Genomic DNA, 277,181 nt, shown 5'->3' with positions numbered 1-277,181 from the left:
TGCCCGAAGGACAAGATTTTAAATAGCAATTGAGAACACTTCTGGGAAAACACATGAAAACACAAATTACAGCTCTTCTGCTCCTTAGCCTAAGCTGGACTGTAATATTGGATAACAAAACTCTTTAAAAAATACCGAAGACCCGAAAAGCAGGAGATCACAACATTTCATTTAAATGTCTAACAGTCCCAGCTATCCGAAACATTTTTCTTCCATTTAGACTTAAATCTCATCTGGTACATATTAGGCCCATTCTATTGCTCAGAGAACTTTCGAGTTCAGTTAAAAAGTCAGCCTCACTCTCTTTTTTCTTTAATCCTGTTTCAGTGAAGGGTCCTAGCTTCAGACCTCCAAATGGAGAAGCTCAATCTTCACCCCCACTCCCTCCCACCTTGGCATAAAGTTTGTCCTTCTGAGGCTGTCATCCCAAACCTTGTTCCTAATCCGTCCTCAAACCTGGGTGTGGGGAGGGAGTAGGAGTAAGGTTTGGGATGACAGCCTCAGAAGGACAAACTTTTAAAATAGTTGCCCTTTTAGGAAACTTAGTTCCTTTCTTTCCCTCATCAAATTCATGAAGATTTAGCAGATGCCCATAGTTAATCTTAAAATGGATAACCCTCGTGTTTTAAAAGATGGGTGTCTGAAGGAGCAACTCACAAGAGAGAAAAGGAAAAGGAGAGATATTTTATCAATTATTTTTCTTTAATGATTAAAGTCTTATTATCCATATATCCCACTCACAGTCTTTAAGCAATTAAATATCACTGTTGTTATGCAAGGCAGGATGACCTTGTATATTTTGTATATTTTCATAGTATGCCTCTATCTTATTTTACTAATCCTTTCCCCTAATGATGGAAATTGTTTCTAACTTCCATACTACAAATAAAATTCTTTGAACATATTCTTTTATGAATCTGTGTGAGTATCCCTGAGTCATACACCCAGCAGTCAACTGCTGGGTCATATGAGATTTTGTGCTTAATTTCCCCAGTATTGTTAGATTGCTTTCCAAAACCACTGGACTAATTTATATTTCCTCCAACAGTATTGTTCACTCCAAGAGTATTTGCTCCAACATATCAGGTGTTTCTATCATTTTCATCTCCTCTCCAACACTTGATATTATCTAGTGCTCTAATTTTTGCCATTCTAATGAATAATATAGAATCTCATTGACGTTTAATCTTTTAGTTCTTCTGTGGCTAATGGTGTTGAACTTTTCTTCAGGTACATGTTAGACAATTGGGCTTAACCTGTTTGTATCCTTTATGTATTTTTCTATTAGTTATTGCATTATTTTCCTGTTGATTTGTGGGACTTTCATTTCTTTTCGTGTGTGTATGTGTGGGGGGTATATTCTGTATATCAATCTTTCACTTTAATTATTGCTGATACTTTCTTTAGTCTGTTCGTGTTTTCTAGGATATCATTTATTGAACCACAGTCTCTCATTTTGATGAAGTTAAACCCATCTAATTTTGACACTGTGATTTGAGGATTTAGCTTCATATTCAAAATATCTTTGTCAACTCACAGACTGCATTTTATTTTATTAACTTTTTACCTGTTACATTTAAGTCTTTAATCTATTTGGAGTTTATTTTGAAGATGATGTGAGGCATGGGTCCAAACTTATTTTGGGAAAGGAAGTAAAATTATTGAAAATTTAAATATAGTCAAAGCATGGGACTTGCAAACACCGAAATATTTTAATTGCTAGAAATAATTCCTTCCTTCCTTCCTTCCTTCCTCCCTCACTCCCTTTCTTTCCCTTTCTTCCTTTCTTTTTTGTCAGAGAACCAACCCAGAAAATCCCTCCTTGGTTCTGATACAAAAGAAAAGTGCTTAACATTTATTATTTGTATTTGTTTACTCAGGCAGTTGCACAAAGAACCATAGCATGTGGGCTGAAACAACAGAAATTTATTTTCTCACAATTCTGAAGGATAGAAGTCTGGGCTCAAGATGTTGGCAGGACCGAGTCCATCTGCGGCCTGTCTCCTTGGCTTGTAGATGCCGTCTTCTCCTGTCCTCGCAAGGTTGTCCCTCAGTCTGTGTTGTTGTGTCCTAATGTCCTCTTCTTATGACATCATTGTCGTGGATTATGACTTCATTTAACCTTATAATTCCATTTCTTTTTTAAATGGAGTCTTACTCTGTCACCAAGGCTGGAGTGCAGTGATGCAATCTCAGCTCACTGCAGCCTCTACCTTCCAGGTTCGAGTGACTCTCCTGCCTCAGCCTCCTGAGTAGCTGGGACTACAGGTGCACACCACCATGCCTGGCTAATTTTTGTATTTTTAGTAGAGACGGGGTTTTACCATGTTGTCCAGGCTGGTCTCGAACTCCTGAGCTCAAGTGATCTGTCTGCCTCGGCAAACCTTACTTTTCTTCAAAGACCCATCTCCAACAGCCACGCTGAGACGTTGAGAGTTAGGACATCACTGTATGAATTTGGGGGGCAACAATTTAACCCCAAACAGTACCTATGCTTTCACCTGTGGCTATGGTGGCTGAACACAGCTGTGGCTAACACAAGTTTGATAGTTACAATTTTTCAAGGATTATTCTACTTTTGATCAATTTAGGATTTTTTAAAAATGTAATATTCCTTCTTTTAAATAAATAAAGTTGTCTTGTGTGAAATTTCAGGAAATAATCATTGTATTATTGCCTTTAAAGCTGAATGCTTCTGGAAATCTAGGAAGATTGATATTAAACAGAGAAAACAACTATAATCTGAGGGCATTTTAGTTCCATTCTCAGACCTTAATTTCGAAATGTTATAATGTATATTAAGTTGAAAGTTAAGTTAGTTGCAAAGAGGCCCCAAAACATAATCTCCAAAATACACAGAAAAGTATTTTTCTTAGTTCAGATTAGCTTTGCTCCATGTGGCCATTCAGGATCACAGATTCCTTCCATCTCTGTTCCTGCCTCCCTCAGTGTGTGAGCCTCTCAGCAAGTTCATGCTGGTCATGAGTGTGTCGGCATTGCAGCTTGTGAGAAGATCGAGCACAGCCAGAGGAGTGCACAGACCAGAAAGCGGGATTTATTACTTCCCTCATGTTCCACTGGTGAGGATTTAGTCACTTGGCCACCTCTAGCTGCCCAGGAGGCTGTGAAATGAAGTTCTCTGCTGAACAACTGTGTGTTCAGCTACAATGAAAGAAGGGGAAGACTGACTTTGGTGGTCAGTTAATATTCTCCAATACATAATGACAGTTTTAGTAACTGATGGCACCTGTCTGCCAGAGAAGGTGCAGCATGCGTAAGTGTCTATGGTGTTTCCCTTGCCTCTGACCTCCTACCAACTATGCCATCTCTGTTTCTTCCTGCCTATTCCCTTGATCTTTGTTAGCTGGTGGGTCTTTGGTGTAAAAGGTAGATCATGATACTCAGTATTTTTTTTCCATAAACTCCCCACCTGCTTTCAAACACACACAGATGCACACACAGACAGACACATGCACACACAAAATCAGGCAAATGACTTTTACTTTTTTCACTTTTCTCTCAAGTACTACTTGTCTCTTTTTGTTGTTGTTGTTGAGATTACCTTATTTTATTTTCAGCTCAAAGAAGTGTGAAGCAAGAGTATGTAAGCTCAAGTTTAATATCACCATACTGCTGGTTTACCATCCAGCTGGGACTGTGTACTACTGAAGCAATTTGCTATTTCATTCATAGTACAGAATTCATGGATTGACAGGAGCAATTGCCAGTGGAGGAAACAAGAGCATAAACAGATGTACACTACGTGCACTATGGAATACTTTTAATTTCCTGGAAACAGTATTTCTTATGGCACTGACAGCCTCTCATCCCTGCCTTGTCAGGACTGTTATTAGTGTCTTGACAGATTCCTTTCTCTCAACGTACCTGCTGGGTGAGAGCTGCTATTTTATGGAACACAGGTGTGCTGGGGTTTCCTTGGGAGACCGAAAAAGATTGTGAGTACAGAAAGTTGGTAAAAGATGTACAAACATTTAAGCTTTTTCCTTTCTACACCTAACACTTGTGATGGGCTCTTTATCAAACAGTGTTAGTATGTGTCTTTAACGACCCAAAAGAAAAGAAGACTCGCCTCTTTATTGTTGAAAATATCTGTCTATATTGCATTGTTAAAATTATGCAGGTTCCGAGTTTTCAGTATGATTGAATTGCATAATGATGAGAGGCATGGAAAGTATCCCCTACTGGAGGGGCCTTCTCAGAACAATGAATTGTTAATCAGATGGATTGGTTTTGCTTCTATCCTACCCAACCACACAAAACTCAGCCTTGGAAAGAGATGATATATTACCAAAACCCTGCATTGTCCCATTCCGATGGGTTCTTTTGGTATATGTGATAGCTCTACACCCTGACAGGGGAGAGTAGCCAACAGAGAGCTACTCAGGCCTTTGCAGTCCTTCTTTTAAGATTTGGAATTGCCACACAGCTGGTGCTTTTCAATCATTTCAAAGAGAAACTGTTAACATTTTCTCATTTGCCTAGTAGCCCTGTTATTGGTGCTTCATTTTTCCATTCTGTTTGTCCTGAGTTCAAGTGTATAGGTGAGTAACTGTAAGTAGATTGTAGTTCATAAGAGGTGAGAGAAGCTGCTACTTCAGGGCAATAGAAATTTTTCAGTGGAATTTACAGACCTAGAAGGATGCTTCAAGAATCCAGTTGGTTCATCCTGTGATTGCCTTGTGGGATCATCTTGAACTGACCATGCTACTGTCAGCTAGTGGCTATGGCAAGAGCCAGGGCTGCAGCTGCAGAGAGGAACTAGCTGCTGCTGCTGCTTCTTCTTCTTCTTTTTTTTTTTTTTTGGCATGTATCTTTATTTTATTATTTTATTTTTTATTATACTTTAAGTTCTGGGGTACATGTGCAGATCATGCAGGTTTGTTACATATGTATACACATACCTTAGTGGTTTACTGCATCCTTCCACCTGTCATCTACATTGCTTCTTTACCTTCATCGTGACACCTGGGCTGAGCCTCAAAGCCTGGGCCCGGGACTGTTTTTGGAACTGGCTGAGAAAGGGACGATGAAATTCTCAGGACTAATTTCCTGCCCCCTGAGGGACAGAACTTGGCGTTCAAGGTGTTGCATAAAACATTTATCCCTGGGTAACTCCAAGGTTCTGAAGCAGTAATTCTCATACATGGTATGAGGAGCTTGTTTAAAACACAGATTCCCAGACTTCAGGAAGTTTGGGATGAATCTGCATTTAAAAAATCTTCATATGAAACTCTTGCAGACCACATTGAATTTTTTTTTTTTTTTTTTGAGATGGAGTCTTGCTGTATCTCCCAGGCTGGAGTGCAGTGGTGCAATATTTGCTCACTGCAACCTCCGCCTTCTGGGTTCCAGTGATTCTTCCGCCACAGCCTCCTGAGTAGCTAGGCATGCACCACCATGCCTGGCTAATATTTTTGTATTTTTAGTGGAGACAGGGTTTCACCACGATTGGCCAGGCTGGTCTTGAACTCCTGACCTCAAGTGATCTGCCCACCTCAGCCTCCCAAAGTGCTGGGATTACAGGTGTGAGCCACTGTGTCTGGCCTGAATCTTAATATTACTCTCTTGCAGACTATAGACTAGAGTTCGATGTATGCTGGTGAGACAGAGAGAGAAACAGAGAGAGGGAGAGAGAGCGCACCACAATTCTGAATATAAAAGTATAAAAGCCATGGTTCTAAAGGTTAACAGGCTGAAATTCTGTGGGTTATCATGCCCATCAGTTTATATTTGTTACATCATAGTCTCTAAAGTATTTCCTAGACTAATGTTTAAAAAGCAAAAAAAAAAAAATATCTTTTCACCGCAGCCTAACCCAATGTGTACTTATAGGTGGTTACTTCACCTAGATACATTCAGAGAAAGAGCATTCATTACTTCTTTAGGCAGTCAGTTGGGGTTTTTCATACCCTCATGTTTGTAGGAGTTTTTTTCTTAGATCTGGACTAAATATTGATCAACCAGAAATGTAAACATATTTTGGGCTGAATAAAGAATAACTAGTCAAGATAAGTCTTTTTAAGTTATAAAAGCTTAATTTGATCTTCTTCAGGCAGAATAATTCCATTTTATACTCTTTCATTTTGGGCAAGCGCTTTAATAAAGATCTGTACCTTTAAGCCAGGGGGTAGGCAAAGTAATGCTGAGGGTACCAGGAGGCATGCCATCACTGTGCATAAAGACTCATAAACCTTCCAGAGCAGTTAGTGGTGTTGGTGGAAAAACATGAAGGCCAAGAAGGGGAGGTTAGCTCATAGCCACTTCCTAATAACAATAACTACTGTTTACAAGGCTTTACTGTAGGTTAAGTACTTTAATCAAACTATTTCATCTTTGGAAAGTAGTCTCATGAGTAATACTACGACTGATCCCTCTTTTACAGGTGAGAAAACCTAGACTTACATAGTTATCTCACTGTTCCAAGATCACCGTCAAGTGAGTGGTGACGTCAGACCTTCTGACTTGATAGCCAATATGCTTAACCACCTGCTGTACCTCTCCTTCTGCCCAGGTAGCTCCAGCCACTGGCATTTCCTCCCTCCCTTCTCCCTACTGGATATCAGGATTCTTATATGCTGCCTTGACTATATGGGTCCTCTCATAACTCCTACGCTCCATTATAAATTCCTAGTTTATTTTCTCTGCTCCAAGTTTGTATTTTCCTCACTCTGAATATTTAAGAGTAGAGTTCAAATAAACTAGTATAGATATATATGTTGCCAGACAAACCTTTTACATCTGTCTATTAAAATCACAGCATATCTGTTTCCATGTATCTTGTTTATACCCAAGGTTGGCCTTACTTAGGTGTATCAGGGTTGGGACTCTAAAATGTCTCTGAATTATATTTTCTCATTTATTTGTTTGTTCTTTCATTCATTCATTGATCCATTTACTTCTTCTTCAAATAGATGTTGCAAAGTGTCTGTGAGGCACATATTGTGCTCTAGGTTTTGGGAATACAAAAATTAAAAATGTGGCTAATGAACTAAAACATCTCACAAATAAGAAATTAAATAAGCAAATAAATGACTACAATGCATATAAACATTATGCTTTAAGATACCGAGAAGACCATGGGAACTCATGGCTGGAGAGTCACCTTACCTGACCTGAGGTAGTCGTGGAGGTTTCGTGGAAGGTGACATCTGAGTTGAGTTTGGAAGGAAGCATGACAATGAGCCAAGTGAAGGTGATCTGGGGGAACATCCCTGTGGAAGGCTCAACTTGTGCAAAGATGAGTCAGGCAAAGTCACAGCACTTTCACATGAATGTCAGTAGCCCAGCTGGAATGCAGAGATGGGTCAAAGCCCAGAAAGAAAAGAGGTTGCAGAGAGACACTGGTCTTGGAACTTCTTATAAGACATGACAAGGAACTTACGGTTTATCCTAAAGATGATAGAGAGCAGTGGAGTGATTTCAAAACCAGTCAACTATCCCATAGAACTGATGTTTATGATTTCTCTTGAATAAACATAGAAACTGACCCTCCTGGTCTCAAAACTTGAGAAAGTTACATTTGTCTTATCTAAGTTCCCTTCTCAGGAGCCTACCACCAGGCCTCCCAGATAGTATTAAGGGATTGTAACTTACCAGATCACGACATTTGGACGATAAGATGTCAGAATGCTAACCTATCATGAATACCTAACTGACTACCTGCTTTCTGTTTACCAACTGCTCTTCCTTACCCCTCCTTAATTCCTGTATTCCTACATATGGTTTCATTTCTTTTCTGCTATAACCCCCCTAATTTTAATAGGTGTAGAGGAGATGGACTTGAGACTGATTTCCCATCTCCTTGGCACCTGATTAAAGCCTTTTTCCCTGGCAATACTCATTGTCTCAGTGATTGGCTTTCTGTGTGGCATGCAGCAGGACCTAGACAGAACCCCTAATGTTTCAGCAATGGTTTTTAAAATAGATCTTATGAGACATAATTGACGTAAGTAAACAGTATCTAAAGTATACCATTTAATAAGTTTTGACTTAGGTAAACACACATGAAATCATCATCAAAATTGAGACAATGATTATTATTTATCATTCCCAAATTCCCTCATACCATTTATAGTCCCCCCTTCCTGTCTTTCACTGATAGGCTCTGTTTCCTAGCCATGGACAATCACTGATCTGCTGTCTGTTGATATAGAATTTCTGCATTTTCTAGAATTTTAAATAAATATAATGTTATATTACATAATTCTGACTTTTTAAAATCAGCATATTTTCAGATTTATCTGTATTGCAGATATTAATAGTCAATTTCTATTTATCAGTTTTATTCCATTGTATGAATTTGCTTATCAAGACACATTTATCCATTCATCTGTTGATGAACACTTGAGTTGTATCCGGCCATTGGCTATTACGAATAAAGCTACAAGTAAAATGTTCATGACTTTGTATGGATACAGTCTTTCATTTCTCTTGTGTAGATATCTAGGAGTGTAACGGCTGAATAGTATGTTAAATGTACTTCAAGAAACTAATAAGCTGTTTCACAAAATTATTGTATCATTTTACATTCCCACCAACAGTTTATGAGATTCCCAGTTTCTCTATATATTTACTTGTCAATTCTAGGTGTGTTCTGTGCTTTTAATTTTAGCATCCTGGTGGATATGCAGTAGTATCTCATTGTGATTTTAACTTTCATTTCCCAATTAATAATGCTGTTACTTTTTTTTAATGCTTCTTTGCCAACCATAAATATACATATATATATAGATATATACACACATACATATATGTATTTGGTAATGTATTTGTTCAAATCTTTAGTCTCTCCCCCCACTCCCAACTTTTAAATTAGGATGTTTGTTTACTTAATATTATTCATAATAGCCTCTACGGTTCTTTTTATAAAGGTCGTTTATAAGATATGTGTAAAAACATTTGCCAGTGTTTTCTCCTTGGCTGTAACTTGTCTTTTCATTTTCTTGGGTGTCTTTGAAGAGCATCTAATGACTTGTCACTAACAGGAGTACACATGCTCAAAACCCTCGCTTTAATCTCAGACCATCTTTTTTTTTTTTTGAGACAATTTTTTTGCTCTTGTTGCCCAGGCTGGAGTGCAATGGCCCGATCTTACCTCAATGCCACCTCTGTCTCCTGGGTTCAAGCAATTCTTCTGCCTCAGCAGCCTGAGTAGCTGAGATTACAGGCATGTGCCACCATACTGGGACTATTTTATGTCCTTATATCATCTTATCATCTTACATCTTATATCCAGAGCTGCCCATAGGATGGGCTGAAGCCTCTTTTCAAATGCATTGTAGGTCAACTTCTCCTTTGCTCAATCTGCCTTTCTCATACTCTGCCTCTCCATAGCTTTCATTCCAGAGGGCACTTCACCATAACCTCTGACATGCCAATTTCTACCTCAAGTTTGTTTCCAGGAACCAAGCCTAAAAACAGGACCCATGGCTGTTTTTGCTTGCTTTGAATTCTTACTCTGTAAATAAATTGTGCTGTCTACATATAGAAAAATATAGACTGAAGCATGTCTTTGTTTACTCCTAGTTACATTTTCTGGAAATGACGTATAACTCAAGAATATTCTTAACCTTCTACATTCTCATTTCCTTAAATTAGCAATTTTAACTTTCTCAGAAGGATCTACTGAACAACATGTCACTCTTTTGTCCTTTCATATGGCTTCACCTGGAGTGCTCACCCCACCTGCTTCTTCCTTGCTGGCTTACTGTCACTTCTCTCTGCCCTCTGACCTCAGCCATTTAGATATTTAGCTGGGAGAATAGCTCTCTGTTGTCTTACATCTAGCTAGCACAAATGATAGGTAGACCTTGATATACAACAGATTCAATATGAGCCACCTGAGGTTTGTGGCAGCTCTGTAATTTGTAAATGGAAGTGGCTTAGGCAGCTGTCTTGTGGGGTGGAGCACACAGTGGGCTTGTCTGCATCTGCATTTGCAAAATGCTTTATGTAAGATAGAAAAGTACCAGTTGTGCATGTGAAGGAATGAGGGGTGAGGACAATGGTGGAAATTACACAGATCTTTTTCCAAGCCATGACTTGACATTATTCTTCCAAAGACTTAATGTTCTTATGTTTAAGATTATTGTAGGAGTTGTTTAGTACATTGTGATGTCTTTGTTTAAAAAGAAAAAAAGCTAAATCTGATTTTTCATTTTTTTAGAATTCTTTTCCCCACAGGTTGGCTTTTCGCATTCAAGTGTTCGGATAGTAAATTTACCTTTGCACATGTTTGTGCTCCCAGCCATATATATCAATTTGTAAAAAGCCAAATGAAGAACAGTTTAGCATCAGTGAAATGTCAGGAAAATGCCCAGAAGGCACCAACACAATACTAGACTTTCAAATTTTGAGAATGGAATTAGGCCACTAAATCAGTTTTCTTGCCTGTGTCATGGACCATGGGGATGTGTCCTAGTTCTTTTAAAAAAAGGGCATCTAAACCTCTCTCAGTACAACTTACAGGTCTGTGCTGGGGACCTGTGGGAAACCTCTGAATTTGAGACTAATTGAATCTGCATTGAAATGGCCTTTTCCTTTCTTTATTATGTATCTGATTTGCTCTACAGCCTTTTTCTTTGCTTGCTTGCATTATCCTTTTTTTTTCTTTCTTGCAGAAATCATCTGTTCTTCAAGGTTAGAAGAAAAAAGAAAAAGAAAAAATCAGTACTGAATCATACATTTTGTTAGATCATGGGTATAATATTCTCTTTTGTGGTGGTGGAAAGAACTCACCTCCTCTGCGTTAGAGAGAAGAGTCAGTTGTCAATGCAAAGTACTATCACAACATCTCCAAAGCCATAATTTCTATTTGAAAAGTGAAGAAGTATGACAACATATGGCTGAGCCCATGATTATCATTCAGACCCATACAGTAAAAGAACTCTGCCTGAATTTGCTCATGACCACATTTCTTTTCCAGGTTTGACAGATTGTAGTTTTCCAACTGTCTCCTTATTAACATGCTGCCTGTTCCCTCTATCTACTTTCGCTGCACCTGCTGTGATAGTGATTGTTTTGTGTATATAGGTACCATTGCCTTCAGAGATTAAGGGCACATTGTGAACAGAAATAAACCAATGGATTTATCAGCGACTGTACAAATTTCACCTATCTTTTGGACAATAACTGAAAGATCTCTCTTGGGAAAGTAATGTTTTTCTTTGGGAATCGTGGGTTAAAAACCTATGTTTATAATGATGCCTATCTCCCCTTCCCAACTCCTTCATTATTCATATGTTTTGATTTATAATTATATTTCATAGCCAGAAAAAATGCTAAAGAGATTAATTTTTTATATTATACAGGAAAAATAGTAAAAAAAATTTTAAAGTAGTTTTACTGAGATTTTTCTAGGAAAACCAGAAGTCTCAGTGGGCTTCAGATTCATACTTTTCATGAATATTATTTTAAACCTTACTTTTATACAAACCTTGGAAATTAGTGGTATAATAGATTATTAAGAATTACGAAAATTTATTCATTGGAGAGCTTAGTAAGAAAATTGCTTATTTTAACATATGAAAAATTATTTGGTCTACCTGCACTCCAAATTTATAGATGATGGGAAAGCTTATCTTTAAGGCCTGGATCAGTGCAAACAGCCCTGAAAAAGGAACTCTCGAGTTTAATTTACATTTCAGTACTGAATGATATATATTGCAGAACTTAAAGGGAAATGAATCTTCTCTCCTATCTCCCAGTGGATACTTTTTGTATCTAGGGTCAGTCTGATTGAGGGGTGAGGTATTTAATTGCTGCTGACCTTGCTTTGAATTTCTGGCTACAGAGAATTTCAGAGGACAGAGCAAATCTTCTCTTATGTGTAGCATAGGTGGCTGGATGCAGGTGCTGGTTCATTCACTGGTACATCCCAGGAATGAATATTTTCTTCCTTGCACATTGACTTTACACTAATAGAATGACATAGACACAAAGATGCTCTAGATTTATGTGTGAGTAGGAAAGAAACTTTTCTTCCCTGGCACATACACCTGATAGCACTCTGACATTTCTAATTCGGAGGTCATAGGAGCACGTAAATAAATACTATTTAAGGAGCAAAGATGAAAACTTGGTTTAAACCAAAAAAGCATAAAATGGGGGACAGAGCTACAAACTAGCTATGGGACTTTAATCATACTTCCTTTCTTCCACACTATTATAAAAAAATAAAAAAGGAAGGAAGGAAAGCAGGTGGGCAGAAAGAAAGAAAAGAAAGGATGGAAGTAAGAAGGAAGGAAGGATGAAGAAACAAACAAATATATTTCACTTTATACATAGCCTTGCTTCAGTTGAAAAGTGATTCAACTACTCTCAGCTTTCTCTATGACCAATCAGGAATACCATTTAGAAAAACATTCTTGTAGAGCCAGAGCCTGATTGCTAGTAGTAATATTCTGGAAAATTATGGGAAGATATATATGCATATAGACTTACCTCTGACCTAAAAATTACCTCTAATAGAGACTATAATTGTGTACAATCCCCTTTTTCCTCTTCTGCATAGCCATGGGAGGTTTTTCTATGCAGGCTTATGTGACCTTACTAAGATTGTCTGAAATAATTTACATCTAGTACATGAATATTACTTAATAAATCTATAAGTATGTACCAAATTATTTGGCTGCGGAATCACAATTTTTTTAAATGATTCATATTAACAACTGAATTTGTCCCTATTAAATTCAGTTATTAATATGTATCATTTAAATTCAGATCCATATTAACATCTGAATTTATCCTTCACCTCCTCTTCTGGTTGTGAAGTTAAGTGCATTGCACCTAGAAGGAGAGAAGTCCAGAATACTTGTGGAGGTTTGTGGGGAGATAGTGAAGGACATTATATATCCAAAGTGGAAGTAAAAGAGAGGCTTTCTTAATTCAATGGTGAGCCATGGCTATAAGTAACAAAAGGTGGATTTCTTGGGAAATTGAAAAGAAAATTGTTCAATTTTTGTACAATCAAACTGGCATCTAAAATATGAGCCCCATGATACACATGTACACAATGAAATCGTTGCTCTGTTAATGTAATTCTTGAAAATCTCAGTTTATACTTTTTATGTGTAAGGCAGTATTATCCACAGAATCCTCGGCTGAGAGTCTAGTTCTGTTTCTGCTTCAGAAGCCTCTAGTCTCAGAGAAGTCCCTTAAAACTCTGTGGTTCCTAGATCCCTCATCTATAAGATGTAGACTGTTCTAGGCGCAAAGTTGGAAAATCCCCTTGAGGACTATGATGTTCCAGACTGGGACATTTTATAATGCTTCCAGGATGCTAAGTGCTGGAAGCAATTAGTAGGTTTATAAACAAATTATTTTAAAGTGAAGGTTTGAATTGGCATGAATGATGTGAATAATTGACTTAAATTAGTTTGATTATAAGAGAGTTTCATTTTTGTTTTGTTTCTTAGGATGATGTAATTAGTGCCTGTGTTGAGTTCCTGCAGGAATGATTTAACTGTTGGATATTTTGAAATGTGCTAGTTGTAAAACCACGCATTTGGTATCTGTGTGTTTGGTTTTTCCTGGCATTCTGACTGTCCTATGGCAATGGAAAGTTACCATCTCATTCCACTATTAAGGCACCAAGTTTCTACCTTTTAACCCGTAAGAAAGATGAGATCACTTTGAACAGATCTGTCAGCACTGGTGAGTTACAGATACCTGTCTCCTAAGGGAAATCTTCTACTAGGTTGGGGGAGGATGTTCTATAAGAGCTGAAACATAGGCCTTCCCTTGATTTTGTTATTATGAGGAATAGTCAATGTCATTCCACTCTCTCTGTTCTTGCTTCTTAACTTAGCAGGGAATTCAGTGGAGATTTAAGGGTGGTAGCAATAAAGCTTGTCAGAGTGCCTATGGGCCACTGACAGCAGCCAACACTACTGTAAGGGAGTTGCTAGATAACTAAGAACCTGGTGGCTGGGTAGAAGCCAACAAAGTTGACTGCTATGAATTTAGATTGAGGGCTACCAACATATGAATAGACACGAGTTAGACTTCACTATCCCTTCAGAATTCTTTTTCTGTGTGATACCATTTTATTATTATATAACATTTATCATTTAGAAATCTCAAAATGAGTTATATGACATAGGAGCATGGAGCATTTGATGACTGGAGAATCTTTAGACATAGTTACATTGTTTAATGACCCAAACTTTTCTGCTTTATGTACATATAAAAGTAGAGCTTCCAAAAGGTTAAGTTAATTGCTATAATCCTCTAGCAAGTCTCTACAGAAGTCAGAATAGGATTGCTACCATGAATAGGCACTGGATAATTTTTCCTTTTTGAGAAATGCTAGTAAAAGCATTTAATATCATTTAAGTTTGATCATCTGCAGAAAATAACTTTTAATGTGTTCTTTGGAATGAAGCATATGTAGATAGTATCTGTCTTTATTTTGCCATGAAGCCTAGAGGGCGACTGGTAGCACAGAAGTTAGTAGAAGATATTTTGTTTTTTTTCTATCTTGCCTGTATGAATTTTAGAATCTGTAAGTTCTTTGAGAAAGGTTATATACTCAGAATATGTAGTAAGAGTGAATGGAAATTGAATTATTAATAACTAAAATGAGTAAAGAAGTTTATATTGCAGGGGTTCTTAAAACTTTTTTTGTGTCTTGACTGCTATGACTGTCTAGTGAAGCCTATCAACCTCTTCTTGGAATTTTGTTTCTAACGAACAATGTAAAATACAAAGGATTCAAAGAAAATATATCACATTGAAATACAGTTATAAAAATAATTTAAAACATTATGATATAGTTTGTGTATGCTTCTTACTTACACATTATAAACAAAATCTAGTGGCTAGTCTAATAATAATAAATTCAAAGTACTGACACATATAGATTTTCAAGATGTCTGCAACAACTGTCTATCTGTGATAAAGTCACAGCTTCTACTAATAATATTGCGTTTTGGTGTCTGCATTTATATTTGAACAGAAAACTAAATTTCAGTTATATGTTAGTGAAAATAACTGATGGAATTTTTCTTTTCAAGTTTATGGATCCTTTGAATACTCTCCATGGACCCTTCTCTGTGGGTTTAAGGTTAAGAACTCTTCTTTTGGGGTTTCAGCACACCTTTCATCACTGGCTTCTCTGAAATGATATTCAAATACTGGTTACAAATACAGGGCTAAATGATAGGTTCATTGGAGGAGAATTGAGGGGAGTTAGCAGAAGATTTCTATAAGAACGCAGTCTGGGTGTCCTAAAGCAAGTTATAACGTAATAAAGTTTTTCTTTGGTCTCACTCACCATCCTTTCTGCATAATCTTCCTCTAAGTCAGGTGCTCAGTGCTTCTGAGTGAGATGAACAATTCTACTAGATGTAATTGTTTGTCACAGGGTTTTAGTCTTCCCATGGATGTATTAAGCATATGTATTTACATATATTGTATAAGAATTGGCACTATTTAATCAAGGAAATCCAATGCCAATAATGTATTTTGGGGATCTACCCAGGATTAGTAGGTAAAGTGATAATTTTGGCCATTACTGACACTTTTCAGTCACCTAATGATTGGCTGTTTGTCTTACCTATTTATAAGTCAGCTGTAAGTTTCATTTGGCAAACGAAGGAAGTATTTTTCAGTTTGCTGTTGGGTTTGCCTTTCCTGGCAGTAACATTTCCTTAGAGACAAGCAAATCCTCCTTCAAGCTGAACATCTCATTTACAGCATTGTCATTTGAGGTGATAGTCATCTGCAGTTTGTAGAGAAATTACTTCATTCATTTGAGTGAACAGATGGGTTAATAAAGTTGTCTGAACTGGTTCACAGACTATTTCAGGGACATCTGTCATAGTGTCATGATGCTGAATCCTGAACTACCACTAGACTATTAGATTACAAGCACCTTGAAAACCAGAATTAAACCTAACCTAAACCCAAGCCATAGCAACAAAGTAGTAGAGAGGCAGGCTTTACTTCTCGTCTTCAAGAGGTGAAGGGAATCGGTGTCTGCTGCTATCATGCAGTCACTAGAACATTTAAAGAATACATGTAGTTGTGACAATGTTAATTTTATAAGAAAAAATAAAATGAGTTTGTATAATTTTATTCTGAAATGTGTTTCCTTTATTGTCTAACTATAAAATGGTTTTGACATCTTCAAAAACATCATCATATAAATGTAAACATTTTTTAAAGAACTAACACTCTATAGACTTTAGGTGAAGGGATTTTGCAAGGACTGCAACATCCATTAGGAGAGTGTTTATGTATGGTGTGTACAAGGAACTAATAAGGGCTTCTTCAACGTTTTGCAAAACTTGTCAGAAGTCTTATAACTCTTACCAAAGGGAAGGTATCCACCAAAGTTGTAAACAAACTAGATGTTGCTGGCTAGCAAAACCTTTCTGTATAGACCCTAAACTGCCTATTGTCAAGATTTGTGTGGGAGATGCAAAGGCAAACACCTACCCTGTGTGAGCACTTTCAGTTTCAAATATAATTTCAATAAATGGATGCAAAAAATAGTAAAAAAAATATGGCAGGATTAAGGCAGGGGGCTAGGGCTAAAATGACAAAATTATTTGTTATTTTAATTGTGTGCTCAAGCTCTTTACTTTGTCTTCTATTTCACTGACATGTGCACTGCATACTGAGATTTGTTTGAAGCTACATAAGAAAGAAAGATTGGGAATGCGGTGGGGGAGTCTGCCATGGTTGCCGGTTCTCTGTGAGGCTCAACTGTTGGCACGCACATGGCACGCAACACTGATGCTTGGCAATACAAGGCAGGGGTTTTCAGCCCTGGCTGCACATTACAATAACCTAGCAAGCTTCTAAAACATACCAAATAAATTAGAACCTTTTGGGGTGGGATTCTGTCTTTGGTATATATTAGAAACACTCCAGATGATTTTAATATGCAGCCAGAGTTGAAAATCATTTGTAAAATGGATGCAAATATCAGTCCATAAACTCAAATGCGCAAGAAGCAGAATTTAGTTTTTTTATTCTTAGCCTCAATTTTGCTACTAACCTCATTCTTTTTTATGGTATACTGAACCCTATAGTTCAGAGTTCTTATGCAGTGCAAAATTTTGGAAAGCAGAGGAACCTCTTATTTGTAGGTCATCATTCCACTGAAGTTATCATTGGATGTCCATTGTCCCATCAACATGACACTTTCGGTCCGGTGCTGTGGCATGCTTGGAGAACTGGCATCTTTCTGTAATGTGCCTCCACTCAAGGACTAGGTCTAAGGCTAAGGGATACCACAAAACTCAGCAGTCACATAAGTCATATTTTAATGTATAATTACCAATATCTAAATTAATGCAAAAAATCCACGATGAACAAAATATCAAAAGTCTAAATGAAAACAGTGTCAGTACCCACTCTGTCCCCAGCTTTTCTCCTTATGGCAGGAAATACTGCCTCCCTGGCAATATGCAGATTGGACTTCTTTCCTGCTTTTCCCCTCCAGTTGAGGGAAAGGTCATTTAATCCAGGAAAAATATCCTTTGTGTTTCTGTCTTGCATGTTTAATCTACTCTGGAGAATATCCTTCTCTACACCTGTTTCCAAATTAGGCATAGAGTTTTGGGAAAAAATACATGAAGAAAAGTATTCAGCAGGCAACTTTCAATGTTCGCTTTGCCATATCTCTCTTCTTTGTCACTGAACACAAAATTCACTATTCGCTTGAGGTATATGTGACTATGTATGTGTTTGTGGGTGAGTGTGCATGTATGTGTTTATGTGCATGAAGGATAGGGTACCAAAAGGGTCTCCTTCCCTCCCTCTTTTCTTTTTCCTCCCTCTCTCCTTCCCTCCTTCCTTACCTTCCTCCCCAACTTCCCTCCTCATGTCCTTCCTTCCTTTCTGCAAAGTAAAGACGAATTAGTAGGAAACTCAAGACATTTTTTATTATGTCTCAAATAGTCAGATTCTATTGTCACCAACATACCCTGTCCTTCATACTGAGAATTTCTTGGACTTGCACCTCTCCGATAACTTCCACCTAGCAGGGGCACTAGAAGCTTCTGTGGCATCTGTCCCTGCGTGCTGTGATTTGCACAAGAGAATGCTCAAGTTTTCCATGGCACACTTTACTGTCTGGGGAATTAAACTAAAACTGTGTATGTTTCTCTGTCTCCAGAGTCTTTGGTAGAGACAAGTCCATGTCTCCAAGCTGGTCCTAGCTGCAAGTCTCCACATACAGGAGAAACTGCAGCTGTAGCAGCTTTCCTCCAGCTCCAGGCCTGTGATAGGGAAGAGCACAATTCCAGTGCCTACTGATGAGGCGCCTTCTATAATTCTAGCAGTGGAGACCTCTACATTGCTTTAGAGCAAGCATTCCAATCTCTGGCCCAAGACAAAAATGCCTGTGCAGCCACGGTGCCAGATTGCCAAAGAATGGCTGACTTTGTATGTACTCGGGTTAAAAATGGCATTGTGCTTTCAATTCTGGGTCTGAGCAAATGCCTAAAGCTTTTCCCTGTGTCTCAGCAACTCCAAGCCTCTCTCCAAGTTAGCTCCAGGGCTTGGGAAAAACAAAGTGGTCTCCCTCAGCCTGGGTTGCTGGGATCCCCAGTGGAAAGGTGAATAACAGAGGGAGGTGCTCTGCTGCTTTCACATACTGAGGTTTCACACCTTGTCAGGCAGACATCATCACAGGAGCTGTTTGCCCACATTCTTCTCCCTAGGACCTGAGGCGTCTTTCACAATTCCAGTGGATTCCTGTTGTATTCATTTTATTATTTTGTTCTCACACTGCTATGAAGAAATTCCCAAGACTGGATAATTTATAAAGACAAAAGGTTTAATTGACTCACATTTCTCCATGGCTGGGAAGGCTTCAGGAAACTTACAATCATGGTGGAAGGTGCCTCTTCACAGGGTGGCAGGAGAGAGAATGAGTGTCGAGCGAAGGAGGAAGCCCCTTATAAAACCACCAGATCTCATGAGAACTCATTCACTAACATGAGAACAGCATGGAGGAAACTGCGCCCATGATTCAATTATATTTGCCACTCTTGACACCTGTGGATTATCACAATTCAAGGTAAGATTTGGGTGGGGAAAGCCCTTTATAAAACCATCGGATTGTGAGAACCCACTCACTATCATGACAACAGCATGTGGGAAACTGCCCCCATGATTTGATTATCTCCACCTGGTCCTGCTCTTGACACATGGAGATTATCACAATTCAAGGTGAGATTTGGGTGGGGACACAGCCAAACCATATCACCCATTTTCTTTCTTGAATTAATGCTCACAGAGTTGATCTTTATGCACTGTCTTACTATTTCCCAGCAGCTGAGGTACAATGAAAGCTTCTAATCCACTATCTTGGAGAAAAAAGGATATATATATATATATATATATATATATATATATATTTGAAATATATATATAGATATACATATACTTGAAAAGCATCTTTCCAGATAAATACTGCTTGCATCTACTGATTTAGTTTGAGCAATTTTGGGGTGGATTTCAGGACAGGAGAGAGAAAAAAGCAAAGAGCAAAACAACTTCACTCTCAAGGGAAGTCATAGTTTCTGGGTCTGAGGGGCGCTTCCTGCCTCGCTCCTTCCCTGACGCTTCATAGTCTCATGACTTTCACATTGCTCTAATAAGATCTCAAACTCTGAGTGAAAGTCTCAGTTCCTATCTATGTTCTCCCAGCAACTAAATGAAAAAAGGTAACTTGTCACTCCCCTTTACATTTTAAAACAAGGAAGGGTTGGATTAGCTCAGTGTTTCTCCAGGCTTGATTGACCTTAAGTGAATGAAGAGCTTTTTAAAAATCCCAATTTCTTCGGCCCTTGTCATAGACATTCTGATTCCTTCTACTTGGCAGAAGCCCCAGGCACTAATCTAATTTTCAAAAGTTATCCATATGCTTCTTTTGTGCAGCCAGAACTGAGACCATTGGCTTTGCTAAGGTCTCTGCAGCACTGACATCTTGTGACTAGGTGGATATTTTAAGTCTTCCTAACTACAGAAAAAGTGAGAAGCTCCGGAGATTTCAGACAACCTCTTCAAGGTTATATTACATGTTGCCACTAGATGGCGCAGGCAATTCTTGGGATGAAAGAGATTCTGGTTATTTGGGATTTTCATTTTCCCTGTGCAATATACTTGAGACACCCAGATTAAGAAGCTTCAGAGGGGAATGACACTTTAGCTCCTTCCCCAAGCTTGAGGCCCAGAAGGTACAGCTGTTTTGCTTGACAAGTTGATGGAGAGAGACTCATTAAATAAACGTTCTATCGTCTGAAGGGAGAAAGTAAAAGCGCCTGCATAAGTATTAGTTCACATTTTTTCTTATTATTTCCAGCAGGTGTGTGTTCTCTCTCTCTCTCTCTCTCTCTCTCTCTCTCTCTCTCTCTCTCTCACTCTTTGTCGGTGGCCTCTTTTTTTGCTTTACCTTTTCCCTTTTCTTGGTTTCTGTCTGTAACCACTGTTTGTAAACTGGTTATGATGAACTTACAGGTGGATTAAATCTTATTTTGCCACCTTTGTTGTAGATAAAAATGTTAGGAATCCAAAAATGATACCTACACAATATTCTTAGAAGAGTGAACACATTGAGGTTACAATGGGAAAATTCTTATTCAGGAGATTTCCTCTGCAATGTTGTTTGTTCTTAGCAGCTGTGGCAGCACCCGCCAAATCCAGGAAGAAAGAATTTTATGCCCTATCAGGGAAAAACAGTCAAAATCCTCTCCTATTTACAGCACAATTCGGGTGAGGGCCAAAGCTTTTAGTGTACATGTAAGTAGGGGTTTTGCACAATAATGGGGTGTGTTCTCTGATGCTTTTCACTGGAAGATTTCATAGTACATTGCTGCTTTATTCCATAAAGCTGTCTCTTTTCCCTGGGCTGTCAAAATAGGAAGATGTGTTGTGATTTTTTTTCAAAGAGACTGCATTCCTTCCCTGGCTTTGTTCCACCCCAGCTGCTTGTCGTTCAGGGAGATGCTGCGCTCTTGGTGCCAGGATATACCACTGTGCTTTCTTCTTCCCTGAGTGACATGTACTGATGGGTCACTGCCTGAAACAGTGGAACAAGGCATGGCGTGTGTCCACCCGTCATGTGTTTATTCTTCCCTAGTTTCCATCTAGCAGCATCAGGTTCCCATCTTCATTAAGAAATAAAACAACCAAACAAACAAACAAAACCCCACAAACAATGCAAAATAAACTGCCACAAATTCAAGAAAAAAGTCTTTTTAAAATTTTACATTTGTAGCTAACATTGAGTGCATACTATATTCTGGATACTGCTTTAATCACTTGTCATATGTTGTGTCATTTCATCCTCACATCAATGTCATGAGTTAGGTCCCATTATTATCCCCATTTTACAGATGAAGAAATTGAGTAAGAGTAGGATTAAGTAAGCTGCTCAATGTCGTGCAGCTGATAAGTTGCTGAGCCAAGCCCTGATTCCAGACAATCTGACACAGTGCACCTTAACTCTATTTCCAGATTCCAAAGGGTTGTATATTGGAGTCACAAACAAATAAAGGATAGATTCTCCAATTGGATAGTTGTTATAAAAGAGTGTATTTCCTGTTAACATAGCTATATTTCTTTTGGTATAAGATTGAGCAGATGCTCCAAACCCAGTTCTACCCCATTCTGGAGGACCTAAATACATTGTGGTACACCCACTTCTTACTGGTAGAAAATTCAAGAGAAGGGAAACTTCCTTCTCAATTGTGACTGGCATCATTTAGTGTGTCTGAACAATTCTAAATAAATTTACAAAGTGAACAAGTGGGCGGATGACTCATTTATTTTTTCTTTTCTTTCTTTCTTTTTTTCTTTCTTTCTTTTTTTTTTCCAACTCACTTTTACATTACCTAAAAGTAAACAGGAATAGGAATATAAAAGGCATTTGGGAGCTTTTTCCTGTTAGCCATAAGCTAACCTCTTTAGATCAACAGAAGTCTGGAAGAAAGAGGCAATCACTCCCTCTGCCTAAGAGAGTGTGTTTTACTGTAATTCATGTTGTATTGGGCACGAAGAAAGTAGCTTTCTGAGATGAGCTGCTTCCAAGGGAGTATAATCATATTGCAAATGAAGCAGCTAGAAGGAAGAAATTCATTCCATCATTAGGGCTTTGAAATGTTTTCAGTCAACATATACATTGGTGCAAACGTAACTGCAGTTTTTGCCATTGAAAGTAATTGCCAAAACTGCCGTAACTTTTGCACTAACCTAATATCATAAAGAAAAGAAATGCAGTCCTTGCTAGAAAAGAATGACAATCTCAGTAGAAGAATCTAAGTGCTAAAAGACCCGGGGAAAACAGCAGAATCATTGGGCAAACATCCATAGGAGCTGATGAAGAGAGACTCAGTTACATTTTTACTACTCCATAAGCAAAGCTTAAGACTTAGCAATGGGCTTATATCATCCTGCTGGTCAAACCTAATGAGACAAAGACAGTCATGGGGAATGCCTAGAACACCATAGAAAGAAACTATTACCAGACTTAGCAATGGGCTTACATCATACTGCTGGTCAAACCTAATGAGACGACAGTCATGGGGAATGCCTAGAAAACCATAGAAAGGAACTATTACCAGATACAACCAGTTGAGGGTAAATACGAATTCCTTAATGAGGGAGGACTATAGACTCCCTCTGACTCAAAAACTCAAAACTGACTGAAATCTTTGATAATTGCAGGTATATATACATATAATACCTTGTACATTTTCCTCACACATTGTAGTTTCAATAATCCTCATTAATTTATTCACATCAATGTCATTTTCTAGTTAAAGAAATTCTTTTAAGTCTTATTCTACATAAGTCATTGTATCACAAATTGAAAAAACTTTACTGAAGGTGTTTATCAGTTCCAGAATCCTTTGGTGGGGTCTTTAAGGTTTTCTAGGCATATAATCATGCTTTCAGTGAAGAAAGATAGTTTGCCTTCTTGTTTACCTATTGGCATACCTTTTATTTCCTTTTCTTACTTGATTGGTCTGCTAGCACTTCCAGTACTACTATGTTGAATAGGAGTGATAAGAATGGGCATTCTTGTCTTGTTCCAGTTCTCAATGGTAATGCTTCTGGTTTCTGTTTTTGTTTTTTGATCTTGGAGTATGTTCTGTGTGTAGATGTGAAGGATGTACATTCTATGGTTGCTGAGTGGAATATTTTGTAGATGTCTATTAGGTATCATTTGTTGAGTGTCACATTTAAGTCCAGATTTTTTTTTTGTTAGTTTTCTGCCTCAGTGATCTATCTAATGCTGTCAGTGGAGTTTCAGTTTGGTTGATGACTTCTTATACTTCTCTCTTTCTCATTCTTTCTCTCTCATCACCTCATCCAATTGATTCATAATGCCTACATCTTCTATTTTCTAATGAATTATTTAGTTTCATTGCCTTTTCCTCTTTCCCAGTGTCTTTAAGTTCGCAATCCCGTCACTTCTAACCTATATTATTGTCTTTCTGTCTCCTCTGACCACATTCCCATGTACTCTTCTCTTTGCTTTGGTGATTTTCTAACATGCATATCTGATTATGTTCTCTGTTTAAGCTCCTTCAGTAGTTCTGTAGAGCTTTCAGGACAGCTAAACCCTGCCTTACTGCATAAAGCACCCAACGATTTGAACTCTGATTATCTGTCTACCTCATACCCCTACCTCATCCATTGTATGCAGTGCCCCAGGTAAGCTAAAAGGTCACATCTTGCTATCTTTATATATGCTGTTCTCTATCAGCCTCAACATGTACATCACAACTCAGCTCATGCTATTTTCTGCAGAAAGCTTTTAGATGATATACCCCAGCTATATAGTTAAGACTTCAATTTTTCTTTGTTTCTTTAATATTTTTCCAATTTATCTCTTTACCACATCTGTGAGGTCAGGCTTTTCTTCTTCTATATCAGTTATTTATTAAAATATTAGATGGCTTTTTAATGATGTCCTTTTCCTGTCTCTATTCTTTGTATTTATGCGTGTATTAATATGTGTCTATTGAGACCAAGTTTTGCCTTAGTCTTTTCTATGTCCCTATTTTATTTCCCTACATATTTTCCAAATGATTTTTTTATAAAGAAGGAAATATTTCATAAAGGACCTTTTAATTCCACTTTATTAATAACACTAACCTAAGAAAAATCAGGACAAACACATTGAACTTTTCCACTAAATTCTTTTAAATGAGTCTTGCTTTGCTGATACTGTTCTCAGCAGTTAAAGGTTTAGTTGTATCAAAGATTAATATACTTTATTGGTGCATAATCTTCAAAGAGAGTCTTAATGTCTCCAAACCAGAGAGCTAGCACAGGCTTAGGTCAGAAGTCCAGGGTATACTCATGACTTATTGTAAAGTAAAAGTTTCTATTTGTCAATGATAAGACAAGTAGAATAAGATCAGCCCCATTCATAAATTTGGTCTGGGGCAGATGCAATTCATAGATAAAAACCAATAGATGTGTGAATTGCAATTGTTAGTGGCCTTGAACTACCCCACCTTGAATCCAGGGAAATCAATGTGGCTTTGTTCAGCAGTGACTGCCTGAAAGCACCATAAATCAGGAGCTTCTATAGAACCCTTTTATTGTCAAGGTAATGGCAAAGAAAAATGATAGCAGTTATTCCATTTACAGAGTTTAGCATTTTTTCTTCTTCCTGATTGCTGTTTCTTCCAGTTTTCTTTTTTTTTCTTTTTGTATCTGAATAATAAGATCATGTTGCTTTTGAATTTTTCCCTAGAGAAATATGTGATACAAAACAGAATAAAATTCTCAGTAAGAAGGATGTCTTAAATAATTTTATTTGTTGAAACTCTTATAGCTATGCTATACTTTTAACAGGCCAAAAAGTGGTCATCCAAAATTAGAGTTTTACACTTTTACTCTAAGCCACTTTTTCTAATTTCATGTCATAATTATATATTAGACCCAGGCCATTATACATACTATCCATATAACTGAAATTTGTTCATTTTCCCCTATAAAAAGTGATTAGTAGCAATAGATTGCTGATAGTAATGTTATGATAGTTTAAGCGCCACAAATATGGTTCTATATAGTTATGATGCCCTGGCATTTTGGTATATTGTGGTCTGTTGTCTCTTGCCAGAAATTTGCTACTAACATTTCTCAAGTAGTAAATATTGTGAGTTTCTGTTTTATAAATTAGACCATATTTACAGTGATCTTTATGATGACGCTGTTACTACTGCTTAATTTCTTTAGTGGTAGAGATAGTATTGCTAGAGCCATTTGTCCTAGGTATGTTAGCTAAAATGCTAATTATTGCTCAATAACTGTTCTCTTCGTTTTCCTTAGTAAAAGAAGACCAGATTTTCAGGTAGGTGGTTAGAATGTAGACTGCATTTCCCTATCACTCTTGTAGATAGGTGTGGCCATTTCCTATGTTCTGGCCAATGGAATGAAGGTGGAAATAACGTGCAGCTTATAGAGTGTCTCCAAAGGGAATAGCTCGCTACTTTTTATTCTTTCTTTTTTCTAAATTACTGGAATACAGATATGATGGCCGAGGCTCCAGCAGCCATGTTAGACCTTGGGAAAGGAAGTCACATAAGAAAAGGAACAGAGTCTCTTATTCTGTGGAGCCTCATAGTAGCCCAACTGCTGTACTTAACAGATGTGTGAGAGACAACTAAGTATCTAACTTATTTAAGCTTCAGCTATTTCTTTTCTTCTGAACCAATATTACAAAATACAAACAAAATAAAGATTGAGAACTGACACTGAGGATTCCGTGTTTCCTAAATTCCAGACCAACATTTCTGAATGCTGAACTTTTCCAGGTGGGTGATCTGCAGGTCCTTTAAATCTAAATTCGCCAAATTCAGCTCATTAGCTTACCTTGAAATTTTTCTCCTCTTGTGTTTTTTTAAATTTTTGTTATTCAAAATGAAAGCCTTAAAAACATTTTTAGTTTCTACCCTTGTCTCACCAATTTTGCGAGTAAAATCAGCACAGTTAAGAATTTCTTCTGAAATGGTCTTACAAAAGCAGAACACAATCTTAAGTTTCTTGATGGGTTTCTGTAGAAAATTAGATGTGTTTATCAACTTGTGCCAAGTTGTTCCCTTCCTTGCTCTTTGTATACGTATCCCATCTTTTATACATCATTAATTATTAATTCTGCCTTTTCAGAGTTTCTATTTAAAACTTTAATTCAACTTCTGGAGAACTGATTGCCTTTTGTCCAAGGTGTAATCCCACTTTCAGAAACTACAGATGAGTTACATGAAAATTCTTTAAAAATATATAGACTATGAGCATCTAAAAGTATTCCTAATATATTTCATATTCTTTTGATGCCATTCTGAAAGTGAAACTATAATTCATCTTTTAGTATCAATAATAAACATTAAAAAAGTATTGCATCGGTAGTTTGAAATATTGAAGTGTACAAAATTTTCTTTCCCAGAAAGTGATGCTTAAAGAAATGTTAGTAGTTTGGCATAGGTCTAATTCTGAATAATGATTGTAATTGACAACTATCATTATTTGTAGCTACCCATTATCTTCTAAATGGCCTTCAGTAATGATAAGAAACTGACACATTATGAGTATGTCCTGCCATACATGGATTTTGAACTTGAATGCCTAGCCTTGTGTGCATCTACATATGGGCACGTGACCCAAGCTCCACCAGTCAGATGAACCTGATTGAAACTTCAGTTCAAAAGCATCCAGTATGAATCAGCAGTGAAGTTTGCATTTTCCTGATGCAAGTGTTGGCAGAGGTATTTGGCTTGAGGGAGGGGCAGCGATTTATGCAAAAGTTCCTAATGAAAAAGTGGCGTTGTTCTGGATTGTAGTGATATAATCAGAGATGTGTTCCAGCATGCAGTGCTCAGAGGCAGCTGTGGTAGCTGTAGTTTTCTCATCAGCCTGTCTTGGTCATATTCCTGGAAACACATCCATACGCTTATTGTTATATTCCTCAGAAAGGTTCGGAGAAATACAAATCATCATCGTTTATTTACTTATATTTTAAAATCAAATTTCTGATTTATTCATGTATTCCTGATGATCATATATGCCTCAGTATTGATTTTGCTAAATATATATAACTTTAATAAAAATACCATACATATATTTTTAAAGTTTATTAAGGTGTAATTGACATCCAATAAATTGTACGTATAAATTGTTTAATTTGATGCACTTTTACATATGTATACATCTGTGAAACTACTGCCAGAATCAAGGTAGTTAATACATCCATCATACCCAGCGTTTCTTTAAGTTCTGAGATACATGTGCAGAATGTGCAGGTTTGTTACATAGGTATGTATGTGCCATGGTGATTTGCTGCACCTATCAACCCATCATCTAGGTTTTAAGCCCCACACACATTAGGTATTGGTCTTAATGCTCTCCCTCCCCTTGTCCCTCAAACCTCAACAGGCCCTGGTGTGTGTGGTTTCCCTCCCTGTGTCCACATGTTCTCAATATTCAACTCCCCCTTATAAGTGAAAATTCAAGGTTTCTTAATGCCTTTTTGCTATTTCTTTTTGCCTACCCTTTCTGTCTCTATGTGACTCTTGATCTACTTCTGTCACTGTAGATTAGTTTGACTTCTAAAATTTTATATAAATGGAATCACAGAGTATGGATTATTTTTTGTCTAGCTTCTTTCACCAAACATAATTATTTTGAGATTCCACCATGCTGTTGTGTTTGGCAATCAATAGTTCATTTCTTTTCATAGCTGAGTATTCCATAGTATGAATGTACTACAATATTTTTTACTCACTCCCCTGTACAAATATCAGAATATTTGGATTTGTTCCTAGCTACTACAAAATAAAGCTGCTGAGAGCATTAGTGTGTACCTCTTTTATGGGTATATGTTGTCATTTCTCTTGGGGGGAAAAGCGGATGCAGTGGGTGGATTTTATGGTGAGTGTATGTTAGTCTTTTTATGAAGCTTCGAAATTGTTTACCAAAGTGGTTGTAATATTTTGTATTCCCACCAGCAGTATACAAGAGTTCCAATCCTTTGAAGACCTCACCACCATTTGCTGTGGCCAGTCTTTTAAATTGGAGCCATTCCTATAGGTAGGTAGGTAGTATCATCTCATGATAGTTACAACTTGCAATTCTCTAATGGCTAATCTTTTTTGAAAGATTTCCTTGTAACAAAATTGTAGATTGACAGATTTTTTTTTCTAGTAGTTTAAATACGTATAATTATCTTTAATCCTTAATCATCCTTTCATCCTCATCTTTTTTCTATATATTTCCTTTCTTCTCTGTTTTCAAGATTTTTCTCTTTATTAACATTTTTGGGCAATTTGATTATAATATTCCTTGGCATAGTTTTCTTCATGTCTCTTGTGCTTTAGGATCCTTGAGCTCGTTTCCACTATTGGGTTACAGTTTTTATCAAATTTAGAAGATTTTAACCACTGTTTTTCACATGGTTTTCTGTTCCCTAATTCCTCCTTCATGGAGACTCATATAATGGACCACTTGAAGTTGTCTAGCAGCTTACTTCTGCTTTGTTCATTTTTTTAAAAAAAATTCTTTTTCTTTTCATGTTTCATTTTACTGAGTTTCCATTGCTGTGTTTGAGTTTACCACCTTTTTCTTCTGCAATATATACTTTGGAGTTATTCCCATCCAGCAGATGTTTAATATCACAGACATTGTAGTTTTTATCTGCATAAGTTCAACACTTGTTCTTATAAATATGACTCTACTTAACTGTTTGAGCATATAGAATTGAGCCATAATAACCACTTTAATTTCCTTGTCAATTCTACAATTTGAGTCAGTTCTGAGTTAGTTTTGACTGATTTATTTTTCTCCACATTATGAATTTTATTTCCTGCCTCTTTGCATGCCTAGCAATTTTTCATTGGATTTCAGACACTGTGATTTATTTGATGCTAGAGATTTTTGTTTTATTATAAATATCCTTGAGCTTTGTTCTAGGACACAGCAAAGGTATTTGGTAACAGTTTGAGCATTTTGGATCTTGCTCTTATGACTTCATAGGTGGAATCAGACCCATATATAGACTACAGCTAATTATTTCCCACTATTGAAGCAAGGCTCTTCTGAGTCTAATACTCTGTGAATTATGAGATCTTTTAGTCTTTCTGTTCCCTCTGAGTTTTTTGGGGTGGTTCTTTTCCTAAACTTGGGTAACTTCCTCATATGCAAGTGTTAAATACTTCACAGAGACCATCTGCAGATCACCAAAGCTCTTAATATATTCTGCATACAAGTCTTTACCAGAAATACAATTTATAAATATTTTCTGCCAGTCTGTGTTTTATGTTTTCATGTTCTTAACAATTCCTTTGAAGTCAAATTTTTAAGTTTTGATAAAGTTTAATTCATCATTCTTGTATTTTAAGGATCAAGCTTTGGCATAGCTAAGTGTTATTTTAAGAAATTTTTTTTTAACTTTAGCCAGAGTGGATTTTGTTGTTTGCAAGTCAGAAATCTGACTGGTAAGATAATTAAAGAAAAAGGCCAAGAGAATTACATTTTCATTCCATAAATTTTGAATCTAAAATGTGAGTGAGATACTCTGGAAACATAACAATTTATTCTGGACTCAGTTTCTGTTGCTTGCCATTGCTTCTGTCAACCAGATGGTGCTATTGGACTAGCTACAAAGTAACATCCTTATCTGAATGGTTGAGGTTGTATTGATGTAAAAAAATATCCAGAGATAATAATGGACAATTGCTATCACTTCTTGGGTTCATGAACTTCACCACCATCTTGTATAATTAGAAGGAGCATACCATCATCTTGGTGAGACCTCAAATATAAAAAAGAATATCCCCAAATTAAAACATTTTATGATACATCCATTATTTGGTTTTGGGTTCTTATGAGAAGGTAAATGTGCTCTGTTGTATTGGAAATCCTTTGATTGTAAAAAATGTTCTGACCGATAGAACTCAATATTTAAATTAAGTAAAAAAATTATATTAATCCACAATTAAGGTAGTTGATTCATCATTTATTGTAAACATCTTAAAGTTACATTGGAATTCCAACATCTGAGCAAACTCTGGTGAAATAAGAAATAACTGAATTAGAAAATGGGAGATCCAGGTTAAAGTCCTGGCCCTAACACTAACTAGCTGTGAGATATGGGGCAATTCTCTGTTCTTATCTGAGCTTCAGTTTTGTCATCTGTAAAATAAGCATGGACTAGGTAATGTTCTTTATGTTTCTTCTAGATCTCACTGTCAGTATAGAGAACCAACTGGAAACACCATCTCTGCCTTAAACCAGCAGACTATTTTAGGACAGAGTGAGTAGTTGGTTGCTAACAACTTTGAGGGATACAGGAGAAAGAAGAGTGTAAAAAGGTAAGTTGGTTGTGATGTTTGCACACTTTATTATTTTAATTTTTTTTGTATAAATTTAAGAGACACAGTGCAGTTTTGTTCCCTGGATATATTGCATAATGATGAAGTGTGGGTTTTAGTGTAAGCATCACCTACATAATATACGTTGTACCTGCTAAACAATTTCTCCTCTCTCACCTCCTTCCTACTCTGCCACCTTTCTGAGTCTCCAGTCTTTTATTCCACACTCTGTGTCTATGTGTACACATTATTTAGCTCCCACCTGTAAATGAGGACACGGGGTCTTTGATTTTCTGTGTCTGAGTTGTTTCGCTTAAGATAATGGCCCTCAGTCCCATCCATGATGCTGCAAAAGACATGATTTCATTCTTTTTATGGCTGAATAGTATTCCATGGTATATTTTCTTTATCCAATAATCCAAAGAAAGAATGCTCATGTAGGCACATATAAAGTGCTTGGCATTATTTCCCGCAGTGGACATGCCTGAAGGTGAGGCAGAGATGGACTGGAAAGATTGATATTTCTTTGACCAGCAATGCTGACCCTTTGCTCTTTACCAGAGGCAATGGCCTCATTGTGCAAATCAAATATGTGCTTAGTGGAGGGTACCTGAGGTCAAGGGCTAGCTGTATAGATGACTATGAGGGAAATGCAGTCTGCATTCTATGATAGTTGTTACTTTTTGTATATTCCCCAAAGTTTTGGTATACCATATTAAGAAAACATCATATGCACAAGCACCTACCAGACCAGCTGTCAGAAGGCAGGAACCCAATGAACATTACTTCCCTTCTCCCAGCTTTCCCATTCCTTCCTTCTAATATGTACTATGCTCTTTATCTTTTATAAACCCCCAGAGCCCTCTTGTGGGTCTCTGACCATTCAGGGTTCTCAATTTAAGTCTGCCTCAGGCTTTGATTTTTTTCCCTATAGTTTTGCTTTTGCAAAAATTTATTGACTGTATATATTTTTCCTTCTTGGAACTACCTAATATCTAGCTAGTGTAACCAAAGGGCAATTTATTTAGAAACAAGGTATTAACTTAACTAATATTTATTGAATGCTTTCTGTATGCTAGTTAATATTATAGTGATGAGAATATAGTAGGAAACAAGACTAATCAAAGTACCTGTCTATATGGAGCTTACACTTGAAATATTGAAAAGGAGGACTATAAATAAGTAGTGGATATATTATTTTTATTTTCCCAAATATATTTATCTGTTTCCTTATTTTATGGTTTCTGTACTCCTGTATTTCTATGGGGGAAATTATCATCTTTATTTGACTGGAATCTTAGTGGGACTGTACCTAAAATTACTCCAATCTCCCTTAGCCAATTCTTTGATATATTGGACCATGCTGGATCAATCAGATTCTCTGTTAGGTTGAGTAACAAGAAAATAATTGGAGTGAATTAAGCTCAAAAATGGCACTCTGACAATGCTATCGACTCCTGTATCCTAGAACCTCAGAGCTTCACTCGTTCTTGTTGGTTCCAAGGCTTTATTTTTTGGCTGTTCTTCCTGTGCAAAACCTCCGTCAGTGTTTCTTATTTAAGTTGCTGAGTGCACTTTTGTGTTGCTTGGAACCCAGTAGTCCTAACTGATACCAAATCTGGTAAAGTAAGAAGTATCAGTTTTAAAAATATTTATTTATTCAAATTCAACTCTCAGGTCTCATCCACTGAACAGGCAGGAAATTTAATCTAATTTTTATTGGAAGGGGATCCTCCTTTCTTCTAATGATAAGAACTAAGAAGTCGCCTGTCATCATCAGTCATTTTTCTACTTGGGTCATTATTGAGATACCTATTATCCCAGCTTCTGCGCCACACCAAGGACAAAGAAATCTTTGGTATGGCTGAGTATCCCTGAGTTAGGCTTCAGCTTTTACAGGCACACCATGTAAAACTTAGTATATATAAGCAGATATAATTTCTCTGAAACTTTGTACTTTCCAGTTAATTATTCTGCTGGGAAACCTCCCTCAGACAGTTAACTTATCTGTGAGACTATGTTATCTTTTCGGAACAGGGCAAACTATCATTTACATTCTGCCTTGTTCACTCACCTGTCCTCTCTAAGTTACTCTGGATTTGTGTACCAAACTCAAGGGAACAATTAATTTATTCATTCACTTAGCATTCGTTTATTAATTTTTGCATGCCTTCCAGGGCCTGCATGAGGCTTTGGAATTATAAAGAACTTCTTATGGCTTCTGCCTGACTATGACTCACAGTTAGGCTGGGGAAGGTAAAAGGTTAGTGAGCTGGTGGCTAAATAATCAAATAATTGTAGCAGTGATAAGGACACAATAGAGGTCTAAAAATAGGCATAATGGGAGTACAGAGGAAGCTCTTGAGTCTGTTTGGAGATGTCATACAGTGATGGCTTGCAGGAGAGGATATCTGGGCTGAGCCTTAGGAAACAAATAGAAATTTACTTAATATACAAGTGGAGTAGGAGTAGTACATTCCAAGCGAAATAAAATGGAGAGAGAGAGGAGAGAGAGAGAGAGAGAGAGAGAGAGAGAGAGAGAGAGAGAGAGACAAAGAAGGAGAAGAAGGAGCAGGAGTAGGAGAAAGAGAAAGACAAGGACAAGGGTGGGAAAGGGAGAGACTGGATTAGAGAAACGAATGGCTTGTACTAGAAAATGCGAGTAGTCCCACATGACTGGTATGACCTCAATGAAGAGTCCACTGGAGAACTTATGGGAGATGAGCATGGAAAGGGATGAAGCGTGGTGGGTAAAGAATGAGGGATGAGTTCATGTCCTTTGCGGGGACATGGATGAAGCTGGAAACCATCATTCTCAGCAAATTAACACAAGAACAGAAAACCAAACACCACATGTTCTCATTGTAAGTGGGAGTGGAACAATGAGAACACATGGACACAGGGAAGGGAACATCTCACACCGGGGCCTGTCAGGGTATGGAGGGGCTAGGGGAGGGATAGCATTAGGAGAAATGCCTAATGTAGATGACAGGTTGATGGGTGCAGCAAACCACTATGGCACATGTAATACCTATTTAACAAATCTGCATGTTCTGCACATGTATTTCAGAACTTAAAGAATAATAATAATAATAAATAATGAGTTTTATAATTAGGCTGTCTTGGGTAAAAATTCCAGCTCTATCCTTTGGTGCCATGGACTCAAGAAAGTTACTTAACTCAGTTTCCTTATCTGTAAAAGAGAGAAGACAGTAATGTGTCAATTTTAATGTGTTGAAAGGACTAAATGGATTTATGAATGAAAAACACCTAGCACAGGGCCTGCTGCATAGCAGAAATCAAGACATTTTTCTTTCCTTACTTCCCGGACGCCCCTACCCCACACACCCTGAAATCTATCACAAGAGCCATAAAACTGAAGGTTACCGATAAAAAGCGCTTGGCGAATACATCTAGGAAGCAGTAAGAAACTGAAGACACAGAATGAAGCTGAATTAAAGAGAGACGTTGAATGGTTAACACAAATTATATTTAAAAATCACAAAGATTAAAACATTACTTAACTTCTAGTATAGTATTGAAATGAAAACAGATACCAATGATACAAATTGCTATGATCTTGTCACTAATCAATCAATACTGTCATCTATCCATAATATTTCTATTTGGCAAATGCCAAAATCTCTACTATTTTCAATTTTTACAGATTTGCCGAAATACTACATTGGTGCAAAAGTAATTGTTTTTGGCATTAAAAGTAATGGCAAAAACTGCAATTAGATGGTGTATGTACCTTTGAATTTTTGTTAAAATTAAGCCTTGGTATTTTTAAGTTATTCAACAGCCTTTTTTCCTCTTCTATATTTTCTCTACCTTCTTTCTTTCCCTTAAGAAGCCGCTGTTAATATTTTGGTGTATTTCTCCACATATTTCTCTGTTTTCGAAAAACACTATACAAACAAAAATACCTATACTAAGTTGTAGCTCATTTTCCTAGAAATGGAACGAAGTCATTTACATTTCTTTGCAACTTCCTTTTCTTACATACAAAAATATGAGGGACCTCCAGCTCATTACAGGTCTCCCATAAAATGGAATATTATGTACATATTGAAAACTAGTCATGGGATCTTTAGATCTACGAGGGACCTAAGAGATCAACTAGTCTAGTGGTTTCTGAAGATGTCACCTCAGTTTAATTATTGTCTTAGTGGGTAGAGATTTTGAACATGGGAGAAGTGTTGAAAGTTCCATTAAATATTAAACTTGTAATGACAGAAACATAGATTTGGGAGGAGTAACCTGGGGCCATCTTTCAGGTCCAACTTTATTTTCTCAGGAAGTGTTTCCTGACACCCCTGACCAGGATAAGTCCCTTTTTGTATGTCTTAATAGAACCTTTTATTTGTGCTTTGTTATATTTACTAGCATACTATTAATAAATTATTTGTTATTGCCCATCTTTCTATCCACCATACGTACTTCATTACCTAATATATTCATGACAGATTAAAAAAGGCTAAAAAATGAATGAATAAACAACAAATTTTTTGTGGGGGAAGGGCAGTCATACAGCTTTAAAATTTGATGCAGTGGAGTGGAAGAAGGTTGCATCAGGGGCTCAGAGACTGATATATTCTTGTGAATTCATGACACTTAGCATTATACTCCCTAGCATTTGAGGACCACTATAAGCTTGTGTCTATTGGTGTTCTTAGGAATGATTAGACTCTTGGTATGAGGTTTGCAGTAACCAAATACGTCAGGATATTGTTAATTTAAAATAGGAGCTGTCTCTTTAAAGTGCTTACATCCTCAACACTGGTCAGCCTGTTTTGGGGGACTTGAAGTAGCAGTCAGTTACTTGTTTAGTGGGCATATAATTAGAACAAATGGAAGAAGATAATCTTGAGGCACATTTTATCTAGGTTGCCTTTTGATCAGATAAAACATTTTTACCCCACCACAGAGAACAGAAACTTTTTTACTGACCCAATTGCAGTCTCTCTGATGTACACAGAACTACTTTAGATCCCCGTAAAACGTGTTTTCACACTTATACATGATTTCTTTGTGTAAACAGCAGCAATTAGCTTTTTGGTATTATTTTAAGTAAAATGTTATACATTTGAGAGACTATCTCCTCTTATTATGTGTTGATTTAATTCACTTAATAATCAAATTTATTTCTTTTTGTATCGGTTAAAGTTCTTCTGGTTGCAAATAATGGAAATCACTAAGTCAAAGAAAAGGTAATTTATTGGAAATACACCAAGGTAGCTCAAAGAAGGGCAGGATGAATGAAACAACAGTGCCTTAGGAAAGGCAGGAACAGTGCCACATCTGGGGATCTCAGTGGTGAACCTTGTGAACTAGGAAGCCATCCCAATGGCGCCTACTACATTGTTATTCATTTAGCTCCAATTTCATGAGTGTGGGGGAGGCAGATCTCCGGTTTCCTATTTACTTCTGACTATAATAGAAAAAGGTCAAGAGGATTTGAAATAGGGTGCAGTTAGCAGTAGGAATTGAGACAATTTTCTTTTCTTTTGCAGTAAGTTCCTCAGAAAAATTTGACAACATCATGGCTAACTGAATATGGGACAAGCCACAAAAGAATGAACAGAAAAATGTTAACTTTTACAGCATGGGTTATTGAGAAAATAGTAGTGTCCTGAGTAAATTTGGAATGTGGAGTGCTTTTTTAAAGGGAGGAGACTATTATAGGTTTGGATTTATGCATATTTGAAAGCGTGATGATGAGATGTCCCTGTTAAGATTTTTTTTTTTTTTTTATTGCATTTTAGGTTTGGGGGTACATGTGAAGAACATGCAAGATTGTTGCATAGGTACACACATGGCAGTGTGGTTTGCGGCCTTCCGTCCCCTCACCTGTATCTGTCATTTCTCCCCATGCTATCTCTTCCCACCTCCCAACCCCCCGCCCCTCCCCCGTTTCCCCCCAACGGACCCCAGTGTGTAGTGCTCCCCTCCCTGTGTCCATGTGTTCTCATTGTTCAACACCCACCTATGATTGAGAATATACAGCGTTTGATTTTCTGCTCTTGTGTCAGTTTGCTGAGAATGATGGTTTCCAGGTTCATCCATGTCCCTACAAAGGACGTGAACTCATCGTTACTGATGGCTGCGTAATATTCCATGGTGTATATGTACCACATTTTCCCTATCCAGTCTATCATCGTTGGGCATTTGGGTTGGTTCCAGGTCTTTGCTATTGTAAACAGTGTTGCAATGAACATTCGTGTGCACGTGTCCTTGTAGTAGAATGATTTATAATCCTTTGGATATATACCCAGTAATGGGATTGCTGGGTCAAATGGGATTTCTATTTTTAGGTCCTTGAGGAATCGACACCCTGTCTTCCACAATGGTTGAATTAATTTACATTCCCACCAACAGTGTAAAAGTGTTCCTATTTCTCCACATCCTCTCCAGCATCTGTTGTTTCCCGATTTTTTAATGATCGCGATTCTAACTGGTGTGAGATGGTATCTCAATGTGGTTTTGATTTGCATTTCTCTGATGACCAGTGATGATGAGCATTTTTTCATATGTTTGTTGGCCTCCTGTATGTCCTCTTTTGTAAAGTATCTGTTCATATCCTTCGCCCATTTTTGTATGGGCTTGTTTGTTTTTTTCTTGTAGATCTGCTTTAGTTCTTTGTAAATTCTGGATATCAGCCCCTTGTCAGATGGGTAGACTGCAAAAATTTTTTCCCATTCTGTTGGTTGCCGATTCACTCTACTGACTGTTTCTTTTGCCGTGCAGAAGCTGTGGAGTTTGATTAGGTCCCATTTGTCTATTTTGGCTTTTGTTGCCATTGCTTTTGGCGTTTTGGTCATGAAGTCCTTGCCTACACCTATGTCCTGAATGGTTTTGCCTAGATTTTCTTCTAGGGTTTTTGTGGTGTTAGGTCTGATGTTTAAGTCTTTAATCCATCTGGAGTTAATTTTGGTGTAAGGTGTCAGTTAAGATTTTTAAAGGGAGTTATAGTGAAGATAGGACTGGGAACATAAAGCTAGTGTTAGGACAATCATAAGAAACAAATAACTCCCTCTGGAGTTAATTTTATACGTCTTTGACTCTTCCCATTTCTTTGAACATAGGAACCAAGCCTTAATTATTTTTCAATCTCCTAAGGCTTAGCACTTAGTAGGTAGAAAAAAACATCATTGCGACATTAAATTGAGTTGACTCTTAGAAAGCAAAGAGCAGAGAAACAAGAATAATTCCCACTTTCTCTTGGAACTAGTTCAAAATGTCGTCTTCCTTTTAAAGGTTCTGCCAGAATAAACTTATTTTAGAATCTATCTCTTTTGATAACCAGAGAGTCTATCTGTACCATTTGTTTTTTCCAGTCAGGTTTATGCAATTTGAAAAAGGTATTTTCATTTGCCTTCTCTTGGTTGTTGGACTTATTGCATTACAGTTACTTAAGCCATAACATTAGTGTCTTGAGAGAAACAATGAGAGATTCATTTTAGCCTGCGTTTTCCTTTGAATCTGACAAAAAGAAGAAAAAGTCTGGAAAGATAGCATCCTAGAATATTTTTGCTTACTCTTCACTACTTAATCAATACTTCCACATTCTGTCTTACTTCACATTAGAAGCAGAAACTAGGTTAGACATCCTGATAATAAGTGACTGTATTATGGAGATGGATGGGGGTGGATGAAGTATAGATTCTATTTGGTTTCATTTTAACTGCATTTATTCTATCCCTATTTTATTGCCCATTCATTGCTCCATGTCAGTTCAATTCTATTCTACTTCAACTTGAGATATACACACAATATAATGCTAGACATTTTTAATCAAAAGCATTTTCAAATCTTGTCACCAGATTAGTCTTCTCTTCTGAGGCATTTCATGTTACCTAGAGTAAACTGTAGCGAATTTAAACTTCTAACTATTTTCAACTTGTAGACTTTAAACATCTTATTAAAAGTGTAATATAATATCTTGGTAAGGGTTACCATTTTATTTCCATTTATAGGAAAGTGGATTCTGAAGGCAGCTTCATGACTTGCATAAAGGCATGGAGTGATTTAGCTAAAAGTTGGTCACAGTGATAAAATCCCTGTACAAAATGCCTTGTTCTATTGTTAAGTAATACAGTTTTTGATGAGTAGAGTTACTGAACTTTTCAAATAGATTAGACTCTTCTGATGTGGAAATGTATTTGTGGAAAATGCCAACAAGTTTTTTAAAATTCCATTTATTTTTTAATAATTTATACTTTTTCTTCTATCATCAACTATGAAAATAAAACTATTCACTATTTTCTATCATTTTTTTTACGTTGCAGTAATAGCCAAACTACTGAGCATTGTATAGAGTTCTGCTGACCACTTTACAAGAGAGAGATTTACATGAGATTCTTTTGGCTCTGGCTTGTCATGAGGGGTGTTGCATTAGAGGACAGCTGAATTACACTACCTATCTTTTATTAAGTGTTTTCAACACTGTAAACTCATCCATAAAACAACGTGTTGGGGTGGATATAACTATTTTCAGTCCTTAGATAAAAAAGCTGAGGCTGAGGAAGGTTATATAGTTTAACCTAAGGTGGTACTTGTGAGTGGCAGTGATAAAGGCAGCTGTTAAACTGAGTTTAAGAAACTTTCTGCAGCATCGTAAATACTGTCTCTCCATTTATTTATGCTCCAACTTCCATTCATACTCTAGTTCTGTTATGTTTGTAGCTGGCAACCACCTGCTTCAGGACAAACTGGAGAACTTGTTAAAAATAAAGATCCCCACCTCTAACTAGCAATTTAAATCCAGCAGATCTAGTGCGCCCCGATAATACGCATTTCTAATGATCATTCCTTGCAGTTGCTATGCACAATAAGCTTGGACAACAATTGCCTTAGTTAATATCAGAAAAATGTTTATGAGAAAGAAAACTTTAAAAAATCTTTATTCTTAAGATTTGTTTAAATACTTTGACAAATTAATAATATTGCCCTAAAAACTCTTACCATGTCATCAGTTGAACAAAACTACAAGGTTTGAAAACTCTCCAGGACGTGACTTAAAATTTCTGATCTCTAATATAGGAAAAATGATGACAGATGGCACAACTTGTCTGCAGGTTGAGAGATCATGGCCTTGGGGCTGAAAACCCTGGGGAATCAATTTTAGCCACAGAGGGCAAAGATGGGGAGAAAAAAGTACGAGCTCTGCAGAACAGATAATTCTCTGCTCAGTTTGTAATTTTGAACAGTACTCTTCTGCCAGCCGTTAGCTCCTGTGGTTTCTATTTAGCATCGTGTAATGGTCTCTCAATTGTCAAGTGATTTACTAGTTATTTTAGGATTTCTGTTTCTTTGGTAGTTATTATTCCATGCCTACTGAAAAACTGAACAATAAAAGTAATCAATTGGGAACATTTTAATGAGGCAATCCAACCCGAAGCTTTGCATTCAAGTGTTTGTTCAAATTTGAGGAGGTTATGCCTACCAGCTCTGTTTTACTTGGCCTACCCAAAGAGAAAAGACAAAAAAGAGGAGAGAATTTCTGGTAACTTTGAGCTGCAGGAGTAAAGGTCGTTTATGGGGAGGAGTTAATAGTAGAATGCTCTTTGTACAGATGATGTGCTTAGATTATTTACAATCCACCACCAAAAAAGATTTGGGAACAAGATTATAACTTGCCCTTGATATGAGGTGAAACTTTAGCTAGGTTGTAGGATCTCCTGGGTGTTAAAATTTAAGTACATATGGATAGTTGAAATTGTATTTTTTATGTTTCTTTGTGTGGTACATGGTTTTCCAGACTGCATTGTTCTTGTGAGGTGAACGCCTTGAACATAGTTTTTTTTTCTATTATTTGCTGGAAAAATGTATACTCCCATATTAAATTAGCAGCTCAAGGTTTCTAAGTCAGTGAGAGTAAGATTTTCTGATTGGTTCACACGATACTTTTCTTCCAAGGATGTGGAGTACTGTTAACTCTGAAAATCCCACAATTCTTTGGTATTCTTTTAAAGTTAGGTCTCTGCTTAACACTACATTTCTGCATCATGGTTTTTATTTAGGGGCACTGGGGTGAAAGCTTAAGCGTTTCACCTTTCCTGTAGTAAATTGTAGTGAATTTAAACTTCTATTTTCATAATAAGTGTTTCATTAGTTTTGACCAGATTACAAAGAATTATGAGGCATTTTGGAGCATATTTAAATAATTTTGGGGGGTTAAAAGAGAGCTCCAAATGTTAAAGTGAAGCAACAAGGTCTGTGTCTTTGCCAAATTTCAAGAGAAAAGGCTAATTAGTCTTTGACCTTGGAGCTATTTGGAAGGGGAATATGTTGCTTGGAATGTATTAGATTAAAAATGATTCTGAAGAGTAGAGAGAGAGCACCTGATAAACTACTAAATGAATGGCTTTATACTTAGCAGTTCTAAATTCCAAATTACTCTCTTGTTTTGAAACAGTCATACATAAATGTGAGGTAACAGCAGATTTTTTTATTTCTCCACTGTATCCTCTTAGGACTACGGTGATAATTAACAACGGAATAAGAATAGCAATAGCTGATAGCTATGCCTGTTTTTTATTTTTTAATTAAAGTTTTTTAGGTCAAGAAAGATACCCAAATGCTTTAAATTTTCCTGTAGTGGCATATGTCCTAGTGCTCAAAGTTTTGAATTGCTCTATTAAATTAAATTGCTCTCTCAGTTTGAAATCATTTTTTTAAAATCTTTGGTTTAGGAAATAACTATTTCTAAATAAACATATGTGTTTACCAGTGAGTTTAGTGCCAACAAAACCGTTTCTATTCACAGTGCCTTATATCTGGTAAGCAGATCTACCAACTGGACAGAGAGCCAACCCGTAGTCCAAATGGGAAATATTTTTAAAGTTTTGATAGGACACAGTACTCAATTTTAAAGATCATACTCTTTGATTATGATTGACCAGGTCTCCTAGGTTAAATAGGTCTTCAAGAAGGTGATTCTGCAAGAATTAATCTCAGTTATCAGGCTAATGTGGGCACTGGACAATACCATGAGAACAAGGGGCCAATTAACTTGGGAAATGCGGGGAAGAGCAATGGTGAGAGAGGAGGAAAGTCACTTTACAGGTGTAAGATTTTTTTGGAGAGTAGTGTGACCATGAAGCTCAGGGAATTGCCATCTGGAGAAGCTTGTCACTGTCTTCCCCATACTACTTCATATGGATGAGTCTTGTGGACTCAAAGACCATGGAAAGGGTTTCTCATTTTCTAAAGGGTTAAATATAGGTACAGTAAGGGGTTGGGAGATCTGAAGCCCCATGAATAGAGTTTTGAGATTGCAAAAATAACAACAATAACAACAACAAGTAGTAGCTAATAGTTCCATGACATTAAATGCTAGACAACGTTGCATTCACTCTGTCTAGAAATCACGCATTTAATCTTCACTACAACCTTATGAGATAGATAATATCATTATTCTATTAAAACAGATGGAAAACTGAGGTACAAAGAGGGTAATCGGGCAATTTTCCCAAGTTCACTCATTTAGTAAGTGGTAGAGCCAGAATATGAACCAGGAAGTCAGGCTCTGAGACTGTGTTCTCAACTACAACTTTCACAAAGGAATGCATTTCCTAGAACATATTTGTACCAGTTAAGGCTGTGCATATCAAGATTCATTGGGCTGTAAACAGTGGTAACATGTTTTTTATCTGACTCTGTGAAACAATAAAGACTCATATTTTCTGGAAACTAGTTACTTTAAGTATTTCCTAGCTTTGTGACTTAGAGGCTTCTTGGATGATCCCCAACAGCTATTTCTGGAAGGAACCTGAGGGATCATGCACCAGACAGTGGCCTACCAGAGGGATTAATCAAATGACCACTGATAAAACTGCAGGAGCAAGTTCATTCGGAGTAATCAGAAATTATCTTTTGTTTCTCCATCTCTTCAAAGGAAAGCCGCTGAGAAACAGGGCAACCAATCGCTAGAACTCTCCACGCTTGGTTTAATCAGACAGTGAATTGTTGAATTAAGCCAGTGTCCTTAGCTGACCATTGTTGGTTGCTCCTTGATTAGTCAACGTGTAATTTGAGTGATAGAGCCCTGTTGGATGCTCCTGCCACATATTCTGATGAGTTAGCAGTCTGTTGCTGCTGTCACACAGCTTCTTAAAAGGCGTCAAGATACCCTGTGGGGAAATAAGCAGTATTTCAATGGCAAAGAGACTGCTTGCAAGGGGCTGCTCACGGACACGCATGTTGCTTAGGCGTGCAGCCAGCCCTGAGGTGACTGATGGATGTTCTGCTCCCTTCTGGTGTATCTTCACTTGTGCTGGGAAAGGGATGAAAGGCACCTTTGAAAGGGGAGGAACCATAGTAATCACTTCATCTCTTTTTGGCTTTATGCAAACTCACTCTGGAAAGATAAATGACTATCCACTCCTGTAACAACTCCTCAAAATCATTACTATATATTGCTGTGGGCCAGATTTGTACATTTCTAGGACTGTTCCACTGTGGCAGTTATTGACTGCAGTCTGTAGCATTGATTGCATGTTTTTGTTAACTTGAAAGTATCTTAGAAGGAATAGGCAGTAAATTTTGAAGAGGTCTCGGTGAATCTGCTTGACATGGAAATATATAATTGATGAGATGTTGTAATGGGTTTAAAATGTACAGTTATAACTCAGGTATACAGAAATGAAACATTTTATTTTTCTGTTACTGAATTTAACAATGTCGAGTCCCCAGTTGGCTGAAAACAGTTACTCTTGCTACTTCTCACAATATCAGAAAGCCTAGCATTCCAGATTGGTCTCAGCCACCGACTTTAAAAAAGATTCGAAGATCAGAGTTGATAATGATAATGTGATTCTCTGAGGTATTTACCATCTCTGGAAATAAGGAATTCTGGTATTTGATTCAGCAGGTAAGAGAGGAAACACAAGGACTCCTGGGGAAGAAAATATGTCTGTTAATATTTCAAAAATATTATCCCAGCTATAACACTTTCTCTTTTTTTACTACATGCACTTTTAAAAAAAGTTTAGTCTCTTCTCCCTTTTTCCTTCTTTATTTTTTGATAATGACATTAAAATTTCCTCATTATTGGGTAAAGTTCTACGCAGCATAACTCCCGCTTTTCCAAGTCAGATTGCTGCCCACCTATAGACCATCTAAAGTGGGCACCAACTATGAGAGAGGTGCTATTATGATCTTCATTTCAAGGTGAGAAAACTTATGTGGAGGAATTACACACATCCAGATTCACTCAGCTCGTAAGTGACCAAGTTGGGATTCGTGCTCAGGTCTGTTGACATTACCCTGTCATTTCCAATGCAAGTCTGTTTCAGAGTTATCATACATATATTGAGTTAAATCTATCCTGAATAGACTACATGGAGATTAAATAAAATGCTTTATGTATACACAATTTTTTAAAGCTACATAAAATTTTTAACTTAAAGAGAAAATCACTTCTCTAGTCACTAATAATCTCAGTTTTTTCTGGGTAGTTTAAAACATATGTATGTTGATTTAAGCAGTGTTTAGGTGCTTCTTTATATATAAACCCCATGGATTGGTAATCCAAAATTTGCTAGTAGATCTTCAAAGAACACTGGAACTACAAATACCAACTGTGGATATTTACCGTCACAAACACTTTTGTAGAGAACACTTTAATTTGTCTGATAGATCTTATATTCATAAAGAGAGAAATGAGAGTAAGAGATAAATAACATAAGAATAAATTGTTAGCTGGAAAACTTAAAAAAATGTTATATTACTCCTTAAATTTAAATAATACAGGATAAATAAACATGAAGAGAAAGAAGCCCATGTGGTGATTTTACTGTTTCACATGTTAGAAATATAATCATTTGAAAGTCACTGATGAATTTATATCATGTTCATTAACACACCAGAAACCCAGAAAGATATAAAGTCCACCATTTCCTTCCTTAGTGATACCAGATGCATTTTAATAGAAATTTCTTAAACTTTTGTACTTTGACATGCTGATAAGCTGCAGCATGATATTATATATTATCTAAAGATGAATTGTGGGTTTTGGATTTCTATTTCCTTAAATTATCAGCAGGTTCAGTTATAGTACATTGCTAAGGGGTTAATTTTCAAACCAATTAGTGATGAGAAGGGCTAGTGATAAGAAAAGGGGCAAAACCCAACTATAATTGGTAAAACTCTTTCCATGTGAATAATTTTTTTTTCTTTTGCATTTGCTGTGTGTTCTGGAGGAATGACAGCTGTGTAATTCAGTCTGGTTGGAGTGACAGGCATAGGGTTAGTAAAGGCTTTGTGTATGGAATGGTGTACTCTAGCATGAACTGCCATCCTTCTCCCGTGGTGTGTCTTCTACACGTAAATAGCATAAGTAACGTCTACTAAAACAGCCCTCTGAAATATTAAGCATTGACATACCTGAATGCTTTCTAGGTGTTACAGGTGTACTGTTCAACTGCTGTTCAATTGCAAGCTTAATAAAAAATGATAGCTTGATTCCAAGGTGGATGTCTTATACCATCAATTTGTAGTAAGCCACCACATTTCCTTGAACAGTATGGATTTTACATGAGAATTATAAAACAGCAATGATTATTTTAGGATCAGAGATGCTGTGATTCATCAGGTACTGTTGATGGATGATGCTCTTGCTTAGTCTGGCCTTGCACAGAGTCTCAAGTAATTTGTTATACTACAAGACATGTGCTGTTTCCTCTTCCATACTACTTCCCAATACTACTAATTCTTTTTTTTTAATATTCTGATGGTTTTATTAACAAGTATATAATATATATTGCATACTGTATATAGTATATGAGGACTGTACAGTACAAATTTATGTTCACAGTTTGACATGACAAAATGTCATTACTGAATTCCCATTGGACTACCGAGTAGAAACAGAGAAGGTACATTAAACATTCACATCTTTAATTCTTTTAAGGCTAAAGAACAACACTGTATTAGATAAAACTATAGGCTATATATAATATTAAATATATGTTTTGTATATATGTGTATATCCTTTGCTATACAGATAAGGTATCATGCTAAAACCACGTAACTCTTAACTGCATTTTTTGGTAATTAACAAGGGATTTTCTTCCTGTAAAATACGAGTTCTTCAATCCTCCTGGTTTTAGGAAGCACAGAATGATTCATTATCTTTTCTACATTAGCCACTTTTATTTGTTTGTGGCGGGATTTGAAATAGGAATACAGATTGTATAATTACAAAATGAAATTCAAAATTAATGATACCATTTTCAGATTTTTTATGTTGCTCCAATATGTTCTTCAAGTTTTAAAAGCCATTATAAACTTTACGAGGGCCTATTTTTTTCCTATTATAATAAAGCCTGTATCCTTATTTCTTTCAATATTTATGCAGATACACACATAATTATAATGCCACATTTGAAATATCCTACATTTCTATATTGCAGATTGCATGAAATAGGCCCGAATGGAGGTCGGGCCTGAGATCTTTAAGAGAACTCAGAAAAACTAAATTTCGTATTAGCTAAACTTATTTAATATATCGAAATAATATACTTATGCATTTTAATTTTAATAGTTTGTTTCATTTTCTTTTTAAAATAGAAATTATCTTGTTTAAAATAGCAATCTCTATATTGTTTTTTTTTTTTTTGTGATGACATTGATCCGTATTTAATCACTATTGCATAATTAAAAATCAGCCCTTTGGCATAAGTGGGGATGGTAGGGCTACAGTGTGCAACTTATTAACTTTCAACATTATCCAATATATTTACTTGTATTTTGTTATAATTTCTGTATTGTGAACATATTGGAGATAAAGCAGAAAATAAATATATATTATCATACTTTTAGGTGACCATTTTTAGCTTCATATATTTTATCAAGTTTCAGTAACATGAGTAGTGTATTGCCATATTCTCCATGTGAAAAATTAAAATATTACAAATAAGGCTATGATATTCCTATGGAAAAAAAAAATTCCCCTGTTGGAGGAGAAATTTATTATTAATATGACAATACCCTTTCAGACCTTTTTCTAGTCACTGATAGATAAAAATTGTAGTACTGGTTGTTACATAGTATGTTTTATTAATATTTTATTGTGTATATTGTTATGTAAATTGTTTTCCTCCCTCACCGGTATGCCTTATATTTCTTTTTATTTAGGTTTCATCACTAATTCATAGGGGAACCTCAAGAAGATCACTTATGTGCTTCACTTTCCACATATGTAAAATAGGAATAACGACAGAATCTGCCTCATAGGACTGCTGAAGGGTGACGAGAACACCTGTGAGGCCCTCAGAACAGAGCCTGTGATAACATAAATGCTGTGTTAGTATTTGCCCTTATTCCCAGTGTATAGAGATCTACTTTGATCTTTTCATCTGCTGCAAGGTATTCTACACATTGGCATACTGTGTTTTGTAATAATCTGTATTGATTATTTTCAAGCAAGATTTGGAATTAACCACAGTAGGCTCAAATGTGCAAAACAGTACCTTATTTTATTTATTTTTTAAATAACTGATCTGATCTGTTTCACCTACAAAGAACTAAACTTGAGTCTACCCTGGTAAATTTTGTCTTGAGTCCAATGCTGCAGTCCAAATACTCCATTTAGGTATTTGTATTTAGTACTCCAAATACTCCTGTCCTTGTTTGGTTGACTTGCTCCATTTTTCCAAGTTTGACCTGATTTTCCTGTTCCTCTTGGAGATGGCATCTGGTTGTTGGTTTACATGATTTGGTGGTGCGGAAGAAAAGAGTGCTCAGATTGATGTAGTACCCTCTGAGTCCTCCTTGATATCTGCAGAGCACCTGAGCTGGTCTGCTCTCTGTGCTGATTCCACCTGCTCTTTGGAGTGTTATGGGGTCCAGTCATTTGTCCCTTGACTGTGATGACCTGCCTGCAGTGATTTTCCACTTTGTCACCAGGCTTCTTAATCCCTCCAGTATTCTCAGAACCTCTGTGTTGTCACAGTGAGACTTGGGTTACTTTGGGTCCCCAGTTTCCAGGCCCTGAATGCCATGGGCTCTGTCTCAGGAGCACGTATCTGCTGGCCTGCTGCTATCATTTCTGCTGCATTACTCCTTCACCTCCTTAAAGAGTGGTCCTGGATCAGGGGTTGAAAGTAGATGTGGAAAGGACGCTGATCTGACTTCTGTGTTTCCATTCTTCTTCCTACCACTTCACCAGATGTGAGAAATGCATATATAATCTGAATCCTCTAGATTGAGTTATAAGGTAAAGCAGTATAAGAATTTAAAGAACTCCCCTCTCCCTGATTAAATCAACTTGTTAAGACTATGTTCTTACTGCAAAATCCCATTTCCTTGCCAGAAGATAAATATTAACTTTTTCTTTCTCTTTGCCTTCCTGTTGTAATAATTCCAAACTACCCAAAAGAAATAGGTGAGTTTGTGGGGAAGGTCAGTAAAAAGAATTTCAAAAGAGAAAAGAATATTCATGCATTTAAATGTTATTCCCACTGGTTCATTTATGCTGCAATGAGTATCTATATTTCTATGTATGTATCTATCACTTTGTGCACATGTTTTAGTATTTCTGAGTTACATCTTGAAAAATGTAATTGCTATAAGGTATGCACATTTTACATTTCACTGAAAAATGACAAATTGTGCTACAAAGTGACTAGACCAATTTATACTCTTGAGTCACTGAGATAATTCTTTACTAACGTCAGGCATTTTACATAACTTATTCCATTTAAATTCTATCAACAAACTTCCATAGCAGGTGTATTCCCATTTTGTATATGAAGAAACTGAGGTTCAGAGTTAAAGCAACTTGCTCAAGGTCACACAAAGAGTAAGTGGATAATTTCAGAACTTTTTCAAATAAAATATAGACGCCTACTATTTTATTGTTCCAGTCTAGAAATATGTCTCTGTTTAGAATATTGACTACTTTGTATTATTTTAAACTTTATAATATTGACTACTATTATTTTTCTTCACATCCTAGTTAATAATCTAGGAACAAATGGAAAATGATGTCGCAAAATGGAAAAACGATGCTGTTCCTTAGTTGGCTTAGTTTAAACGCCTATTTAATGGTCAAGGGCAAGTAGTTGATCCATCTTTTTGACTCATAGTCATTAGTTACACAAGAAAAGCAGAACAAAACCCAGCTGGATGGAGGGCTGGGTATACAAGCAGCTTTCACACTAGGAATTGTGAAGCCTGAGGCATAGCCCCAAGACTCAGATCTGTCCAGAGGGACATGTGTTTCTGAACACACCTAATATTGCAAGCATCACCTAATATTACAAGCATCTTTACTGAGACTGATGGAAGTGAATTTCTCAAGTCAGAAAGCAGAAGAGCTCTTTTAGTTGAGTTGTGATGTTTAAGTCTCTCTTTTTGAATTTTTTGCCTGGCCAATCAACTGTCCTCCCAGAACAAATTGTTGGATAATGAAATGCATATACTGTAGCTGGAGAGTGCTGTCCTATTTGCAGCACTGGCTTCAGCCTGAGGCATATCTCTGGCTGCCTCTTTCTATCTATAAGTTAAAGCAATGGCCTCGGCAGGCAGTACACTCTGTACAGCAGCTGCAACTCGTTATCGGCTTTGTCCAGAATAACAAACAGAACAAACACATTTTGCAAGGGCTTTTTCCCCCTCTTATGTAGAGAAGGAGGAATTAAGCAATCAGTGAAATGCTGATTGATCATTTGTGCTGACTTTAGAGAAGTCCAAGGCCACATTAGTACTATTAAGCCCTAAAAAACAAAGCATAAAGAATATGTTCTTAGAACTTTATTTAAAACAATGTTCTGTGATGTGAAGTACATTTCCCCCAAAGGGAAAAATGGGACGATACTTGCATTTCACTTAGTACACGTTACTCATCCAGATTGCTTTGTAATGTAATGATGGTTCAATATTTTTGTAAAGATAATTCATGTTTTTTGGCAGATTTTGGTGGACCATGGAGTACCAGGGTTGTGTGAACCAAAGGTACGACAGAGAGCAGCTTTAGTAAACCATCCCACTTTTATGCCTTGCCTTTGACTTCAGTACCAACTGCTGTGGCCACTTCTAGACCAATCTTAGCAGAAACTGCACCACCTTCAAAATTCCAACATCCATTTTCCCTCCTTCTTTATTTTTTGATCTCATAAACACAAGTATTCTTAGTGTAACAATTCTTTGAGCATTCTTTCTTATCTAGCTTAAAATCTAGGTTCTACCATTATAATCATTCTTTCTAGATACCCTCAACTTTCACACCCCAATTTCTAACTGGCCTGGCAAAATTCAAACTCTTAGTGCAAAATCCTCCATCTCTATGCTGCACCCTTGTATTTGAAAATGGCTGAAGAAAACCATGGACATGGACATTCTGATGTAACTATAAATTCATGGTCACTGATCTCAAATGGGAACCCAAGACTACTGGCTTTCCTGCTGTGGTTCTCTAACGACAGCATGATCTTACTCTTGACAGAAATTAGTTTAAACTTTCCAACCTTCAGTCAAAAAGCAAACATCTTACTTTATTAGAAAGTAAAAACCATCAAGGGATCATACTCCCATCTGCATACCACCAAATCAACAAATCTTCAGCAAGAGAAGGGATAGTTCATGTATCTCCTCCTGTCCTCCTGTTAAAAGGGTGCAAATGTCACCCCTCCTATCTAAACCCAATCCTTCTTCATGCTCTTTAGATGCCCTCTTGTCTACCTTAAAGTCTACACTTTTTACTTATACTCTTTCATGCAAATTTACCTCTCCTTTTCAGGTAGAGCAGGCTCATCAGCCTATAAATGTGTCCTGGTCATCTTTCATCAAAAAATTAAAAATAACATAAAAACAACTAATAAAACCCTTCTTGGCTCCACATTCTCATCCAGTTTCTATTCTTTTACCTAGCTGCTTTTCTTCTCAGGTTTTGCCTCTTTTTTAACATCCTACTCACTCTCTGATCTACTTCAGTTTGACTTCTACCTCCATCGCTTGAGTAAATTCAGTACATGGTTTCAAGTATATTCAAGCCTTAACCTGATCCATAGGGAAGGTTCTGGAGCATAAGCAACATGGCAGAGTTGCTCACTCTTGAGGTAAAGGAGTTTGGCTTCTCATGTATAAAATGGATTAAAGCAACACTCCTCAATTGGGTTGAGTCCCTGGGAAAGGTTTTAGGTGTGAGCAGTTAGCAACCATCACCCACAGTGGCTGTGAGAGGGGGGCACTGGCCCTGTAAAGAGGATCTAGGCAGTGCACCCAAACAGGGCTCCCATAGTTGGCTTCCTACATGGGCTCACCTTGCATGCAGTGCATTTCTATACAGCAACTAATCTTTTTTGTAACATTAATAAAATAATTTCACTTTCCATGTTAAAATCCTTCAATGACTTCCAATTGCACTATGAATGGCAAATCAATATCTTAACATGCCCTACCAACATCTAGAGGGTCTGGGTCTGATTGCCTCTCAGATCTCTCCTGATAATCCTCCCTGCTTTGCTCAATATCCTTCTGTCTCACCAATCATTTCCTGGAGGATATCACCAATTTCCAGGTCAAAGCCTTCACATACGATGTTCCTTCTGGCTGTGGTGCTTTTCCTCCCACATGATCCATTTAATTAATATGCGTCACTCACATCTCAGTTTCCTTGGACTGTTTCTAAGCACCCAATCTAAATTTTGCTCCCCACTACTATTTTCTAGCAAAACAGCCTACTTTTATTCCTGTAGAGTTTGTAATCATATATTGTAATAAAATTTATAATTATATATTTTGAGATTGATTACTAAGTTGTCTTAATATACTGACAGCTCCAATTCATTTATGTTTCTTTAGCATATTCCATGAAGTTTGGGACGATGTCATTTCATTTCACCATTGCCTAATGGGGTATCTGGTATGTAATAGAAAATACTCATCTTACTGAATCGATGAATAAATAAATGCATAAATGATGAATAAATTAGATACACAAAATTAGGAGGTCAAGAAAAAATCACTTCCTCACCCACACCAACTTATTCCTTAACAATTCTACTAAGGTTATTAATATTAGGACATTAGAGGTTTAATCAAATTTGTGTTCCTTTGGTGCTTTCTTCTGGGATCATAGGGCTTGATGGATATTCTCTCATTAGCTCATACACATCCTTGCCATTTCTGTGGCACTGACTTGCACAGTTTTTAGAGAAACTGAGAAATAGAAAGATTAATAGACTTGGCTGAGGACAGAATGAGGTTATGACAGAGCCAGGGATAGAGTTTGCTCCTGCTTCTTTACTAGCTTAGCATGCTGCACAATTGTTAGTAGTTAAAGAAAACATATTAAGAATCAACCCATGTCAGTAGGTCTGTAATACTGGAACCTTCTTTCTGAAATGTATTATTTTGTAAATATTCTTCCTCTGCACACAGCTCATTTGATGAGATACACATCTAGGCTAAGAACCCTTCTTGATGATTAATCCTACTCCATTTTCTTATGAGAAAATGATGCACACAAAGGTTAAATAGCTCAGCCACTGTAATAGAATGAATTCATGTCACAGCTCAGCTCTGAGGCTTCTAGTTGACCTGTACAAACATGTAGCTGTTTTCCATCTTCATCTCAAGAATGTTTTATACATTTAATATTAAAACTCCTAATTCTGCTCATTGCTGAGCTTAACTCTTTACATAACATTTATATATGTAAATATTACTTGAAGTAGCTTTAAAGCCACAAATTATTTTCGACTGGATTTAATTAGAGTTTCCTCATACTAGTTTGAGAGGGTAGCTATTCCTTAACAGTCTTTTCCTTCAGGCTTGAAATATAAATGCAGATAAGATTTGGAGAAGATTTCTGCAGGTTAATTTGTACTGGGGTATGGCATTCTGAAGTATAATACAATAGGTATGTAAAAATCGTTGTTATATTTAGTCTTAAAACTTAAGAGATTTAGAGTATGTGTTTACTGAGGAAATACATTGATTTTGAGAATTTCTTTATGGAGTTGAAATGTCTAGTACATGTTTTTTCTCCTCATACTAATTCTAAGTCAGGTGATCTGACAAGGCCCCTCATCCTATTGGTATTACAGTATGACCTATCTCCTGAACTTTGAAGCCATTTCTTTTCTTCAGAGGAGATAAGAAAACATGTCTTATCTTACTTAGGTCTGAAAGAAACAGAGTCCAGTATCAAGGTGGTGAAGTAGTTATTTTCCCAGACGTAACACAGGGTTTTTCAGGCCTGAAGAAAAAGATTAATCTCCTTAAAACAGGGCTTTGTTGACTTGGGCCTGGTCATGGCAATCCTGTTTCCAGCCATTCTGTGTATAAGCTGTAACAGTCAGAAGTTTGTTTGCTTTCATTCTGATGTGGCTCATCTTTTCTTAGCTGCTCATATTCAAGATTTGGAAAAGAAGGAATGGTGGTGAGCTGAGCAATTAATTGGATTTTGATAAGGAGTTCTTGAGAAATTTTATTATGCCTGAATTTTAAACCCTTATAACTTTAATATAACTTTGGTATGAGCCTTTATATTTTTCTCTGTGTTTTTGTAATTATATTGTGGCATGCTTGTTGGGAGTGGCAGTAGCAATACATTATAAATGTATGACTTTATAAGCTATAGATTTATAATTTCATAGGTTTTTGGGGTTTAGTTTTAAGACTTACTACTTTTATGTATTTATAGCATTTAATATTAATTTAAATTCTTTCTGAGATGTGTGTTATCATGCTTTTATCTTTTACATGTTATTAGAAAGCATTTGTTTTTTTAAAAATATGTTAATGTAAGATTTCACAATTTGTACGTTGTCTTCACAGTCACATGTGTAGAGGATATTTTACTCTGGTTAATTTATTCAGTGTTGATCATCAGATCTTTTAGCCAATATTGGCTGGGGAAAAACTTGATTCTTTTTGTTCTCTTGAGAAATTGTTGGATCTAAAGTGATTCCTAGGGTGTGGATCAACTCCTAAGATATGAAAGATGGCATGGAGGCTTTTTATTTTGTGTAGTGCATTAACAGGTGATCACATTTCACCCTGGGAGAGCTGCTGGAGAGGAATATCGATTTAGACTGTTATGGTTGAGTCTTTGGGGTCTTGAGCTTCTTAGATTTTTAATTCTTTTTATTATTCTTTATTGTTCAGTCTTGAGAGTAGAAAATATATGTTTTTGTCCCCTTCAAAGAATAAATCTGAAAGGCTTCTCACGAGGGAGCTTTTGAGGGACAAGTCTGTGTTCCGGTCTTATTTTTATTCTCACAATCTAGCACCATGCTTGGCATGTAAAAGGGCTTTAATAAGTGTTCATAGAAGAAACTGAAGAATTAATTATTACTTATGAACTATAAGAGGTCATGGTTGTTACTCTTTCTAATTTGTTGATATTAAACAGAGACAGTGAAGATACTAATTTAGATTACACAATATGAATGAAGCAAACAAAAGCCTAAAGCTTTGGAAAAATGAATATATTATATTTTTAGCTTTGCACTGTAGTTAAGCAATGTGGAGCTATTTAATGATTTCAACCAGGAGGATATCAATGTGTGAAATACGAATATGCAGATAGTATATTAATTGCATGATACAAACAAGACATACATAAAGTTCACTAAAAAAGTATGATTTCATATGGATTTGAAGGATTGATAGGATATAGACAAATTATGATAACATTGATCTAACAAATATTTAATTTTAGATTTCTTCATCAGATACAATACTGCATCATTTTATGTTGGCTAAGCTATTTACGGTCTATTTAAATTAATTTTTCCTTACAGTTTTTCTCAGTCAATGCCATTTAATAAAAACTTTAGCAGACAGAAGTTTTATGATCTCTGGCACTATTGGCTGTGTGTTAAGCCGCAGTAAGATTCAGTTGCATATTTTATTGTATTATAATCACACATTTCTCCTTTGATTCCTTTTTTAATCTATACTTCCTTCACATCCTAAATATTTTCTTTGGAGAACTGTGTGGGGCAAAACAAGGAAAAGAAGAGAAAAAAGTAGTCAGAGATTGGGAGTACTGAGACACTTTGGACTTCAGCCAGCTGCCATCACTGAGGTGGTACAAGAACATCGTAGTATAACTGGATGTTTCCATTGCCCCGTCCCTACCAGCAGTTAGGCTGGGCCCTCTTTGCCTGTTACTAGCTCTGCCCCACACCATTGTGTTTGTCTAAGAGTTGAACAAAAGAATTTGCATATCTATCAATCCCAAGGTCTAAAAATAGCAGCTAAAAAAAATGGTGCTGAATCAATGTATCTGCTATTTGAATTTTTTAGTTAGTTAACATGATAAACTTTTATTTAAAAGTAAACATTATTTTAAAAAGCACTTCCTTTTAAAATTAACTGACTTTTATTGAAATTAATTCTGGCTTCTAAGCAGAGTGAGCTGCAAAGACAATTTGTAAAAATACAGAAAATTCAGAATTTAACTTGGGATTATTAAAAGTTTATTTTCATATTTGAGTTTCATATTTCAGTCAACTATAATATTTCAATTTGTTTAAAATATTATCAAGATAAATATTGAGTTACCTTCACAATATTTTTTTTTTCATTTTTCTTACTCTGTATATTAAAAGTGAACAAAAATGAAAGAATTACATAGTCTAGTAGATAGCAATGGTTTGGTATAGTATTCATAGGATGATCATCAGAAGTGTATTGATTTTCATGCTGATAAAAATTGTATTCCTGAAAGAAACTTAATTGAAGGTATCAATAATTTTTATTAGGTTTTAAGTCTTTTAACCTTATCATATGAATAGAAAAAAAATTATGTTTAATAAAAAGTATTTTACTTGAAGTATTTTTATTTGTCCTTTATTTAAAGGTTTATCAGTGAATCTGTCTACATGGAAAATGTGCAATTTTATTTGCAAATTTGGAGCACTACATGTATTTGAGAGAAGCCTTAGTTTCTCTTGGGACTGGCAATATTTTATAACTGGGCCTTCATATTCCTATGTGATAGCCCTGGTCCCTGAAAATCCTACGGCTATCTTTGTTGCAAGTGTATATGAATTATAATAAGAGAATGCTGATTAATCAAGTTCTAATTAACCTTTTACATTTATAGAAAAACAGATATAGACAAGTAAATTTTTTTGGGTCAAGGTATTTAATAATTTGAAGAATGCAGTTTTATCACAAATATTATTCTAATGTGAAAAGAATTTCTTTTTCCAAGTTATATATTCTATGCCATTCAGAGTAACTAATATAGTACTAATAATACTTTTTCTATTATGTACTTTTGTTTGTCTCATTTGTGTTACATTTTATAATATGTCTAATCATTATTTCACAAAATTTTAATTATTACTCCTTGACCTCAACTTCTAATCTGGCAATTAGTTTTTATACACAAATTTTTGAAATCTTGACATAGTTTTTAACTTCCTCATACCGAGTCCATTGTTTTTTTTAGTTTACAAGATGTTTAAGAATGCTCTTTTGAAATCAATTCCCTAATGCAGGATAAATTAGCAAGAACATTACATATTTTTCTTACTATCAACTGAGAATGATCTTGATGAGGGCAAGTATAGGTTAAGAATAAATGACATCAAATAAACAATACCAGAATAAGATATTTAATTCTTCAACACTCAAAGACATGTTGGGTATTGAGATCCAAGTAAGCACTTTTGGCTAGTTGTTAGTAGTTTGTAGAATTCAAAGATTGGGGTTGGCTTCCTCTTCTCTTTCTTTCTCTTATTCCTCCCCTTCTTCATCTCCTTCTTGTTCTTTTTTGTTTTTTCCCCTCTTCAGATCATTAATCTTCTCCTAAAAAGATTTAGCTTATATAAAATAAAAAAGGCACTCCTGCCCTTTGACTCAACTTAGAAATCTACAAATCTGGAGGAACAAATAGCTCTGTGATCCGTTCCTGGGGAATTGCAATGAAGTTTTAGGGAAGATGAAACTTAATGTTTGTGAAAGCACTGGCTTGATTTTCAGGAGGGTAGAATACATCTTCCTGAACTACATTCTGCTGAAAATAGGAGGCCATGGAAGAAATCAGGTTTAATATACGAAATTTACTATAAAAGGGGGTGGAGTAGGAATGTGCGTAGGTGACCTGTTCTCTACGTCATTCCGATGTAAACTGCTGGCCCTTACTTCATGAAGTCGGCAACTTCAAGACATGTTGCACAACATGCTTCTCTGTGATCCTCAAATATGTTTCATTTAAAGAGGGTCCAGTACTGTCCTGGCACATGATCTGGATTGTCATAGATAACCACCTACCTCACAGCTAGGCTTGCTCTTTAGAATCTTGCAAAATCTTCTGTTTACTCTTGACAAAAGTTAAGAAAACAAGCCCATCAGAGCTGTTTGTTCTGTTCAGCATGTTAGAAGATCGTTTTGTTGCAATGATAATAATTGTGCAAAGAAGGCTGATGATTATTTTTTTTTACCTTTTCTTAAGAGTATTTTGTTATTTAGAATGAACATTGCCTAATGATTTAGTCATTTTATTTTGTAAAATTTATATTGTAGGCATATTTAGACCAAGTTTTAAGAATATGCTTCAGCCAAAATTAAGTGTTGAGTTTGATTTGCATAATCGTTAGTTTCTTTACTAGTTGTTCCATCATTTACAAAATTATTTCTATTTGAAATGCAGTAATTCTTAAGGACTTAAGAATAATGAGATGATCTTGGCTTACTTCGATATTTAGTTTTTGTATCTATAAAACAAAGGAATTAGAAAATAATTCTGAAGATTTCATTTAGCTATATAAAACTATCTAGGCAATACATTTACTAGCTTTACAATTTTCTACAAAAAATCTTTCAGCAGAAAGTAATCCTATTTCTTGATATACAGTGTCTGATACATAGAAACTACTCAATGCGTAATTCCTGAATTGATTATTCTTTTAGCAATCCTAGATTTCATTTCCGAACAATCATAAACATTTAATGGCATGAAATTACCCAGATTCCATGGTTCTGGAATATATGACTTCAAGCAATAAGATGTAAGGTAGAAAAATATAAGATATCCTTTGCTATTTTGGGTAAGTCCACCTGAATCAGTTTGCCAGCTAGAAACGTGGCTCCCAGGTGAATTAGTTTTATTATTAGGTGAATTACTGAAAAATTAATAGCTTTATTTCCATATTACCTTATCATTTCTTATTTAAAACATAATAAATCAGAGAAGTTGTGGTTACTTTCTTCTGCCTCATTGTTCGATTTTTACTGAAGTTATGTATTACTAGTTTTCAGGAAATGTAAATATTACTAAGCATCAGAAATCCAGCCTTAGCTACCTCCACACTCCTGTATTCTTCCTATCAAATTGAATCTTAACCAGGTCATTCTTTTCCAGTTCATTCCATGCTGTCGCTCCTGTTTTCTCCAGATATGATTGACATGCTCCAAGAGGACGGACATTGGCTAAGACTTGATTTCTGGTCTTGGCTTTGCAACTTGCTAGCTGTATGACCTTGGACAAGCTACTTAATTCTCGGAGACTCATCATTATTGTCTGTACAATAGAGATAGCATTAGCTTATTTCACAGATTGCTTCTAAAATTAGCAAGAAAGGCATACAAATGCCTAGCTCAGGGGATCAACAAGTGGCAAGTACCTCAACTTTCAGGAAGGATTATGCTTATCATCACTGGAGCCAATCAGACAGATTTATTGAAATACCTATTTTCACTAACTGGCATAATAGCTAGTGGTATATATATTTATATATCTCTCTATATAGATGCAGATAATATGCTAATATTTTGTGGTTATAACTTACAACGTTTTAACTTCTATTGTGGGGTCTTTCTTATTTATTACCCAAGGATATATATTATTTTCAGGAAGATTGAAAGACTTTGCTTAGTATTTATATGTGATATGATTTTCAATTTAATAGCTCATGGTCAAAATTCTGTTTTTAGAATCTTTATTCAATATTTAACTTTTTAAGTGAACTTTGAGTTTTTTTTTCCTTAAATTCCACTCTAAATTCTGCCTTCTATATTTGGATTTTTTAACTACAGCTTAAAATGATGAACTTTGAGCCTCTTGCTATGTTTTATAATTGCTACATATGCTTTTTGGCTCATTTCCATATAAATCAATCCTCTGCAACTTTCTTTTATTTACAGCTTGTTTTTCTTTCTCTTTTTGGACTCACGTACGTGTGATTTCCCTTTGGTTGCACTTTGTGTTTGGCATGTCTTCAATTTTCAAAAGTCACTGAATTCTGAATCAACTTTCTAAGACATTTCCCACTGTTCTTCTCATTTCACAAATACAGAAGAAGCTTGACTAATTCACTGGGTAATCCACTCTGTCCTTTTACATTTGCAATAACTCATTTATATACATTCTCTAGCAAAAGTGTATGCACATAACATTGGCCTAGAATATATACTCCTAGGATATATATTTTCACTCCAATAAATTTTGCCTTTATTTCTTGTTCAAAATGCTTCCATGACTACCATGAACACTATTTGTGTATGAAGGCTGACCATTTTAAAGCATACAAAGTCTCCCATTCTCTTGAATTAACATCTAACATGTCTACTTGGTCTGGTAGTAGTGTCTTTTTTAAGCAGAAATTCGTATGACAGGATTCACTCTTTATAAATATGTGCTCCTTGTACTAACTTGTTCTCTTAAGGTGTTTGCAAATGGGGTCTTATGAATGATAGCTTTTTGTTGTTGTTATTCTGGAATAAATCACACGTGCCTTGAGCTTTAATATGCGAAATCAATTTTACAAGGTCTCTTTTCCAGCTTCATTTTTCACCTTCTTTTGTATCACTCCAGCCTTTATGTTATCAAATGTTAGATTGATAAGCATATTAATCATAATTGGTTCCTCACTTTCTGTTCCTCAAAATGCCAATTGGATCTTAATGAACATGTTTTACTTGATTGGATTTCCAAGGACATTTGGTTATTTTAAACCCCCATCATCTAACAACCTGATATCTGTCTATTGTCATTATCAATCCTTGACATATTGGAAAGGTTTTCAAATAACTTTTAGTCTTCTTCCTGGACAAACTTTGAGGAATCCTCCTACCAGCTTATCCTAGTTTCTGTGATAGGAGAAAGTGTGTGTGTTTTATGTGGGTACAATCTACACCGCTTTCCTTCAGAGATGCCTTCTTCATCCATATCTTTACCTGTGAATGTATTCCTTGTTATGATACTTAAGCTAATAAAAATCATAGAGCTGAATCTAATTACTTCTACTTTTTGCATTCTATTTTCACACATTCCTAGTTAAACAAAAACAGTAGAACTTTAGGGAGTTATTGCACCTCCTTTTATTCTGAACTTGTTTGATATTCAGTCACACCTTACTCCTTGCTTTAATTTCTCTCTTCAAAAATAGCATACTGATTGCCAATTTTTTTATGACTCCTAAGCATTCTTACTTCCTTTCATTCTTAACTGACATAATTTTATTTGTTCTTGCTTAAATAATTATCACTGATCAGGCAGGAATTAAGCACACAGGAATCCATTCATTCAGTCATTTTTCCGGAAGCATCTCTTGCATGCTTGCTGTGTCAGAGACTTTTTGATAGATGCACTAACTTCTTAGAGTTGTTTCTGATTCATTACTTAGAAAGACACACTTCAAGAGGGCAGTTGGCAGCCTCTGTACCTTTGAAGAAGGAATTCTAACACCCTTATTTTTTCTTCATTTCAAACCCTGCGTCCTTTATTCTCTAAGACATCTTGTTCTGATTTATTTCAATCTGTAGCAGGTCTTCCCTTGCTTATGTCAGTGGCCTGTCTAAATGAAGAGGATACTGGAAATCAGTACATACATAGGCTGTCAATGTTTCTTTATGTTTCCTTTAAAGATGTTTTCATAATGATTAATATAAATGAATTAATGGGAACAAAAATATAAACAGTAGTTGATAAAAGAATAGTACCAATTAAAAACATACCATGAAATATTCAACTTCATCAGTAATTTAAAATAGAAATGAAAGCAAAATGCTATCGTTTGCAGCAGAGCAAATAAAATAAAAGATAATACTTAATGTTGGTGAGGACATTTTTAAAGGGACACCCATATATTGTACTGATATGTAGGTGAGTATAATCTCTTTGGAGAGAAATCTGTAAATATTAATCAAAGATGGCAAGATTGACTTATATTGTAGCAGCAAGCAATGAAAATGGAATGTTTTGTAACTATTTCAAGTAAGGTTTTAAAAGAACTTTGTAATAACATCAAAATACTTTTAACATAGTATTACCTCCAAAAAGCATTATGCAAGTTGATGACATTTTTCAAACTATGTCCTGAGCATTGACATAAATGCTAGAAGATAATACTTTACTGTTAAAAGAGATTATGTTTGTAGGGTAGGTTATCTATTATTCTGTATTTCCAAATTTCTTTAAATATCAAGTGAAAATAAATACAACCTTGTACTTGATATTTTAACATTTTCAATACCAGATATGTCAATGAGGAATTCATAAAATAAAGTGCCCTGAGGGATTTCACAGGCTGAATGCTTCTATTTTTTAAAATGTATTAATAGAAAAGATGACTATAATCTATATAAAATATTTTCCTTTTTTCAGTGACTGACTCATCCGTTTAGAAAATCCTTGATGACCTGGCTCACAAAGAATATAGTTTCAAGTGCACAGGGTCCCCAGCCTGATGTGTGTGCCTGTATTCATGCCTGTCACTCTGCTCAGCTGCGTGCAGACAGCTTATATGAAGGAGGACTGCGTACATATGGTCAGAGAGGAAAGTCATTCCAAACAGAAAAATGCTTTGAAAAAAAATCTGTCATAAAAGTATAATATTTTCACTAAATTTTTTCATGTCTGATTTTAACATTCCCTGCCAACCAACCAATAGTTATAGCCCCAGCTCCTTTGATCTGTCCTAATGTAAACTCCCTCACTAATGTAATATATTTTTTTCCAGTTTGGTTCTAGATTTCAGTCTAGTCTGAACACTCAAATATGAAACTAGCCACTATTTTACTTATTGGCTGCTTCAATCTCCAAGATGATTGTGGAATGACAATGGATGGATTTTCCATCTCTCTAATTCAGAATATTTAACCAAATTTTCTGCATCCTCCTCCTTCATTCTGATGACTAAAAGCATGGACCATTAAAAAACAAAAACAAAACATATACTATTATCTGCATACAGGATCCTTTACTGATAAAAATGAAAGCCCATTAAAACTCTCATGCCCACATTTCTCTCTAGACTTCAGAGTAGGAGAATTCTATCCTAGAATTGTTGACATTTCTCTGGAAGAACATGTTTAATTCATCATGCTTTGTGGTCAACTATTATAAATGATGATGATGTCTTTTCTTTGGTCAAGCTCTGGACTCCTAAGTACTTCCACTGTCATATTTGATTAAAATATAAGTGATGAAGGGAGGAAATATACTATAGTATTCATTGCATGGGTACCTCGGGATGATGGGACTATGACTGATTTAAATTTATTTTGCATCCTAAAAAGTTTCCACAATGAGGATTGAGTTTGTATCATTTTTTAAACTAAGGAAAGACAACCCTCACTATGCATACATACTGTCTCTCTCTTCCTCTCTCTCTCTCTCTCTCACACACACACACACACACACACACACACACACACACTCACAAACAAATAAAAAGACAAGAGGTGAGATCAAGGTGTAAACTGGCGTTGGACTAAGCCAGTAAGTACTGCTTCTCATGCTTCTCAGTGCTCAGTTCTTTAGGTTGGGAGTTCTCCTTTCACTATTTTCATCTCCTCCAATTCATTTTTCAATGATCTTTAACACAAAATTTGCCTTTATTTCTTGTTCAAAATACTTCCATGACTACAGTGAAGACTATTTATGGAAGAAGGGTGACTATTTTAAGACATACAAAGCCTCCCATGATACAATACCTGTTCATTTTCCCGTTCTGTATCCTGCATCTAGGCTTTTAAAAAATATTTCTCTATGTTATTGCTCATGCCATGGCATCCCTTCTGTTTTCTTCCCCCTTTATCTACTTGGTGAACTTGCATCCTTCAACATAACACAGCTCAACATAATTCTATGCTTAAACTTTACTGAACATGCACAAGGAGATTGATCTTTCTTTATTTTCCCATTGCATTTCTGCAACTTCTATGACACCAGTTATTTTATTATTTATATACATAAGTATGAAACTATTTTATTTAGCTTTCTATCACCAAGAGCCATGAAGCACTTTGAAATCAAACAGTATTTATATGTGAACACATTAAGTAAGAGTGAAGATTTAAATTAAATTTTGTTTCTCTTTTAAAAAATAATCCTTACCCCAACTGTAGCACTGGTTCTATGTTATTGAAGTTAACAATCTTTATGTCATTTTATGTCATCTCTTCTGTTATGGAAAGTCCTAGGAATGAGTCTATTGCCTTTATTCCTTGGACTTCTTTGCAAGAGTATCAAAAAAACAATGCTGCAGTACTTCCTGTTCTACATAGTCACGTGATTTAGGCAAGTGCATCTGCCAGCCAGTGAGGTCCCTTAACAGCCTGGTTAAACGTGAGATTGAACGGTTAAGTGAATCACTTTTATTCATGTTGAAACATGAATGCTGAAGTTTTGAAAATTTTACGTATAACGTTTCAATAACTAAAAAAAACTTGACTTAGGAGTAGTGCTTATATTAAAATCAGTGTTTGTCATTGTTTCATGAAGTTTTTACAAATTTTACTTGATATTACTGATTGCCTTAACTTTGAAACACAGAACAATGCCACAGTAAGAATGTAATATACTACTCTATTAACCCAAAGCATAATGTAGATAGGTTAAGTGTATATTTGTGGAGAAAATTTTACATATTCATCATGTCTTTCTACCTCAGCAGAAAATGGCAAGGGTTCAGGTTTCTTTGGGAATTCAAAATCTCTTCTGAGGCATATTAGGTATCACATGTGACACAAGCAAAAGCCTGTGATCCTCAGTAACTTGGAAAGTTGCTACACAGTGATGTTCCTAAGGTTGTTCACAATGTCCAGTCATTCCATTCAGCCGCATAAGCAATTCCTCTGACGGACAGCTGGTTTTCTACAACCCTAGCATTATTTTAGCAGGAGAAGGTAGTATTTGGTATGTTGCAATTTGTGTTACATGCCCATGGAACATCTCTGGACATTCCCTCAGGAGGAGGGGTTAAGAGAAGGAGGAGCTGTGGCTGAAGACATTTAATGGCAGAATGAATGGAAATTCAAAGATCACTGAGCAGTCAGCCTTAAACACTGACTGCACCCCCTCCCAGATTTTTTATATTAATTAAAAAGTCTTATCACAAAATCTCATAAAATATATGTAATTTCCTTTAATTTTAGTCACAAATCATCTTAAAAATGACGAGGATTTTGACAGCTTGCAAAGTGGTGAGGACGCTGAAGACTGGTTTTGGCCTTACCAATGTGACTGCACCCCAAAAATGGAAATTTTCAAGACCTGGCATCAGGCTTCTTTCTGTCAAGGTAATATCCATATTTATTGTTTCTGGTAAAAATAGTATGGGGTATAGTTTAGCAGTGAAGCCAAGGTGTTCCTTACAAAGCAAATACAATTTTGAGTGTAGCTCTGAAGTGCTAATTTATTAATATTTGCTTTACTATGGTACCTACTGATTTAGCAAATGCTAATTTTTATCTTCTGTGAGTAAAATGACAATAATTTTTACCCAACATAAAGAATCATGACAATTCCTGTGAACATGTAAAATGTAAGTACACTGCTTGGGAAAGAAACATCTTTTCATTTATAGATAGCTTTCTGTGCCTAGATACTATGATTTATAGTTTGGATTTTCAAAGTGGAGCTGCTCATATGTGTGTGAGGCACATTATGGTATATAGTGTGTTAAGCTCTGTTCTGTAAACCGGGCTTGCTAAAAAGTTGTCTTTTGAAATATCATTTTAAAAATATTTAAAATATAATTAGAAAATATGTGTTTTGATATTTGCAGGTCATCATATAGACACTGCTTTAGCTTTTTCCTTTTCCTTCTAGCTGTTTTTTGGACAGGCCAAATTTATTATTTTCATGTGCAGAGTAATACATAGAGGCAGATAGTAGCTGATAATTCTGCCCGTTCACAGGTATCTATAACTGAGAGGGCATGCCCAAGAAAGACACATTAATTGTCCTTCTTCCTACCCCAGCCTTGAATTATGAAATTCATGTAGGAACCTCTGCCCCTTCCTACAACTTTATGAAGACGTTCATTATCAGAGAAGCCTGAAATTATTCCATAGGAACGTTACCAATGAAAATAATATTTAGTGAATATAAGTTTAAGTAATCATATTAGTTTTAGATATATTGCTTCTTTAGTAGTAAGAGCTATAAAATTTGAAAAAGAAAAACAAAACAAAACCTCTGTCTGTTGATGTCAAAATAAGATCTCATAGTTCGGAGTGTTCTGCTTGTACTCTGCTTGCTCATCAAGTTGACTAAGCTTCTGTTACTTCATTTGCTCAAGTCAGGATTCAGTGGGATTTTGGTCCTGACACCCGCAAGGCCAAGGAATACTCATAGATTCTTGTGGCCTCCAGGGATAGGAATGGAAAAGGAATGGGCATAAAAGGAAAGGAAGAGATACGGAAACACAAGGGGAGGGGAGAAGGGCAAGGGATGGAAGGGAGAAAGAGAGAAACTAGCTCAAGCTCTCAGGAGAAAGGAGAGAATGCATATAGTGCCTCGGTAATGTAACAACTTGAGTCTTTAACATTGAGAAGATTCTAACAGGAGCATAGGATATTACCATTTTATTTTATTTTATTTTATTTATTTTTTTTTTTTTGAGGCGGAGTTTCACTCTTGTTACCCAGGCTGGAGTGCAATGGCGCGATCTCGGCTCACCGCAACCTCCGCCTCCTGGGTTCAGGCAATTCTCCTGCCTCAGCCTCCTGAGTGGCTGGGATTACAGGCACACGCCACCATGCCCAGCTAATTTTTTGTATTTTTAGTAGAGACGGGGTTTCACCATGTTGACCAGGATGGCCTCGATCTCTTGACCTCGTGATCCACCTGCCTCGGCCTCCCAAAGTGCTGGGATTACAGGCTTGAGCCACCGCGCCCGGCGGATATTACCATTTTAAATTAAGAAAACCAGAAAAGAAAATGTCTTTTACATAGTCACATATTTAAATATACCTGAATTTACTCTTTTTAGATGGAGATCATATTTTAAAGATAGTTAAAATCATTAGGATGTAGTTACATAACGGCCAGTGAAGGGGACTGAGAACAGTCACTAAAGGTTAGTGCATTATGTCTAGTTACAGACATTTTCTTGAATTTAGTTTAATTACAGCAAAAGAGTGGGAAAGGAGAATAGTCTATACTAACGTCAAAGACATAGAAACTAGATACGAACTATGAGAATTTATTGTTAGTAATACCTCAAGGGGACTCATGTAGGAGCTCAGAGAAAATCAGTAGTAATGAAAGTTTTATCACCTATGATTATATGCGCCATCTAATATATCAAAGTTGGGTGACTTGGAATATCTTCTTCTCACTCTGTGAGACAGTAGATACGTAGGTAAGGATAGGTGCGTCTTCATCAGTTACCAGAAACAGCAAAATTAGTGAGTATTTACTTAAAATGGCATAGATATGATTGAGATTAGAAACCAGTTCTCCAAGATCACCATGAGTGCTCCATGCAATCACCACCACGATCACAACCACAAGAAAATGGTCTAATTATGTGGATGGATTACTGTGAAAGCAGTTCTAGCTCATAGTGACAGATCTGTTTCAAGGGTCTGTCACAATGCACAGCTAAGAATGACAAATTTGTAGGAGGACTAAGCCATCATTTCTTGGTGTAAAAGCCATTACTCACACTCAATCATTACTGGCCAGAGTTTTGGAGGAATGCCAAGCACAAAAAATAGAAGCTCTGGAACTTCACAACAGTGAATTAAAATTCGATAGAGCAGCACAAGGGGACTTGTGTTATTACTCACTTATTTTGAAATAGTCCTCTACCTACTTTTCTTCCTCCCTTCACTTTAAAAACTCAACTGTCTTAGAAAAATATATAAGAATTTACTACTTTTAGATGTACATCGTATTTTACAGATAGTTAAAACCATTAGGATGTAGTTACATAATGGCCAGTGAAGGGCACTGAGAAGAGTCACTTTAAAGGTTAGTAGCATTATGTCTAGTTATAGGCGATAAATGGATTGTGAAAGACACCTGTGGTCACATCTATAAGCATTGCCCTGTAAATTGGGTTGCTTTTTCAACGTATTTAGAAGCCCCTTTTCCTCTCTCTTTGAGGACAGAGAGGTTGGTTTTGATGACAGCAATGAGGCACATGCAATTTTATGTGGCCCTTCTCTGGGTATTTGTCTGTGGCTAATATTTATAGAGTGCCTTGCCAATTGACACAGTTATATTTTACTTACAGGAAAGAGGAAAGAATTTCAAGGTGCTCTATATTTTAAAGAAAGTTGATATCAAAGGTACAAATGATCAACAAATATAAAGTACTAAAGTTTTAGAGACTATAATCTTTTTCCATTAGTATCAAAAATGTTCAGTGCTCATTATTACATTCAGCAGGTTGTAACAGCATAGTGAGAAATACTCTGGATGGGGCACAAAAAGATCTGGATTCTAACCCCTGCTATGCATTTCCTAATTCTCTGATCTTGGTCAAGTCACATGTTCTCTGAACCTAAATTTTGTCATCTTTATAGTGGAAATGATGACTGATTTACTCAAAGGATTATATGATTGTCACACACGAACAATTCTTAAAAATCTTTAAGGTTTTAAATTTAAACCATTAAACTGAACACTTTAAAACAAAAACTAGATATTTTTTAAAAATTCCATTCTATACATTATAGTAGAAGGACTTAGTAGAGGGTTAGATCAAAGAGTCCTTATATTTTTTATGGACTGCAAGTTGTTGCAATGACAAGATATTTGATAAGAATTTTCAAATATTTATAATAATGATTCTTTCAACTTTAATATTAAATATCTCTAAGAAGGTATTTCTTATAATAAATCAGACTCAAAGGAAATGAAGCATATACTTTTTTTTCAGTATGACAAACTTAATTCCAAAATGCAGAATAGATACCATAATAACCTATTTCATTCATTTATTCATTTATTCTTTAATAAACATACAGCCTCTACCATGGGAGTATACAGGAAGAATGATAAATAGAAATAAGTGGACAATAAGAAGATATTCTCTGATTTCAAGAAACTTACAGACTTAAGAATTCTGAGTTCACAAGTCCTGGAAAGTCACAAGACTACATAGTTTTATTTTTACTTGCAAATGAATTTGGAAATCAAAGGTATTAAATTGTAAAGGTTAAGTTCCCTATGAACAGAAAAGTGTTCGATAAGAACTGCTTCTAGCTAGTCCACTCATTTTTGAACAATGCTGACCTGTGTTATAATTAAGCTGGGAACCTAACAATCCAAGTGTTGTCTCTGATACTTCAGATACGAACGAGCCCTGGGAGTCATTATTTCTTTTGAAAGGCTTTAATTTTGTAAGATTTTATATTCTGATTTTGATATAGAAGTATCTATTTAATTCAGTCTTGAGGAGCTATTGTCATTTGGTTAGAAATTGGTAACTATAAAAACTCCTACAATTAGAATCATTTACTTATATTGTAATAGCTTTAAAGACATTCACAGGAAATAAAACTCATAATTATGTTGGAGCCTCTGTACATACTAGACATAGGAGTGGGGATAGGGTTATCACATGCTTTTAGGAATAACTATTTTATTAGACTTTTACTGTATATAGATACATTTTAGGACTGGATTTCATCTTTTAAGAATAACTATTTTATTAGACTTTTACTGTATATAGATACATTTTAGGACTGGATTTCATATACACAATCTACATTTTTGAAATATTAATTGTGTTCCAGTCCCAAATGAGCTGTTGCAGAATTCATTTGCCTGATGGACAACTTTACATATTTTTGGTGTGCAATATTTGTCTAATTGGGAGATGGTCTTTCTTTTGAACATTTTTATTTTATCCATTTTTTTAATATCCTCAATTTTCTAAAATATATACTCATTTGTTACCAACGATGCATTGACATTATGAGCTTCTTGACATAAAACCCTTGAAAAAAACTGTAGGTCAAACATCCTAGACTAGGTGAAGTGAGTGAGGTACCTGGGATGGAAAATTTAAGAAGGCTGTCACTGTTCATGTCATTACGTACCTCTCAGTGTTAGATCCTAAGCACATCACTCAGTATACTCCAGTCCCAGCTCTGGGTCAGAAGCTAAGCATTCTGGCTGTAGAACTGCATAAGGGACTAGCACTAATCTTGATCTATGCTTTCCTCTCCCTTATTCCAATTTGCTCATGTTTAGCCATACTTTCTGATGATCTAGAGGTGACATTAGGTCTTATGCTATGGAAACAAAGATGATTCCTCTGCCTTCACATCTCGATTACATTTTCTTCATGTTTCCAACTTGTTCCAAAGATTGAGGTGTGCTACAGAAAGTTTTCAATCTCTCTCATCCAACGGTTATGCTAGAATTCACTTCAAGGCTTCAGGAGGAGTTTGCTATGCTACGCTGACTGCCCTTGATGTGACTTGTACTTCCAAGGGCATTTGCAATGATGGAGGCCCGAAGAAAACTGCTCGGGCCAAGGTCAAAGTTGGTGTTAGGCTCCTCAGCCCTAGGGATCTTTAGCTTCCATTTGATTTTCTTCATGTGATCTAAATGAGTTTAACTTATAAAAATATGTTCAAGGCTACTCTGTTTTATTTTTATTTTCTTCAACTTGTTAAATGCTATACATTGATCTTTTAAATTTCATAGGGAGGTAATCGACTTATATGAAGTTCTCATAAATGAATCAATAGGTTGCTACATTGTTATAGAATTTTACTAAGTTTCTTCTATAATGCAGAATAAAATATAAGGCCATTTTAATTTATCACAATACAGTAAAAATTAGCTTATGATATGTATGTTCCTCCAGGATTCTGAACAACTTGCTACATAGCAGATGCTCAGTGAGGGCATATTAATAAACCTATACTTTATGAACATACTTCGTAATGAAATTTTTGTAAATGCTGTATCTTATTTACAATGAGAAACCTTATTAGAATAAAAATAACTCATGAATCTGAATCTTCTGTTTATAAGTGTTCAGAACATGAAAGTACTCAAGTAAATTAACCTTGTGATTTTGTCCCCCTAACATTGGCTTATGTTTAACCAAAGGCCAATGACTTAATATTAACTTAGAATGTTGTAAGACTATTAACTTAGAATGTGGCAAGGCCTAATTGATTACTGCTGTTAAGTGCTTCCAAATTTTGAAGTGTTAGGCCTTGAACTGCAGAGAAGTATCATTAAATATTTTAAAGACAAATTGTGCTCTAATTCCGAATTTCAAATATCCATATCTTAATAGTATAACTCCAAAAATAAAAAATAAGATTTCATTTACTAGATTTTAACTTTTTACCATATTATCTACACAATAGTTATCTGAAATAAATTCCGGCTTTAGGCTTCCTACTTTCCAGCACTTAGTTCAGATTTACTTATTAAGAGGAAGGATGAATACCAAGGTGAGTTAATAGCTAAGAAACATTAGGTAAGCCAGATATCAAGTATGCTACGTAGCTTTAGGCCTTGGTGAAAATGGAAAAAACATGTGGGGCTTCTACTTTTTCTGAGGTACAAATAATTTACATAGACAAATGATTCAACAGTAATACACCAATCCCAGAGTAAATCATTTTCATCTTTGCTACTAGCCTGAGGAGATTATTGACTCTTTTTTTCCAAACCTTTTATGGACTCTCTTGCTGAATTAGCTTAAGGCTTTACATCCAGAACATTTTAGTGGTGGAGTCTCATATCCAGGAGAAGAAGCATTTCTGTTCTTCCCATTTCATGGATATGTAAGTGCTGCTGTTAAAACAAGGACACATGGTGGTCTATTTTTGCATGTAAAACAAAATACACATTAGCAAATCTGATTAGAATTTTAATTAGGCTTCAAACAACAGATGGTTATTTTTAATTTGAAGTTTTGTTATTGTTCTTATATATCTGATGCCATGGTTGTTGCTTAACCTGGCTTCAGAATGTTCTAACTCATTTCTTCTTCTGTTATTTTATTGCTTTCTCAAGAGCCCAATTACATACTGAACATTATTGCAATACCACACAAATTTGTTTTTTTTCTTTCTTTTTCCTTTTTTGTCGCATTTTGAGAATAGGTTGTTTAAATCAATGAATAAGAAAGGATTATCACTTTATATGGCTGTCAGCAATTCTATAAATAGAACACTTTAGGGCAATGCTGTTTATAGTTGACATATTTCTTCCATTTCAACCAAAATATTGTCATGTATTCGTAATAAAACATGCTGTTTTAAGTTTCAATATGTTTCTCCCTCATATAGTCCTGTGAGCTCCATGTATACAAAAGCCTAATGCAATGTTAGGCTGCAAGAAAAGTCTCATTTTGACTTGTTTTCATTTTGATATAAAAGATCCAAAGAAAACTGGTTCAAAGTAAAGGATCAATATCCTTCGAATTAGTTCAGAAAGCTGATGCGTTGTGAAACTATACCTGAACGATGAGTAGATGATTTTTAATAACATAATGCTGAATGCAAAGGAAAACCTAACAATAATGATACATACTAGGCTGCTTCAAAAACTTTTATAGATTAAATTATAAATCATGTTTGAATTTTGACTGCTCCTTCCTAAGACTAAGCCCTCTAAATCAGTCTAGCATAGCACCAGGGACACATTTTTAAACCTTTTTCAAAAGGAATGTAGCTGTGTGACTCTCATTAATAGCTGTTGCATTATTCTTATTCTGGAAAATACTTTGAAACATCTAACCTTTTAAACTGAATCTCAAACTGAGAGGATCAAAATGCAAAACCATATTCATTTGTTTGTGGTCCCATAAAGTTAATCAATCATCTTACTAAGAAATGAAAATAGACCCATAAACATAGGCTTACAATGAATTTTAATTGTGAGGAAAATTTAAAAGCCCTAAAGAGATGAGACGTTTAGAGAAATGTCAGATCATCTTGCAATATTCTATTTTGTAACATCATTAGAAAAATGAAATATTGTATGACAATGTTGAAACAGTAATACCAACATCTACAGCAGATAAACCAACAAATAGCCATTGAGAGTTTATTGGAATTTCTATGTATATGTAACCCCCCTTCACAAAAATGTATTTTCATTAAAAATTACTTAATAACTTGTGAAAGAATCTCAGACTTTACAAATATTAAGAATAACAACGTTAGTTTAGAATACTCATTTTAAAAGTAATATAAGAATGGGTGGCTGGGCGTGATGGCTCATGCCTGTAATCTCAGCACTTGGGGAGGCCAAGGTGGGCGGATCACTTGAGGTTAGGAGTTCAAGACCAGACTGGTTAACATGGTGAAACCCCATCTCTCCTAAAAATTCGAAATTAGCTGGGCGTGGTGGTAGGTGCCTGTAATCCCAGCTACTCAGGAGGCTGAACCAGGAGAATTGCTTGAACTTGGGCGGCAGAGGTTGCAGTGAGATGAGATAGTGCAACTGCACTCTAGCCTGGGTGAGAGTGAGATTCCATCTAAAATATATATATATATATATATATATATATATATATATATAGTAAATATATATAAATAAATAAATAAATAAATAAATATATATAGTAAAAGTAATATAAGAATTGAGATCATGTAAATATTTTTGTAATTTCCGTTTAATTTAGAAAAAGGAGTACTAAATAAAATTATGAATTAGGAGAATAAACATGAAGCAATTACAAGTACATAGGAAAATTCAGTTTTAGTCCTTCTAAATATTGTGTGTGAAAAAATCTGCTGTCTTATGAATCTTCCTCCAATAAATTTACAAAAGAAATATTTAGTTTTATTAGGCCATAGAGACAAGTAATTTAACTTTTAATCTTTAAATTCCTGTTAAGTAACAAGAGAATATAATTTTTCATTGCTTATTTTATACCGGATTGGCTCCTAGATTCACAATATCTGTAGGCTTCAGACTAATAAATGCCAAACTGTTAGTGGAAACTGACCTTTAGGGCTTTTTCTTGATATTTATATTTTCTACAATCCTTGGCCTATTTCTTTGGGGTATGTTCACATGTTTTATGAATATAATTACATGGGTGATGGGAGAAGAAAAACCTACAGATATAATTTCAAAGAGGTGGAAATAATGTTATTAGTTGCAGACACAGTTTAAACATTGGTTCAAAGTCAATCATGAGATTTTTTAGAAAATACAGAAAAACCTCTTTATGAGTTTTATTTTAGGTAGTTGCATGCTAAATGTGTGCTCAGTTGTCCAAATAAAATGAATGTTCACATGTGGACTCCACTCTTGAACATCAGTCAACTTGTAGGTAACATCATCTTTGGCCTAAAGACTTTGACTGATGATTTGGCTTAGCTGCCTAGCATGAGTTAGGTTCTCTATAAACAAATGCTGAGATAATGTTTGGGGAACATGCTATCTATTAGGGATCAACCTTTATGAAGCTTCACGAAGTAGAACTGGGCATAGAACTGAACTGCGATGTAATTTTGATAAAGCTTTGGTGAACTGGATAGGAAGCTGTTGTCCCCAGAACTTTTCTGTACTGGGCCTGAGGCTTTCTGTCTGGGACTGACTCAGTCACTGGCCATGGGGTATTCCAGGAAAGTCATGGGGCAATGTAGACCTCTGCAGCTGAGATAAACTCTGAAAAATTTGAAGCAGGAAATGGTTTGCTGACCTCACTCCTCATAGTCGGGCAGCAAGTCTCTCCATTATTAATATTAAAATTATCTATGCTACCTAGAAATTGAATCCTCCATCACTGGGGGAAAAATGGGGGGACTGAGAGGTCATCACCATACCTAGGGTTCTAACAGTCTTCAAAGCTTGAGAACTCATGGGCCTAGGATCAGTGAAAATTGTTCTCAAAACCTGCTGGTTCTCTTCAGATTATGGTATGTAATAAACGACTTGACATTTCACTCTGACAATTTACAGATTTATAGATAGGTAGTTCTTTGTTGACCTGGGCCTGCTGTGGCTTATCCATGGCAATTTTAAATTAAAGCTCTTATAAATAAATTTAAATGGAGTTCATGCTTAAATTTATTTTTATCCTCACTTAAGAAATTGGAAAGTAGAAATAAAAGTAAGCTTAGAAAAAGAAAGAGATTATAAGTCAAACTGACTGGGTTCAGCAACTGCTGCTCCTCCAATTGCTAGTGGAATGATCTTTACTTTTCTGAGGCTCAGTTAGTTCAAGTGTAAAATGGAGATTTCAATATCACCTGCATTATTTTTTTCTTTGGTGAATATTAGATGAGAAAACCCACTAATGGCTTTAAAGATAGTGCTAGTACATTCATGTTAGCTATTGTTAAGAATGTCACAGGAGGTTGATCAGAATAGAGTTCTCAGTGACACAACATGCTCCCAAATCCTACTTTTCCAACATTGCTTCGTAATTCTGCTTGAATTAAGATACCTTTCCCAAAACACTATAAATTTTTCAAATCCAAATTCTCAATTTATTTGTACAATTGCATATACACTTTAATAAACATAGATAAGTATATATGCAACCCAGTTTATGTTTTAATAGCTTATAATTAAAGTAATAGCAAAAGGTAGAAGTAGGATAATGACAGGTCAGTCTACTTCTACCAGGTATGCATAAGAAACGTTAACACTTTATTCAAATACGAGTATTACAGTTTTTTTAAGGAATTACTTTAACATTGGAGCTCACACTAGAGAAAGTTTAAAGTATACATTATCTTTAGTTACTATTTCCAAAATTAATTGTACCAAAGCTTATTAAATATCAAAGATGTACCAGGATTATATATACACCTCAACAACAAAAATAATATAATAGCCTCAGTTTTCTTAATAGAGGGAGAAAATTGGCTAATTATTAGTTATAATTGGGGATTTGGTATAGAAATGTAATATTTTAAGCATGAGACCACATCACTGAATTAAAACAAACAAATTTACTGCTGACATACAGTAAAATTTGGCAAGCATTTTAGATAAAAAGTAAAGGAAGGAAAAGAGAATGCTTGGGTTATATATACTGAATGCAGCTTTATTCTTTTCCCTAGTGATGGAGGATTAGATTTTTACATAACGTAGATAATTATTAATATTAATTATAGAAACAATTTATGAGGAAACCTGAAGAATGACATTTAGAAATTACCTTTTAGGGTCTTCTTCTGAAGACATTACTTACATGACACCTGACTGGTATGTGAAAGTCTAAGAGTACTTTTTGGGCAGTAATTGCCAGCCTCAACGCATTCATCACTTTTATCTTCTGTCTTTTAGCATGAACTATACCTACGTAAAATATTTGTCTTTGCTTTCAAAAGGAGAATATGAAAATTAAAAAATAACTGAAGTCAGTGAGCATCAAAGAATAATTTTGAAAACATAGTGTCAGCATTGTCGCATGCTAATATCACATAATGAACTACAGTTCTATGCATTCACGAGCTGTGTAGTGAGAATATTACTGTGTGGACAACAGTGGGCTATTTCAGTGGGGATACAACATTGGATTAGGCATTGTGCTTTCTAAATGTAACACTGAGAAGTTAGAATCTAGTATGGCAGATTAATACCTTTAGCAATTAAAAGGTAACACCCAACAGTATACATCAAGGGCAGTCAGTGGAAGCACGAGAATATCAGTGATTAATTCTGACTTAGTACATACCATAGGTATTGGGAAGCATTACCAGGATGTAAAAAGGCAACAAGGAAGACACTTATGCACAAAGGATTGACATAGAAAGGTGGGGAATCTATGGAAATCCATATATAGACAGCGGGCCAGATGAGAGGACTTTGAATGCAAATTGAGGAATTTAGGGATTAGTGTCATCCAATTAATGTTTAAGAAAGCCTTAACTACACTGCATAGGATGGGTAGAAGTAGGGAGGAATTGGAGGCAGGCGGAACAATTGGGCGACAATAGTAGGTGATGATGGGATTTTTGCCTTGGGTGGTCACACAATTTCATGCAGCATGAAGTTAATTCTAAAAGCAAATAGGTGACTATTTATTAGTTATAGCTGTTATTATTAGATACCCTGTGATGAGGTAGAACTATTTTTATTTGGAATATTATTTGAGTAACTTAGCCTGTAGGACCAGATGTGATTTGAAAGTTGTAACTCCAAGATATACTAGGAAAATATGCCAAAGGGAGAGAGACTGAGACTCCAAGAAACTTAATATTCCAGGTTTTAAAATATTCGTAAGAGTAACCACTTCCGGAAAACGTTGCATTAGAGATCTATGTTTTAATTAACAGTTCCACTGAAAATAAGACAAGTAAATTAAGAATTTGAAATGTGGTTAAGATTAAAAATTATATGTGGCATAAGATAAGAAAGTGTTTAATATTTTCAGTATTAAAAGAAGAGGATGGGTGTGGAGTAAGAGAGCGTATGCTTGCGTTTTTTTCTATTATAACTTCTCCTCTCATCAAATTCATTATTTAATCATTTAGCAATATTCTGCTAGATGTAATTTATCTGACCAAAGTAGTTTCACTAAAGTGTGAACAAAGCTTTGTTACTTGTCTACTCTGTGGTAGGCACTGAGGTAGGCTGGAGGAACACCAGTGAATAAAGCAGACCCAATAGTCTGCCCAAATGGAGTTCATTTTCTAATGTGATGAAATAGATAATAAATAAATCACTAGATGGTATGTTAAGAGGTGATGAGTGCTATAAAGAAAGAGCAGACCAAGGAGAAAGAGGGCTGGGGAACATACTGAAATTTTAAATGAGGGTGTCAAGGTAGACCTCTCTGAGAAAATGATATCTGAGCAAAGATAAGGAAATCTTTAAATTTTGGACTTTAACGTCAAAATCTGACACGTTTCTTTATTGCAATTTTTACTTTTTATTGCTTAAGACATTGATGGAGAAGAAAAAGCAAATTATTTTGTTAAAGCTTAATCTCTCAAGGGAAAAGTATTTATCTTTGTATTTCCGCATATTTCAGTGATGCCTCAGTGATATTCTTATTGAAGTTTTCTCTATTTTATAATCCATGCCCTTATCTAGCCTTTTACTAAATGAGGAGTCTGTAGACATTCATCCATTTATCTACAGAGCCTAGCAAGGTGCTTGATACCTGGTTAGGAGTTCAGTGTCTGAGACTTGAATGTCTAAGTGGTCTTACTGGCATATACACTTTTATTAAACACATAGGGATCATGTCATGATAGGGTCCTTTATTTTATGGAACTCACATTTATATAATCTTTTGGTTACTTTTCCTGACATTCCACAAGAGTACACACTTCTTTTTGTTAAGGTTTCTTTTATATTTTCCCCTATCAAAGTATGAAGTACTCTGGCAGTACTTAAATTATAATTTAATGTTATAATGTAATTCCTAGCCTGTGGACCCCGGTCAACTAGGACTGAGGCTACTAAAGTATCTTATGATGGTAACAAGGTGATTTCTTTTATACTACTTGGAATGAAATAGCATTTGGGGAACTGTTAGTTAGAAAGGATTCCAAATAATAGTTCTTTGTTCAGAGTTCGTCCATCAATTCATAGATAAGTCAATTGGCACTCATCATTTTAAATTCATCAGAGGCCAGTATAGTTAAGAGGAATATAAAGAGTACTTTAGGCAATAAACAGAGGTCTTGTAACAATATATTGTGTAGTTGGAAAGAGGATTGGAAGATCTATAAAAACTGCCAAAAGAACCAAAAATATAATTAAAGCAGCAAAAAGACATATTGAATACCATCTCAGGGACCATTTCAGGCAATAGCAAATGTCTCTTTAAATATAGAGATGAAAAACAAAATAGAATACTAGTTTCATGAAGGGAGAAAAAAAAATACCAAACAGAACTGTAGGAATAGGCTCACAAGTGTTCGTTTGCTGATGTTAATTTTTACCTTTCTTTAAAATATTAGATAGTGTCTAAGCCAGCTATCAGATAATTTGAAATTCTCAGAGGAGAAGAGAATAGAGCAAAGCAAAATAAAAATATAAACAAAGGTAATATTTTAAGCAAGCATGGCTCAGAGTAGCATAGATAAACTGGTATATAGAAAATAATTGAAATTTACAGTTTACACCCAAATTTAGCCAACTAAATACAGTTGTTTTAGTTACATATTATCTAATTTTTTCTTTTTCCTTTCATTTGGTAAAAGATGTAGGTTTACACATGATTTCCTCAAGATCAAAAAACAGTATTTTCAGTAGAAAATATTTTGTGGTGGCAAATTTTCATTACTTAGACCAAAGGCTTCACCTAATACAACACATCAGAATTACCTGGGGAGTTTTCCTAATAAACACACTTGTATTCAGACCCATTAGCAGATATATTTGAATAGCTTATATTAATCTTCAAAAATACACTATCACTCTTACTTACTAAAATCTTCAACTTCTGTCTTGAATTGTACTTAGACAAAAATTGGCAAATCAAAACAAAATTTAGAATCAGAATAGCATATTTTCAGAAGTAACATGCAAAGTTGATTTTCTGGATACAGAAGCAGAATTCAGACGTGTGTTAAGACCCTCTCTTCCATAGAAGCCTGATTATCACTCATAATAAATAAATAAATAAATAAATATGGTTTCCTTTGTGGTGAGTAATTCTAAAATATTTTTTTAATTTAATGAAGACAAACTCCGACCGTTTAAAGTGTCAAACTTGAGATTTCAAATACTTGGTTGAAGGAGATAGATAAAACTAATTCAAAGATCATTTGATAAGCCCAAATAAAGGACAAAATTCTTTCGGTTAATCTTGCCCAGGAACACACGAATAGGCTCACCATATACAAACACACATGAAATGTGCACGACAGCACACTGTTAAATCTTTCTCAAAAATACAAACTTGCAATTCATATATTGTACCTCGGATTAAAAAAAAAAAACTAATAAAATTACCTGTTGAGAGGAACATCTTAAACATATCCTATCAATTTTAAGGGAAAACACTAACATAGTTTTGTGTGTAAATTTAAGTTAACATGTATGCACACTCACATATAAATAAGATGTAGGAACATAGTATTTTGGCTTAAAGGTAATCAAGACATTATTTTACATTGAAGAACACAATTATTCTAATGACGGGTGTTTTAGATCTAAAAGAGGCATCTTATGTTTACAGGGAGAATTATTATGGAAAAATAACAGGCTTTCTTCATTTTAACATTTGAAAAGTTGAGTGCAGGCCGGGCGCAGTGGCTCAGGCCTGTAATCCCAGCACTTTGGGAGGCCGAGGAGGGTGGATCACGAGGTCAAGAAATCAAGTCCATCTTGGCCAACATGGTGAAACCCCGTCTCTACTAAAAATACAAAAATTAGCTGGGTGTGGTGGTGAGCACCTGTAGTCCTAGCTACTCGGGAGGTTCAGGCAGGAGAATTGTTTGAACCCAGGTGGTGGAGGTTGCAGTGAGCCGAGATCACACCACTGTACTCCAGCCTGGCGCCTGGTTGACAGAGTGAGACTCTGTCTCAAAAAAAAAAAAAAAAAAAAAAAGTTGAGTGCACGTTACAAAGCAAGAGGAGCATAGAAACAAAGGTCTAGAAATCATTTATGGAGCTCCTGCTGCCTACTAAAGTTTGTGTGTATGTGTATGTGTCATGGGAGTAGAGGTGGGGTGGCAAGATTTAAAAGGATTAGGCACTTTGGCCTCAGCCCTAAAACTGTAAGGGAAGTAAAATGAAGAATTAGTATGTTTTTGTCTCTAATGACTACACTCAAACCTTGCAGAAAGAATAGCACAATGTCTTCCTTACTTAAAGAAATTCAAGTCATAGTCAAACTTCTTTCATCTTTATCCTTATCCATCCCCCTAAATCTTGATTACTTTGAAGCAAATCTCAGATATCACACTATTTTATCCTTGACTATTACAGTGTATATCTTTTAAAAGGCATTGACTTACAAATATAACTACAATTCTAAGAGGATCAATCTTAAAAATTATACTTAATATAATCAAATTTCAATTTATTATTCAAATTTCCTCAATTATTGCAGATATGTTTTTCCTTATAGTTTAACTTTTAAAAACTATGTTCTAACTGGTTTGTTCTATCTATAGAATTTCTTAGGGAGTCTATATTTTGCCTCCGAAAGTGTAATTGAAAACATTCCTCTCTCCCCTGAATTTTACAGAAATTGAGAGTTAGATTTAAATGGTTTCAGCAATGGATTTTAGAGTATTTATAAGGAGTGTCTGTCTTCTTCTTATATGTTTCTCCAATTGTCCCTCTTCTTAGCTAAGAATTTGGTAGCTAAGAATTTGGTAGACACTGGCTCAAAGATTCGTATGGCAAAGTCATCAAATTCCGAATGCCATAGTATAGAGAAGGAATTAGACATGGATATAATTAACTCTAATAAAAAGTAAAATACAATATACTTCTAGAATGTTCCACAGTGCTTGCTTTTGTGTTAGTATTAAGAGAGTGATAAAGTTTGAGTTTCCTCATGAACATAATTCTGGCATGGAGAGGGCAACCCTTGGGACAACTCCATCAACCCCAAAAGCTCTGCCACAGTTTGATCTATAATCTTGACAATTCCTTCTAAATTTCAGTGATGATGAGCTATATTGTGCAATTCACAATGTTTTTGCAAACTCATGAACTTTCCTTAAAGCTATTCTTGAGCAAAGCGAGGGAATGTTAAAAAGGAAAAGATAGACACATTACGTATCAGCTAAATTGAAGTATTTCTGGCTTGTCAACAACTCGGCAAGTAAACTTAGACTAGGCAATGTATCTGCATGCTTCAGTTCCTCTTTCAAGAAAACAAAACAAAACACCTGACAGTTACAAGAGCCATATATCTGAAGAAAAGTGACAAGTAATAAGAAAGCAACTGCAAATCTGTGCAGCATTGTTTCATTAAATATACTGTGCCTTTATTTAATATATTTGTATATCTTACCTTTGGTATATTTTTGTGTGTTTTGTGTTGTGAATTCTGCTAAGATTCATGTAACTGTGTTTTCAGGCACAGACAGCACACGTTGTCCTGGAAGATGGAACTAAGATGAAAGGTTACTCCTTTGGGCATCCATCCTCTGTTGCTGGTGAAGTTGTTTTTAATACTGGCCTGGGAGGGTGAGTAATGTTTTCCCAAGCCTTTATTCTTCTTCTATGTGGAGAAATAACTGGATAATCTTACTCATGGTGGTAAGTTGAAATCACTGCATCATAATAAGACTACATTGATCCTGAAGTTGCACTGTGCCTTGTACATAGCCTTCTGAAGCCATCCTTGAAAGAAAGCTAGACATGAACTTCCTACTCCTATAAATGAAAGACAACATGGGCATGCTGTTAGTCCCCTGGATAAAAAGGAAAAAATTAATTCTAGAAACTTATATTGTGAGGACACAGGTTATGTGAGATTACCAAATATTTTATGTAAAAGGAGGTATGGATCTGATTAAAGTGAAAATTGGAGCAAGGAAAAGAATAGGTAGTACATTCTAGGACCATTTCATTAAGAAATAATCAATTTTGTACATCTGATATGAAATACTATAAGGAGATAAGAAAGTCTTTGGGTATTTTATATAATTTTGCACTCTAGTAAGAAAGGTGAAATAACAGATACATTTATTATTTAAAATAATCAATGAGAGAACAGGTGTGTAGATCTAATATTTTCAATAATTATCTGCTGTGACCCACCTTAGTATTTAATATCTGCTAACATGTATAGCAATGAAAATGAGAGTTGCTACAGAAATTAAGTGGCTGGTCTTACCTAGTTAATAAATGTTTGTTCACCTGGGAATCAAGAGGCTGAAATTCTAGTCTTAATTCTAAGGATAACTAATTATATAATATTGGGAACATCATTTAAGCTTCCTGAGTTCTAGTTTCTTCATATAAAAAGTGAGGGGGCTGGATTAGATACTAATTTACAGCTGGGAATTTAAATAATGATGTGTCCTGAAAATGTAACAAGGTTGTTTGAAGGGGTTTCCGATACAGATTCAATCCAACTAGAATTCTATGAAATATTTGATAAATTCTTTAGAGAAATTCAAGTTAGCCTCATAAAGACATGGGGGCATTAGGTTCACTGATACTGAAGATACTAATTGAGCAACCTCCATTATATTATGAATTTATATTCTTCCTTAAACTCTTGCCTCCCTGTGTGAAATGAAGAATATTAGATGGGTTTTTAAATAGTTCCACTGGTGAGAACATTAAATTACCATGTATGAAAACTGTTTGCAAAGTTTTGCTTCACAAGGCAATTATTTAAGCTTTTCGACAGCACTAATTACTAGCTGTGTTAATATACCTGCCAACAAACAACTGTTTAATATAGATCAGAATGATGAAGGGCATTAGAGTTTTCTTCTCTGTGATAGATTACAGGTAATAAATCTTGTCACATCACAGGAGCTGATGGATTAATTTGCTCTCAACACTGTAGTTCTCTAGGACAAAGTGTATTTATTCATTTACTGAAGAGTATTGTAAGCATAGGTTTAAAGGAAATGGCCAGTTCTTTTATGGAAAGAAAGAAGAAAGAGAAGTAAAATCAAATTAATTAGAGATTTTTTTTTTTTTGATGAAGGAAAAGACATTCACTTGTAAGATGAGTCTACAGACCCATTTTCCATTGAGAAACGCTGCTTTCATTCATTACGTGCCTCACTCAGTAAGGTGGTTGAATATTAAAGGAGTTATTTTGTTTTTCATCTTCAACCAATGCATTTATATTGTGGACAAGCCTTGGTTAAAAAATTATCAGTTTCTGACAGATAAGAGACATCTGAGAAATTAGCTGATGGAAGCTGCGGATAAATACCACAGTCCTTGAGTCACTTTAGAGATTCTGGAGCAGAAAGACTATTCTGTTGACAAAGTTAGTTCTGGTAGGCATTCGTCTGGATGGTGTTGAAGAAGTTATGTTGATTACTGCCTGGATTGAACTTTATTGGTTTCAAAGTCGTTGATTCTGCCCCCCTGAGCACCTACATTCACTTTCAGTTATAATCCACAAAAAAGATTTGGCTTAACTCATTTTGCCGAAAGTAAACATGAAAGACAGCAGAAAATATCCCTCAATTGCAATATATTCCAGGGCATGGAAAGAAGTGTAGATAGCTCCTGTCATTTATGGAAATAATCTTTTCCCTTTTCTTAAGAGTAAGAAATATGGCCGGGTGCGGTGGCTCAAGCCTGTAATCCCAGGACTTTGGGAGGCCGAGGCAGGTGGATCACGAGGTCAAGAGATCGAGACCATCCTGGTCAACATGGTGAAACCCCGTCTCAACTAAAAATACAAAAAATTAGCTGGGCATGGTGGTGTGTGCCTGTAATCCCAGCTACTCAGGAGGCTGAGGCAGGAGAATTGCCTGAACCCAGGAGGCGGAGGTTGCGGTGAGCCGAGATCGCGCCATTGCACTCCAGCCTGGGTAACAAGAGCGAAACTCCGTCTCAAAAAAAAAAAAAAAAAAAAAAAAGAATAAGAAATATGTGCGTGTGCATATGTACACACACATATGATATGTATATGCACACACATACAATTTATTTGTATTTTCCCCCTTACCCTAACTTTAAAATACAGCTCTCCTGCATTCCTTCCTTATTCCATATCAGTATTTTAAAATAGTTAGTTGTCATCTTTTAACTTAGAAGTCAGAAATGCCTCAAGTCAAGTTTGTGAGATTAATTTTTTTCTAAGCAGATAATAACTCCCAAACTTATATGCTTCTTCCTAAAATTAAAATATTTTAAAATCCACTTTATTGAGTTATTCTTTCATATAAATTACCTCACTTATTTTAAATATTCATTGAATTTTAATGATATATATACTCACGCAACCATCACTATCACAATCAGGATAATCTTTAGTATCCTAAAAAATATGAAAAAAACTTTTCAATTTTTTGATGGTTTCTATCTTGGTGAAATTGGCAGCCCTCAACAGTAAATATCAGTTTGGGCTCAATGATATTTGGTAGGCCAGGGAAATCTTGAGAGTATCTGCAAACTTTAAATAGAGCAGCGATATTTTAAAAATTAAGATGCTAGAAAGGGATTTTTAAAGAAATTAAAAAATTTAAAGAAATTGAGGAAATAAAACTTACCTGAAAATATACCTTAATATTCATGAGTCGAGTTTTTCTTTGTATCAATCATGTCATGGCATCATTTTTTATATTCTGTCATAAAATTTCCCTAGGTTTGCTAAAATCTAGAGACATTCTTGTTGGATTTTAATCTCAAATTCTTCTCATTTTCAAGGGTTAAATAATTCACAGCAGGTATGCAGATTATAACTTTATAGTTACATACATTATTTGTTGATAATTTTTTGGCATGTTTACCCAGGTACCCAGAAGCTATTACTGACCCTGCCTACAAGGGACAGATTCTCACTATGGTCAACCCCATTATTGGGAATGGTGGAGCTCCTGATACTACGGCTCTGGATGAACTGGGACTTAGCAAGTATTTGGAGTCTGATGGAATCAAGGTAGTACCAGTTATGGCCATTTAAAAAGTGTCAATTTGAGGAAGTATAGTTAACTTACTTTTAAGAATTAGGATGGCCAAAGTTTCTTCCTCAATATTGTAGTACAAACCATTAAGCTCATGTATTCAATCTTATTCCTAGGTATATGAGAATAATCTTTAACTTGACAGTATTTTGAGTTTCATTTTTCAGGGCACTTTGAATTTTAATGCATTGAATGAAACCTGGCTTAACTTGAAAAAAATGTCATATGTTCAAATAATAACTATGCTATAAAAGAATTGGAGAAAATCACCTTTTAAAAGGAGTTTGGTAATCAATTCTGCCTTAATTATTTGCTTTTTAATCTCAGCCTTTAGGGGATGACTTAAATATAGCTTTTATATCAGTATAAAAGTAAACATATTAAGATTTCCTAATCAAGGTAACTTTGGAAACTATCTTAGGAATATATATCATATAAACAATTCAAAATTTTTATTCCAAACTTGATACTATTTTTTCACCATTCCATTTTTGAATGACTTTAACTGATTATTTAACTTAGTTTTTACTATTTCTCACAATTTTCCATCAATTTTTCCGCTCATTTAAATGTAAGTTCAAAATGATTTTGTCATGTGCATTAAACCAGTAACTATTAATTAAATTCTTGATATATGTCATGCACATCAAGAAGGGAGACCTAGTCTAGTCTCAGGATTTATCAAGCCAGGTAAGCCTGCTCCCTCCCATGATAATTAAGGTAACAATTACATATGTTAAAAGAAGGTTGTTGATTTTTTTCCCTCTTCTTATTTTCAAAATGTCAGTGGATATCATAAAACTTTCAAAATGCAAACTGACTCACAAGAGTTGGATAATATTTTATGATAACCTCTTAAAAATGACTGCCTGTCTTTCTAGGTTGCAGGTTTGCTGGTGCTGGATTATAGTAAAGACTACAACCACTGGCTGGCTACCAAGAGTTTAGGGCAATGGCTACAGGAAGAAAAGGTGAGAAATGGAATAGGGCATCCATCATCACCTAAGGAAGATTGAGAAGGTACCTGCAGATTCAGAAGTGCCAGGCAGATGGAGGAAGATAATGTAGTTTGGAATATTTGCATTTCAAAGAGGGATTCCTTCTCTTATTATATAAAGGCTGAAATGTCTGGATTCCTCCTTAAATGCTGATAACCACATATTTTCAGTTTATCCACTAGGTGGCACTCATACATGCTTGGTAGCTTTTCACATTTGGGGAAGGGGGGTAGAGAAAATTTTAGACTTATTTTCTCTTTAGTAATTACGTCTTTTACTCTCCTTCACCCCTTTATTTAGAATGCAGTGGTAGAACTTGTTTCATGGGTTTTAGTACCAGCTCTACCATTAACTGGTTGTCTAACTCTGTGCAGGTCACATAATCATTTTATGCGATATTTGGCTCGTCTTTAATACTTATGAGTATAAGCAGATTATCATCAAGTGTCTTTGGGCTTCAACATTATGACCTGTAATTATATATAATTTCATTTGAAGTATTAATAATATAAGGAAAGGGTTATAAAACTTTATCTTACACTTTTAGTTTAAATGTTAATATTAATTTCTTTTCTTCTTTTTTTTTTTTTTTGAGACAGACTTTCATTCTTGTTGCCCAGACTGGAGTGCAATGGTGTCATCTCGGCTCACTGCAACCTCCTCCTCCCGGGCTCAAGTTATTCTCCTGCTTCAGCCTCTTGGGTAGCTGGAACTACAGGTGCCCGCCACCACCCTAGGCTAATTTTTTATATTTTTAGTGCAGACGGGGTTTCACCATGTTGGCCAAGCTGATCTCGAGCTCCTGACCTCAGGTGATCCACCTGCCTTAGCCTCCCAAAGTGTGGGGATTACAAGCATGAGCCACCATGTCAGGCCTTAAATATTAATTTCAATCAAATAAGAGCATATGCCTTGTTTATATGTTAGAAGTACTTAAAATAATGGATGTACTTCACTTAGCTTCATCTATAGTGTTGCCGTAGCTGCTTTTTGTTCAACTGCTGGGCCAGTAACTGACAGAATTTTATTCTGAGACAGTGCTGCCTCTCTAATGAGTGTCTATCTACCGGGGCTAAACATTGCTTCTTTCTGACAAATAAAAATAATCTTGATCCTGGGTCTTTAGATCTTATTCTTTCTAAATGTTAAAAGGGAGAAGAAGGCATCCATATCATATCCTGAGCTATTGTCATTTTCTTCTCAACCACTATGTGAATTATGTTCATTATTGAGGCAGCTAATTTCTGCAATCGTCATTTAGGAGACACCTCTCCCACCACCTTCCCCTACCACTACCCCTCCCCTCACCACCCCAAGATTTTCCTTTCCCCTTTGTTATTTAGGGTACTTGTTCTCATAGATTCTCTATGTCAGAACTAAGAGTTTTAGTGTAAGCCTAACCAATGGCTTGTAAGTTTGGTTTTTAAATGTGCTTTGAATCTTCTTCCATAATCACACACATGTAGAGTAGAAAAGAATCTAAGATAATAACCAGTTCACCTCCTTCAACTTACAGGTGAGAACAAATACATTGCTTAAACATTTCTAAGATAATTAGTGGAATTAAAAAAAACTAAAATATGATTTTGCTTTTTTTTTAGCCTCTTTAAAAAAATTTTGTTTGAATAAAAAGCCTCCAGTGGGGTAGAACCTGTTTTCTTGATTCCTAACTCATTACTCTTTCATTTTACCACGTGTCTTTATCCAACCTAGTTTAAAAAAACTTAAAACAAATGGTGGTCTTGCCTGATGGACTATTAGGATGATCATGTTTTAGTACAACATGACTACTCAACATGGCCCTTCAGAAAAATGTGTTGAGTGCCTCCTCTGTGCCGGGAACTTTTGGCTCAAAACATGGATTTGCATATTATTGCTTATGAAGTTCACCAATGTGATTTAACTTATTTAACATCCTGGGTTAAAAGCACCAGAAGTGTAGCAGAAGATTGATGTTCAGAATTTCTCATTTTTTATTCTGAGAAAGGACCTGGGTATTAGGAGTCCTATACCTAACTGTAGCAACAATTTACCGTGTTCTGACAACACAGTCACCCTGGGTCAGAGAAAAGAAAGAGTGGAGAAATTATTTACTGCTCAAGAAGATAGATGAGGCCAAGTTTGTAACTTGAAAACAATATGCTGGATTTAATTTCCTCCAATTTCACTGTCACTACAATTTTTTTCTTATAGGTTCCTGCAATTTATGGAGTGGACACAAGAATGCTGACTAAAATAATTCGGGATAAGGTATAATCATCATCTTTAGCCAAATCTATGTTTCTTCGTGTGTGTGTGTGTGTGTGTGTGTGTGTGTGTGTGTGTGTAGCTGGGTGGGTGTTTCCCACCTAAGGGATCCATTAATATGTAAAGAAGTGAATCTGGCCAGCTTCTGCTATCTGGGTCTCTGTTATTTTGCTTTACTATTTTCACTGTAATTTTTAAGGTGGAATACTTGATTGGTATGTTTTTAACTGAATGAACTTGAGATTAATTCACCTGGCAGTTTATTGAATGCCCACTATGTGTTCATTATATCAACAAGTCAATTCATTTATGATTCAGCTTGTGTGATAGAACTTTAGTGAAACAAGTAGAGAAGGTAACAAATTGCATAACAATTTTGCCTGAAGAAAAAACCTATCTACTGAAGAATACAGTCCAGGAAGTGTACAGCATTGTTACTGTTATTTGTTTTGTCCTTGTGAAAGAGTTATCTGTAAAGTTAATGCATTATCTTTTATGAATGTGCCAAATAAGACCTTCATGTGTTACTTCAATCATATAGTCTTTGTTGAGATGGTATCAATGGCCAAGGTGATAAAAGAGAAGGTTATCTTTTGCTTTCATGTCTGATTGCTACAGCGTCTGACCCCTCCTTTGAGAATATCTCATCACCATCTGCTTGTTTCTTCTTGCTACAGGAGGTTGGGTTTATTATTTCTTCACTTGAAATATCCATATTCCAAGTCAGAAAGAAACATTACTTCACTAATGTTAGCTAAATTCCCCAAATGCAACTAAAAGTTTTCTTACTGAATATAATTACATAAAAAGAAAAAGATAAATGATACAATTTGAAACTACATATGTGGGCTGGGTGCTGTGGCTCACGCCTGTAATCGCAACATTTTAGGAGGCTGAGGCAGGCAGATCACTTGAGGTCAGGGGTTCAAGACCATCCTGGCCAACATGGTGAAACCCCTCCCTATTAAAAATACAAAAATTAGCCAGGTATGGTGGGCATGCCTATAATCCTGGCTACTCAGGATGTTGGGGCAGGAGAATCAGTAGAACCCGGGAGGTGGAAGTTGCAATGACCCAAGATCATGCCACTGCACTCCAGCCTGGGTAACAGAGCAAAACCCTGTCAAAAAAAAAAAAAAAAAAGTACATATGTGAAAAGGATTCTTCAAAAAAATTTGTTGTAGATTTCTTGTTAGAATATATGTATTGACACAGGCTCTTTGTAAACAGAAAAACAAAACAGCTTTGAAAATAAAAACATGGCCAAATGCCCACAACCAGAAGGGAGACAGTGAGAGTTTACACAATCATTCTATTCCACCTCTGATTTTATTCACTCTAATCATGAGTTCCCTGAGAATAGGTGTTAGTGAAACTGTATATCCCAGGGAGATTCTTGTGTTCTCTCAGCCTAATGATGTGTGAGAGCAGTAAACAATGATGAGGCTATGAGGGCAGGAAGGGAATACTGTTGGGAAAATCAATTCAGATGGCAGAATTGGCAGGTTGGACAAAATATAGTCAAGTCTAATGATTCAGGAAAACTTTCAAGACCACACTTGTCTTTCATGTGATATGTTAAGTTAAAATGAGCCCTCCTTTTATCATAGGCAGTTAGGTTTTCAAAATTGGCTGAATAAATTGACACAGACAAAATAGTATTGACTTATATTTGTTTATCAGTGATGGGGGTTCAAATTAAAAATGTGTATTATGGCTTTTACTACTATTTATCTTAGTTTGAAAAGTAAGATTGTATTTCTTATAGCATATTTTAAGAAAATGGGAAGAACTGAAAGACAAATTTCAAAATTAGTGATCCATAAATACAGGCAAGGAATTATGTGACTTGGATTCTAAAAGTAACTAGGGGCCACCATGAAATTTAGTAATCTACTATGTAAGTGAAAGGTGGTTTTAGGTAGTTTTCCCAGACTTAGAGGCAGCACTCTGAATTTAGTAATAACACCAAGATAATCATCATGCCTACGTGACACACAGGTACGTTTTACCCTCACCTACCCCTAAAAGTGACTTCTCTCCCAAGGAATACATTTAAAAGTGAAATAAAGGCTTCCTTCTTCTTCCTTCAATGCAATAATTTCATCAGAGAAGGGCAAATCAGTGAATTATTTTGAATTTTTACCCCTCAATAAAATCTTGATTACTAAATGTAGCATGCCAGTTTCCTAAGTAGGTAAAAGCAGACTTACTGACAAATAAGTAAATCTCAAGATACAGCTGAAAAATGAAAACATCTTTATATTCAAGTTAGCAAGGTTAGTTTGTGAAAACTTTACAGAGGGTTAAACACTCTTTAAAGTTCAGACTCTTAGGGACACTTGGACATGAAATCTAAAGCAAGTGAATATTTCCATTGTATATTCTAGAAATATATGACTTACATTGCATTTCATCTTCTTTGTGAATTAATGTTACTATCATAGTGAAAGAATTCCCATTCTTTTTATTTTTATTTTTATTTTTTGCAATTTTTAGATTTCTTATCATCTCAATAGATTTATTTTTGTCCACCTCCCTCATGAAATGTCTTTAGGTCACATACACTGAAGAGTGTAAGTCCACTAAATATCCCAATTTGCATCAACCTGGAACCTGGAGACCTGAATTCTGATGCCTTTTGACCTTGCTTACATCAGGCAATGGTGTCAGCCCTAGAAGAACTAATTGTAATTTCACTAGTATTTTCCAGAATGTATGTGCAAATTACTTCATCTTTTCAGTTTGAGAAGATGAAGATCTTGCACTGATGGTTATAAGTAGTTTTAAAGATAACTAAATCTTGGAGCAGCTGCTTGAAGTCCCTGCGAGTTTATCTTGTAACGCCTTCATTGTTGCTTCCTTTTAACTGTAATTTTTTTAATTTGATAGGGTACCATGCTTGGGAAGATTGAGTTTGAAGGTCAGCCTGTGGATTTTGTGGATCCAAATAAGCAGAATTTGATTGCTGAGGTTTCAACCAAGGTGAGGGGTTTTCCTTTATATTTTGTAGTTTTATTTTATTCCCTTTAGACCTTTCTTGAAATATCAAAATCTTTCTTTAGAGTTCATCTTTCAGAAGGGCCAGCACTGAGGGAAAAAGTGGTCTCATAGCAGCTAAAATATACATTACAAAATCAGTGCATTTACAGCTGTTAAGTTTTTGTTACAGGCTTACATGGGAAACTTCATGCCCTGATTTAGAGGCTGTTTACTATTATTTTAGTGTTCCCCCCACCTTTTCTGATTCTTCAGCTTGGAATTTTAGCAATTTCAAATAAAGCGAGCACTGAATTGCCAAAGACAGGCACAGTGATGATGAGGAGTCAAAGCTAATAATGTGCCAGAGAGCCAAGAGAATTTCACAGAAATCAGGCACAGTAATCAGAGCCTGGAGGCATTTTGTGCATGGAAAATATTTATTCATACGCTAAAGATTCATTGTGTTATAGCTTTGTTTCAAAATTAATGTTCATAATGATGATTGAGTCACCCTAAGGTGAAATATCTTTAGCATATATTTATAAAAAGGTACAGAATACATTTTAGGAAGAAGTCCACTGGTTTTGATTGAATATCTATTAATGTAGGTATGAGTGAGTTGCTTGAGCTATAGTCTCTGTCCTTGGGGAGCATAAAGCCTGGTGGAACAAGCAAGCAAGTAAATCACCATGTGCAGAATTCTGTGATAAATGCTGTCCTTGGAGAGTGCATAGCAGGCTGCAAGGGCATGCATGGGGCAGCATTGAAATGGGATAGGTGCCTCAGGAAGCCTCTCCAACAAGAGTTAGCCTTGTTTTGAGATACAAAGAGCAGGTAGTAACAGTTCGGTAGATGAATAACCAGGAGAACTTTGTTTAAGGCAGAAGGAATGGCTTGTCAAGAGGCATAGTGGTACAGAACGTGGTATGTTTGAAGAGTTATGCACAGTTTGGTATGGCTGAACCAAGGGGTTCACACCTATTGGTTTACACACTTGAGTAAGGGTGAGTGGAGATGGACTGACTTTGGAAGGATTGTTTCTCACCCTTGTCTGTGGCTGGCTCTTTGAGAGGAGAGGTCATGGTTTACTTACCCGAATTCCCAGCACTGCCCATGGTATCTTTCACATAATACATGGTCAACAAATAATAAATGAATAAAGGAATATTCAAAACCAGTAAATGGTAGTTAGAGTTGGTGGTAAAGAAATTGCATATTCTTATTTTCCCTTCAAATCCTTTAATCAGTTTTCCTTATGGTTCTATTACCTCCATTATTAATGTAATAAAATTATCATTATTACTAATAAGTCTTACTAATAAAAAAGCAAGATCTATTGAGTACTCATTATCTGCTAGATTTCTTCTAAATGCTTTACACTGATGAACTTATTCAATCTTCAGGGTAATTATATGAGATAGGTATTAGTAAGGAATTCATTTACTGATGAAGAAACTGGGATGTAGAGAGATTAAATACCTTCCTCAGTGTGAATGGCCATAGGATTTATACCTAGGAAGGCTCTATCTAGTGTCTCCCTCTCAGGAAACATCATCTCATACTGCCTTTCAACATACTGGAAATAAAAGTTATACTGCTAACAGTTATACTCTTAGTAACCATAGTGATACTACTATGTAATAATATCCAAATAAGTTTACATTGTTGCATTCCTTCTACCTTTTACATTTGCAAAGTCAGGATTCAAGGATTTTTAATCAGAAATGGCAAAATATGTGAATATACTGGAAATGGACTCTGCTTGGATGAATATCGTACCGCTCCTGTGACAAAACCTTGTCATTGAGAGTCTATAGAAAGGATGGTCCCATGCCCTTCCTGATACCTGTTTATCTGGGAATGTATCATGTTGTGACACAGCACCAATCAGAAGGAGTATAGAGAACATTTCATGAGAAAGAGTTCCAGCATGAGAGTTTTTAAAGGCTTTTTAAAAATTGTTATTAAAAGAGTAAAATAGTCTGATTAGTAACATGTAAGATTCAGAGAAAACACACATTGATATTATCTGGTATTCTGGCTCCTTGTCAGAGACAAGGATTTTGGGTTCCTAGGAATTAGTACTGAGTCATGATGTTCATGTCGGGCAGGGATGTGGATTCAAAACATGCTGAAGCCTAAGAAGTATATGTTGTTAAAGAAAACTAATTTTAAATTAGATATGTAATTATTTATATAAATGGAATTTGATCATGGTGTATACAATGTTCACTTCTGATTTTTAATTTTAAAATTGGTCCCATTCATACGACTTCCCTTCGTTTTTACATATATCCCTGTGCAATGATTTAGTTTGAAACACAGCGTGATAGAGGGTGATGATAGATGATAGAACGTTAGAATTGATAACTGTCTTGGTGATGTAGTCTAGCATTTCCTAAAATGGAAAACAGTGGTGTGGAGCAATTCATCTTAAAAAATTCTGTGGTCAAGCAAGGTTTCAAAATGCTGTATAATATATTCTTCTCTTGCAAGTACAAACACAAATCCATATATGCAAGTATCCATGAAGTCTTGGGTAACTTCTATTGTTCTTATGGACAGTATTTAATGTGTTTGTGTAGAGACTAGCAAGAATGAGCATATCTGTGTTTTTATCTATATCAAATCAAGGGAGATGCTGCAATGGTGACAACTGGCTATGTTGTTTCTTAATGCCAGTGCAATTAAATAACGCTACTATAGCTGTGATAAAATGTGTATTTGTGTCAGGAGATTACATATATTTTGTGAGTTTTGTTTAGCTACATGCCTTGAAAATGTTAATAACTTCATGAAGTCTTGTAATTACAATTTTCTGTAGCCATAACTAGATGGTAATATTGCTTTATTTTATAGCAGAAGCCTAAGGTTAAGAATGAACCTAACCCTTTTCAAATTATCTGATGAGAAAGATTACCTGTGGCATTCAATTCAGCATAACTCCCCCAGGTCATGAAAGGATGGGGATATGTTTTTTCCTTTAGAATAGTCAGTGGGAGAAAAAAAAAACAGATATACTTTATATATTTTTTCCTCAACTATGTCTAAGGATTATAATTTCACATTCTGTGTAGACTTAGTGGAAAGGAAGATATTTTAGTCAAAGTGTTCTTTCAAATATTCAGATTGTACCTTTCATCTGAAAATTTTCACAAATAATGAAATCGTCCTAAATTCATAGCATGCTAGCCAACACTAAAAGCAGGAAGCAGTGGGTGTGTGCTCAGCCTTCTAGGCTTTTTGTGTATTTCTATTATTTCTCCTTTTATGACTTTGGGGAACTGCTTCTTGGGTTGTTGCCTGTGAAAATAGATCTGCCTCCCAGCAGTGCTTGAGACATAGATAATGATTATTATATGCTCTGGGATCTTTCTATGAAATCTACCATTTAAATGCCAACAACTGCATGGGGACCTAAAGGGACTGGTGGTCTATACCTGCTTAGCAACGCCCGTGACTCTCATGCTGACTTTATTCATTAGGCCCTACTGCAGAAGCCTAATGTACAGTAATTCAGCTTTACCCCATTCAATCTTTAATGCACGTTGAGGATCAAGTGGTATTTAAAGCACAGTGTATCTATTGCCACATCTATCTAATGCTGAATCAGGCGGTAATACTTAAGAATTTCATTGCTACTGGTTGTTAATGAGGCAAAACATAGGAAAGATGGTTAACTATGAACACAGCCAGTTTCTTAGAGATCATTGTTATTACTGTAATCAACAGTTTATCTAAAACAGTAAAGTACTTTTTTTCTTATAAAGAAGATACAGTCTGTGGCACTTGCTGTGCCTTTCCTACAAATTGTTTGTTAACTATCAGTCACTCCCTAGTAGTCAAACAATCAATCTGCTACCAATCTTAAAGCATCCTCAGATGTATTTATGGTTTTGCTCTGTTGCTCATAGCTGGGATTTCCCTCTCTTTCTCTGGTTTTTAAAATGCAGGCTGTCAAGGTGTATGGCAAAGGAAACCCCACAAAAGTGGTAGCTGTAGACTGTGGAATCAAAAACAATGTAATCCGCCTACTAGTAAAGGTAAGTAATTTGTTTGTCTCAAAGGTGAGATTTGTAGTACTGATCATTAGTGTTCAGTCAATTTCCTCTGTCACAGAGAAACTTAAGCGTTCTTTCAGAATGTCAGGGATCTACACTCTTCTTGTTACTTTTGATTTATAAAATAATACATTTATCCCTGTTCAAATTAAAGATATAGACTGCTATGTTTTTTCTTTTTTTAAAAAAATTAAAACCTCAAGGGCCACTAAAACATGGAAGAAAATGATGACTGTTCTTGTCACTTACTGACTGACCTTCTGAGATGCATCATGTTCCCTGTCTTTGCGGTACAGAGATGACCAAAAAGATACAGTCTGTCTGATAGCTTCTCCTTTGGCCTACATTTATTATGCACCATATGTTTGTAGGAATCATGCCCTGACACAGTACGAACTTTCACAGTACAAACTTTCACAACTCTTAGACAACCAGTTAAAATTAAAACTTAAAAATTCTCAAGAACTTAACCATTGTAATAATATTTCTTAAATATAGTTTTGTTAGGACTTTTCCTTCTCCTCACTTCTCTCTGCCTTCTGTCTACACATCTCCCCTACACACACACACACACACACACACACACAATTTGCATAACACCAAATTCGCGTGTGTTAGGGAGATTCTTCATTGTACCTCCTTATTAGAAAATTCGAATATGATTTCAATATTCGAATCATGATTTCAAATCCTTGTGAAGTTTATTAACAAAAATTTGCTTGGATAGCATGCATGGTAGTAGATGTTGTGGATAGCCTGTCTCTATCTCACTCTCGATTTACCGTTTTAATTCATCTTCCAACTGCAAGTTCTATATCTCTTTGCCTGATGGCTGGAGTCTATCAGCAGGCAGTAAATGCCATAGAATTAATTATCTTTGGAGTAGCCTCCAACCAAAGCACAGAAAGAGTCAGTGGAACTACCCTAGATTCTTCATCCCATGGATAGGCGATCTCTAAGGTAACTATTCCACACTGGCTCTCAGAGTTCCCCAGTGGGCTTAAGCTTCTCTTTTCCACAGTGGTAATGGCATGCTAATGCAGACTTTAATTGGGATGTTTCACGATGTCACTTCCTCTCTATCTGATTCCTCTCTATCCAAATAAGCCTTTGTTCTCTCAAATCCTTGTTTCCAGAAATGCTTCATGGGAAACTCTCAAGGACACCTTCCTATATGCTTTTTATGTTAAAGTAAATTTCTAATTATTCATTAGAATATAAATATTATAGATAATGAAAAAACCCTAGGAAAGAAGGCTGCTTAAAATTTGATAAGCCAAAAAGGCAAGACTGAAGAAGGTCCCTATGCAGACCAACTTTACGTTTTCAGAAAATGAATTTATCTTTTTTTGCAACTGGTAGTGTGAAGGTAACCCACTCTGTCAGTACAGTCATGGCATTTGTAGGCACTGAAACTTCTTTTGAGTGAAGGAGAGTGCATTATCTATTTTTTCAGGATCGAACTTTTAATGGTGTTTTTTTTCCCCTCCACTTTCTATTGACGGTTGGCTCCATTTACATAACATTAAATACAGTGAGCCACCCCCCCACACTTTTTTTTCAGACAGGACCTCACTCTGTTGTCCAGCCTGGAGTGCAATGGTGCAATCTTGGCTTGCTGCGACCTCTGACTCCTGGGCTCAAGTGATCCTTTCACCTGTTTCCGGGGTAGCTGGGACCACAGGCACATGCCACCATACCCGGCTAATTTATGTTTTATCTTTTTGTGGTAGAGATGGGGTTTTGCCCTGTTTCCTCGGATGGTCTCGACCTCCTGGGCTCAAGCAGTTCCCCTATCTTGAACTCCCCAATGTGCTAAGATCACAGGCATGAGCCACCAAGCTTGGCCCCAAATAAATTTTTGCTCAGCATTATTTATTTGAATTGTGTACAAATTTTTCCTTCCTTTTAAGGAATGGTTAGTCAAGAGGAAGTCTATCAAAATTATACTTTGGCAAAGAAACATGTTATTAAATTCATCATTCTTATGTTTCTTTTCCAGCGAGGAGCTGAAGTGCACTTAGTTCCCTGGAATCATGATTTCACCAAGATGGAGTATGATGGGATTTTGATTGCTGGAGGGCCTGGGAATCCAGCTCTTGCAGAACCACTAATTCAGAATGTCAGAAAGGTGCAGTGAACCTGGAATTAGTGTGTATCTGTGTGGGAAGTGGGGGCTTCCACTCTGTACCCTGAAAGGGCATGATATATTTTATTTATATTCAGGGATTTTTCAATACTTCTATTTGTGACTTCTGAGGCACTCTTAGTAGAGATAGTCTATGGGGGAACCAATGAGGAAAGAATATCAGAGAAAATAGGGTTTTTCTTCAGACAAAGTAACTTTGGGATTGTGCCCTTGAGTTAAAAGAACTGGAGTCCAATGGCCAAGTGTATTTTGCCTTACAGTTGTAAACTGACAACTCATGGTTCCTCATCATGACCTTGGGACCCATAAGACCTGCAGGTCTCTAAATAAATATTAAATTAGTTTAGTCTGAATGTAAAGTACATCTTACTGAATTCTAATGCTACAAATTTGTCAGTGATGTCCTTATTTATATTCTCTTTTAAAATTCAGTTACTATTCTTTTTATCTTCTTAAGAAAAAAGGATACTTCATTTTTATTCACTCAGAAGCAACATTTTTTGGAAATGTACTATTTGGTTAATAAAAATTTTCCCCAATTTAGATTATGGAGAGTGATCGCAAGGAGCCATTGTTTGGAATCAGTACAGGAAACTTAATAACAGGATTGGCTGCTGGTGCCAAAACCTACAAGATGTCCATGGCCAACAGGTGAGGTGGTTTCACTTTTGCTTACAGTAAACCAGCTCTGACATACTCACTACATACAAAGAACTCAGAGCACTTATCTGTCATTTATTTAGAGTAAATAAGTAACCATGCCTTATATGATTGACAGTCGTTTGACTACGTGATACCACTTTTATTGCATTTTTGGAAGGCGGCTTTCTCTAACAATATTCTTGTTATAATTTAAAGTTATTTTCCTTCCCTTGGCATAAGTTGAGATTATAATACTCAATCAAATGATATTCCAAGGGACATTTTTCTGATTTTTAGCTTGATTTCAGAACATTGTGACATTTTAAGAAGATAGTGTGACTTAAGAGCCCAGAAATCTTTAGATCCTCTTGGTTTCTCTTTTTTGCCTCAAACAATATTCATTTATTAAACATCAGGCTTTCCCCCATGGCCCACCCCTTACGTAAAGTGTATTTCAGGTGTGAGCCGTCATCTTTTTATTGTCTCCCAATAACTCTCTTCTGGCTTTAAAATTATTGTAGCTCCCTTAAAATAAGTCACTTATATTTGTCTGTTTCTGTTAAGCTGGCGAGCAATCCTTTTTGTTATGAGTGCAATGCGCCTTTTTCTAAAACCGATTATAGAATTTAATAGACCTGTGTGTATTTAACACACAACAAAGCTTCCTGAATTGATTTTTGTTGGGAAAATTATTGAGATTAACAATCTGTGACTTTTCTCACAGAGTGATTTTCACTAAGCAATTGAAATTTTGAATTTTAATAGGCTTTTCTTGTTCACCACTTTATAAGGATACATTTATATTATTCTCTTCACTTTTCCTTTTCCCTATTCTTTTTCTTCTTTTCTCTCCAGAGGGCAGAATCAGCCTGTTTTGAATATCACAAACAGACAAGCTTTCATTACTGCTCAGAATCATGGCTATGCTTTGGACAACACCCTCCCTGCTGGCTGGAAACCACTTTTTGTGAATGTCAATGATCAAACAAATGAGGTAAATGCTGTCAATAAACCTTTTCAGCTGGTGATGAAAAATGCAGGGCTTTAAGAAAAACAATACATAAGCATTGTATATATTTATGAGATACATGTGATATTTTGATACATGCATAAGTAGTGATCAAATCAGACTATTTAGAATTAACCATCACCTCAAACATTTTTATTTCTTTGTACTGAGAACATTCCAAATCTTCTAGCTGCTTTGAAATATGCAATAACTTATTTACCCAGAATGTTAACCCAGAATTTTTAAATACATTGTGATGCAAATATCTTTCTCTCGTTTGTGATTTTTTTGGGGGTTGGGGGTTGAAAAACAGTTACAGGTTTTGTTCCAGAGGCATCTGTGTTTTAGAAAGTCATTTCTCTTATTCTTACTCTCTCCTCAGTTGACTTGTTAAAATTCACTATTTCAGTCATTAATCAACAACTATCCACATTCAATGTTAGTGGGCTCTTTGTCCAAATCTGTTTGAGAGCAGTCTAGGTGGGTCTCTGGGACTTACCTGGCACTGGTGTAGTCTTTGAGAAGAACTTTGGAAAAGTAATTTAGGGCTCAGGGCCCAGAGGGGTCTCAAAGGCTATAGACCAAACTCGTTATTTATTTATTTTAAAAGAAAACACATTTGGTTGAGTCTTCATTGACTCATTTTCCATACCTATCAAAATGGTCAGATATGTAAGTACTTAAGATATAGGGCCATGCTATTTAATAGTACTGTTAGTTTAAAAATTTTTTGAAGCATCTAACTCAGTTTTTAAATTTGAGCTGTATCGCTTGGCGTTCATTGTTACCTAAGGACTTTCTTCTCATTTCTTATTCCTTTAGGGGATTATGCATGAGAGCAAACCCTTCTTCGCTGTGCAGTTCCACCCAGAGGTCACCCCAGGGCCAACAGACACTGAGGTATGTCAGAAAGATGAGGCCTATTATATATGTTAAAAAAATATGTATTTGTGTGGAAGCTTGAGAAACCAAAATAATCACCCCAGATGATCTTGAGCAGAACATTCTCAAAAAAAATTGCTTTGGTAACACACATTTTGTATTAAAATTTCCCCATGAATGTCACAGAGGAAATTTTTATCTTTTTAAAAATTTAAAATGGGAAAGCCCTTAAGAAACCCGAAGTGATGCTATTTATATTTAAACCCATTATCATTCTAATATATTTAGTTCTGAAATTTACAATTGTTGAACTATGCAAATGAATTCCCTCTTGCTCCCTCTCATTCTCCTGACTGAAATGAAATTTTAATCCCCCATCTGTGACTTCACAAAAATCCCTATGGCAACTGGTTGTGTAGCCACTAAGGAAGAATAAACAGCAGCAGGAGAAAAGAGGCGAAGGGGTGTGGGGAGGAGAGAGGGCATGCATGCACATACATAGATGATTCAGAGGCTTCAGAAATGAACCACAAGGAATGCTTAGAGGAGTTTTGTTTTTAATCTGCATATTTTTACGTTTTTTTTGTGTGAGCTCTTAGTTCATTGCTCAAGCACATCTTTCCAAATAAACACTTCTGGTGAAATCCAGAAAAATCTGAAGTCTATCGTGATTTCCCCACACCCAGGGGCCTCCTCCAGTATAAAATCTTCATTGTCAGAACTATCAGAAAAGACTTCTAGGTAAAATGAGGAAGATAATAAAAGCTTTCCTTCTGCATGCTCTGTTCCACTCTCTTATGTCTAACTTGCCTTTTTAGATATTTGTATTTTGTTCTTGTTTTAATGTTAGAAAAGATTGGTTCTTAATAGCCAAAATCAGTATTATATTACCAACTCATGATGAAACTCATAAATCAAATTTAGTTAAGTGTATCATCTAACACATGCTAAGTAATTTTTTAATTTAAAATTTAAATTAGCATATATTAGTACTTTGGATTAGGAACATTGCAATTAAGATATGTAATAATATCCGCTATCATGTAATTCTTTTTTGTCTTTCCAATAATTGCAAAATGAATATTCTTTGTTGTAATTTGTCATATCTAGTGAAGCAACAGAAGTAAATCCTCTGACAAAGTTTAAGAATAATCTTCAGAAATTGTTTTTTAGAGCTGATGGAAATTTAAATTAGTATTTCTAATTTTCTATATAATAAGTGATATAGCTTCAATTGTTTTGTCCAACTAGAATTTGATTTAGAAGAAGCAAATGATACAAGTTGCTAAAAATTTGGCATTCTCAGAAGGCATCTGATATATTTATTGCTTGTTGGAAACTTCTTTTTTATAGGACTTAAACAGAAATATTTATTTGATTAAATTCTTACAGTAATAGATATTCAGCTATTGACAAGAAAACAAAAAAATACGAAATGTTATGCAAAAAATTATTTGTTTCTCATCTGACGTTCAAATTAACTGGGCATCTTGTGTTTTATCTGGTGAACTTAAGAATTTTGAAGCTTCTAACTAGTTGGTTATATTTTTTTCTAGTATCTGTTTGATTCCTTTTTCTCACTGATAAAGAAAGGAAAAGGTACCACCATTACATCAGTCCTACCAAAGCCAGCACTAGTTGCATCTCGAGTTGAGGTCAGTATGTGGGCTTGTTTTTGGTTTATGAATTTTGGATTGTTCTGATTATGTGATGATTTTTAATAACTGAATGATGTAAGGCATACTAGTGTTTAATAAAAGATGACTGGTATCATTGTAATAGACTGTCATTTTATAATTTATTATTTGGTTCCTTCTTGATGATGTTTAATGGAACTTTCATGTTTTGATTTAAAATAATGTCTTTTAAAGTTTACTGCTTACAATGCATTTGTAATAACAACAAATAATAGAGTTTATTTTAGAATTTATTTCCCATTATCCAAAAAGCCATAGCTCTATGTAAAGATGAGATACAGTTTAAATTACAGAATCATTATAGGTAGTAGAATTCCCTTTGTTTCAACTAGAATAACTGTTATTCAACATCATGAACTGAATATTTTACCTCTAAAAAGCAAATAGGCAAGGATTTATATAGCATAACACTTAAATCCTTAATTTGAATATGTTTGTTAGTGTGATAAGGTTTTTACCCATTTCCTTCATAAACTACACACACATACCATTATTATTTAAAATTTAGAAGGGTGTATATTTGAAAAAATACCACACATAGATATATTTACATATATGTATATATTTTTGGATATTTATATGTTTAAATAAAATGTAAATCCCTTTAAAAATTTTTTACTTAAGTGAAAAACCTTAACAAACTTTGGGAATCACATTGAAATTAGAGATGTTTTAAGTTGTTAGTCTTTTTCCCTATATATTATATGTTTTATAACATTAGACCTTAAATGACCACATAAACTCAGATGATGTAGTTTGTCTTCTCCACTCTTGAAAAATGTCTTTTATTTTCACCATTCTAGCAATAATGACAATGTCTTTTTATTATTGCTTACAGGTTTCCAAAGTCCTCATCCTAGGATCAGGAGGTCTGTCCATTGGTCAGGCAGGTGAATTTGATTACTCAGGATCTCAAGCTGTAAAAGCCATGAAGGTGAGAGAATATGATCTTTACTAGAATTAATATGCTTCCTTTAATGAATCTAATTAGTATTTCATAATTTAGATTTATGACACTACCTCTTTTCAAAGTTGCTATAATTATTTTCCTTAACTGTGCCTTTATACATCTTATATTAAAGAATTTTGATGACGAGCAAGAATTTCACCTTGCTCAAATGTGCACATCTGTAAATGAAGGAGGGTAATCTCCAAAATTATTTAGGTTATTGCCTACTTACTGAGAAAATACATAAAGTCTCATTTATTGATGCTGTTTGTTTCTTTTGAGGCAGTGAGCTTTTCAAATATACTTGTCTTTTATGTGAAAGATAAATTTTGGGCATCTTTGGTGCTTTAAAGTACTTCAAATGCTCTACAGGATGCTTCAGGCATCTCTGTGGTTATAATGGGAAACTCCAGTTGGAAGAGCAAAGTCAGCAGTACATTTCATTCAGGTTTTAAAAATTATTATCTGTGGCTAGGGGACCCAGTTCTCCCGTCAGTGCCTGGGAAAAGGGATGATATGGCAAAATTTTCAAGTAAAAAGATTTGATACACAGGTGTGGAAGGACATCCTCCCTTTTTACTTAAACACTCTGGAGATCTCCCAAGCCCTATTGTAGTAAAATAAAACTTTAGAAAAATTCTATTGTGTATTTAAGGTATTTCTCTTGAGGAACTCAGTTAGTACCCCTCATTGAGCTAATCAGGCCATTCAGAGACAATGTGAGCTCTTGTTGACATTGCTTCAGCCTTTGCAGTGTAATGCCATTCACCAGAGACCAGGCTAGTAGAGGGTAGCAGAGTATGGCAGCAGAAGACCAGGACAGCAAATGTGGAAAAAAAAGTTGGCCAAAGGTTTTCTTTTTTTTTAAAAAAATTTTTGTTAGTATTCTATAATCAAACATTTTCACCTGATGGGGTTTGTTGAAGAGGTGGAACACAGTCTCAATGATTTAGTCTTTTTCTTATTTTTTTTAATACTCTCCACCATTCATGTATGTACATGCACACTCACACATTTTTTGGAATACACTTTCAAAATGATACTTTACTTCTTTGCATTATGATTTCTTATTAGATAATTGGAGACTGTCCATTGGTTTTGATTAGTTAGAACACAAGCCAAGTGTGTTCAGAGTTTAGAATACATTTATCTAGTATACAGTTTTTTTTCTATTTGGGAGTTTTACAAAGAATTTGTATTTTTATAGTTTGCATTTTAATGTGTTCTACATCAATCAGGTAAAGTTATTCATTTTTAACTAAAGAACAGGAATTATTAGGTTATATTGTGATCATTTAGAAGGCTGATAACTAGACATGATTTTTTAAACTAAAATATTATGATTGGTGCATATATTGCAACAAGAACTAGATAAATAAAATGATGTAAAATTGAGATGGATTGAAATTATGAGCTTTAAAATAAATGAACACTTATCATGTGTATGTGTAGGATCTTTTCCTGTCTAATTTGACTTATGAAATATTGCCATATTCATTGTATAGAACATTCAGAAAAATACTCAAGTATACTAAAGTTTGTTGGTACTTTTCTTTAGTAGTGAGATTTTCTATAACTTCTGTTGCTGACATGTTCTCAGTTTGGACTCAATTATTAAAATTCACCCCATATTATAAAGGCATTTGCTTATCTGTTTGCATCTTCCTGACATTTTGTTAATAATATTACTCTTAAAATCTTGAAAGATGACTCATATTGAGGAAAGAGCATAGGATTTGAATCGTAACACTTGAATTAGAGCCCTAATATCACCACTTCTTAGCTATATGACCTTTAGCAAGCCATTTAACATTACTGAATCTCAATTTCTTCATTCAAAAGGTTGAAATCTCTTTCATAGTCTTGGTATAAAAATCAAATAAATTACCAAAAAAGTATATTACAAGCATTAAGTCATTATTTCAATTTAAAGCAGCATAAAATATATTTAATGTTTTATTCAGATCCTACCCAAAGATATGTAGGGTTTTCAAGAATAATTTCTATGCTTTTATCTAAATATTTTGTTGACTTTTTAGGGGAATTTAAAATTGACATACTAATATATGAAATAGTAAGAACTATCTGGTCATATTTTATAATAATTATTTTGCTAAGTGTCACCCTCATCCTGGTTTTTAAAACAATTATCCTTAGTAGCCTACATAAAGAATTATTTTGAAAGTCTCTCCTGATGTAAGGAATGAGATAGAGCTATGAATACCTTCATAAGTATATTTACATATACACACACACATGCATTCACATACATAGTTTTATTTCTTTTGCCATATGTTTTTTAAAAATACAGTATGTACAAATGGTTGTATAATGGTCTTTGTTAAAGCACTATGGCAAGCATGAAAATCTAGAAAAAAGTGAAAACCAGCAGAAGGCTCCCAATGCTTCCAGCAAAAAGGGAGCACATTATTCTGCATTTTAAATGTACAGTCAATGTTGTTCTCAGACAAATAAATAGAAGGAGGAGCAGCTTTTTTTTTTTTTTTAACTTTTATTTTAGGTTTGGAGGTTACCATGTAAAGGAGACATAAGATCCTTTTTGGATAAGAAAATGTTGAGGGAATTCATTACCACCAGATTTGCCTTGCAAAAGATGTTGAAAGGAACACTAAGTACAGAAAGGAAAGACCACTACCAGCTAATACAAAAATACACTTAGACACGCAGACCAGTGTCACTGTAAAGCAACTACACAAACAAACCAACATAATAACCAGCTAATAGCTCAATGACAGGATAAAATTCACATATCAATACTAACCTTGACTATAAACAGGCTAAGTGCCCCCACTTAAAAGGAATGGAGTGGCAAGCTGGATAAAAAAGCAAAACCCAATGGTAGGCTGTTTTCAAGAGCTCCATCTCACATTCAAAATAAAGGGATAGAGGAAAATCTCCAAGCAAATGGAAAACAGAAAAAAACAACAACAGCAGCAACAACAACAACAAAGCTTACAATCCTAATTTCAGAAAAAAACAGATTTCAAATGAACAAAGATTTAAAATAAGACAAATAAGGGCATTACATAATGGTAATGGGCTCAATTCAAGAAGATCTAACTATCCTAAATATATATGCACTCAACACAGGAGCGCCCAGATTCATAAAGCAAGCTCTTAGAAACTTACAAAGAGAGACAGAGTCTCACACAGTAATAGTAGAAGACTTCAACACTCCACTGACAGTATTAGACAAATCATTGAGGCAAAAACTTAACAAAGATATTCAGGACTTAAACTCGACATTGCACCAAATGGATCTAATAGACCTTTTAAGAACTCTCTACCCTAAAACAACAGAATATATATTCTCATTGCCACATGATACATACTCCAAAATTGACTACCTAATTGTAAGTAGCTTTCATATTGCCTCTAGTTCCACTTTGTATTTACTAATTTAAAATGTTTGGAATATGTGATTCTTTTAAGGTTGATTGAACTACAGAGTTTCGTAATATTTGTGGATCTCTAGACAAATTGTATAGAAATGGTATCTATCTTTGCCTCCAGTGCCAAAGATCACCTCATGATGATCTTCATGAGGCAGCCAATTCTTTTGGATAATTTCATTTTCAAGAATTTCTTCCTTTCTTTGAGCAAATCCTTGTCTTCCTTTAACTTCCATTCACTAATGCTATTATAGATCTCTACAGCCCACAGATAACCTAAAAGTTTATTTACCCCATGTCTCTCTATATAAGTGTGGCTATTCTCTTCTTTAGACCATATATTCATGTATTGGATTCTTTTGTTTCTTTCAGGAGGAAAATGTCAAAACTGTTCTGATGAACCCAAACATTGCATCAGTCCAGACCAATGAGGTGGGCTTAAAGCAAGCCGATACTGTCTACTTTCTTCCCATCACCCCTCAGTTTGTCACAGAGGTCATCAAGGCAGAACGGCCAGATGGGTTAATTCTGGGCATGGGTGGCCAGACAGCTCTGAACTGTGGTAAGTTCTTATAAGTTTAATTGCAGAGTTTTGCCATATATTTTATTTGAACTCATCTAACAACTGTGCTTTGTGTGTTCATAAAACCTTTCTTGTAATGTGTGAGGAAGCAGTTTGCAAACAGCCACTGAAAATAGTCATATGATGAATATTACTAGTTAATTTCACAAAATAGCTGAGACAAAGAAACTTTTCCCTTGAATGCTCCAAAGTGGCCAGTAAGTTTCTTGAATTTCTCTACTCTATACCAGGATATTGCTTTTCTTTGTTGCTATTGAGGTCTTGAGAACTGTTATGAATGAAAAAAGATAATTAACATGGGTTAAGTGCTCTTATGTATCAGCCCTGTAGCAGTTGCCTCTCAAACATATTTTCATAATAACATAGATCAATCTTTCTACCATTCCTTTATTCATCTGCTAAGTATGCTGCTTTGTTCTCTTTAAAATTCTTCAAATCTTTGGAACTAGATTACAAATGAGAATCTCTTTAGCTAGTGTGGATAAGCAATTGCTGATATAATTTGTATGTTAAAAAAGAGTTAGGCAAAATTAGATGTCAAGATAGTGTAACACAAACCATTTTGATGATAATTTTTTAACCAAAATAGGTACTCATATATTTGGGATTTTAAAAATTATAGAACTTCATTACAGAAATGGACTTTAGAAGGAAAGGGAATATATTAAAATCTTAAGGCTCAGTATAATACTATGACTTTTATTAATAAAGATAAAAATGATATTCAGAAGATGATAATATAAGTAATAGTAGCATCAGTGACATATTTTTTCAGACTATCTTCAGAATTTTTATTTGAATTTTTTTCCCTAAGTACAATTCTAGTATAGACAGTGGTACCTTCTTGGATTTTAAGACTTAAAAAAAAAAAAAAAAAAAAAAAAAGAGATGGTTGTATTCAGTTGTCTGTTAAAGAAGACACAAAAGTTTGACATTTTAAAAAGTAATCCTATTTGGTTCTTCTTTAGGAGTGGAACTATTCAAGAGAGGTGTGCTCAAGGAATACGGTGTGAAAGTCCTGGGAACTTCGGTTGAATCCATTATGGCCACAGAAGACAGACAGCTGTTTTCAGACAAACTAAATGAGATTAATGAAAAGATTGCCCCAAGTTTCGCAGTGGAATCGGTAAGGATTCTATGCTTTGGAGAAACAACGGCATTATTTGTCTTCGGTTGAAGGGAGAATGATTTTTCATGCCTAATAATCATCGTTAAGATTATTATACCTACATGCATTTTTTTTCTGGAAATATGTTAATAGTTCAGAAATATTGTATATTAATTATAGCACTCAACGCCAAAATCATATGTATTAATATTTTACTTTATGAAAAGAGAAACATTAAGTCCAGAGATGAAGTGGTTTATCAAAGCTTGAAGTGCCAATGAGTCTCAGATCTCATTGGCTAAGAATTGAAGCTAAGAACCATACCAACTTGCAAAACTGAAGCAGTTTTTAACCTTCTTTCTAGGATCAGTCACACATTTTGCATGTTTGAATGCCCTGCAAATGAGATTGACTTTAAATTTTTTTTGGAATAAAATCAGCATTTTAGAATAAAGTGGATCCAGTCAGTACAATTAATGACTGGAAAACCTGTGGTTTAGATATTTAAGGAAGATAGATTTGCTTTTCTGTTATTTATTTCCATTGCCTCTTATGCCTATCAGTAAGCTATTACCAATTACCAGGAAAAATAATCAACTCACTTGATATCGTTTTTGCCCCTAACTTTATCTTTGACTTCAAGCTTATAGTGGGTGAAGTGGGGGTGCTAGGGGCAGTGGTAAATGCAGCTTCTCCACAGTAGAAGCAGGCACACCCTTAGGAATAAGGTAGGTACTTCTGGGACAACTAAAAATGGGTTATGTATGTTTCAGAAAACAATGCTACCAAGTATACTTCATGTTACAAACTTGTCAATCAGAAATAATCCCAGGATAGCTCTGCTGCACAATTTGGGATGCTCCTGCCATACATTTATTCTTTCATTGCCAGATTTAATTATGTCCTTGCTTCCTCAGGGTAAGAAACAGGCATATGGGAAAGGTGTAATTACATTCCCATTGGTAGTGTAATAATATTCCATGACAGAAAAATATAGCCACCATATGTTGTATTCTGTAAGTTAAAAAAAATTCCAAGCTTCTGGGACTATTCTCAGACTGAACTTGAAAAATGAAAAATCTCTTAATATGCAGTGTTCCTAATGGCTTATTGTGGTAACATCAAGCTAGCTTCAGCAGCAGAGAACCTGGTTTCATTAAGAAATTATAAAGACAGATGCACACGTATGTTCACTACAGCACTGTTTACAGTAGCAAAGACCTGGAACCAACCCAAATGCCCATTGATGATAGATTGGACAGGGAAAATGTAGCACATATACACCATAGAATACTATGCAGCCATAAAAAACGATGAGTTTGTGTCCTTTGTAGGAACATGGGTGAATCTGGAAACCATCATTCTCAGCAAACTAACACAAGAACAGAAAATCAAACACTGTATGTTCTCACTCATAGGCGGGTGTTAATTAGAACACATGGACACAGGGAGGGAGCATCACACACTGGGGTCTGTTGGTGGGGGGCAGGGGAGGGACAGCAGAGGGTGGGGTGGTTGGGGAGGGATAACATGGGAAGAAATGCCAGATATAGGTGACGGGGGGATAGAGGCAGCAAACTACATTGCCATGTACGTACCTATGCAACAATCCTGCGTGATCTGCAAATGTACCCCAGAACCTAAAGTACAATTAAAAAACAAAAAAGAAATAGACTTTTAAATTGCATGTAAAAATTCAATAATTCAATTTGGCTCCCATTCTCAAATGAATGATGATTATTTCTGCTTTGGCCATGGTTCTATTTCTATAGGACAAGATAAAATTTACCACAAAAGTATGTTTCTTAAAAGCCTTCACTGTATATAAAGCATCTACCCTAGAATTTAATTAACATTTGAATAACAACACTTGCTTTTCAGAATGAGATTAGGGAATAATAGGACATTTCCATATTCACTCTCCCCAAATAAATTGGTTTACTTGATTGCCAGATTCTCTCCTGTGGTCTATTCTGCTAGTGTGCTCAGCTTTTAAATTTTAGGGTCCTTGTTCTTGTTGACAGATGGAAGACGCGCTGAAGGCAGCAGACACCATTGGCTACCCAGTAATGATCCGTTCTGCTTATGCACTGGGAGGGTTAGGCTCAGGCATCTGTCCCAATAGAGAGACTTTGATGGACCTCGGCACAAAGGTATGTATTTTTGTAGACAATATTCTTACCTACCAAAAAAACTGGCTTGGCATACCTTTTCAAATATGGAATGTTATATAGAAGAGAAATTACATTTTATTTATTAAATCATAATCATATTCTCCAAAAGTGTCTTCCAAAAGATGATACTTTTGAGAGGGTAGTGCAGTGCAACAGTTCATGCCAGGATGCAATGATAGTCACATGGTTCAAGGTAAACCAGTGGTCACTTTGCCTCAATTTCCACCTTTATAGTACAATCTATTGACTTCAGTGAGATGAACTTAATTCAACTCCATCTTCCTTTGTTTCACAATCTACTCCCAGATATTGGAAAATGCTAAAATATGTTTTAGTGGTTAAGGAAAAATAGGACATAATGTCCTATGTTTAATTTTTTTTTTCCTGAAATAATATGGTTGGCATGAATGACGTCCAGAAAGTGAAAGAAAGCACACTGAGTAGTTTGGCTTTACTCAAAATTAAGGTGTTTAAAATATACATGGTATAAACCTCTCAGTATAGTAAATGACTCAACTCCTCCAACTGCCCAATACTTATAGAAATGAGAGAGATTTGAGTGTTTATAATTTATATTCTATCAAAATTACTTTAACATATTAATAACTACTTCTTTTCTTGAGTATTAGAAGAAAACTCTTGAGAAAAGTAAGATATGCTACAAAAACTGAATTAGATGCTAATACAGAAAACAGTTTCCAGGAAAGCAGAGACTTTTGTCTGTACTCTATTTCCACAAAGAAGAACAGTGCCTGGAAATACCAGGAACTCATTAATGTCTTTGAAGAATGAGTACATGTGCAGCCAGGAAACCTGTGTAACTTACATGGCAGTCATGGAAGTGAATTTGACAGAATTACTGTGAGGGCTATTTTGCAGATTTTTTAGGAAATAGCTCAAGCACAGCTTACTGCTTTATCTTTACTTACTTTTTGAACTGAACTGAAATAAGACCCTTGAACTGTTGACATAGGATTTTGAAAACAGATAGGTACAATTCAGCATATTTAAATAACTACAATGGCAGACTTACATATAAACAACTTGGGTTTCATTTTTCTAAAGTTGTGAAAATTACAAAAATGGGAAACATATCTAATATAGATTTTTTTTGTTTGCATTCTGGACATATGAATCATGTATTTAAAGCAAAAACATGCTTTTGAAGAGAAAAAGTTTATTTTCTCTAGCTTGTTAGATGTTCCAAATATTTTCAATATTAACAACTTCATAACTGCCAATAGTGCCAATGCATACTTATTCTCTATTAAACATTTTTTACTCTCTAAAAACCAATCTGAAAACTGAATTTTTCACATAAGAAAGTTTATAATGAAGACAATTTTGGAATGGGACAGCTTTCAATTATGTATATTGTGCTCAAATAATCAATAGTCCTCTAAATGTTTTTTTTTTTTTTTTTTTTGCTGAAAAAAAAACCTCGCTCTTCCCTTGAGAATAATTACTTGTATCATTATGTCCTAAACAATCCCCTTATTCTCTTGAGGTTATAATTAGCACCATTAAAAGCTGCATTAACTTATCCAGGTCCCTAAGTTAACTTTTTTTTGTATAAAATCAAAGACTTTAAAAAATAAAAATAAAAACAAGCTGGGGAAACAGGTGAAGATAATTTCAATTTTCCCTGTATTGAAATATCCATTTTACTTCATTATAATGCAAAATACTTTTCCAAATTTATACCCTTTGTTTCCTAGATTTCTTCTTTTAGCAGGCAACCGGAATGATGAATTAATCATTATTAAATTGTTAACATTGGCTACTGAATTTTCTAACCACTTTGAGAACCTCATCGTGGGCAGCTGTGGAGACAAATGTGTCACATTTTCAGTTGCACGTGCTGGAGCCTATAGTGATGAGTGAAGTTAAAAAAAATCATATTGAGGCACATTATGGAAAAACTTACATTGAGTTATTATTTTAATGCCTATTAATAATTTGAAAAAATTCAAAATACTTTCCCTTTCACTGCCATTTTAAATCAAATATATTATAAGAAAATGAGACGTTTCTGTCTTGGATTATCAGCCACTGCATGTCCTAAGGTCAGAGATGACCACTTTCCTATTTTGGGTTCAGTATTTTTCCCATTGCGGGTGTGCTGTAAATATGAAATGATAATTATGCTAATTCATATCTGTCTAATCAGGCATACATGATACATGACTCAGAGTATTTAAGCATTTAGGCAGTCATTAACCATAATAATAGTCCCATATGATTCCTCTAATTCCCAAGTTTTATATGCCATCCTGGCTGTTTACAACCGTCATCATCTCCTTTCTCCTACTCATCAACATCAACTGACTTTTGTTGTGTGTGTCACTGTACAAAGCACCCTCAGCTATTTTAGAGAGCCAGCATCTTTAGACTTATTTTTCCATATTTATTCACACTTATCACATTTTCTGGTTTCACAGAAGCCTAGCTGCTGAAATAATTTCATTTCTCTCTGCCTGATTGCTCAATTATTTTCTCTTTTTCCTAAATTAGTTTGATTTAATGTCTTATCAGCACGTTGAATGGCAAGCCTCAATAATGTAAATCAAGCATATTCACAGCAGGATGCTATTCCTAGTACCTCACTGATTTTCTGACACATTGTGCCTTCTGCGCAGGGGAGAATGGAGACTAGGTTTGAGAGTTCAGTGCTGACCAGGATTTAGGCCAGGGCATTTTGCCAAGTATCCTTGTTGAAGCCAACACTTTTTCTTACTCTTTGATATTTTCGTCACCAATTTCTAGGCCTTTGCTATGACCAACCAAATTCTGGTGGAGAAGTCAGTGACAGGTTGGAAAGAAATAGAATATGAAGTGGTACGAGATGCTGATGACAATTGTGTCACTGTCTGCAACATGGAAAATGTTGATGCCATGGGTGTTCACACAGGTAGGCAAAGCATCTTCAAGAACTATAGTAATGCCTTCAGCTCATGTTGGCCATGACGATGGACACTGCAGTCTTCATAAACTTATTGTCTTTAAGTTACTATTTCTAGTTGACAGACTAGTGATAACATTTTGCACATGTATAGTATTTTACAGTATCGAAAATATTCTCATATTTAATTTGATCTTCACACAAACCCTGTGAAGTAAGGCAGATATTATTATACTGATTTAATTGGGAAAGAGCCAAAGATAAGCAATATGGTAGAAATAAGATCCATAAGACTTGGTGTTGAGAAATAAGAAGGGAGGTTGAGAAGGTTCAAAGCAGACTAAGATGTTAGTCTCCAAGTAAATGAGAAAATAGGCACAATAATAGAAATATTTTTTTTCAGGGAAGTACACTAGTTAGATAAGAAGGCAAAAATGATAACTTAGGATTTAAAAGTGCTAAATTTGAGGTGTGAGCAGAGTCAACAAAAAAGGGAGTTGAGAATGTGGAGATGGAATTTAAGAAATAGAATAGAAATGAAGAAGATGATACAAACACATTGGAAACTATTGGCATAAAGGAGATAATTGAAGCTGTAGGCATAGACAAAGTATTCAAAGGCATATACATATAGAAAGAGGAGACAAAAGGCTTGAACTTTGAATTCTGGGAAACATTTAGATTTATAGGGCAGGGGAAAGAGGAAGGATTAGTGTTGCAGATAGAAGGGGAGAATAAAGAGTTAAGAGGAAAATCAGAGTAGTACTGTATCAACTAAGCCAGTGCAAGAACTATTTTATAAGAGCTTTGTTTGTGGCAGTATCAAATGCTATGCAAGACCAAGACTGATTATTTAATTTGGTTTTTTGGATATCCAGGAGAAAAATTTTATTGCAAGGTCAGTTCTGTGAGCTCTATTGAAAGGAATTATATGATATCAAGTAGTAAGCAGAACTGGCAAACTTTCAAGAAACTCATTCATGTAAAGAATGAAAGTTTTGTGTGGTTGTCTGGCAATGTTGGGAGAAGGACTTTTGAAGACAGTGAATATCTGAGCATGACTGAAGGCAGAAGGGATGGAGACTAAGACTGCAGATATAAGGGGCTGTGATGAGAGAGGTGAGAATGGGAAGGGATAAGACACAGAAAGCCGTCTGATGAGCCAGTCTGGGTGATGAGGGTATAATATTCTACGAATGGAAGAACTTGAGAGCTAGTTTGAGATGAAGAGCAGGGAAGTTGAAGTCAATCTAAGAAGTAGATGATTGAAGCCTTGATAGCTATGTACTAGACAGATGAGTTTGGGAAAGTCTAGAGAGGTTTTTAAAAGTACTGTATCAGAGTAATATGGGCAAAACAGAAATTAAGGGAATACCTGGTATCACATATGCATCCCAACAAACCCTCAAACTGTTCTGTGTCTTGCATTATGCAAGTATATGGTTAAGTCACTGAAGTTGGTTATTTAAATATACACCAAATAACGAGTACTTCTTGGATATACAGGTGACTCAGTTGTTGTGGCTCCTGCCCAGACACTCTCCAATGCTGAGTTTCAGATGTTGAGACGTACTTCTATCAATGTTGTTCGCCACTTGGGCATTGTGGGTGAATGCAACATTCAGTTTGCCCTTCATCCTACCTCAATGGAATACTGCATAATTGAAGTGAATGCCAGACTGTCCCGAAGCTCTGCTCTGGCCTCAAAAGCCACTGGGTAAGATGAGAATAATTGACCATGGGTTTGAGATTCTTTGCAGATAGAAATAAAAAATTGGCAGAGAGTGGAAGACTGCGCTGCATTTATAAACTATGTTCCCCTTTTCTGTATGCTAGCTCCAAATCATTTATAGGACCCCGAGGACATGGTTATTAATGAGCTTGTTGCCAGATTGAGGTAAACGGTATTGCTAGCTGGCTTTGCTCGTTGGCTAATCATAAACAAAGCAAAATCCGGGTGGCCAAAGCAGGCTGCGAAAAATATGCTTCTTAATTGCATTTTGCAGCTGTTGTTAAAAGTGCATATTAATCCTTAATTTTAGTCTTCAACTGTTCTCTTGTGTATAGCCCTATAGCAAATAGTTGACAGAAAATATAGTTCACTTGACTCAAGGATGCAATATACTTTACTTTTATTTTAGCAAAACTCCTCAAGACTAAACAGTGCAGAATTTTTTCACAAGGAAATGTTACAAACAAATAAATCTGCTGTGTTGTAACAGCCACTAGCAAGCATGATTGGAGGGAAGGTTAATTAAAACCTTTTGTTTTTAATAATGTATTTAGCATCTTACATTTAAATTGGTGCATTTAAATGAACAAAATATTTACTTCTTTAGATTTTTTAATGTAGTTCCACAGCACTGCATGGAGTGCCGAAAGGCATATTGCCCTGTGTAGGAGTCACAATCCTGCATTCTCATTTGGTTCTTCTATTGACCATGTAATTTTGGGCACATTACCCATTATCTTGATAATTTCCTCATTTGTTAGATGGAAGTTGTATTAAACAACTCATATTTAGTTCTATAATTCTATGAATTCTCCTCTCAAACAAAATTACCCAAACTGACATTCTAGATGAAGATAGTCAAGTTATCAAAGTGTTAATTTTGTAAGGAGCCCAAACTTCAAAGATGATTTGCAGACAGAGCAAGGACCCAACCTTGAAATATCTATACTTTCTAGCCATTACATATTCCCTCATACTAGTGAACTCCACTGTCTTCTTAGGTACAGATATGTTTGTATTTTCTCCAAAAATATTTTGCAGATTCTTGTCTTAGGGGAGTTAAACACAAGTGGAGGTTAAACTTTATTTATCAACAAAGTTATTAATTTTGGATTGAAGAGACGAAGATTGAGAGTTGCAATGCATGTTGTGCATAGGGAGTAAATTCTCCTGTGATCTGTGCCTCTATACTTTGTATCATGACTCCTATTATCCCACAAGTGGCTATTAAATATTGATGCAGAACAGAGAATCAAGTATCTTCTATAATACCAGAAATTTTAAGAAAGACCAATTTATGTTCTGGTCTGTTTTCAATAATTGCTCAAAGAAAAAAAATAAATTTGTCTTCTTTTTATAGCTACCCATTGGCATTCATTGCTGCAAAGATTGCCCTAGGAATCCCACTTCCAGAAATTAAGAATGTTGTATCCGGGAAGACATCAGCCTGCTTTGAACCAAGCCTGGATTACATGGTCACCAAGATTCCCCGCTGGGATCTTGACCGTTTTCATGGAACATCTAGCCGAATTGGTAGCTCTATGAAAAGTGTAGGAGAGGTGAGTCCTTGGTTTATTACTCTATTTTGTTCTTGTTCTTCGTTATTTTGTCAAATTTGCAACACCACTGACAGTGTTAAAGTTGCCTGGATACTGTCAACACATGGACAGTGTTAAAGGTGCCTGGATATTAACATACTAATATACTAACAGTCTCCATTTGACATTTGTCACATGGCCATTTTGCTGCATTTGAAGGCCTTCCTATTCAGGAGGTGAGGCCATACATCTGGGCGTATAATATAGATGCGTATATGAAAACATGCTCACATCCATATAACTGAGTTGTAATGTTTTATAACCAAACCAAGACAGTAATATAGAATGTAATAACGTATATCAAAAAGACCACTGAACTGAGCTAAAGAAGTCCACTTTAGTCCATTCATGCAAATTGTGTCTTTAACTTCCTAGGACATCATTTCCCACATCTATAAAGGAAGAGGCTGGACTAGATCAACTCACAGGATCCTTCCTGCTCTAAAATTCTAAATTGATATGAGCATAGTAGAATATTAAGCTCCCTTTAATTATACTAAAACGTTCTAAGCTTTCAACATTTTTAGAAGATTTTTTCGAATGTACTGTGTTATGCTATTGGAAATTAAAGTTAGCCTTTGATTATTTCATCTTCAAAGATACAGTGTTCTTCTGTGTGGGAGGAAAGAAAGGATTTCATGTCTCTGCTGAGATTCTCACTCCCATGCCTCCTTCCACCAAGTCCTAATGTAACTGGGTTTTTTTGGTGGTGCTGGTGAGGCACAGCTTTCCTGAGAGAATGCTGTGTTCTTGGCCTTTAATTTTTTAAAGAATAAGTGATGGGACCACTGCAGGTATGCCATATGCTTGTAAAAGTAAGATATTGGACCTGAGAAGTGTTGTAGAAAGGTGATTTTATTTAGGTAGAGAAAAGAGAAGGAAAGGAGAAGAGAAAAAGAGAAAGACTTCCACGAAGAGAGTGGAAAGGGATTTTAAAGGGGAAAATTCCAGAGGGGAAAGGGAGCTCCCATCTTGTGGGAGGGGATTCCAGAGAGCTGGAAATTTGGCCTGGGTGAAGGAGCAGGGGAATTTATCCCGGGAGAAACCTCCACCTTTCCAAGTTCCTCTGGCCAATGAAACAAGTTCCCTAGAACTTCCACTGGAGTGATTGACTTTTAGTTTCTTCCCACGCCCGCGAAATTTAAACATAAACTGTTAATTTCCCAGAGGGAGAGAGATGGTAGGGGGGCATGGTGCTGAGAAATTTTTGCCCTTAAAACCACACCCCCTTATGGACCCAGAAAGAGTCCCTTATACAATATCCTCCTCTGAACAGGAAAATTTAACTTTTGTTGGAATAGGGGCATTGATTCTTTTTAACTACTTCCTGCTGAAATGAGGTATAGAAGCGTCCCTGCAGCTGAGGTTTTCTCCAGAGGGGAGCCTTTTAGGGGTGCAGCTTGATTTACAGGTTTATGATAGAGCTTACAAGCCAAGGACATTTGGGGTTTTAGTGGCAGGATTAATTGTGACCTTATGGTTTTATAAGAAATGAATATGACCAGGTGGTTGAAGATGAGAGGCCCAGAGATATAAATGAGCCCAGGAGAGAACAGAGCCAGACAGGTTCTTGAGGGCTTTAAGCCCTGTTATTGACTGATATCTGAGTTCTATGTTTAAAATAATACTTAAATGGTTTACAAAATAGCAGCTTTTTTTTTTTTTTTTTTTTTTTTTTTTTTTTTTTTTTTTTTTTTTTTAGAAACAGGTTTTCCTTCTTTCTGTTGTTAGCAGATTTAGGGCCCTTTTATTTTTTAAAGCTGTGGCAGCTGAAGAGTTAAGCTGGTTTGCAGAGAGAGTTGCCTTTTACAGAGAGAATTAGCAATCTTTTTTTCTTATTAATTAACTTTTGAGATAGCTTATAGTAACTGAATAGAGGTAGTAACTTTTTCAGCACCGAGTTTTTAGGGCAGGAGAGAAATACTGAAAAGGCCATGCCAACGCCCAGGAGAAGATTGGCTTCCTGGACCTTTATGGCTAGCTTTACCTGGGACTTTGTGAGGGTGATGGCTTGTGCTGGCACTTGTTTCAGGCATTTTTAGTCCTGCCATTGGGTTATTTGGTTAGACACCTTAGGCCCAGGGGACCTTGGTTCCCAGGGACAGTGTGCTTTTTAGTGATTTTCTTGGCACAACAGGCATGGATGATGGCGGTCCACTTTTGGGGGGACAGTTTTTTATAACAAGTGTTGTAGAAAGGTGATTTTATTTAGGTAGCGAAAAGAGAAGGAAAGGAGAAGAAGAGAAAGACTTCCATGAAGAGTGTGGAAGGGGATTCTAGAGGGGAAAATCCCAGAGGGGAAAGGGAGCTGCCACCATGTGGGAGGGGATTCCAGAGAGCTGGAAATCCCCTGTGGGTGAAGGAGCAGGGGAATTTATCCTGGGAGAAATTCCCACCTTCCCAAGTTCCTCTGGCCAATGAAAGGAGTTCCTTAGAACTTCCAGTGGGTGATTGACTTTTAGTTTCTTCCCTCGCCCACAAAATTCAAACATAAACCTTTAAAGTTCCCGGATGGAGAGAGATGGGAGGGGGGCATGGTGCTGGGAAATTCTTGCCCTTAAAACTACGCCCCGTCGTGGACCCGGAAAGAGAACACATTCGCTCACGAATCATTTTTGCATCCAGAAGGTTTGGCATATCAGAGAAAACATGAACTTTGGAACCAGCTGTACTTGGATATTACTCTTGGCATTGCCACTTATTAGCTACAGACTCACAGGCAAGACACTGAGTTTCAGGATTCACACCTACAAAATAGAAATAATACCTACCTTGCAGGATTCTTATAATGTCAAGATTAACACATATCATATTTAGTAATGCCTTTTAAGATAAGTTCATAGTATACTCCCTCTTAATGTAATCCATAATCATTATCATTAAATTATTATTCATAAATGTTGCATAGGGGTAGAGATTTTGAGTGCAGAAGTATGGACAAATCTCAGTCTTTATCATTTGTCTACCATTTATCTTAGCCTTTCTGTATCACATCTCTATTTCTTTTGTGGCCAATGTGGGAGATTTCAGTCTGTGTATCTAAGCTGGTTAGAGTACAGAGCAAAAGGCTGTTTATGACATATTGTTCTGTATTGTCCTTTATTTATCCCATAACACAGATTATAGCCTATACCCAGGCTAGTTATTTCAGAAATGCATGTCACTAATCACAGAAAATACAGATAAAATCTATCACCAATACAGAGAAAAAGAAATGCTTTACTGGTATACCATATTCACATATAAAAGGCAGAATTATTGCTATTTTGGGTTCCTTAATTTGTAAGATACTAATGCAAGATTTTAAAGTAATAACAAAGAACAAATTGACTTTTTAAATTAAAATGTCTTACTAGTTGTAAAACACCAAGTATTTTTTTCTCCTTTATAGTTGTTTTAAATCTTATTCTTTTAAATCATACTTTTCAGTGTACAAAAGAAATAGAACTCAAATGCTATGAAAATCTATGTTGCTAATGTTTGCACCAAATAAACAACCGTGTAGTTTACATTTCATGAGAAGCACCATTTTTAAAATAATGTTCACCATAAAATTTGTAGTCTAAGGAACTTGAGAAAATTATGTAATATTTTCATCTGGGGCATCATATCTGAGGGATTTTGTTGTCAAACAAAAAATAAAAGATTGAGGGAGTTTTGTTGTCTAACACCTTTTATTTAGTCCATGAGCAAACATTTTCTGAGTTTTTACTACATGCAAGACACTGGGAAGATTAAAAAATAATGAATAGATTAGAGATAATGGAGTTACATTGTCTGCAGTTGGTAAATTTAGAATATCTAAACTGATCCAAAAATAATATGAATTAATCTCTGGTAAATGTTAAAAAATAGGATTTACATACAGGTGTTATGATAGTATAGTAGAAAAGGGTTGAGGAAGGCCATGATAGTCATTCCACTGGAAAATGTGAAATATTCACTCAAGGAATGTACATTTTAATAGTATAGAGCAAATGTGGTGGGAGGATGGCTTGACCCCAGGAGAGTCAAGCTGTGGTGAGCCCTATAGTGACACTACACTCCAGCCTGGGTAACAGAGTGAGAACCTGTTTCAAAAAGAAAAAATACAGAAAGAGTACTAAAATGTACAATTTTTGAGCAAATGCTTAGTTATATAATCCTTTATTATATAGGTATGTTTTTTAATTGAATGGATCCCATGTACCATTATACAGCATGTGCTTAAGAATAAAAAAAAATGTAGAGATATTTATAGAACTAATTACAGCCAAATTTTAAATATGTAACACCTCAAATTTTCTTAAACATACCCAAAATATTTCCTTAATTTTACAGCACCATAAAATGTCTGATTTCTGGCAGTCTTTTCCATGCCCTGACTAGACAATCTATAAACATATTGTCTAACTCTTCAAGATACCACTATGACTTGCAAATTGCATATCTGAATTGTGCTAACAGTTTGTTTATTCCTGCTCTGTGAATCTTCCCTTATTTCTAATTAAATTTGGAACAGTGTGAAAAGGTTATCCGTTTGGCTTTAGTGATCATTGAATATGTATCTTGTCACATAATTGACAAGAAGATTTCCTAAACTGACATTAATGGTAATTTGAGTCTATTTGAGGAATCACAAAAGTTTACTGAAGAAAGCATTATGACTGCTGTTATTTTTAACTGGAGACCAAAAATGCAAAGCAATATATTATTTCTTGAAAATATTCAAAGATGATGTTTATCCAGTGAAAATAACTGAGTAGGTTGCAAGATCAATTTAAATTTAGTTCTGGCATGCAACTTGTCAAAACTGAATCACCACATAATTTTTCTAATTGATTAGTATATGATCAGCTGTAAAGATTCCAAAAAGACACATTGAATTTGTCATAGGAAGTTTAGTCTCCTCCTACATTCAAAATAATCATCATCAGCATTTGTTATGATTCTCAAGGTTCTATTAATATTAATGCTTAGCTATATGGAAAGTCAACCTGTCTTGAATACTGACTGATACTCATTTATGAATAGTTCTATTTTTGTGTTAATATATTTCTGGTTTCTCTTTATTTGCCTTCCATTCTAAAGAACATTTGCATAAAGCAAGATCTTATTAAGAAAAGATCTCTATGCTCCAACCTTGTATTTCTTATTTTAATACTATGGTCCAGAGCAGGTACAGGTGATTTCCTCATCAATCTCAGCAAATACAGCTAAACTCCCTGAGTGGTAAAAGACTGACCTAATGAAGATGCATTATACCAAACCCATAGAGAAAGTGAGAGAGGAAGAAAAAAAGGAACAGCTTTTTTTATTTGAGAGGAGTTAATGATATTTTTTTTTGCCTGGATGTGTTTTATAAAATACATTTTACATCCGGTTCTGTTGCAAATTAAAGATACGTAAGCTCGATCTTTCAACATGAGATCTTAAACATGTATTACAGGTCATGGCTATTGGTCGTACCTTTGAGGAATGTTTCCAGAAGGCTTTACGGATGTGCCATCCATCAATAGAAGGTTTCAGTCCCCGTCTCCCAATGAACAAAGAATGGCCATCTAACGTAGATCTTAGAAAAGAGTTGTCTGAACCAAGCAACATCCGTATGTATGCTATTGCCAAGGTAAGATATTATAAGGGGCCCAGAGCTACTGTTTTTCCAGAACATAGTCAGTCTGGTCATTACAATAAAACTGAATCACAAAGTGGTTTTAAATTAGAGATTTTTGGAAAAATTTTTATTCTTTTGTAGTATTAAACTGGAAATATCTATAGATTTCATCAGAGTATTCTATAATTAATGATAAGTTATCATTTTTTATTCACTTTAAACCTGGATTTAGGGCACGTTGCTTTTTTTTTCTTTTTTTTCTTTTCTTCTCTTTTTTTTTTTTTTTTTTGAGATAGAGTCTTGTCCTGTTGCCAGGCTGGAGTGCAGTGGCACTATCTTGGCTCACTGCAACCTCCGCCTCCTGGGTTCAAGCGATTCTCTAGTCTCAGCCTCCTGAGTAGGTGGGACTACAGGTGTATGCCACCACACCCAGCTAATTTTTGTATTTTTAGTAGAGATGGGGTTTCAGTATGTTGGGCAGGATGGTCTTGATCTCCTGACCTCATGATCTACCCACCTTGGCCTCCCAAAGTGCTGGGATTACAGGCATGAGCCATCATGCCTGGCCGCATTGCAGTTTTAAAGGATGATTAAATAGATAAAATGTCCCCCTTTTTAAGTATACTTAGTACTAATGCTCATAAATAGATTTAACAATATTGACTTGTCCTTTCTTACTAACTTAATCACTTGTTCCTTGAATGTGTAAAATTGTATTGAAGAAAGGAAGATGCAAACAGTAATGTTCCTTAGTATGTGCTACTTGAGTCTAGAATAATCATAATTTATTTGCCTCTCTTTCTGTTTAAAAAAAACAGCAACAGACTATAAAGGATCCCCATGATTATAGGTTTTCTCATGTAATTATTTTATTGGTCTTGCATTTAGGCAAAAAGGCCCTGCATTTCTCACTTCCTTCTACTAGTTGCTTCTCATGCAAATTAAATGTCATGTTAATCTCCTTTCATATTTACCGTGCTTAGAGTTTTTAAGTTTCAGCTAATCTGATTTTACAAAAGGTGACTTGGGCAGCTGGAATCTGTCTGGTCAGAAATCCCTGAAAGGCTTTTTGACATTTAAGGAAGCGCAAGCATTAATCCTCCAACAGTATCAAACCTCACTGCTTCTACAAAGCCCCACTGTCCATTTTACGTGTGTGTGTGTATGTGGGATGAGCTGAGGAAAACATAAACTTTCTCTTTAAAGGGGAATCTGTCTCTGTAATTTGCCTGCTTAGAAACAGAAAAATGCTGTTAGTGATTTGGAATCCATTGCAACTTTTATGTCCATATTTTGAGTCTTTAAGAGATGAGAGGAGATAAAGGGATATTTCCTTCACTGCATCTAATGTATATTCTCCTCATTTTTATGGTTTCTAAATGGAAAATATTCAAGCCCCACTGAAATTCTGGGAGTTGCTATTGTCTCTTGACAGACATTTTCCAATGCTGAGTTTCAAGGCAATCAGCATTTTTCTCTAGTGATGGTGGGTGGGATAGCAGTGATAAGAAGTTACTTTAGAAAGCCAATTCACCTTCATCATTTATTATTCCTATTTCAGTCTTTTATTTAAGAAGCAACTCATGACATTCATATGTGTCTTTGTGTGTGTGTATATATATATATATATATATATATATATATATATGTATATAATTTTTTCACAGGCAAAGGACAGTGAAGATATTTTTTCCTTAAGTCTAGCAATCATGTTTCTGCCACTTTGAGGCAGATGAAACAGGGAAGCATTTCCAAGTTTCCAGCTATGCTTGTAAAACTCAAGCAAATCTCTCATTCTTTTCTAACAGACTTATAAAGGATGAGAATCCAGGAAAAATGTGTGGAGGTTCTTTCTTTCACAAAGTACCCTATATACAAGCAAGAAGTGCAGGGTCTGAGTATAAATTATTGTCTGCTCGAGTGCTGGGAGAAGGAACTGATTTCTCTTTGTTGGAGGTCATCATTACTGTTCATTTCCACAGCAACCAGGAACTTGGTGATTTTGACGAAGAGTGTAAGGACTGTGGAGGGCTGAAGGGGAAAAAGAATGAAGGGAGTGTATAAATCTTTGCTTGCTTTCATGATTCTTAGAAAAGAGTAACTTGCTCCGAGGTCTGATTTTTGCAGCAGCCTTATTTCAAGATGACTGGATCATCACCTCTTTTGATTTGGGGAGAATGCAGGGCATTATTTTTTATTTTGGAACATTAAAGCAACCTCACACTTGTTTGGGGTCATTATAGACTTCATTATAGTGGCGTTACATATCAAAGCTGCAGTGCTTGGAGGTGAGGTCTTAAGACTGGCAGGCTCTTGCTTGCTGTTAGAAATCATGGATTTTCTTTATCTAGTCTATCATTGGTGGGCATTTGAGTTGGTTCCAAGTCTTTGCTATTGTGAACAGTGCTGCAATAAACATACATGTGCATATGTCTTTAAAGCAGAATGATTTATAATCCTTTGGGTATATACCCAGTAATGGGATTTGCTGGGTCAAATGGTATTTCTAGTTTTAGATCCTTGAGGAATCACCACACTGTCTTCCAAATGATTGAACTAATTTACACTCCCAACAACAGTGTTAAAGCATACCTATTTCTCCACATCCTCTCCAACATCTGTTGTTTCCTGACTTTTTAAAGATGGCCATTCTAACTGGCCTGAGATGGTATCTCATTGTGGTTTTGATTCGCATTTCCCTAATGACCAGTAATGATGAGCTTTTAAATGTATATGAGCACATATACATCATGGAATACTATCCAGCTCCCCAAAAGGATGAGTTCATGTCCCTTGCAGAGATATGGATAAAGCTGGAAACCATCATTCTCAGCAATCTAACAGAAAACCAAACACCACATGTTCTCACTCATAAGTGGGAGATGAACAACGAGAACACATGGACACAGGGAGAGGAACATCATACACAGGGGTCTGTCGGGGGTAGGGGGATGGGGAAGAAAAGCATTAGGAGAAATATCTGATGTAGATGACGGGGTGATGGGTGCAGGAAACCACCGTGGCACGTGCATACACATGTAACAAATCTGCACGTCCTGCACATGTATCCCAGAACTTAAAATGTTAAAAAAAAAAAAAAAAAGAAAGAAAGAAAGGAAAGAAAAGAAAGAAAAAGAAATCATGAATTTGACTGTAGTCGTCCTTTCCTTCCTTCCAGTGAAGTGAGTACGGGATTCTAGGCCCTCCCCCACTGTGTGCTTGTGTGAAAACCTTATTTGATCTATCAAAATTTCAGTAACTTACAGTTCTCTCCACCTCACAGTGTTGATGGCCGACAGCTAATTGTGCTTTTAATCACTTAGAAAGTAAGACAGAATATTAAGTCTTTGGGAACCTTACTGTAATTACAGGGAGAATTAAACAAAAGAAACATAAATTGACTGAGGAAATGAACATGGCTTTGAGTATTTCCATTAAATGTCATCTTAGTCTAGTCAACAAAATTATGAGTTATGGCTGTATCTCAGCAATTACAATCAGGATCTTTTTGATACTACAAATAAGTAAAAGCTTTAAAAAAAAAGTAAGTTCCCTGAGCTGAAATATAATGGCAGAGGTACTGGTTACATATACTTCTTAATGGGTCTTAAAAATGCAGTGTGTCATTCTAAAATGTGTTGTTCTGGGATATTTTCTGATTTTTCACTGGGTATATACACAGAATAAGAATAGACATCTTTTAGTATAAAGATTTTGGTTCTGAGAGTTTATCTTTTCTTTCAGTTAAATTTTCTATTCAGCTTAATGACCCATAGTTGTAGTTTTATTCTTGAGAAATTGCTAAAGTAAGCTTGAGGAAGAGGCTGAGCTGCCTATCAGAACAGAAGTTATTACTACATTGTTTTGAAATATATTAGGATTTTTTAAATGCCCACCTTAGCACAAAAGTCATAGTGACTGACTCAAAATAATTTTCTGTTTGAAGTCCTCTGTAAGGAAATGTTCTGGAGGAATAATGCCAAGCCAGATCTGACCCATAATTTCTCACTGACTATTGTGTTCGTGTGAATGTGGAGTGAGGTGATAAAAATATGCTATCTGCTACAAGGTAACTATCAACAATACAAGTTAAGTGAATATTTTATAAATTCTAGATTTTCTAACCAATCTGGTTTAACTGTAGTTTCAAGAGACTCTCTTTAATTCCAAAGAGATGTACCAAATTTAGGATATAATTGATAACATGGTCAAATAAAGAGGAGCGAGTCAAAACCTGTTTGGAGGATTTTCCTGAGAACACACCACTCTGATAACCCAAGGCAGGCACCTCCTCTGTATATTTGTGAATGTAGTTGGCACCATCTTCATGTTTAGTGGAAGGAATGTCAATGATGTCAGTTTCATGTTTCGTAACTCAATCTATAGTCTCAGGCTCTCTAAATAACATGCAGAGGCATGACTGCTATGTGTTTTCAACCAAATAAGACATTTAGAAAAATTTTTGCCAAAGAAAGTATCTCTTCTTCTCTTGGCAGGCCATTGATGACAAAATGTCCCTTGATGAGATTGAGAAGCTCACATACATTGACAAGTGGTTTCTTTATAAGATGCGTGACATTTTAAACATGGAAAAGACACTGAAAGGGCTCAACAGGTAAGGCAATATTGCTCTCTTTCACGCTAGATATCTTCAGTACAATTTTTGGAGTCTTCCTTCGCTTAAGCATTTGGTCAACATTGTACTTCAATGAGGTAAATAATGCCAGTGTTGGAAAAGAGTGTCCATAGCCAGAAGACAAATGGCAGGTGTTTTTTATTTTTATTTTTTTAGATATTAACCTTTAGAAATGTATCCATTAATCTTTTTAATCATCTTCTATTTCCATCCTTGTCATCAGATATAGTAATAAGGTCTTTAAAATGTACAAAATTGGTATATATTTATGAACATGTGTTATTACGAAGTATTACCTAGGTTTAAATTTTATTAATCAATTAAATGAATATTTCTGTTTTCTATAAATTTTCTTCTACATTCTAAAATCTGTTTTCCCCTTTTAATATCAAACTACACATTGCTGTATATTGAGGAGAAAATGCATTCCTCCTGTATTCTACTGTTTTTAAATCGGGACACCCAGTTCAGCATACAAATAAGACATTCAGATTTCTCTTACGAGACTCTTTACCTCTGACTAATTTACATTTCTATCTCTGTCATGGCCAATTATTTTTAAACTTCATTTTATGTTGAGAATACTTTGATAATGTTAGTGCCTTAAAATCTACTTTTAAATTTTTCATGGGAAAAAAATCATGGATCGGTTTTAAACATGTATCTTTGATAAGAGGAGCATTTTTTAGCTGATTAAGGAAGACAATATAGTCATCTTGAACTTCTTCCCTCCAAAAGCACTCTGAAATACACTGTTATTGGAAAGGTATCTCACCTGCAAACTAGGGATGTGTTTAGAGAGGGAAAAATTTTGTTTGTATAAAAATTGTTCTCAAATAATTGCCCAAAATGTAGATACTTTAATCACTTAAAATATTTTTGAGGACAGTAGATCTCAAAACTTGGATTGCTCAACTATTCAGCAGTTGCAACATATAATTGGGTTCCTGTATTTGCCTGATCAATATGTGTATAAACTAGACAATAAAACACTTACTTTTCTTTTTGAGAAAAATTATGTTCTTTTTCATCTGTTTAATTATTGCCATGTCAAATGCTTGGTTTTGAAAATTGAGGAATTCTATCTAACAAAGATGAAACTAGCTATAGTTGCTTGTAAATCATCCTTTCTACTGATCACATAAAATGAACGGTAGAGAGCAAATAAGTTAGGAATTGAGCCTATACATTTATCTTGTAATTTTGCTGACTTAAGTTTTCCTTTCTCGGTTTGTGATGCCAGCAGAACTTCTGTGTTGAATTATAGTCTGTTCTACTGTTCTCAGTTTCAGGCAACTGATTTCAAATGCCTATGAAACCACTCCAGTTAAGCCACATGAGGGTGCTAGAAACTAATAGTATGCCAGTCACAGCAGTGGAAGAGACCTGGGGTGGAAAATAGCAGATGTTATTGTGATTTAAATTTCCACTTGATATACGTTCTGATTTTTGGACAAATTCAATGTTTTAATTGAATAGTTTTCGTTACAACCAGAAGGCAGGTTGAGATTCTAACTAAGCATAAATAAGGGTATATTGATAGCGAAAAAGGTCCTTGGAGGATTAAAACAACACGCTGTTACAGATCACTTAGAATATTTTTCTGACTTCCACATTCTGTTGCATTTCTTTGCTGATAATTTGATGTTTTCAATCTCCATTTTCTGGCATAAATATATTAGTAAATAGAGATTTTTTAAATCATTCATAATGATCTACTTTTAAAACTATGTAAAGCTTTATATCATTTCAAAAATTTTTAAAAATTATACTTAACAATCATCTCTACTGTATGAGTTTGTTTTTGATCCAGGAAGGTTGAAGTGTCTATTATATGGTAGAAGCTAAAGGAAACCTGGGGGGAACTCAACAGATGAACCATGGCGTCACCAAACTAAACCCTGAACTCATTATCTGAGTGTCACTTTATGGTTTAATTCCTTTCTTTTTGAAGTGTCATTGATGCACACATAGCACTTTGATAATGATTGCTATTTAGTGGTGTTAGATAAATAACAAGAATAGACGGCCACTAAGGCTGCTTATCTCTATCATTTTTGTGGCATATAGAGGTCTGAAGTTGAAAGGCTATGACAGCTGATAGAATGTTAAGTATGTAGGCCTTGAGTTTCCTTACCGTATACTCACCGTTAATCTGGATCATGGTTCCTCTGTTTTTCTCAGCCCCTCAATACCCAGGGAGGTTTAGTCATCAGGTATGTATTGTTCCAACAGTAACAAGAGCTCCCTATTACTGATCTATAGCTGACTTACATATTGCCAGTTTGGAGAAGGCCCGAGAAGATTACTTGTTCTTTTTCATTTGCATTTATTTATGGTTTAATTTGGAGATCTCAACTGCTTCTGCTTTAGAATGGCTATCTGTAGGCCATTCTACACAGGAGGTAGCAATTTATTTTGTGTGAGTTGAGAGAACTCCAAAATTCTCCTGCCTCAACATCTATCTCTGGTGCCATTGTGCCACACTCCCTTTGTACTCTTCATATAGATCCTTGGGAAAACAGGCAGTGGTGATCTCACTTGTGAAAAAATAAGTAACTTAGGGAAAGAAGTGATGTGGGTTTTCTGGTTCCATCCTTGCACGTCAGAAGAACAGACCATGGAGCCAGAGATTGGTGCGCATCCTCCCCACTACAGAATCAGAGGTACATTACCTCTTTCATTTCTCCAGCTTCGTGTTCTTTTTTTTTTTTTTTTTTTTTTTGAGACAGAGTTTCATTCTTGTTACCCAGGCTGGAGTGCAATGGTGCGATCTCGGCTCACCACAACCTCCGCCTCCTGGGTTCAAACAATTCTCCTGCCTCAGCCTCCTGAGTAGCTGGGATTACAGGCACGTGCCACCATGTCCAGCTAATTTTTTGGTATTTTTAGTAGAGATGGGGTTTCACCATGTTGACCAGGATGGTCTCGATCTCTTGACCTCGTGATCCACCCGCCTTGGCCTCCCAAAGTGCTGGGATTACAGGCTTGAGCCACAGCGCCCGGCATCATGTTCTTTCTCTTAATCTCTGCTTCTAGGTTTTTTTTGTAAAGCTTAATTTATGTAAGTATAAATGACATCTGACATATTGTGAGGGCACAAGAAAATTTTTCCTCTTTTCCCCTGAAAATAAAAATACTATTTGTTATAATAAAGGTTGCTTTAGGATTTTAGATATGTGCATTTAAAGATTCATTTACAGAGTCACAATTTTCATTTGCTTACATGGTTTGCAATGTATCATTTCTTAATTTCCTTTATGATGCATTGTCACTTATTTTAAGATCAGACCTATTTTTTAAAGGAAGCAATCAATGATGCAAATGCTATTCTTATCAAAAGATAAATAGCACTCCTTTATGCTAATGAATAAAAATTTCCACTCTACAATTGTTAATCAAGCTCAGGTTCTAAAGTCCAATAAACACATTTACTAGCAGAGGACAGGCATATCACTAAATTGATGGTCATCTCTGACTTGTGTTTATGTATAGTTATCTGAAATGAAGTTCAGAATTTGAGTTCCAAAAAGAATATACTCACATATTTAGTGTATATAAATATTCACAGACTGAGATGGGAAACAAAACAATGATTGTAACCAGATAGACATTACAGAAATAGCTGATGAATTTTCTATGCCTGTGAGATAGTAGAAATTATAATAAGAAATCCCCTTCCTTGAAGGGCAAAGATAAACATGTAGCATGCTCATGATGATGTATGAAATCTCATCTTTATGCAAGGTCATGAGACAAGAGGGATAGGTGTATTAGGCCATTCTTGCATTGTTATAAAGAAATATCAGAGACTGGGTAATTTATGAAGGTATTTAATTGACTCACAGTTCTATAAACTTTACAGGAATCATGGTGTTAGCATCTGCTTGGCTTCTAGGGAGACCTCAGGAATCTTACAATCATGGCAGAAGGCAAAGGGAAAGTAGGCATATCCTACGAGAAAAAGCAGGAACCAGCCGGAAAGAGTCAGTGGGGAGGTTCCACACACTTTTATACAACCAGATTATGCAAGAATTTACTCGCTGTTGCCAGGAGAGCACCAAAGAGTTGGTGCTAAATCATTCATGTGAAATCTGCTCTCCAAATCCAATCACCTCCCGCTAGTCCCCATCTCCAACACTGGAGATTAAATATCAATCTGAGATTTGGGTGGGGACAAATATGAAAATTATGTCAACAGGTATCAGAATAATCAACTCAGCGTCCTAGCTTTGAGTGCTTGCCCCCATCAGAACTCAATATGCTGTCTCTAACACATGAATATAGCAATGGCAACTCTCACTAAACTTCTGAAGCAATATCTATTCTTACCAGCTTAGGTAATAACCATTATTTACACAGCTTCAGGAAAAAAAATCTCTTTCCCACTTATGCTCACTGACTTTCCCCTTTTCCACTTAAACTGCTTATTGCTACCCAAGGGCATGCTAGGGAAGCCGACTGTTCTAGGCAGTTTCCCAAATTTATAGGTTGGGTAGTGTAGCATTAAATGACATAGGGTGATAACATATTAACAGTGGATTTCTTTAGAGTCTGAGAAGTTTCTTTTTACTGAGAGTGATGTAAGTTGTATCATGTAGGATTCTAATATTTGTTACATATGCTTTGGAATTTAGATGTTTAATGGTCACCAAAGTTCTTTTAACTTCACATTGTCAGATCACACTGCAAGGAGCTTGAGAAAAGTTAAGTCTATCTAAATCTTTAGTGGAACCACAACGTGTGCATAATCTCTATTCATTGGCCTTCACCGCTAAGCTATTCAGAGTTTAGTCTATTTTTTCCCACACTCATTCTTCTCCCACTGCAGACTCTTTTACACATGTGCTCTTCCCATGTAGCATTTTAATAAATACTAAAAGAAAACTATGCTTCCTCTGATCTGTTAAAAATTATAAAAATCTCAGCTATAGTTCTTTTTTCCATTAGTGCAGACAATCAGTTTTGGTCATGCAAAGATATCCTTCCTGGAGAGAGGAAGTGTAGGTACCATAAATCAAATAAAGATGTCAAATGTCTTCACCAACTAGGTTCTTCTGATATAGCCAATTCCCTATTGTAATCAAATAATGAATTTATAACTCTTAATACTGAAACTTGAATTTTGATTCAGTTTAATAAGTCTCAATGCCTTCCAAGTGTAATATAATAATCACCCAATTTTTGGACTACATATTAAGCACTGTTCTAAGCACATTATTTTGTTTAATTTCTAATACAACATTAAGAAATCAGTAATTGTCCTAATTGTATTGATAGTAAACTGAGGCACTGAGAGATTCACCAGTTTCCTCTCCATCATATACTAATAAATAGCCGAATTGGGATCAAACCTAAGCAGGACTCCAGAGCCCAAGATACTTGCTATTTAATCCCTTATATTTGGTATGTAAGGATATGAGTATATACTTATATACATTTTACTTTTGTAGTAAAAAGTAAACATTGTTTTATATGAATTCCTGCTATTTATATTAACAATGTTGCAGATGACGCTTAAAAAGAATACTTACATGTAAGTATATACTTATATACTTACATATCAAATACAATATGTTTATATTTGTATATACTGTAGATGACTGCTTAAATACTTACGTATATGTATATGATTATATACTTACATATCAAATATAAAGTATATAAATGTGCATGTAAATATATTCAATATGTATAAACATAAGCATATATATATACACACACAGAAGTAGGTTTGCTTAGGGGTATATTTGTTTAGGGCTACAGATAACATCTGGAGGAAATAAGAAATAAGACTACATAAAATAGACACCTTCAGTGTAGACACAGTAGCCAATAAAGGAGTGACGGTCCTCTCATGGCAGAACAAGCATATGTAATGAAGGTTTCAACTAAATTACTAATAAACAGTGCAGGTGCAAACATCCTTCAGTCGGACCCTCCCTTGCTATAAGTATGTAAAGAATTCAACTATAATAGAACTCGTTTGTGAGAAAGAACTATTGCAGTACTTTATACCCCAAACATTATTATTTATAATACCAATTTGGATTGGCAATTTTATAATGAAAGACAATTATGATACTTTTAAAAAAAGACACATGAACCAGCAAGAAAAAAAAGTGAACATACTAATTACCAGCTTTAAGCATCTGCTGATCCCTCTGGCTGTAACTCTTCAATTTTTTAATTTCCTTATTTTGTTTTTTGGGGGGTTCTTTAGCTATTTCTGACTGACATATACAGCTTGGGGATTTTATTATACCTGCCTAAATTGTATAATTTTGTTCTTTTACTTGCTAAAACCAAGTTGAATTAAGTTTTGAATACTTGCTTCAAGTGATCAGCTTAAAGAAGGCAGCCAGCCTCTGCTTGTGCTATGCCATGTTAAATTATCAAAGTGAAGGTTTTCTGCCATTTATGATGATTGCTTGTTCTTGTGCATTCCATTCATTTTGGGCAATTTTCCTAGAATGGTCCATTTTGCTCTCTTGTTTTTATGTACAATGCTGCTATTTATGTTAGCAATGTTGTAGATGATTGCTTAAAAAGAATCTATTTTCATTCATTTTAGATGTTCAAAATTAGGAGATATAATTATTGTGATACAATTTATACCTTTTAAATATTGGAAACTAAGATTTGAATTTCTTTCCCTATTGTGGACATAAACTTTACTATGGATTTATTTATAAATTATTCAGATATTGCTATTGTCTAATATTCTACAGGTTTCATGTTTTTTTTTTTGCTATCCTCATTCTAATAACTTTAATATTCTCTTTCCTCTTTGATGCTTATAGTCAATGTAGTTAAAAAGAGTAAAGTGCACTTTTGAAGGGTCCAATTTCCATCTGAACATCACTATGGTCAATGTGATAAACTATGTCCATTGGTGAGTGGTGAAAAATCATAGGTGTGCCTATTGCTTAGGAAAACAATCTAGGACAAACCTGGTGAGTTCCACTTGGGCATTCAAGTGCTAAATTGAGCTCAGTAAAGTTGGCCATTTCCCTGCAGCCACAAACTTCTGGCAGATGTAATAATGCAGGTGTCACCTTAGCTGCAACACTCCCTTTGAATGTCCTCTCCTACACATGCTAGCTTCTATTGACTTTTTATTTAACTTGCTCACGAGGCATGCCAAATATCAGACAAGAACATTTTGTGCTTATACTTGATTGAAGTTTCTGGGGGAAAAGTGTCACCTATGAGTTGTTAAAACTTAGATATAAGAAACAGAGGGTCAGTACTTTACTTTCTGATGATAATGTAGAATTTTTGATAGAAAAAATCAACAATTTTCATCTGAAACTATGAAATAGACAAGTAATTTAGAGAAAGATACATATAATATATAATCACATTACAATTTTTGTGATACTATCTATTATTTTGGATATAGAAATGAGAATAGAGATGATTGAGCACTTTAGTGGAACCCATCAATTTGATGTGCTTATGAGAAGACATGGTCTTATGTCTTCTCATATTACTACTGACTCACATGGTATTCTAAGCCTCAGTTTTACTCTAGTAAAAAACAAACAAAATGAAACCAAAAAAAGCAAAACTCCCTTCTTATTTTACCAGGCTAGTCATAGCTAGCTGAATATATACTATATGTAGAGTAACAAACTATAAAGAAAAACAATCTTACCAGTTACTACATATTACCATTCTATGCTTTCAGTCTTCATACTCCAAGCCATTTATATAATAAACCTCTTCAGAAATACTAAAAATTGGGGCTTATATATATAAGTTATTCTTTCTTTGTAGGAGAAGAGTATTACTACGGGAAATTTTGTAAGTCTGTGAACTAATGCCAAAAACACATTTTATTTTTAATTTGCTTTTATGTTCCCTGTAATAAAAGGATATTTTAAGTGATGTCATCTGTTTGACAGGACTCTATTTTTAAAGTAATAATTTATTGAAATAGATACAAAATTTCACATAAAAGATTTAATGTCCTCAGAGTCTTCATTTGTTAAATAGTGTTTTCAGAGTTTTGACAATTAATTGTACATTTTTGAATGTGTGTGAGAGTACTTATGAGTCTGGCATGGACAGGATGAATGTTTTGCTTAAAAGGTTTTCAGAGTAATATTCAGATGATTCATAAAGTGCCTATTTTGTTTCTGTATATTAATTACTGTATGTTTGCTAGTTCATAAGAATATACAACTTAAAAATTTTAAGTTGATTTAAAATAACACATACTCAGAATATATGTATATATCTATAAATAGTAATTAATATATTATCCCTGTGTCTCTGAACTCAGCATGATGGGTTATGAATTTACTTGATGTTGTTTCTTTTTCTTAGAAGCTGTTATTAGACCAAATGGTATTTAATCTTCTATTCAGTCAATATTTATTGGATACATACTATATATAAGACTTTGTGCTAGTTCCAAAGCTATTTGTTGATGAATAATCACTAGTCATTGAACCGATAATAGATTATAGGTTTATAATTTATACAAATAGCTATACATAGACAGTACACATGAATGGACATATGAGAAGCAGAAATATGAATTCATGAAAGTTTAATGGAGATTAGAAACAAGAGCTCTTAGCTTTTACACATGTTATCTCATATAAGTCTCAATGGACTGGTTTTTTTAGAAGGTATGTGTCTCTATTCCATATTTTATGAAACAAACGATGACTCAATGTTTAGGTGGATTCTCCAAGGTTTTACAAGTGGTACATGTTGGAGCCAGGTTTTGAGTTCAGAAGTTTCTCAGTCCAAGGACAATATTCTCTCCTTCAATATATCCCACTGTCATGGGAGCCAAAGGAAGAGAGAATTTAAAACAAAATAAATAAAATAGGAAGACAGTTTCAAGAGGATTGTATGGTTTAGAGAGAGAAAAAATGAACAGAATTAAGTCCACCCCACTTGATGCTGGGTAGGTAGGAGTAGAAGCTGGACTATAAGGAAGAAATACATAGTGAAGAAGAAGAAGCAGTTAAATATGTGAATTCCGCTCAGGAACTGACAAATTCTGTTTGCTATTTGTTCTATTTATGCCATTTTGGCATAACAGTGAAAATCTTCCTATGAGGAAATTAACATAGTTTAAGAGGAAAAATTAAAGTGGATATTATCTACCTGTTTCTTGAAATAGTTGATGCCCCACAGTCCTACTTCATTGTTCATCAAAAATTATCCATATTTTCAAATTTTTGCGTTTTCTGAGAAGTTTTTGTGAGAAATATTCCTAGACATTTTCAATTGTGTGAAAGGATATGATTTTATTAACCAGTGAAGAAGGTTAAGGCAAAAATAAATACTTATTTAAAATATAGATATCTACTATATTTCTCTGGTGACCTTCAAGTACATTTCTATTATAATAAAGGTGAAAAAATATCACTATCCTCTTTTTATGGATGGTGAAACGGAATCACAAGAGGTATGTGTCATACTTTATGTCACACCAGTCAGAGGAAAGCCAGGAATCTAGTCCAGGACTCCCACTTTCAGTTTTAGTCATTAACCCTGTTCAAAAGCTTCTTTTTTAGTGATATGACTTTTAAATCAGACAGCTGGAAATAAGTTCCTCCTTAGCTGTCAAGTTGTGAGCTGCCTGCATTGTTGACCCCACTTAGAGGGGAAGCATTCTGAGAAATTTGCCCTTTCCCAAAACTCTTGGGGGAAAACACAGGAAGTCTGGCAGGGAACAAAAGCCCTGGTAAGTCACCTTTGAAAAATGTAAACAGGATTTTCAAGGGTACAAAGACCCAGGATAAGAATTTGCTTTTAAAATTTTACTTTCTTTAGAATCAAAGATTATATATGTGTGTATACAAAACATGTATACAGATATTTTTTCTTTAAAGTGCAAATCCTTTGTCTTCCATGTTTAGGCAGATGTGAGTAAGACAACTCTTGAGCATAGAATGGAAATTAAATTTACGCAAAATAGGCTGCCAGAGCAATAATCACAGAAGCTGGATAATTCGTTGCTGACCCCAGAATTTCTTCACCTGCTAAATTATACCTGAGATGCTTATATGGTCCATATTGCCTTTGATTCTGACCTTGAGATAGAGTCACACATTTCATATCCAAGGAGTATAAGGCAGCAACCATGCCTCCCAAGAGTGGAGTAAATGCCTGAGAGTGCTCTTTTCAGAAGATCAATTTTGATTTGCAAGGAGTATAAGGTATGGTGGCCCTCAGCACCTCAAGGTGGGAGTACAGGAAGACTACAACAGGAGAGGAAAGAAAACAGAGAGCTGAGGCGCTCGGCCAAATTTAGATGACTTGCTGGTTTTGCTCTGCTAAACTCCTGCTTCTTCTCTTCCTCCTCTTCCTCCTTCTCCTCCCTGTTGGTCTTTTTCTTTCCCTTCGTCCTTTTCCTCCAGTATTTGCATCTATTAACCACTTAATACCTTCTTGGTGTTGTGCTAAACACTTGCTACATTTATCATTTCATCTGATTGATGAGTCTTTCTCTCAGGATGGTGGAGCCTGAAGGCAGGTTTCTGTCACAGGTATTTGCCTACCTAAGGGTGAAGTAGGCATTTCGATACTCTGCCTATGTAACTATAATAGCGATAATGCAGTGGCCATCGCATCAATATTCACCTGGCAGTATCAACTTGCAGCTGCTTCTTCTGCTCCTTCCCTTCTACCCACTCTTCAGCTGATAAACTGATTTTATTGCCCATCCTTGAGTCTAGGCAGCTTGAAGAGTGAGTTATTGATGTAGTTCTTCAAGTATATAGCTGTGGTCTCAAGCGGATGATAATTTTTGCTATCACAGCTACTAATGTGCATTATATATGTCTTCTTATGAAAAACCCCAGATAATAAAGATACCTGCTTTCCATGTAGGCAGCAAGCCTCGTATCAACATAGATCGAATATGATGTGTCACTGGGAATTTAATTATAGAATTTTCCCACGTCCTCCTAAAAATGACTTCTCCTTTTCCTCCTTTCTAAAAAAAATGGCTTACATCTTCTCCTTCAAGAACTAGAAAAATGTAGTCAAAAATTATTCTTATATATCTTTCATTTTTCTTGGAAAAAAACTAAGATGTAGTTATTAGTAGATAGGTTTCTGTTATTTATTTTAATAAAACTCTAAGTAATTGTTTCTAGAAGTCAGAGAAAGATATATTGAAAGTTATATTTATATATTTACTGCTTGGTACAACCTATGTGATGTTTAGAAAACTGATCTATGGAAACATGGTGATTTAAACAAAGATGATAGAGATGTGTAAAATATAGGACTTTCGAATAAATTTATTTGCAATAACAAATTGCAAAACACTGAAGAACGCTCATTCAATCTCAGTTTTCTATGAGGCCTTATAAAGCGTTTCTTTTTATCTGTTATATTTAAATTCTGTACACATAAAAATCTTATATTCAGGGGAAAACCAGAGTTTTGCTTACTGAATACATCTTTATTTTGAGGAAAGCATACATTGAATAGATTGAAAATTATAAGCAAATGTATTCGTCAGAAATAACAGAAGCAATATTTCATAGTATGGAGCTAGCCCTTTAGTTCAATTGGCTAAAGCAAAATCTATTTGATTGGTATCAGCATGCTTTTCTGAATATATCAGAACACCTTCTTATATATGAATTAACATAGGTTACTACTTCAGTTAGGCAGTTTCCATTTGTTTTTCATCTTGGTAAAGATGAAAAGTAAAATTCAAATTTTGTAAAATCAAGGGCAGAGAGAGAGAGGGTCATTGCATCTTAAATTAAGAACCGTGAAAAAAACAAAATGTGATTTATTAAGGCTCAAAAATTGCAATTAACCTACATTAAGCTTTTTTCTTCATTATTATTCCTTGTAATCATAGAGCATAATTATGACTTTATGTTCAATACTAAATGAGTGGCTTTACCAGATAAAAGTAATATCACAATATTTCTGGATTATTAGGGTCATTAAAGATTAGTAAAAAAAAGAACATGAAATTCAGAAATTTAAAACTTACTTATTTAAAGATGGCTACAGTATCAGTTTCTCATGAGATTTTCTTCTTAATGTTGATTTTGCCATTATTATTACTAGCCTTTAAGATGAAAGATAGTTTTAAGTATGCCACTTTTTGAAAACCATTGCTTGTAATATTTTAGCATTATTGTGATAGAATCTGGGTCCATTTATCACTATTAGATAATTTTCATGCCATATTTTTACATGAACATTGGATCTAGATATTATTTGTTCTGTAGAAGAAAGAAAGATTCAGGTCTTCTTAAATTCCTTCAGAGACTTCATTCCTATGTAGAAACAGCCATGGTACTCAAAAATTAAGACAAAATAGTAGTGTCTACCCATTTGCCTGGATTTTTATACATTGCTTTTCTAAATGCTACTCCTATTTTTGAAAATTGTCTTTTGCATTTCTCTTAAGGAAACACATAGCAACCTGTCTCCTTGAATGAAGAAAGGTGAGAAATAATTTCTCCACTGATGGCATTATTTGATTGTGGCATAGTCTTGAACCTGTGAAATGCCAAAAATAGTAAGTGAAGAAGAAAAAAACTCAAGAGAGAGGCTAGTGAGGATTCATGAGGCAGAGAACATATATTCTAGTCAATTCTCTTATTAAAGCAGTTGTCATTACTGAACATCAGGCTTAGGTGGGTGGTTTTTTTTTTTTTTTCGTGCCTTTTTGGAGTTTTTTTTTTTTTTTTTTTTTTTAAGAGGATAATAATATAATTGCGAACCCACCCCATAATTGTAGGCCAGGTGGAGTGCTCATTTTCACATTAGAGCTTGTGCAGTCTGGAGGGAAATTTGGTTTAGTATTACTTGTGAGTTGGTGGATCAGATGAAAGCCAGTCGAGTGGAAGAGAGGACTGTGTGAAGTGCACGGGCTCCCCTGGTAATTAGAATGCTGCAGGCGTTCCTCCAGTCAGCTAATAGATTTCCCCAGCTCCTCTGTGCCAGGTGAAAATTTTCTCATTAAGGGGAATTTATTCCATTTTCTTTTATCATTTATTATTGAAGACTAATTGTGAGTGGAAGAAGTTTTAGAGATGACAGGGTAGAATTTTAAACAACAACAACAAGAACAAAATCTACACTGGAAGTCCTAGAGAGCTAGAGAAAAGGCTTGTATTCTTCATAAACCAGAGAACACACCAGAGACTTCCTGCTGTAGAAGCCCAGCCATGCGGTCTCACCATTAAAAGATTATGGCAGAGTGTGTAAAAGTCTGAGGGCCTGATTTTAAGACATTTTTTTTCCCCCTTCTAAAATTTTAAACTGTCGCTTTTTTGCTGCTAAGTAGAAAGAAACTGAAGATTATGAAAAGGCCAGCATTATAACCATTTCGTGTGTTATTTTATTGTTTAGATTCTATAGTGCAATGATGAAAGTCTAACCTTTTGAAAAGTTTTTCCTTGAACTCTCAAAGCAAGGCAAACTGGCAAGGGAAAGAAAAGTTGTATGTATAGCATATTTCAGATGACACAGTTCTGAAATATGAATTTAATGTGTACATGTTCAAAAGAGTAAAAATAAAATACTAGTACATACTAATATATATCAAATAACAGACGGCTAATTTATTATGTATCTTTTAAAACTGTGTGCTTTTGTGCAACATGGTTTCTTTAGCTGATCACATTTCTAGTTGTGTATAAAGCTGTCTTGATTTACAACATAATATAAATGGAATATTTCCTATTGAGGTTTCAAAAAGCAGTGTTGAATTATAAATTCAACATTTATATTTCTTTTAGTAATTATTCTGTTTTGAGTTTGTTTCAAATTAAGGTTTTTATTTTCCTTCAGAAAAAATGAAAATGTTATAGCCTTGTTCAGAAAATAAGCTTTTACCTAGTTTGATTTAAAAAACAAAAACAAAACCCCACCATGACGGAAACTCTTTCTGGCAAACAAAATAGAGGGAGCACAATGTGAGCAGATAAAGATGAGGAGCATCTGTCTGAGTCTCCACATTGTTAAATGAACTTTATGTTTGCTTAAGATTATTCATCTTGTATTTGACTCTGAGGAGATTTAACCTGATCTAAATCACTGTTCCAGAACTAATGAATTGTGTCTTTGAAATGCCTTTTTTTTTCTTTTATTATAATGGGACGCAAAATAAAATTTTGTATCAGAACAAGCTGGGACTAAAGTCAATTTTCTTCTGTGTACAATGACATATCAGCCAGCCTGGTGTTACACAGGAGAGAGGAAACAGAGGAGAGGAAAGGTGAGGACAATGCAGAGAACCGACCTGCTTCCTGTCTTGGTGTTAGGAGTACCTTGTGGAATTAGGCAGCACTGACTGGGAAGGGATCTAACTTGTCTGTGCCTCTGTAATTGCCGTGGTGGGTCAGGATCAACAATGATTTCTCAGTGAGGAGGATTGCTAAGTGATTTGTACTATTTCATGATCATGTCTAAAGAGCAGAAATAACCAGAAAGACCATGAATAAAATACTATAGAAATTACATAACTTTGAACATCCAGTGATCACACATACACAGTATCTGTATTCAAGTTAAGACAGATGAATATGAATGCACAAATATACCATTTCAATTTAATACATTCTAATTTTCAAGACAGTTAAAGTATTGCATTAGGTTATTGATCTAGTTATTTGAAAATTGGGCAGAAGTTAAAGCAGTTTTTGGCTCACCAAGAAAATGTTCTAAAAATCAACTAGGGAGATTAAAATATGCAATGTGCTGATCTAGCTTGATGCATCTCTTTCAAAATTCTCACCTGGTATGATTTAAGGGGAAGCCTATGTAGAAAGTTTTCACTCCCATTCTGAAGCATCATTCACAATCATTATTTTGTTTTACTGTTGCTCTTCTCAGACATTTCCTTTAAATTATGAAAACTCTGGTGTGGAAAATGCTATGGGCGGGGGAGCAGTAACAATTAAGTTAGTCTTAGTGACAGATGGCTTTTTTTTGGTCACCAGAGCCGAGTACAAAATTAAATCACTTCACTTTTTAATGCACAAGGCCAATTCTTATCGATCAACCTTTTCTTTTCTTTCTCTCTTCTTTCTTTATTATTTTTATTTCTTTGCTGATAAGCATCCAGTTTTATTTAGTAGGTAGAGGAGGAAGAGTTTGTATATTGCTAGATATGTCTGCATTATTCTATTAGACTCTTGTGGTAAAAAAGAATAAGAGAAATTATGCATATTCCAGTAATGAAAATACTGCATTGCTGAATGAAAATACTGCATTGCTAAATGTAGACAAAACAAACGCAGATTTATCGTATCCCTAATAGAAATGTGAGGAAGCTAAATTTTTCTCATTTAATACCATTATTTATGATTTTCATTTTAAACAACATAGCGATCTTTGAAGAATTGACTGGTATTCCATGTAAGAAGGATGCAAACAAATAATTAAAGACTCCCTAAAAATTGTAACAACAAACAAATAGAAAAGCCTGACTGACAAAGCTCAAGATAAATACATGACTTCTGCTTATCCTAGCACTTGAAGAACTGGCATTTATGGTGCTACTGTGCTAGTCCATGGTCACAATTACAGATCTGATTGTTCTTTTCAAGGCATGTGTCTTAAGAGTAGCTGGATGCCTATTCTTCAGAGTTAGGATTTTAGTCATTTAAATAAAAGCGGTTATTGTTCTAATTTAGAAAAATAGCTATTTGCCAAGCACTTCCACTGAAAGGCTGAGCGGATACTTGCACATAAACAAATGAGCAGTTGGTTTGGGAGCATATTCTAGGCGAAAGTGGAAACATACATTTCTAAAACAAATAGCAACAATAACAAAAAAAATTTTCTCTACTTTTAAAATTAATTTTGCTTTCTCTCTCTCTCTTTTTTTTTTCAAAACTAAAAGTAACCACAAACTCTGGTGTTTCCAAGGCTCTCAGAAGCTCAAAAGTCCCTTCTGAGGTAAAGCCTTTCTAGACTTCCCCATTGGAAGCTGGGGGTCCCCTGCTCTGAGCCGCAGCTTCAACTTATGCACACTTCTCTCATGGCATCTCTCATGATATAGACACATCAGTGGCTCTTTGTGCTTCCTAATATACTCTGACCTCCTAAATGTAAGAATGCAATATTTTATCTCCCATCATTAATGTAGGCAGCACAGCTCTGATACAGAGCACATGTTTACTAAATGTTAAAACACTAATGAAAGAATGACAATGAATGTTACTCTACCCTCACCATTGACTTTCCAATTCACTCTTTTCAACTACAGGTCCTCAGTATGTTTCCCATACATGCCATGTCCACTGTTGCTCTCAAACCATCGCCAATACTGTTGCCATTGTCTATGGTCCATCTGTCAACTCCTTTATCTATACAAAGCTGAACTTCCTTTATTGCTCTGTGTGCCATTGCTCCACTGCCATAGTCTTTTTTGAGTACAACCTTTCACACTGTTATCTTTCTCTGGCCCCATGTAGCACCACATAGTGTATCCCTCCATACAGTGTTTTGAATCACTATCCTTTCATTATCTCAAATATTGTTTCCTTGTCTACTGGGGTGGCACTAGCCAGTAGAAATTTCTGTGGTGATGATCTGTACTTTCTGACACTGGAGCCACTGACCATAAGTGGCTCTTGGGTGCTTGAAACCTGGCTTTGGTGACTGTAGATCTAAACTTTTAGTTTTAAAAGGTTTAATTTTTAAATTTAAATAACCACTTGTGGCTAGGGGCTGCTATGTTGAATGGCACAGTTCTAAAGCACAGGGCTTGGCACACATACTTAATAATACTTAATATTGGATTGCAGTCAGGAATTTGACAAGAAAATGCATTGCTCTGACAGAATACTTATCAAACACTTGGGAAGACTAAAAGTCAAAAGAAGAATGAAAAGAGAAGAAATTAAATTTTTTGGGAGATTTAACACACTGATTTCAGACAGAAGGGAATTTGGGTGCAATAGAAAAAGCAAATTGACTAGGAAGAACTGTAGCTACAAAAATTTAAACTAATCCTGACACTGGAAATCCAGAGAAATAGTCATTATGTACACCAGCTTGATTCTTTCTTCTCCAAACTCAGAATATGAATTAATTAAAGCAGATTAATGATTAGAGTGAGCAAAATACAATAGATTTAATCCAATTATATTTTATTAACAGCATTTCATGGAAATGTTTTTTAATACAAGTTAGATCTTCTGAGAATACACTATTTTAATTTCATCGTGTTGACTATCCAGCTATTATAATTGAATTTTATCGTATTAACTATTACATGAAATAGCAGGCCCACAGGTATTTGGTTAAAGATGCTTTTAGAGCAGTATTTTATTCTCCTGGCCCTTCACCCTTTACAAATTATTTTTGCAAGCATTTTGAAATCTAGTTATGAGCTAATTTCAATCACTTCTTTGTCTTTTCTATGAAATGAAAAACCTAAGAAATTGAAGTTTTTATGTCTATCCTTCATTTATTTATACTCATAAATTATATTTATGTTTAATTTATATGCTTATATTTATTATATTTATCATTCATTTATTTTCATAAATGTTTATTGAATGCTGTCTGAGGAGCAGATAATGTGGTAGGTATGGGGAGTTACCTGGTAAATAAGCCAAATGTATTCTTTGCCTTTATGGAACTTAAATATAGCAGGCAATAGCCTGACTGACGTAGAAACGTTAAGAGACATTAAAAGTGTCAGGTGATAATGGACATGCTAGACTATATGCTTCTATGTCCACTGCTCCAAGCAAAAGAGACAGTAAAAAGCGAAAGAAGGTCAGTGTGAAGGCGAGCAAACCAAAAGGCTTCACATATGAGCTTTGGCTTTAGTTGGATTTTGAAGGATTGCTGAGGATTAGGAAGAAGTTGAGAAGGGAAGAGGAATGTCAAAGATGTTACAGATGAGAGAAACAACACAAAGTCTATACTAGAGAAAGGAGCAAGGGGAAAAATAAGACAAACCTAGTTTGAGTGGAAAACAATTAAAACATGACAAAACTGTCTTCTTACATAGACAGATGGGTAATATTAGTAAACAGAGGCAATTTATGGAGAGGATATCCAATCTGATGCAAATTTGGGAAACCTCGATGAAGATGATTCTCAAAATTCACATGCAGAAAACCTGGAGCACAGGTTACATGTTGAATAGGCCACGGGTTTGGGAATCATCAACCAGCCATGCTGCTTGGACCCAGGACAGTGGCTAAATTTAGAGAGGAAGAGAGGGAAGACAGACAAAATCAGGTAACAAAAGAGAGAGCCCTATGGGTAAATGGTAGTTGTGAGTAATAAAGTAGAACGAGAAGCCGCTTAGCAGAAGCCAAAATATCTTTTTTAAAAATAGATCATCAAAAGGGTCTTGTGACAACAGGTTAAGGAAAATGAAAATTGAGAAAGGGCTCCTGGACCTCAAGAGTGAGGTCTCTGATTATTACTAATGAGCACATTTATTAGAACAGTAAATGCACTTGTCATTTTTTATAAAAGCAGCAGGGAAGAGGTCGCATAGAGTGTGAAAGTAGGAGATCAGAGATTGTCAACTGTGTAAATGTAGAAGACTTCACAGGGGCTAGACGAATGAGTGGGTTAGTTATTTGTGTATTTTTGAAAAATAACGGGACTTAAATATGTTTGAAGGTGGAAAATAAGGAGCCCTTGGTGTTTTTGAACTTGAACTGATCACTGCTTTTTATTGTGTTTGGTCTAAACGTGACTCTCTTTTCTATTAAATCCTAGTGAGTCCATTACAGAAGAAACCCTGAAAAAGGCAAAGGAAATTGGGTTCTCAGATAAGCAGATTTCAAAATGCCTTGGGCTCACTGAGGCCCAGACGAGGGAGCTGAGGTTAAAGAAAAACATCCGCCCTTGGGTTAAACAGGTAAAAGAGTTTCCCTTTCTCCCCTCCCCCGACAGGGTTTTTGTAGTAAAGTGTAGGCACCCATTCAAAAGGCCATTGTCAATAAAGAGAAGTGGGATTAAGAAGTGACTGTACTCATGTTGATGCCCATAATGTCACCAGTTTTATCTAGCACATAATTAACTTTTTCTTAAAAAAGAATGAAAGGACACTAGAATGTAAAGATAGGAATGAGTACCTGATTTTCTGCCTTGGCCAAACTGAACAAAACAAAACAAAAATTTAAACTATCTCTCCTCTGCTTTTTGACCTGTGTTCAAATATGTAAGTAGTAAAAAATCTTTAGTGTAATCGATGGACTTGAAATATCCTAGCATGGTGGCTGACCCTCTTGAAAATAATAGTTATCTCCTTTGGCACTAACTTTTTACAGGGCAATACTTTATATTAAGTGCCCCATCTTATGGTTCATTTAGTATTCATTGTGATAGGGCTGAGCATAATGAACTCATCTAGTATTCATGACAATTATGCACTAACATTCATAGGTGTGCTGTTGTGACTTTTTTTTTTTTTTTTTTTTGGCCTTTAATGGAAGGGATGTCTTGGTTTAAAGTACCACCAGCTGGTTTTTGTCCTTTAAAACCATTGACTTTTCTCTGTGTGCACAGGGGGCACATGCATACCTTAGGTCTCAAGCTTGATGCTAAATATTTTCCACTCAGCGATTGTTGTCTTTCTTCCTTCTCACTTGCCTTACACTAGATTGCCCTATCAGCCCAAATTCTTGCTCACTAAGCTGAGCTACTAACCTTTGAGAGTTGAATTGATTTCCAAATATGTTCAATGAGATCTTCTTCTCCCCCTTTTCAATACCCTATAGCTTTAGGTTATTTGTGTCACCCAACCACTCAGTGCCACAGGCAACTTAAATTTTGTGCGTTAATTTGGAAACCCCAAAGACATCCTTGCATGTAGGTCCTTTTCTCAGATTTTTTATTTCATATACAGCTGCTTTTAGAGAGTTGGTGAGGCAAGTCTTCCTAGTAACCAGTTGACTATAGGATCACTTTGCCATGTTCATGAGAGGTTCTACTACAGTGATCCAATGCCCTGTTTCTCATGTGATAACTAGACCATGTCACTATTTTCTCTCTCTTGTTTTCAGAATTAGGAAGCAATTCCATGGGGCATACATTTTCCTGTCTGCATATTTTACAGTAATAGGAATTAAAGGAATATATATATAAAGCACAAAAAAATTTAGTCTTGAAAAAATTATAATAAAATTCTCATTTGTTTATTTTGTTTTCTCTTACAGATTGATACACTGGCTGCAGAATACCCGTCAGTAACAAACTATCTCTATGTTACCTACAATGGTCAGGTAAGAATGGCCAGATTGGCATACCCAGAAAGCTCTAGATTTGGTAGACAGTTCACATTAGGGAATACATAGTTTTTACCTCTTTGGATATCTAGGTAATAAAAATGGCATCATGTGTGTCGGAAATGATGATATGTTTCTATACTCAGTCTTTTAAGAACTGCCTTAAGATAATGAAATCAAATCAGTGAAAGATAAGGACAATAATTACATGATCATATAATTATGCTATATTCTCATGACTACTTAATTTAAAAATATTGAGCTAGATCTATTTTTTACAAGTAAATTGGGCTTGTAGCACACTTTATACTCATGGGTTTCCAGAGACTAATAGAGAATACATGATAACAAGAGGAACAATGAGAAATGCATACTTAATGTAGGACAAATAGTTTAATTAAATTGAATAATAACACATAATGATTTCTGCATCTTCCTTTTCTTATTTCCTCAGGAGCATGATATCAATTTTGATGACCATGGAATGATGGTGCTAGGCTGTGGTCCATATCACATTGGTAAAATGATAAATTTATAGAGGACTTCACATGATTTATGTGTTTTCTTCATACATGTTAATTCCATTATTCCAAGAACTATGTCAAATAAATGCTATGATAATAAATGTTTTGCAAGTTAGGAAACTGGGGTTCAGAAAAATAAACCCAAATATATATAGCTATTTAGTGGTAGAGGGGGATTCAAATGCAGGTCTCAACTGCAAATTCTACCTCCTCTCATTTCACCATGTAACTTTATTTTCATCCTCTTTAACTGAATTGAGCCTCTCACTGGGGTTGGGAATGGATTAGACTTTGACCTTTTACCTACTAGCATAGTTTTTCGTGAAGATCTACATTTCCTCAAGGACTTTATACATTAGCCAGAAATTACATTGTAGATACCATTTCTGACCTCATCCTATGTAACATATGACTTTTGTTTATATCAAATGCAAAGACCCTGTCTCTTTGGTGCACAGGTAGAGCATTATGTAGGCAAAATAAAACATACCCACCAGAGATTATGACATTTCTCTCTAGTCAATTAAATAAGCACTAAGGATTATTATAGCCAGAAGTATGTATTTTAATGGACAGTGATATTAATCAACACATGGATTTAATATTTAATTGCTGCAAAGCATTTTAACATGGAAATGATAAAATATATGATTTGAATATATGTAATCTTATTCTATTACTTTAAACATAGTTTATTTTAGTTTTTACAATGAACTAAGAGCTTCAGGATATGCTAGTTTACCAATCTTTGGACAAATCTTGAAGTGGGACAAAAATGTTATATCTTTACCACCTTAGTCATTGTGTTAGTCCATTTGTGCTGCTATAACAAAATACCTGAGACTGGGTAATTTATAAATAATAGACATTTAATTCTCACAGTCCTAAGGGCTGGGAAGTCCAAAATTGAGTGCCAGGAAGTTCAGTGGTCTGGTGAGAGATAGGTCTCTGGTCCTAAGATGACGCCTTGGACCCTGTGCCCCCTATAAAGAAGGAATGCTCTCTTCATATGGCAGAAGGCACAAGAGCACAAAGGCAACAAGTTTCCTCCATCAAACCCTCGGCCCTGCTTTTTTTGGAGACAAGGTCTTACTATGTCATCGAGGCTAGAAAGCAGCGGTATGACCACAGCTCACTGCAGCCTTGACCATCCAGGCTGAAGCACTCTTCTTACCTTAGCCTCCCTAGAGGCTGGGCCTATAGGCATGCCCCATCATGTTTGGCTAATTTTTAAATTTTTACTTTGTGTAGAGATGGGATTTTTCTACATTGGCCAGGCTAGTCTCATACTTCAGAACTCAAGGGATCCTCCTGCCTCAGCCTCTCAAAGTGCTGAGATTATAGGCAGGAGCCCAGCAAGCTTTTTTATAATGGCATTAACCTATTCATGAAGGCACTGCACTTATGATCTAAACACCTCCTAAAAGGCCCTCCCTCCCAGCACTGTTGCACTGGTGACTAAGTGTTCCAACACATGAATTTCAGGGGACACATTTAGACCATGGCAGTTTACTTATAGCCAAATAGCCTGACCATTTCACTAGCATCTACCTGTCTCCTCTCTGGAATACTTTTTCTTCCTTTTCAAATTTTACCTAATTTATGCAGTAATTCTGCCTTACATCAGGATCCAAAGAAGACTAGTCAAGCTAATAACAATCAAGTGTGTGCTTACTTGGTAGTGAGAATTAATATGCCAGTATATTTGAATAACATATTTTGACAAGAATTTTTAGGAAACAATGTCTTAATGCAAAGAATTAGTACAAGTCTGTGGACTTTCAATTCTATGGCACCCCAGTAGATGTGATATTTTGAGGTGTTTAGGCCATTATTACACTTCAGATTTCTTTATAGAAGGTCACTTACTCTGCATGGGTGGCCTTGCCAAGTTTAAAAGGATATGCTTGGAAAGAATAGGACTTTTCAATCAATCAAGATATGTCAGAGCTGCAATGCATCTCAGGGATTATTAGGTTCAGCCCTCAGACAGCAGATTAAGTGGAAAGACTGAAAAAGAACTCAACTATCCTGATCACTGAATTCACTATTTATGTGTATTGAGGTCAATATAGTCACTTTGAATTTCTTTTCAGTAAGTGAGGGTTATTTTTATCATTAAAATTGCCCCCCATTAACCTTGAGATTACCTATTGCAGAATTTTGCATATACGGCAAGCCAACATTCCTTGCTGTTTAATTAGGTCCTGTTTTTCCTACTACTAATATAGCATACATCATGAATTTGAAATTTATATTTTGGAGTTTAAAAAATTGAATGGAAAGTCATTAGCTTCCCTAGCCTGAACTGACTGGTGCTACATTTCTGCTTCTTTTTGTGTTGTTACTTCGTGCTTCTCTTACCCCTTTTGCCAATCTCATTGTCTCTGCAGGCAGCAGTGTGGAATTTGATTGGTGTGCTGTCTCTAGTATCCGCACACTGCGTCAGCTTGGCAAGAAGACAGTGGTGGTGAATTGCAATCCTGAGACTGTGAGCACAGACTTTGATGAGTGTGACAAACTGTACTTTGAAGAGTTGTCTTTGGAAAGAATCCTAGACATCTACCATCAGGAGGTAAGAAAAAAAAAAAAAAAAAACCAGAAGAAAAGAAAAAAAGAAGATAGATATATGCTGTACACCCTTTATATACATGCATTCAGGCATGTAGATTTATATTGTAATTCATCTTAGAAGAAAGAGCTGCCAGTGGCATCCATTGTCTTATTTTATAGTAAAATTCTGAAAAAAATTACTTTATTCTTATATTTTTGAGCCCCTGGCACAGAGTGATTATTTTTCACATAAAGTTTACTTTTTCTAAGGGTTTCAGCTAGATTTAAAACTCTACTTGGTAACAGGTACCAGATACATATTAACTAATACCAAATGATCCCTCATAAATATCTTGCAGAGTGATTTAATTGGTCATCTAGACATATAATAAACAGCCTCTTTCAAGTTTGTATGATGTGGTTTAATGATGAACAGTTCCCAGAAAATAGTCAATTGCTCACAAAAGACCAGTTAATCCCTTGTTCCATCAGATGAAGCCATTAGTCTTCAGTTTAAGATCAATGAGTTCATTGTGAATAATTTTGCTTCCTTTATAGCTTTCCCTTATAGTTGATCCTCCATTCCGTCCCAATATTACTGTCTTCACTGTGAATTCATGTGATTGCAGATTACTATAGAACTGTAGAACAAATTAAATTATCTCATAATTTAAAAAAACTACTGAAAAAAGAGTGATGTCCAGTAGTTATGTCTTTGATGTTATTAAAGTTATTATTATTTTTTACTAGAAAATCATCTCTATGGGGGAAATATGGTCAATTAGAGGAGAAAAAGTATTTAATGGGAGCCAAAATACTTAAATTTTAGTTTTGACTGAAAACCTCATTGATTTCTTTGAGCTACATAAATTCTCTGTGCTTTATTTTTAATGAACCATGAGTGTAAAAGCATGCTACTTGCAAATATTGTGATGTTAACAGAGTTTATGGTTGAAGTCAGATTATAAAGTATAGTGCTAGAATAATGTTATTATTTTACTATTACCAAAAAAAGTAGACAAGTTTAGGAAGGATGTATAATCATAGTTGTCTACTTGGGCCTGGCCTTCTAATCCTTTAATAAAATTGATTCATTAAATAGAATATATACCATTTTTTAGACCTCTCTGACATGGTTGTTTCAAAATCACTCATTAATATTCATTTCAGATAGATAGATGGGCATCAAAATAAGTGCATCCTAGAAATATTTCTTCAAGACCCTGTAAATCCAGGTTCAGTATGATAGACAACTATAAAAACAGATTCTTATCTTCAAGACATTAGCAATAAAACTAATATCTGTTACATAAATGTGAAAAATCAAATACTAATTTAAAAATATTAAAGAGCATTACAGATGATAGCAGCAGGCATTTTGTGTATAATTATGTCCTTATGAAATGGTTTAAGGAAAGATAAAAAACTTTTATGACTGCTTTTGGATACAATTTTACATGGCTTCCAGTGAGATTCGTTTACTAAAACTGAAGTCAGTATTACAGAAAGAAATAAGTTGGGCCTTTTTAAAATAATTGGTATTTAAAATATAGTATTACTATGTATTAGGAGGTAATTTAAAATATGTTGGAGGACATAATGTACATATGTAAATGTAGACAATGGTATTTCTGTCACACAACAAGTTAAACGAATGAATTAATGACAGCCATTAATTAGTGGTAGGCAAAAACCCGTAAGAGAGTGGATGACTCTAGAAAGAACTGAGGTTCATTTATAGCATTTGTTTTAACTGTAATTAAATGTAATCCTAAAATACTGCCTAAAATATAGAACATCTTTTACTAAAATGTAAATTAGTAAAATGTAAACCATCATCCTTCTCATTGGCAGGTATACATATAGAATTTTATAAATTGGAGATAATTTATGAAATTCCAAAACTAAAGCTGTTTGTAATGAGGCAAATATTATTTCTGTTAGTAAGATCTGTCTATAGTACGTCTGATTTGTGCATAAAAGTAAGGACTAACCGAAGTCATTACTGGCGAGGATCAGTTAAGATATTCTCAAATAAACTTGAAGTATTTCTTTTTAATATTTTTTCTATTGAAAATAAGTTTCTGGTATGATTGCAACTTGGATATTGTTTCTGAAATATTCTTGTGCAATGATAGCTTAGTGATTTCAGTTGTCTATTTTTTTAAAAATAGATATTTAAAACTGATATCACTAAGCTATTTTAACAAAATAAACAACTTATCTATTTTTTAAAAATAGACAACTAAGATGGATAAAAAGGATGTAAACGGATCTGGGTATGATTAATGGAATTTTGGGAACCCAATGGAATTTTAGTCCTATTTTAGAAATCTATTAAACAATATTTGAAATTTTGAATCTTTTATTTCAGTAGATTTCTTGAAACTATTCAGTCATAATGGTTAGGATAAAGATGATAATTTACCTTTGCGGGATACCAGGTTCTTATCCCTATGTCCCTGCAAGTCCGATAATATTTGGTGTTGGATCAATTTAGATTGAATCATCCCATAAAACTGTGCTATGTTAACGTCATCCTACAAACATGTTCTCGTCCTGAGTTTCTTTTGTCGAATGGGCAAAACCTGCACTGCACCATCAAACTGTTGCTCTAAAAGATTCCTGTGGGCATGATTTGTCTTCCCAAGGATGATCTCTGATTCTGGTGGCCAATGATGAGAATTCGGTTTTGTGCTGAAAGCTTTTCTACCACTTAAAAAAAAAAAAAGTTTCGAAATAGCTTTTCTCTTACTCTCTAACATTACCCCAATACCAGCCAGAAAAGCCAAGTTGACATAAAATTCTAATATTTAGTATATTACTTTCAGCATGGCTGAAATTATGATCTATAGCATTGAGTTCAGGCCAGGGATGGTGGCTCACACCTGTAATCCCAGCATTTTGGGAGGCTAAGTAGGGGTGGATTACTTGAGGCCAAGAGTTCAAGACCAGCCTGGCCAATATGGTAAGACCCCATCTCTACTAAAAGTACAAAAAATTAACTGGATGTGGTGGCACATGCCTGTAATCCCAGCTACTAGGGAGGCTGAGGAACAAGAATCCCTTTAACCTGGGAAGTGGAGGTTGCAATGAGCCGAGATTGCACCACTGCACCCCAGCCTAGGGAACAGAGTGCAGTTCTGTCTAAAAAAAAAAAAAAAAAAAAAAAAAGAATTAAGTTCATATACAAGCTCTACACATCTATTTTCTATAAAAGAGATATGAGCAGATTACTTTGCCTTCACTGGGCCTCAGTTTCTTTAGCTATAAAATGGGGCCAGTAAATAATCACCTCAGAAGGATAGTCAAAACAGATAGTCCAGGATACATAGTAGAGTCTTCAGGAAAGGCTAGCAGCTATTATCTTACTATTGTTTTGAATTTATTGCAAAACAGAATTTTTAATTATTTGAGAAGCAGAAATGTTTTTAAAAATAATTTAATACAGTTAATTTGAAAAATGTTGATGTGTTTATTGAAGCCTTTTATTACACTTTACACTCCTATTTAGTGTAATTGACTCAAACTTTTGCTTATAAGTGGCTGCTTCTCCCTCAGTTTAAAAAATTATCTTAAAATCCTTCATGTAAGAGATTTCTTCATATCCATTTAATGGAGTAATTTGTTTTTAAGCCTCTAAAACATTAACAACACTGCTGATAAACCAAACATATTAAGAAAATAGAAAGATTATAGCAAAGAGAATAATTCTTTTTAAAGGTTTCGCAAAAATTTATATTGAACATATTTTAAAATGATAAAAATAGCTTAAGTACACTTATAAATATGCAAAATGGTGGATTATTATTTTCAATACTTTTTACAATGCCTTTAAGCACTCAGTTGCAGGGTGTTTATTTAGTCAGACAGTACCATAATTGCACTCATCAGACAAAAATTAGCTTCATTCCTATAAGAGTATTTCAGAACAATTTTAAATAATGACAAAATACATTTGGCATATATCTATAACTTTGGCAATTCTACTAATATTCATTAGTGGATCATTAGGACACACACAAATTGTGCTAAGCCCAATGGCCTCTCAGGTATTATACTATTTTTGGTATTAATAATCATGTCTTATGTATTTATACACTTATGGTATATAGGTACATAAGACCTTTAATGTTTATTATCTTGTTTAATCTATATAGAAACTTTGTGAAGTAGGCAGGTATTATCCTAATTTTATAGACAAGAAAACTAAACTTTAGGGGGAAAGTTCAATCTTCTTGTCTATAAAATTAGACAAGAAGGGGTGGGTGGTGCACAGAGGGATCCAAGATAGGAGAGACTTTAACTGCAAATCTGTTTCCTCACCATCTCACACCGGTTTACCCTCACTACTACAACAACACCCGTCTTGACAAACTTTGAGATTTCGTGGACTATTTTTTTTTATCTTGAAGTTTTGACTGCTAATAGGAGGTTTGGGCTTATGTGAGAAAGTCTTCTATAAATCAATATCTGAAATAAGGCTAAAAATTCCGACACTGCTTGTAAAGCAAGTAGTAAGGCAGTAGGAACTAAAATCAGTTACTAGGTGCTGTAGACAGGTACCAAGGTTGCAGCAAAGAAGAGGGGAAGGTGGACTAGGTCATCAAAGTGGGACCTGAGATCTAGACTGGACTTAAGGGATAGTTTAAAGGTTAGGTAAGCTGGGCAAGAAAAGAAAGGAGACGACAACCAGGGAAGTTTCAGTGGTGCAGAGAATTTGCTAGTGGGAAAGTATCTAGTTGGGATAATGAATAGTCTTTTTTGAGTTCAAGAAAGGTGATAATAGATAAGACTGGAAAGTCTTAAGTGGCCCTGGGAGTCAATAGTTTATATTTTATTCTCTAGGCAATGGAAACCTTTGGAGAACTCTGAGTATGGAAGCAACTTGATGAAGCAGTATTGCTTAATCTGAATGTAAAGTGCTGGGGTGGAGGTGTACAGGAGAAGGGAGTGTTAAAAGGAGAAATCTGTATTCAGTTAGGAAATTCCAGCAGTAGTCCAGGAATTAATTGATTATAACATGGAGTACATGGCAAACATTTACTGGCTTGATTTTCTTTTCCAAATGCCACACATGTTAATGTCATAAATGATATTCATGTGTACTTGTATGGAAATCTTGCACAAATTTTAGCATCTAAGTACCTGGACAGTCAAAACATTGTGGCATCATTTAACAGTTTTCATTGATAGGAAAGATGGAAATATCACAATCAGGTTAAGAATTATCAGTAAGGAAATAGAAGCAATATTAGCATAGTTGTCCATTTATAATGAAGTTACTCCGATGGCTGATATTTCGAGTGTCTTTTCCAGGCATGTGGTGGCTGCATCATATCAGTTGGAGGCCAGATTCCAAACAACCTGGCAGTTCCTCTGTACAAGAATGGTGTCAAGATTATGGGCACAAGCCCCCTGCAGATTGACAGGGCTGAGGATCGCTCCATCTTTTCAGCTGTCTTGGATGAGCTGAAGGTGGCTCAGGCACCTTGGAAAGCTGTTAATACTTTGGTAAGGAGAGACACAAGTATCTATTGTTAATGTTCTGTTTTAAAGAGCTGTAACCTGAATGTTGACTAATGTTAACTATAGGGCAGACAGAATGCATACACTTAGTGAATTTGCTTAAAGTTGTTGTATATCCATGATTGCAGTTAAATACTGATTATAAATTGTTAGCAGTAGTCTCATTAAGATTCAGACAATGAAAATAATTTCAAACCAGTTTTGAAGAAGATTTGATATTTAGAATCAGACACTGGGAATTTTATGTATTTCAATGTCCAATTTGCATTTTAATGGTGTCCTTTGAGAGAATAAGAAGCTGTGTTATCACTTGATCTAATGATACATTCTGTAATTTTATTGCGTATTTTAAACTATTCATACATTTTTGTTGTTGTTTCTTTTAATTAGAATGAAGCACTGGAATTTGCAAAGTCTGTGGGCTATCCCTGCTTATTGAGGCCTTCCTATGTTTTGAGGTAACGCTGTATATTGTTTTCCAAAACAATGATTCAAAAATTGAGAGATACAGAAATGCATGCTGTATGCTAATAGCACTAGAATTCTATGTATAGTAGTTCATAAATCCATTGACAGTTTCCAAACCGTCACAGCCAGTTCATGGAGCAATATGTGGTCTTCTAGCTTAATGCTTTCCCTTCGGGGAGTGGCCAAAAGAAGAGACTACAATTCTACATCTAGAAGTGTAGTGTAAGGCATTTCCTTACCAATCTGAGAGAAAGTAGCTTTATATTAGAGAATAGGACAATTAAAAAAAAAAGACACACACACGTAAATTGAGGTATCTTTTACCGGCATGTTTTCTGATACCCAGAAATGACAGCTTATCTTTGACTACTGTCAGGACCTTCAGATAATGCCTTTGTTTTAAAATTGAGTTTTTGAGATCAGATTTTTTAATAGATAAATTATAATGGTAAGGAACGAGGACAGTGAGGATGTTTTATATTAAACTTTAAAACAGAGTTTTATCATAAAAGGAGAAGTTGTGAATTACCACTTTCTTCAGATGTTACCACATGTAAGAAATGACTTCACTAAACAGGAGATAATAAAACACAATTTGCAGTGCACAATTTGAAAGTGTAAATGGAATTTGAGATGGGTTCCTTTAAAATAATGAAAAATTTCAAACGAGGTGGAAAACTTTTTATTTAAATGTCATTTTGTGTAAATCACAGTCTAATAATACTACCTCTTTGAGGAGTTAATGTAAATTAATTTAAACATGCACACATTTAAGGATAAAAAAACAACTTTGACTATTGCATTTCTTTTTGCTTTTTTGCAATCTGTATCTTTGTTCCAGTTTCATATACTCTAAATTATAAGCATTATTGCTGTAACCTTCCTCTCTTAAACAGATGAAGCAAGTGAAAGCTCTTTATGCAGAAATTTGTAATAGTAAGATAAACTGGTGAGGTGATGGATATGTAAATAACTTGATTGACTCTATAATGTGTACATAGATAAAAACATCACATAATGCCTCATAAATATATGCAATTATTATTTGCCAATAAAAATAAATTTTAAACATTAAAAGAGAAATTTGTAATAGGGCTAAAGAGGTAAATGCAAAGTAATATTTTTAAAAGCAAAGTAATAGTTTTCTTTTTTGTTTTTTTGCTTTCTGTTATTCCTCTCCTCCCCTCCCAACCCATTTTGAAAATGTCAAAATTCAGAGTAAATTAATTTCAGTTGGCATTATTTCTCCAGTATTTAAAAAGAAAGGATATAGTTGAAAAAAATTTTAATCAGATACCATACACTATATTAGCAAATATTACTTTAAAAATTGATTCATTTGTAATCTAGTTGAGGGAGTAGCATAACCTGCTTTGACAACATAGCAGGGTCAAGAACAGCTGTTGATGATGAGCTCTGAAGAAACAGTTTAGGGAAATCAGGTTCTGGACTGAATCCCGTCAGGGTTTAAGAATTACCTGGAACCAGCAGAGTGTTAATATGGTAAGTCAGAAAGGGAAAACCGTGGAGAAGTACAGTTTCTAGAGTTACCAGGGTTCCCTTTGGGAATTAATACAGGTTTACTGACCCCACCCCCTGACCACCCGCCCCATACCACACCCCCTTGTCCCATCCTCAGCTTTGGCAGTTTTATAATTTGGTTGATTTTCCTGATTAAATGGAGTAAAGTCTCAATTTAGCAAAAGGCACCTTCTTATTCAGCTCGGGCTGGAACTAGAAGTTGTCTGGAACTGTTCTGAAAACCAGTCAAGTCTAGTACTAGCATGCACCTGACCTGCTTTTATCCCCCCTCTTTTTCCAGTGGGTCCGCTATGAATGTGGTATTTTCTGAGGATGAAATGAAAAAATTCCTGGAAGAGGCCACTAGAGTTTCTCAGGTAGTGTCCAATTTCTTTGTAGTGACTTTTATCTCTTAAATGCGACCTTATTTTGTATGCTGTATTCTTCTCACACAATATGTTAGAATGAGTTTTCTTTTTCCCTCTTCTACCCTCTAGTCTCCTATATATAAGAATGAGAAAATTAGAAGCATTAAAATTATAACTATAACTAGATTAAAAATCTATACAAATCTATACTAGATTTTTAATCTAGTTATAATTATAGATTTAGATTTATAGATAGTTATAGATTTAGATTTATAGACAGTTACAGATTTTAATAAAATCTATAACTAGAGTTTTAATCTATAACTAGATTTTCATGAATTAGATGCTGGACAGGGTATTCCTGGAATTCCCAGTCTCAAGGGCTGCCCAGCCATACTCACCATTAGCACGTGAAAGCTTTCCTGAATTTTAATTTTCATATCCGGGGACTTTGCCTTAGTCAAACATACAACTTTCATAGTAAGTCCCTCACTCAACTATTTTTTACTTGTTTTTTTATGTTGACACATTCAATTTGTGAGTTAATTAAAGCATTTATTTTGTGGCAACTCAACCACCTTCCTCCACTGCCCCCCAGCTTTTACTTTCTCCTTCAGTGTTACCTCAGCATGATCCATTTAAGGTTTACCCAGTGGAGTTATTGATCTTGCATGGTGGAGGATAAAAGTAATGTTTTCCTTTTAAAAGCTTTCAAAAGCTTGTTGGGGCTTTTTTCTTTTTTTAAGAGGGGAACAACTCGTAGAGAAGAGTTTGATATTAGGCAAGTGGAATTTGGAGCGAGGAAGAGTGAAATCAGGAGCATTTCAAAGAGGAATAAAGAGCGTGGACTGTTTCTGCACACATGATACTAGGTCCCTGTTCCGTGTATGATAGTTGCTCCCCAGGGATGTTTGGATAGTAAAAACAGTAGATGGGAATAAAGAGTGAGAAGAGGCAAAGGTATAAAAAAAGAAAGCCAGGTAGATTTTGAATTCATGTTTGTGTGCAAATCAGATAGCTGAGAAGGGAATCTTTCCAGTGGGCCAGTTTTCATTAATGGAGTGAGACATCAACTGTCTTCTCCTCTATTTTGTTCCCTGCTAGGGGTCCTGCCATGCAGCCCTTTTCAGAGGCCGGCAACTGTACTCAGCTGGTCTCATGTGAATGATGAAGCAGGTGTCCCCTCTTGTCTGCCTGGAACACTCCTCACAGGATCTCAGTACATTTTTAAAGTATTTTTTTCATTAGCATATGGATAGAACCCATATGAGACCAAAGTTTAATAATAGAGATGTTGTCATTGAATGCTTTACAGTGCAATTCTCCCTATCTAACTACAGCAGCATCTGGGATACTAAATTCAATGACTCTAAAGTGAAACCAGCCCCAATCAATCAGTAATCTATGTATGCATTCACTGATTTATAGTACCTGTTATACAGTGGCAGTGTTCTCAGTATCAGGAATTACACTCATGAAAAGAAAGATATGGTCTCTACTATCACATAGGACTTCTTTTTGCTAGGATCAACAGACTTCAAATAATTACAATTAAATATAATGAGCAATGAACATTGCAATAGAGAAAATACAGGATGTTGAGAGATACTGTGAAAGTCTTAGGGTCCAGTCCCTGAGGAAGGGACTTTTAAATTGATACTTGATGGTTGATTCAGAATTAACTGGGCAAATGGCTTACATTGTGGGAGTAAGAAGGGAGAGAGGAACGAGCCTAAAGGTGAGAAAGAGTAGGGAGTTTCTCAAAACTCATAAAGCATTCCTTATGTGACTAGGACATCCAACATGATGTTGATTATTAGTGATGGTACAGAAGTTGTCAGGGACCAAATAAAGGAGACTTTATTGGTTCTTATAATGAGTTTGAATTTTAGTCATTTTTTAAAAAAGATTAGTGTATTGCAATACATAGAGTGAATTATGGAGCAAGACCAAATTCACGGAAAGAGGTAAGTGAGTTGTTGCTATAGCTGAGGGTAGAGATGATAATACCTCAGATTGGAGTAATGACACTAAAGATGGAGAGCAATAGTAAGAATGCGCATTGAAAATAGTAGATGAACGGAAGTGGAAAGTGAAAGAGGATAAAGGATAACTTCTGAGTTGTCTGCCTTGGACAAGTGGGTTGACAGTGATGACACTGAGATGGGGAACACTGGGAAAGGAGAAAAGGCGAGAGGGAGGAATTATATATATATATATATATATATATATTTTTTTTTTTTTTTTTTTTTTTTTTTTTTTTTTTTTTGAGATGGAGTCTTGCTCTGTCACCCAGGCTGGAGTGCAATGGCACAATCTTGGCTCCACCTCCCAGCTTCAAGTGATTCTCTTGCCTCAGCCTCCTGAGTAGCTGGGATTACAGGCACGTGCCACCACACCCAGCTAATTTTTGTATTTTTAGTAGAGACAGAGTTTCGCCATATTGATCAGGCTTGTCTCAAACTCCTGACCTCGTGATCCACCCGCCTTGGCCTCCCAAAGTGCTAGGATTACAGGTGTGAGCCACTGTGCCTGGCCAAATTTTTAACCTTTTGAATGTGAACTGCCTGTGAGGAATCCAAGTGGAGATTATTTAAAGGCAAAGGTTATTATAACAGACTTGGAAATAAGGATCAAGCTCATGGCTAGAGATAAAGAAGTAAATATAGATTTTGAAATAAATAGCATATTGGGTTTTTTGTTTTGTTTTGTTTTGTTTTGTTTTTTTGAGACGGAGACTCTGCTCTGCTGCCAGGCTGGAGTGCAGTGGCAGCAATCTCAGAATAGCACATCATTTTAATTGAAGATTTGAGAATTGAAACAATCACTGAGGGAGAGAGTATAGAAGAAAAGGAGCAGCTAAGACAGACACTAGAGGAACACACACATTTAAGGCTGAGAAGGGAAGAAAAACATCACGAACGAGCTTAAGAAGCATGAAAATGTAGTTTACGGATACCAAAGAAAGAAAGTGTTTTTCAGAAGGCCAGCCTTGTATGATACTGCATTGCATGACAGTGGTCAGAAGGGGTTTGCGTTCAGAGGAAAAGGGATATTCAGAGAAGGATCCAGGGAGGAGATAGCATGTGACCTAGGCCTTGAAGGATGAGTCGAGATTTGAAAGATGAAGCTAAGAAGAAAGGATAGAATGCATGTAGGGAAAAGGCCCATGGAAGCAAGTAAATGCAGGGCCTGGTGAGAAGACAGTGGCCCAGGTTGTTTTAGCCTATGGTACAGAGGAGAATATATCTAAACCTTGGAGATCTTCCCTCAACCTCTTCATTTAGTCTGGAGAAAAGCAAGTGGGGTTCAGGTTGCAGAGGGCATCCCGACCCCGACATGAAGGAAATGAGTGTGGACACTTTAAGATGAGAAGGGGTCTGAAACAACCAAGAAGAGGATGCTTTAAGATTAATAATTTAAAAAACACTTCATTTTCCAGTTGCAAAGCTCATATTTTACAAGTGGCATAAGGCAAATCAACTCGAGGCAAAGAGTTTTATCTTTAGCCCAGTAAGAACAAAACAAAATGCCACTCTCATTCTGAGTTCTCCCACAATTCTCAAAGAGAGATCTGATTTAGAAAGTTGTAGTGCTTAGAAAAGATACGGTAGAAAGAAAGAAACATTCTGAACCAATAAACATATAACTAGAAAGTAGAGAAAGATTCATGATTCTGGTAGCAGAGAAAGAAGCCATTATTCTCCTTCCTTAGTCTCCTCTTTTCTCTAATTGGCCTGGATTCCTATACTTGAGAATTCAGAACTCATGGCCAGTTTGCTGAGCACTCAAAGTTGGAGAAAGACCCTCTGCCTCACTTTAAGCAGAGAACGACCCTGTTATTACAACACAGATTAAGTAATAAGTTTATATAGTATATTCAGCCTTGAGTGTTTTGCAAGTATTGCCCTGATACTTATAATACTTAAGGTACATGGCTTATTGACACCACATACATACTGTTAGCTAAATGTTCTGCTCCTCTGTTTTCCTTTGTGACAGGAGCACCCAGTGGTGCTGACGAAATTTATTGAAGGGGCCCGAGAAGTAGAAATGGATGCTGTTGGCAAAGATGGAAGGGTAAGGGCTGTATTTCCATCTCCTTCATTCCTGCCTCCTCATCATGTTTTTCTACAACAATCTTAAAATATTGACAGGTTAGAATTCATGATATCCATAAGACAGGTCTCCAGAAATAGTGGAGAAGCTGTAAAAACAATCAAATTCTCTGGCAATTCAGTTGAAGTGTTATGGGTATCATATTTCCTATGTTTCATACTCTTAAAATTTCTCTTTGATGATATTCAAAAGTAATTATCATCCTGTACTCATCATTCCTTTTAAATAGATTTTCTCTCTCATTTTCTTTTGTCTGTGGCTTTCCTTTTATGTTTCAATGGGTATTACGAAAATATTCCATACTTTTCTTTCTGAAGTTCCCAATTGAATCCTGGTTTTTCTTCTTTCTTCATTTCTCCCCCTCCTCCCTTTTTATTGCATTAATAAAGGCAAAGCCAAATAGACTAAAAGCAGATAATATGAAATTGGCTTACCATATCACATCTTATATATCTAATTCAAGGAATACCTCCAACTTCAAGGATAATGAAAATACGAAGAATGTTTTACTTTTCTAGTTTATTAATAATGCATTTATGATTTCTCTTCAGAAGTAGGAAGTTATGTTGTAGGGGGTCTATGCCATTTTACTTGCTTTAAGGAAAAATAAAAAGTTAGCGTTCATCTTCTGCTTTGCAAATACTTCAAAACACTACTGAAGGTGTTATATCTTTTCATTTTCCTTCCAGATTAGCAGTTCAGAGTAGATCTTGTTAATACAAATTGTAATGGTATCTACTTACCACAGAATCACATAATCTTGAGTTGAAACACCTTGAGAGAGAATTTATTCCAGCCCTCCACCCTCCAAGATAGAAATTTTCTTTACAGCATCCCTGGAAGGTGGTCATATGTTTTCTTTCAAACACTTTGGTGATACAAAGCACAGCACATTGTAAGACTATATATTGCAGTCACTTCTTTTTGACATCTCAGGTATCCTTTGCTTTGAACTAAGGTCTGTTTCCTTGGAACTCTTATCCCTGACTTCCTGAGTTTCAGAGCAAAAATTTAATCTCTTTCCTTTTCAACATCTTAGGTTTGAAGGTTGAGATATAAAATAAGAGGAATGTGTTACCTATATATGGAAGTGGAGAATGTGAGACTGGTCTAGAGACATTTGTACTTTCTCAAATACTGTACTGGTAAAATACTGCTGGTCGGTCAGCTTTATTTGGCTCTAGGTTGCCAGGATATGTACTTGTCCTAAGGTTTTCCCAGATATCAAGCATTGCACATCATCCTGTACTCCCTCTTTTGGAAATGTTCCAGGATAATCACATAGTTTTTAAATTGCCATGCTCAGAAATGGGCATAGAACTGCAGGTATATTATGACTGTTGCTGAGCTCAGTGGGGTGAATGCCTCCCCTTTTTCTAGACACTTAACCAAAAAATGAACTATTATTTTATAAATAAGCTCTTGTAAAAAATGAGCTCTCACTTATATGTGGGCTCTTTTATCCTTACAAACATCCTCTGAGCAGGTACCATTGTTATTCCTATTTTACCGAAACCAAAGCTAAGCAGTTAAATCACCTTGCCCAGGTCGCAGAACAGAAGGATGGAAACTCAAATGTCCCTCTTTTTTAAGACATTTATAAATCGGATAAGCAAATCTCCTATGTAATTTATTTAGTCTTTTATACCCACCCAATTATTCTCCCTTACTGTCAGCTTCATCATTTCCCAAGGACACACGTATTATTAACATATAGGTTATACAGTGACTGAGACCATTGACTTTGGAATCTGACAGATAAGATTCAAAATTCTAACTCAGTCACATACCAGTCACATGAACTTGGGTTATTTATTATTATATTGCTTTTGTTTCCTTACTTCTAAAAAGGCACTAGCATATTTTTCTTTTGACTCTTTCCTCTTTCAAATTTCCATTTAAAGATCTCTTGAAGAGATCTTCGAGACTTATTTTTAGTCCACCTAAGTTATGCCATTTACCTAGATAGACATTGAGCTCTCCCACCCTCTTCTTTTTTAGTCCCTAAATGGTAAAGATAGTTTCAGTGCTTTTCAAATGCTATAGTTTCCTCTCCCATTCTTAAAAGTCAATATGAATTGGTTTCATTTTCCACTTTTCCTATTACTTATGTTCATGCTAATCAGTGGATGAGGGAAGTAAGCTCTCAGCCACTGTTTGCTGCCTCTAGAGGCAATCTGTTACTGCACAGGAGGCCTAGTTAATCTGGGTGCAGCACTTTCTGCTGTGCTCATCAGCAATGTAGCAAGGGAACTGGACCATGCTCAGTGCATCTGTTAGGACCAAAGGGGTGGGTGAGGGAATAGCTTCCTTGAAGGAGGTACCTGAAAACTCTTTCTAAAATCTTTTTGTTTTTGGCCAGGTTATCTCCCATGCCATCTCTGAACATGTTGAAGATGCAGGTGTCCACTCAGGAGATGCCACTCTGATGCTGCCCACACAAACCATCAGCCAAGGAGCCATTGAAAAGGTCATAATTTATAAATAAAAGTTGAATGGAAAAGGCAACAATAAGAAAAAAAAAAGATATGCAGCAGGTTAAATTTAATGATGAGGGCAACTTCCTTGCTCTCCGTCACCTAGATATTCTAAAAATAATTTTCTTCACTGCCCTTTTGAGCCCCTTTGGTTGTATGCAAGTACAGGGGTTCTCAAACTTTATGTGCATCACAGACATGTGGAGAGTTTGTTAAACAGATTGCTGGACTCCAACCCCCAGTTTCCGATTTCATATTTCTGGATTGGGCTCAGAATTTCATTTTTCACAAGTCCTGAGGTGATGCTGTTAGTCCAGGGATGGCAGGGAACTGCTGCTTCTGGGGATTCTAATGTTTCAGGGCCACCCACAGGTGAGCAGCATCTGAAGCAGTGCTTCTCAGCTAAGAGTGGTGAAACAAGTATAGACCAGTCACTTGAGAACCCTCTGGAATCTGTGCTTTCCGTCCTCACCCTTGACTTCACCTTCAGAAAGCGCTTTCTGATATCTCTTTTTTGAGCTCCCTTTGAGAGCTAGCCCTTTAAAGAACTTCCCAAGAATTATGACTCTGCCTTAGTACTCAGTATGCACTGCTAGGTGTACATTTAGAGCCTATCATCTCAAAAAACTTTTCAGGAGGTCCCATTAGTCTTTAGGTATATTAGATCAGGCTCAGCTGTTTTCACAGAGCTTTTCCAGTGACCCTGCCATCAGAATCCAGGCAGACTTGTCTCTCTGGTTGTATATTGAGCTGGATTCTGAAGGTCTTTGTTCTAGAATGAGAGGTAGCAGGATACTTTGTAATAGCAGAAGCACAAAAGAAAAAAACGTCCTTGGATCTCAAATGTACTTCAGTTTCTCATGTCAGGATGAATGACCTTCAGAACTCAGGCTTTTCCAAATCTCTCAGAGCTCAATGTCTCATACACTCTACTTCCTTTTATACCCAATTGCGTTGCTGAACCACTCTTGTAAGCGTAATGAGTGAGGAGGTCTTGCTTTTTGTAATCATTGACGCCTCTTGGCTTAGGGACATTCGGACTCTGATTGAATACAGGGATTTCTGTATGTGACATGCAGGGCTTCCCTGCAGGGAAACACTCTTTCCTTCCAAGCGTAATATCTACCCTTATAGGGTCTAGGGCAACAGAAAAGCAACATAAAAGAAATCTCTCTGGTCTCTTTGCAGTACCATGTAATTTCAGGGCCTGTACCTCCCTGCAGGTAGGTCATTAGATTGATATAGAGGTGGGACTGCAGTTTCTGGTGCTAAAGCAACTAGACTGAAAGGATTCCATTTAACCCTCAAAATAAAACCAGGTTATATAATTGTAGGTAGATAGGGGAATTTGGCAGAGAGATAATCCTGTAAAATTATTTGTTCTTTACCCTCCTATTATTTTGTGACTATTTATTGCATATTAATAGAAGCCTAATAGTGCCCTCCATTATTATTAAGCAGATATATAGCTCTCTGTAAAGAGAAATTAAAGACATCCAAATTTAAGGTACTGTGCCTTTTAGAAGGTTTTTAAAAACTAAGATATGTTCTTTAGCACACTATACGGTTATCCTTTTTAATTTAGGTGAAGGATGCTACTCGGAAGATTGCAAAGTCTTTTGCCATCTCTGGTCCATTCAACGTCCAATTCCTTGTCAAAGGAAATGATGTCTTGGTAAGAAATGTCAAGGTGCCTGAGAGGACACCACCACTGTGTTAGGTCATGTTGGTTTGAGTCTCTGGTAATCTTCTTTGTGAACATTGGACATAGAGCAGCGGAGCCCCCTGCATCTTTTTGTGTCTGAGTGTGGGATGATGCATAGCATATAATGTCTACCTTATTTGAAGGCTGGGCCTAGGCTCTAGGTGGCACTGATAAGTCAGTTACAGCTTTGTAAAGCACTCTGATACATTGGGAAGGTCACTGTATGCCGCCTACACTATAGTATCGTTGGATACAGTGATACAAGCTACCATCAATAAACTGCATGTGTAGAGTACTCAAATTCTGTATACTGAAATTCTGCTTTACTCCTTACTCAGAGAAGATAGCATTTGCAAAAAATGATACATGAACTAGATTAGTTCTATTTAATTTAGACTACTTAGTTTAGCTATTCAGTAACTGCCATAGTCTGTTTTGTGTTGCTATAACAGAATACCTGAGTCTGGGTAACTTGTAGAGAAAAGGGGTTTATTTGGCTTATGATACTGGTAGCTAGAAAGTCTAAGATTGGAGGGGGTCTCAGGCTGCTTCCACTCATGGCGGATAGTGGGAAGGGAGTGGGCACATGCAGAGGGATCAAAAAAAGTGAGGGAGAAAAACCTGAAGAAACCAGACTATTTAACAGCCCATTGTTGTGGAAATTAATTTATTCCTATAAGACTGAGAACTTACCCCAACAGGAGAGCATTAATCTATTCATGAAAAATCCACCCTGTGACCCAAATACCTCCCACTAGGCTCCAGTTTCCATCATGGCCACACTGGGGACCAAATTGCAACATGAGTTTTGATGGGGACAAACTGCAACCAAATCACAGTAGTAACCAACATTGATTTACCTCCTACTTGCAGTCATATGGTAGCTGCAAAAATGTATTAGGCACAGGGTCTGCTCTCAAAAATCTTGTAGTTTAGTGAAGGCCAGGAAGAAGATAAATTTGATGATAACTATAAGGCAGAGTATCATAGTTGTTAGAGGGGATGTACAAATAAAATGGTGTTGGAATTACGGAGCAGAGAGTACATTCGCCAGTGTGTGTGCACGAGCATGTATTTGAGCATCCTTATGCTTGATTAGGGGTAGATCACAAAAGACTTCAAGGTAGATTTTGTATTGTGACCTGGATCTTGCAGAACAGTTGGAATTTTGACAAGGTGGGGATGGTAGAGAGACTATTACATGAAGATAGAACATCATCTGTAAAAATGAGAAAATGGCATATTTTGGCAGACAGTGAATAGTTCAGTTGAGTGAGATAATTTTCCTTAGTAAATAGTGGAAGGCAAACTGGGAAAGTAAGATTGACACCAGGAGAGTAGTATAAGATAAAGATAGTGAGGTCTATTGAAGCAAGAGGACAGAAGGCCTTCAGGGACTAGACTTTAATCTGATGCCAGTGGACATCTAGTGAAAGGTTTTCAGGAGGGGTGTGGCCTTATCTGAGCTCTGCATTAAACTAAATCTGTCAGCAGTGTCTGGGAATGCAATTTGGGAAAAGGCATGAAAGAAAGATTTCAGAGTTCAAAGACACTGACTGAAAGCATCAGGAAAAATCCAAGCAGTGAGGAGAAAAGAGACAAGATTAGCAAAACAAGAGCTGGTCCCCAGTTAATAACAGCTGGAAACCAGTGGTAGAAAGAGTATTAGTGTAGTTGTTATTGGCTCTCAATGTCTTCTTTCTCATTTTGAATTTTATCTCTTCAGGTGATTGAGTGCAACTTGAGAGCTTCTCGATCCTTCCCCTTTGTTTCCAAGACTCTTGGGGTTGACTTCATTGATGTGGCTACCAAGGTGATGATTGGAGAGAACATTGATGAGAAATCACTTCCAACATTGGACCATCCCATAATTCCCGCTGACTATGTTGCAATTAAGGTAACATTTTCAATAATTTATTAGTGATTTTATGAGTTCTGGTGAAATTAAAGGGACAATTTGTCATCAAAAATTGTGTTATGTTTAAAACCTTCTAACTAAAGGGTTGGACTAGGTATTTATGTTTCCTTTCAATAATGTACTGCAGTTGCATAATAGGCAACTTTATGTGAACTATTGTGCATTTCAAAAAAATTTTTAAAACCATCTAGAACTGCATAACTTTAAAATCAAGTAGCTGAGTGAATTATAAGCTTTTTATGCAACTGATACATGATGGTGCTAGTTTAGCTGGTAAATAGAAATCCAGGACATACTTCATTAGGATAAAGCTTGAATTCTGCCAAGTCTTAACATGACTTTTGTAAAAAGGGTTACCCTGTGGGGTTGGTTAAATTCCTACCATGTTGACTACCTTTGCTTAGTCCATAGTTTCTTCAGTGGCACATTTTTTTTTCATTTGAAAAATCGAGACAGCTATTGCTGTATATGGTGCTGTGAGGTTGTTAAAATTGATGGCACCTTTATAAAGAGTGACCAGGAAAACTTAGTTTGTTCACTAATTTCCAGTACACATGTATATTTTTAATAATACCTTCATAATAAAGCCATTGTGATCCTTTAGCTGCATCAGCATGGTGGTGCACAGAATATAATTATGACCTTTAACTACTTGGCTAGACAGGCATGAGGATTAGTGATATATAAACATATTTGAATTACTTAGATGAAGAACACAATGAAATTAATGTTAACATATTTGTGTAACATTAATATTGATATATTTATGTAACATTGACATATGTCTGATGTTTTCAAAAGGTTCCTGTTCCCATATGTAACTAGTGACCTCAACCATAACTGTGTTACAGCTCAGACTTGGACTCCTGACTTTATGATGGAAACTTTAAGTTGAAGCTGTGAATCAAAAAATCTTTATTAATCTTGCTTAAGCTGATGGTGTAGGATGCCTTGAATTTTATAGTGCATTGAGATGCAATGTGACTTTTTATGTTGGGAGGAGGCATGGCATTTTATTCCTGGAGACAGGAAAACAAACATATATTAGTAAATCTTTCAGCGAAAAAATAAAGAGAATTTTTTTTTGAGACCAACAGGTAGTAGGCATTGAAAAATATTTTTTCACTGGAGAGTCTATATATGAATTTTAAGTTCATATTTCTTTATTAATAGTTATAAGAGTATGGTTATTTCTTTTAATAAATTGATATATTTGTTTTTAAATAAAAATAATATTGATAAACAGATATGCATTTTTTTTTTTTTTTTTTTTTTTTTTTTTTTGAGATGGAGTCTCACTCTGTCACCCTGGCTGGAGTGCAGTGCCATGATCTCAGCTAATTGAAACCTCTGCCTCCCGATTTCAAGTGATTCTTCCTCCTCAGTCTCTCAAGTAGCTGGGATTACAGGCACATGCCACTACACCCAGCTAATTTTTGTATTTCTGGTAGAGATCAGGTTTTGCCATGTTGGCCAGGCTGGTCTTGAACTCCTGACTTCAGGTGATCGCCTGCCTTGGCTTCCCAAAGTGCTGGGATTACAGGTAGATATCTATTTTTTTAAATGCACTGTATCATCTAGCTTACTCATTTCCTAGTTATTGTATATAAATCTTATTTTTTTTTCAAACTACTTATTCGTTGTCAATCTTAATAGCCCTAGTGAGACTTGTGGGTATCAACGGATGGGGAAATAGGAAAGCTGAAGTGCAGAAATAATGTAACTTGACCAAGATGATCCAGTGAAATGACTTCCAAGCTAGAATTCCCATCATAATTTAGACTGACTGGGTGCCAGAATCAATGGAGGAATTGATTAAAATTTCTCCATGTACCAGATAAGCAGACATACAGCAAGAAACAAGAACTTAGTTCTTCATGAATTGCATTGGTAAAATAAATGAAATGGAGGCACTCCTATATTCTAGTTCATATGAAAGTTCTGTGCAAAAGTGTTTCCAAGCAGAATGTTTTTCAAAGCTTTTAAGAGGTGTCAACAACAGTTTAATGTCTCAGAAGCCAGCTTACAGACAGCCATTTTTGGCAAGGTGGCTTGTTGCAAGTTCAAATGATCAGAACACGAAGAGAAATGTTTCCAAAGCCTATCAAAGAGAAAAAAAAAAGTGTTTGAACTCTGTCTGGAGAGACTAATGCCCAGTGGACTTTGAAATCATTCCAATAAGAATGTGCATGGGCCAGATTAGAAACACTGGTCCCGACTGGTCTCAGGGGCCCTATTTACAGAATTAATTTGTGATTATTTAACCTAAGGTTTTGTCCAAGAGCTCAAGAAATTCTTGGAATGAAGTGTTAAAGCTATTTTTCAAGTCGGATGCTTGAACCCAAGAGATTGTTTACATGTCTACTGTAGCCTAAATGAATCCTGTGAGAGATGATTCACTAAATGTATTTATTCTCTCTTATTCATTGTCTACTTTTCCCTCACATAATTTTTCTGCCTGTTTTTTCTGACAGGCTCCCATGTTTTCCTGGCCCCGGTTGAGGGATGCTGACCCCATTCTGAGATGTGAGATGGCTTCCACTGGAGAGGTAACTAGTTAATAATCCACGAGTGTTTTCATTAAATTGACTTTGAAATCTATGGTTTTATGATTTGAATATGGTAAAATAAAGGGAATACAAACTTCTGCTATCAGAGTAAGTCTCAAAAGGCTTACAAATTTTGAATTTAAAAAATATTTTACTTCTATTTGGAATAGGGTCTAAATTCTCATTTATAGTTTAACATGGGACTATAATACACGTGTCTCTAATTTATTTTCACATGGGAGCATCTTCCAAGTATTTCTTGAGACATCCAGGTAAATATCTTCTTTGTCTTACTATTTAAAGGTTCTCAGGTCTCTCTGTAACAGCACCTCATCCCCTGTCTTGCTGCCATGAAATTAAATCATTTGAATTTTACTAGTAATGTGGATAAATACAGCATTCATTATAAAGATCATAGACCTAAACATGTGGAATCTTCAGATACATACACAATTTCAGGACTACTTTTAACCTCCTGGGGATTATCTAAAAACTATAATGGGATTGGCCACTGGATGTCCCTCTTCACTTGTGTTGGGGCTATGTCAGCTGAAGGTTTCTTTAAGACTGTGAAATGTGTTTCTTGTACAGAGCTGTCAGATTCTAGAAAGTTCTCTCCATGTCAGTGTCAGGACATTTTATGAATCACCTAGCCCTTGACAGACTTACTAGATACAACCTTCAGATTCTCATCAGTGCACATCCGAGTGGCAATCTCAGACTGTGAGCCATCATTGTTTCCTCCTGGTATTAAGGAAATACTAAAAGGAGAAAATACTTAATTGCAACAAAGTACGTGATGTTTTATATGGTTGCCTGGTTACAAGCAAGGTCTGTGATGAGAAGCCAAGTGAAACAAGAAGGCAGGCAGTCAGGAATAAATGGCTCTCCTGTTTGTATTTAGAGTCTTTGAAAGGGGACTCTTTGTCTCTTTGTTGCTTCTTTTAATTTAAGGGCAAGAAAACCTTACTTTTTAAATGAAGTGCTATGTACGTTACATCTTCAGTCAGTTTAAGGAGATACTCTGCAGGTTCTTCTTGATCCCATGGTCACTACTACTAGTAATTCTGATTTCAGCTGGCCTAGGGATTAGATCAGAGAGAGGTCTGTTTTCTCTCATGCTGTTTTCTTTAGCTTGACAAATTTGTTTTCAGTGCCTATGTTCATTCTGCCTCTATACATACATTATTGGAGTTATTGAAATATAAAAAAAATGAGAAATTTAGCTCCCCTTTGTTATATTTGTTTCTCAAGTATAAAGAAAGAGAATTCTTCTTCCATTATTTGAAAGAGTCATATTTCCAAGTGTCATAAAGTATAATATTACAAGTTCTGTTTTGTTACTGAAATCAGAATTCTAGCTTAGTAAAATCTCAATTATGTTTCAAAGAGACATTTTCCATGTCCAAATGGCTTGTTGTAGGATTAAATAAACCTCTAGCTACTGATATAAGTAAGAGACATTTTATGTTCCCAGTGGTAAAATAGGGATATTAGTCCTAATCCTTAATGGCACATTTAACTACTTTCTGTGGTTCTGTAGAAAATTGTTAAAACTTCATCAATGTTGTTGCATCTGTACTTATGATGGGATTGCCCAATTCTTTTCAGTAGAATTTAAGACTCACTAACTTAGCTTGACCTTATTTAAGTTAGTTGCTCAGTACTTGACTGAGCAAAATGTTCACTGTGGAGGGAAAAGCAGCAGCCACATTTATTGGTGCCTTACATAAGAACTTTTCTTGCATAGAAAGGATAATTTGCTTAAAAAATAAATTTAGCCATCAGTGGTATTTACTCTAATGGTGGTTACATACCTGTGCCAAATAATGATATGCACGGCAGAATTGACTCCTATCAGGTTTAAATATACCACTTGTTCTATAATTATGTGGGCTATTTGACTTGTAGCTATATTGCAGCACAATTATCCTAAACCTAAATGAAACTTCCGTATGCTCTAACATTAGTATATATGTTAGTTTGTTTGGAATTGTTTTTCTCCCATATGGCTCTGGGTATTCAGGACTAGGAACAGGATATTTTGGTTCATTTTCTGAAAATGATTTTTTTTTAAAAAAAGGTTCCTTTGAGCTTTTTTCATGGAGTTATTAAATTTCTCAGAAGGCTGTCTCATAACCTCTGTGAAATGACTCCAAACCAATTCAGTAGTTATACATTTCTGTTACTGACCGGTAAATTCATGCATGGCTGCATAGTGTATAAGACATGTACTTTTATTTAAACAGTAAGTCATATTAACATTTAGGAACTTACCACATTATGGACCAGAAGCTGTGATTTGTATCCAAATAACTCACAGTAGAATCCAGTTATGTTGCCCCATTGAGTGTTGTTGGATAGAGAAAGAATTGCATATTCATTCATTATGCTTAATTAAAAACATAAGATACATCTGCCCTGGCCAGCCTTTTAATCCCTGGATTCAGATTGCATGGTCTTTGGGCAACATTAATAAAATCTACAGAAGGAGTCTATGAGTAAACTACTTTCCGTGTGTGTGTGTGTGTGTGTGTGTGTGTGTGTGTGAATTTTAATTTTAATTTTTGATAGGAGTGGTTGACCAATCTTTGCATCCTGTATTTTAATTTTTTATTTATTCCTGAACAGGTGGCTTGCTTTGGTGAAGGTATTCATACAGCCTTCCTAAAGGCAATGCTTTCCACAGGATTTAAGATACCCCAGAAAGGCATCCTGATTGGCATCCAGGTAAGTGGTGTGTGGCTGTGTGCTTGCCCATGGTCATACATGGTGAGTGGTGAGGGGCAGGGTAGAATGTTAATTGTGGTATAGAAGAGGGGAGATTTGTTTTACATTTCAGTTTATGGCAACTTACAAGAAGAAGGGGCATTTGTTCTCTATTTGCCTCCTTATTTTGCCTTCTGTTCCATCAGCCCAAAAATAAAATACAGACAGAAAGAAAATGTTTCTAGTGAAGGGATACTTGTTCTAAATGAGATCCAGGGTACCTTAAAAAAGGAATCTCTTATTCTTTGGTTTTGTCTTTTCTATACATTTTACTCTTAGCTCTTCATCCTTAGTTCCTGAACATAGGAATTATGTGAGGTTGGGTTTCACGTCCTCCGTTTCTCTTTATTTTTCTCTGTCTCTTGATTTTCCTCCTTGCCAACTCATCCATGTCTATAGTACATACTCTTCTGTATATAATTACCACCTGTAAACTTAAATCCTCAGCCATCCTATATTTCCAGAAAGCTGCTGGATACCTCCACCTGAATATCTCAAATTCAACATTTCTCAAACTGAAGTCATATCTGTTCTCTCCTGACCATCGCTTCTTCCTTACTTTCATTCATTCGGTCCTTCCCATTTCAAACACTACTAAATGCCAAGGATTCAAAGTTGGAATACATGGATGTTATCTGATGAAGTTTCTCAGCTTAACACTCCAGAGTGAAAGTTTTAGAAGGGTAGTGACTTAATGGGCCTAAGAAAATCAGCTTATTTCATAGTCTATTGTATATATTGTGGAAGTTCTTGGAATATTCTCTAGTAAGCCTTCTAGGTCAAAGTAGGGTGAAATGAGTATCTTTATGCAATGAAAAAGGCATTATCAATGTATTGATGTAAGTGAAATGTAAATCTTAAGGCAAAATGATAGGAAAGTTCTATTATTGTTTGGAATGATTATCGCAAGAGTGTACAAACTATCCTATTTGTAAATTTCCTAAAAAAAATACTAGAGGCTTCCCAACTGGTCATTCATTTTTATTTGAAATTAGTAATTCTTGGGCTCTATAAAAAACAACAAATTGTCTTATATAATATCCCTGCTGTGCTTTTAATAAGCTCAAAATCTGCATGGCTACATAAAAATCAATAAAAATATAATTAGAACAGTACCAGGTATTCTCAAGCCAGTGGGTGATTATTTTAGATTCCATCTCATTAGGGTGTCTTAATATTAGCAAATTAGACTCTGGAGACTATACAGATAGTGGCTTTGGAGAAGTTTCTGCAAAGAGTAACTTGGGATTTTGCTTTACAAAGGTACCAAAAGGATGGTAGTGAATAGTTAAAAAAGAGGCTAACAAGATGACTTGCAATTGTGAAGCTTAATGGCAGTTTAGAGACAAATCACACCATATGAGAGACTCATCACATTATAAATGGGTATTAAGTATTATTAAGTCACAAGTAGGAGAATATTTGCCCAACTTCCAGTTATGGCTTAAAGTTTAATGTGAGACCTGGGGGCATTCAGAGAAGACCATGCCCTTAAGTCCACATCTTCACGTCTAATCATAATAGCGCTAACATTTTAAAATGCCAGTTTAAGAAGGCAGTGATGTATAAAATTGTGCCTTGTTTGGTTCTAGTGCTGCAGGGAAATGTGAAGCAAAGATTAATTTGATCCTTATGAAGTATTTGTGTAATTTTGGCATTAGTGGACAGAATTTTGCTTTGTAGGGGAAAAAAGATTTTGTTGGGGAAAAAAAATGTTTTCTTAAAGCAGTAAGATCTGTCTATTGAAATTCTACCTTTCAATGCTTTCCTTTTTAAAGAAATAATCATTCTAGCAGCTACATGAGTTGTTGTGAAGAACTTTCTGCACATACATATTTAAAAATATATTAAAAAGTATTTAAAGAATACTTAATAAAATTACACTTAACAAAATATTTACAGCCATGGTAAAATTGATCAGCTAATGCATAGTTTCTTCATCACTATGTGTAGCATTTTCATTCATGGTGATTTTTTTAAAATGTAGTCTGATAAACTGAAAAAGCATGATAGAATATAGTAAATAGAGAGTTAATACCTATAAAACTTACTGAACTACTTCTTAGTTAGAATGGGACCAAATCTAATCTCAACTTTTTACTGCAGCTTCTTAACAATTGCAGATAAAGTAATTAGGGTTCCATATTTTAAGATACATTGTAGTTTAAAAAAAAAAAACATTTTATTTAATATGATCCCACTTGGTCAGAAGAACTCATATAAACACTTTTGGATATATAAAGTTAAAACTGAAAATGGCACTAAAAAGAACTGCTAATATATAAATGGGGGTTAGGGATAGTAAATCCAGTGGAAGGCGTCTAGCTGAGGTTGAGTTATGTTACGAAGTTCCAAGAGAACTTGTTATATGGCAGTCTTCCTAACTTAAATTTCTTTTGTCTTCCCACCTTCCTCTTTCACACATACAGACTCTCTGTTTCTGGCCTTCCAAAGTTAAATCCAATGGGTCAAATATCTTGGAAGTTTGAACTGTTAATAACATCAGTCCCATAACTAGGACTTAGGATAAAAGAATCAAGATGTAGATTTTGTCAAAGGATCTTTGTCAATCCACTACATGCCCTGTGTCTCTATCAAGGCATTTCTAACATAAGAAAGGCATAATACAGGTTTATATGGCAACAAAAATCATCTTCGATTTTTCTGTAATATTTCTAGCCACTTTTATTTGCATTAGGATTTATTTTTAGTTTCAGTGAGTAGGCAATCTGCCTTGTTTTGAAGTTTTCTGGGAGATCCTTTAACAATAAATGATTTACTCTAGAGTAGATCAAGAGCACTCACTGTTTTTTCCTCTCTGATTGGGCTATTCAGTGATGCTTGTGGAGTGGCAAGCACCAATCTGACATCTGCGCTTCAGCATTGCTCAGAAACACAAAGCAAGCATTTTATTTGAAAAGACAACTCCAAGTGACATGAATAACCTTTTATCTTTAATACAGAATCATTAGGAAGAACCATAGACTTGTCAATCCAGAGGTCCCCATAGAATCCACAGGCATCACATAGTATTAACTTGGCTTTCTTTTCTGTAGCGAGGAGTTGGATAAATGTGAAAATGATCATTGGAGGAAATATATATATTTTTCACCTTTAAAGGACTGTCTTCTTTATAAACATTTCCAAGAAAATAAATCAGCTTGTACTTTTCACCTTTAGTAACAAATGGTTTCTTACACAGGTATTTTCAATCCGCTTTTAAATCTGAGGCTACTCAGATGCAAGCTGGCAGCTGTAATTTCTTTTTGTAGAGAGGCTGTTTTATGTGTCACAAGTGTTCAATACATGTTTGATAGAAGTTTATAATGTGCCTATGGAAGCCACCACCCAGACCAGAAGGTAGAGTGGTTCCCTGGCTGGGAACTGTCAATATTGTCATGTTGGATATTTATCTTTTCCACCTGGGGAACAACACTGAAACAGCTCCATAATGAGGTTCTGCCTGGTGTCTGCAGGTCTTAGAGGACTCGCTGACTTATTTTGACTTTAAAATGGCAAAGAAAAAAAATTACATTCCAGTACTCCTCCCTCAACATTTTTCATTGTAACTTTAGCCAAGGTTAACACATCTTGACCTCATATTACAAAATGAGTGAATGAGAGTCTTCCTATCACCTATTTCCCCCCTTTCCTGAACCTAAGTATGCATCAAAATCACCCGGAGGGTTTGTGAAACAACAGATTGCTAGGATCCACTCCCAGAGTTCCTGATTCAATAGATCTGGGATGGGGTTCAAATTTTCATATTTTTAATAAATTCCCAGGTAATGCTGATGCTGCTTTCTCAGGCACCACAATTTGAGAACCACTCTACTTGAGCAATGGTACTTTAGAAACCTGGTTAAAAGTTATGTTAGCACTTATTATTATCAAATATATTATCAGGGAATTTTTGCTAAGGGAAAGTATAAAAGATTGAGAAAAGTTGAGTGCATGATTAATGTATCAATTAGTAAACATTAGAGATCATTATGCTAAGCCTTCTAATGTGATTTGGTACTTACTGAAGTCTCTTCTGTTTTTAGCAGAAGATCACAATGTAATGTTCTATATTAGGGGGATTTAACGACATTCAGAAGTTCATTTTTGACATTTCATGTATATTTGTTATATACCAAGGGATCTTAAAACATGGAAAAAAATTTATATGCTATCAAATTTAGCCCCTTGTCTTTTCCAAAGTGAATCAAACTTGAATTGTCATATTCTTCTGTCTAATCCATTGTCCTGATGTCACTAAGAGTTATTCTCTAATTTTTAACTTGTTTATTTTTTCATGTCTAACCATGAGCTTCTTACATCTACGCTCATTTCTTCCTGTTTGGCTCTAAGTGGAAATGAAAAGCTACTGTCCTAGGCATGGTTACAATTCATGTTCTATAAGACAGTCATGAATAACCCCTGAGCCTGCCTCAGCTGAAATTCATCCAGTTGCGTTTATCTTTCCTATTTGCCAATAGTTTCCTCTTATGAAACAGCAGTTCTGGGATTGAGAAGGCCAGAATCTAAAAGAATTTTACATTTGAACATAGTCTTTGAGGTCATTTATTATGATTTAGATCTGTGCTCAGAAAGCCTCTGCAAGTAAATATTAGGGGGTGTTATGGGCTAAACATTATCAAAATTGTGCAAGAATCACATGTGTTTTATTGTCACATTTCTTAGTTTATGACTCTGAAATAAAATCATCTGATTTTTTCCAGGCATCACTAATAATGGTTTATAAACAGATTACAAGACATTTACTGACGTAACCAGCTTATGTCATCTGTTTAAAAACTTTTTACAAGGGAAATCAACAAGAATGTTGCTATTTGAAGAAGAATATATATTTTTAACAGTATATGATTTTAAATATGCCAGCTCAGTTACTCAGACACTCATATTAATGAAGTCAAGGTTAGGGTTTGATCTTTGGGTAGGTCACCTAGCTTTTTTCTTTCATCCTGACCACTATCTTGCAAACACTAGCTCTTGATCACAGGAATTTTCTTCAAAACTAAGGAACTCCTTATGGCAATGGGCAGGAATCCAGGGAAGGTAGGGCCTGGACTCTAGGCAGGTCTACCTGGGGTCCTAGGAAGGACACAGCAATGAACTATAGGAAAATATCTGAACAGTGAGATGGAGCATTAGGGAAGCCTGTGTGGAAATGAAATGCATATCAATGAGCGGGCAGTCGGTTTGGGTTGTAAGTGTCATTGTGGGTAGAGGACCCCAGGCTTGGAAACTAAGATGCAATGGCAGGAATCTAGTCTTTGGGGTGGCTGAAAAAACAATTATTTTAATCATATTAATATTTATTGAAAACTAATGGGCAAGTAACTGTGCTGAATATAATACTAAAACTTAAGTAGTGCTTACTTCTAAATTAGTTTATTGAACACTCATACTAATTAAGAACTGTTACTATTCCTGTTTAACAGATGAGAAAACTGCATCATAGAGTCATTAAGTAAGACATTCAAGGTCACACAGTTGAATAAGGTGTGGAGCCTCAAAACGTAGAAATACTACTATTGCCATCACTGTTTTAGAAGTGAAGGCCAAAGACATTAACTTTCTGAATCACACACTACTAGTGAATGATGAAAGCCAGGGTTTAAAATGTAGCTGACTTTAGAGCTCATTCTTTAACTACAACTTTTTATTGCCTCAGAGTAAATGCAAAAAATGAGTTCCCAATGACTGAGTTATCGCAGGGACTTGGGCATGAGCTACTAGGAGAATGATCTAGTTATTGAAGAGTAGTACAAAATTAGAACTCAGAAATAAAAGCAGGTTGAATAGGCAAAACAGCTGGCTTGACTCAGTACTGGCTCCTAACCCACATACCTTTTAAGTCCTCCCTGACCCGGAAAAGGATCCTTGCAGAACTGGGGCAGATCTAAACTTACAAAGACCAAGTGGATTAAACAGAGAATAAAGGGAGTGGGAACAAGGTGAAAAACAGAGATTAAGATAATGTGGATGGAATTTCATCAATATTGGAGTATAGATAAGAACTCATACTGAACAGAGAAGGATAAAGGGATAAAACTTGTCATCTTTGAATATTAAGCATCTAACAACATGCGGCATTGCCTTTTAAGACGTTGTAAGGAAATACCATATTGCATATGGCTACTAAGTGAAGAGCATGTATATCTAGAAAGTGAATTTTGTGCAATTCCTTTTTAGCAATCATTCCGGCCAAGATTCCTTGGTGTGGCTGAACAGTTACACAATGAAGGTTTCAAGGTATGTTTGTTAGTCTCAAGTTGTTTTCTGTCAGCATGGAATCTGTCCACAAATCAAAATATTGTAGAATATTGGAAAAGAAATAGCCCAAAATATGTCCTTTTGACATGAAAGTTTTAACTAACTTGGTAGTTTCAAAACTTAGAGTAAAATAATTAAAAAGTTGGGTTTTAACTTTTACAAAATTACTACAAATTCAATAGAAGTTGCCAGGTAAAAACTGAGAAAGTTTAGTTCAAGCACAATTGAGACAAAATTCCAATACAGTTTCATATGTTTTTCCTTTTCTGTTTTCATATGAGGTTATAGCTTCTTGCTGTGACAGTTACAGGCAAAACTTCTTTGCAGTGAATACCTCCACACAAAGCCTGGTTGAGTAAAACAAAATTATTTCCAAGGCTTATCATGGGCCTGTGGCCATCGAGATTTGTTGACCTGATAACAAGGAATTATCATACATGAATATTTGAGAAATTATTAAATTTCTAGGAAATTATTGAATTATTAAATTCAGATTAAATACATTATTAAAATATAAAAGCAATTAAAACTCAGGTTCTTATGTTTTTTTTAAAAAATCACTGCAAATATATAAAAAAATATTTAAAATGCCATGCCTCTGGACTCTGAGTCCAAGTCTCTATCCATGGTACCATACTACTTCTCATGTTCAGCAATTTCTTCTTTATGTTTTACATGTTCCATAAAAATAAGAAATCACTGTACTATGGTAATTGATTTTTTTTCATTTCAAATGTAGCTCTTTGCCACGGAAGCCACATCAGACTGGCTCAATGCCAACAATGTCCCTGCCACCCCAGTGGCATGGCCATCTCAAGAAGGACAGAATCCCAGCCTCTCTTCCATCAGAAAGTAAGAACTAGGCATACTTTTCTGAAATAATTTAGAGGATTAACTTTGAGAACCAGAATATGAATATTTCACCTTACTCAGTTGCAAGTCTTTTAAAACAAATTTTAAAATGGATACATTTGTGGATGAGCAAAAAGCTTTACTCTCCATTACTATGGAATATATAATGTCATGTGTACATGGTGATACGAAACATATTTCAAAATACTTCTTAGTAAAAATGATTTCCTTGATGGAAACAAGTGAGAGCATGAAGAATGTAATGCAGCACTTTATATTTCATGTCAAACTTATATTGTGTTTAGATATGTATATCGAGTATAAGATGACCAGCTATATTTCACTAAGGTTGTGCATAATAAATCAGTCAATTTGTTGAGCACTTACTACAGACATTCCTTGACCAGGTTTTTATGCCTTATACCATATCATCATTAGATTTTGTAAGACATGTTATTTCAGCAGATTGTGTGAATCTTCTGGAATACCATTGAATCAACCCTTAAAGATCTATGTGGTATAATTGCATAGGAGATAATTCTGTGCTATTTTAAGATATTATAGCCCACGGAATGGCTGTGGCATTCTATGCAATATGTTATTTGTTAGGGTTCTTAAGTAGCCAATACATAAATTACTATCACTTTAATAAAATAGTGGCATTGTGTTCAAACCTTAGCAGGCTTCCAAGGATGTAATAGCCCCTTGTTCGGGGCTGTGTAAAATAATTAAGCTAGTTAGGAGGTAATAAAGTTAATGTGGGAGTGGGAGCATAGGGGTGAAAGGACATTCAATGCTGGAGGGATCACCTCTTTTTAAAAAATAATGTCTACCAAATAACCAATTCTTAATGATTGAACAGACAACATTTTAAAGAGAAAACAAACATCTGTATTCAATTAGTTAGACTTGCACCAAAATTCTTTCAAGAATCTAATAAAAATTATAATCCCTATATAAGTGTAACTTAAACATCTACTTGGCAATAGAGGAGGGTAGATGGCAATCAACTCAGTAGCGCATTGACTTGAATGGTCAAGACAGCAATTTATGTTAGTATTTTTTAACTATAAAATAGGCGTTGTCATCTGTAAGTTTTTGTTTATTTTTCCAGATTGATTAGAGATGGCAGCATTGATCTAGTGATTAACCTTCCCAACAACAACACTAAATTTGTCCATGATAATTATGTGATTCGGAGGACAGCTGTGGATAGTGGAATCCCTCTCCTCACTAATTTTCAGGTATAGTCTTCCTTGGATATAGACTGGATGGGAGTTTTGTTTCTGTGCTTCCCTTAAGAGTGTTGATTAGTAGATACACATCTCTCTTTCTCCCTCTTTGTAACTTTCAGAATAGAGAGGATTTTTTAATAGAATCTAAAATATAATAATGCTAACATGATAGGTCATGGCCTAAATGGAACCATTGGTGATCAAGCAATTGAGATCATCAAAGGCCATGGAAGGCTGTGGCTTTCTCTACAATTATCCTTTGAATAAAAAGTGACAGCATGACATGAAGTAAAGATACAAACTCTTATTCCATTGTTTCTAAATGAAAGCCACCACATAAAAGCAACAGGTTAATGATAATTGAAGGTCCAGATGTAGCACAAATGCTTGTTCAATTCACAGAAAATGATTGCGTGAGGCATGTTCAGTTTCACTTGGACATGATCCATCAAATTTATCACAGGGAGAAACAGAGTGGAGACTCATTAACTTTCTGCCTATCATATTTATTTTTTATCCTGAGTCAGTTTTAATCTCTTTGGGAGAATAAATAAGGTTATTCACAGTGACGTCTGAGATATAAAAGAAAGTTCCCATGGTGAGGTCTGAGACACAGGAGAAAGTCTTCATTAAGTAAAAAAAAAATTATGCTTTTAATCCCATATCCCTTTGAAAACTGGGAGCAGACACTTGTGACTTTTCAACATTGATTCATTAAAAATTCACTTTCATCTCATGTAGGTTGCTGATTCCTACCATTATATTTTCAGGTGACCAAACTTTTTGCTGAAGCTATGCAGAAATCTCACAAGGTGGACTCCAAGAGTCTTTTCCACTACCGGCAGTACAGTGCTGGAAAAGCAGCATAGAGATGAAGACACCCCAGCCCCATTATTAAATCAACCTGAGCTACACGTTACCCAAAGGAACTGATTCACAGCTTTGTTTCCCAGACTTAAACTTTATTTCAGTTTACTTCGTCATGCCTTAATATCCTGTATCTTTTGCAATTAAGTTGTCAGTCACATCTTCAAAACCTTACCTACCTTCCTAAGTTACTTACTCTTCATGAGGTTTCATCCATTTACTAATACCTTATTTTTGGTGGACTAGGCTTGCCTATGTGCTTATTTGCAGCCTTTTACATTTTATGGTGCTGATTAATAGTGATCAAGGTAGGAAAAGTTGCTGTTCTGTCTTCTGAATTCTTTCTATACTTTAGGATACTCTATTTTTAAAACAGTATCTGCAAACTCAGGACCCTTTAACAGGGCAGAATACTCTAAAAACTTGATAAAATGAAATATAGATTTAATTTATGAACCCCTCCGTCATGGTGTTTGTGTATTGCTTCTTTTTTGATCCTTGTTCTCACCCATTTGGCTAATCCAGGAATGTTATTATCCCTTCCCATTATATTAAAGTTGAGAAATGTGACAGAAGTATTTAGAGTATGGATTTCTTTTTTTTTTTCTCTTCCTTCCTTCCTTCCTTCCTTGCCTTTCTTTCTTTCTTTCTTTTCTTTCTTTTCTTTCTTTCTTTCTTTCTTTCCTCTTTCTTTTTTTGAGACAGAGTCTCACTCTGTCTCCAGACTGGAGTGCAGTTGTGCAATCTCGGCTCAATGCTACCTCTGCCTCCTGGGTTTGAAGCAATTCTCCTGCTAAAGTATGGATCTCTTTCAAGAACACTGGTTTGCAGTTTTATTTTCTGGAATGCATGAGCAGATGGTAGGCAGTGTTTATGTAGATTCATTGTTGTTATCATTGAATTTTAATTTGGGCCAAGTGAAATATTCAGGTTTTTGTCATTCACACTCTCCCCACTTTTGGAATAACTTGGAAGTCAGGTTCATTCCGTTAAAATGATGGATTCTGTTGAACTATGGGATCCCACACAGCACTACGAATTCCACCCACTGTAAGGGCAAGGACACCATTCCTTCTACATATAAGAAAAGTCTTTTCTGAAGGGCAGACTTTGTTACTTTTAAATGTTTTCTGTTATTACAAGTGCTCTAATTGTGAACTTTTAAATAAAATACTATTAAGGTATAATGCAGTTGTATCCGTGCATTTTTTACATTGATGTACAAAGATCAGTTTACTTCTATGATAAAACAGGGTTAGGGGCCACAGTTGCATTGCTTATTTATGTTTTCCATACAAACCCATATAGGGCATAAGAAAATTTACATTACAAATACTGAATTTTCAGTTATATTTTTTACTTTTTCTCATCCCTCCCTTGCTTTTAAGATTCCTCATAACATTAATTAAGTGGTTATATGGCTATAAGCCACCTTTGATCTGGATCCTTTCTAATGTACAACTACATATGGATTAAAGATTACCACAGATATATAATAAACTTTCAAACAAACGTCTTGCATAACTCAGAAAAGTAACTTGATCAGAGGCTGACTGGCATTGTCTGATGGAAATGGTACCAATGAGCCCATTGATGCCATATCTCCAATTTACCACTGAAACTATGGCTTTGTGAAGGTCCTAAGATAGTTATACTATAACAGCCTTTATTTCTTCCTTCTTACCTCACAATTGATTACACTTTGTATAGCTCTATATGAGTACTTTAAATATTCATCTTTTCTTCTCTCCTCCCTGTTCTTCCCTGTGGTCAAGACTTTCATTACTTCTTCCCTGTAATCTTATAATTGTGTGATCCCTGATCACTTTGATTCATTCACCTGAAAATATTTAATGAGTTTCTTCAATGTTTCATGTATGTAGAAAACATCACAGTCTCTCCTACTCCTAACTTGTTTCTGTTATCTATTACCAGCAGCAGCACCACCACCACCATAATAATTAACATTATGGAGTCCATACTGTTTTTCAGGCATCTGTAAGTACTTTGCATGAGTTAACCTAGTGAATCTACAAAATATCCCGATGTATAGGTGCTGTTATCTCCATATCATAAATAAGAAAACTTACGCATACTGAAGTTAATAACATGCTCAAGGTCATACAAAATGCAGTCTTTTTTGTCTTACTTTTTTGTATCATATTCTGGTGAAGGTAGACATGTAAAAAGAAATCATTTCTCACAGTGAAGAAAATACTTAATTTGCCTGCAGAGATCAGGGAAGGACAGTTTAAGGAAAGTGCCTTCATATATTGTCTTGAATAATGTCTTGTAGTTCCCAGGAAGACTACAGGGTAAGGACATTTAAGAAAATTACAAGGATGTTGTTATGACTGGAGCTCAGGATATGTTTGGAAGGAAAGAGCTAGCAGCAGAAGTTGAGACTGGACTCCTCATTATGCAGGTAGAAATTTTAAAACTTTTAATTTGGAAATAATTTTAGATTTAAATTTCAAAAGTGAAAAAAAAAAATCCCCAGATTCACCTATTGGTAATATTTTACTTCATTTGCTTTATTCTATCTCTATCAAACATCTATTTCTCTGTCTAACTCACATTCACAGAGGAAGATAAAAATGACATGTTGACTAGAAATGAGCAGGCTGTTAGTGACCACTTTAGATATCTAACTCAATGTTTAAAATAAAAATTTTTTTGCTGAAACTATCAAAAACTCAGTTAATTTTTGTATTGTGAGAATTTAATAAAGGGTCCTAATTTTTATATTAATGTGAGCTGGCTATTTGTAAGATATGGTCAAATTTGAATAGTAATTAAACATTGTATCTATATAAATCCTATGTTTTTTGCTGATAAAAGGCCTTTGGAAAACCAGAAGACCAGATACACCTCATGGTGCTAAAAATAGAATTACGTTAATTTTTGTTTTGGTTGTCTATTTTCCAACATTCCAAACTTTAGAAAGACTTAAATACAAATAAATAACACATTTAAGACCTTTGGTGGAGGAGAGAAATGCAAGAAACTAGAAACATTTGTGTTCAGATTTGGCAAGGCTTTGTCCTTTTGGAACATATTTATTCTTTCATATAAACATGTTAACACATTTCTAAAGGTCCAAATCTGTTGTATATCACAAGTTCAGACAACACAGGGTCTATGTGGGTGGAGCTGAATAGCAAATCAAAGTAGCTTTTTCCTTACTGAGAATTCAATCATGCAAGAAGGATGGGCTCTACTGAAGAGGGAGAGAAGGAGCGCAGCCAGCTTGTGAAATGAAGAGGAATGGAGAATGATCCATTTATAGATTTAGGATTTTATAGCTTTGGAAAGGTAAGTATAATATTTTAACTGCACTTCTGTCAAACTTTCCTCTTAAACAGAATTCCTACTGGAAACTTTTAAAAACAACTATAACAGTCATTTATATCAACAGCTGCAGGTACTTGAACCTCAGCTTCCACAGTGTCCACAGCCTCTTGAACAATGAACGTGGAAATTATCAGAGAAACAAACCATGGCTGAATGCAGTTAAGTGCTCTGTAATTACATGCCAGTGTTGCCATTTGGCTGCTGGTGTAGCCTCCTGTGGGCACAGGTGCCATAAATGCTCACACACACCCAATCAAATCCACAAAGACCTTTCATTACATATCATTTGAGACACCCTTAACTTAAAGACTAGCTCAACTGTAGTTCTTTCCCTTTGTTCTTACATACAAAAATTCTATTTCTCCTAATGTTACTGTGCTATTTCATAAGAAGCTGTTACAATTGGCGAGTGTGAAGGTAATGTGGTAGGAGGAAGAATGTCTTTCCTCCCTGAGTGGCTCCCTGTGCTCTATGAAAAATTGGTAATAATCGTCCCTACTTCTTTTCTTGTGCATAATGTAGGGTGCAAGGGTTCCAGAAAGAGAATTTAAGTACCTACAGCTGTTGAGATCAATGCAGCTATGGAAAAAAAAAAAAAACCCTCAGCAAGTCAAAATTAGCACCATTTGTATATGCTTCTTGTTGCTTAAAGATCATTTTTGAGTCTTTACAACTTTCATTTTATAAAGGACTTACATCCGCAAAGAAAACCATTGATTGTTGACCAAAACAAACAAACAAAATAGGTTTTGCCAGCAGTAGTAAAGGTCTACTTTCTCCCGAAAAGACCAGCCTACCTGATTATTTTGTTAAAGTGTTCTCTATTAGAATCACACACACCACAGTGAGAAGCTTTTGTTCAGAAGAATCAACACCAGCAGCCTCACAAAAAAGTGGGGAAGATGTGTGTGTCCCCAAATGATCATTTCACACACAAAGCTCAGTATTGTTGGGCAGCCATAGTGAAGACAGACGAAATATGACCAACATTTAGAAAGGAGTGAGAATTCAACAAGTTCAAAATGCGTTATTAAAGGACATAAATCACTTGAAAATGTGTTTTACTAATAAACGATACATTCTAATATCCAGGGCTCAGACAGATGTTCTCTTTTCTGAAATGTAAAGGCATTCAGTAATCTCTTTAGCGATCTTTTTTCTCTCTGCCTATGCAAGGCCTCAAAAGTTGAAATATGGCAGGATTACGGGGCTTTTGTTATGAAAAAAATATCCTAAGTGTTTTCCATAACTCTTTAGCTATTTCCTCATAGAATACTGCAAATGAAATGATATGGAATAATCTAATTAGACTGTAACATTTACTGAACTTCCCATTCAAGAGGAATTACATATGGATTCTTTTAAAAAAATGTTTTCTAATTAAACTGAGGACATAAGGTTTGATACACTTCCTTTCCCACTTATAATTAAAATATATAGGGAGCTGGAGGGAAAAAAATAGTGTTGTTGTAGTTAAAAAGTGAGGAGTTTGTAGAAATTTTAATGACCATGAGGAATAAGCATTTGATGTGAATTAGGCTCACATTTTATTCATTGGATTGGAATAAGATAAGGTAACATGGAGCTAACTTTCTCAACATTGAGGAAGCCCCAGGGTGAAAAATTATTTGTGCCAAATCTATCATTACGTGCCTTATAATCCTGAGCAAAGTCCTGCTTGCTTCAGACGTACCTCACTAACTCTAGTGCCCTGGTTCTGTTGAAATCTGTGGATCTGTGGAGCCCCAGGGAGTTCTTAACGCAAATGGATGGTACTTGGCAGACTGACTCCTCCTGGTGTGGTCCCTGGCTTATTTACCTTATTGGGTTTTGCTATGCTAACTTTTGGAAGGCTGATATTCCCAGGAATAAAAGAGATGCAAAGGTTCTTTGGTTGTTGTACTTATTGGACCAATGTTGATGCGATGAGGTTGGTTTTAATCAATGATGGTTTTCTTTCGTCCATTAAGGTTGTCAATATAAATAATTCCACATCATTTCAGCATCTCTGCTCTTCAGCCTAACACTTAGAGCCAATTGTGAGTCTCTGGTACATAATTCAAATCTGTGGAAGGTTAAGGACATATTTATTTTATTGACTGTTGTGTTCCCAGAGCTTAAATATAGTTGATGTCCAAAACTATTGAATCTACAAAATTGTGATACTAAAAAATGATTGTGGGAGATGTGTTTGGTCCTCTCTTTTAGTTCCAAGTTTTTATTTCCTCTCTCGGCTGCAGGGATCTCAGACCACAGTTTACGTTAAGCCTTCAGGCTCAGCCTTGCTCTTTAGGTACTCAAGAAACTGGCATAGTTTATGTGCCCTCATGAAGGAAACATTGATAAACATTAGGTCCAAATATTTAATCTATTTGATACTATGAATAGGTCTGTTATCTTTAATCTTAGTTATTAAATTTAAGTAATTAAATTCTAGTCATTTAATGAAAGCTTGTATATATCTCCATGCCCATAGTATTAAATATGTAGTTATAGATCTCTCAATATGTATTCATACTTTCACTTACTCTTTCTCCATTATGGTTTGCTCATGGCCACTTACTGTTCCTTTTACTTCTTTTTAATGTTATATTATAGAATATTTCATACAGTATATTCATTTAAATCTATATTCTAATAGAAAATAGACAATTTAGGAGTGTGTTGTTTCATGCATATCTATCACTTTTCTAAGCTTCTTTTTGACTTAAGCTTCATTCATTAACTTCACAAATATTTATTGAATACCTTTAGTAAAATAGACTATTTTTGGACTGATAAAGCCTATAGCCTAGTGATGAATACAGACAGAAAAAAAAACCATTACAACAAAACTTGGTTTTAAGGGATTTTAGAGATTGTAAGGGAAGTTTAGGGGGATATATTAATAAATGACAGGGCATATCAAAACAGGCTTCCATGGAAAAGTAACATCTAAGCTGAAACCCAAGGGATCAATAAAAATTCTCCAGGCAGAGAAGTGTGGATGTGCTCTACACAGTGACGACAATGTGGGTGAACACCCGAGGCAAGTAAAACATACTAAGTTTGAAGAACTGAAGAAAGCTGAGCATAACTGGAGCCTTGTGCATACAGGGCTGATGGTGAGGCTGGGGAAGTAGGAACTAAACCACAGAGCCTTGTAAACCATGTTAACGAGTTTGAACACTGCTAAGGATAAGAAGAAGCTGTTGGAGTGTTTTAAGTTAGAAGGTGACGATCACTTTTGCATTTTTGGAAAATGCTATTTGACTGCAGAGTAAAGAATGAATTTAATGAACTAGGATTGGAAGCAGAGGGACTAGTTAGGAAGCCATTATAATAATCCAGGAGGAAGAAAGAGAGAAGGAGGGAAAGAGAGGAGAGGATAAAGAGTGATTGCTTGGATTAGAGTAGGCAAGAGAAACCAATTTGAGGAATTATATTTTGGGGAGAAAGAAGTGTCATGATGTATTTGGATGAGTGAGAGGAGGTGCTCAGATTGAGACCTACCCATTTGTGGCTTGGGAAAACAGTGAGAAGTCACTTGATTTTATTGGCCCTAGAGAGCCCGGGAGTAAGCGAAGGCTGAAAATGGTAAGTTCTGTTTTTGACTGGTGAACTTCAGGTGTCTATGAGACGTAGAATGAAAATGGTGTCTAGTCAGTGATTAAAAGCCAGACATTGGAGCTAGTCTTCTTGTGTTGGAATCCAGGCTCTGACAGTAGCTATGTGACCTTAAGTAGGTTGTTTAAATTTCCCATATCTGTTTCCTCTCTCACACAGGAATAATAATTCCTACTCATAATGTTATTATGAGGGTTGGACTGAGAAAATGTGAATTAGGCACTTTGGATAGTACTGGGTACAGAGTCGCTATGGTGTTAGCCATTATTATTGTTATTTTTACTATGGAATGTCCAGTTGGAGATATCTAGTAGGCAGTTGTATAGTTTTAAATATTGGAAAGCTGTTGGTTATCAGTAAGAATATATCTTACCAAATACTATATTTTCAGAAACTAGGACCCCTAAAACAAAGTCCTAATAGTCATCACTGACTCCTTAACAATGTAAAAGTGAAATTGATACAATGTTAGTGCTTTGAGATTCCTGAATTTAAAAATTTTCTAGAAATATAAAATTAAAAATTATTACTTTTGGTTGAATATTAAATATATATTTCAGTACCATATTATACTAAGATAGCAAGTTTTAATACTCTAAAATATTAGATTAACCCAATTTTAAATAACTTTAATGTGTTCATAAGTAATAACTTTATTGAGTATAATCATAAAATTATAAAGCATAACTTAATTGGCACAAATTTGGATTTCTGCAATGCTTCAGTGACAGTTTGGTAGACAGTGTCTCTGTGTGATGGGGCTGGATGTCACACTTCTTCACACCATGTCATGCTGTGATTTTCTGGGCAGTGTGGTTACTTTTATGGAGAGTTTCTGATTACGTTAGAGGCAGGCTTGAATAAGCTCAAAGAAAATTCAGATTTGTATGGAAAAGTGCTGATGTTTAATAGTGATATTAATAATGCACATGTTTCCAGAACTTACTCTATTATGTGCTATGCAAATGCTTTCATTATGTGCTCTCACTTTAATGCTTACAGCATTCCTAATTTACAGATTTGAAGCTGAGGTTTAGAGAGGTGAAGTACCCACCTGAGGTCACACAGAGGGGAAGGGAGGAAGTGTAGAGAAGCAATGAGTCTGCAGGTGGAGCTGTGGGGAGGAGGGGGAGAGGGTGGGGGAATAATGCAGCAGGGGAAACAGTAAACAAGAGCAGAAAGGAGATCAAAGGAGCCGAGAGAAGCAGGTAGGAGGGATCGGCAAATCAGGAAGGAATGGATATTGTCCGAATACTCATTCAGTCACATGAACTGATTTTTGGATCCTTGTGAAGATGTCAATAAAAATGTCAGCTACACTCAAAAGTTGTGGGAGCTAGAGGCCTTTCAGTGGACCCAGAGGATAGAGAAAAGTTCTAGGAGAGTAGCCAGCTTGCCTAGACTCATTCATGAATACAGTGTTAGTCCATCCTGATATTGCTATAAAGAACTACCCGAGACTAGGTAATTTATGAAGAAAAGAGGTTTAATTGACCATGGTTCCACAGGCTGTATAGGAAGCGTGGTTGGGCAGGCCTCAGGAAACTTACAAGGGTGAAGGGGAAGCAAGCACCTTTTCCGCACGGCACAGTGGGAGGGGGAGACGGGGAATGGGTAAGTGCCACACACTTTTAAACCATCAGATCTCATGAGAACTCACTGTCATGAGAACAGCAAGGGGGAAATCTACCCCCATGATTTAATCACCTCCTACCAGGTCCCTCCCCTAACACTCGGAATTACAATTCAACACGAGAGCTGGGTAAGGACACAGAGGGTAAACTGTATCACAGTGGAAACACTGATGGCCCTGTTACAGGAGAGAGTCAGAGCTCTATGTTTATTTAGATGGATCCAAATATGAAAGTAAAAGCTAGTTATAAATGTGAAGTGACTCCTTTGGGGCCTGGGGGCTTTGGGGCTGTGATAATAGAATCACAATGTCAGGTATGGTTTCCTCATGGCAGAGTCGCATATGACATCCTTTTGGTTATTACTGCTGGTGATATTAGTATAACAAGCTATCCTAAAACTTAGTTAAAATAACCCTTTTATTATATTTCATAATTATGTGGGTTAGAAATTTCAACCAGACTTGTATAATTCTTCTGCTCTTGTGATATTGGTTGATGTCATTTGGGGTACTCAGATGGTATTTTGGGTAGTCTTGAAGGTCCAAGACAGCTTCACTCACATGTATAGTGCCTTGGGCAGGATGACTGGAAGCATGGGCCTTGCTGAGTCTTTGACCAGGGTTCTTTCACTTGACCTCTCATATATGGAAGTTTGGAGCCAGTTGGCTCCTCCCAAAGTGAGCATTTTGAGAGACCTTAGTAGAAGTGGGAAGTCTTCTTATGACCTAGACTTAGACCTTCCAGAATGTCACTTTCACTGCACTCCGTTGTTCATACACAATCTTAAGCTCACCTCAGATTCAAGGAGAGGGAAATTAAACTTTGTCTCTCAATAGGAGGAGTAGCAAAGTATCTGCAGCCATATTTACTTAATCACATACCTCTAGATCCAATTAGACAACTTGCAAATAATTTAATTGATTTAAAATTCTGAAGTCCTCTGTGCACAGGTCATCATTACAGCTGTAAGCACTAGTCAGAGTACACATCTTATCAGTGTATGAACAGCATTTCTTTTTCATTTGAAGACACTATCTCCCTACAGCAGAAAACAATATTTTGTTATTGAAGGCTAGGTGATACTTTCAAGTCAATTCAGGTCAAGGTCTATAATGATAGTAATTTTGACTGACTCAAAAGCAAAACAGAATCATTGCTGGAAAGATTTGGATGAGGTTTAGAAGAGCTATAAGCAAACATTGTTGACATAGTTGCATAGCTAGAAATAGATAACAAACAATGTCTGCTTGGCTCTAACCATTGCTTTGGACAGACTTTTCTGACAAGGTACATATATATAGCATACACACATGTGGCTTTCTTTCTTTTTTTTTTGGTATTGATTAAAATGCTTTGCAACAGTAAGCACATGATAGGCTTTAAAGAAATGAATGCATGTGTATGGATAGACATTCTTTTACCCTCTAGCCAATGAAGAGTAGCAGAGTATGACGGTTAAAATAAAGCCTTCTGGCTTTAAAGTCTGTCTCCACCACTGACTTGCTGCAAGCTACTTCAGCTCCCTGTGCTTCAGTCTCCTCATTGATAAAGTGACAAAAATAATAGTAGCTAGTTGATAGAATTGTAAAGTAGGTAAATGAGATGATCCATAAAGACTGCAATCAAAAAATACATGCCACATAGCAAAAACTCAATAAATATTAGTTCTTAAAATTCCTTTTTAAAAATAAACTACTGATTGCTGGGCACAGCTTAACCCTTTATAGATAAAAGAATCATTAGATCCTTGATGTCTTTGTTACTACATATTCAAGGGATGCAACAATTGACCCACCATAGGATTCGATAAAATCATAATAAACTTTAAAATATTTTTCCATGTTTTCACTCCTGAACACAAAGGTACCTGAAAGACAATGTAGAGATAGATATCCAGCTGCCTGGAAATGCTTCTTTTAACAGATAATAAAGATGTAAAGTTTCTAAGGTGCAGTGGATGCCAATTATATAAAAACACATCCAGGAATTTAGTTCTTAAGTAATTATTTTCTAAAATACAAGAACTAAATTGAGGTCAGTGGAGTATTTCGTCTACTACTATAAGGCATTGTTACACCATAGCTACTTAACTAAAAATATAGTGTTTTTTTTTTTTAAATTAACTGTTGGAAAAATTGCCTCAACAAATTTGACTCACTAGCTACAATTAAGAAAAAGCCTATTAACAATAATTGGTGGGTTATTAGTTTCTAAGAACCCATAATTAAATTTTATTGTCTTATAAGTGATTTGGATTAATTATACTCATAATAGACTGATGCTCATTCCCCACTTTAAGGGAGAAGATAGCAGTTTCATAGAATTCAGTCATTTACTGCAATCCTAGGGCATTTTGTTTCCTGCCAAGGCAAATCTGCCACAAAGCCCAGTTCCTCTTAGGATTTACTGAAAAGTGACAGGTGTTGATTTGCTGGTATCTTTCTCAATACATCCGAATGAGCTAAACAAAATGACTTCTCTACCCATTTAGGCAGAAAAATAAATGGGGACACCAGCTAATGAGGGAATGTAGCTGGACTCAAACTATTCCAAGCTGTTGGCAGCTGGAATCAAAAGAGGAATCGTGCAGACAGTTGCTCATGTTTATTGCTGAACATGAAATTAGAATGATGCTTCATCTTCTCCACAGGTGCAAGAACATATAGTTATTAATTATAGCAAAACATATTTATTGACAATCCCTAGCCTGCAAAATCTCACACTCAGCAAATGGCTTTTACATTTCATCTGAAATGCACTTTAGAATCAATACAAAAGCATGGCATAGCTGACAAATCAGTGCCTAGGAAAATTCTGCATCCTGAAAGCATGGCTTAGACTGTTAATATTTATGTAGTTAAACATCATCAATTTCTTTGTTCTTGTAACAAACCTGATAAACAAAAATTTCCCCAATTTCCCATTGCTTTGATAGGTATAATTCCAAAATGGTGGAGGAACTGAACTTATTTTGTTTTTCCTTACAGGTTTTAAAAATAGTTTTATCCTTTCATTGAGCCTTACAATGTATTAAGCTATTTGCACATTCATTCATCTAACAAATGGCTGTTGAACACCTGTTATGTGGCAGGTACTGTTCTAGGTGCTATGGAGAACGTATACATACATAAGAACTTAAACATCTTATGGCATGTATGTTATGAAATAATAAAAACCTATAAAAGAGCATTTGATCAAATATTGAGTTGTAACCAATAAACATGAAAGACTACCTTAGTTCTGAGAGAGATAGGTCCTTTAAGGATTTGAAGAGGGGATCCTGAGTTGCCCACAGGTATTAAATGGGAATGCATAATTTATGTAGTTGTTATTTTTTTTCATCTCCAAATAGGATTTGAGACAACTTACAGAAATGCACACAGTACATTGTGATAAAAAATAAAACAAAGAGAGAGAGAAATGTAACACTATGCAATAACTCCAGGGGTGAGTTCGGGACTCCAAATATGCACTATAAGTTTCTGTCTGACTTTTGGAAATGGATCTTAGATTTGGCCCTCAGTTTCTTGGCAGCCAGGAATAGAAACAAGATTGGATTTAAGAGACATGCTATCTCAGATCAGAGCACTTGAGTTGCTTGTTAGTTTGGCATATAAATACCCACGATAAATATCTTTTATAAATTCTGAAGAAAAACACTGAAGGATATAATGTATGAAATCTCAAAACTATTTATAAAAAGCTAGATTTCATGTCTGTGTGTTCCTCAGTGTAGGTTGCTACTTTCATTAACACAGCTTTATTTATTTATTCATTCGTTCATTCAACTAAGAAATATTTAAGGCCAGGCGTGGTGGCTCACGTCTGTAATCCCAACACTTTGGGAGGCTGAGGCGGGCAGATCACGAGGTCAAGAGATCGAGACCATCCTGGCCAACATGGTGAAACCCCATCTCTACTAAAAATACAAAAAATTAGCTGGGTGTGGTGGCGCACGCCTGTAGTCCCAGCTACTGGGGAGGCTGAGGCAGGAGAATTGCTTGAACCCAGGAGGCGGAGGTTGCAGGGAGCCAAGATCGCACCACTGCACTCCAGCCAGGGGCCTAGCAACAGAGCAAGACTCTGTCTCAAAAAAGAAAGAAAGAAGAAATATTTAAAAGATTTATTGAGAACTTGCAATGTGCTGGACACTGTTCTGGGCACCAAAGACAAAGTGGTGAACAAGACAGATAAAGGTGTCAGAGATGATACACTGTTGGGAGAAAAGGTGAATCATCAAACTCAGTTCAAATGGTGATAAGTGTTATGAAGATGATACAGCAGGATTATGTGATGGGGAGTAACTAGGAAGATAAGAAAAATCTCTCTGAAAGATGATACATGAGGAACATTTAAATGACAAGAGGAAACCAGTCTTGACAAGGTTAGAAGGAAAGATGTTGAAAGTATAGAGAACAGCAATTGTGAGGTCTCAGAAGAGACAACAACGTTGGAGAGTTGGAAAAATAACAAGGAAGCTGGTGTGGCTAAAGCATAGGGAGTGAGAGGAAGAGAAGCTGAGATGAGATTACAAGAAGTCATAGTAACCTATGGTGAAACATGTCAGTTTTATTCTAAGGGCAATGGGAAACAGGTCAATTTAGAATATCTGAAAAAATGGGTAACTGAAATCCTCTTTAAGTTCCACTGCTTGTCTAATACTTTTAAAGATTGAACATTTGAAAGTATCTTTTCTGGCAGGAATCTGAAAATAAGAAAATCAGTGAATGTCAGGTTCCTCACCTCTAATTGCCATCTGAATTTGAGTAGAGTATTTGACAAGCCATATGATTACAGAGAATTTTTAAGTGTCAGGTCTATTCCAACAGATTAATAAAAGGGCACTCAAGTTCCCAAAATTGTGTGCCAGAAAGTGGAATTTGGCATACACTTTATACAATATGGTCATAACAATTTTCTTCTGAAAAGAACAAACAAAAATGTCAAAGCAAGTGTTTCGAATCATTCATGGTAGCCATAAACATATCAATAAGGTAACACCAGAATGCCTAATATGAATCAAAACATTTCCTGGTACACCTCCAAGATAAAGTGGTTATAAAAATATACCCCTAGGTAACTAAATGAATTGACCTATGATATAAAGTTGTTAACTATAAGCCAATTAAGCTTTGGAGGTCTGCCAAAATGATTATTGAAGCTTTAGAGTGGGTGTTATGAAGCCATACTTTCTGACAGTAATTAGGTGACGGGATCAGTTATCCACTGAGGCCACTCTTAGTTGACAACAGTGAAACACGTGATCAGCATATACAGCCTTTCTTCCCCTCCCTTTAGTCTTTTCCTTGGGGTAGAGAGAGGGGAGTTTTCTTATCAGTTAAGTCAGCCAATAGACTTTCTCTAACTCGGGTTCTTGGGACTTCTAGGTAGTGGGCTGCCTTGGGAGTAAGAATTTGATAATTATTCTAGTCTAGCTAAGGGTTTTCAATAGGTGAGAGGATCTGAGCTGCTGAACAACGTCACCAAACCAGATGAGAAGATGAAAAATGTTAATTACAGAGGCCCCAAGATATAGTCTAGTATGGTCTAGGTCTGGCTTTTATGTGTGTTTGTGAAGACACAGCCATATTTCTGAGTGATTCAATAATATAATGCATTCCTGATCTAGATTGAGCCACTCATCTCAGCCTGATTTGAGGAAGCAATACACTATCCTACAGTGTTTTTTAGATTGATAGAATTTGAAGCAGATAGAAAAAGTACTTTGGAAAGGTCTGTCAAATAAAAATCTTTTAGAAGTAGGAAAATTAAGACTCAGGTGAATTATATAACCTGCCCAAGGGGAAGCTTATTAGTGATTGGCCTGTGAGGGTGTGTGTCATTATTAATTTTTTAGTTCAATAAATTCTTGAGTGGCTACATTTTTCAAACATTATGATTGAGGATTCGATGATTAAAAGATATTTTTAAACTGTCCTTACGGAGTTTACAGTCCACCAGGGACAACACATACTAAATAAGTTATTATAATTCATTGTTAAAAAAATGACTACAATATAAAAATATAATCATGCTAAAACATACATATGGAGGGGTTAGGCTGATTTGAGGAATCCAAAGATGCTTTCATGAGAAAGTAATATTAATGTTGATACCCAAAATAGAGTTAATCAGGAAAAGATAGGGGGAAAATGGTGGAGTTTATAAGGGGAAGAAGAAGCAAGCAAGCAAAGCCAAGAGTCACGTGTAAAAGTTGTGAGGCATGTAGAAGCAGGGCCTGTATAAGGTATGGATAAAGGCCAGTGTGACTGACATGCAGGAAGTAAAAAGGGACTTAGAAGGAGGCTGGAGAATTTGTTAGAGGGCAGATCAGGCAGGGTCACAATAGAATTTTAGAGTATATTCCAAGAGCAATAGGAAAATATTGAATTATTTTAAACAAAAGATCATGAATTAAAAAAATTTTTAAAGTAATTTATGCACATGGTTTAAAATTCAAAATGTAAACAGAACATACAATGAAAACAAATCTCATCCTTCTACAACTGTCTCTACAGCTACTTTTATGGAAATATTCAAAAGTATACACATACCACAATACTTTTTAAACTCTAATCACAGTATACTGTCCCACTCATTACTTTCTTCACTTAAGAATACATTTCAGAGATTTTTTCTACAGCATTACATTGAGAGTTGCCCCATTCTTTTTATGTATTTCATAAAGTATTATTGTATAAATAAGTCAGATCATATTTAATTCTTCCTATAGTGATGAACTTGTAGGTTATTTTAATATTTTATTATTCCAAACAATGTGGACATAACTATCCTTGTACATATATGGGCATATCCCACACACATATAGGTAACACATATAGAAAATAATTTTCCCTAAATGGTATTATCGGATCAAAATGAATATACATTTTTATAGCTATTGATAGCTATATTACACATTTGATAGCTATTGAAAATTTCCCTTTATAATAGTTCTCCACTTGTGTCAATTACCCTTTGTTGTGTAACCAATCACCTCCCCAGTTATTGGCATAAAACAATAGTCATTTATTAACTTACATTCTATAGACTGGGACTCAGGACAGGCTCAGCTGGACAATTTTGATGTTCTTTCCAGAGTTCCTCCGGAAATGATGTGGCTGCAGTCAGCTGGTGGCTGATCAAGTCCTAGATGTGTTCATTCATATATCTGGAGGTTGAAGGATTAAAGGAAGTGACAGACCAGTTCTTAGCAGCTTACAGGCGAGCCTGTGTTTTTTCACATGGTGGCTGGGTTCCAAAAGCAAGAAAAGTGAAATCCCCAATGTGTAAACACATTTTGAGCCTTGCATGCATTAGATTTGCTAGCATCCCATTGGGCAAAGCAGCCACACAGCCAAACTCAGCTTAACGGGTAGAAAGAGATCTCGCCTCTCAATGGGAACACTTGCATGAACATTTCCTTCTTGATGGCAGTTTCATGTACTTTGCAAAATTAATTTGCAGAAGCTTTATTATACAGAGGAAATTGGGATTTTGTTCATTATTTATATTTCAATTATTTTTTCCATTTTGATTTTTGTTTCTTCACTTGACTTCTTCTATGACAGGATTTTATTTTATTTATTTTTCTCTCAAGAAAGAACAGCTATTTTTAAGTTGTCAAGTTCATATATAATAAGGGTTTTGCATATATACTTCCAGTTGAGATAATTAGCCAATATTAGTTCTCCTTTTAAATTTGCAATTTTATCTAGATACCCTGACACTATTTGTTGAATAATTCGTATTTCCTCTACTTATAAGCTTGTCACATTTATTATATCCTACATTTCTGTATGTTTCTGAACATCTTTATCTGCTCCAATAATCTATTTGCCTGTTTATAAGAGCAATGTTTCTAGTATATGTTAGTATACATATACATATATAGAGATAAGTCGTACATTCAAAGGGTTATTTGAAGAGAATGAAACATACTGTGTACACAGGAGTGGGCAAAGTTAAGGGAATTAACAGGGATGTTGAGTAGCAAGGAGTAGCAACAATGGGAAGACCTTAACACCAGCACCCCTGGAGAATCACAAGAGGGATTACTGTTGCCATAACCCAGGAAGGCCTGCAGCCATTGAACAGACTGGACCAGAAAGAACTGTGACCATAGAAGAATCCAATCACTTTCACAATTACAGCCCAAAAGGAGCGCGAGCCAAGGAAATACATAACCCGACCTCCTTGTCTTCCCCTCCCTCCAGTCTCCTGCTGGGGTCTGCCATTGTAGAATCCAATCATTAGCATGTCTGATAATAAATCCACTGAGTTTCAGTCCCCCAAGGTTTCAGAGCAGGGTAGAGAAAGGCAGACAATGGATCTAGAGAAGAAAATAGACAATGACCAGTTTATTCTATCATTATTTTAACCATCATCACTTTTAAATATGATGTGTTGAAAGGCTGGTGCCTTCTCATTGTTACTCAACTTTCATAAGCTCCCAGTTAATTCATGCTATTGATTTTTCTATATGAATTTTAGCTTATTTTGTTCTAAAATTTGCTTTAGTAAACTTTGTTTTCAAAATAACTATATTCAGAAAAGTACGCATGTCATAAATACACAGCTTGATATTTTTGTATAGTCAACCCACCCATGTAATTACCCTCAGATCAAAGAACAGAATATAACCAGGTCCCTAGAAGCCCCTTTTCATCTCTGCTTCCCCTCAAAGGTAACCATTATTCTGTTTCTAACACCATATATTAGTTGTGCCTGCTTTGATTAAATAAACAGTATAAAATACCATATACTCTTTTGTGTCTGGCGTTTTTGGCTGAAAAATATTTTTATAAATTTCATCTTTGTTGTTCTATGTAGCCGTAGATTGTTCATTCTCATTGTTGAATCACAGTATCTTATATGAATATAACCTCCTTTATTTATCTATTGTATTGATGGACATTATTTTGGGTTGTTGCTGGTTTTTGCCTCTTCTGAATAGGGCTGCTATGAACATCCTTGTACGTGGCTTTTGGTGAATGTATGTGTTTATTTATGTTGGCCATTTATCTGGGAGGAGAATTGTTGAGTCAGAGTGTGCATATGTGGTAAGCTTTAGGAGCTGCTGCAAATCAGTTTTCCAAGTTGTTTTTAGTCAACATACACTCTCACTAGTAGTACATGAGTTTCATTTGCTCCACACCCTCACATACGTGTGTATTTTCTGGATTTTTTTTTTGTATGATATTTTAGCTATTGTGAAGAAGGCATGGCAATTTGCAAGATAATTAAATGTGCATTTCTATGATGACTAATAAAGCTGCACAGCTTTTCATATTTATTGACATCATCTATTGTGAACTGGTTGCTGAAATCTTTTGCCTATTATCTGTTGGGTCATCTTTTTTTTTAACTGATTTATGGAAGTGCTTTATATATTCTGGATTTGAACCCTTTATTCATTATAGTTGAATATGTGTGTTGTGTGTATATTGCACATTTTTTTCCATTCTATAGTTTGCCTTTCTCTGAATGTCATTGGTGTGTTCTGATAGATTAATCTTCAGGTTGAATTATTAAATTCAACAGTTTTACTTTTTGGTTAGCACGGTTTGTATACCATTTCAGAAATTTTTGCCTACCTACTCAAATGTCATGATGTGCTCATTTATGTTTTTAATTGGATCACTTTACAGTTTTCTCCTTCACATTTACATTTGTAATCCATCTAGAGGTTATTTTTGATATGGTGTGAAGTAAGAGGGAAGATTTATTGCTTTCCTAGCATTGTTCTTTGAAAAGACTATACTTTCTTCACGGTACTGCTTGTTTTTAGTTTATTGGGGTCACTTTAAATTTATAAATTAATTTACGGGGCATTGACATTCAAGAACAGAGATTGCTTTTTCATTTATTCTAGTCTTATTTGGGTTTTTCAGTAACACTTTAATGTTTTCTACATAAATATATACATTTCCCAGGCTTATTCCTAGTTAGATTATTTTTCGAAAATTACCTCTATAAATGACATATTTTCTTCCATTATATCCTCTAACATATTTGTATTTGTGTATATTGAGGCTATTATTTTTGTGTATTGATTTTGTACCCAGCCATTATACTGAAGTCTTTTATTGTTTGTTATTATTTTCAGTTGTTTCTCTTGGGTTTTCTAAGATTTCATCTGCAAATAGTGATATTTCTTCCTTTTTTTTTTGTAGAAATATTGACTTCCTCTACTTTTCACTCAGCTGATTCTTCATGAAAAATTATAAATATTAATAATAATAGAGATAGCTGATATATTTGTTGTGCTTCTCATCTTAAAAAGATTCTTCTAGGCTTTTTTTTTTCTATAAAGCATAATCATGTTAAGAAAATAAAACATCCATTGGCTTCTGTTATTGTATTTAGAATATTTGTGTCCATATTCATAAATGAAAAATCAATCTGTTTGGCTGTTTTCTGTTTTATTTTAGTCTGGCTTCATATCTGTGATATATTAGAACCTTAAAAATTAAAAACATGATATCAATCCCTGTGAAGTCTTCTAGAATTGTTGCTTTCTGTTGAGAAGGGGATGACTTTTGAAAATTATTTAACTCATAATCATTCTGTTGAGATTCTGTTTTAATTTTAATAAGATTTTATATTATCTGAAATTGTCTTCATGATTAGATGAGATTAGGTGTTATAGAGAAGATGACCACAAAGATAAAGTGTTACTTTCATCACATCTCCCACAAAGGTAAAGTGCCATTTTCATCACATCTTCCTTACAAAATTACCTATTTTCCCCATTCCATGCCATCCTCTTTGGAAGAAAACCACGATGTACAGCTCACACTTGAGTGGGCATTAAGTTCCATCCTCTTTGAGTGCAGAGAATATCTGCACTGAAAATTTATCTCTTCTCCAAAATTTATTAAAGTCGCCAATCATTTATTTACATCAGTGTGGGCTCATGGATATTTGTTTTATACATTGGTTTTTAATCCAATGCAACCTTATTTTGTTGCTCATATTGCTCGGTTGCGGCTCTTTGACTATTGGGGACTCTTTCATTTGACTCCTTTCTCTTATCTATTCCTATCATTGAGATTTTTCCTTTTCTAAGCACTTCTTACTTTCTGACTTTACAAGATTACAAGATGCTCCATGTTTAACTTGTATATTTCTTGACAAAATCCTAGAATCGGCCATTTCTCCAAGGGGCTCCAATTTCTTTTTTTGGGCACTAGTATTAGAAACCGACATCTGAGTGCTACATGTAATCATTACCAACGGGGTGTCATTGTTTCTCAGCCCTCTCAGCTGACAGAGCAAAGGAATATCTGTGTGCATACTAACCTATGCTTATACACATATGTATAAATATTTTTATATAGCCATCTGTATCTATATTAAGCTATATTAATGGAGCTATATGAACAGCTATATTAAGCCCCAGCCAACAGTAACTCAGAAAGTGACTATTTGGATATAGGTCCTTTAAAGGGGGTAATAGTTAAAATGAGGCCATTAGGTTGGGCACTAATCCAATATGACTGGTTTCTGAATAAGAAGAGAAAATTTGGACAAGCAGAGAGGCACTAGGGATGCATACACAAAGAAGCACCATGTGATGACACAGTGAGAAGGTAGCCATTTGCAAACCAAGGAGTGGCTTTGTCCAAAGGTAAATTTACTGACACATAGACCTTGGACTTCTACCTCCAGAACTGTGAGAAAATAAATTTATTTTCTAAGCAACCTAGTTTGTGGCATTTTGTTACAGCAGTCCTAGCAAGCTAACACAGATACCTCATTTCTTTTTAGTCACTGAATAATCACTATATCAATATAGCACAGTTTTTTCCATTTACCTACTAAAATGTATCTTGGTTGCTGCTAGTCCTCAGAGAAATAATTGGCTGCTATAAATATTCACATGCAAGTTTACCTGTGGACATACATATTTAAGTTAGTTGTATAAGTACCTAGAAGCACAATTGCTAGATTATGTGATAAGACTGTTGTTTAGCTCTGTAAGAAACTATTAAAATCGTGAATTTACATTGACACATTTTCAAATGTTGAACCAGTGTTGCATACCATATGGATCCAAATTCCACTCGGTTATGGTGTATATTTTCATACACCATTGCATTTGATTTGGTAATAATTTATTCAGGATTTTGTATCTAGATTCATGAGGATTATTGGTCTGTAGTTTTCTTTCTTATAATTCCTTGATTTGTTCACTATTAAGTTAACACCTCTCCATGACAAAGTCCTTTTAATGTTTGTTTCACAGCACTTCTGGTGGCAATGAGTTCTTTGCTTTTGTTTGGAAAGTTTTTAATTTCTCCTACTCTTGGGAAGGATATTTTGCTGGATGTACATGTCTAGGTTTTTTTTTTTCTTTCAACACTTTAAATATTATATTCCTTGCTTAAATCATTTCTGATCAGAAGTTTGTTGTAATTATTCTTTTTCTATTGATAAGGTATTTTTTATTTCTATAATCTTTTAAGAGTTTCTCTGTGTTTACATTTCTGAAGTTGAATATGATATACTTAGGTATAAATTGTGGCATTTATTCTACCTACTTGAAGTTCTCTGAACTTCTTAGATCTTTGTTATTTAACATAAATTTTGGAAAGTTCTAGGCTGTATTTAAAAAATTTTCTTCTCCTCTCTAATTCCAATTTTGCATGTATTAGACCTTTGAAATTGTTCCACAGGTCTTGGATGTTCTATTCTCTTCTATATTATTTTTTTCCCCTTTTCAATTTGGCAAGTTTCTCTTAGTTGACTTTCTCCCTTTTTCTAGTTTTTAAAAAATAACACATCGCTGGTCACAGTGGTTCACGCCTGTAATCCCAATACTTTGGAAGGCCAAGGCGGGTTGATCACAAGGTCAAGAGATCAAGATCATCCTGGCCAACATGGTGAAACCCCGTCTCTACTAAAAATACAAAAATTAGCTGGGCATGGTGGCATGCGCCTGTAGTCCCAGCTACTCAGGAGGCTGAGGCAGGAGAATTGCTTGAACCCGGGAGGTGGAGGTTGCAGTGAGCCGAGATCGCACCACTGCACTCCAGCCTGGAGGCTGGTGACAAAGCGAGACTCTGTCTCAAAAAAATAAAAAAATAAATAATGTATCTATATCTATACCTATATCCCTGCACATAGAGGGATATAGATATATTTATGTCATGTAAAGACATAGATATCTTTCTTTTATTAATACATCTTTAGTTTTTATCCATCACTTTTCAGAATGAACAATAAAATTAGTGTATATTTTCTTCTTTTGACCCCCTTTCTCCTTGTGAAATGATTTACAAGGATAACATTTTTATTTGGTTCACTTTTGATTACCTCTTTTAAAAACTTATGTCCCTTGATTTACTAAATTTAAATAATGCATTTCATATTCTGCATATGAAATTGAGGATATTAGTGTTATATGCCTCTCTCTCCTCTTTACAATTTTAATTTCTATTATTTCCAATTAATTTCCCCAAACCTCTCTTCTGTATCTATTACTGTGTTTTTAGCTGTATTGTCTCCTTTTTGTTTCTTCTCTGACGAATTTTGTTTTTGTGATTCTAACTCACTTTTTTCTGAGCTGTGTAAGATAATGTTTCATCTCCCTCTGTTCTCTCACTACTATTTTTTCCCCCGGAGTTCTTGTAATTCTTCTTTGAAGTCTTTGATTTATTCACTTAGTTTATTTTCAATTCATGGCAATATACCTGGCCATGATTTTCATCTACTTGGTGGCAATGTTTTTTTCCGGTTACTGTGTTTTTGGTCTACCATTTGTTTTTCCCTGTTCCTTTCTTCTTAAAGTATTTTTTAATTATTCTATGCAGTATCCCTCTTCTATTATAACACATTTTTTATTGAGGTGACTCATTGCATTTGAGCCAGCCATTTGCACAAAGTCTATATGAGACAGTGCCTGGGCTATAATTAGCAGAGATTTATTCATATGTGAGTTGTTCAGCCTTTATTTGCCCTCCTGTCCCCACATCAACAATTATCTTTTCAGCAACCAAAAATGGCTGCAATTCAGTCTCACCCTAGATTCATCTGTGGACTACTTTCTGTAAAGATGGTGTATCTATGTTCTCATTCTGTAGTACCAAATTTATTCTAGAGGAAGTCTAAACCCCTGTCCATTTACTCTCTTCCTATTGTTCTAAACAATGTCCTCATGTAGGATCCCAACAGAAGGAAGGTAGATCATCTAAATGGAGCAACTGAGAAGAATTTAATTTAGAGTTTGCTTATGAGAGTATAGTCTTAAGCAGGGAGACTACTAAGAAATGATGAAGTATCATAAGACTAACAGCAGGGAGCCCGAATCTCTGAGGGACAAGGGTATAGGAGATAGAGTTGGTACAGGGAAAGACCCTGTTGGCCACCTAACTGGATCTGTAACCTTTGGTGAAGAAACATGGCCACTGCCAACCTTGTGGCCCAACAGGGAAAGAACTGGTGGATAAATATTTCAACCATACTATCTTCCTACCCTACCATCTTCTGAGATGATTTCCATTAACCAAATCTAATGGGAAGATAAAGGCAAAGGCACCTGGTTAATGCAGTCCACAGAGGTGAGTTGACTGCAGGACGGAAGAGCTTGGAATAGGTGTAGAGTGGATCTGCAGGAGCAAACCCAACATCAAGCTTTTAAGTACATTTGGTTTTGAATTTAAAGCGTTATCCTCTATTTTCTACTAGTTCACTATTTTAGACAAAACATAGTAAACTCTGTCTGAAATAGTTGTTGGTTTTTTTTTTTTTTTTTTTTTTTTTTGGTATATTCTTGCATTCTTGTTTTATCTTCACTGCACTTGGTGACTTCATTTTTTTAACAGATTTTTAAAGAATTTCATTAAACATAAACTTTGAAATTTTGTTTCTTGCTGTATTGGGTGATTTCCAAGAGTTTGAGGTTATAAGTTAATAATGTAACTTCTCACTCTAGCTGCAGTATGACAATGATTTGCAAAAACACAGGACATATCTAGAATATTATAATAGTCTCCCAGAAGTGAAGAAGTCTTCACTTCTGGGAGACTATTATAATATTCTAGATGATAGGTAATGACTTGGATTTAGGTGATGATTGTAAAAAATGGTGAAAAGTGTATGAATTCTAAAAAATATAAGATGTTTAGCAGGTCTTGATTGATTAGTTGAATATAATGAGTGAGGTAGAAAGAAATATGGATAACTTCCACATTTCTGGCATGAGCAACTATATGGATGGCGATTCCATTTACTAAGAATGTTGTTTCTCACAAAAATGAACTCATCTTCAGACTCCTTCTTGAGTCTCACGGTCCCTATACTGACAGAAATAGCAATTTTTAAAGTAACATTAACACTTAAAAATATATAGGTTTAGTTAGAAGGTAAGTAAATAAAATTATAACCTTAATAGTAGGATATGGCTAAACATTTTGTATATTTTCCCCCCAGGTATAAACAGGTTGATGGAATATTCCTTCATATCATCCTACTTTGTAAACCACATTTTTTCTCTTTCCATTTAGCAGTGGAAATGGGTAGAACAGAGAATGGCTCAGTTATTCTAGAGGATATTACTGAATGCTGGAACTTTGTGGTGAGTAGAGACTAAAAGGGCTAATGCCTTGGACAGGAGAAAAGATACGTTCTCTGTGTAGATGAAGGGAGTGTTGTCTTGTTGGTTATCCCTAAAAGTACAGGTGTGAATACATAGCACTTGGGTAAGATAAACTAGGCACACCATTCCTTAGTCCTTACTTCCTATTCAGTCCTGAAATCACACAAACTTACTTGGAATTTGGGAGCCCTTTGTTTATAGTATATGTGTATTTAAGGTGTGTGGTACATGTGCTTGTGCATGTGTGTGTGTGTGTATTTGACAATATGTGGAAGAGGGCAGGCCATACTTCATAAGCTTCTCTGATCCACCAATAGTAGACAAATACATTTTGTCAGTGGCAAAAGTCAGTTGTCCAGTAAAAATGTTCCTTGCTCATAATTGTCTTACCTTCTTCTTATAAGATAAAGAACATAGTGTTCAGGTTATACAGAAAGCATTTGATCAGGAGTTCTGGGAATAAAAATCCTAAATTTTTGGCATATGGAGTTTCAGGTACCTAAGAGCTATCCAAGCACAGACGTCAGTTCAACAGCGGGATAAATAATCTGAGGTTCCTAAGGGAGTAGGAAACATAATTTTGGGTGTTACTATCATATAGAAGGTAATTGAAGGTGTAGGAAGGGATAAGATGTGTTAGTAACAGTTTCAAGTGAGAAGGAAAGCACTATGGAGACTCAGGAATTTCATTCCCCACCCCCACCTACATTTAAAGGCAGAGTAAAGGAAGATGAGGGAGACTGAGACAGGCTGGTCATAGGAAAGGGGGAGGAAAAGAAGAAAAATCTGGGGTCCTAGTGCCCCAGGAAAATTGTTTTAAAAATGACTGAGAGTTCAATTATGTCAAATACTGTTAAAAATTCTTATAAAATGAAGAAGCAAAACTTTGAGTCACAAAAGTTATAGACTTTATTAAATGTTGTTTTCACTCGTGGTGTAGCAGAAGCACCCTGGGTGGGTTGAAGAGTCACTTGAAGGTAGAGGCAGTAAAGGTAGAGAATTCTTTATAAGAGTTAAGGGGACAAAAGCCATAGAAGAGTAGCTTAGGAGATTGTGAGGTCTAAGGACATTATTTCTTAATTTTCTAAGGGAATGATTAAGGCATATTTAAGTGATGAGAGATAGAATCTAGTAGAGGAAGAGATGCAGCATAGGAGGGCAGGAGAAGGTAATCAAGAGCCATGAAGTTAATAAGAAGCTGAAGGAGGGATACTTCCTCCATTTTCAAAGTAGGAAAATAGATGAATTTGAGTGTGAGTAGGTATGCATAATGAGTCATCAGAGTTGTACATGTTTCTCTATGATGCTTCTAGTTTATCAGCAAAATCAGATAGAGATAGAGGATGGAGAACAGTCAGAGACCTTTGAGGAGAATTCAGAAGACCTGAAATCATTCTTTTAGGGAGTTACAAAATAAGCCAGGCAATCTTGAGGGTGGCCTTGATGAATTGTGTGAACATAAGTATATCCCATTGTATTATTTTTCTCCAGAAATTTGTCTCCATCTGAAATAGATAAATTAAAAGGTATGAACCTGGCATCTCAGCCTGGTGTAGGAAGTTTCTGTGCTGTTTCCTTCTGACATAATTAAGACCTGATCACAGAAAGCTCGTTTGATTTCTGTATTACATCAACGCTTTTTGTTGCCTAATTGAAGAAACTTTTCTCCTTCTCTGGTAAGATGCTCCAGTTAAGGTGATCCTGTTCTCTTCAAGAAGATATCCCCCGCAACAATGATTGGAAAGGCCAACAAGTGGATTTCAGAGTAAGAAATTAACATCTACCTTTCACAATTAGTAATTTGCCTGCATTCTCTAGTTAGCATTCAATATATAGTGCTTTTAAAAATGTTAAAATGCCTGTGTAGTAGGCACAACAAATTAAATAATACAGAACATAGCTTTTCCTTCAGGGAATTTATGACATCCTAAGTTTATCTGTAAGGGCCTATTTTCTTAACATTTACACGAAAACCTTCAAAATATGTTAATTCTTTAAAAAAGTTCACAGATACAAATCCAGGTTCAGAGTAAACATAAGGTACTTTATAATGCATTGTCTCTGTGACAAATTAGACTTAAGAATTTGTGATTTTCCTGGTATTCTGATAACATTTCTCTTGAAAAATCATGACAATCTGCTTTCATGTGTGCTCTGGGCTAGTAAAATGGAAAAACACGGGTAAAGGGGTTAAAATTTAGATAGTTAAAATAATTGGAGACTAAATCCCACTTTTCCAAAATTATTTTTCTTATCTGTCCTTAAAGTACTTTGTGTTTTCCTGCCTCTCAATCAATCACTGCTGAGGAATGTCACAAAGGTTAAAAAGCATTTAAAATAATGTTCTCATAAGGTGAGGGAGTGGAAGCCACACTGGAGTGTGTTGAACAGTGGGTAGGAGAAGCAAAGTTAGACAACTCTTTCCAGGTGTTGAGCAAATTAGCTCCTTGAGTCTTAAGTACTGGCATGCACAAAAAATTTCACTGTGTATATCCAAACCCAAAATAATGAGAATGAAATGAAACCTGCCATTTTCAGCTGCTCTAGGTGACCTGTTCAGAATTACTAAGAAGCAGGGATACTATAAATCTTTGTGTGTGTGTGTGTGTGTAAGAGTTGTTTTTCTAACAGGCATGTGTGGGTAGCTTTCATTTAAGACTAAAATATTTTGACAAATCAAAACTTCAACTAGAACCACTGTGACTAAATTTAAGTCTATACATTGAGGTATAAAATGGCACTAATCACATATTTCAGCTGTCAAAATCCTTGGCAGAGTGGATTAGTAAAAAAAAAGACACCATAAAAGAACAAGTAAAAAGTATCTGACAGGGGAAAAAGATGGTTATAAGTACAACACATTTTATCTGAAGATTCAAATGTTTTTACTGAACATGCCAAGAAAAGATAATTTAGAATCTCTGTAAGAAGATTTAGAAAGTCAAAATAAACATGAAAAAGATAGGCTATGCAAATGACATCGAAAAGAATGGAAAGAAATCTTCAATGATTTTAAATCAAAGTTTGGTAATCTCATTGAATTTGAATGCAATTCTAACTTGCAGATATTAGGAAACTTGAGATCAGGTTTGTTTTTCCTATTGATATTCAGCTGGAAGGGTAAGTCATACATTATTTAAATAAAGAATAATCCATTTGAAAGGGCTAGATCAAACTCATAGAGGCATGTATTATTCTCCCAGAACTTCACAGACTCTGAAGGCAAGTAGAAGACTCCAGAGGTCATACAGTTCATTTTTCTGCACTTAGAGCACTCCAGAAAGACAGCTTTGTTTCTTCTTATTAATTTTGCAGACAGGTAGTTGCTATAATGCTGATCCAATATCCTCCATTAAATTTTGGTTCAAATATTTCTGCTATCATCTTCAACATCCCATTTATTCAACAATTAACAAACATCTGTTCTATGCCAGATATTTGACAAATCACTGTCAAAATCAAGGTAAATAAGTTCTTTATCCTCAGGGAAATAGAGAGTGCCAAGCAGACTAGGTGCTCTGTGAGTTTGGGGAGGAGCATCTAAATCAGATGAGGGAGGCTTAAGAAAGTATATTTGAATTGAATCTCAAAGGTGCAGTGTAAACTAGCTAGGAGGAAGAGTGAATGCAGAACATTTCAGGAAGAGGCAGCAGCCCAGGTAAATCTGTGAGAGTGTCAAAAGTGTGATGGGTTCCAGAACTAGTTATGAACCGGGTAAAGGCTACTACTAGTAGTGGGTAGAGGGGAGGGAGTGAGGTAACAGAAACACTCACCAAAATATCTTTTGAGAAACATTAGTTCTTCTGGGAGCCTTGCAAACAATGTTTCCTACTCAGTTGATATTGAGAAACAAAGCAAATTATATTCCTGTTCCAAAAATTTAAAGAAATCCTATAGTATTATACTTTTTAAAATACCAAATTTATGACACCAAATAACTTATTGTTCTAATAGAACACTTTCATGCACACAGAAGCGGTGCTCCATGGTGCACACTTTGGGAAACATGGAACCGGCATGGGTAAAAAGACTGTAAGAGTTTAGCTTGTAAGCCAAACTAGGAATTCAGGGCTTTATCCTGAATAGGCTTATTCATTCAAGTGGTGGGGCGTGGGGGTGGGGTGGCACTTGAATAATTTTAAGGCAGGGTACAGACATGATCATAGTTTCATTTCAGAAGTCTTTTTGACAGCTTTGGCAACTGCATTAGAAAGGGGTGGGATAGAGAAAGAAAATTCAGTTAGAGGCTGCCATGGCATGTCAGAGAATGATGCAGGCCTGAGCCAAAACAGCAGCAGTTGAATGAAGGAGGCAAGAACAAAGAGGAATGCAGATGAAGTATATCCACTCTGATGGGAGTCCCTGATAGAGATGCTGCCTTCAGAGGCCATAGGAATGTTTGTTTGGGGAAGTAGTTTAGGGAGGAAGAAAGCTTGGGACAGTACTGGAATAAGTTTTTTCTTTCAGGCAAAGAAGGGAAAAAACAAAAGGGCTGACATTGGGAGGAATGGCTAAAGGCAGATGAAGCTGAGAGTAGTTACTGGAGCTTTAGTTTCCCTGTTTACAAAACAGAGGCACTATGGAGGCATTTATCCGAGATCATGTGATTATGCGAAGCTTTGAGACTGTGGTCCAGTCAGGCTTTGTCTATTGAAAACATTAGTAAAAATGTTCCATGCTACGGCTCCTCTCCAAGGGGTATGGTTACCTACACAATTTGGCTTACTTCATACTTTCTTCCTTCATTGTCTACAGGCAGGTCTCATCCACCCTGCAGAACATTTCCTCATGGACAGTTTAGAGCTTCAAGGAATCTCTTTTGCCTCTGCCAGATGTTTGCTCTTTCCGTTTTCCTAGTACCCTCTGTTTGTAATACAGTTCTTGATTTTCCCACCAGCCCCTTTCGAAACCTCCAGGATTCTCGTGTTCACTTCAACTCAGGATTAGGGAAGACAATTTTGATTTCACTTTAGAACACTCTAAAACTGAAGTTTCATGCTGTGGGCATATTCTTGCTGGCATCTAGATATCATCTGTTAGGTGAAATGCTCTGGTAGTGTGATCACCTGTCCTGGTTTTTCTGGGAATGAAGAGTTTCTGGGATGCAAGAAGACTTTCTATGCTAAAACTTGGAAAGTCTTGGGCAAACTGAAACAGTTGATCAACCTAAGTTGCTCTGTCAGGCTTATCTGCTTATAACTATTTCCCAGTACAGTGCCTGCCACATTGTAGCCTTAAATATTTAAGATACATAGCATTAACTGTAATTAAGTGAACACCTATGATTTGGCAGGTATTTACATTTTATCTTGATGGTAGATAATACTCTGTGTTTAATTTATTTTTTATTTGTTTTTGAGACAGAGTGTGGCCTGTCTCCCAGAGTGCAGTGGCACAATCCCAGCTCACTGCAACTTCTGCCTCCTGGACTCAAGTGAGCCTCCTGCGTCAGCTTCCCAAGTAGCTGGGATTACAGGCATGTGCCACCACGACTAGCTAATTTTTTTTGTGTGTATATATATGTACATATATATACACATGCACACACACAATATATATAAATGTATATATACACTATATATATAGTGTGTATATACACACAATATATATATTTATATATTTATATGTTTATATATTGTGTATATATAGTGTGTATATATATATACACACAATATATAAATATATATATTTTGTGTGTGTATAGACAAAATATATATTTTTTGTGTATATATACAAAATAAAATATATTTTGTAGAGACAGGGTTTCGCCATGATGGTGCCTAGGTTGATCTCGAATTCCTGGCCTCAAGTGATCCACCTGACTTGGCCTCCCAAAGTGCTGGGGCATAAGCCACTGTGCCTGGCCGATAGTCATTTTAGACATAAGAAACTTGAAGCTCAAGAGATTGCCATTTGCCCAGGGCCACATATCCACTAGCTGGCAGAATCATGATTTGAACCCAGATATGTCTGATTTCAAACCTGTGCTATTTCCAGAAAGCAGCTATGGCATATAACCTTCCATCATCCACCTGCGGAAGCTTTTGCATTAGTGCTGAACTTTGGGAGCTGTCAGAGACAGGCACCAAGGGAATAAGAAATGTTAATAGAGTCTAGCGCTTTGTAAATGCTCAGTATTAGTTACCACCCTTCTCTCTCCAGGGCCCTTTTCCCCAGGGAAGCTTGTTATCTGTAAGAAACACGAATTCATGAGAAAGAGAAAATTCCTATCAGCATGAGTTAGAAATCAGGCATTTGTAGTTACTTTTATTTTTGTGCACATATCATAAAATGTATTGCTTTAACAATGTTAAGCCTTCATGTACTATATTCTCAACGGTTTTTGTAACTAAAATTTGATACTATAAAAATAAAAGGCAAGATTTCTTTTCTATGTGTACTTGCAGGTATCTTCACAGTGAAACCTGCTGCCGTATCTTCTATTGACCATTTCATGATAATACCCTGTGACACTTCCTATGACAGAACAGAAAACTCTCCAGTCACCCTAAATCCTTTTAGTAGCTTAGATTTATAATGCTACATTTAACATTTTTAGCAGATTATTACCAGATTTGTTACTCATATGGCAGCTATTATTTTAGTGTAATAAACAAATGTAGCTGATAATTATAAATTGCATTGTGATTAATGAATGTGTCACCCTTGCACAGCAGTAACATATTTGCTCTTTGTTTAATCAAATTTAAAAGGAGATTAAAGAAATTATGATATGACACTGACTAGAGATGAAAACAGTAATGGGGCTTCAGGTCAGTGCTTCTTTTTTTTCTGTATATGCACAGCTTCCTTGATATGAGCAGTTAATATAGCCAAGGATCACAGTGTATCAGATATATAGAGTCACACATCTATCATCAATAAATCATCTGTTACAGGAGGCCTCTCTATCTCTTTTTAAAAAATAACTGAGCAGTTAAAAAAATAAATAAGCAGTTAAAAAATAACTGAGCTACGGATGTACAATCAATGCTTTGCCTAATATTCCTAAAACTATTCAGTTCAAATTGTCACTGTCTTGTTTCCCTGGTGTGGGAAGTACAGGCAACTTTGTAGATTACTCAGTTTAGCAGATTAAATCTTAAACAAATCTGTCCATGTCAAAATTGTTAGAATATTCACTAATTACAGTCTATGCAAAAGTTGGTTATAAAAATGCTTTAAGAAATTTTTCCTTGAATAATCTAAAGGCCAATATTTTATAATGCCATGTCAAAAATAACTTTTGCCAGTAGAAACTGAACTGTTTTGTAGTTTCTATTTTTGGAGGGAATGGTAATACTCTTATTTTTGCTAAGTATAATCAAGGTATTGGGCAGCCAATGTGAGCACTGAGTAATAAATCCAGTGTGTGATAATCTCAAGACAAATACGATGGTCATTGCTGAAAAAGGATTCAATCCATTTATTTGGCATACTTATTACATCTTATATTTTTGCTTGAAAAATATTCTTAGTTGCCAATTAGCCAATTAATATTTAAGTACGTTGGTGACAGACAAGATTTTTCTCTATTCATGTGTTTTAAACCATTTTCTGCTGCTATAACAATACTCCAGACTGTGTAACTTAGTAGAAAACAGATTTGTTCAGCTCAGAGTTCTGGAGGATGAGAAGTCCAAGAGCATGGTGCCAGCATCTGGTGAGGGTCATCCCATGGTGGAAGACAGAAGCAAGCACATGGGCAGAGAGGTGAAACATAGCTAACTTGCCAGATATTACAACAAACTCAGTTCCATAATAAATAACTTATTCCAGGGATAACAACATAAATCCATGAGGGCAGAGCCATCATAACCTAATCACCTCTTAAAGGTCCCACATCAATTAAATTTCAAAATGAGTTTTGGAGGGGATAAACATTCAGACCAAAGCACCTTCTGTTCTCCATAAAGTCCTGCATAGTAACTCACACCTTCTCTGAACTTGTAAATATATTGATTGCTTGATCTATAGTTTTTGAATGACTGTGTTAAAAACATGAAAAGATTACTATGGAGACATGAAAAATAAATTGATATGACATAAAGTTATGGGATTAAATCGATTATACTTCAAATTTGATGGAAGGAATAATACCCTACTAACTGGCAGGATTTAATGATTCATTCTTGCCATCAATTTGTTGCTGCTACCACCAGTTAGGAGAGGATCTGTTTCCTGAATTGGATGTAGTTGGCTAAACAAAGGCATCTTACTAATGACAAGTAAACATCAGCATTTTGTCATACTCAATAAGCACTATTTCTACTTAAAAGTCTTCCTTGAATTGTTGTCACAATATTATAATTACTTAGGTAATATTAGTGCTTTAGAACAGTTTCTACAGTTTTTAGGTGGATGCTACCTTATTTCCAAAATGTAAACAAATATGTATTAAGTTACATTAAGCTCTGACTAAGGAGTTGAATATCTGCTGGGAGGGAGGAGTGAAAAATAGTAAAGAAAAAAAAAAAAAAAAAAGAAAAAGGACAGCATTACTCTGTGTGAAAGCACACTTTCTGGGTGACCTTGGCCAAGTGTGAAATGTAAGGTTAGATACAGAATTTTCTCCTTTCTACTACCATCAGGGAAGGATCTAGAAGTTCTGAACACAAGTAGATTGCAAAGGCAAACTAATTAATATAGACACTCTGAAAAATATTCTGTGGCTGTGACAAAGAAGTTAATGGACTCCTGGCTCCTCCAATCAATGCTGAATACTGTAGAAAATGAACTTTCAGAGAGTGTCTTTAACCACAAGTTGAGATTTGATTGGTAACGTACATTTTTAAAAGTCTGTCTTTGTAATTGTTTAATACTAAGAAATGCATCATAACTCCATTGCTTAAAGAAAACTTTATCTGATAGAATTATATTTCATTTGTTAATATTACTTATATGCATTTGCTTTAATAAAGTGATGTTTCAATACCAAAAGATATATTCCAATCTCTTTTCTTAAACAACCAAACTCTGCCTCCTTAAAGAGTACAGATGTTGTGCAGTGATCCAAAATTGCAGGCCCTGTGTTTTTGAGTGGTGAATAAGCCTCATTTTAAAGGTTGTCTCTGAAAATACAACATTGAAGCATGTTGTACGACTGAATAGAAGCACTGAAAATGAATTAAGCAAACTGTTGCTTTAGGAACAGAAGGGACAATGGGGGTTCTATTTACTAAGCCTCAGATTCTTTTGAGGCAAACCACGTATTACAGAGCAGTATCAAACCTCTCAGTTCCTGGCTGTGTATTCATTTATAGCAATATACACTTTGTTGTTTAAAAAATCTGGGAAGGGGCCAGGAAATTTAAAATTCTCTCCTCTCTAACACACAACTAAAGAAATGCTCTAAAGATCAGGCAAACAAAATTTTAAATGAAATTCTAATAGGTTCAGTTAGGAAAATAACTGGTTGCATTGCCGTTCTTTTTTAAGAGAGTAATTTTATTGAGATATAATTTACCTACCATACAATTCACTCATTTAAAGTATACAATTCAATTGCATACTTTAATTCAATTGCATTCTTTAATTTGCCCATTTAAAGTATACAATTCAACGTATACATTCACAGACTTGTAAAAGCATCACCACAATTAGTTTTAGAATACTTTTATGACCCCCTTTGCCCAAAACCCATAACTATTAGCAGTCAGTCATTCTCCATTTTCTCCCAACAGCCCCGGATTTATGGAACCCCTTATTTACTTCTATCTCTTTGGAAAATACGTGGTCTTTTGTAACTAGCTTCTTTCACTTAGCATAATGTTTTCAAAGTTAATTCATGTTCTAACATGTATCCATACTTCATTTATATTGCCAAAATACTGCATTACGTAAATATATCACATTTTATCTATCCATTCACCAGAAGATGAACATTTGGTTGCTTCCACTTTTTGATTCATATGAACATTCATGTACAAGTTTTTGTGTAGAGATTTTTTGTGTAGGGATGTATACCTGGAACTAGAGTTGCTAGGTCATATAACTCTATGTTTAACCTTTTGAGGAACTGCCAGACTTTTTTCCAAAGTTGCTACACCATTTTACATTCCAGCTATATCAGGTAAACTTTTTCTTTCTAAGATGGTGCCTCACTCTGTCACCCAGGCTGCAGTGCAGTGATGCAATCTCAGCTCACTGCAAACTCTGCCTCTCAGACTCAAGTGATCTTCCTACTTGGAGTAGCTAAGATTACAAGCATGCGCCATCATGCCTAATTTTTTGTATTTTCTTTTGTAGAGACAGGGTTTCACCATGTTGCCCAAGCTAGTCTTAGACTCTTAGGCTAAAGAAGTCCACCTGCCTTGGTTTCCCAAGGTGCTGGGATTATAGGCGCGAGCCACTGTGCCCAAACCCAAATCTTGATACTAATACTTATGCTCCTCCAGAGCTCATTGTGGTTGATGTTCGTTTACAGTTTCACTTGCCTTGCTGGATTGTATTTAGTGAAGTCTGTTTCCTTCCCAGTGTGCTGACTCAGAGGATGTAACCTTACGCATTGCACAGTCACTTGGGATGACAATGATTTTATCAGAGATCTCTCTTTTTAAATTGACAGATAAAATTGTATGTATTTATAATGTACAGGTTTTGAAGTATATTTACATTGTGAAATGGTCGAATCTAGTTAGCTAACAAATGTGTTACCTTACATAGTTATTACTTATATTTGAATGAAAACACTTAACGTCCACTCTATTTGCCTTTTCAAGAACACAATATATCATTAACTATAATCACCACACTGTACAACAGATCTCTTGGACTTATTGCCCCCATTACTAGTAATTGTAGATCCTTTGACCAGCATCTTTCCATTTTCCCATACCTTTTAACTACCCAGCCTCTGAAAAACATCACTTTTTGACTGCCTTTTCACCCGGTATCTGTTAAACAGTCTGTCTCTTATGGTGCCACACTCAGCTGCTAGTCACCACTAGTTGTAGGCTAATTTGTTTTATTGCTTTCAGCAGAGTCCTGGGTCATAATTTGCTCCATAATCTGATACAATTTAATGCTAGCCTCTTCGAAGGGGTACATGTTGAAGCTAGACTTTATGGTTTGCTCTTAAGAAGGGATAGTTTGAGCTGCTTTTTCCCTGGTTCTCTCTGGGAAACTTCTATGTGTTCTATGGTTTAGCCTGTTCTTTCCTGGAGAAAGTAGTCTTCTTTTAAGTTAAAAAAAAAAAAAAAAAAAAAAAAAAGCAAGTTCTCTGCACCACTGTTCCACAGCTGGGGACAAGGACAGTGACCCGCTTCTGAAGCAATACTCTTTCCCAAAGGTGAGGCACTGTGTGGGGCATGAGCTCTGGTCTTCTTGGCTTGCCCCTTTAAGCATGGAAACTACCCTATTTACAAGCAAGGTGGAAAAAGGGCAATCAGGAGCCAGTATGGCTGGTCTAACGCATCTGGAGAAGTCTCCACAATTTGAATGAGGCCTGAGTGAAGGGAACACCAGACCTCTCAGCCACTGTTGCCTGAAATAGAGCTTCTATAAAACAGATGCAGGATAAGGAGTACTGGTGGCTTACCCTGCCAGTGGGAATACTATAGCTCTTAACAATGTTAGGGGGAAAGAGATCCCTACGCTCTTGGCGTACCTGCCTAAAGCACAAATTCCATCAAGAGGAAGAGCAGGTAATGCCTCAAAAGGCCACTGACTCTCACTTTTTAGATGAGTTACACAGATTTTCTTAAGTGTTTTCCATTTCCTGTATGTCTTTAGGACAATAGAGACTTTAAATCTTTTTTCCCCAGCAATTTTCACCAGTTATGGTTGTTTCACTGGCAACGGGGTCCACAGAATTCATGTTGCCAATTCTGAGATGTCTCTTATCTGTGCTTTCCTAAGAAGAACGTACAGACTATGTACAGGTCAACTTGGTTAAGACAAACAAACAAAAAAACAAAACTAACATATTCTACTCTTGTACAAAAGAACAAGAGTAGAATGCCTACAAAGAAGTCAGTTTTATGTCACACTTCTTGCAACAGAAACCAGGTCAGAAAATGTTAATGAAATACTACAAAAGCGTGGAAGAGGAAAAACAGACCGGCTATTATAACTTATCCGTGTTGTGTTGAACCCCTATCAAGTCCAGTGGGGACACACCAGGTTCAAGAGGATGAAGAAGAGGCCAGAGCTGGCAAATAAGATGTGGTAACTTATTGGGGACTTAGATACAGAGGACAGAATCCAGTGGCAGTGGGCTGGATAGGGAAACTGCAACTGCTTGCAAAGGCATGCAGTTTATATAATCTCACTTAGCAGCTTTTCCCTAACAGACCCCACCTGGCAACCTTCATTTAACCCAAACTCAGGGCCTTGATGCCCTGTACCACCTGTGTTGCAGAAGCTGGAGGCTCAGATGTTCCTCATAGACAAGGAACGAATCTCCGGCTTGGCCACTCCCAGATCCCTAAGCTCCATATACACATTCACGTGCATCTGCTATACAGGGTCATTCTCAGGGTATGCTTAAGTTATTGCTCTCAGGTGTATGTATAACTCACGGAGGTATAAAAGCACAGGCCCAGCTTAGCAGAGGTTCTGCTCAAGGTATCATCATCTGCAACTGGGTGTTAGGCTGCATTCTCATCAGATCCTTGACTGAAAAGCTTTCTGCTTCTAAGCTCTTTCTGGTCTTTGCAGAAAAAACTTCTGCTTCTAAGCTCTCTGGTCTTTGCAGAAAAAGTTCTACTTCTAAGCTGTCTCGGGTCTTTGCAGAAAAAGTTCTGCTTCTAAGCTGTCTCGGGTCTTTGCAGAAAAAGTTCTGCTTCTAAGCTGTCTCGGGTCTTTGCAGAAAAAGTTCTGCTTCTAAGCTGTCTCGGGTCTTTGCAGAAAAAGTTCTGCTTCTAAGCTGTCTCGGGTCTTTGCAGAAAAAGTTCTGCTTCTAAGCTGTCTCGGGTCTTTGCAGAAAAAGTTCTGCTTCTAAGCTGTCTCGGGTCTTTGCAGAAAAAGTTCTGCTTCTAAGCTGTCTCGGGTCTTTGCAGAAAAAGTTCTGCTTCTAAGCTGTCTCGGGTCTTTGCAGAAAAAGTTCTGCTTCTAAGCTGTCTCGGGTCTTTGCAGAAAAAGTTCTGCTTCTAAGCTGTCTCGGGTCTTTGCAGAAAAAGTTCTGCTTCTAAGCTGTCTCGGGTCTTTGCAGAAAAAGTTCTGCTTCTAAGCTGTCTCGGGTCTTTGCAGAAAAAGTTCTGCTTCTAAGCTGTCTCGGGTCTTTGCAGAAAAAGTTCTGCTTCTAAGCTGTCTCGGGTCTTTGCAGAAAAAGTTCTGCTTCTAAGCTGTCTCGGGTCTTTACATCTCTTTACAGCTGTAGAACCGAGGGCCCCATTTTATTGCTTACTTTTGGCTGAAGCCTGCTTTTAGCTATTAGAGGCCTCATATGTTTCCTTGCTATGGGAACTCCCTCCTAGGCCTTCTCACAACATGACAGCTTAAGGCCACCAAAAAAATTCCCTTCTCCAGTTTTGTCAGTCTTACATAACATAGTGGTAGGAGCATCACCTGCTAAATATAAAGTATCACCTTTACTATATAAAGTAACCTGATGATGGGAGTGACATCCCATCACCTTTGTCATATCTGTTTAGAAGTCTGCAAAAGTCTCATCTGCTCTCAAAGATTATATAAGGGCATGCCCCGTTGTGGAGGAGACGGCATCAAATCTTTTTATACTAAGACAACACTAAAAACTTTAAAAATGCCAATATTCATGCTTTTCATTTAATTTCAGAATAATCAGCAGTGGCTTACTAGTTGAACAATCAGTTCAGGGAGAAGAGCTTGCTGAGTATTTTTCTTTCCATCTTTCCTGATGCAGAATCTCTTCTCTCAAGGCAGTGCCCCAACTTTTATGTATTTGCTCTGTCGACGCTGATGAGAATCACAACATCAAATTACAACATACATTATTTTCTATTTCTTTTACATTAGGAGGCTTCTTCCTCCAAGGAGTTGGGCGCATCCTTGAAAACATTTAGTTCTAAACTCAATTCTTAAAAAAGTAGAACTTTGAGAAAAAGCATGAAGAAGTGGGACTGGGTTAGCCAAGGGGAAGATTTCGGGAGACAGGGGCACACACGAGATAAAGGAGAACAGGAATAGCAAGGGAACAAAAGGGTAAAGTTTGTAATCTTGTTTATAGTTCATAGCAAATCAAAAAAGAAAGAAAGGCAGCCTAGTTACTTACTTGAGCTCCTATTTTTAAATCTCCAGCTAATCAGTTAATGAAAAATTAAAAGAGGTAGAAGTTGTGAGAGAAGCATTCACGGCTAAAGCATTACTCAAGATTAGCACCATGAGTTTCATTCTGTAGTCAGCAGCGACTTCAACTAAAATTGATTAAGGCAGCCAGTGACTTATCAACGTGACACAAAAAGGCTACTTTTCGGCACTCATTTTTTAAAAAAATTGTTCTATCTGTCTTTCCACATGGTTCTAGTACTCGGCGTAAAGCAAGTATATGTCACCACAGAAGCTGCTGTTGGCTTTTGATTTCCAGAAGCTGACTGATGATCTTCTAAGCAAGCAGAAGTTACCAATAAAATTGAATCTAATGGGTGCTCAGGGTAATATTACACAGCTGCAGACAATAAGCCAAGAGTGGAACAGCTGATGTACATCTTGAGATCAAGATAAGAGGTGGTGCTTGGAGCTACACTTTAGAAGAAATTACACAGAGTTAGAGTACTTACTGTATTCACAGTGCATTAGTTGAAGTAGCAAGAGTTTAGCATTAAGAAGCCATGGAATGTTGAGTGAAGGCTGAAACTCTTAATTCTAGTCTTCTAACTTGTTTGCACTAGTCACTGACATGAATGTGAATTATTGAAAAATCTGCTCTTACCAGTCATCTACTTAATCCCTTTTTTTTCTTTGCTTTTAGGATAAGTTTTCAAAGCCTCACCTAACCCATTAGGTCTTTCATTATTTTGCTCTCGCCCACCTTTCCAGTGTTGCTTGAGGAACTACAACCTTCCTTGATAGTAGTATTTTCCTTCAAAGTATCTGACTTACTCTTTTTCATACACACAGCTCCCTTCATTACAAATACTCCTCCTTTTCCTTTCTCTTATTGACCCTACTCATCGTTTACCTCTTAGGTTAAATGTCTCTCCCCGATGAAGGCCTTCGTTCATACTCACAATAACATTAGTCTGTTCTGTTCTTAGAAATCCTTTCATCTCCTGGGGTCCATGGTGTTAGGGACATGCTGCCTCAGAAAACCCCCTCTGTGCAAGCTGACCACCCGCACGCCCTGCACTTTGATTGCTCTGCAGCTGCATTTCTGAACTTCTATCTAGGCGCCAAGTTAAGGCTGCCAGACGTGCTACAATTAAACAAAGTCTGATTACAGCCATCGGGCAGCTTGGAGGATGGGGGGAAAACAAATGTCTGTTATCCATACTTGTAAATTCCTGTTTTACACCTGTAAAATCCCGTTTTTAAAAACTGACACCACAAAAGTCACAGAATGATATAAGTCTGTCACAAGTTAAACTATCACTGCCTGTTACAAGCTGACAGATTATCTCAGTCCTGAAACTCCCTCATGCCCCTCTCATCCCATATAAAGACCTCGTTTTACAGGATCCGGTCTGCCTCCGCTAATTGTTATGGGGCAGCTTGGCAGGTTAACAAAACTTGCTTGCCTGACTTTGGGTCTATCCGCCTTTCTCTCGGCTAACCTTACACATGGCACCTAAAATAATCGGGATGCATTCATTTTCTACCTTCTCTGCTAGACTGAAATCACCATGAAGGCACGTCACTGCCGAGTCCGCAGACCCTATGTCAGTGTTGGTTACTCAGCAGGCTTTTTTGTTTCTGCTACTCGGGCCAAATGATGAGCCACACTTGAGAGCCAAAAACAGCTGCTAGCTGCTAGTAGAATGTGAACCATTACTGTGGGCAGGTCAATAAACCTCAGTTTTCTTCCATGTGAAAAGGAATGATGTCTGCCTTGCATGTTTTCTGGGAATTAGATTATGCACATGAATCTTCAGGAGCAACCTAAAAACCATGGCTGATAAAGCGCCTATAATCTGGATGTAGCCTTTACATGGTATGAAACTCATTATCCTCCTTTGTTCTTATTCTCTTTATGAAATATTTCACATGTCCCAGAGTCCTGAGAAACATATTTCACAATCTGCATCACTAATTTGATTTTTTTTTTTTTTTTTTTAGTACGGCTTTGGCTTGTTTCTGAGTTTTCTCTCTGGGTCATCAGGCTTTATATTGGGTAATTGGGTGTCATGGGATCTCCAGCAACATCCTTCAGTTACATGTGGGGTCATACCTGCCACATGGTAAGCACTTTATAAGTGTTGGATCTCTTATGTTATCCTTGTTATGTCCTAGTGCCATAGGAAAAAAGTGTTTGCCCATGTGGTTATTCTGTTTTTCCTTTTGTTTCTTTCAAGAGATGAACTGCTAACGGTTAGGAGTGCAAGACAAGACAGAAGGTCAAGAAAGTATGTAGATAAATTAGCCTTTAATGAAGAGTGTTTAGCACATTGCAAGAACTGAAAATGTAGGAATACAACAGGCTGGATCTCATTGAGACATCACCTTTTTTAAACTGACTTATTTTTATCTAGTTAATGTTACTGCTAAAGACAGCAAGAGCTAAGATTTATTTAGCCAGGTACTGTACTAAAAATTCTCTACTAAACCAAAAATGTTTGCAAAAACATTTCGGAATAGAAATTCTTAACATTCTGTAGTAACAGACACAAAAAGGTAAAGCAGGTTGCCCAAGCTCATGTGGTATAATGGAGCTGGCCTTTAAAATTTTAAGAAGGTCACTCAGCAAAATTCTGAAAGTACGTTTCTCAGGTTTTAGAATGAATAAGAGCCACCTGGGAAACATTTGTTTTTCAAATGCAGTTTCCCTAAAACTACTATGAGAGATTCAGAGTTGGTAGCCAGGGTTGGGGCTTAGTTGATAGCCAGGGTTGGGGCTTAGATATATATTTTTTTGAGACAGTCTTGCTCTGTCTCCCAGGCAGGAGTCCCATGGCACAATCTCGGCCCATTGCAACTTCTGCCTCCTGGTTTCAAAAGATTCTCCCGCCTCAGCCTCCTGAGTAGTTGAGATTACACGTGCAGGCCCCACTAATTTTTGTGTTTTTAGTAGAGATGAAGTTTCACTATGTTGGTCAGGCTGGTCTCTCTCGAACTACTGACTTCGTGATTCTCCTGATTCGGCTTCCCGAAGTGCTGGGATTACAGGCGTGAACCACTGTGTCCGGTCAGAAATCTGTATTTTTAACCCATAATTCTAATGCAGGTATTCCACAGGCCACTTTGAGAAAATTTAATTACTGAGTTCTTCTAAAAGGTAAAATGTAGGACTAAAAGCTTAATTTTCTAGGTGCGAAATCACTTTTATGTGCAAAAACATTTTTATCTTGATGCAATCGAAATATTAACCAGATTAACTATTAGTATATTCAAAATAAGGGGCTCTAGAATAAATGACTGCCGTAAGTGTGCACACTGTTGGGATAAGATTGTCCTTAGATTCTAGAAATCATTGCTTTACGGTATATTGTGATTTTTGGTCCCTTAGACAAACTTCACCTTCCTGCATGTATTTGTTTCATCCCACATAGCTTTCTTTATGTTGCAAGAAAAAAACTTGCAAAGAAAAACTGAAAATATATTTCGTTAATTTGGATGAGGGAAATCTAAGGCCGCCTACAAAATAAGCCCGCTGTCTGAATTACTCATATAATTCCCTTTGCTCACTTTGAGAAAACAGGATGAGTCTAGAATGAGTTGTTTGTGGTTGGCTGTGCTATGCCCCAGTACATTGTTTCCTTTTTTAACCTCTTTTTTGGTGTTCTTTCTAAAAACTAAATTCTCTAGTCAGAAATACAGCGCCTGCCTTGACTTCAGGCTTGCTTTTGCCAAGTTGCAGTTGGTGAATTCATGATTGGATTCTCCCGAGGCCAATCAAACAGAGCAATCATCCTGCCCAGACTGACCCAATTAAGTTTAATTAGTTGTTTTTTTATCTTTAAATTTCCTAGCCAGGTGGATTTTATGGTTTTTATTAAACAACGAAGAAGAGCTGAATCTGTGGAATTAGTTGGCCTCTCAGGTGCTTTCTCTTGGTAATAAAACTCCAGGAAATCTTCAAATCTTCATAAGGAAGTCAAATGATACTAAGAAAACGTTTGGCTCTGTTTCTTTAGGCTCTCTCCTTTAAATGGAAAGTGTTCCTGTCTTAGTTTGAAGAAATATCCATCTTATCTATCATTCCTGGCCAAAATTGTGTCACGCTGTTGAACCTTGCCTCATCTCATCATTCCTCAGTGCTTTTTCAACTTTTCCTATTGGAAGTCAGATGAGTTAGAATATTGGCTCTGAAGGGGGTTTCAAGAAAGTTGTGAGGGATCTAGAATGAAAACAAATAAAGCAAGCCAAGGGGTGAATGAAATGAAAATGGAGTTCCTAGCAGAATATAAGTGAAAATGATGATTAATAATGGAGGAATAAAAGGATTGTTAAAGTGGCTATGTTAAGGTCATTTAATAAACTATTTTTTGGCCAAAATTTTTGTGCAGATTTTACCAATATTTGGTGTCCAGGGTATTTCAAAAATCATTTCTTTCTCAATTCTTAACGATTCTGCAAAGTAATTTTTTTAATAAATTTCCTAGCCAGGTGTATTTATGGTTTTATCAAACAAGGAAGAGTTGAATCTTTGGAATTAGTTGGTAGACACCTAATTGTTATCAAAGGATGCCTGTGATTTTCTCTTCCTTTCACTCCCCTGCTAATGCATCCCTCCCTTTCTCTTCATTTTCCTATTCCTTGCTGTTTTTCTCTTCCCTATGCTAGTCTTCCTCCTCCTCCTCTCCATACCTTGCTCTCCCTTTTTCCTATCATTTAACTCGGTGCTTCTCAAACTGTATTCCACTGCACATTGTAGTAGAGATTGTTAAAACACTGATTGCTGGGCTGTGGGGTACCCCCAGAGTGTCTGATTCAGTATGTCTGGGTTAGGGCTTGAAAGTTTGTGGGGTTTTTTTGTTTGTTTTGAGACAGAGTCTAGCTCTGTCACCAGGCTGGAGTGCAGTAGTGCGATCTCAGCTCACTGCAACCTCTGCCTCCCAGGTTCAAGCGATTCTCCTGCCTCAGCCTTCTGAGTAATTGGGATTACAGGCCCATGCCACCACGCCCAGCTACTTTTTGTATTTTTAGTAGAGATGAGGTGGGGGGGGGGGTTCACCATGCTGACCAGGGTGGTCTGGATTTCCTAACCTCGTAATCTGCCCACTTTGGCTTCCCAAAGTGCTGATATTATAGGCGTGAGCTGCCACGCCGGGGCAAAAATTTGTATATCTAACAATTTCCCAGGTAATGCTGCTTCTGCTGGTGTAAGGATTATAATTTTGGAACGACTTAACTCATCCAATGTCCGGGTCTCTGCTTCCAAAGTAAAATCAATAAAACTTTAGATGAATCTTAGAATTCACTTGGGAAATTGCCTGTACTTTCCCAAGTAATTTTTATTGCCATTCCATGTAATAAAAATTGGTGTTAGATGTTTTTGATAGCTCTTCTTATATAATGCTATAATACCATCAATCAGAATTACCTTCAATATGGGAAAAACTGAAGTTCCTCAAACTGGGTAATCCATGAGCTGTATGTGATATTGCCACAGTGAGTTACAGAGGCAAGAAAATTAAATGCTAAAAGATTGTAAACTTTCTCACCTGATTAAAACTTCTAATTTTATGTGTAAGATAGCTTTCTTTGCTTCCTAATTATAATGAAAAAGTCCATGTATAACTTTATGAAACTTCTGGAACATCCTAATAGCATTCAGTCAGAACTACTCTTTTCACAATGATCCTTCCCATTTTTGGTATAATCACAGGGGAAAAGTAGCCCAGTATTTTTTATTCATGTCTTCAATCAATGCACGATTAGCACCTGTAACTATACCAGGCACAACTTGTTTTTCTTTGCTGCTTCTACCTCTTGCATTAAGCCTGTGGTCTCGAAACAAATTTAATGTTATTAACCATATTTTGGGGGAGAGATGTCAAGAATTAAAAGGATACTTTCCCAGATGCTAGGAGAGAACCAGTCTTTGTCAGGTGCCAGTGATGCCTAACGCTGATGACAGAGGAAAGGTAAAGGCTGGAGGGTACGCTGAACATTGATGGTGGCAATCCTGGGAACACTTCTTAACCATAAATTTGAGGATAAATTGATCCAGCAGTATTTGATTACTCCCTCCACCTAGAAACATGCCTCACTTGCCCGTGAGAAAACATCTGATACTCCTCTGATCTCACTGGCAGCTGTTTCTTTTCAATTTCCTTTGCTGAATTTTCACCCCCAATCACTTAATGCTGAAATTCACCACCCAGTACTCAGATTTCTTTTCTACTGATACTCCCTAAATGATTTTATCCAGCTTGTATCTTGAAATTATATGCATGTATATGTGTATGTAGCATGTATGTGTGTATGTATACATACACTACATGCTTTACCATGTGTGTATATACAGAGATATAAATTTGTAATGCATTGGTTTATGTTTGTGTGTATATAATAGTTTCTAAAGGGAAACAGACTTTTATGAACATAATACCTAAGTGACATATTTTACCCATGTAACAAACCTGCATGTGTACCCCTGAACCTTAAAGGTTGACGTGTCTCTTTTCCATTAGGCTTTCGTAGATATCACCTCTCATTTTTTCTCCCTTCCTTTGTATGCTTGATCAGAAAACTGTTAATTGCTTTTAAATGCCCTTTGTGTGTCTTTATCATTTCATTTAGCATAATGAAGATCACTGTGTCCTCCACAAGTCTGTGAATGTTTTAGGAACGGGAGCTGGGTCTTGATCTTCCATGTATCTCCACAGCCATACCCAGTGCCTGAATAGAGTTGATATCAGAAACTCACATGGTGTCAGATACTTTTGTCTCCTCTACCAAGCTTAGTCTTCCTGTTTTCCCCCAGCTCTGTGCTCTGTTCTTAGAGTCTCATACTATAGAAAGTGTCCTCACGTAGGAGAGGTTAAGATGTTGCAACCGATGCTATACTTAAAGAACACCAAAGGATGTAGGCTTCTATATGTAGTTTCCATTAAGGACACTAATTGGTCCAACTTAAAGTCTGTGTTTTTTGCTAGAAAAATCACTTTGAGGGGGAAGGGACTACTGTAATGGGTGGGGTGTGGGTGAAGTGCCTGTTTGTTAGGGTGGGTTGGCAGTTGTATTATAGTTGAGATTAGTGAGTAACAGAGATCCCAACCACAATAGTGGCTTAAGCAAGATAGAAGTCTAAGGAGAACTTCTGCTCCATAAAAGCTTTAGGGATTCGAGTTTATTCTATTTTTTTATGTTGTAAGAAGTCTCAAGATCCTTTTCAAGGTTACCTCAGACTTGCTACTCCAGCTCCTACTTTCATATTTATATTCTAGCTATCAGGAAAGAAATGCCGTACATAAAAAGGCAGTGGACTTTTGTTAAAAGTATTTTCAAGAGGATTTCAGAAGGTGTCTCATGAAGCTTTATTTCGTCTACCAAAACTTACAGGATCATTGCAAGAAAGAGTGGGAAACAGTGTTTATTTGGTTGGCTATTACTTCACTGTGTTATTATGCAAGCAGAGGAAAACCTGTTGGGGAACAATAGTTCTTGCTACTGTGGTGTAGTATGATTGCTACTTCCACCACCTCCTGGGCAGATAGCTGCAGATGTCTACTAAAAATGGACATTCCAGTTAAAGCCTAAAGAAAGCTAGAAAGCCCCCTTAATGCTTAATATTGTGATATTGATAGACTTTCATTTCTCAGCCTGACAATGAATCTTGTCTTTTTTCCTACTATAAAATCTATTCACTTATGTAATCCACATGGTCTACATAAGATTTTAAAATGAGAATTGTCTACTGATGAGAGATTACAACACTATTTTAAATTTCTTATTTCTTGAACTAATAACTATCTTTCCAAAGTAGATCCAATTATTTTGAAACTTCATAGTAATTTTAGGCTCTAATGCAATCATTAGCTTATCTGCAAATGAAATTTTATGAATCCATCTTTGTTCTGATGAATGACTAGCAGGTATTTTTATGTTCAACATGGATTTTAAAAAACTGATTTCTTAAAGGTAGGTGGTAAACTGAACATTTCTCTTGTCTAATACCGGATTTGGACTTCTAATTGTGGCAGTGGATCTTTGTCATTTTAAAAAATGGCCTGACAGCCATTCTTTTGGTAATAGAATCCCAAATTTGACAAGGGGAATTCCTTGTTTTCTCCTTATGTAGAGTGTACCACAATTGTTACTCAAGACATTCTAGCCCTTCTAACCATAAGACTAAGCTAGGTTTATAAAACGTCCCTCCCTTGAATTTGAATGTTATGTCAAGTGAAATAATGACAGAAAACAGTTGGAGTTCATTCTTTTGAGAATAGATTATGGAGAAACTGCCTGCTCCCTAGGTAGTGAACAAATCTGACTTCTGCCAATTCCTAAGCCTCATTTAGCACTTTTTTGGTAGCAGGAGCAGGGGGTCTTCTGCTATACTTTGAATTGTTTACAGATTTTTCTAAACGTATCCATAGATGGTTTTATTGCTTGCACCCAAACAATGGTCAAAGACACTGCTGGACAATGTAGTTACTCTTAGCCTCTCTACCAAACTCTGGAGAAGAACCTCTGTGCTGAATTTATAAACACAGCCTGAGGAAGAAAGCAATATAATTTTCTTTTCTATAACCCTTTCCCACTGCTGTGAAATTCTCTAGATGCTAAAGAGGGGAAGAATGCATCACTCCAAGTTCCTTATGCCAATTTGTAAATGACACTTGGTCTCTTGTCTTAATCTTCATACAATTTGTTTCGAGTTTCATTATCGGTTCTCGGTCCTCTTTCCTTTTTTTCCTGTTTTAATCATATAGAAAGAATAATATCTTTCAGTTTCATAGAAGTATGATGAAAAATTCTTAATGAGTTAGCATTTCCTCAGGTTCAAATGAATTGATAATGAAGTAGTCTACTCCACCAAATCCAATTAAATTTAATTCATTAGTGCTTTTATTAAAATTTTTTCATTCATATAGACGGTACAATTATAAGTACTGCCTTTCTATGCAGTGTTTTGGATACATCTTTGCTACAGTTCACAAATAATTGAAGAATAGAGAACGAGGTAAAATAAGTCATTGGGGAGCCATTATGATATAAAGGTTTATTTGGGTATTTTCTGAACTAAAACCCATCCATCAACAAGTAAGTGCTGTTTTCTTTAGAGAGTCTTGCTCTGTCACCAGGCTGGAGTGCAGTGGTGCAATCTTGGCTCACTGCAACCTCCCTCTCCTGGGTTAAGCGATTCTCCTACCCTCAGCCTCCCGAGTAGCTGGGACTATAGGCGCTTCGCAAAGTGTTGGGATCACAGGTGTGAGCCGCTGCACCGAGCCAAGAAGTATATTTTATGTGAAGGATGTGGAAGCTCAGCTCTGCAGGGGGAAGGTGAGGAAAAAGTATTTAAGAGAAATGTAAAACTGTGGTATTTATCCCCATGGAATCTTGCAGTCTCATTAAAGAGTAAAAATTAAGTGTTCCTGGGCCTTGACTATATTTCCTCCTGAAATAAAAAGACCTAGTCAAATTTAGCCAAACACTTTGGCTTGGCTTTTTAAAAAGTTGTTGACCTAGGTGTCTATTTGTTATGTTTTTTGTTTAGTTTTAATCTTTGACACATACTGGCTTGAAAGTGTGTTCATTTCACCTCTTCCCATACTGCAGACAGTAGATAAGCCCTCCATGGAGCTAGATGTCATAGTGCTAAAATGATGTATGTGACTTAACAAAATCTTAAAAGGATCTACTGACTTTGAGATGCATGGTGGCATCATGGGGTTATGTGATAACATTTCAATGTGTAACCCAGAAATAAACTTTCACAAGTTTATATAGGCCATATCTGTCTACATCTTATGTAAGATCATAGTAATCTTGCCACAGTTTAACCCCCTCTGATCATCCTAACAGCCATTTCATAAGGGATGAGGTCCTTGATTAGACAATTAAAGAAGTAGACCAAGTCAACATTTAAAACTGTCTTCATTTCAGAATTCTTTAAGGTTTTAACCAGGCATCTTACCTTTTCATGTGCCCTTCAAAGACAAAAGAGCACCAAATAACCAGGACTTGATTATCCCATATTGATAAAGGTGTCCTTGCTAAAATGCTGCTCCAAGGCATAGTGTCCTTCCTAACAGTCAGAAGCATTTGATAAAGTAGACACAAAAATCATCATTCAGAATGACTTCTCTTACTAGTAATAAAGCACAACTCAAACCAGCTTATGTAATAAGCAGTGTGCACAGAAATTTCATCAGTGGTAAAGGTTTGATGCAGAGGTTTATGATGTCATCAGGGCTTTGGATGATGCTATCCTGGGGGAGAAAGAACTTCCCTGTGACGAACCATTCAGCAAAGTCTCTGAGATTCACCGTGATTAGATTCATTTATTTCATGTACTTGCCCCTGAACTAATAACTGTAGCAAGGGGGATTAGATCACCCTTCTGAAGCTTGAGTGGTTCTATCGCCAGGCTATTTCATTAACAGTGGAGAATAGGATGGACAGTGGGGAAGAATTTTTATATTTGTGGTGTTTAGGTTACATCAAGACTACATCAAGTCATCTCAACTCTATATAGTAATAGGTCAATCATAAAACCTATTTAAAAATCCTAGGATAAAATAGAACTTCAAGTTTTCGCTGGATACCTTTAAACACAGGTGATGGAGGCTCATAAGATTTTAGCAAAGTGAATTGATCAAAATAGAAAACATTATCCATGGGAGCAAATGGATACGGATTACTGGTGGTAGCAGAGATAATAATCCCCAGTACTGATCATGCATTTTTTAAATAGAATACTGCAAGTTGGTTATGGGCACCTGGATAGAGGTTATACTTCCTAGGTTTCTTTGGCAATTAGACATGACCTATAACAGGTAGAATAAATGTTTTGGTGAGGGGTAGGAGTGAAGTGAGGCATGAATAGAAATGTATACAATTTATCTTTACTTTTTTTTTTTTACATGAAAGCTTATCTTCTACTCCTTAATCTCTCCATGGTAGCTGGGAAATGGCGTTAACAAATGAACAGTCATGGTCCCAGAGTTGAAAGCCAAGTGTTAAGGATGGCAGAGCTACCCAACATGCTGAGGCTACTCATATTTGGATAGTTATATGTAATAAAAATATATTTTATTGTTCAATTTTTGGCTCTTGTTACAGCACTTCACTCAAGCCCTAAATGATACAGCAGTTAAAAATGGAAGGCAGAACTGAAATGTTCATTGCTTTCATTTATCCTTCTATCTGGGAGTATGGTATAGCTTGGCCCAGTTCTGTTTTAATAGTTTCCTTTCAAGTTTCCTTAAAGTATAGATTCTTTGGTAGCTGCGACTATCATTCCCCATTTCTTGGATTTGTTCACAGCAAACAGAATGCAGGCGTGCCATTAAACCACTGCTCTCTGAGTTATGGCCACTTAAGTTCATGTTAGACATCTGATCTCTGCTAGACTGATCAATATTTTCTCCTGGAAATTAGAATTTGGACAAGAGTAAGACAAAGGCTGTGAGTAGTTCTTGTTGAATCATTTCACTGGCAGTAAACCAGATGAAGATACAAGACTTCCATACTTCAGGAACATAGAGTTCTATTTCTTCATGCTTTACTTGAGGTCTGCTCTGGTTGTTCAAATGTCTTCCTTGCCTTTAGTAGCATATTCCTGTATGCTCACACTCATGTATTTTTTAATTTAGAAATGAGTTTAGATTCATGGAAAAATTGTAAAAATAGCAGTTTTCATATACCTCACACCGTTTCCTTGACTAGTAACATCATATTAGTATCATGCATTTATAATATTAAAAATATTGACACATTATTAGCTAAAGTTTATTCACTTTAAAGAATAATTTTCAGTTTTTTTAGGTTTTGCCTAATTCTTTTTCTGTTCCAGAATCCCGTACAGAACACTAGGCTATATTTACTCATCAGATTCCTTGTTTCTGACAGTTTCTCAGACGATCCTTGTTTTTGAATAGATCCTTGTTTTTGAATAATATCTCGGCAGTCTTGAGGAGTACTGGCCAAACATTTTGTAGACTATCACACAATTGTTTTCTGATGTTTTTCTCGTGGTTAGACTGAACTTACATGTTTTTGAAAGGAAGACCAGAAAAAGAAAGTATCATTGTATTACACCATTTCAAGGATATACACTGTCCACATGGCATATTTGTATCGATATTAGCCTTAATTGCCTGGTTGAGATAGTGTTTGTCAGATTTCTTAACTATAAATTTACTCTTTTACCTCATTTATATACTGTAATTTAGAAGGAAATCACTATGCACAGCCCACACTTAAGATTTAGGGAATTATGTTTCATCTTTTTTAGAACTGAGTATCCACATATATTTGGAATTCTGCATGAGATATATTTCTTCCCTGTTTATTACTCAACATTCACGTGAATATGGGCTCATGGGCATTTACTTTATACTTTGGGTTATAATCCCGTAAAACTTAATTTTGTTGCCCAAATTGTTCCTGTGGCTAATGGGAGCTCTTTCAATTGGCTTTTTTTGTCCATTTGACATGTCCTCATTACAATGGACTAAACTGTGTAGCCCCCACCTCTCCAGTTGATAAGTTTGTGAAACACTAATCCCCAGTGATGGTATTTGGAGATGTAGCCTTTGAGGTAATTAATCTTAGATGAAGTCATGAGCATGAAGCCCTCATAAAGTGATAGTGCCCTTATAAGAAGAGGCACCAGAGAACTTGATCTCCATCTCTCTCTCCCCTGTGAGGGTATAGTAAAAATGGTGGCCATCTTCAAATCAGAAAGGAGCCCTCACCAGAACTCACAATGCTGGCACCCTGATCTTAGACTTCCAGCCTCCAGAATGGTAGGAAATAAATTTATGCTGTTTAAACAACCCAGTCTGTGGATTATGTTATGGCAGCCTAAGCTAATGAGTATACCTGTCATTGTAGGGTTATTTTTTTGTTTTTGTTTGAAAGCATTTTCTTTCTGGCACTGTAAGACATTTCAGGTTCATGTTGTACATTTCCTGTACCAGTCCTAGAATCGGCCACTTCTCTAAGGAGCCCTTGTTCCTTTTTGTTTTTTAAATTGAAGAATAGTATTAGATGCCAACATTGGGTATTTAGGTATGCCCATTGCTAACTGAGTGTCATTGCTTGCAAGACCTCTAAGCTGACAGAGTAAGGAAATAGATGTATACATAATAACTCTTGTATATACTAACATGCATATATACAATCTATAAATGTTTTTATATGCAATCATCTGTATCTATATTAAACAAAACGTTCATATTCACGTCTACATCACAAATATATTACTGCATTAATTATCCTGTTTCTTGCTTATCTTTAAGCTCCCACTTGAACAGTGAAAAGTCTCTCTCAACTGCAATTCATTTACTTGTTTAACTCCATTAAACACATATAGCAGCAACAGAATTTTTAACTCATCTGCCTGTGGGAAATAACTTTATCAATTAGAGTACAATGCTTACGTGAAGTTTATTTTGCCTTTTATAGACTTTGCTTACTTCCAAAGTTCTTTGTTTCACCACTTTTCCCTGCCAGCTGTTTTAATGAAGTGGTTCCATGTATTTGTAATGTAGTTAGATCACTTTTTCCCAAAATGCATTTCTGGGAATCTATAGATCTAATTTATTTTTTAATATTGCAAAAGCTCACTTGAGTTTGTTATTTGTAGCCAATCAAACTTAAACACTTTGCAAGTTCTACCCTTATAGATGTTATTGTAAAGTGGGGAGGTCTACATCCAGCCCAAAAGATGCATTTATGTAAACTACAAAGAAACTCCCCCAACTTAAGAGTTTATTTCCTTCTGCCATAAAATTGCCAAAATAAACTATAAATAGCAGACTATGACACTGATGGTATACCTTGCATATTTTGCTTGACACACCTGACATGACGTGACCCTGTTTCATTTATCAGACATTAAACAAAAAAGTGAATGGACATTTTTTAGCAATAATGTGCAAGTTTTCCAGCCTAGACACGAAAGCAGTGTATATCTGAGGGCAATAGGGGAGACCCTGTAACAAAGAACAGCTTACAGGGATGAAGATTCTGAGAATTTCCACTATCCCTAGCAGGGTTTTCAGCATAGTGAAGAGCAAAAAACGATCAGACCGGCCCCACAGGGTTCCAGACCTTGCCAAGAACCAAGGTAGAAACTTATATTAGCAGAGTCAGGACAGAAAGAAAAGACGAAATTCAAAAATAAGTTCAAAGTAGCATTAACATGAAGGTTTAATGAAAGCTAGACTTAGAGTGCTTTAAATTTTGCATAATAATGAAGTTTGTCTGGACCAAATATTAACATCTGTTTCACTAATGTGTCTTCTTCCATTTATATAACTTTCAAATTGCCAATATGTGAAGAAATCAGTAGATTGCATATGAATATGTATATTTGTTATCTGTCTCACAATTGGAAGATTTGACCACATAGGCCTATAATGCCACCTGATAACATGCTGGAACAGAATTGGGTCTTCTCCCTTTGGAAATTTAGGGGCCATCTGGTTTGTCAGCATTTCTGTCATTCATACTGTCTTAGCTCTGAGTTTGAGTTTGCAGTCACTGCTTCAGAGTCTGTATCTGGGAGTTACATAGCTTCAAGTATGACAGTTTAAGGGTGTCAGAACCAAGAAACCTGGTAGATTGTTAGATCTGTACCCTAAGCTTGGCACTCTAAAGAGTGTGAGAATAGTTAGATGGGGGTGAATTAGTGACTCCACATATCCTATGGTTCTGAGTATTGCCCTTTCATGACCATATACTTTATCACTAATTATACCTCAGCCTCTTTGAGTGTCTACAATTTTCTAGCTTGTTTAAGGTAAGCTAAAATATGTACACATTCTTGTTTATTTGTTATGATAAACACATGTCTTGTAGGGATCCCACTGAGCTTGCAGTAATTTCCATCTTTTTTATGTTCCATGTTTTTCCAGTTTTAGTCTTTGCTTCTGAATTGTTCAACTATCATTAACTGTCCTTATTCCACCAAATGCAGTAGGCATTTATTTTCTTTTTAGGCCTTTACTGAAATTCACTGATAAGAAATATTGATCAATGTGGAGAAATATCTACAGCATGTGCTCAAAGATCTAGAATTCTCCAAGTTGAAGACGACCTGTCACAGAAAACCATTAATATTGGCATCGCTTTTCCCAGTTAGATCATGATGGCCATTGGTAGCCCTACTTTCTATTCTAAGTAATCAAATCCATTATTAGTAACCTATTCTAAACTTTGGGTATGGGACAATGCTAATTTAAACAGTTGGTTTGGCTGGGTGCAATGGTAAATTCCTATAATCCCAGCTCTTTGGGAGGCCAGGGTAGGCTGATCAGGAGGTCAGGAGATGGAGACCATCCTGGCTAACATGGTGCAACCTCATCTCTACTAAAAATACAAATTAGCCAGACATGATGACATGTGCCTGTAGTCCCAGCTACTCGGGAGGCTAAGGCAGGAGAATCACTTGAACCCGGGAAGTGGAAGTTGCAGTGAGCCAAGGTCGCGCCACTGCACTCCATCCTGGGTGACAGAGCGAGACTCCATCTCAAAAATAAAAAATCGTTGGTACAAACAGAATTTAATAATCTCCTTTCTTTGAAAATGAAAATATTTGACTATGTTAGTGTTATAATCCCTCTGTCAGAGGTTTCCATAATTGTGAAGATTCAAATAATTTACTCACCTCATCTACAAGAACTTATGTCTCTTGGATTTTATTTTGCTAGGAAAAAGCTAAATATCTTTTTATCCACATTGTATTTAATTTTAGTTATCTCTTATGCTTCTTACTCTTTCAATTTTGAAATTAAAGGATTTCAACCAGGATTTTAATTTTACTTTCTCATATCAATATACTATCTTTCATAAGCAGTCTTAAAAATTCCTAAGTTTTTCAATGTGAAGGTTATTATTCACTCATCTTACAAAATAATTTCATGTAGATATTTCATGAGAAAACATTTGGTTTTGAATACTCGGAGCACCAGCAGAATGGAAAGGGAAAAATATGCAAGCTATGTACTCCTTAACTAAAATATTTAATCTGTTATTTCTTTATATGAACAAATGAAATCTGAGGAGTATTGACTCACCTATGTATGCATCATCACAGTTCTTTCAATTTTCCTTTTGATGCTATGCCTTGTATCTGCTTAGGGACTTATAAAACATTTCTTTAAATTTCAATTTAAAAATATGTTGATTAATCAGAAAATACCAAAACATATTATCCTTAGTTCTTTTTGACAGTCTTCCAGTTACTTGGTAAAATTCTGCACTGTTAAAAAATTGATTAAAAATTATGTAATTAATATTAACATACCAAGACTTTTGAAACTTGACTCAGTTGTTTAACACACACACGCGCACACACACACACACACACAGAGAGAGAGAGAGGAGAGAGAGGAGAGAGACAGAGGTTTATGAGAGGTTCATGACAAGCCCTCTTTTGGGGTTAGCTAGCTAAATACAGGGTCACTACTGTTTCTTCCTTTCAGTCCCATACTACCTCCTACTAGCTATAAGGGTATTAAAATGGTGGTTATTAAATGTTTAAGGACCGTTTAAGAATTCGATGGAGACTGTAAGATTCTCAGAACAATGCACTCAGTATATCATGTGTATATGGGGGCAGTAGGATTTGGGGATTGGCAAAATAGTGTTTGTGGACCCTAGATTCAATATGCTCACATGGAAGTGAAAATCCAGGTGTTTTTGTTTTGTTTTGTTTTTGGAGGTATTTTTTACTTTTCTGAGATTGAAGAACACACAGGCTGTTAAGTATTTTTCCACCCTGCTCTGCCTCAGCAGAATAGCAGTATTCGTCTCACAGTGGTTAGCAGAAACAATAATAGTGGTTAGTAATAACTGGTCCAAATGCGATCGTCTCCCTCCTTAAAAGGGTTTCTTTATGTGTAAAACAGATTCCTGTCTGTTAGGGCCTAAATATTCTCTATCTGCAGTAGGTGGTAAGATATGAACTTCATTATTTACAACAATTTCTGCAAACCTTTGAAACTTTGATAGAGAAGCAGATTTTCTTATGTTCTTCCATTCAGTTTATGACAACTTATATTCTGTTTGTTTCACCTTCTAGGCTTCCTACCACTCCCTTTACCCTCACCCTTTTCTGAATATTCCTTTTGAGCAGTCTAGGATCTGTTTGTTTGCTCTAACAAACAGAAGACATTCTCAAGACACCTTGTTTTCTAAGATCAGCAGGCACATAAGGATAGATACTTTTATGTGCATCCATCAGGAATGCAGACGGCTCCTTCCTATAAGACAGCAGAGGAGTTTTCAAAACTCTTCTATTTGTAGTCACAGTACTTTGTGACCTTCCCTGGGAAAATCCCCTATAAACATCACAACAAATTGCTTATTTGCTCGGCCTTCTGACATCTAGACCACTTGACCCTGTGTTGATTTACTTCCATTCCTGTTAGCTTGGGTGCATTCATTAATCATTTGCAATTGGCACTCACAAGAATTAGATGTCTCTTCCTTTCCTTCAGTAAACCCAAAGAGACCCTTTGCTACTTTGTAAAATCTTTTGTAGTTAGTGTCAAGCTGGACATTGAGTGATTTATTTTGGTTGGGGAAAGATAAGGTTTGTTTCTCAGCTTTGAGCATGATAAAGAAGTGCTTCCAGCCTGGTCAGTTAGAGCAGTGGTAGTAGGTATGTTCTCCCATGGAGTTTGAGACTTTACTCTAGAGATTTAAATGAATGGACCACGATCCCTAGAATCGCTCTTCTCAGACATAGTGGATAAAGCATGAAGCTTTAAAAACAACTGCTGTTTTTTTCAGTAAAAGGTTGTTGATTCTTTCTCATGGATGGTTAAGGCATTAATTAGAAAAAGAATAAAGTTTAAAATGTTCCAGTCTACCTTGGCTTTGATACAATGTTTTTTTTTTGTTTGTTTTTTTTTTGTTTGTTTGTTTGTAGCCTGAAAGGTAAAAATACTAAAAATCCCAAATAAATGGGTCAACAGAGGTCCTAAATAAAAATGTTTAATACTTGAAAAATAATTTTTCTTACATTTAGCCTTCTTTTTGGTTATCTTCCTAAAAGTGACTTTGGCCAAGTATAACATACTATTTGAGATAATGATAGGTTTTCCACTTATAAATAGAAATGCCTCTCACTTTAAAAATGCCTGTTGAATTATTTCATTTTTTTTCTGGGCTTTTGGGCTTCAAACATCCATAGCTTTTATGTATGCCAAATATAAAAAATAAATTTGCTGAGAAATTACAATTGATTATAAATGTTTTTGCAGGCTCAGTATGTGGTTTTTCTTATTGATTTTACTATACGCAAAATTAAGTTATCCTGAATTACTGTTGTAATTAATAGTTGTCAGCATAATTATAAGGCCTTTCACCCAGACAATCAAAGCATTCTACTGATTTCTCCTGTTGATTAAATACATGGAGAGTTAAGTAATTAGTGTAAATCCAGGGAAGTAGAGCAACAACTGAAAGTGTGGTTATTTATTTGACCATTTGTTTAAAGTCATTTTTGAAATACTATTCAAACTAATGACACCTAGAAAAGTATGTGAATATGTTTCTTGGAAAAGATATATATTTTGGATTATATTAATATCATTAATAAGAAATATAGACAAAAATTAGGACAAAACTATTAAACAATGCTCTTTATTATAGGAGTAAACTCTTGAGTTGCAAAACCACCCAGTTAATCTGAACAGATATTTATTTCCCACTGCCACCTCCTCCTCCTCTTCCTTCAATGAAACTGTTTTTACCTGTATGTGACTTTGTATTTCCGTAGTACAGGAAGACCTGAAGCAAAACTGCTGAGTATCCTAAAGAGAATCTAATCCAATTATAGAAACTGTTACAGATCTCTTTAGTAGGGAAGCAGCCCAATTTTTGTGCCTAACAGATCTTTTTGCCTAGAAAAGCATGTGAGTTCACAGTTAACTCATAAAACCTAATGTGGGTAAAGTGCACATTTGATTCTTTCTTTGTAAGAGACAAAAATGTTTTGGTGAAAACTGTATATCAGACAATTGCCCAATTAACAGGTACATAAAGAAATCTCTGTACCTAGGTTTGTTAGTAGCTGTGCAAATAAAGATCCGTGATTTCTTGTCTACAATTCTGAAACCCCAAATCTCAGAAAACAAAAAGCTTTCTTTTAAGTCATTTGGCTGTGAAACCTGACCTCTACTGAGCAGAGGTGACTTATAATCTTTGTAAAGCTATACTCAGTTTGAATATTCATGTATTTCACTACAGAATATAAATGTGTTTGATTATTGGGTGCTACTTCAGACTTAACTAGAGGTATAAAATATGCAGCCTTTGCTGTGTATTGTCTTTCTAAAATCTGAAAATTTCTGAATTCTGAAATATATAAAGCTTAAGACTTTTAGTTAAGGGATTATGGGTCTGTGCTACCACTATTGTAAATTACTTAGCAAAATGTTTTATAATTAGTTCTTCAGTATGTATTTTTATAGCATATTGATTTTATGTTAATATATTGGCAAATAAACTTTATAAGAGTTAAACATACTTTTTGAAATATCTTTCTAATGAGTATTAAGTATGTGTGTGGTTCCACTAAGTGCTTTTTATATATTATACAGAAGACCAAAATTAAGTAATCTGCCCAAGGTTACATAGATAGTATCAGAGCCAGACCTTAGAGTCAGGTATTTCTAATTCTAGTGCCATGGACTCTCAAAAAATACAATGTATTTCTATTTTTTGTTCCTACTTTTGTTATTTTGTGGTTAAAAATATTTAAAATAAAACCTTAAACCTAGTTATGCATGGATTAACTCATGTAATAATACAGTAACCCTCTGTGGTATGATATTCCAATTATATAGATGAAGAAACTGAGTGTCAGTGAGGTCAGGGAACTGGCCCAAGAGCTACACAACTAGTAAGTGAGTGAGGAAGATTTTGAAACCAGGTAGTCTGAGTTTCATGCTCTTAACCACTTGCTGAAATATAAACTCTTCAGAATTGCTTCTTTATGGACTTGTAAAATACTCAGTTCGTCAGTCATGGTCTCCATTTATTAATGTTTCTGCTGTAACTTAATTCTTAACTTTACCTTGCCCTTAGTACCAGCAAGTCATTGCATGGTTATTGATATACATGATGCTTGACAGTCAAAATATGTTGTCATGTCCTGGTAGATTATGAGGCTACATACATGATCACAAGTTCCAGTCCAGCGTCTTAAATACAAATACAATATTTCAAGATGATAACTTAAAATGTCATTTTTATTTTACAGTAGTATGATTTAATTTGGGAGTTTTATTTTATGCAGAATCATTTTTATACATATAAACAAGTATGTGTAACCCACCTCCATATTCTTTTCAGCCCAAAAGTTAGCATATTATCCATATCTTCTGTACCTTTTTTCTTGACTTTGATATTTTTTGCATATAGTTTTATATCAGCAACATGATTGGTGGTATATCTAAAATATGATGGATAATTTCAAACATACCTAAAAATTGGCACAATAGAAAAGACCTTATAAAGAACTTAACATCAACTCATCACCTAGCTTCAACAATTAATAATTCCCAGCCAGTTTTTTTTTTTCTGATCTATACCCTCTCCCTCTTTCTCTCCTATATTGTTTTGATGTAAATCCCAAACCTTCCTATTGGATAGTTAATGACAAAAATGGGAGTCTTGAAGATGCAGGATTTGTTTGAAGTGTATCATGCATAATGTTCCTCATTTTTTTAAACCTATGGTAGCATCCCACCATTTATCAAATACTATACATAACAAAACCAATAAATGCTAATACTGATGGAATGGCTAAGTACTGCAATATGTTTACTCAATGCATGATCATTTTTAAAGTCAACTTTCTTATATTACCATTGCTAATTGCCAGGTCAGAGTAGGTAACTGTTGCACTAGTGGTACAGAATCCTCTACAGTGACATTAAAAACACATTTATAATTGCTGATGCAAGTGGCTAACATGGACATGAAACCTAAAATTGAAGTTGATGCGTTTTGATCAATTAAATCAATGGTGATAAGATATGCTAATAATATGGACAACAATGATTTTTCATGGATCTATGGTCAGACTCACTGAATCCATATGTCTCAAAATAATGTCTTTTGCTTAGAAATTAGCTGCCATCACAAAAAATGAGTGGTGATTTTAGAAGTTCTGAATGAAATAGCCACAAAGTCCAGGGGCAAGCTACCAATGATTATATGGAAACACTGAAGAATTTTATCACTGAATCCTGCTGAAATCATCAATGGAAATGCTGTTGCTTACTTCAGATATCTAATGTTTATAAAGTGGGAATAAATAAGAATAAGTAGCCATGAAATTTCTTCCAGAACTTTTCAAATAGTTTGACATGTTCATTAAAATTGGCCGATAAAATTTTTGAGAGAGATGTTGACCACTTTGAATGCAGTTTAAAGATCTTTGTAGAAGAATACATGAATAAGAGCGGTGTGCCTGGTGAGAGAAATATGTATTTATTTTGAGATGAGGTCTTGCTCTGTCACTCAGGCTGGAGTGCAATGACACAACTATAGCTCACTACAGCTTTGAACTAGTGGGCTCAAATGATCTTTCTGCCTCAGCAACTGAGAGTACTTTTTAAAACTTTTTTGAAGTGGTGAGGTCTCACTATGTTGACCAGGCTGGCCTGAACGCCTGGCTTCGAGCTGTCCTCCTGCCTCAGCCTCCTAAAGTGCTGGGATTATATGAGCCACTGCACTGAGCAGAAAAAAAAAATTCCTTGTTATACTGCTGCATTAACATGCTTTAGTATTTTGTCAGTTTTTATAACACTTTGCTTGGTTTTAGGCAATTAATGCTTCTGAAAACATATATCTGTTATATTTTTCATTGTTTAATATTTTTACTTGATTTAAATAGGTTTATATCAGAAATCCAACTCACACTGCTGAAATAACATAAATTATTCACTTCCAGTACCTCAAATTGAGATGCTCATTCAGGAATCAACTAAGTCTTAGATAAAGGGTTTTCTGCTTAGGGAGTTCATCGTTCTGTATTTTACAAAAACTAACGGAAGCTTCTATTATACTGAGGTGTGAGGATGTGCAGTAACTCAAGCCCAAAGAGGATCTCGGGAAACGATAAAGAAGAGAGGAGAGATTAGGTTACTGCCTTGAAATGCTCAGAAGATTGCATTTCAGTGATTCAGGAAGAATAGTAGGCAATAGAAAGAGTCAATTCCAGTTCCTTTTTTTCTTCCATCCAAACAATGAAATAGTTTACAGAATTACTACATACCCTATTCCTACAGCCTACTGTATAAGCATATCCTACAACTTAATATTGTAGCATATAATTACATACTTAGATTTGCTTTAAAAAATTTTTATATTCTATTTTAAAATAACTTCAAACTAACAGAAAATTGCAAGAATTCAAACAACTCCTATTTACTCCTTACCTAGACCTCCCAATTGCTAACATTTATATTTGCTTTATCATTCTCTGAATATACACATGTACATACAATTTTTTTGAACCTTATGAGGGCAAATGCCCCTTTATCCTTAAATAATTCACCATGTATTAGCAAAGAACAAGAACACTTATACAACACAAAACAATGACCAAACACATTAACTTAAGATATCTACCCTACAGAATTTATTAAAATTTTGTCAATTACTTTCAATGTCATTTATAGTCATATGTATGTGTATATACATATATATATTTCTTATCTAGTCTAGGATCTAAACCAAAATCACAAATTGAGTTCGGTTGTAATAATAAAACATTGAGTTTCTCAGTATTTCTTTCATGACGTTGCCATTTTTGAGTACAAACTAGTTTTGTGTAGAGTTATCAACTTCATATTTTTCTGATATTTTCCACATGATTATATTCAGGTTATGAAAAATTTAAAGACCCTCAGAATAATGAGGAATGAATGTTATTTAAGAAATATATATCTGGTGAAGAAGACAATATTTCAATGCTCTTCATTAAATTACTAGTTTAATATACTTTAGTAATTTACGTCAGATTTTGTATCAACACTCTGGTTTTAGGTAATGTTTAAAATAGAATGAATAAGATCTAGTATTTGATAACACAACAGGGTGACTAGTCAATAATAACTGTACATTTAAAAAAGAGTATAATTGATTGTAACACAAAAGATAAATGCTTGAGGTGATGGATATACTCAACCTGATGGATATGATTATTACCTACTGTATACTTGTATAGAATATCACATATACTACATAAATATGCATATCTACTACATACCCACAAAAATTTAAAATTAAAGGGACAAACAAAACCCAGGTATCTCTTTAATGTTTGCTATTTTTATATGACTTAAGTAGATTTTTGGCAGAAGTGCCACAGATGTGATAGAGCCTCAGTGTATCATATCAGAAGTCATATGATGTTGGTTTGTCCCCTTACTAGTGATCTTAACTTTGATTATTTGGTTAAGGTAGAGTTTGCCTGGTTTATCTCCTAGAAAGTAATTTTTTACTCTTTGTAATTACTAAGTAATTTGTGAGAAGATACTTTTAGAATTGTGTAAATAGCTTGCTTTTCATCAAACCTTTAATCATTAAGTTTTAGCATCCAATAAATATTCTTGCATAATTGACTCATTATCATGGGTGCTAATGCTAATTTTCTAACTTTCTGTTTCTGCATTTGTCAGTTGGATTCTATTATAAGGAAGAAACTTGTTTTGTGCCTATTTATATCAGCATAGATTCATGGATTCTTTTATTAAATTAACCATCTAATACATATGTAAGTGCATTCATTTAAGGGTACAGTTTTAGGTTTACAGCAAACTGAGTGGAAAGTACAGAGTTTCCATATGCCTCTATCCCCACACACATAGCCTCCTCTACAACATCACACATGAGAGTGGTACCTTTGCTGCACTCCATAAACTTCCACTGATACCTTATTACCCGAAGTCCACAGTGTAAATTAGGGTTCACTCTTGATGTTATGCCCCAGACACTGAAAGATCAAATATGTTGCTGAACACTTAGAAACTCTCCTGAGACCTGAGCTTAAATTTCTTTAACCTCCATATAAACTCTATCACCCCACCCCTTTGTAATGGATATTCCTAGGTAGAAAATCTTTTCCTGTCCGTCCTGAGGAAGCTGAAGCCCCTCTGTATTAAGTTCCCCTAATAAATGGTTTGGTTTGATCATCCTGGCATTTAGTGCTTCTTTCTTTGGATTTCCACCCAGCCTCTTTCCAGACAATTTGGGATAGTCCTTTGTGGGAATCCTCCTGCTGATGCTTTAGGGGCAACTCCAGCTACAGGTTCAGTAGGACAGAACACTCACCGTTAAGTATAATGTCAGCTGTAGGTTTTTGCTGATGATCTTAATTCAGTTGAGAAAGTCACCCTCTCTAGTTTGCTGAGAGTTTCTATTATGAAGGGGTGTTAAATTTCGTCAAATACGTTTTCTGCATCTTGTGCTATAATCTTATGATTCTTTAACCTGTTGATATGATGGATTACATTATTTTTTAATTAAAAAAACTGAGCTTTATTTTTAAAAGAACAAAAGGAAGTATTTCGCTTTATGTAAACCATGTTGCTTTTGCCTCTTATATCAAAGGGAATAAAGAAAAATAGCTAAAATTGCTGCTTTTTTACATGAATGCTGAAAAGTCTTGTGGGAAAGTACAGCAGTCTCTTGGTGTACTTTGAGAATTGGTTCTAGGACACTATGTATGCATTAAAAAAATCCCCAATATAAAATGGCATAGTATTTACATATAAATCATGCATATTCTCCTGTCTACTGTTTTTTGAGATGGAATCTTGCTCTGTTGCCCAAGCTGGATTGCCCTGGCTCTATCTCGGCTTACTGCAATCCCTATGTCCCGGGTTTAAGAGGTCATCCTGCCTTAGCCTCCCTAGTAGCTGGGACTACAGGTGCATGCCACCACGCCTCCTTTTTTGTATTTCTAGTAGAGATGGGTTTTCACCGTGTTAGCCAGGGTGGTCTCCATCTTACTGACTTCATGATCCAGCAGCCTCGTCCCCTAGAAGTGCAAGGAATACAGGCATGAGCCACCACCCCTGGCCTCTCCTGTATAGTTTGAATCATCATCTCTTGATTACTTTGATATATAGTATGATGTAAATGTTATGTAAATACTTGTTATATTGTTTAGAAAATAAAGGCAAGGACAAAAGTCTGTACATGTTCAGTATACATACAATTTTTTCCTATGTATGTTTTCTTAAAGTTCTGAGGTGCATGTGCAGAACATGCAGGTTTGTTACATAGGTATACACGTGCCATGGTGGTTTGCTGCACACATATTACCCCGTCATCTACATTAGGTATTTTTCCTAATGCTACCCCTCCCCTACCCCTCACTACCCACAGACCTGGGTGTGTGATGTTTCCCTCTCCATGTCCACGTGTTCTCATTGTTCAACTCCCACTTATGAGTAAGTACATATGGTGTTTGGTTTTCTGTTCTTGTATTAGTTTGCTGAGAATGATGGTTTCCATCTTCATCCGGGTCCCTGCAAAGGACATGAACTCATCGTTTTTTATGGCTGCATAGTATTCCATGGTGTATATGTGCCACATTTTCTTTATCTAGTCTATCATGGATGGGCTTTTAAATGGGTTCCAAGTCTTTGCCATTGTGAACAGTGCTGCAATAAACATGTGTGCATGTCTTTATAGTAGAATGATTTATAATCCTTTGGGTATATACCCAGTAATGAGATTGCTGGGTCAAATGGTATTTCTAGTTCTAAATCCTTGAGGAATCACCACACTGTCTTCCACAATGATTGAACTGATTTACACTCCCACTTACCATGTAAAAGCCTTCCTATTTCTCCACATCCTCTCCAGCATCTGTTTGCTTTTTTTTTGAGACAGTCTCCCTCTGTCGCCAGGCTGGAGTGCAGTGGCACGATTTTGGCTCACTGCAACCTTCGCCTCCTGGAGCCTGTTTCCTGACTTTTTAATGATCCCCCTTCTAACTACAATGAGATGATATCTCTTTGTGGTTTTGATTGCATTTCTCAATCATATGACTGCATAAAAGTCATCTTTGAGAAGTATCTGTTCATATCCTTTGCCCACTTTTTGATGGGGTTGTTTTTTAACTGCAATCTTTATTTTAGAACATTAGTTCATTTTAAAAATTGAGTCTGCCTCACATACCTGGGAAAAACTCTTACTTGGACATGTCGGGTGTATAATTTTTATACATCTTTGGATCAGCTTGTTAGTGTTTTGCTGAGGACTGTTGCTTCTGTGTTCATGAGAGAGATTGTAAAAAAAAAAAAATAGAGCCAATGTTTTTGTCAAGTTTTGGTGTTAGGGTAATGCTGGTCTCTTAGAATGAGTTAGAAAGTATTGCCTCTGCTTCCATCTTCTGGAACAATTCATACGGAATTGGAATAAATTCTTCCTCAAATGTTGGGTTCCTATCTTTTTTTTTTTTAAAGTTTTAGATCTGTAATTAAATCCATTAAATCTTCATCACCAGTTACTTTGCTAGTTACTTTGGTATCTCTTATTTGAATGAAGCTCATTGTCTACTCTAGTAGATAATTCAAAAAGAATAGGTACGTAACTGCTTAATTTTTGCTTATTTAAATTTGTTTTCCTTTACTGACACTTAATAGATTGGATTGCTTGGCTGGATTAAAACAATAGCTTTGTTCATACCCTGCTTGGCTTGAGTTTTTTTTTTTTTTTTTTTTTTTTGGGATGCCCCACTATGCTTTACTTTGTGCGTTGCTTTGGAAAATTTTCTGACAGTCTACTTGTACATTATCTGATCTTTATGCCTAAAGGTTTATGCTGAGAGAATTTTCTTTAAGTTCTAACAGTTTTACTCTGATATATCTTGGCATTGATAAATCTGAGTCAGTTTTTCTAGATGCTAATTAGGCCCTGACAATTAATAGATCTTTTATTTCTGGAATATGTCCTTGTGCTAAAGGTAAATACTGTTTTGTCTTTGTTTCTGTTTTCTTTTTACAGGGACTCAAATTATACAAATATTAGATCTTTTCGAATACTTTCATAGCCATTTTCTTTTCTTTTTGTATAACTATCTTAATTTTAATCTCCCAATTGTTTCTATAATGCTATTATATTTGCATTAATTGTTTCTTTAATGCTATTATATTTGCATTCAAATTTTGTCTGACAATGTTTATTTTTTCCTTTTGGATATAATTTGGTCTTTTTCTCTTTTCTGAATCTCATAAACTTATTCCATTTGGTTTTTAATTTTTAAAGTTATTTAAGGTGATTTTTAAATGTTACAGAATGTTTGTTGTTGAATTTTAAGAGTTTTAAAAATGTGTATTCTAGACATTACATTCTTTTTAGGCATATTATTTGCAAATGTTTTCTTCTATTATGTGTAGGCATCCTTCCCCTTTCTCGATCATGTTCTTTGAATGCACAAACATCTTTCATTTTGGAGAAGCCTATTTTTTCTTTCGTTGCTCATGGTTTTAGTGTCATACCTAAGAATCCATTGCCAAATCCAAGGTCATGAAGATTTTATCTTATGATTTTTCCTAATATCTTTATAATTTTGGCTCATATTTAAATCATCCATTTTGAGTTTTTTTTTTTTGAAGGTGGTGTGAGGTAGGTAGGAGTCCAACTTCATTCTTTTGCATAGGGATACCTATAATGCATCATCAGTATTTAAGGTGACTGTTCTTCCTTCACTGAGTGGTTGTGCCACCCTCTGTCACGAATGTACAGGTTTATTTCTCAGTTTGATTCCGTCGGTCTATATGCTTATCTGTATGGCAGTACCAAATGATTTCAATTAATATAGCTTAGTAGTCAGATTTCAAGTAGGAAGTATTAATTTTCCAGTTTTCTTCTTCCTTTTCAGTATTGGTTTTCCTTTTTAAGAAAACACTAATTCCTCTTACGCACTTCCAAAAAGAGAAAGAAAAAAATCAGTAAAACAAAACTGTCAGTCTTTGCAGATTGGCTCTCCAACACTGGGCTGGTTTATGTACAACTCTGCTTAGGCCTTAACTTACTGCTTAGGCCTGAGCCTAAGAGGATAGTAGCTAAAGGTGAAAACTTAGGGTCTTCTAAAACTCTTCTCTGTGCATGTGCCTTGCCCTCCATGTGCACATGACTTCCTAAATTTCTCAATATATGGGAGTGTTTCTGAATTTTCTAATAACCCAAAGGATGTTCTCCCCAACTTTTACTTCCACAATTTTCATGTCTATTTTTTGCCACAATTATTCACTTCCCTTGCAATGACTTTCAGAAATACCCTCTGCATACCCGCTTTTCTGTCCTGAGCATACTCTGCTTTAGGTAAAACAAAAGCAAATGTTTTGAGTCGGCTCCTAAGGTAATCCCAGACAAGTAGCATAGACAAACACAATTCTTCGAGATTAAGATCTGCTGGGCTGTCCCCAGAATCGGGGACCAGGGTCCCACCCGGTGAATGTGAGCTGTCCTCTCAAGACAATCACTGGGCTGGGAAGGTAGGTGGGACTAGATCAAGTAAAAATGCCACAAAGCTTTCCTACAATTTCTAAGTTGTGTCCTTCTTGATTCAGTTTCTTTGGTTCCTGTAAGTCTTTTTTTTTTTTTTTTTTTTTTTTTTTTTTTTTCCAGAATAATTACAAAGTTGATACTCATAGGTATCCTGATTTTTCAGTAATTCTGTGGCTGGACAGATCCTTGGTGCTACCTACACTGCCATTCTTGTTGAAGTCATTCTGTATGTGAATTTTTATGTCATCTCTATGGTCAATGCTTGGATGTACCTGGACTTTGTTTTTATTTATTTTTTCTTTTTAATATATAATCTCTTCTTAGTTTGGGACTTTCTATTTGTGGGAACATTTTTTTTCTCAATTCCTCCTCTTTGGTACACTTTCCAAATCCCACATAGTCTCTGCAAAAGGCTGTAGCAGGAGCTGCGGAAATAGTTCCAGTAGTAATTGGTACATATGTTTCCACTTCCAGGTAAATGAAGATTATTGTGTTTTTGTTTTTAAGCTTTTCTAAGAAGATAAGCTTTTATTTGTGTTTTGTTTATCTGTAATTTTTGGATGATGCATGGAGAGATTTGAATTTAGACAGCTATCATTTATCTTAACCAGAAGTCATTTTACTATATTTTATATTTTTTCTTTTAATTGGCTGTTATCTTTTAAAAAATTGAGATGTGATCTGTCGCTGAGGCTGTAGTGCAGTGGCACAATCATTGTTCACTTAACCTCAGACTTCTGAGCTCAAGCAATTCTCTTGCCTCAGCCTCCTGTCGCCTCTTGCCTCAGTAGCTATCATTACAATTGTGTACCATCATGCCTGCCAATTGTCTCTTCATTGTATTTGTCTTTTGTAGAGACAAGGTCTTTCTATATTGCCAGGCTGATCTCTAACTCCTGGTCTAACTCCTGGCCTCAAGCAGTCCTCCCACGTTGGCCTCCCAAAGTGCTGCAGTGACAGCTGTGAGCTACCACACTTGGCCTGTTATTTTTCTTCAAATGTGTTTATTATTGATCAGCGTTATCTTAAGAGATGTATTTATTGAGTATATCTTGTCAAGTTCTATGCTTTGTTTAGTGTTGGAAATGTAAAGAGATTTGCAATGATTAGTGTTCTCGGAGACTTGTGTTCTAGGGGAGAGATAAACAGTGAATTTAATATAATGTGATCATTGCTCTCATCGGTTATCACACTCCATTAAAAGGTCAATGTATATAATGTATATGTGTATTATCCCCATATTTTTAAGAGATATCTTCTGTTGACAGATGGGCAACTCAAAAGCTATTCAGTGTAATTCAACAAGATGATTTATATCATGTAACATTATAGAGTGGCAACGGCTGCAGTTAGGAGGAAGTTACCAACTAAAAGTAAAAATACAGGGGAAAGTATGACTTGCTTTCATATCTCTAAATCTTCAGATTTTTATATTTTAATTAATTTATAAACATTGTTGAGTATTTACTGAGTAGGGCCTTTTTATGGGTTGGTCATATATCAATGAATAATAAAAGATAAATAAGACCAAATCATTACCTTTCAGGTATCTAGAACAAGTCTGTGGAAACAAAAACATAAATGAGTTATTTAAAAACAAGACAAGACTTGTGATAAGTGCTGTAATACTAAATCTGAAGCATGGGCAAAAAAACATAGACAAAGGCTTTTAAGAAGTTAGGTGTTGGGTACTTCCAAGGAGTTCTAGAAGCAGAGAGGCGTTTTTGAAAGCTTTAGGAAATATTTGAATTGGGAAACTATTCCTTTGCATATTGAGGCTTTGATTTAAATACTGTTAAGTCATGTCAGCCCCCTTATGAGAGTAGACTTTTCAAGTTTGGAGTGAAACAATAAATATCGGGGACAGCTATAGGCAGGATACAGGAAGGGACTATAAACCTGACTTCACTAGCCAAGCCTCTAAGTATTTGTAAGGTAGGATGCTGACCAAAGTTTTGATTGGATTGCCTCCTATAATTGTGCTTGTGAAATAATTAAATGATGTGTTCTTTGCTTTTATAAAAGGAGGGTGGGTGTATAGAAGCCTAGAAGCTACAATTTATGGGTATGTCAAATCAAGATTTATCTGTAGATAAAAAATAGCTGATTTGACAATAAGAATTTTTTAACTGTTGAATCTGTTATGATTCTGGATTTAATTAGTTGTTTCTTGCTTATTTAAAACAGATTGATGATGTTGACTTGAAATAGTTTGTGATTATGACAAAATTGCTTATGTAGGATTTTTCCTGATACTTCTTAGAATAGGTTCTGCCTGGCAGAGCACTGTGTTTACCAAATTGAAATAAGCCCATCCCAATTCTGTTGCACATGTAAGGTAATGTTACTCAATTAGTTTTATACCAGGAATTGGATTTATTTTCCATATTTTTCATAAGCTGAATCACAGTTTAGTTTTGTTTCTGAACATTTGAGGTTTGCAGCACTCTTCTCCCATCAGTTAAGGAAGGCTGTATAATATTAAACTAATTTTGTGTACCATTCAAACCAGGAGTTACAAGCTAGTAGCTTATAGGTCTCAAGATAGAGCACATGAGCGTCCCATCACGTGTGTATCTGGCCACACTCACACAGCTTCACATGTTAAAGCATTTGTTACTGACATTTTAAAATCCCATGAAATTTGGATTTCTGGCTTATCTTGAAAATCTAAAGTATCTGGCAATGCTGCACTAAAGTTTCTACATAGCAAATATCAACTAGAATGAAAAGATGATTCCACAATCCTACTTTACATTGACTGCATTCTCCAGTTTTACATCTCTGCCTTCTTCATTTCTTTATAATTTTCTACTTTACTGCATGGCCACTGAAGGCATTTGGGCCTACATAAAAGCATTATTGAACTCACATTTCAAATACCAAAATTACTAAACTTAAAGTTCTCCTTTATTTTTATAGGATATATATATATATATAGCAATAGTAATAACATAAGTCCCATTGAGGTCAGATACAATTTAAAGAAATCATTTGGATGTTTTAGCAAGACACCAGGAGTGGCCATATGTGTTCATGTCTCAGTCAGTTAGTGCTTCTATAACAAATTACTATACACTGGGTGGCTGAAATAATCAAAATTTATTTCTTACAACTCTGGAAGCTGAGGACTCTGAAGAAATGAGACTCATAAATATTTAGTAGTATGTATGTTTAGTGAAAAAAAAAATTTCAGAATAGGTGAAAAACAATTTTTATCTTGAATTTAAATTTCGATATGTTTGCCAATATACAAATACTTTTGTAGTTAGGAACATATCTATTGTATATTTATTTAAAATTCACTTGATAGATATAAAGATCCTACAAGTAACTTAATGTCATTCAATTATTTTTTGTCATTGTTAGAATTTAATGAGCTATTATCTTGATGAAATTGTGGTCAAGAAAAGGTATCCACCTACATTTTAGTTTCACAGAGGTGGGAATGAATACAGAGTCAAGAACCCATGATGGGCTTTTTTTCCCCCCAACAAATTTATAGCTAGAGCAAGGAAAGATTTGTAGTTTCAAGTGAGAACATTTTTTTTTTTCCTTATTCAAAGCTATTTGTGTAGGTCAAATTTGAGAACAATAGGTTGGGAGAAGAAATACACCACAATAAGCTGATATTCTTTAAAAATTGTACTTTTCTTTTTAATTTTTCCTTTATTATAATTATCAAAAGCAAAAATTAAGGTAAATCAAGTCTTCATCTTCCAACATTTCACCATAGAACATTAATCTTAAAATTCTGTGGTTGTTAGGCAATTTCCCTCTACCTTTTTCTCCCTCCAGCTGTCTACCAAATCGGTTTTATTAGTAACTTCAACATGTTTTTGTTTTTATTAGAACATTAGTAATATATTTATAATGATCATTGTAATGTTTAATATATTTTTAGAAATCATTGTAAAATTTTTGGACATTCTTTCAACAAATATTAAACACTCTAGGTCATGTACTTGGTTAGGAGCTAGAGTTAAGTGGTTAAGAATCTGGATTTGTTTCTAGAGCATGGTAAAAATCTCAGGACTACAGAATTCCTTAATGTATGAACTAGGACAAATTAAATTCTCTCACTCTCACTTTCTTAGTTTATACTATCTTTATATAAATAATCTCAAAACAGAAAAACCCTGGATCAGTCAGCGTATTCTAGAAAATTCATTGATAGGTCATGGTTCACTTTTTATGATTCAGGTAAGACACTTATTCACTGGAAATAGAACTTTTCCACTATACAGATGAAGTAAGAATTTAGTTGACTGCTCAACTATTTTATATCTAGGAACACCGTGATCAACTAGCCATAGGTTTCTGCAAGTTTTGATTACTATTTTGATTGACTATTTTGATTGCTACTTTGACTCTGGCATCCCTTGTGGTAGTCACACCCACCATGCCTTTAGCAATTAAGTGTTGAATCTTAGCCCTGCCACTTCTAGGTCCAGTGATTCCCCACTGCATTTAGGTTTCCAATTCAGTGGCAGCAGTCCCCTCTGTATTTTCTGACCTATAGAGAACAGTAACTACAGAACTCTTCAAGGATGTTGGGCTTCCCTCATAAACTGATTTCTCATAGTCATGGTATGACATGGTTAAAGATGTATCCTTGGGACCCTTTCAGGATGGGTGAGCAGGTCTTAAGTGATACATGCACTCTGAGATTCTAATCTCCCTCGGCTTTTGGAGCCATTCCTCTACGGTAGACTGAGGCAGTTGTCAGGGTTGGTAGGTCCAAAATTCACAGGGCAAGTTGGAAATTCTGGCAAGCACTGACATTGCAGTTATGATTCCAAGGGCAATCGCGAGCACATTTCCTTTCTTTACAGTGAACTTCGTTTTCTCTTAAAGTTTTCAACTGATTGGATGAGGATCTCCACATTATAAAAGATCATCACTTTAAAAGTCTACTAACTTAAATGTTCATTACAACAACAACAAAAATTACCTCAGCAGCAACATATAGATCAGTAAGTGGCCAGAAAATGGCACAATAGCCTAGCCACGTTGACACATAAATTAAACACATAAATCACAGCATTGTTGTGAAGTTACTGTGAGCATGATATAATCTCCATGAAAGCTTAGTCTGGCCCAGAGAAAGTACTCACCAAAAGTTAACTATTAATAATTACTTTTTATTAATACATGCTAAGTGCTGTATTAGATTCTTTACATACAGTTTTAATGTAATATTTCCATGTGTTGTGACACATGTCTTACTATTCCTCTTTTACAGATAAGCCCAAAGACTGGCACAGGTAGCTATGGCCATTGCCCAGAAGATTCTCTTTTCTCTAGTAATTGAAGCACCCTGTCTTACTCCCACTCTTATGGCTGGATTGCAGTTAATTGACTCTTAGCTCCAAGAGTGGACATAGTCACCAGACTTGCCTAGTCCATGCACATCTTGGCCTCAGTAATTGGTTTAAGATGGGCATATGACCTAGTCAGAGTTAGAATAACAGCGAGGGTAAAATTATTTTTTCTGCTGGGCCTGCTTAGAGAATTGAAAGAGGGTGGAGGGCTATTGGCAGATACCTGTGTACTTGGAATGATGGACACCCCAGAGGAAGAATTACAACTGAGAGATAGAGCACGAGAAGGTCCTGATAGTACTTCCTGACTTTCATGACAGCATAGTACTCAGTCCCAATAATGTCTTAAGCTCTTAAGACAATACATTAATATGTATTTTCAAACTTAGCTATGGTGGCATCTATGTGTTAAATAATGCTAGCATTAAAATCTCCTTCCACTCCACTGCCAGGGCATTTGGTGTCTTATCACATATTAAGGCAGGGCATTAGAGGCAGGAAGAGCAGTCTGCCCAGGATGCATTGACTGTAGGAATATAAAAACAATAACAACACAGGCTAAAGCTCGGTCTACTTTTTATTATCACCACGGATAGCAATTGTAAATAATGTCAATAATAAAATGCTGTTTCCTAAAAATACATTGTTGGTCTAACTTGTAAACATTTGCTGTAGTTACTTGTGAATTTGAGTAATAGATGTGTAACTACCACTAACTCAAGACATGCAGACTCAGATACCCTTATTAATTTAAAGAAGAAACTAAAGAGATTTTCTCTAGACTCAGATATAGCTGGCTCTGATTTGTAAAGGTTCATTCTAGCCACTCCATTTTATTATTTTAAATGTGAAGTATAATTAAGACTCCAAAATGATAAATTTAAAGTAACTCAAGTAATGCTTTTTGTCTTTTAAATCGCTGTGCTTTCATAGTTTATTTCAAATCTATTGCTTAAATACAGGAATATGCTGTACTATGTGGGTTAAGGACAAGAATTGTGCTCAATGTTACTTTCCTGGCCCTTTACAAATATACTAGGAGGTGTCCAAGTTAACTTTCATGTTATATGAAAGGTATGATGCTTACTGAAAAATTTATCACTATAAAACAGCTAGTTTAAAGCATATTTGCCAAAAATTTGTCATATAGAAGAGAGGTGTGTCAAAAAATGATCTGCCTCAGGTATCAAATATTCTAGTTATAGCACTCCTGTGTGGATCACCCATTTGGCACTTACCAGATACTCCTTTATGTTGTAATGAATTGTAAGAGCCCTGAGGACAGGGAGAAGGTTTATATTATCATCTTTTTTGCTACCCAGGACAAGGTGAAGCCTTGTAAGTATAATAGTTGTGTTTGAATATGTAAATGAGACTCATGGAAGTGTGTGTGTGTGTGTGTGTGTGTGTGTGTGTGTGTGTGTGTGTGTGTTGAAAGCATTAATGTTTAGTGTATATAGGGATGCCCTGTCTATGGAGTAGCTATTCTTTTATTCCTCGACTTTCTAAATAAACTTGCATTCACTTAAAAATATTTGAGTACAAATTATATCCCAGCCACTTTAAAAATTAAGGACAAAAGTTAACACTGGCTAATTTGGGCACTTAGACTACCAGGGCAGACAGATGGGTTTGGGCTGTCAACCTGTATTGTGCAACTGTCTATGAATGTGTTTAATTGCCCTTTTTGAAGGAGGTCCCAGGTGGCTAGGCTTGTACTAGATGATGCTACCTCTTCATGGACTAGGGATGCATTCAGAATTCAAGGTGAGAATATCAGATTTCCTTTCTCTAAAGAACTGATGTATTTTTAAGAGACAAAGAGGCTGCATTTGATTGTCAAGCTGAGAGACAGAGAAGCTTGGTGAATTAGGCATTCCCCGTTGTCATTATGGCAGTCCAAAACTGGTCATAAGCCAATTTTTGGAGAAGCAAATATTGTTAAGCCTATTAGAAACAGTTGGCAGACAGCAGAGTGGATCAGATATTCTGCAGCGTAGAAGAAAAAGAGCAAGAAAAAATGTCTCAATTCCTGTGACAGCTGGGCATACTTCAGGCAATTGGGATCTGTGCGGTTCTTCTGGTTCCTAGGTTGGTGGTGCAACAGTAATTGCAGTTTTTGCCATTATTTGTCACTGACCTAATAATAGTTTTACCTAATTCAGTGAAACTGGGTTTCTGCTCCTTGCTTAGATCAGTTTCTTAACATTTTCCTGATATTTTTTGTGTGTAGATTTTATTTATCTTTTAGGGGAAAACCGTAAGTTTTAGGAGAGTTAGTTCTTGTCTTAGGTTCTTTGTGGGCACTGTAGTAATCTGCACTTAGTATTTATCTTAAGCGCACTTAGATTTTATCCTAAAAGCCTTTATTAGAATCTTCTAACATGCTATTTATACTCTTGTGACTGAAATTATTTCTTCATATTGACTGTGCCATGCTTTTAAAATTTGTTGGGTAAAGCTTTTCTTTGAAACTCTGGCAAATCTATGACCACGGTTTTCATATACACATGCTACACACAATATTTGCAATATAATTTTATGAATTTTGCAGAACCCAAGAAAACTAATAATGAACCCTATTAGCCCAAAGTAGAAATCTCAATTCAAATCATAACTACATTTCTGTAAACATGGACATCAGTATATTAAAAAATTCCCTATGGGAACTTTCTATTTAATGGACTTCAAAGTCAATTTGATGTGAAGATTAAAAACATCTCTGTAAAACACAAATACTTTTAAGTTTTCCTTCTATAATTCTGAATTTTAAGGTATGTAATCTGATACTCTATGATAGAATTCTAAGCATGTGTTAAATTGCTTATATTTTTCTTGGTTATAAAACTACCATACCATATGTCTAGTCAGGAGAATATCGCTACATCAACTTCTCATATGAGGGGGAAAAAATCCACTTACAGAGAAGGGTTTTTACATTTAATATTATATAATTAAACTTCATCCTCACATAGACATCTCAAATTAAGACTGTTTACATGCTCTTTAATTAGATGCAATTAAGAAGCCCTCTCAAAGCATTTAGGTCCAGAGGGAGCTTTGGCAGCACTGATAAGAGTGACTCTTAGCATACAGGAAGTTGCCTTGCTGTTTGTGAAGGAGTTTCCCTTTGGAAGATGTGACAGGTACACTTATGCGTTTATCACATGAGTAAACAGATGCTGAGAAACTTCATTAGAGAAAGTAGGTTCAAAAGTTCTATTTGACAGTTCTGGGCAGCAAGGATCCTCTGCTCTGCCTTTGTCTTTCCAACCCCTTCCTTATTGTATGCAGCAGCCAAAGTGATACCTTATCCAGATTGCGGTGTTCTTTTGCTCAAACTCCATCAAGGTCACCCCACCTCACAGAGAAAATCCAGGCTGGGCCCTGGTGCTGTGCAGGATCATGCTGCTCCACCCTGACCCACTCCAGCCTTGGTTGCCCTTATGTCATCTCTATCCTTTAATCTCCTTATTCTGGCTCACTTGGCTGCAGACACACATCTGTTGTCTCCCCTGGATAGACCCTCAGCTTCTTCCCTCATCTCTGCTAAGCATTTACTCACATGTCTCCTTTGTTGTTTACCTTCCTTATCCTTTCTAGTCCCCTTCTTTCTTTGACCAGGTGTTCTCTACCTCACTTCTCTGCTTTATTTTGTTTTTCTATAGTACTGATTACCATCTGACATATTACATATTTTATATAGATGATTTATACTGTTTTTCTGTTAGGATATAAATTCTGAGGGCACAAGTTGCTGACTGCTTTCTTTGTCTCTAGCACCTATAAGATGATCCACAGTAATTGCTTTGTAAAGATTTGTTGAGTGCATACATTATTAAATGAATACAAGAAAGGAGGGGCTTAATGGGACTTCTATATGATTAAAATGATTCTAATTTTTGGTTCATTGAATATTTATTTTTTAAATAATTCTTTATATCTTGCAGCTTGATTTTTGTCTGTCTCTTAACCTCAAGGGAAATCCACTTTTAGCATCTACACTGGCTGAATTAACATTAGATTGTTCTGTTTTGTTGCGGCAGAAACTCTTTTGGCTAAGAAAACATAAAATTTGATAACAATATTTGCAGTAAACTGACAAATATGATCATTCAGTATGTCCTCATTATTCATAACAGTGTGAATAAACTTCATGTAGAAGCCAACACACTTGAACTGATTAGAAATCTTGAGCAAGGAGAATGACTTCAGCAAAGAAAATAGGCCTTGGGTCAGTCCTGTTTGTCTTTTTTTTGTTTTCAAAATCTGACTAGTAACAATTAAAAGCCCGAATTGGAAGTGGGTGGGCTGGAAAGTAAGAGCAAATTAAAAAATTCATTTGGTATTTAGCAAGGCTCCCAAAGTACTTGAGTAAGGAAGGGCTGCAGTACGTTCTGATCTCTAGTGATGGGTTATTCAATGAAGAGAAGAGACACTCTGCGTTGTTGTTGGGAATTGTTTTGCATTGGACCAGAAGGTGCAAAAGATGAACATGCTTTCAGAAACTTTTTTTTTCTATAAAAATTATTCTTGGCTAATCCTGTCCCTTCAGTTTGCAATGAGTGCTAGGAAAATGTTTCAAGAAATCAGAGTTTAACTTTGAACCATAGCATGTTGTGTATAAAACACATACATCTTTTTCTTAGAGTCTAAAATATAAAGTGCCTAGAATTAGATTGTTTTCATTGGGATTATTTTGGTTATAATGATTCTGGTTTTATAACACAAAACTTGGAACATGAGGTCTGGCAAGAATATCAGAGATATGGCTGTGTTACAAATGTGAAATATCAGCCATTCCTCTCACAGGAACTCTGAGTGGACTGTCTTTCCTCTACTGGTGGGACAGTCAGGTTGGGTCATTCTGCTTGATCATTTGCAAAAGGAAGACATTAAAGTCAATCAGATGTCCCAGGAATGGAAATTTTAGCAACGAACCTTGCTAAAAACACAGGGAACTTAGTAGTCATTTATTTTGTTGTTTTCTGCTAGGATATACATTCTAAGAAGGTGCAAGTTGTTAGCTATTTTGTCTCTCTCTAGCACCTATAAAATGGACCCTGGTAACCTCAGGGTTAATCAGATGACCTTGTGAAATTTAATATAAAATCCAGCTAGAAGAGATTTGCTTAGTTTGATTTGGGCTATTGTGATTTATTTAATTTCTCTGTTCAGTTTTACACATTGGGGATTTGTGAAGCTACATCAGTCATAATCTGCTGGTGATTATTCATATAAATGAGTTTATATATCCTACAAGGATAAGCTTTATATTTGTTTTCTATGAGCAAATATTATCAAAATTACTGGCATATAAAAGAACCTAGATCAGTGGTTAAATTGGCAAGATGTTAAATTCTCCTTCCATTTTGTAAAATACAAATGACAGATTATTAGGTAATTTAAATGGATATACTGATTTGTCAACATTTCACTACTCAGAATACTTAACAGTAAACATGCGATGTTCCAAATTTTAAATGAATATAAAAAGGAAATAATTCCTTCACTAATGAAATTGTGTGTGTATGTTTGTGTGTGGAATGTTTAGGCTGTCTGAATCTATATGCCAAAGTCATCGTATGTTTCATTTAAATATTCAGCATTTGCGTTTAGATGTTCTCCCAGACTCACACCATACTAGCTTATCTTTTTGGAGTTTCAGGCAATCACTACTTATTGTTAAATAAATTCTTGTTGATAGTTATTTTAGAATTATATAGTTGCCTATATCAGAAACATATAGATAGAAAAATAGCACCTACCTACAAGTTAAACATCTGTCCTTGAAACTAGCTTTGAGGCTCATATATGAAGCCACATTTTTCTTTTTCTGGACTGTAAATATATATGATATAATTTTTGCAATTGGAAATTTACATGACTCCCATATGTAACCCCAGTTTCACCTCTTCTGGGGTGTTGGCTTTTATTTCTCAAGAGCCTCCCTCCCAGGCCTCACAGGGAGAGTTTTGGGAATGCATGGTAGCCTATAATTTCAGTACGATCATATACTCTAAGCCCATGCAATACATATTTTTTTATAAGAAATCTCACTTTTTATAAAACAGTAAAAAAGTCACTGTGAGCAAAGAATTCTGAAAGAATATAGGCAAATTGTCTTACAGGAAGTGCAGAATGTTACAATGCACAAAAGCTTCATTGTCTTTTCATTATGAAAATGCATTGTTTCGTGTAAGCATATGATAAAGATTTAATGTGTGGTATTAAGACTTATTACTTAGAATTTACTTTATATCTAAACCTTATATTATTGCACATGTACAGTGAGAACACTAACATATTTTTATAAAATTATTACCAAAAACATTTCTTTGAAATCTTTATTGGTGAATTCATAAATATTCAATATTTCCAGGTGGCCTAGATCATGTTTAGAAGATGAGAATAATCAACATGCCATTAAAGAAGGAATATTCATTCTAAAGAAAATAATTTCATCATGCTTAGTCCTAGAGATGTGGTTAGTGAACAGTAATTACTTGGATGTTTTTGCAGGGATGAAGGGCAATTGTTATCCTTCAGGAATGACTCTTTCCTAAGGGTATCATCAGGTAGTGTTTTTATTAGGTGGTTGGTGTTATATGTAGTTGGTATGTAAGTTACCTTAATTTGTTCCAAGCAATGACCTATTTTAAGAGTCAAAAGTAACTACCACATAACAAGCACAACCCATGGGGGAACTAAATTGGCTGTCACCTTTTCCAGCATTGCTTTTATAAAATGAAGTGAGGACTTAAAGCGAGCTGTTAGGGATATTTTCTCAAATTCTATAAATTTGGTCCAGGAATCAGTCTGACTGACACCAGTAGAGTGTGCAACCAGAATAAATGCTGGGAGTGTTGTTGCTCAACCATTAACGAAATTATTCAAATAATCACTAGGAGATTCTTGATCAAACAGTGTGTAGTAACACTGTGCAGTGATGTAACCCATTGTGCACACATAAAAAGCCCCACATAACCTTAATAGTCACTGAGAAAAGACTCTCTAAAATATCTATTATCTTTGATATTTTTTAAACAAACATTTATTATGATGTGTTAGATTGTGATAGGATCTAACATCAAAGATCCAGTCAGGAACATATGCCAATATTCTATAATATGATAATCGGAGCTATGATAAAGGTAAGCTTATGAGAGGCATTTGATTCCCACATATTTGTTGGGAGGATGAGTGCAGGGAATCTTAAGTGAGCTGCTTCTGAAGTTATTTTGGAAGGATGGGATTCCCTTGCCAGGTGAGTCAAACAAGAGAATATTAAAGGCACAGGAATATATGAAACATAGTATGTTAGGAAAATTAAAAATAATTTTGATGTGATTTGTTGTAAATGGGGAAAAATGCAATTAAAATTTTAAAGAGGTGACTCCCAAAAAGGATATATCTGATATAAGCAAATAAAACTTGACTAATTTGGAGATAAATGCAATGACAATTTCTTGTTACTCTATGGCATAGAAAAATGGAACTCAGTAGGGACCTTGTATCATGAAGCTAGAAAATAAAATGAGTTGTTGCTACAATAAGTATGACTCATCCCTTGGAAATAAGGAGAAAGTAAAGCAGTGATTTGAAAAGAGCATCCTAAAGTAGAAGGTGACAGAGCAGGGAGAAAGGATCATCCATCTCTAATTGTAGAGTGATTTGTCACATCTCAGTGCCCCAAAGGAGAAGTAGAAGGCACCCTAGGTTAAGTATAATTAACTTGAGACATTGGCAGAAATTAGCCTGATTTTTTTTTTTTAATGGATAAATGACCTTTGCTTCTTACTAACAAATTGATGTTGGTAACACTAATAATAATAGAAGTAAAAATACTTGGATAGTTCTAATAACTAAACTGAAAAATATTGTCTCAGTTTATTTTTTAGAAGTATCAGAGTATTTTTAAAAAGTGCACTTTAAGCATATTTAAAAGATAACACATTTGCAATTGTTTCTTGCTGCAGTAAAAAGAGCTGGCAGCTGGATCCTTCTAGCACAGACTCAGCTGCCTTTTCTTTGCAAGTGTAGAACCAAAGATAGGGATTACTTTTATAAATATGTAATTATGAATTTTTTCAGATTCTGATTAATAATTCATCCCCAACTCCTATAACATTATGTTATGAATGTTAAACAACTGGATGAGTCAAAATTTGATATTTAAGGAGATTAAGGGGAATATTGTGCATAAATTTTAGTTTTCTTAGCTGCTTCATAGAATATTAGTGGAACACAATTTGAAATAAATTTGTTTCTCTTACTGAAGCCACATATTCATGTGTTTTACTCAAGAAAGGTTATCTGTGGTTTTGATAACCATATGGACTACATGATGTGGTTCTGAATCAGTAGCAGAGCTAATTTGTAGGGAAAAATAAAGCCAGATACAGTGTTTTCCTCTTCTCCCTTTTAAACACAGAACCTAAAGTCTACTTTAAAAGATTTCTAAGCAGTTAAAAGTTGGACCCCCTTGATTCAAATCTTAGTGCGGTCTCTTAAAAGATGGGCAAATTTGGGTAAACGACTTCATCTCTTCCTGCTTTACCAGTAAATAGGCATAATATAAAACCTTATTCCCACTGCATAATTATCAAAGCAAAGTGAGCAAATGTATATAAAGCACTAAGTTCACTGCTTAGCACATGACAGGAATAAAACCTATCGAAACTTAGCTATTTGTGCTATTACTCAAGAAGGGATGCAATGGAGTGAAACCGTGTGTTTGTGTGCACATGTGGGGTGTGTGTGTGTGTGTGTGTGTGTGTGTGTGTGTGTGTTGAGAAAATTATTCTGATTGTATTGGGCTATTCCTGCATTGCTATAAAGAAATACCCGAGACTGGGTAATTTATAAGAAAATTAATTTTTTTTTGTCTTATAGTTCTGCAGGCTCTGCAGGAATCATACTGGCACCTGCTTCCGAAGCCTCATAAAGCCCCAGTCGTGGCAGAAAGCAGAGGGTGAGCAGGCATATCACATGGCAAGAACAGAGCAGAAGGGTGAGGGCTACCACATACTTTTAAATGAGCAGATCTCTTGAGATCTCAGAAGTCACTTATCACCAAGGAAATAGGGTAACTTTTCATGAGGGTTATGCTTCCATGATCCAAATACCTCCCACTGGGCTCCACCTTCAACACTGGAGATAACAATTCAACATAAAATTTGGGCAGGGACTTATATTCAAACCATATTATTCAGCCCCTGGCCCCTCTCAAATCTCCTGCTCTTCTCACATTGCAAAATACAATCTTCCCTTCCCAACAGTCCCCTCCAGCATTAAATCAAAAGTCCAAAGTCTCATCTGAGACAAGGCAAATCCCTTCTACCTGTGGGCCTGTAAAATCAAAACCAACTTAGTTACTTTCAAGATACAATGGGTTATGGGCATTGGGTAAACATTCCTGTTACAAAAGGGATATATTGGCCAAAAGAAAGGTTGTAATGGCCCCATGCAAGTTTGAAACCAAGCAGGGCAGTCATTAAACTTAAAGCTCAAATAATCTTTTACTTTATGTCCCATATACAGGGCACACTGCTGCAAGGAGTGGGCTCCCAAGGCCTTGGGCAGCTCTGTCCCTGTGACTTTGTAGGGTTTGGCCCCCTAGGCTGCTTTCATGGGTTGGAGTTGAGTGCCTTCAGATTTTTCCAGGACCAGGGTGCAAGCTGTCGGTGGATCTGCCATTCTCACGTCTGGAGGATAGTGGTCTTCTTCTCACAGCTCCAGTAGGCAATACCCCATTGGGGACTCTGTGGCAGCTCCAACTCCACATTTTCCCCTTGGCACTGCCCTCTGTGCGGGTTCTGCCCCTGTAGCAGCCTTCTGCCTGGGTAGTCAGCCTTTCTCATACACTCTCTGAAATCTAGGTGAAGGCTGCCAAGCATTCTTCACTTTTGGATTCTGTGCACCTACAGGCTTAATACCACGTGGAAGCTGCCAAGGCTTGTGGCTTGCATTCTCCAAAGTGGCAGCCTTAACTGTACCTGGGCCTCTTTGAGCCATGGCTGGAGCTGGAACAGCTGGGATGTGGGGAGCAGTGTTGCCAGGCTGCGGAGAGAATTGAGGTCCTGAACCTAACCAAGAGCAGGCTCTTCCTTTCTAGGCCTCTAGGTCTCTGATGGAAAGGGCTGCCGCAATGGTTTCTAAAATGCCTTCAAGGCCTTTTCTCCATTGTCTTGGCTATTAGCACCAGCTCCTTTTTAGTTATGCAAATTGCTCTAGTAAGGGTTGTTCCACAAACCACTTGAATTACTCTCCTGAAAACGCTTTTTGTTTCTCTGCCAATATCCAGGCCGCGAATTTTCCAAAGTTTATGTTCTGCTTCCTGTTTAAATATAAATTACAACTTTTAAGTCATTCATTTGTTCCTGCACCTAAGCATAGGATGTTAGAAGCAGCCAGGCGGCATCCTGAATGTTTTGCTGCTTAGAGATTTCATCTGCCAGATAACTCTAGGTTATCACTCTCAAGCTCAAACTTCTACAGACCCCTCCGGCAGGAACAGAATGCAGCCATGTTCTTTGCTAAACCATAACATGAAAAACCTTTGTTCCGTTTCCCAATAAGTTTCTCATTTCCACCTGAGAAATCCTCAGCCTGGACTTAACTGTCCATATCACTATCAGCATTTTCGTCCTAACCATTTAACCAGCCTCTAAGCTGTTGCAAACTTTTCCTCATCTTCCTGTCATCTTCTGAGCCCTCCAAATTCTTCCAACCTCTGCCCATTTCCCAGGTCCAAAGTCATTTTTACATTTTCAGTTATCTTTATAGCAACACCTTACCTCCTAGCACCAATTTTCCATATTAGGGTATTCTTGCATTTCTCTAAAGAAAGATCCGAGACTGGTCATTTATAAGGAAAAAGATTTAATTGGTCTATGGTTCTGCAACTCGCATAGGAAGCATAGTGGCATCTCCTTCTGGGGAGGCCTCAGGAAGTTTTCAGTCATGGCAGAAGGCAAATGGGAAGTGGCACATTACATGGTGAGAAAGGAACAAGAGAGAAGGAGTGGGTGAGGAGGTGCTATACAATTTAAAATAACTAGGTCTTGTTAGAACTCAGCTTACTTACGGCCAAGCAGGAGGGCTAAACCATTCATGAGGAATACATACCCCTGTGATCCAAATACCTCCTATCAGGCCCCACCCCCAACAATGGGGCTTACAATTTATCCTGAGATTTTGGCAGAGACATAAATTCAAACCATACCACTGATTCTCTTTAAAATGATAAAAAGACTTCATTCTAGACTACTGCAGTAGAAGTATTGCAATGGAGGAGTGAGATCAGGCTCAACTCCAAATATGGAAAGATAGGTAAGACAGGTAAAGATTGATAATCAATGAGCATAGTGAGGGGATCGATTGATGAAAAATTAAGAGGAGACATCAAAGGTAAGGGGATTCTATCAAAACTGTTCTAAGAGGATTATTGCTAAAGACAGACCAAGGATTTAGACATCAAAAGTGAGGGATAAAGATCTTGATCAGATAATAAGGGTAGAATATTATCTCCAAATTGATTTAAGCAGGATTCTTGACTTAGACTGGGCTGGGCAGGTCAAAGACAGATTGGGGGCCAAGATCAAGGCCTAGTTCAAAAGTGGGCTCAGAGGAACTCTGACTAAAGTTAGGTGAAGGAGAGAGTCTTTGTCAGTGTGTGTATGTGTGTAGTGTGTGTGTAATGGTGATGAGTAGAAGAAGGATTGGCTACATAATTTGAGGGATTAGGGGAAAATAAAAATATATATGGATCCTCTTGTTCAAAATTATCAAGAATTTGAAGATAGCAACAAAATAGCATTAAATCTGGTCCTTGTTAAATCTGCAGGCCGTTTGTCCACCCAGGTTGTTTGTCCATACAGTTGGTTCAATGTAGGAGCAATAGAAAGTGTGAGGGCCTACTTTAAATAAAAGGTGAGAGCAGCATACAATTATTTGAGTGGAATTGTACTAATAAAGGCTGCTCGAAAGTTGCCTTCATTGTGTTTCTGAATACATTACTGACTTAATTGACTATTAGGGAGAAATTGAAAGAAACAAATTCAGGAGAGACCTACTGTGCCTAAGAAGGTCTCATAGAGTGACAGCTATCATCATTTTATATGAAGACAGCCTTTAAAAATACACTAGTCTATATATGAGGGCCCACTTTTCAGTGGGAATCTGTTGACTTGAAATTTTAGAGAGTAGCTGAGAAAAGTTAGAAAGAATACTCACATGACTTCCTTGCTTTTATACCTGCCTATGGCTTTTTCCTGTTGCATGCAGAATGGACATCAAAATTGTTGGCAGTTTTCAAGGGGATAGTGGCAGCTGCTGTAACAGACAAGCCTCACTGTGCTTAACTCAATTACAGCTTTGAAGTGGTCTTAAACTTTTCAAAGGGAGTGCTGAAAAATTAAGTAATTTATCTGTTTCTTAATGAATTTAACGATTCAAGAAAATCTTCCAAGGATTTGCTGATGTGTCTCAGCCAATCAAAGCTTTGGCTATTTATTTTAGTAATTCTGGCCACTTCTTTTCCCAGGCTATTTTTTGCCTTAGTGCATTAGTAGAGTAGATCATGGGATCTATTTGCTCACTTAATTTTAGGTATGCTTTGATTCAGAGCAGATAACGTCATCACAGAACTGTCTGCAGCAGTTCCAGATGGCACATTTTTATACCATGTTGTTCAGAAAGTGTAAGAACTTATTTAGATCTCTCAGATGATCAAGAAGGATGTTTTTCTAAAAGCTCCCCACAAACGTCTCCTTATAGTTTCCGAGCCATGTGGATCATAGTCCCATCTCTGAAGTCACTGTGGCAGGGGTATGAAGTTTGGCTCAATTTATCAAGATACTGCCCTGCCTCCTTGTTCCCAGAAGCATCCTCAGAAGCAAAGGAGCTACTTGGAGGTGAAGTAGATGCCCCAAAAGTCATTAGGCCAGTGGGAGTTTTTTTTTTTTTTTTTTTTTAAAGTCCAAGATGACTGAGTTTTAGTTGCAGAAAAACCTGGAAGAGCATTAAAGAGCAGATCAAGGACCGAGCCAGGAATTAAAAAGCAGGTACATCTGAACATTTTTATTTGAACTATATGGATGGAAATGCCAGTATGAAACAAGTGGTATTTGTGAGATTGTCAATGAACCAGGGTCTTACATTTCAATAAATAGAAGTGACTCCACACCCCCACAAACACACTTCCAGTTTGTGGGTTACTGAGATAAGATAGTACATAAGAGGTACAGTTGGATAGAATGGGTAATTGAAGAGATGAGATTAGAAAGCAACTTCTAAAACTAGCAATGTGAGGAATATGAAACGCTAGTTAGAGACAGTTACCTCAAAAAAAGAGCCAGGTCTCAGAGCAACCAAATGAAAGAAGACAAATTTGTGAATGAAAGAGATTCATTTGCATGTGAAGAATCATGGATTTCAGAGGCCTCCACTAACTCCCTGTATTTATTCCTGGCTGACTCCAGTCTACTAATTACCTTAGAATTTATAAGCCCAAGATATGGTTGTCCCCAACACACACACACACACACACACACACACACACACACACACACACTCTCTCTCTCTCTCTCTCTCTTCTTCACTGTTTTTCTGCATATTCATTTCCAATGGGTATGACTCAGAGAGACTGCAATCTGGTACCTGCTCAGCCACAGCTATTTCCTGGAGAGAGAATTATGCCATGCTGGATTCAGTACCGCCAAAACGAAGGCTTCCCTATTTACAGTTCCCTGCAGTTTATGTGCAGAGTAGTGGGTTCCTAGCCTACATAGTTGTGGATTCCTTCAAATCTACCTGGGCTGTCTATACCTCTATAACTTTTCCCTTTCTCCCAGCTCCTCTTATGAGGCTTTGAGGTTAAGGAAGGAAGTGAAAACAGTCATCTCACCCCTTGATTTGACTATTCTTTTCCTGTCCAGGCTCCATCATCATTTCCCCATGCTCTCTGCAAAGGAGGGTTTTCCCTCGAGTTTCTTTCCTTAGGGGGTAGATAGCTTTCTACGCTGATTTTTTTTTTCCCTCTTCTAGGCAATAAGTTTCCTGTCCCACCTTTAGTAGTACAAGGGCTTATGGAGAAGGGAAAATCTGTATTAAACATAAATAAAATATATCTGGAGGCTTTTCAGAATATCCACATCACATAGCTTTTGAGAAGTTATATCCACACATGAAGCAAAATGCACTTGTTTTCATGAACGTTGATTCAGAAGTAGCTTACGAGGGCCACAGTTCATCTGTATTTTTGAATGTTCTTGAAAGTAGAAAAAGTATATAAAATTGGTTCTCACCTGAGCAGGGTAGTTCTCCTGCCATCTTTCTGGAACTTAGAATTACTGATTTTACAGAGCCTGTTTATTGCTTTCCTTTATGTCTTTATTTGTCCTTTTATCCTCTATGAATAAATATTTTACTATCATATAGTAGTTTCCTGACTTTGCATCTGCATAAATGGGCTTAATAATACATAGAGAAATGTGGCCAAAAACCCCAAAAGCTTCAGAATCCAGAGTCACTCGAATTTTTTGTCTGTTACTTTCTGGATAATTTGGGGCCAATCCTTTCATTTATTCATTCAAGGAGTACAGTGCTTACACTACAGTGTATTAGCTCTCTAAGGCATTTACCCCCCAGGGCTCTGTTGTCCTTATCAGCAAATGAAGGTTAATAATCTCTAGGGTTCATTCCAGTGTTCTATTCTAAGTGCCGGATAATGTCTACCTTTAGGTTTTTTCCCCCTAAATATTTATAAACTATGATTTCATAAAAGCTTTATCCAAAAGTAATTTATTGCTGGCATAAGAACCATAGACTGCATGAAATCTAAATATGCAAAAGTATGCTTTTGCTTTCTTTAATTTTTTTTTTCTCTCCTTTTAAATTTTGTAGGAAGGAACACATTATAACTCACCTTTTTCTTCTATGGAAAACTTACCTAAAGAAAGCATTCAGTGAATATTTGTTAACCACATCCCATTGATTGACTTCCCTGTACTTCTGTGAACTGAGGAGCAAAGGCAACACCGCTCAGCCTTTTCTATGGGATGCCTGTTGAAAGGTGTACCGTGGAAGCTGGAGGTTGCTGCCCTTTCTAAGCCAGGCCAGATGCCTTCAAATGCTGCTCTCAGAGTTGCATACTGGGGATTGCCTATTTCCAGTTCTTAAAAGATTTATTCACATCAAGACTGGAAAACAGCAATGTTCTAAAGGTTAATAGACTGATATGGCTTATGAACACTACCCTTAAACCTAACACAGTCTGAGAGTAAAGAAGGAGCACTGAGCAGAAAACACGATGCTATGGGGGCCTCCAAACCCTCCCCGCAGACCAGCAGGGAAAGAAACTCGTGTGTGCCCAAGGACAAAAAGACTGACAAGGCTGGGGTCTGCCACAGGATGTCCTGACTGTCACATTCCCTGCTACCAGATGGCATCTTGTGGTTTGCCCTCGGGTTTTCTTTAATGATATGTAAATGACAGGAAGCTCTTATTCCCTCTAGGGTCATGTGAACTGGCCACATTAAGGACTGCCATTCTGGTGGCAGTTACATACTGTGGAAAAATGACCCAGCAGACAGCTGTCTTCCCCATGGGCAGTTCCAGAAGACTTTATTCCAGTAAGAGCTAATCATTCAAGAATCTCCCGAAACAGGATTCCCTGAGAGTGGGAAGGACTCCTGATAGTGCTAGAGCAGCTTTCAGGGCTCCAGGCTGAATTGCTCTGGCTGCTCTTGATGGAAGCTCTGAAAAACCTTGACAGTGATTATCTGGTGACAATTTCACAGGCTGTCAGTAACCATTGTACTGGAGTGGCACTCCTAAAGGGTAATGGGGTTTAATTGCTCTTCCTAGGAGAGGATGTGGGGATGCTTGGGGCGGTGAAAGGTGGGAGGGTGTTTTATGAAGAGGAGTTGGGTAGACAGAAAAAGGAATCAAAATATATATTCATTTACAGAGTGGGATGATACTACTTAAAATAACAACTCAAAGTCCCCCAAAGCATTTTAAACCTAAACTTAAAGAATCATAATGGGTGCCCTTTCTTTTTTATATTGTATTTGGTGATGTTTGTTGAGGATTTCTCCCTAGTGAGAGCTGAGAAAGATGCCTGCCTCAGCTATTCCCCTCTGATTTTGCTAAGAAAGAAGGCTGAGGGGTCCAGTAACTACTTCTTTATGTAACCTCTACTTGGCCAACTGTGGCATTTCAATTTGTTTTAGCACACAAGTGGAATGAGTGCGACAGTCTCATTTGTGTCTCTAGTGAATTTCTGTCTCTGTCAGGAGAACAAATCATGCCCACCAAAGCACAAAATGAATTTAGCATGTGATACTGTCAGCAGTTCCTACACAGTCCTGCATTCAAGGAGAACAGGGCGAGCAGTGGGAAGTTTGTGTGGAGGTCGGTTTCTGTCAGATTCTTTGCACAAGCCTGTGTTTCCCCGCACTACTGAGGGAATGTGTTCTCTTTCTGGGTCCGTGAGGGGGCGTAGTTTTAAGGACAAGAATTTCCCAGAGCCATGCCCCGCTCCCATCTCTCTCTATCCGGTTGATTTAATGGTTTATGTTTGAATTTCTCTGGCGCGGGAAGAAACTAAAAGTCAGTCACCCCAGTGGGAGTTTAAAGGAACTCCTTTCAATGGCCGGAGGAACGTGAGAAGGTGGGAATTCCTCCCAGGATAAATTCCCCTGCTCCTTCTTCACCCACAGCAAATTTCCAGCTCTCTGGAATCCCCTCCCACATGGTGGGAGCTCCCTTTCCCCTCTGGGATTTCCCCTCTGGAATCCCCTTCCACACTTTTCGTGGAAGTCTTTCTATTCTTCTCTTTTTCTTCTCTTTTCTCTACTTAAATAAAATCACCTTTCTGCAACACTTCTTGGGTCCGACATTTACTTTTACGAGCATAGGACGAAATTGCAGTGGCCCCATCTCTTATTCTTTAGGAGATTGGAGGCCAGGAACCCACAGCATTCTCCTAGGGGAGCTATGCCTCACCAGCACCCAAGAAAAAACCCAGTTACACTACTAGAACTACATTTGCCTCCATGTTGGGTAAACGAAGGCAAAGGGAATTTTTCTGAACTATGCGCTGCTCTGTCAATGGAACAATGCCATATTAACCTTTTTCTCTTGTTTTCCTTCCCTACTTCTCTGACTGGGTGATGCAAGCTCTGACAAGTCCAATTTGTTTATTCATTTTTCATTCTTAACTGTGTACTTGAAACCTTAACTACAAACGATACTTTCTGAACACCAGTCCCCTTAGGACTAAGCTCTAGCCTGTTGTACTGATGGGTGTGAAATCTAGATGGAAACCTGGGCTGTATTTTTCAACATCTAAAATTGATCCTAAGCACACATTGGAAACTGCCTAGATACCAAGCAATGTCACAACTTGGTTCAAGATTTAGAAATACCAATTTAACAAAAATGAGAAATGCATTTATTTCATATTTGTGAGTAATTGTACATATTCGTTAGAAAACTAAATTCACAAAATACTGAGCTATAAAGTTTGATATTTATCGAACTATATTTTAAACATATTCTTTGAATATCTTAACTCTAACAAATATCCTAAGTTTTTTTGAAGTCGTTTTAACATAATTTTGTTATTTGTCAAGACTTCATAACTTAAACAAAATGTCCAAGCAGGAAGCAGTGACAATGATATGAGTAATTAAGCCTCTGCTTTAAAACATGCTACATGGAGAAACTTGGGCATTTCTCCAATACCCATCAACATAAGACTTCATGGCTGTACACCTGTCAGATGATGTAGAGATTAAGTTAGAATGCACTATTCTGAGAAATGATAACAATACTGTCAATAGCCTACTATCATAGTAATATAAACATTTCTTTAAATTTAGGAATTTAGTTTTATGAGGAAAGAGAAATTATATTTGGGATATGATTTTAGGCCTATCTGAGTACAATGTTCATGCTCCGGCCTTATGAAACTGTAGCTGCTGTCATTATTATCATAATCTTCATTTTTGAGGGTAACAGGATGGGTAATCAATGAATTTAGAATCAACCTCTTACTTTAAATTCATTTTCAAAGGAGTGGCTATAATGTGACTGATGTGAAAATCATATGTCTATTGGTGCAGGTTCATTTTAAAACATGTTGGGTGGGCAAAAATCAAGATTTCTTAAAAACATTTGAACCCAGGAGTCTTTGGCTAATGTAGTTCTTGGCATTCACGAAGCTTAATGGATTTCTGTAAGAAAATAAGCATGTTTTGCTAAAAACTCTCAAACTAGGTATTGATGGAACATACCTCAAAATAATAGCTATTTATGACAGATTCATTGCCAATGTCTTACTGGATGAGCAAAAGTTTGAAACATTCCTTTTAAAAACTGGCACAAGACAAGGATGCCCTCTCCAATTCAATGTAGTATTGGAAGTTCTGGCCAGGGCAATCAGGCAAGAAAAATAAATAAAGGCTATTCAACAGGAAGAGAGAAAGTCAAATTGTCTGTTTGCAGATGACATGATTATATATTTAGAAAATTCCATGGTCTCAGCCCCAAAATTCCTTAAGCCAATAAGCAACTTCAGTAAAGTCTCAGGATACAAAAGCAATGTGCAAAAATCACAAGCATTCTTATGTGCTAATAATAGACAAGCAGAGAGCCAAATAATGAATGAACTCTCATTTTCAATTTCTACAAAGAGAAGAAAATACTTAGTAATACAGCTTACAAGGGACATGGAAGACCTCTTCAAGGAGAACTACAAACCACTGCTCAAGGAAATAAGAGAGGATGTGAACAAAGGGAAAAACATTCTATGCTCATGGATAGGAAGAATCAATATTGTGAAAATACTGCCCAAAGTAATTTATAGATTTAATGTTATTTCCATTAAGCTACCATTGACTTTCTTTGCAGAATTGCAAAAAAAAACTAGCTTAAATCTCATTTGGAATCAAAAAAGAGCCCATATAGCCAAGGCAGTCCTAAGGAAAACGAACAAAGCTGGAGGCATTATGATATCAGACTTGAAACTATACAATAAGGATACAGTAATCAAAACAGAATGGTACTGATACCAAAACAGATATATAGACCAATGGAACAGAATAGAGATCTGAGAATTAACACTACACATTCACAACCATCTGATTTTCAACAAACCTGATATAAACAAGCAATGGGGAAAGGATTCCCTATTTAATAAATGGTGCTGGGAAAACTGACTAGCCACATGCAGAAAACAAGCTGGATCCCTTTCTTATACCCTATATGCAAATTAACTCTAGATGAATTAAAGACTTAAATGTAAAACCTAAAGCCAGAAGAACCCTAGAAGGAAAACTAGGCAATATCATTTGGGATATAGGTATGGGCAAAGACTCCATGACTAAAACACCCAAAGCAATGGCAACAAAAGCCAAAATTACAGATGGGATCTAAGTAAACTAAAGAGCTTCTGCACAGTAAAAGAAACTATCATCAGATTGAACAGACAATCTGCAGAATGGGAGAAAATTTGTGCAGTCTATACATCTGACAAAGGTCTAATATCAAGAATTAACAAGAAACTTAAATTTACAAAAAGAAACTACATCAAAAAGTGGGCAAAGGATATAAACAGACGCTTCTTAAAAGATGTTTATGTGGCCAAAAAACATATGAAAAAAAAGCTAATCATCACTGGTCATAAGAGAACTGCAAATCAAAACCACAATGAGATACTATCTCATGCCAATTAGAATGGTGATCATTAAAAAGTCAGGAAACAACAGATGCTGGTGAGGATGTAGAGAAATAGGAACGCTTTTACACTGTAAATTACTTCAACCATTGTGGAAGACTGTGGTGATTCCCCAAGGATCTAGAACCAGAAGTACCATTGGATCCAGCAATCCCATTACTGAGTCTATATCCTAAGGTTTATAGATCATTCTAGTATAAAGACACATGCATGAATATGTTTATTGCAGCAGTATTTACAATAGCAAAGACTTGGGACCAACCCAAATGCCCCCTTTTTTTTTTTTTTTTTTTTTTTTTTTTGAGACAGAGTATTGCACTGTCACCAGGTGTCAGGCTAGAGTGCAGTGGCGCAGTCTCGGCTCACTACAACCTTCGCCTCCCAGGTTCAAGCAATTCTCCTGCCTCAGCCTCCCGAGTAGCTGGGACTACAGGCACGTGCCACCATGCCCAGCTAATTTTTCTACCAAATGCCTTCTTAATGACAGAGGGCATTTGGTAGAAAAATATGGCGCATATACACCATGGAATACCATGTAGCTATAAAAATATGAATTCATGTCCCTTGTAGGGACATGGATGAAGCTGAAGTCATCATTCTCAGCAAGCTAACACAGGAACAGAAAACCAAACAACATATGTTCTCATAAATGGGAATTGAAAAATGAGAACACATGAACACAGGGAGAAGAACATCACACACAGGGGCCTGTCAGGGGGTGAGAGAGCAAGGGGAAGGAGAGTATTAGGATAAATACCTAATGCATGTGGGGCTTTAAAACCTACATGATGGGCTGATAGGTGCAGCAAATTATCATGGCACATGTATACCTAGATAACAAACCTGCATGTTCTGCACATGTATCTCAGAACTTAAAACGCATATTTGTGTGTTTATACACATGTATTTGTATATATAACCTTGTAACATCTCTCATATGATCTAGGAAAAACTCATCTTCCAATATTTACTTTTAAAATTTTATAACATTTATAATTTGCAATTGAGTGAATTTTGTATGTGTGTCACTTAAGTATAATAAGCATCTATTATTTCAGTCTAAGAATTATGATTTCTACTTGATCTCACCTAATCTCATTATGCTTGTGGTTTCAGGTCACATGTCACTTAATCAGTGCATCATTCCCTTGTCTGCCACTGTAAATCAGTCCCTTCTGTTATTTCTTATAATAGCACTTTTTTCTATAATGTGTCACAGTTGGAATTAGAGGTGTTTATTACATGCCTCCTTTTCTAGACTATGAGCTCCCTGAGAGCAGAGTCCATATCTATTTTGTTCATTAGTCTTGTTCATCTAATATTGTCCATGTCATTGTAGATTTTTCATAAATATAAATCTATTGATATGTATTGAATATATAAACAAAGCTATAAAAGTTGATGATATACAGGTATTAGCAAATGCTTATGTATAGGAAATTAGATAAAAGATGTCTAAGATCACTTTAGTTTTAAAGTCAGAATGCTTGGTTTAATGGTAATTTTTTTCTTTTTTTTTTTTTTTTTTTTTGAGATGTTGTTCCTCTCTGTCACCCAGGCTGGAGTGCTGTGGCACAATCTTGACTCACTGCAGCCTCTGCCTCCCGGGTTCAAGCAATTCTCCCATCTCAGCTTTCCAAATAGTTGGGATTACAGGGGCACATCACTATGCCCAGCTAATTTTTGCATTTTCACTAAAGATAGGGTTTCACCATGTTGGCCAGGCTGGTCTCAAACTTCTGACCTCAGGTTAATGAAATGCCTAATAGTCATTTTAAATCACAAAATTAACAAAAAATAAGCATTGTAGGAAGAGCAATCTGAAGATTTATTCGATGCAAGAAAAAAGTACTGAGCTTCCCCTATGTGTGTAATGAGAACATACACAGCTGTTCCTCAGTATCCAGCAGAATGGGTTTCAGGACTCCTCTTGGATACTAAAATCCACAAATCTCAAGTTCTTCATATAAAATGGCATAGTATTTGCATATCATTTAATGATATCATCCTATATACTTTGTCATACCTACACTACTTATAATACCTAATGCAATTCCTGCTTACACATCACTTCATTTTTGTAGATTCAGTGTAGTACTTGGTATACTGCAAATTCAAGTTTTGCTCTTAGAAACTGTGGAATATTTTCCCCAGTTGGTTAAATCCATGAATGCAGAACCCATGGATATGAAGGGCCAGCTGTATACATGGGTTAGTGTGCACACCTGTGTATGTATCTGTATATGTACGTATTAGATGTGTATGTGTGTATTTGTATGTGTAGAGGGAAAATGAGAAATGGGGAAGGAAGAGAGAAATGGTACGTTAAACATGACGTCTTTGTAAAGAGGAAAAGGAATTATTCATAATAAACACAAAAGCAATGAAGGAACCATAAGAGAGATGGGAGGAAAAACAGAAGTCAGGGGAGAAGGGGGTTTCAAGAACAAAATGTTGTTGGAGTTTAGAAGGGACAGCCTTCCTCTATACCTAGGTTTTGCTCCATAAAGAAAAATTAAGGACACAAAAATAACTACTACTGATAGAGGTCAGTAGCCAAAAGAGATTTAAATAGTCCTGTTAACAGGAATTTAAAATTAGGCCAATTTAACTTATTTGATCACAGTCAACACTCTATCTGGCTAGGCTGATGCGAGTGCCTGAACAGGGCAAATTCCATGTGTTAAACTTGGGTATAGGGAAGCAGATAAGAATGCAATGCGAGCTTTCTGTAGGCAGCTGACATGGTTTGGATCTGTGTCCCCACCAAAATCTCATGTTGAATGTAATTCCCAGTGCTGGAGGTGATTAGATCATTCTAATGGTTTAGCAATATCCTCTTAGTGCTGCTCTTGTGATAGAGTTCTCATGAGATCTGGTTGTTTAAAAGTGTGGCACCTCCTGGCTGTCTCTCTCCCTCCTGCTCTGGAAGCTGAGCAGATGGCCAGCATCATGTTTCCCGCAGAGCCTGCATAACTGTGAGCCAATTAAACCTCTGCTCTTTATAAATCACCCAGTCTCAGGTATTTCTTTATAGAATGCAAGAATGGACTAACAGCAGTTTCACCCCCAAGAAAAAGAAGCTGGAAATGAGCCCAGCATGCGTAGTTTTCTTCCCAAATTTACAAATCAGATAAGTTGCTTCATCTCCCCAAGATTAGATTGAGTAAAGGGATAATTGAAGGCTCTGAGTTATATAAACTGAGACTTCTTTATAGGAAAAATATGTCAGGAGTTGGGAAGAAGTGTTTTCCATCTAATAAGCAGTATGGGAATTAGATGAAAGAAAGCTATCCTTATTATAGGAACTAGAAAATGGCTATCAAATTTGGAGCATGTAATTGATAGACATTGTGACTACTTTAGTGTAATGGCAAGAGTTGAGACAAAGCCCAGGTTAAATGACATAAGGAGAAAAATGGTGAAAAAGTAGAAGCAGCTGTTATAAACTGCTTGTTACAATTAAGAGAAAAAAATCTATAATAGTTTATTGGTAGGAATAGCATTCTACCCAAGGTAACAAGGACCTTTTCAACTCTGAAACTGCAGAGGGAGGTAGTATTACATAATGAAAGACTGAGGATGCTAGAGAGAGAGAGAATAATTGAAGTAGAAAGTCTTCAAAAAGGAGGCAGTAAAGTCATGAATTCTTAATGTCAAAGTCCATTTTTGTTGCTGTAACAGAACATATGAGATGAGGTAATTTGCATGCATCTGGTGGCTTCTGGTAAGGGCTGTGTGTTTCCTCAAAAACATGGTGGAGAATTGGAAGGGATATGTGAAACAATGCAAAACACCAGAGGTTACCTTACCTTATAATGACTTGCTCTTG

General features: G+C 35.9%; 1 protein-coding gene across 1 annotated transcript; it reads left to right on the top strand.

Annotated features, from left to right (window-relative positions):
• The first annotated feature begins 63,577 nt into the window (after positions 1–63,577).
• CPS1 (carbamoyl-phosphate synthase 1) lies at positions 63,578–182,529 on the top strand. The gene is made up of 38 exons (XM_003925583.4): positions 63,578–63,854; positions 80,507–80,616; positions 83,866–84,010; positions 84,917–85,006; positions 87,227–87,283; positions 90,173–90,265; positions 94,216–94,305; positions 96,326–96,454; positions 97,017–97,123; positions 97,970–98,108; positions 98,946–99,023; positions 100,562–100,660; positions 101,541–101,636; positions 105,437–105,626; positions 106,616–106,773; positions 108,780–108,908; positions 111,696–111,840; positions 113,338–113,548; positions 114,924–115,122; positions 120,590–120,766; positions 125,251–125,369; positions 144,096–144,237; positions 145,538–145,603; positions 146,061–146,124; positions 148,524–148,705; positions 154,003–154,197; positions 154,603–154,670; positions 156,503–156,578; positions 160,572–160,649; positions 163,051–163,158; positions 164,751–164,840; positions 166,597–166,767; positions 169,263–169,337; positions 171,969–172,067; positions 178,308–178,367; positions 179,128–179,240; positions 180,355–180,484; positions 181,246–182,529. Exons 1-38 carry the CDS (start codon positions 63,729–63,731, stop codon positions 181,342–181,344), a joined length of 4,503 nt encoding a protein of 1,500 aa, XP_003925632.2. The 5' UTR covers positions 63,578–63,728; the 3' UTR covers positions 181,345–182,529.
• Positions 182,530–277,181: the final 94,652 nt, after the last annotated feature.

This window comes from Saimiri boliviensis, chromosome 5 (assembly GCF_048565385.1).
Source record: "Saimiri boliviensis isolate mSaiBol1 chromosome 5, mSaiBol1.pri, whole genome shotgun sequence".
In the NCBI taxonomy this organism is placed as follows: domain Eukaryota; kingdom Metazoa; phylum Chordata; class Mammalia; order Primates; family Cebidae; genus Saimiri; species Saimiri boliviensis.
The sequence above is the reverse complement of the archived record's forward strand: the minus strand, read 5'-3'. Positions and strand labels throughout refer to the sequence as shown.

Bases quoted from the DNA above. Each gene is read 5' to 3' on its own strand.
- CPS1 (XM_003925583.4), top strand. From the start codon at position 63,729: ATGACGAGGATTTTGACAGCTTGCAAAGTGGTGAGGACGCTGAAGACT. The intron at 156,579-160,571 runs GTAGTGTCCAAT...CCTTTGTGACAG, and splicing joins AGGCCACTAGAGTTTCTCAG to GAGCACCCAGTGGTGCTGAC. The intron at 163,159-164,750 runs GTCATAATTTAT...TTTTTAATTTAG, and splicing joins GCCAAGGAGCCATTGAAAAG to GTGAAGGATGCTACTCGGAA.